This window comes from Equus asinus, chromosome 20, assembly GCF_041296235.1.
Source record: "Equus asinus isolate D_3611 breed Donkey chromosome 20, EquAss-T2T_v2, whole genome shotgun sequence".
NCBI lineage: Eukaryota > Metazoa > Chordata > Mammalia > Perissodactyla > Equidae > Equus > Equus asinus.
This window is the reverse complement of record NC_091809.1, coordinates 85,344,113-85,587,905: the sequence shown is the minus strand read 5'-3', so window position 1 is coordinate 85,587,905 and position 243,793 is coordinate 85,344,113. Positions and strand designations below refer to the sequence as shown.

The window sequence follows — 243,793 nt, the reverse complement described above, 5'->3', positions numbered from 1 at the left end:
TTGAAGATGATGCAATCAGATGTGACAATAATACCCAAGTGTGTAAGTGTGGATAACTCAGCTTCGTGAGCTTTTTGCTTCTTTTGTCCAAAGCACAAACGTGTAGTGAAACTACCCAAAAAAAGCAAAGCGTAGAACAGTATGTTATCATTGTGAACAAAAATGGGATATATACGGCATAAATGCACAGAATTTCTCTGGCAGTATACCCAAGGGACAAGCACAATTGGTGGTCTCAAGTTCATACTTTTGCAAACATGTGGATGGTATCCTGGATAGTATCCGTAACAATGTAGCATTGTTTTGTGCATGCCCTTCTTGTTGAAATTTACATAAATGGTATCAGATCAGATTCATCATTCCGTATCTTATTTTTCCATTCAACATTTTTGCATATTTGTATACATATACCTACATACATGTATATCATATTTAAATAAAGTATACATTCACATGGTTCAAAAATCAAAAGAGCCTAGAAAGGTTTTCAGAGTCTCATCCCTAATCCTGTGCCCTCCTCCCAAGCAACTACTTTTTAAATTTTTGTGTACCTTTCCAGAATTTTCTTATATAAACACATATATTCTCCCTGCTCCTTTTTTACACAAAAGATTGTGTACTATGATGCCCTTCTGCACCTTTCTTCTTTCACTTAACAATACACTTGGAGATTTTTCCATATTTGTACATCAAGAGCTTTCTCATGCTTTTTACCAGGTTAAATCCCGTTGGGTGGATGTACAATAATTGATTGAACTGGCCGCTTATTGAAAGACAATTGAGCTGTTTCCTAGGCAAAGCCTGCCTGCCATCCCTGAGAGGGAGGCTGATGAAGCGGTCAGGATGGGCTTGTAAAAGGGGGGTGGGGGTGGGGAGACACTCTACCTTCCCAGGTGGACTGAGGGCAGTGGTAGGAGTAGGACAGGGAGGAAAAGTGGGGATGAGAGGCAGGCAGCAAGGTGGGGTCTCCCCCAGGTTTCCCGGAAGGCTGATATCTCTGCTGACTTTTCCTCCTGTGTCCCCTCTGCCTACTGCTTTGGCTCAGTTCCTTCCTCATGTGCCCTTTACCTGTTGGCCTTCTCCTAACTCTAGGCCTGACTCTGCCCGAGGCATTCCCCAAGACCCAGGTGTGGGGGGAACTGGGGTCTGCCTCTCTGGCCCTGCACTCTCGCTGGCTCTCCACATTGCCCACCCCCCCGCCCATCAACTCCTGTGGCATCTGGTCCAGGACCCTGAGCAATTACGGAATGCCTCAGGGGCCTTTAGCTGGCCCCAGTTCAGCTTCCCTCTTTGCCCCACTGGCAGCCTCTGGGCACCTAAACCTAGCCTGCCCTGGTCTAGTGGGGATGTGCTGTTGAAGCAGAAGCCCCGAGGCTGGCTGGTACCCCTTCCTCTCACTCCCCACCCCTTTCAGTGTTCAGTGTTCAGAGTCTGTGTTTCCTCTTGTGCAGATTTGAGATGACTTGTCCGGCTGGCAGGGCCGTCTGATTGTGGATGAAATACTGGCTGGGGAAATCCAGAGCGGGAGGTGGGGGAGGTGGGTGGCTCCCTCCAAGGTCACAGAGCAAGCTAGTGTTGAAATGCCTTGGTGGGGGGGCAGGGAGGAATTCCTGCCTCTTGGCCCAGACTTCCATACGCCCTTCATTGCTTGGCTCAGCTGCCCTGTGGGGTAAACTGGGTGGGGAGAGCAGAAGATGTGGGCTTGGGAGGGAGACAGGAAATCTGTCCGACAGTCTTTTGGTTACTGTGGTTCTTTCAGGCCTCGTCTACCTCTGACTGTGGCTTCCTAGCAGGAACAGATGGACATGGCCTGGCAGAAGACACAGTTGCTGGTTCTGGCTTTGGTGGCTGCTGCACAGGGTGGCCAGCCCAGGACTCCACGAGCCAAGACGGACCTGATCAATGTCTGCATGGATGCCAAGCATCACAAGACAAAGCCAGGCCCTGAGGACAAGCTGCATGACCAGGTGAGGATGGAGTGAGGTCTGGGGTGGGGAAGAGGACTGACTCTAAAAAGGGAAGAAGTTAACAGAATGAAAAGATCAGCTTTGGGGGGTGATGGAGGCAGAAGGATGGGTGAGATGATCCTGGAGGACCTCCCCCAGTAGACTACCAAATCTACAATAATGGGGGGACCATTTGTTTAGCCCCCACTATGAGCCAAGTTCTTTCCTCACACCTTGTCAGTGAATATGCCCCAAAGGCCTACTTGGTGGTGGTGGTGGTCGGGGGGGGGGTCTCTCCTTATACAAATGAGGAAATAGGCCCAGAGAGGGCAGAGGTACAAGTGGAATGAGAGGCCGATAACTAGCAGGGGCCAAGAGAGGGATTGGTGGTAACTTTCCCAACCTTAGTAATGTGCCAGCCCATGAAGCTCAAAGGCAAGGTAGAAAGAGAGACAGGTCCCTCATGTCACAATGCAGCAAACATGTACAAACAGGCTGCATCTCCCATCCCCTTTAGGGTCTGAAGGGACAGTGACAAATCAGATACTCTGGGAAGACTTTCCAGGACAGGGGCCATTGGCCTTGGCCCTGGAGGATGAGTAAGAATTTTCCAGGAAGGCAAGGCAGGAAAGGGCAGCCTAGCAGAGGACAGTGTATACACGGGTCAGGGGATGACAGCCCAAGCAGTGGCAAGTCTAGCATGGCCAGAGCCAAGGAAGCTGCTGCTCGGAGAGAAGGGGAGGTGAGGCCAGGTCCCCAACTCATAGGTAAGGCCCCTGAAGCAGTCAGGAAATCCGAGCTTGAAGTTGAACTCCAGGCTCAGGAGAGATGCCGGTATGTTATTCTTTCTGGTCTCCTCCTCTGCTCCCCACAGAGTTTCACATTGTGAGAGGGCGGGGGATGTTCTCAAGGAACGACTGGTGTGGACTGACTCCAGGGGCTTGAAGTGAAGAGAGGGACGCCCAGCAGCCTCGTGACTTCTGAGTCATTTCCAACATTTCGTTTGTTTTGTGTGTGTGTGTGTGTTGTAAAATACACGTAACACAAAATTTGCCATTTTAATCATTTCTAAGTATACAGTTTAGTGGCATTAAGTAATTCACATTGCTGTGCAACCATCACCACCACCCATCTCCAGAACTTTCTGATCTTCCTCAACTGAAAGTCTGTACTCACCACTCCATCCTCGGAAATTTTGACTTCTAAAAGGTGCTTTTGAGAATTCTCTGGAGCACTTCCTCTTTGCCAACAAATGATGCAGAAGCAGACCTTTGAGGGGGACAGATGATTGCCATTCTGAGGGACATGTTCTATATAGGAGTGGCTATTTTTGTTGAGCCCCTGCTATAGGCGAGGAAGGGCTTCTTATTATATTAATTAACTCTTTCAGAGGCAGAAACCACTGACCCTGACTGGCAGGTCAGGGATGAGGTGCACGGGGTTTTGCAGGGCAACCAAGAGTTGGGGTATCTGAGGAGGAGCATGTGTGAAGCCAGGGAGTCCTGGAAGCATGTTCTGTGTCAGTGGCACTGGGCGTGGGCTGGGTTGTTGGAGAGGGGTAGGTTTGGCCTTACCCTTGTGGATTTTCCTTAGTTTCTCCTGAGTGCCCAGACCTGTCACATCCCCTCTCACTTGACCCTGGGCTCTAGAGTTCAGCTCAGAGATTTTAAGCAATTGGCTCATGATGGCTCAGCTCTTGAGTCCCAGCCTGGACTGATTTCTAAAGAGAAACTTCCACCACTTCTACCATCTTACCCGCCTTGAATGGATGTCTCTAGGATTGCCTACCACATTTAATCAGGTCCATGTTCAGGCCCGTGTGCAGACCATCACCCCTCTGTTCCCTGCTGCTTTCAAGACCTATCTGGAGTCCCCCATCCTGGGGTTCCAGACTCTGGGCGTGCCAGACTAGCCCCCTTCACCTCCACTCCCCACCACAACCTAGGGCCAGGCTCCTCTCTGCCCTGTCCTGAGTTAAAATCTTAACCCCACCGTTTACCAGGAGTGCAGCTTACTTAAACTCTGTAAAAATTGGAGTAATGATGTTTTTACTGGATGGTTGGGAAGATAAAGTGCAAAAGCCCCAGGGACTTTGCACTTGCTGTTTTCTATGCCTACAGTGTTCTTTGTCTTCCCCCCACCCCTGACTAAAACCATAAGCTCCATGAGGGCTGAGATTTGATCTGTTTTGTTCACTGCATATTCTCAGCACCTAGCACAGTGCCTGATATAAGCACTCAGTTAATATTGGCTGGATGCAAAAGAAGTAATAGGAATAACCCAGATAATGTGAAATAACTTTGTAAACTGTTTAGAGATGTACAAATAATAATTGCTCCCTCAGACAGTGGTTCCCCACCCACATCCTCTGCCTTACTCTCTGTTAAAAGCCAATATGATAATTGCATCTACCCCAAAATGGGAACTCCTCAAGGGACAGGCATAAAGGCACCCTCCCCAGAGAATGTGTCTCCTGATGACCTACCTGGGGCAGAGGAGCCAGAATATGCTAGAGATGGCTGTGGAGGGGGAGGACCTAGTCCTGCGTCTTGCCCTCCCAGTGCAGTCCCTGGAAAAAGAACGCCTGCTGCTCGGTCAACACCAGCCGGGAGCTGCACAAGGACACCTCCCTCCTGTACAACTTTAACTGGGACCACTGCGGCAAGATGGAGCCCGCCTGCAAGCGCCACTTCATCCAGGACACCTGCCTCTATGAGTGCTCCCCCAACCTGGGGCCCTGGATCCAGCAGGTACGCGTGTCTCCCTCACCCCAGCCCAGCAGGCTGCCTTCCAGCTCAGTTAAGGCTGCACATGCCAACATCCCTGGCTGAGAGGAGCCCTCCCTCCCCACCTCCCATCCAGGTGGACCAGAGCTGGCGCAAAGAGCGTTTCCTGGACGTGCCCCTGTGCAAAGAGGACTGTGAGAGCTGGTGGGAGGCCTGCCGCACCTCCTACACTTGCAAGAGCAACTGGCACAAGGGCTGGGACTGGACCTCAGGTGAGGGCTTGGCGGTGGGGAGATGGAGGCGGGGTTTGGAAAACAGGGAGGGGGGGCGTTTGAGGATTTGGGGTTGGGTGTGGATTTCTGGGAGTGGCCAGAAATGAGCTTTGGGCCCAGGAGCCGAATGTCTGTGCCCACCCTCTCTCCCCCTGCAGGGTCTAACAAGTGTCCAGCTGAGGCCACCTGCCGCACATTTGAGTCCTACTTCCCCACGCCTGCTGCCCTGTGTGAGGAACTCTGGAGTCACTCCTACAAGGTCAGCAACTACAGCCGAGGGAGTGGCCGCTGCATCCAGATGTGGTTCGACCCGGCCCAGGGCAACCCCAACGAGGAGGTGGCGAGGTTCTATGCCATGGCTATGACTGCTGGGGCCATGTCCCATGGGATGGGGCCTCTCCTGCTCAGCCTGGCCCTGATCCTGCAACTCTGGCTCCTTGGCTGAGCCGCTCCCTCTGCTGACACATGGACATCTTCCTTGCTTATACCCAACCTGGTTGACTTTAGCTCAGCCCAGCTCACCTCTTGCAGATGAGGGGGCCTCACCATGCCCTGGTCATTCCTGATCCAAGATGGGTCCTATGGGGTTCCTCTGACAGCCTATTCCAATAGACAGATCCACGTGTGTCTTGTGTCTTGTAAATAATTCAGGAATGATTGGACTGGGGGGACATGCCTCATTGCTTCATCATTCCTGTTGAGAGGCCCAGAGGGACTGGGACTAGCTTGAAGTTCACCAGCAAGTAGGGGTTGGAAGTTGGTCCCCTAGTCTGGGGCTCTTACTTCTCCACCAGGCTTCCCCCTCATGCCAATTTCATCACTTCCCCACCACAGGGGACCAGAGGATTGGTGGAAGGAAGGTGTGCAGAGATTGGTGGATGAGTTATTGGGCTCCTGATGGGAAAGAAAGTTTCTTTCCCCTTCCTTCCCTTACTAGATGTGGGCTGGGGTTGAGATATTGGTGGGGGGATCCCAATGATGAACACTTGCATTGTTTCCCTTTTATAAATGACAAATAATGCTGCAACGAATAATCTTGTACATAGTACAAGAATGTTATACTTGAATTCCGGAAGACAGATCGCCGAGTCAAAGAGTATATGGATTTATAATTGTGATAGTTACAGAGGTGGCTTCAATGCGGCCCCACCAGCAATGCGAGAGTGCGTGTTTCTTCACAGCCTGTCCACACAGGATGGCGTCATACTTTTGATTTTCTGCTAAACTGACATGTGGGAAAAAGGGCATCTCAGTGCAGTTTTCATTTGCCACGTGTCTTATCATAAGAACACAGTTTCTGAGATCTTTCCACATTAATCTATTAAGATCTAGTTCATTCTTTTTTTTTTTTTTAAAGATTGGCACCTGAGCTAATATCTGTTGCCAATCTTTGTTTTCCTTCTTCTTCTCCCCAAAGCCCCCCCCACTATGCAGTTGTATATTCTAGTTGTGCTGTGTGGGACGCCACTTCAGCATGGCCTGATGAGCATTGTCACGTCCGTGCCCAGGATCTGAACCTGCAAAAGCTGGGCTGCCAAAGCGGAGTGTAGGAACTTAACCACTTGGCCATGAGGCCAGCCCCTGTTCATTCTTTTTAATTGTTAAGCAATATTCCAATATATGTTTATTGGATGTATATCACATTTAATACAGTCACCTAACTGATGGATACGTGAGGGAGGGAGGTTCATTTATGACCTTGACATTTTTTAAAAGCTTGGGCCAGTTATTTTGTGGAATATCCCTCATTATGGGTCTCTGTTTCCTCATCATTAGATTGAGGTTATGCATTTTGATACGAATATCTCAAAGGCAATACTGCGTCCTTCTTGATACATCATAACGGGAGGCACGTAGTGTCGGGTTTGTCCATTCCTGAGGATGTTAACTGATCTTTTGGTTAAGATTGGGTCCGCCAGGTTTCGCCACTACTTTTTTCCCTTTGTAATTGATAAGGATGCTGTAGGCAGATACTTGAGAACTGAGGATATCCCATTCGTCGTCAAACTCTCACCCACGAGTTTCACTCTCTGATGGAGATTTTTATACAGTAAAAACAAACAGCAAAAATGTCTTGTTATATGACAGCCCCTCACCAACCCTTTCATGCTTTCCCATGGTATGTGTTGGAAAAACCAGACTTCTTCAGTGCAATAGAAGGCCCTGCCCCACTCCCCCCTTAGATCTCCTGTCCAATCATCCCCCTCCACACCCTCATATATGAGCTCCAGTCACACTTTCACTCTGGGGCCTTTACTCCAGCAATTCCCTCTCGGTGTTCCTCGAATGTTCTTTTATCTTCTGCAGGCTGGCTCCTTGTAGCTACTGAGATTTCAATCTACAATTCCCCCCCGAAAATGACTTCTGACCACCCAACCAAAAGAAGTCATCCTGGCACTTTCTTCTCACATCCCTCCAGCGCCCTTGAACACAAATCTATCTACTGAGTTTGTTGTCTGGCTTTTCCCTAACAAAACATACACACCTGAAAACAGGGAATATGTCTATGTCATTTTGTCCCAGATCCCCGGGGCCTGGCTCAGTGTGTGACTCAGAGGAGGTGCTCAGGAAGTTAAGGAATCCATGCACTAACTTTCTCAGCCAGCAGATGCTTTCTGAGCACCCAGTCTGCTGAGCTCGGCCTGCCGACAGCAAGGGAATTGAGCACGGTCTGGCAGGGCAGACAGACCTGAGAACCAATGACTCTTAGAACAATAAGCTGAGGCTTTGCTACAGGGAAGCACAGAGTGGGGCAGAGTTCTGGGGAAGCCCAGAGAGGTTAGGGAAGGCTTCCAGAGGAGTAATGCTTGCCAAGCAGAAAACGGCAGAAGGAATGGCATTCCGTGGAGAGGGTTTGGCAGGTAATAGAAGTGCACGCAGAATTTCTAGGGGGCTAAGATAGCAGTCAAGAGAGGAAGGGCAGAAAGTGAGGCGGGAGCAAAGCAACAATGGCTCTGCCATCCTCAGGCTGATGCCCTGAGGGCCCCTCACAGAGCTCTCCTTTCTTTGGGAAAGAAGCCAGGCTTGAAATCAGACTCTGATCTGAATCCTGGGCCTTCCTTGCTGCTGGGAACTGCAGTTTCCCCGTGAGGATGGGTGACAAGTGAGTGCATGTGGATGGGCTGGCACTCACAAAAGGCTCCAGTTTCTTCCACATCCACTCCCTGCAGCCCAGAGCCCCCGGCTGTGCAGCTCACCTTCCTGTTATCTTTGTTTGACCATGGGGCAGACTTCAGATTGGGGTCTGCAAGGATCCCAATGGCTAACCTTGCTGGTATTAAGCTTCTGGTACAGGTAGCTACTCTCTTGATCAGTTCCCAGGTGGCAGCTTGACCCTGTCCCTTTCTGCTGGCCAGATGGCCCTAGCACCCAGACCCCAGATTCAGAGCAGGGCAGGATGCTCAACAAGGGCAGGGACTCCTCAGGGATCAGAACCCCACCTCCAACTCACCTCCCCGTTGCTGGTTACTACTTCTGAAGCCTGAGGGTACAGGGGCCAAACCTCCCTCCTGCAGTGGAGGGGCCATAAAACCCAGTTAATGATCAGCCCCCAGGGCAGGTGTGGAGGATAAGAGGCAGAGGCAAGTCCTATCTAGAGGAGATTCCACTTTGAGGCATTCCTAGACACCTGGTTCTTCTTCTCCAGTCAGGAGAAGGCTGAGCTGGGCTTGGAAAGCCAGAAAGGAGGTTTGAGGGTTCCAGCGGCCCTCTACCTGCTGAGGTCTTTAGCTGGCTTAATCCTCCCAGGTTGTCACAGGAGTCAGGTAAGGCTCACTCTGAGGGAGAGGGAAACAGGGCACGAGCTGGGGGTCTCCTGGGAAATAATTTCTTTGCAGGCCCTTTAGGACCTTTCTTCTTGGCTGATGCTCCTTCGGAGATGCCTCCTCTGGCTCTGGTCCCCCTCCTGCTCCACGGGCCCAGATCTGTGGCCTTCCCCAGCATATTGGGGCCCCATCTTCCCTAAACTTCCACTGTCGTCCACAGGCTGATGGCTCTCACATCTGCATCCAATCTGAACCCTTCCCCTGGGCTTTTGCCTCTACAGCCAGCTCCCCTTGGGTTGCACATGGCACTTTGACAAAAAGGAGCTCAACATTTCCTCCTGCCCAAATCTGCCCCTCTCCCTTCCCTATCCCCACCAGTGGTACCATCATGGCCTTAGAGGGTGAAAAAAGGAAGGCTTCTGTCCTTGGCTGGCGTGGGAATGGTGGGAGGAGTCTAAATTAGACCAGACTCTTAGATGCTATAGAAAGGATACCTGGGTGGGTGAGTGAGTGGGGGGTTGGGGGGAACTGGGGCCTTGGAGCAACTGAGGCTCAGGTCATTCCAATGACTGTGATTTTGCAGCTGGAGGTGGCTGATGCCTGGGCCTGATGAGGCTGGAGGAGTTGGTGACTCTCTAAGTTGGGGACATGGGAGCTCCTTGCTCTCTACAGCTGGCAGGGAGCTCAGAAGCCTGTGTTCCAGCCCCTGCTCTGCACTTGGCTCTGTCCGGATTCTCTGAGTCTCATTCTCCTCACTTGTATAACAGGACAGAGGGGTTGGAAGTGGATCTGATTATTTTAAAGGATCCTGGCAACTCAGGCTGCAAGGTTATATCAGACTTGAGTTTTGAGGAGAAAATGGGCTAAGTGGGGTTCGGGGACTGGCGTCAGGCCTATTACTATAATCCGCACCCTCTGCCCTCTCCCATGGAGGCCTGGCTGGTGCCCGCGTACAATAATTAACTGCTGAGTGGCCTTCGCCCGATCCCAGGTTCCACTCCTGGGCCACATTCCCGCTGCCTGCCTTCCTGCCGTCTCCTAGGCCACTAAACCGCAGCTGTCCCCTGGCGTAAGGGGAGGTGGACTGTAGAGCAGAGGAGAAGCCTGAGCCAGACAGAGAGCCTCCTTGCCCAGGTAGGCCACTCCCTGCTCCCTATCAGAGGCACACACCCTGTGGTACTCCCAGGGTGTGGTACAGGATTGGCTGAACAGGGAACACTGCTTTGCCTCAAGCACAGAGAATCCAGAAGTGGAGACTGAGGCCCAGAGCAGAGCAGGGGCTGCCCAAGGTGAAACTACAAGTTAGTGTCCATCCCTAACCTAGAAGCCGGCGCTCTGGCCTTTCAGCACAGCACTGAGTTCTCAGTGCTTTAGGTCTGGGGCCCTGGGGCAGGGGGTGTGTGTTGAGGGTGATGGTTGTTGCTGGCAGGGGGTGTTAGCTGGACCAAGCTCCGAAGCTGAGACTAGGAAGGAGGGGAGCGGCTTGCATAATGAGTAGGTCACATGGAGAGGAGCGGGCTTTGGTTCTAGAAAGCAGCCACAGCTAGAAAAACTGATCAACCAGGTGGGAACCAGAGGACCCTGGGGAATGGCCTTCTAGCCCCCCAGTACTCCTCCAGTTGTTCTCTCCCAGCATTCCACAGCAGCTGCCCCCACGAGAGCCTCAGCACGGTGAGGTGCAGGGGACAAAAGCTGAAGGAGCTCCGGACTTCAGGGTCTCAAGTCAGACTTGGGTGGTCCCTGCCGTGGGACTTGGGGCACATCCCTCAAACCATACCACCCTGATTCCTCAATCTGTGCCCAGCTGGCTATCATTTGTTGGGGTTTTCCCCCCTACATTTAATCCTCAGACATAGAAACTAAGCCTCAAGATAATATGAGTCATTTTCTCCTGTCGATGAAAATAATCACAGATGAGCGCTGCAATCGGTTCCCAGCCTAAAGAAAGATGCTTAATCTTTAAGGAGGTGCCAACGTTGGGAGGGGGAGAGAAGTTGCACCTTTATCTAAAGAGCCTTTGCTCTTGCCATAGGGAATCTCTAAAGCAGATATACAATGCATGCTCAACGGCCTCGGTCAGGCCCTTTTGGAAAGACAAGGTCAGGCCAAATTAGGTTTGAACAAAATGGCTTCCTCATGTACTCCAATATATCCTATTACTTGCCATTTTTATTTGTCACTCCCAAGGTCAGGCAGGAGGTGAAGTGTGAGGGCTGGGATCCTGGACGGGCTGATCCGGAACCCTGTTCTCTGATCTGCTAGACCGTGGCCCCAGGAGCCTGATCCGAAGAATCACCTGGCATTCCCTGAGGGTACAGATTTGTCCTGTGCTCTCGGAGCTCAGCGAGTGAGTGGGACAATGGAGGGATGACTGAGTCCTGGGATGAATGAATTAGCAGGCGAGAGAATGAATGAACACTGGAATAAACGGAGTAGCAGAATATTGGGTTGTGGAAGGGTTGGGGGCAAGGAGGAGGAGGGGAACTAGTTGGGAATTCACTTCCAGTTTTCCCTGAGCCCTGCTGGGTGGAGTCAGCCCGGAGGCCACCCAGCTCAGGCCCCATCCAGGAGGTCCAGGCAAGATGCCCGAGTTCTGCAGGCCACGGGGGCAATGTGGAGGCAGAGCAACTTTGTGAGCAGGCAGGGTGCATAAGCTTTAGGAGCCGAGCGTTTTAGGAGAGCAGGCACCTGGTGACCCGCGAGTGGGGTGAAGGACCAGCCACCTCCCAAAGCTCAAGGGTCCGAGGTCAGAGAATTGAGGTGCAATGAAGGCCAAGGGGAGGCCAGTTCTGTGGCAGGGGGCTCAGGATCCTCCCAAGGCCCCATGGGTTGTCTGGCCACCCACACCCACCCCCAGCCCCAAGCCTCTGTGCCCTGTGACATCCCCCAGGTCACAGGGTCTCTGGGAAAGGCCAAATGATGAGGCTGGAAAGGGCTGGAACCAAGGTTTTTTGTTTCTGTTTTTAACATAGGCAGCTTATCTGCAGCTCCAAAACTAAGATACTGTTGTAAGCTTTTGCACCAAATCATTTGGTGTCAAAACCCGCCCTGAAAATTAGTGCGAGGTTATTGTAGTTTTTATTCACCAGTGTCACTATTTCACCACAGAACGTGTGCTTGATCGTTGAGTGCATGTAAATTGTATTACCTTATTTTGTATTACTTTTTATAAAATCTTAAAAATTGTAAACTCTGAAACATTCGTCTCCAAGGATTTTGAACACGGGATTATGGACCCGTGGTCCGGGCTAGTTCCATATTTTGCCCAAACCCCATCCCTTAGTTGTATCACTTGATCCTCACGACCTCCTGGAGGTCAGTGTGGCCCCACCCAAGGGTTGTCTCAGAAGGTGGTGTCTGATCCCAGCCCTCCCTGAGGCCCAGACATGGATGCGTCGGGGTGGGGCGACCCTCCCTGGGCTTCCTCGAGGCCCCACCCACCTAGGGCTGTTCTTCACCTTGAGGCCCCACCTCCACATTCCTTGGTGCCACTGACCACAGCTCTTCCTCAGGGACTGCCATGGCCCTGCCCATGACAACACAGCTGCTGCTCCTTCTGGTGTGGGTGGCTGCCTTGCGGGCAGCCCTGCCCAGGACTGACCTTCTCAATGTCTGCATGGACGCCAAGCATCACAAACAAAAGCCAGGCCCGGAGGACACGCTGCACGAGCAGGTAGGCCAAGGGGTCATCTAGGGTGCGGAGGAGCTGACTTAGGAAGAGGAAAGCAGGAGATAAAAGCGTCAAACCCGTTCCATGGTAGAGGCTGCCTGAGGAGACCTTCAGTTTGCACTGATACGGGCGACTGTTAGTTTAACACATTGTGTGTACCCGGTGTTGTCAGAACCACGCCAACAGCTCAGCTTCTTGGCTGTTGGGTTTCCGTGTTACACAAATCAGGAAGCAGGCCCAGAAATCACGCTGGAGAGACCCACCCCAGGGGTTGACTTTGATTTCAGAGTTTAGACTAGAACTGACCCATCCTAGGATCTGATAGGAGAAAGTACATGGTGCCCCAGTGGTTTCTTTTCTGCCTACCCCAAACAGCTCAAAAAATGACTGGATCTTACCAGTCGTGAGGCTGGGTGCAAGGCACCTTGATTCACGCATCTAGCAAACACTTCTGCTGGGGCTCTCCACCCTACTGGATGTGAGGTCTCCTGCCTATGACAATTGTCTTACCACAACCCCTTTAACATCCTGAGCCTATCTAAACACTCAAAAAATCAATTTGATACCATAACTGTAAAAAAAACAAGCAAAAGGAAAGTCATTTGTAATACGCAGTCCAATATGTAAATATTTGTTTTGACCTCATGAGCAGATAATGATCACAGTCCGGTTTGTGCTTGTTTTGAATCAGAGCCCCCAGCTGCCAGTGCAGACTGACAAATGGATACACCTTGGATACTTCCAGCAGCCTTGACTTGAACTTCTTCAGTCTACATTTTTAAAAAAGTGCACATTTTAATATTTTGCTTTTATACTCAATTCTAGGCTGTGGGTTTTCATTCCTTCAACAAGAATGTATTGAGTATTTATGGAATTAGAACTATTCTGGGGGTACAATTTATTTAACTTGGCTTCCTCACCTCCAAGTCTTTGTCACCTTCTCAATGAGGCTTAATCTGACCATTCTAGAAATCTGCAATTCTCCATCCCTTTCCCCGGCTTTATTTTTTTCCAAAGCAATTACCCTGTGAGAAGTGTTCATTGCTGTGCCCCCAGTCCCTAGAGAAGTGCCTACTTTGAGTAGGAGCTCAATAAAGATTTGAATTATGAATGTATAAACACCATGCCTCCCCCAAAGAGGAAGCCCCAACAGCAAATATTTCCCTGAAAGACTGACTACACTGGTGGATGAAGGACTAAAAGAGGAGAGGCTGCCTGTGGGAATATTCTGGCTGTGGCGGGCGTGGCAGTCACTCCCCGCATCTTCCCCACTCAGTGCAGTCCCTGGAAAGAGAATTCCTGCTGCTTCCTCAACACCAGCCAGGAAGCCCATAAGGACATCTCCTACCTGTATGGATTCAACTGGGACCACTGCGGCACAATGGAGGCCGTCTGCAAGCGCCACTTCATCCAGGACACCTGTCTCTACGAGTGCTCCCCGAACCTGGGGCCCTGGATCCAGCAGGTACGCGTGTCCTCCTCTGCACCCCCAACTTTACAGAGGAGCTGAGCTTCCCAGACATCTCCTCAGGCTACCTCTCCGACTCTGGGCCTGATCAGGGCTGCTGAGGATCTTGAACCTGAGCCCTGTTTCTCTATTGACATCTCCCAGGTGGACCAGAGCTGGCGCAAAGAGCGGATCCTGGATGTGCCCCTGTGCAAAGAGGACTGTCAGCGCTGGTGGGAAGATTGTCGCACCTCCTACACCTGCAAGACCAACTGGCACAAGGGCTGGAACTGGACCTCAGGTGGGGGCCGGGGCGGGAGCGGTGGGAGGGATTTGGAGGTAAAGAGGTGGGGGTGTGGAACTGGTGTATGGAGATTCGAGGTTATGGGGCTGGCAGAAGCAGAGATAGTTCCAGGCCCAGTAGCTAAAGATCTTCTGTCCTCCCTACAGGGTTTAACCAGTGCCCAGTGGAAGCTGCCTGCCACCCCTTCGATTTCTACTTCCCCACCCCTGAAGCTCTGTGTAATGAAATCTGGAGTCACTCCTACAAGGTCAGCAACTACAGCCGAGGGAGCGGCCGCTGCATCCAGATGTGGTTTGACCCGGCCCAGGGCAACCCCAATGAGGAGGTGGCGAGGTTCTATGCCGAGGCCATGAATAGGGCTGGGCTTGGTGGGGCCTGCTCTCTCCTGCTCTGCCTGGCCCTAACGCTGCTCTGGCTGCTCAGCTGAGCTCCTTTTACCTTCTGATACCTAGACATCCCTGCCTTGTCTAGCCCCACAGCTCCCAGCTATTTGGTTTCTGCTCCATGGTGGGGCCTCTGACCGACAGTTTGAATAAACCAGACACTCCAGACATGTCGTGTGAATTACTTGGGTGAGAACGGGAGTGTTGACTTTTGCTTCCCAGTTCTCTTTGACTGAGCCAGTTATACTTGATCAACACCCAGCACTGATACTTGCTATGGACTTTCCAGATGCTTAACTGTGCTTGTAGCCTAGGACATATTCATAGCTCTCCATTTCATTTTTCACTACAGCTCTAATCCAGAGCCAGGCCCAGGATTTTGTCATTTGAATTGGACCCAAGCCTCCCAGGGTTGACTATTCTGCCCTGTGCTCAGCTCTCCAATAGAAGAGAGGGAAACGGGAATGCCAAGTATGTTCTGAACAGATGCCTGGGAAGAGGTGAAGGGGGCCAGCAAGAGCCGTACCCCACTAAAACCCACAAAGCACTATTTGCCAGACACTGTCCTAAATGCTTTACGGTTATCTTATATTTATGTTATGTTTATTCCTATAGGGTGTAGATACTGTTGTCTGCACTTTATATCCGTGGAAACAGGTGCATAAATTAAGCAACATAGCTAAAGCTTTCACTTGCCTAAGAGCTGGGATTCCAGCCTAGGTAGTCTGGGTCTTGAGAACAAGCTCTTTCCCCTTGCGGAGCAGGTAAATATGTGTACCTTGAAGGCATGATGGATCCCATGCCTGACCAGAGAGGCTGGGCCTCAGCTGGTCTGGCAGAGCTGGGACTGGAACCCAAACCTAGATTCCTAGAACAGGTCCCAAACTCACGATTTGACAAGATTTTAGGCAGTGTTCCCACATTGAGTATAGCGAGTTGCAGTTGCAATAAGCCAGGTGATGTTACAGTAACATCCCTAGTATCTCTCTGGCACAACTAACTTTTATTCCTGTTCAAGCTCCAGTGTTTAAACAGTAGGTTGTCAGGGGGATTCTGCCTGTCACCCAGGCACCCGAGTTGATGGAGGCCCCATCTCATCACACACTTCCACGAGACAGGAATAGGGAACCCGGTGAACTCCATACAGGCTCTAAAAACTTCCACCCAACATTTATTTCATTGGCCAAATCACGGCATGACCATGACTAACTTCAAGGAGGCCAGGAAAATACAATCCTAACATGTGCCTGGAAGGAGAGGGGAATCAGAATGTTTGTCAACAGATCTGATGACTACTACAAAGACTTTGTTACGTTACGGTCAGTTTATATTTCTAGCATGGTCATGGTTGCAAATTAAATTTTTTAGTTAGATCCTGGTAAGAAGGAAAACCTTGAACCTATGCAAAGAATTCTGTCAACATGTAAGTGGAGCGATCCGCTGGCCACCATCCTAGTAGTCTTGTGAACAAGGCCAGTTGATGTATCATATCCTCTACAGAACCGGTGCCACCATTTACAAACATGGCTTGTTGACAGATATATTAGAATTACAGTGAAATTTATGATTAGTACCATCTCGATCCAACGTACCTTATCAAAGGCCTATTGTGCTGTTTCTGAATGATTTATAAACATACTTGTCTGAATCCCACTTTCTGCGGTTGTCATCCTCAAGTTCTGAGGAGTCATTAGCTTGCAGAAAGTCCTAATAATTTTCTATATTAAGATGTCCTAGAGCAGTAATACTGGCATAAGGTTTAGCCATATAGGTCAATGGAACAGAACTGAGAGTTCAGAAATGAATCCTTATATTGATACTTAGTTGATTTTTGACAAAGGTGTTAAGACAAGTCACTGGGGAAGGGATAGTCTGTTCAACAAATGAGCTGGGACACCTGATTACCCACAGGCAAAAAGATGAACTTAGACCTTCAACTCATACCATATACAAAATTAATTCAAGATGGGTCATAGACTTAAATGTAGCAGCTAAAACAATAAAATTTTTAGAAGAAAACAGGCGACCATCTTCCAGACCCTGTGTTAGGCAAAGATTTCTTAGATTAAACTTCCATCCATCATTTATGGATGGAACACAGTCCATCACTGAAAATACTAATAAATTGGATATTATTAAAATTCAGAACTTTTGCACTTCAAATGACACCATTAAGAAAATTAAAAGACAAGTTCAGACTGGAGGACATATTTGCAAAACATATATCTGATAATAAGGATTTTATCCATAATGTACAAAGAATGCTTACAACTCAGTAATAAGAAAACATACAGGGGCTGGCCCCTTGGCCGACTGGTTAAGTTCGTGTGCTCCACTGGGTGGCCCAGGGTTTCGCTTGTTCGGATCCTGGGTGTGGACATGGCACTGCTCATCAAGCCATGCTGAGGCAGTATCCCACATAGCAGGGCCAGAAGGACCTACAACTAGAATATACAACTATGTACTGGGGGGCTTTGGGGAGAAGAAGAAGAAAAGAAAAGAAAAAAAAGATTGGCAACAGATGTTATCTCAGGTGCCAATCTTTAAAAAAAAAAAAAGAAAACATACAACCCAATCTAATAATGGGCAAAAGAAATGAACAGACATTTCATCAAAGAAGGTACACAAATGACTAATAAGTACATGAAAAGATGTTCAACATCATTAATCATAAGGAAAATGCAAATTAAAACCACAATAAGATACTATTTCATACCCACTAGAATGGCTATAAGACAGACAATAACACACTTTGGCAAGGTTGTGGAGAAATTGGAACCCTCATACATTGCTGATGGAAACGTAAAATGGTACTGCCCTTTGGAAAACAGTGTGGCAATTTATCAAATAGTTAATTGTAGGGGCCGCCCCAGTGGCGCAGTGGTTAAGTTTACACGTTCTGCTTGGGCGGCCCAGGGTTCACCAGTTCAGATCCCGTGTTTGGACCTGTGCACTGCTTGTCGGGGCCATGCTGTGGTAGGCATCCCACATAAAATAGAGGAAGATGGGCATGGATGTTAGCTCAGGGCCAGTTTTCCTCAGCAAAAAGAGGAGGGTTGACGGCAGATGTTAGCTCAGGGCTAATCTTCCTCAAAAAAAACCCCCAAAAACGTTAACTGTAAAACTGTCTTACAACACAGCAATTCCACTTCTAAGTATCTACTCAAGAGAAATGAAAATATACATCCATATGAAGACTCCCATGTGAATATTCATAGCAACATTATTCAAAATAGCCCCAAACTGGTAATAACCTAAATGTCCATCAACTGGTGAATGGACAGAGAAAATGTGTTGTATCCATACAATGGAATATTATTCAGCAATAAAAAGTAACACATGCCCTGTCATGGATAAACCTTAAAAACATTATGCTAAGTGAAACATTATACTAAAGTGAAAGCCCACTTGTATGAAGTCCAGAAAAAGTAAATTTATAGAGACAGAAAGTAGATTAGTGGTTGCCTGGGTCTGGATTTAGGAACAGAGATTAACTATAAATGGGCATGAGCGGGGAGGAAAATGTTCTAAGACTCATTTACGGTGAGGTTGCACCACTTGGCAAAATCATTGTAAACTTTAAGTAGGTAAATTTTATGATATGTAAAATGAATGAATGAATGATTGCCTATAGGATACTCTCCTTTGCAATGGGAGCATATAGGTAATCTGATTCTGATTTTTCTGTGTGTGTGTGTGAGGAAGATTGGCCCTGAGCTAACATCTGTGCCAATCTTCCTCTATTTTATGTGGGACGCCGCCACAGCATGGCTTGATAAGCGGTGCTAGGTCTGCACCGGGGATCCAAACCTGCAAACCCCAGGCTGCTGAAGTAGAGCACGTGAACTCAACCATTACGCCACTGGGCTGGCCCCTGTGATTCTGATTTTGTGGGGTGTGCCCATGAAGGGGCATATTCTAAGGAATTTAGCATCTGGCTCCATCAAAATCTATCATCTGAGCCAAACGTTGAGTTGGAACAACACGGCAATCAAGGAGGGAGTCTGTTTTGGGTGTAGATGTAGACAACACCAATAGAGATATTTAGGAGAGTGGCCCATTGACCAAAGACGTTTTTAGAGAGAGTGTTTGTTCCAGTTGGCACAAGTATGGTCTACTAAATTGAGGGCTAGAGACCAGAGCCAGGGGAGAGGAAAAGGGCTGCAGCATATGACTAATCAAAAAAAGAACATGAAGCACATTACCAAAAATAGCGACACAATAACCACAATCACAGCTCCTTCATCAACTTCACTCATTCCTTTAAAATTAGTTCTTATTACCTGTTCGTGGCCTAGCATCTCCCTCCTTAGAAGTCCTATGCTCCAGGGCAGGAATTTTTCTGGAACTCTCAAGCCTCAGGGCTCTGACAGGTTGAATCATCTAAGTGTTAGTTATGGTGGTGATGTCAGGTCTATGAGTCTATTTTCCTGTCAGTCAATTACAGCAGAGTCTTTAGGAAAACAAAGGAGAGAAGAGGAACTCTTTGTTGACGGGACCAAATGATCTAGTAAACCTATGAATGTCCGATAGCAGAATGAAAGAGAGAAGAATTTTCAATGGGGTGTCATGCAGCAGATGGTGAAGCTACTGGTGACTGCTGTCTTTCACCGCGTCTCAGGTAACGGCTACTTTGAGGAGAACATTCAGAACCTGGGGAAGGAGATTTTGTCTTCTCCACCAAATTATTTTTGATAATTCCCTTTGTCCTGTTTATTTGCCTGAGCTGTGTGAGTGATACGGACAGTGTATGTATTTAGAAGTCTTGAGGGACATACATTCTATTTTGTAAGATGGACACTAAAATTACTATCAATAATAAAAGGTCATTTTAAACAAAGGCATAAAATCATCTTGGAAATAAATTTGTTGACAGTCATCATTCGCACACTTGCATGTGAACGCGAGTATGCCTTTACTCATTTGGGAGGAGCCGCAATCACTGAAAATTCACAGTTACAAGCATTTACCTTGTATAAAAGTCATCTAGAAAGAATGAGCTCCTCTCTTTGCTGTGACTTCTTCCTCTGCAACGTGGGACGCGATGAACAGGGCAGCTCTTATAATGCTGATAAGCTAATTTTAAAAACATGGAGCATACCAATTATACCTAATTATTTTTAGCATCTCTCCTTGTATCCTTCTTTACTTATGAGTGCCATGCTGTGAGTGAGCAAGTTTTTTGTGTATTCTAGCAGCTGTCTGGGAAGTGTCAAGTTGATTTTGGTGTAAAAGTTGCCTTGATAGTTTTATTCTTCTGAATTTATGGCCTGATCTCGGACAAGGGAAACAGAAAAAAAGTGTTGTCAGGAAACAGCCTTAGTCTTGGTTGTGTTATCAATAAGAAAACTATATTTTATAACAACCTCGTCATTAAGAATTTTAGCTTCTCTAGAATTGAGGATTCCTATTATTTTGTGTTACAACATGACCTGAGAGCATGATATGAATCAGTACAAAGTCAAAAAACTTAGCATGCTTTTTGAGAAGTTAAAGTTCACATTTAGGCTGGGTAAGCATCTACACTCTGCTCTAATGGGAATATACACAGGAAATAAGCAAACAAAAAACTTTATCTCTTCATGTTAAAGGTAGACTGTATACTCAAAGGCCGTTTTTCTTATGAGCGACCAATATTGATTAAAGCTTTATACTTCTTAAAATAGAAGTAATCGAAGAAGCACTTCTGGAATGGCAGAGTAAGGACATCTGAAAACCCACTCCACAAAAGCAGTAACACTGGCAAAAATTGTCAAAATCAACTTTTCCAGAACTCTGGAAATGATAACCAAAGCTTTCAACAAATCTAAGGAGAATTTGTTCAAGGAAAATGGCTGAATCTCAGTAGGAACAGTGAGCTTTGTGGCATTTTGACTTGCTTTTTCCCCCCGTCCTCCTCTCCTCAGCTCCATGGTGGCCTCCCAAATCAGTAGTCTCACACCTACAGTAGCTAAGAAAACCAGCGGCCGAGCAGCCACTAGAGGGGGCAGAGTGGGTATGGAACTCCCCCCCAAAGCCCTCTCCCTAGAGAATTGTCACTATGTTATCTACCTGGAAGCTCCAATTGAGAGCCCCATTCATAAGGCTAGTCTTTATTTGACCTGACACAGCGCTCACACAATGAGAAACCTTATCCCTAGGAGTTTGTCTAAACCATCAACAGCAAATTTTTGACACCCCAGCTGCCTGAGGCAGGAATACCAGTTGAGGCAAACAACAGGCTGGCCAAAAAACTTAAGAGGAATAGCAGTGAATGAGACGTCAATAGACGGCTTTGAAAATTTCTGACACATTCCTGGAGAACTAGAAATCCACTCACATTTGCAGAACTGAGAGTACACCCAGGAAGTCCCTGAGAAGGCTCTGATCACTCATCTGTGGTGACCTTGAGCCCCTGCTCAAGCAGGAAGTGAAGGATAAGGCAGAATAACCTGCCAGAGCATTGAAAGCTTGCTTGAACCAACATACAGAGTCCCTTGGCAAAGAGTAGGAGGCTTACTGCTTCAAGGCATTTAAGGAAGTTTCTATCTAATCACGAGCTGACCACTAAACTAACTGGGCAGAAACTTCAGTGACTACCATGACAAAGACAAGAGACTTTACAGAATTAGTCCATGAAAGTCGATAAACAAATAAACAGGGATGGCATTAAGCCCTGGTTGGGGAGATCTGATTTCCAGAGTTGCCACATTATATTATGTGAAATATCCAGTTTTCAACAAAAAATATGAGACGTGAAAAGAAACAAGAAAGTGTGGCCCATACACAGGGGAAAAAAAGCAGTCAATAGAAAGTGTCCCTGAGGAAGCCCAGATGTTGGACCTATTAGACAAAGACTTTAAATCAGCTATTATAGTGCCAGCCCAGTGGTGTAGTGGTTAAGTTTGCATGCTCCACTTGGGCAGCCTGGGGTTTGCAGGTTCACATCCCGGGCATGGACCTACACATCACTCATCAAGCCACACTGCGGCTGTATCCCACATACAAAATAGAGGAGATTAGCACAGACGTTTGCTCAGGGACAATCTTCCTGACCGAAAATAAGTAAGTAAGTAAATAAATAAATCAGCTATTATAAATAAGAACTGGAGGAAACTATGTCTAAAGAACTCAAGGAAAATATGAAAATGAAACCTCACCAAAGAGAGAATATTAATAAAGAGATAGAAATTATTTTAAAAATGAAATAGAAATTTGGGGTAGAACATTACAATAATTGAAATTAAAAATTTACTAAAACTTCCTCAACTTGATAAAGAATTCTACAAAAAGAAGCGAGAGCTACCACCATACTTAATGGTGAGAAACTTGAAGCTTTCCCACTAAGATCTGGTACAAGGCAAGGATGTCCACTCACCACTCCTTTTCAACTGTATACTAGAAGTTCTAACTAATGCAATAGGACAGGAAAAGGAAACAAAAGGTATACAGATTGGAAAGAAAGAAAGAAAACTGTCTTTGTTCAGAGACAACATGTTTGTCTATAAAGAAAATCCGAAAGAATTGACCAAAAAACTCCTGGAACTAATAAGTGATTATAGCAAGGTTGAAGGATAAAGGTTAATATGAAAAAGTCAATTCCCTCCCCACATACTAGCAATAAACAAATGGAATTTGAAATTTAAAAAAATATATCATTTATAATAGCATCCAGAAAAATGAAATACTGAGGTATAAATCTAACAAACTGTGTGCAAGATCTATATAAGAAAAACAATAACATTATGATGAATGAAATCAAAGAAGAACTAAATAAGTAGAGAGCTATTTCACGTCCATGGATAGGAAAACTCTACATTGTCATGATGTCAGTTATTCCAACATGATCTAAAGATCCAATGCAGTCTCAATCAAAATCCAGCAAGCTACTTTGTAGATACTGACAAACTGATTCTAAAATTTATATGGAGAAGCAAAAGAATCAGAATAGCCAACAAACTATTGAGAAGAACAAAGTTGGAAGACTGACACTGGCTGACTCCAAGACTTAATATAAAGCTACAGGAATCAAGACAGTGTGGTACGGGCAAAAGAACCGACAAATAGATCAATGAAGCAGAATAGAGAGCCTGCAAATCGACCCACATAAATATACCTAACTGATCTTTGACAAAGGAGCAAAGGCCATACAATGGAGCAAAGATAGTCTTTTCAACGAATGTTGCTGGAACAAGTGGACAGCAACAAGCAAAAGGATGAATCTAGACATAGACCTTACACCCTTCACAAAAAGTAACTTAAAATGAATCACAGACCCATATGGATTGCAGATGCAAAACTATAAAACTTCTGTAACGTAAGAGAAAATCTAGGTGATCTTGGGTTTGGTGATGATTTTTAAGATACAAAACTAAAAGCATGATCCATGAAAGAAAAAATTGATACGCTAGACTTAATTAAAATTAAAAATTTCTGCTCTGTGAAAGATATTGTCAAGAGAATGAAAAGACAAGCCACAGACTTGGAGAAAGTATTTGCAAAACACATATCTGATAAAGGACTGCTATCCAAAATATGCAAAGAACTTTTAAAACTCAATAAGAAAACAACCTGATTTAAAAATGGGCCGAAACTTTAATTAACAGACACCTCACTAAAGAAGATAAACAGATGGCAAATAAGCATATGAAAAGATGCTCCACATCATATATCATCAGAGAAATTGCAAGTTAAAACAATAATGAGATAACACTACACACCTATTAGAATGGCCAGAATCTGGAACACAAACGCTGGAGAGGATGTGGAGTAACAGGAACTTTCATTTATTGCTGGTGGGAATGCAAAATGGTACAGCCACTTTGGACGACAGTTTGGCAGTGTCTTGCAAAACTAAACATACTCTTACCATACAATCCAGCAATCATGCTCCTTAGTATTTAGCCAAATATGTTGAAAACTTATGTCCACACAAAAATCTGCACATGGATATTTATAGAAGCTTTATTTATAACTGCCAAACCTTGGAAGCAACCAAGATATCCTTCAGTAGGTGAATGGATAAATAAAATGTAGTACATCCAGACAATGGAATATTATTTAGCATTAAAAGGAAATGAACTACCAAGCCATGAAAAGACATGGAGGAACCTTAAATGCGTACTACTAAGTGAAGAAGCCAACATGAAAAGGCTACCTACTGTATGATTCCAGCTATATGACATTCTGGAAAAGGCAACAACTATGGAGATCAGTGGTTGCTAGGGGTTGGGAGGATGGAAGGACGAATAGGCAGAGCACAGAGTATTTTTAGAGTGAAAATAGTCTGGATGATAGGAATACACACCATTATACATTTGCCCAAACTTAAAGAATGTGCAACACCAAGAATGAACCCTAATGTAAACTACGGACTTTGGGTGATTAAGATGCATCAGTGTAGGATGTTTATAATGGAGCAAGCTATGCATATGGCAGGATGGGGTAGGGAGCATATGGAAAATCTCTGTACCTCCCCCTCAATTTTATTGTGAACCTTAAGCTTCTCTAAAAAAATAAAGGTGAATTAAAAAATATTTACTAGACGTGCTCAGCATCAGATCTGAAGTGGCAGAAGAAAGAATCTACAAACTTGAAGACAGAAAATAGAAATCATCCATTTTTAAATACAAAAAGAATGAAGAAAAATGAACAGAGCCTCAGGGACCTGTGGAAATACCATAAAGCACACTGAAATGTGCACAACAGGACTCCTAGAAGGAGCAGAGAGAGTAAAGGCATAAATAATATTTGGAGAAATCATGGTCAATGCCTCTCAAATTTTATTTAAAACATTAATCTACACATCTAAGCAGGTCAGTGATGTTCAAGTAAGATAAACTCAAAGAAATTCACATTTAAATATACCAGAGTCAAACTACTGAAAGACAAAGAGAGAATCTTGAAAGCAGCAACACAAAAAAGATTCATTTATAAAGGATCCCCAATAAGATTAACTGCTAGTATCTCATTAGAAACGATGAAGGCCAGGAGGCAGTGGGGTGGCTTACATTGGTCTCCTCTGATCCATGGCGGATACATTCCAAGACCTCCAGTGGATGCCTGAAACCATGGATAGTACTGAACCCTACATTTACTACGTTTTTTCCTGGCTAAGGGGCTAACAGGAGGGTAGTGCATACAGTGTGGATACACTGGACAAAGAGATGATTCATGTCCTGGGCAGGGCAGAGCAGGACAGTTCGAGATTTCATCACACTACTCAGAACAGCACACAACTTAAAACTTACAAATTGGGGCCAGCCCCATGGCCAAGTGGTTACATTCACGCACTCTGCTTCTGCAGCCCGGAGTTCACTGGTTCAGATCCTGGGCATGGATCAGTATGGCTCATCAAGCCATACTGAGGCAGTGTCCCACATAGAAGAACTAGAAGAGCCTACAACCAGGATATACAACTATGTACTGGGATCCCTTGGGGAGGAAAAAAAGAAGAGGAAAACTGGCAACAGATGTTAGCTCAGGGCCAATCTTCCTCACCAAAAAAATTAAAATTAAAAAACCTTGCTAATTGTTTATTTCTGGAATTTTTTTCATTTAATACTTTTGGACTACAGTTGACTGCAGGTAACTGAAACCACAGAAAGAGAAACTGTGGATAAAGGAGGACTACTGTATTCAAAATGCTGAAAGGAAAAGACTGTCAACCTAGAATTTTATAACCAGAAAAACTATCCTTCAAAAATGAAGGAGAAATTAAGATTATGCAAGTAAATCAAAACTGAGAGAATGTGTCACCAGCAGACTTTCCTTATAAGAAATACTAAAGTTTGTCCTTTGGGCTGAAATGAATGGACACTGACAGTAACTTGAATCCACAGGAAGAAATGAAGAGCACCAATAAAAGTTACCACATAGAAAAATATAAAATATGGCATAAACGTATTTATGTTGTAACTCTTTTCTTATCCTATCTAATGGAAAAAGACAGCTGCATAAAGTAATAATTATAAAACTGTGTTGATATGCTTATAATGTATAAAATGTAATTTGTGTGATGATAATAGTACAAAGCAGTGGAGGAGGAAATGAAGTTATATTGGAGCAAAGTTTTGAACACTCTTGAAACTTAGTTGATATTATCTGAACTAGACTGGTATAAATTGTGATATTAATTGTAATCCCAGAGCAACTACTAAGAAAAAAATCAAAGAATATAGGAAAAGAAACAACAGAGGAATTAAAACAATACACTTGAAAATATCTATTAAACACAAAAATAAGGTAGTGATGGAGGAACAAAAAAGACAAAAGACATATATAAAACAAATAATTATATAATGTCATAAACCAATGTTACCTCAACAAAAAATAAATAAATAATAAACCAAACAAAAACCAAATAAAATTGCAGATGTAAAACCCATAGCATTAGTAATTACATTGTATATAAAAAGATTAAATACTCCAATAAAAAGGCAGAGGTTGGCAGATAAAAAAAATCATTATCCAACTATATGCTGCCTACATTGGCCACACTTTAGATTCATAGACACAAAAAGTTGAACTTAAAAGGATGGAAAAAGATATATCACCCAACAAATAACCAAAGGATATCTGGAGCAGCTATGATGATATCAGACAAAAAGAATTTAAAACAAAAATTGTTAAGAAGCAAAGAAAGGGGGCCAGCCCAGTGGTGTAGTGATTAACTTTGCATGCTAAGCTTTGGTGGCCTGAGGTTCACAAGTTTGGATCCTGAGTGTGGACATAGCACTGCTTGTCAAGCCACACTGTGGTGGCGTCTCACATAAAATAGAGGAAGTTTGGCACAGATGTTAGCTCAGGGACAATCCTCCTTACAAAAACCAAAACCAAACCAAATCAAACCAACAAACAAACAAGAAGCAAAGAAAGGCATCTCACAGTGGTAAAGTGTCAATCCATCAGGAACACATAACAATTACAAACACAAATGCACCAAATAACAGAGTCCCAAAATACACAAAGTAAAAACTGACAGGATCGAAGAGAGAACTACACAATTCAACAGTAACAGTTGGAGATTTCAATACCTCCTACCAATAATGAATAGAATAACTAGGCAAAGATCAACAGGGAAGACCTAGCAGATACCTATAGAATATGCCAACAAACAACATAAGAATATACATTCTTCTCAAGCGCCTATGGAACATCATATGTTAGCCAATAAAAAAGGCACGAATACATTTAAAGTAATTGAAATAATACAAAGTATGTTCTCTGACTACAGTGGAACGGAATTGGAAATCAATAAGAGAAAGATTTAGGAAATGCACGAATATGTGAAAATTAAACAACAAACTCCTAAATAATCAATGAGTCAAAGAATACATCACAAGAGACATTAGAAAATACTTTAAGATAAATGAAATGAAAATGCAAAATATCAAAACTTATGAGACGTAGCTAAAGCAGTGCTTAGAGGGAAATTTAGGGCCGTAAATGCCCATATTAAAAATAGAAGAGGCCAGCCCCATGGCCTAGTGGTTAAGTTCGGTGCGCTCTACTTTGGTGGTCCAGGTTCGGTTCCCAGGCATGGACCTACACCACTTGTCAGTGGCCACGTTTTGGCAGTGACCCACATACAAAATAGAGGAAGACTGGCACAGATGTTAGGAACATTCACCCTGAGCAAAAAAAGGAAGAAAGAAAGATTATTAAATCAATAATCTAACCTACTATCTTAAAAAAAAGAGAAAAAGAGCAAAATAAACCTAAAGCTAGCAGAAAGAAGGAAATAATAAAGACTAAAGCAAAAACAAATGGAATAGAGGATGGTAAAACAAGAGAAAAATCAACAAAACCAAGAGTTGATTCTTTGAGAATATTAACAAACTGATAAACCTTTAGCTAGATTGATCAAGATAAAAAGAGAGAATCAAATTACTAAAATCAGGAATAAAGGAGGAGATGTCACTATTGTCCTTATAGAAATATAAAGCATTGTAGGAGAATACTATGAACAATTGTATGCAAATAAATTAGAAAAAAATAAATGAAATAGACAACTTCCTAGAAAGATACAAACTACCAAAGATGACACGAGAAGAAGTAAAAAATCTAAATATACCTATAACAAGTAAAGAGACTGAATTAGTAATTTTAAAACTTCGCACAAAGAAAAGCTCAAGCCCAGATGGCCTTAGTGGTGCATTATATCAAATGTTTAAAGACTAATTAAGGGGGCCAGCCCTGTGGCCAAGTGGTTGAAGCTCTGCGTTCTCCACTTCAGTGGCTCAGGTTTGCAGGTTTGGATCCCAGGCATGGACCTACAGCACTCATCAGCCATGCTGTAGATGCATCCCACATGCAAAGTAGAGGAAGATTGGCACAGATTAGCTCAGGGCGAATCTTCCTCATGCACAAAAAAGATTAATTAATACCAATCCTTCACAAACTCTTTCAAAGAAGAGGAGGGAACACTTCCAAACTCATTTTATGAGATCAGTATCACCCTGATACAAAATCTGACAAAGACAAAGATATCAGACAAAGAAAAAACTACAGGCCAATATCTCTACGAATAAAGATACAAATATCCTCAACAAAACACTAGCAAACTGAATCCAGCAACATATAGAAAGGATTATACACCATCACCAAGTATGATTAATGCCAAGAATGAAAGTTGATTTAACATCCAAAAATAAATTGATTTAATATGCCATATTACTAGAATAAAGGACAAAACCCACATAATCATCTCACTTGATGCAGAAACACCATTTGACAAAACCCAAAATGTTTTCACGGTAAAAGCAAAACAAAACAAAACGCTGAACAAACTAGGTATAGAAGGGAATTTCCCCAACCTGACACAGGGCATCTATGAAAAACTCACAACTAACGTCACGTTCAACATCAAAAGGCTTTCCTCCTAATATCAGGAATAAGACAAGTATATCCATGCTCATCATGTCTATTCAACATAGCACCAAGATTGTAGCTAGGGCTATTAATCAAGGGGAAAAAAGGCATCCAGACTGGAAAGCAAGAAGTAAAACTAATTCTATTCACAGATGATATGACATTGTATACAGCAAATCCTAAGGAATCCACAAAAACATTATAACCACTCATAAATGAGTTCAGCAAGTTCGTAGGATACCAGATCAATGTGCAAAAATCACTTGTACTTCTATACACTAGCAATGAACAATACGAAAATGAATTTAAGAATACAATTGCGGGGCCGGCCCGGTGGCGCAGCGGTTAAGTTTGCACGTTCCGCTTCTTGGCAGCCTTCCTCAGCAAAAAGAGGAGGACTGGCAGTATTTAGCTGAGGACTAATCTTCCTCAAAAAAAAAAAAAAATACAATTGCATTCATAATAGCATAAAAATAATAAAATACATAGGAATAAATTTAAAAAATGAAGTAAAAGACTTGTACACTGAAAACTACAAAACATCCTCAAAAGAAATTTAAAATCTCAATAAATGGAAAGAATTCCCATGGTCATCAATCAGAAGACTTAATATTGTTAAGAGGGCAATACTCCCCAAATTGATCTATAGATTCAACTCAGTCTTTATCAAAATCCCAGCTGGCTCTTTTGGAGAAATTGACAATCTGGTCCTAAAATCCATATGGACATGCAGGAGACCCATAACAGCCAAAACAATCTCAAAAAACAACAAAGTTGGAGGACTCACACTTCCCAATTTCAAAATTTACTACAAAGCTACAATAATCCAGACAGTGTGGTAGTAGCACAAGGATAGATGTATAGATCAATGGAATAGAACCTAGAGTCCGGACTGTTGACAAGAGTGCCAAGACAACTCAATAGGGGGAAGAATAATTTTTTCAAAATATGGTGCTGGGACACAAGTGGATATTCACAATCAAAAATATAAAATTGGACCCTTATTTTATACCATATACAAAAATTAACTCAAAATGGATCGAAGACCTAGATTTAAGAGCAAAAACTATAGAACTCCTTAAGAAATCACAGGGGAAGAGCTTCCTGACATTGTATTAGGCAATGATTTCTTGGATATGACAGCAAAAGCACAGGCAACAAAAGAAGAAATAGATAAATTTGAATACATCAAAATCAAAAACTTCTGTGCATCAAAGGACAGTTAACAGAGTGAAAAGGCAACCTACAGAATGGGAGGAAATATTTGTAAATCATATATCTGATAACGGGTTAATCCAGAATATATAAGGAACTTCTACAACTCAGCAACAAAAAAACATATAACCTGGTTAAAAAGTGGGCAAACTACTTGAATAGACATTTCTCCAAAGAAGACATACAAATGACCAACAAGCCTATGAAAGATGCTCAACATCATGAATCATTAGGAAAATGCAAACCAAACCACAATGAGATATCACCTCACACCCACTAGGATGGCTTCTATTAAAAAAAAGGCCAGCCCTGGTGGCCTAGTGGTTAAGTTCCATGTGCTCCACATTGGTGGACGAGGTTCGGTTCCCAGGCACAGACCCACACCACTTATCTATCAGTGGCCATGCTATTGGCGGCAGCTCACATACAAAATAGAGGAAGATTGGCAACAGATAGTAGCAGCTCAGGGCGAATCTTCCTCAGCAAAAAGAGGAGGATTGGCAACAGATGTTAGCTCAGGGTGAATCTTCCTCAGCATACACACAAAAAAAACCCCAAAAAAACCCAAAATCCAGAAAATAACAAATGTTGGCAAGGATGTGGAGAAATTGGAACCCTTGTACACTGTTGATGGGAAGGTAAAATTATACAGCTGCTATGGAAAACAGTATGGCAGTTCCTCAAAAATTAAAAACAGAAGTACCACATGATTCAAGTATTCCACTTCTGGGTATATATCCAAAAGAACTGAAAGCAGGGTCCCAAAGAGGTATTTGTTCACCCATGTTCATAGCAGCATTCTTCACAATAGCCAAGAGGCAGAAGCCACCCAAGTGTCCATCGATGGATGCACAGATAAATAATACGTGGTATACACATACAAGGGAATATTACTCAGTTATAGAAAGGAATGAAATTCTGACACATGGGTGAATCTTGAGGACATTATGCTAAGTGAAATGTCACAAAAAGACAAATACTATATGATCCCACTGATATTCGGTACCTAGAGGAGTTAAATTCATAGAGACAGAAAGAGGAATGATGGTTGCCAGGGGCCGGGGGAGGAGGAAATGGGGTAATGTTACCTAACAGGAATAGAGTTTCAGTTTTACAGGATGAAAAAGTTCTGGAGACTGGTTGCACAACAAAATGAATATACTCAACATTACTGAACCGTACATGTAAAAATAGTTAAGACAGTAAATTTCTATATAGTGTGTATTTTACCACAATTTTTAAAATGACCATCAAAAATCAGTTAACTACGTTTACAGAAATGCTTGATGGTGAGATATCATCATTTATCAGATTTGAGACAATTTTTCTCTGTGACCCTTGACTTCTGTGCCCACCTGGCTGCTCATAAATTAACCTGATAGCTGTCATTTAAACTTATCAGTATGTGCGAGGCTTTTCCATATATAATTCTCAACAATGTTTCTGGTGAGCAAACTAAAGCTCAGCAAGGTTCAGTGACATTTCCCAAGGCTGTATGAGGAATGGAGCTATCATTGGGTTCCTAAAACCTCGGTTCTTCTCCACAAAGCCTCATGTCCCTCAAGCTAGCTTTATCCTAATAACCACTTGGGGTACCTCAAAAATTCAGATCCCCCTTAGAGATGAGCAATTCTCTAGATTTCGATGAATGTTGAATGTGTGGATCCTGGAATGAGTAAATTGACCAAGAGATAAATGAAAACAGGAGTTGAATAAATTGACAGACTAATGTAGCCTTGGAGAGGGTGGGGTCTGGAAAAGAAGGAAGAACAGGAGGAGAGCCAAGGAGGAGAATTACATTCTGTGCTTACCAGAACTCTTACAGTCTACCCTGCGCTGAGGTCAGAGACCGCTGGGGACAGTCCAGGGGCCTGGAGCAGTTGCCAGCCTGGAGAGAGGCCAATCTAGACACAGCTGCGTGCTCCCAGCAGCAAAGGAGGCTCAGGCAAGATGCCCTAAGGAGGGAGGGGTGACAGGGGCACTGGCGGGTTTGTGTGTAGGGGAGGGGCCTATCTTTCTTTAGAAAGATCACTCTGGCTTCTGTGGGGAAGGTGACGTGAAGGGGAAGAAATTGGAGGAGGGAAGACCTGACCCTAAACAGAGCCAAGGGAATTGAATTCCAGAAAGATTTTTGGAGGGACCCTTGCAAGGTCTTGTGGATTAACTGCACGTGGGGATGGTGAGGGAGAGGAAGGGGTCTCTGTTCTCAACTTGTAGGTACTTCAGTGACAGAGCCCAAAGGAACAGATCTTTAATAAGTAGGGTTGGGGGGTGAGGAGCAGCCATGAACAGAGAAGGGGGCCGTCACTTTTGCCGGTCCCTCCCATGACTCTAAGTGCTTGTCTGGTTGGCTGCTCCAACATGGGGGATTTTTATGTTATCCCTCAGGCCCAAGGGTCCTTGCATTTGTTTTATGAGGGGTAAGGTAGCGATCTGGTGCATTAGCCTAGAGAGAGCTGAGGAGGCCAGAGTCACGAAGGGAAATGGCTATTAGAGAACAGGAAATGGCTTTCAGAGAACAGGGAAGGAAAAAGCCTGAGCAAGCAAAGCTGTTAAAAATCACCACTCTTTCCGCTTCTGTATCATTTAACCAAACACCAGCCTGTGTGTTCTGTCACTTGATGCTCACGCTGCTCTGGAGAACTCAGCGGAGCTGGGTCACTGCCTTCCCCAGGTTAACAGGGGTTCTAAGCTGGCATGGGAGCCCAGGGGATCCGGGATGTAATGGCAGAGCACTTGCTGGACAAGGATGAGGGCACTGTGTATCTCTGGCCCTTTTCCGGGGAGCAGGGCATCGACGTGAACTATTTCATTACTTTTCTCAGGTAAAGTCCAGAAACAGGGAGGTCTTAAGCCAAGTCCAGAGAAAAGGTGAGAGCACAGGCATCTCCTCCGACTTGGGAAGACTCCCCCAGCGCCCATCTACTAACCCCAGATCCCTTCTGAGCCCTCCAAGCCTGGGGTGAGGGAGCCCCCTTTGCCAACTTTCTCTGCCTCGGCCTCAGGGAGCCTCAGGACCCCAGCAGAGAAGGAAGAGGATCTGCCCCATCCTTCACTGAGGAGATGGGGAGACTGAGGCAGGGGGTGAAGCAGTTACCCTGCATGGAGCTCTCTTTCCTCAGGCCTTGGTGTCCCTAACCACAGCTCCCTCTGCAGGGACAGAAAGACATGGCCTGGAAATTGATACCACTTCTGCTGCTTCTGGCCTGGACAGCCTCCACGTCCAGCGCCCGGGACAGGACAGACCTGCTCAACGTCTGCATGGACGCCAAGCACCACAAGGCAAAGCCGGGCCCTGAGGACAAGCTGCACGACCAGGTGAGGATGGAACGGGGTTCCAGTTGGGGGCCGGTTCTGACAGGGAAGAGGAAGTCAGGGCAGTGAGGGAAGAGTTGAGGGGTCAGACACCCCCAATCCTTATTGCTGTGGGAGAAGATGAAGGTGGGGGGGAGTGGTGGAGGTGATTTTAGACGTGGCCTCCTCAGAAAAGGATACCAGGTCACCAATAACATGGAATAATCATTTCCTGAGCAGCTACTAGGTGTCATGTGTTTTCTGTATGCGATTTCGTATTTCCAGTGGTCCTTTGATGTAGGTAGATGATACTCTCCTCCACATGACACAGTTGAGGAAACTGAGGCCCAGAGAAGCACATGGACACAGAGGAATGGGACATGACCACCCCTTGTGGTGGGGAAGGGGTAGGACTGGGTGGGTCCTCCAGGGGTTTGGAAGGTGAGAGACCGTGGGGGAGGATCGCTCTTCCTGCCTTCACTCTGTGCAGTCCCATGGAGGGCCGAGGGCAGAAGAGGAGAAGGCCCTTCTGACTGTGATACAGGGTGTGGGAGCTGTCCATTCATACATTCTGTAAAAAGGTACGCCAGTTGGTTGCAACCCTCATAGACTGAATGTCTCCTTTTCATGAAAATATTGTTCAGACTCTCTTTTCTATCCTGGAATGAAATTCAAAGCTAATAGAACCTATATGTGCATTTAATTTAAAAACATCAACATAACTCTCTATCTGTAATACAAAGGAGAAGCAAAAAGAAAGTAATTTATAATAAAATCATATACATTTCAACATGTCAGTTCTCTGGTATGACCACATTAGAAATCATTAGGAAATAGCATGTTTGCTTTATTCACAAAATCACTATGAATGGGGCAGCCACAAATGACGATGGATACAGGTGTAATCGACTGACAATTTAAATGCTATAAGATACTCTAAGCAGTGTTGCCATGGAGGATAGAATTTTCTAAAATAGTGAAGAACTCCAATAAAACAAAACAAAAAACTTAGTACTATCCTCCTTTTCATGGTATTTGCAGTCTTGGAAAACCCATTCTATGTTAAAAACTTGCTAAAATTTGGTATGTCTATTGGTAAGATGGAGTTTGATTTAGCTTTAGGAAATCATTAAGTAGGTCTTTCATTTACTTTTTTTTCCTTCTTTTTCTCCCCAAAGCCCCCCCAGTACATAGCTGTATATTTTTGTTGTGGGTCCTTCTAATTGTGGCATGTGGGATGCCGCCTCAGCATGACCTGATGAGCGGTGCCATGTCCAAGCCCAAGATTGGAACCATGAAACCCTTGGCCGCTGAAGCGGAGTGCACGAACTTAACCACTTGGCCACGGGGCCAGCCCCTCATTTACTTTTCTCAGCAAACATTTTTGTGGGCCTGCTATGTGTCTGGCACTGACCCAGTACTGGGGACACAGATCCTAATAACTGCTGAGAATAAAGCTCTTCAACATGCAGTATTGCATAGCTTGTTTCTTTTCTCTTTTGCTCAAAATGTCACCTTCCAGTGAGGCTTTTCACAACCACCCTATTTAAAATGTCAACCATCATCCCATACTCCACATTCCCATTCCTGGCTGTAATTTTTTCCATATAGCTGATCATGTCCTGACACACCATATTTTTTCTCTTTTAGTTTCTTACTGTCTGTCTCTCCTGATCAGAATGTAAGTCCCATGAACACATATTTCTGTCTGTTTTGTTCTCTGCTGTAATCTCAGCATCTAGGACAGTGATTGACATAGAATTGGTACTCAATAATTATTTTTTTAATGAATAAACAAATTAAAGAAATTTTTATAAAATGCTAAGGGCTGAATAAATGATGGCTACTGTTCCCCCAAGACAGGGTTTCCTCCTAGGCTCCCACAACCCTCTGTTCACACTGTGGTAATTGAGTCTCTCCCCAGACAGGAGTTACTGGAGGCCAAGGACAGAGGGGTGCTCACAGCAAGTGTTCCTAGGACAACCTACCTTGGGCAGGAGAGCAAGAACCAAATGGGGGGAGGCTAGAGGTGGCAGAAGGCTGTGGTGGGGGAGGACCTAGTCCTGCGTCTTGCCCTCCCAGTGCAGTCCCTGGAAAAAGAACGCCTGCTGCTCGGTCAACACCAGCCGGGAGCTGCACAAGGACACCTCCCTCCTGTACAACTTTAACTGGGACCACTGCGGCAAGATGGAGCCCGCCTGCAAGCGCCACTTCATCCAGGACACCTGCCTCTATGAGTGCTCCCCCAACCTGGGGCCCTGGATCCAGCAGGTACGCGTGTCTCCCTCACCCCAGCCCAGCAGGCTGCCTTCCAGCTCAGTTAAGGCTGCACATGCCAACATCCCTGGCTGAGAGGAGCCCTCTCTCCCCACCTCCCATCCAGGTGGACCAGAGCTGGCGCAAAGAGCGTTTCCTGGACGTGCCCCTGTGCAAAGAGGACTGTGAGAGCTGGTGGGAGGCCTGCCGCACCTCCTACACTTGCAAGAGCAACTGGCACAAGGGCTGGGACTGGACCTCAGGTGAGGGCTTGGCGGTGGGGAGATGGAGGCGGGGTTTGGAAAACAGGGAGGGGGGGCGTTTGAGGATTTGGGGTTGGGTGTGGATTTCTGGGAGTGGCCAGAAATGAGCTTTGGGCCCAGGGGCTGAATGTCTGCACCCACCCTCTCTCCCCCTGCAGGGTCTAACAAGTGTCCAGCTGAGGCCACCTGCCGCACATTTGAGTCCTACTTCCCCACGCCTGCTGCCCTGTGTGAGGAACTCTGGAGTCACTCCTACAAGGTCAGCAACTACAGCCGAGGGAGTGGCCGCTGCATCCAGATGTGGTTCAACCCGGCCCAGGGCAACCCCAACGAGGAGGTGGCGAGGTTCTATGCCTTGGCCGTGACTGCTGGGGCCATGTCCCATGGGATGGGGCCTCTCCTGCTCAGCCTGGCCCTGATGCCGCAGCTCTGGCTCCTTGGCTGAGCCCAGCCCTCCACAGACATCCCCTCTGCCTGTCCCCAGCTTTGAATGACCAGGCTAGGCTCAGCTCAGCTCCTAAGCATGCCTTCATCCACTACCCATCCCTCTGTCATCCAGTTCCTGCTCCATGGCGGGGTTCGGGGGTTCTCTGACAGCCAGTTCCAGTAAAAAGAACAACACAACCACGTCTGATGAATTATTTTGGTTGTGAGTTTGTGGGTGGGTAGGGGACAGATTCCATAGCTTTTGGATTCCTTCACATTAGAGAAATGAGATCTTGATTTCAGTCTCAGCTCTGCTACTGTGTGTGTGAAAGTGAAATAGTTGCTTGACTGCCCAAACCTTAGTTTCCTCCTTAATCAAATGGGGACAATAATCCTTCCTTCCCTCAGGGTTGTGAAATATAAAGGAGCTGTTGCCTAGAAAGTGTGTGAGCCCAGTGCCTGCACATAATAGTGCTCAGGGATTCTGCTGCTCTGGTAGCCCCAGATGAGCCAGGTCCAGGGCTTCATTATTTCTACTGTACCTCCCCTACCCCCAGCCTTGTCTGCCTGGCTCTGGGCTCAGCTCTGCAGTGGGGAACCTGGGGATGGGAGTCCAGGGAAGGCTCTGGATTCCCGGGGCGGGGGGGCGCGAAAAAAATTCACACACCATGTCGATTGAAGGGGCAGAGTTGGGGCTCCGGACCCTCAGAGGAGGAAGAGAGCCAATTAGGGAGAGCAGTCTGGGAGGTTCCTGGAAAGGAAGTACTCAAGAGCCTTGAACTGGTCCAGCACTGCTGTGTTGGAGATGCAGCTGGAAGAGGGGTGGGAACTCCTATGGGCTTCCCAGGGGCAGGAGCCCAGCCTCTCCTCTGGCACCTTTGTCCCCTCCTGGCACTGGTAGATGTGCCTATCCTGGAGGGTTGTTCCGTCTTCGCACAGCCCCCAGGAGCTGGGCCTGAGTTGACCTCTGGGTCTCCTGCTTCTCCACTTCCCCTGGGTGAGTCTTTGTCTCCACATTCGGGAAGGAACACCAAGTGCGTGGGTCATCTTTCCAGGACTAGAACCCAGGTGTGAAGACTCCTAGTCCAGGTCTCTCCTCGTGGCACCGCAGTGCCCATTCATGCCACACTCACCTTTCCTCACACCAAGAGGAGACTGATGGGGGAAGTCAGGTGCAGACTGGAGGACGAGTTATGCGGTTTCTGCAGGGACCTGGAGACATTGTTGGGTGTGTTGGAAGGGGCTCTTAGTCATTATATTTATCTAGTCTGGAAGGCCCCACAGAGCCCTCTCCACATCCTAGGCTTTGCTTCAGCTGAGTTAAGCCAATGCATGTTTGAAATAGTGGAAGAAGCTCGCCAGGACTGACCCAGACACAGGTTCAATTCAGCGAAGTGAAAGTTCCCTCCCAGATTAAAGGAGATCCTCCAACAGCAGCCCAGCAGTTGGCAGCAGTGGGAGTCGGGCTGGAGGCCTGCGCCTTTAAGGAGCCAGGGGGGCGGAGGGGCGGGGCAGGAAGCGGACTCCCAGGAGACGCCGCCACCGGCTAGGTCTTTTTTTGGGAAGGGGCGGGCTGGACCCCCCTCTGGGCCCCGCCCCCTTCCCGGCGGTCCAGTCCTGCTCCTCGGCGCGCGCCCGATCCAGGGGGCTCCGGGCTCGGCGTCCCGCCCACAAAGGCTCAAGTTTGTTGACCTGGAGGGAGTAGCTGGGGCGGGGGCGGGTGCTAATAATACCGGTTCGTTCCGCCGCCGCGCTTTACAGTTTACACAGCTGTCACCTTCGTTACTCCTTAATTAATAACAAAAATAGCCGCCGTTCAGGAGCGCCTACTGGATGCCAGGCCCTGTGCCGAGAGCTTTACAAGCACAGTCCCATTGTGCTTAAGCACATAACATTATCCCCATTTTCTGGAGCGGGAAGGCGAGGCTCGGAGAGGTGCGGTGACTTGTCCGAGGTCTCTCGGCCGGTCGGCCCGTCCGGGATCGAGGCGGGGGGCCGGGTGAGGCGGGGCGCGGGTGCAACCCCCGGCTCCACGGAGAGCCGCGGGGGCGGAGCGGCGGGCGGGGCGGAAGGCGAGGGGGGTGCGGCGGCAGAGGATGGCCATCTTAAGTGGCCGCTGAGAGTTCAGGGCTGCTTCCCGGGGGAAGGGGGCACCGGAGCAGCCCAGGAGGTGGGGGTCTGCGCGCAGCGGCCGCGGCTCTGGGGAGAGATCGGGGGCCCGAGGGTTTGAGGGAACTTTTTTCTAGATGGGCAAGGGGAGGCTTGGTCTCGGATTGCTGAACCCCTCAAGGCCCTGGCCTACGAGTATGGGGGATGGTGCCAGGGAACTTGGCCGAGAGGGGGAAGGGCTCTGCCCGGGCTCAGAGGGGCTGCCAGGGACAGTGCGTGGGGGTTCGAGGGCACTGGACCTCGTCTGGGGGTTTGTGGGGGAATCCAATCTCTGTGGAGGGGATACCCCCGTGGCATTTGTCGGGGGCTGGACCCAGTGGAGTTTGGGGGTTCAGGTCTAAGAGGCAACTGGATTTCACGGGAGTTGGAGGTCCGGGTCGCTTGGATGATGAGGAGAGGAATTCGCGGGGGGGGGGGTTCATCATGGGATCCTTCGTGGATTTGAGGAACTCGATCCTTGCCAGGCTTTAGGGGGGCCAAGTGGAAAGGATTTCTGGTGGAATCAGACATTTATGGGAGTTTGGGGGGGGTCATCGTTGCGAGTGTTGAAGGGGGTAAATTCTCCCGGGAGGGGGACGGGATCCCGAAGTCCCGGGGCGCAGGATGGAGAGATTTGGCCTTCGATGGGGGGCGGGGGTGGAGGTTGGGGGCTGGATCACCTCGAGGTGGTGATGGCGGGGCAGGATCACTGGGGTTTTGGAGGCCGGTTAATCCTGGAGTTTGGAAGGTCCCGGGCCCTTCGGCAATGCGGAGGACATCATCCCCACGGGGAAGGAGCTGGGGCAGAGGCGGTCCCGGCCGTGGGCCGAGCGGAGGGGGAAGGGGCCGGCCGCCTGCTCTGCGCTCTGCTCCTGCCCCTCCCCCGCCGCCTCTGAACAAACTTTTCTTTCTCTTCAAGTTGAGGCCGGCACTGCAGGCGGCGGCGGCTGCGCGGCGAACGAGGCGGCTTGCGCGGCGGAGCGAGGAGCGCCGATCCCCGGCTCCGTCCGGCCCGTGGATCCTCAGGCCCGCAACCCGGGCTCGGGCCCGGCCCCGGCCCCAGCCTCAGCCCCGAGCGTCCCGGGGCGGATGGCGCGGGGCAGTGGGCGCGGGCGGCGCTGAGCCCTGCGCGGCCCATGGCTTCGGCGTGCGGGGCACTGGTCCCGGGGGTCGCCGGGCCGGGGGGCGCCCTGGGCAGCCCAGCCCCCGCCTGGTACCACCGCGACCTGAGCCGCGCTGCCGCCGAGGAGCTGCTGGCCCGGGCAGGCCGCGATGGCAGCTTCCTGGTCCGAGACAGCGAGAGCGTGGCGGGAGCCTTCGCGCTCTGCGTCCTGTGAGTGGGGCTGGGGCTCCCGGCGGGCAGGGACACGGCCCGGGGTTCCTTGAGTGTATGGGGAGGGCCTGGAACAGTGGGACGCCAGCGCCCCCCAGAGTGGGGGCCTTGGCCTTATGCTGGAGCTGAGGAAGGATGGTGGGGGTACTTCCTTCTTGCTGTGTGCCTCGGGGCACTTTCTGGGGCTTTGAGGGCAGAGTATGTGGGGTCCTGCCGCCCAGGGTATCTGTGATGGGGAAAAATGCAGGGAGTCTCTGGCAGACCCCCTCAGCCACCCTCCAGGGAGAAGGGGCCAGAGGGATGAGGATGTACATTCCACGGCTGTATCCAGTTCTGTTTATATAGCAATTGGGTTTCTAAGTGGGCATTGGGGCCAGAGGGCCCGATGGGGGTGTGTGAGGATGCCCAGCAGCTTCCTTAGGGGGCTTTTCTGTGCCTTCAGGACTGAGGTTGGGGCCCGCCTGGCTGTGTATGGCCGGGGCTGGGGGGCAGGGTGGTGTTGAGAAGAAGGGAGTGAGGCTGTATGGGGCCATGTCATTATTTCATGAATCAGTGAGTGCACTGTGCACCCTGGTTCTGCGCTGAGCCCTGGGTATCCCGGCTGCCCTTGCCTTGAGCCTTGGGTGCTGAGTATGGGGCTAGACTTGACAGCTCTGAGTGGGCCTGGTCCTGTGCCTGTACCCATCCGCCGTGTGTGGGGTTGGGTGAGTTGCGCTTTCGGTTTTGGAGTCTTCTCCCTGAGCTGTCCCCAGAGCCCTAAGGTCCAGCACTGGGTGGGCTCCTGCGGGCCGCCGGAGTGGGAGATAGTGGGTGGGAAGTAGCAGGGGCTGCTTTCTTTAGATCTAGCTGTGTACCTCTTTAGCGGGGTGAACCCTCACATCTCCATCCCTGTCCCTTTGCCCTCGATTCTCCTCACATCTTTGGGGGTACATTGGCCTCGGCCAGTGGTTCTCAATTGTGGTTGATTTTACCCCTCAGGGGACATTTGGCAACGTCTGGAGACATTTTTGGTTGTCACAACTGGGATGGTGCTACTGGCATCTGGCTTACTGGCTACTGGGTGGAAGCCAGGGATGCTGCTAAACATCTTACAATGCACAGGACAGTCCCTCACGACAAAGAATTATGTGGTCCAAAATGTCAGTGGTGCTGAGGTTGAGAAACCCCGGCCTAGGCAGTGGACCTGGAAAGGAAGGGGCTCTCTAAGTCTCAGCTTATGCCCCACGTCTGAGGCCCAGAAAAGGCGACTAGAGAGGGGACAGTCTAGGCAGATGAATATCCTAGAGTCCTGCCTCCCAGCACCCTCTGAGGCATACCCCCTAATGAGGGAGGGGAGGGAGGCAGGTGCTGGGTCAGCTGTTGAGTGGGAGGGGGACAGCTGGGCCTGTGTCTGGGTGAGGACATTATTGTCCTAAGAGGGAAAAATCCTGGCTCCATTGCCAGGGAGGGGCTGGGTGGGGTGAGGGTCTGTCTGTGTGTAGGGGCTTCAGCTTTACCAGCTGACTGTCGCTGCTCCCTGCATCTCAGGGGCCTGGGGGTGGGGGATCAGAAACCTACTTGCTTACCTGAAAACACACCCACATGTGCACAGGAAACATTTAGGACACACCCCTGCCCAACAGGCGCAGGCAATCCAACCAGCAGGTCAGGATACAGGCCCTGGCCTCTGCCCTGGCTTTAAATTCCAGCTCTGCCTCTTGCTCCATGACCTTAGGCAAATCACTTTTCTTCTTTGAGCCTCAGTTTCCTCTTCTGGAGAATGGGCATAATATCTGCCTCAAACTGTGAGGGTTAAATGAGATTACGTCTGTAGGATGCTGAGTACCTGGCCTGTCACAGAGACAGGGATCAGTTAATGGGAGGTTATTATTCTTATAAACACAGACTCACAGTCCACAAACACACCCAGTCACACACACACACCCATATGGCTTGTGCCCAGTTGGTAGCCAGGAGAACCCCCAAAGGGGGCCTACATGAGGGGAGGGGATGGCTCTGTGGCCAAGGTATAGGGTCTCTTCAAATAGGCATTTGGTCCTCTGGTGCCAACGCCCTGCTCCTGCCCAACACACACACACGGGCCCAGTGACTCCCTTGGGCCTACCCTGAGGTGCGGCTGCAGAGGGCGTCCTCCACCCCTGAGTGTGGCCTTTGCCAGCCAAGCCTGGCTCAGCTGTCACCTGCTCAGCTGTTGCTGCCATCTGTCAACACCCCTCTTGCCCCTCCTCAGCTTGGGGCTCCAAGAGGCGTGGGTGTCCCATAGGGGGCCCCCTCAGGTCATCTCAATTTTCTGGTGTCTGGGGAAGGGAGGAGAGAGCCCTCGGGTGGTACCCCTACCCTCCCCAGCGAAACTGCCCCTCACACACCCGACTCCAGCAGAGCCGGCCACCAACGTGAACACGGACAGCAGGCGCACACGTGTGTTAGGACGCAGCCTGTGCGCACACACACAGGTTACCCAGGCTTCCGAGGACTCTCACTCTGGCGGGGACCCAAACTGGTACCACAGCCCAGCGAGGCTGTTTAGACAGCTGTGGAGGCCACAAAAGAACGGCCTGTTGCTTCCCGGGCCCTGTGGCGGATACGGAGGCTATGTAGGACTGGGTGGAGGGTGAGAGGGGTCTGCTCATTCCTGCTCTGGTTGGTGACACCGGCAGGAAAGAAGTAGACTGGCCCCGTCATTAACCCTGTGCAGCCTGGGCAAATGGATTTAGGGAAACCAAAGTGAAGGGGCTGGGGCTGAGCCTGGTGCAGGAGGAGGGGTGCCTTGGGGCTTAGATCGCAGCCTGGGGGTGACAGGTTCTGACCCACTGCCTTGCTGTCAGGTATCAGAAGCACGTGCACACATATCGAATTCTACCTGATGGAGACGACTTCCTGGCTGTGCAGGTAGGAGCTTGGACCCTCACCTCCGACCTTGATTCCAGCCTGTGGCTTGGGACCAGCTGGCTGACCCTCCTCCCACCCCTGCTGGCCCGCAGACCTCACAGGGTGTGCCTGTGCGCCGCTTCCAGACCCTGGGCGAGCTCATTGGCCTGTATGCCCAGCCCAACCAGGGCCTTGTGTGCGCCCTGCTGCTGCCTGTGGAGCGGGAGCGAGAGCCGGACCTGCCGGATGACCGCGATGCCTCAGGTGCGGCCCGGGGTGCAGTGTGCACATGCCTTCTCTGCCCTCATCCCTGGACACTACTTGCTTTTTCCCATCCTGTCTTCTCAACCCGCATCCTCTAGAGCCCCCTGCCCCAAACCACAATGCCAGGGCCCTTTACCCCCTTCCATGGCATGGTGTGCCCCCGTGCTTCACTGAGGGTGGGATGCTCAAACTGCTGTACCACTGACCCTTGTCCACAGATGGGGAGGATGAGAAGCCCCCGCTGCCCCCGCGCTCTGGTTCCACCAGCATTTCTGCTCCCATGGGGCCCAGCAGTCCCCCGCCAGCCCCTGAGACCCCCACAACTCCAGCTGCTGAGAGGTGAGACCTCCCAACCCCCTCCTCTGAGCAGGAAGTCCCTTTTTCCTCTGAGAACTGTGCCCTCACCAAAGGCGGGGAGACCTTCTAAGCCCTGATGCCACCTCCAGGGACCCCATTCCATCTCAGCTCCAGCAGCAGATACCCTGATCCACAGCACTCTGACTGTCACCTGTACCATCTCCTCTAGGGATGGGGTGGGGGTGCTGGGACAGGATCAGCCGGGCCTGTACTGACTTCTTAACCCCTCCCTGAAGTGCTCCGAATGGGCTGAGCACTGTCTCGCACGAGTACCTGAAGGGTAGCTACGGGCTGGACCTGGAGGCTGTGCGGGGTGGAGCCAGCAACCTGCCCCACCTCACCCGCACTCTCGCCACCTCATGCCGGAGGCTGCACAGGTACCTACCTGGGACATCCAACACCATGCACTGCACCCTTACCTCTCACCTGTCCTCACCTGCTCCCTTGTTGCACAAATGTCCTGACCTCTGACCTCTGGCCCCGAACAGGGAACGAGCTGTTGCCTCCTGACTTTTCCTCACCTGAACCCTTGTATCCTCATGATGGAGGCTGAAGCTACACACTCAGCCCCCCTTCCCTGTGCTTGGGTCGGGGTGGGGAGTTCTTCTGACCTGATGTCTCCCCTAGTGAGGTGGACAAGGTTCTGTCGGGCCTGGAGATCCTGTCCAAGGTGTTTGACCAGCAGAGCTCACCCATGGTGACTCGCCTTTTGCAGCAGCAGGTGGGATTCTGGGGAGACCTCTGGGGGGTGGGGGAGGCCTCCTGCCTGGTGGCCTCATGTACAAGCCTCATTCTTTCCCCCCAGCAGACCCCACCACAGACTGGGGAGCAGGAACTAGAGAGCCTGGTGCTGAAGCTGTCAGTGCTGAAGGACTTCCTGTCAGGCATCCAGAAGAAGGTGGTCTGACCCTTGACCCACCAGTCCACTGACCCCAACATCAACCGTGCCCCTCCCGGCTCCAGCCCTCAGTGTGTCCCCTAACCTTGCCTGCCCTTGCCCCTGCAGGCCCTGAAGGCCTTGCAGGACATGAGCTCCACCACGCCCCCCGCTCCGCTGCAGCCGTCCATCCGTAAGGCCAAGACCATCCCCGTGCAGGCCTTTGAGGTACGTGGCCGGGGGTGCCAGGTGGGGCCTCATGGGGCAAAGGGTGAATGGAGGTGAACGGGGTGCTGCCTGCCCTCAGGTCTTTTCAGCAGCCTCCCCACCTCCTGGCCTGCAGGTGAAGCTGGATGTGACCCTGGGTGACCTGACCAAGATTGGAAAGTCACAGAAGTTCACGCTGAGCGTGGATGTGGAGGGCGGGCGGCTGGTGCTGCTGCGGAGACAGCGGGACTCGCAGGAGGACTGGACAACCTTCACGCACGACCGCAGTGAGCCAGGGCCTGACCTGGGGGTGGGGAGGCAGGGCAGCCCTGGGCCTTGGTACGGGCTGGTGTGATCCATCCATCCTCTAGTCCGCCAGCTCATTAAGTCCCAGCGGGTCCAGAACAAGCTGGGTGTTGTGTTTGAGAAGGAGAAGGACCGGACACAGCGCAAGGACTTCATCTTCGTCAGTGCCCGGGTGAGCAGCGGGTTGGCCTAGGCCATTGGGGGCTTCAGAGAAGGGAGGGAACACAGGATGTAGGCATGTCATCCCTCCTGGCAGGAGTGGGTCTGACAGGGCAGAGAGTATCTATATTGAGAGTGGGGGTGCCTAAGGGCGGATTCAGATATTCAGTCAAAGAACATTTATTGAGCCCCTGTTATATGCTTAGGTAGTGGGGATATAGTGGTGAACCAGACAGGCATGACCCTCCCCTCACGGTCCCTGCCACCTAGCAGGATATCCCTGTGGAAGGGGGGTTTCCCTGACTGGCCGCTGTCCCCTTAGAAGCGGGAGGCCTTCTGCCAGCTGTTGCAGCTCATGAAGAACAAGCACTCCAAGCAGGACGAGCCCGACATGATCTCTGTCTTCATAGGCACCTGGAACATGGGTCAGGCCTGGGGTGGGCAGGGGCTGGGGTGGGAGAGAGGAATGGCCCCAGGGCAAGGCCCTGACCATGCCCCATCCCCTCCACCTCCAGGAAGTGTGCCGCCTCCGAAAAATGTGACATCTTGGTTCACGTCAAAGGGTCTAGGGAAGACCCTGGACGAGGTCACGGTGACCATACCCCATGACATCTATGTTTTTGGGACCCAGGAGAACTCGGTGGGCGACCGTGAGTGGCTGGACCTGCTACGCGGGGGCCTCAAGGAGCTAACAGATCTGGATTACCGCCCGGTGAGGAGGGGTCATCTTGTCCAGTCCCGTCTCTGCACGCACCAACCCAGACTACCCTGCTTGACCTCATGGGCGACCCTGGAGACTACAACTTGACTGGCTCTCCATCTGGTGCCTGGCCATATCCTTTAGGAGAGCTAACCTGAATCCTTCATGCTTTGGGAGGGTCCCTCAGGAAAAAGGGGTAGCAGGCCTTCCTCTCCTGGGAGTGCCAGAACAGTCTACAGTATGGGCTGGGGGGAATGCAGACAGTGGCCCCAGCCCGGAGCAGGGGTGACCCCACACCCTCTACCCAGATTGCCATGCAGTCATTGTGGAACATCAAGGTGGCTGTGCTGGTCAAGCCTGAGCATGAGAACCGCATCAGCCACGTCAGTACGTCCAGTGTGAAGACTGGCATTGCCAACACCCTGGGTGAGCAGGGCAGGCTGGGTCCCTCTTATCACACCTGCTTCCTTTCCAGTCTAGGGTCTCCCTCTTTTGGGTGGTCTCAGCTTTTCCATATATAGAACCCTTTAAACTTTGTAAAGCATGTTCATATTCTAAATCTCTTCCAGCCCCACCAGGAAGGCAGGGCCAGGATAATTACCTACCTTTCATAGATGAGAAAACTCAGGCCCAGAGTGGTTAAGTGATCTGTCTGAGGTCACTTAGCTAGTAAGTGGTGGAGCCTGGCATAGTGCCCTAGGCTCCTGGTCTCTTGGCCAGTGCTCCCCCAGGATAGATTCCGCTCATCCTTTCAGCTTCACTCTTGGGATCCCCTGTGACCTCCAGGGGCTCTGCTCACACTTGCAGACAGACTGAGGCCATCCAGATGGACCACGTGTGCCCCACGTAGCCCCCCAGGGAACTATGGGGGTGTGTTGTTGGGTGGCGGTGTTATGTGTGTTATGTGGGTGTGTGTTCAGGGGCCTGCCTGCTTCCTGGCATCTGGGGGGTCAGAGGGATCTTCCCACTGCTGCTTTGACGGGCAGAGGGGAGAGTTGGGAGCCCTCTGAGGGTGACTCAGGCCTTCCTCTCTTGCTTGCCCTGACAGGAAACAAGGGGGCCGTGGGCGTCTCCTTCATGTTCAATGGCACCTCATTTGGCTTTGTGAATTGCCACCTCACCTCGGGAAATGAGAAGACCGCCCGGTGAGGGTCTCTTTGCCCTCATCCCACTTCACCTGAGACCTCTTCCCTTTCCCATATCCCAGTCCATGACCCTCCTACATCTCAGTGCTCAGAGATCCCCTCCTCCTTTATTCCAACTCAAGAGCCCTTTGTCTGTCCTTGACCTTGATCTTGTCCCCAGCTCCTCCTTCTCTCCCCAGGGACCCTGATCCCTGCCCTATCCCTGACCCCAGAGACTTCTTACCTTTACACCTGTCATTGACTCCTGACCCTGGGGACCTCCCCCTATGCCCACCATAGGCGGAACCAGAACTACCTGGACATCCTGCGGCTGCTCTCGCTGGGCGACCGGCAGCTCAGTGCCTTTGACATCTCTCTGCGTTTCACTCACCTCTTCTGGTTTGGGGACCTCAACTACCGTCTGGACATGGATATCCAGGTGCAAACAGGGCCTGGTGGGTGGCTGGTACGGAGGCTGGGCTGGGGGCCAGATGGGCTTCCACCTCTGGCCCTGGCTCAGAGGGAAAGTCTCCAACCTTTGTGTCCCCACCCCAGGAGATCCTGAACTACATTAGCAGGAAGGAGTTTGAGCCCCTGCTCAGGGTGGACCAGCTCAACTTGGAGCGGGAAAAGCACAAGGTCTTCCTTCGATTCAGTGAGTGTGGGCCCAGTGGGAGGTCTCGGAGGGCTGGGGTCCTTGTGGTATCCCTGGTGTTCAGGGCCCTGACTCCCTGTCCTCTGCCTTCCCTAGGTGAGGAGGAGATCTCCTTCCCACCCACCTACCGCTACGAGCGGGGTTCCCGGGACACGTATGCCTGGCATAAGCAGAAGCCAACTGGGGTGAGTGAAGAGAACAGGTGGGCCTCCGGAGACCCCCAGGGCTTCACTGAATCCAGCGTGTGTAGGGTCAAGGGTCTGGGCCTCTGCAGTTACTGCTCCAGCTTCTCTGGCCACTCTGAGGCCTTGGGGGTGATCCTGGGTGCTGTGAGGAGCCAGGGAGGGAGGTGGGCACTGGAGCCCAGTGTGGTGGGAGCGTAGGGCCTCATCAGCTCTGGGGTAGGGCTCATCTGAGCAACCCCAGCTATTAGCTCTGACCATGCTCCATCCCCGCCCCAGGTCCGGACCAACGTGCCTTCGTGGTGTGACCGGATTCTCTGGAAATCCTACCCTGAGACCCACATCATCTGCAATTCCTATGGTCAGAGCCTCCTGGACAGGGTGACGGGCAGTCCTGGGTGGTGCTGCCCTGACTCTGCCCCAGCTTTGGGAAGTGGGAGCAGGGAGTAAAGAGCTTGCCCCTGAGCCCCCATTCCTGCCCCCCTCCCCAGGTTGCACTGATGACATCGTCACCAGCGACCACTCTCCCGTGTTTGGGACATTTGAGGTGGGAGTTACCTCTCAGTTCATCTCTAAGAAAGGTGACTATTCTGGATGAGCTTATGGGTCTGGCATACGTCTGGGTGGGCACAGGTGGTGGCCTGGGGATGTGCAGGGGTTTGAACATAGCTAACTGTGTGTGTGTTTGGGTATGTACACGTATGTGCAGGAATGTTTCCGAATAAGTGACGTGTGAGAGTGTCTGTGTGCCTGGGTCATCTTGAGAGGTGCATGTCCGTGTGTGTGTGCGTGTAAGTGTCAACATGTATGTGTCTGCCTGGGCCACGTGTGTACCCCTGAGTGGCAGTGTGGTGGATTGTTGGTGGGCACTCTGGTCCCCAGCCCCTCCTTAGATGGTCTCTCATTCTGTCTGCCCCAATCCAGGTCTGGGCTTTGGGGTCTCCTTATTGTAGCTTGGGACTGGGGAGGCCCCTCCTGGCCTACCTTTCTGCTCTGCCACAGCCCCTGACTTCCTGTCCCAGGGCTCAGTCTTTCTGTCCTGCTCCTCCTGTCACCCTCTCAGCCCTCCTGTCTGCCTTCCTCCCTTTGCCCCCAGGGCTTTCAAAGACTTCGGACCAGGCCTACATCGAGTTTGAGAGCATCGAGGCCATTGTGAAGACGGCCAGCCGCACGAAGTTCTTCATTGAGTTCTACTCCACCTGCCTGGAGGGTCAGAGGCGGGGCCCCACGGCTGGGTGTGGGCCAAGGGGGATGGGAGGCCAGAGGTGCCCAGAACAGTCAGCCCCCTAGTTAGGGGGAAGGGAAACCGGGAGGTGGCACTCAGTTGGGTGTCCCCCACCCCCACCCCAACCCCAGAGTACAAGAAGAGCTTCGAGAATGATGCCCAGAGCAGTGACAACATCAACTTCCTCAAGGTGCAGTGGTCCTCGCGCCAGCTGCCCACGGTAAGGCTGCCGGCAGGGCCTGGGCTCGCGGGTGAGGGCGCAGAGAGATGTGGCAGAGGCGTTTGCGAGCCTGCCTGGGAGTGAGTGTATGTGAGTGTATGTGAGGGGGCTGGGCATGAGTGAGGGTGAGGGCATGTGCTTTATTTGGGGGTGTGGGACCAAGTTACAGTTTGTTCATTCATTCATTCATTCAGTAAATACTTCTTGAGCCTTTGCTAAATGTCAGGTCCTGTGTTGGCCACTGAGGATGCATAAAATTAATTAGTTACAATGCTAAGTGCTATGAAGGCCCATGCAGGGCTGTGTCTTCTACATTAAGGATTTGGGATCTTTCCCTAAGAGTTGAGTGGGAGGGGCTGGCCTGGTGGCTTAGTGGTTAAGTTCACATGTTCTGCTTCAGTGGCCGGGGGTTCCCAGGTTCGGATCCTTGGCATGGACTTGGCACCACTTATCAAGCCATGCTGTGGCAGGCCTTCCACATATAAAATAGAGGAAGATGGGCACAGATATTAGCCCAGGGCCAATCTTCCTCAGCAAAAAGGGGAGGATTGGTGGCAGATGTTAGCTCAGGGTTAATCTTCCTCAAAAAAAAAAAACGTTGAGTGAGAGTGAGCATGGACAAGCCTGAGGGTGGGGGTGTGGTGTCAGGGGCAGGAGGGGGTGGATGAGGCTTTGTTCCTGACTGGGCCACTCCGCTCCCCAGCTCAAGCCGATTCTGGCTGACATTGAGTACCTGCAGGACCAGCACCTCCTGCTCACAGTCAAGTCCATGGACGGCTATGAATCCTATGGTGAGGAGTGAGGGGTGCCAGGGACACAGGAAGCCAGACAGCACCCAAGAAAGGTTTGGTAATCTGCTGGTCCGCCTGTCTGCCCTTCAGGGGAGTGTGTGGTGGCGCTCAAGTCCATGATTGGCAGCACAGCCCAGCAGTTCCTGACCTTCCTGTCCCACCGCGGCGAGGAGACAGGCAACATCCGCGGCTCCATGAAGGTGCGGGTGCCCACAGAGCGCCTGGGCACCCGTGAGCGACTCTACGGTGGGGGCTCCACTGGGAGGAGTGTAGGGCATGAGAGGGGGTGGCATGGGCAGGTCACAAAGGGGAGGACCGGGGGTGCAGGGAGGGCAAGTTAGAATCTCTTGGAATATTTGGAAGTTCTGCAGCCAGGGCTGGGAGGGGGCCTGCCCTGAGGAATATCTGGGAAGGGGCTGGCAGGCCCAGTGGTGTCTGTGGGATCCAGGAGCCCAGGTCCCCTGTGAGACTCCTTTCCCTTCCTCCCCCAGAGTGGATCAGCATTGATAAGGATGAGGCGGGAGCAAAGAGCAAAGCCCCCTCTGTGTCCCGAGGCAGCCAGGAGCCCAGGTGAGCTGGAGCCGTGTTGGGAGTCAGGTGAAGGGGTTCCTGGGGGCTTTTGGTTGACCCCTACTTCATTTCTCCTCCCATGTGCACCCTGACAGGTCAGGGAGCCGCAAGCCAGCCCCTGCAGAGGCCTCCTGCCCGCTGTCCAAATTATTTGAAGAAACAGAGAAACCACCACCAACTGGGAGACCCCCAGCCCCACCTCGAGCTGCTCCCCGGGAGGAGCCCTTGACCCCTAGGTAAGAGAAGGAACCTGTCATACCCCCACTTTACCCATCGCTGTGCTTGGCTTTCAGGGTCAGCCTGGGGATCCTCTGCTGCTTGGGTGCTCTGCCCCCCAAGGGCTGGATGTGCCGGGAACCTGTGCCCGTGGCCACTCTGGCCAGCCAGGCCTCCCTTAGGTGTGGTTCCCTGAGTCAAAGGGAGCACAGTCAGCCTTTCCTCTCAATTCTGCCTTAAAAAATAGAAATAGTTTCTGCAGCAGCTCCCTCCATGTAAACAGACTTAGCCAGAGCCTTCCATCTGGAGAAGGCACTCGCCTCAGCACGGGAGTCCCCTGGGTGCGATGGAACACTGTCCTACAAGATGCCCCACTGGAAATGGCTTTGTGGCCAAGGGAGTTTGGGAAATAGTTCTGGCTACATTCTTTTCTTAGATATTCCCAGTGCACTTCAATATTAGCAAAAGCTCTGGGCCTGTGGACAGGAAGGAAACCGTTTTTCAACTCTGTTGAATATAGTTTCCCAAACTTAATGGGCCAGGAAACTTCTCTTCCACACAATAACTATTAATATCCTGGGGAACTAGTGTTCTGTGCCTCATACTTTGGGAAAGAGAGGCTCGCTTTCTAATTATCTCCAGTTGTCGCTGGAACTGAATGAAGACTCCTCAGTGCTGTGTGGGGCATTTCACTCATCTTCAGCTGTGAGCAGTTACCTTGGTTTTATCCCCAGGCTTGAGTAAACCTAACCTGAATCCCTGAGGAAGATTCCGCGGTAGCTGGGCCTCGATGCCTCTGGAGGCTTTCGAGATCGCGCGGATGGTCGTTCTCATTAAAGGCCTTTATTGCCCTGCCTCTGGCACTTGTTTTCACCTTTAAACTCAGGCTTCACAGTTACAGAGAGTCATAAGATCGGAGAATCTTAGCAAGTGAGGCAAGGAAGTTGAGGGGCTATCCGTTCAACTCCCCCATCCCCCGGATTCGAGAGATGAGGACACCGAGGGCCAGAGGGGGAAAGTGATGTGCTTACTTTGCGCAAGTCCAGGACCAGGGGCCCACATCTCCTGACTCCCAGTCCAGTTCTCCTTCCAGCGCACCGACTGCCTGTGCTTTGGGTTTCTGGGTCCTGACTTAGTTATCCCGTTCCCAAACCCAGGTTGAAGCCGGAGGGGGCTCCAGAGCCAGAAGGGGTGGCGGCCCCCCCACCCAAGAACAGCTTCAATAACCCTGCCTACTATGTCCTTGAAGGAGTCCCACACCAGCTGCTGCCCCTGGAGCCACCCTCATCTGCCAGGGCCCCTGTCCCACCTGCCACCAAGAACAAAGTGGCCATCACAGTGCCTGCTCCACAGCTTGGGCGCCACCGGCCCCCCCGTGTGGGAGAGGGGAGCTCATCAGATGAGGAGTCTGGGGGCACACTGCCTCCTCCAGACTTTCCACCCCCACCACTGCCGGACTCAGCCATCTTCCTGCCCCCCAGCCTGGATCCTTTGCCAGGGCCAGTGGTCCGGGGCCGCAGTGGGGGTGAGGCCCGTGCTCCACCACCTCCCAAGGCCCATCCGAGACCCCCTCTCCCCCCAGGCCCCTCGCCCACCAGCACTTTCCTGGGGGAGGTAGCCAGTGGGGATGATCGCTCCTGCTCAGTGCTGCAGATGGCCAAGACACTGAGTGAGGTGGACTACGCTCCCGCTGGGTCTGGCCGCTCAGTGCTCCTGCCAGGCCCTCTGGAGCTGCAGCCACCCCGGGGACTGCCCTCGGACTATGGCCGGCCTCTCAGTTTCCCACCACCCCGGATCCGAGAGAGCATCCAGGAGGATCTGGCAGAGGAGGTGTGTGGACCAGGGGTGGCTGGCTGTGTGTACCTGAGGTGTGTGCTTGCCCATGGACTGTGATATCCTTTTACTCCGCCATTCAACACTCAGTGGTGTCCCCTCTGCCCTGCGTTGGGCACTGGGGAGTTGGGGGACACATGAATCAGCCCCAGTCCTTGTCTCCCTCCCCCGCAGAGCATGTGGTAAATGTGGCTGTCGGCAGGTGCTTCTGTGTGTGGGGGCACCCTCAGTGCTCCCCGTGACATACCCTATTCCCTCAGGCTCCGTGCCCGCAGGGCGGGCGGGCCGGCGGGCTGGGCGAGGCGGGCATGGGCGCCTGGTTGCGGGCCATCGGCTTGGAACGCTATGAGGAGGGCCTGGTGCACAATGGCTGGGACGACCTGGAGTTTCTCAGGTGGGGGCGGGGCTGGAGGCGGATGGGGTGGGTCTGGCCCCGGGGGGCAGAACTACGGGCCCCCTCCCACCTCGCCCATTCCCAGCCTCTCTTATCCCTACAGCGACATCACTGAGGAGGATCTGGAGGAGGCTGGGGTGCAGGACCCGGCTCACAAGCGCCTCCTTCTGGACACGCTGCAGCTCAGCAAGTGATGGCCGTGGCTCAGCGAAGCTGTGAACTCAGCGCCCCTACGCCCCGCGAAGACCCAGCCATAGCCCCGGAGTTGAAAAGTTATGAGGGGCAGGGCAGTACCTCTCTGACTATTTATTGGGGATCTGCGTTCCCCACTGCCCAATCATTTGGAATGCCCTAGTTAGGACATCTTGCCCCTCGCCTCTTAGACCCAGGGTTCTGGAGGTCAGTTGCCGTGGTTACCAAGGACCTTGGTTATTCTAGTGCTGTCCTCCCTTTCTGGACCCCTCTTCCCAGCGCCAGGGGTGCCCGTGGGGTCCATTTGGGTACGTCTGGGCCCCCACTTTCACCGCTGTTTCTGCTGCCCTCCACCGGCTTGAACCACAGCGGGAGGGGCTGAGCTAGGACCTTTCCCCGAGGCTCACTCAGGGGTTGTCCGTCCGGAAATGAAGGAATAGCCCGAGGACTGGGCTGGGTTTATTTAAGCTTCTCTGTGGGTTTAGGGAGGGCGGGCACTTTAATATTATCGGGGCCGGTTAGGGGTGGGGGGGGGGAGGATCTCTGCCGGAAACGGTTTGCTTAGTTCTGTCTCCTGGTCCACCCCGCCCGGCGCTGGGAATGCGCGGCAGCCGCGGTTCCTCGCTGGTTGCAAGGGGGACCCGGCTCTTGTAGGCAGCCTATCCCCATCCTGGTTACTCAGGATTGCCCGCATGATGTCTTCAATAAATTAAGTTTTATTTGGATTGAGCAAAACTCACCTCAATAAATTACAAGTTTTTCAAAGGAAAAGAACAACAACCAAAAATCAGGAAAGAGGAAACCCCTCTGACCCGGTTCCCTGGCAGCTCCTCCACTCCACACGGGCCTACCCTCTGCACCAGACCCGCTGGGAATGGGAGGGGATAAGTGAGGGACAAATTGGCCGTGGTACCCTCAGGCTGCTGATTATCCCGGCGACCACTGGCCTTTGCAAGGGTGGGGTCAGTGCGGATGGGCCTGAGGGGTGGGGCAGCCGACTAGTCACCAAGGTGAGGGGTGACCCAGCCAGCTGCAGAGCCAGGGGAGGGGGCCCAGCTGTTCCTCCTTGAGGACTCACGTTCGAGCACTGTGTTACGGACAGGCATTATTTGATCCCGGTTCCAAAGAAAGCCAAGCTAGAAGGGGCTTCGGGCTCTCCTGGAGGGGGTCCCAATGAAGAGCATCCCACTCTGCCGGGTGGGGGTGCGTGAGGACGAGTGTGGCCCTGACCTGGTCTCCAAAGCTGGGGAGGGCACACCTAGGGGTCAGACGCGGCGGGAAGTGGGGAGGGACGGGGACTTCTAGGCAGGCGGCCCGGCTGGGGAGGGACTGTCAGGTCCTCGAGAGGCGGGGGTCGTCTCTGGGGACACGCCTGGAGCCTCCAGAGTCCGGCGGCTAGAAGAGATTGGTCTTCAGGGCGGGGCCGGGCTTCCGGTGGAAGGAGGACAGAACCCCCGAGAAGGGCCCAGGCCCGGGTTCCGCCGGCTGCCAGGCTTTAAGCAGCTCGGCCGCGCCCGCGCCGGGCCCGCCGCCCCCTCCGCCCGCCACGCCGGCCCACAACGGGCCCTTGAGCGGCTGTGGCCCCGGCCCGGGCCCGGGCCCGGAGCCCAGGGCGGCGGGCAGCGGGCTGGGGCTTAGGCGCGGGCTGGCCAGGCTGGGCGCGGGCGGCGGCGGCAGCGACGCGGTGCTGTCGGGCGTGGGGCTGCACGTGGACTCCTTGGAGTCGTCGTCCTCCGACGAGCAGCGCGCCTCGCCCTTTTTGGCGCCCGCCGCGCCCGCCGCACCCTTCGCGCTGGCCGCGCGCTCCTGTTTGCGGAACTTGGCCCGGCGGTTCTGGAACCAGACCTGCGGGCACAAGGGCCGGTTAGCCCGGGGCAGCAGGGCGCGAGGGAGACCTCCGTCCGGAAGGGGCCGGATCAGGATTACTTCCAGCCTTCCGAGCGTCGGCCGCTCGGCCCTCCAGCACTCGGCTCGGTGCCCTTCTCGTCTCTCCGCTACTCTCTCCTCCTCTCCTCCACTTGCCCCTTCCTCCGGGTCCTTACGGTCTTCCCCTTGGGATCTGCTCACCCGCGGTCCTCGCTGCCCCCCAGTGCTCCCGGTCTCCTGGAAGGGACTCCGCCTTTGCTCTCATCACCCAAAGCCCTGCCACCCGATTCCCGCGTACAAGCAACCCCGGGAGTTCCTCCTGGAGTGTCCTCCGGCGGTGGAGAGTGGGTTAGGGCACGAGGGAAACCTTTCGTCCAAGGTCTCCGGTAAAGGCAGGCAGCTGAACGTCTGTACTGGGGATTTGCAAGATAGACAACAGGGTCCGCCCTGGCCCGGCTCTCCTCGGCTCTGCGCCTGCCTCGGCCCGGACTTTCCAGGCTCAGGGGTTTCACGGCTGCAGCACTGGGGAGGGGACCTGGAGGCGCTGACTGGCTTTCTCCGACTCCTCGGCCTGGCTCAGTCCTGAGGCCTGGGGTTCCCCGTCTACCCACTTATTCTCCCTCCTAGCTTCCCAAGCATCACTCTGCATGCCCCAGCCCTACCTGGGAGACTGAGGGGAAATCGTGGGGCTGAACAGCTCAGTTCTCCCGAGGGCCTCAGGTCTGCCAAGTTCTGGCGCCGCCGCCTCTCCAGGCTCCTCGTCCTCTCCTGCCCGTAGACCCGAGTGCGCCCTGGCCCCTGGTCCTAGCTCTCTGCCTCCAGGCTGTGCCTGCCTGCCCGCCGCCCTGAGGCCCCTCTGTCCCGCGGCCCTCCAGGTGTCCGGCACTACTCTCCCTCCCCCTCCCCGCGCGCACACACTCCCGTACACACACGCGCAAACACGCACCTGCACGCGAGCCTCCGTGAGGTCGATCTTGAGCGCCAGCTCCTCGCGCGTGTATATGTCGGGGTAGTGGGTCTCGGCGAAGACGCGCTCTAGCTCCTTGAGCTGCGCGCTCGTGAACGTGGTGCGGATGCGCCGCTGCTTGCGCTTCTCGTGCAGGCCCGACGGCTCCGGGAAGAACTTGTAGGGCACTAGGGGTGTGTGCGGGAGGGAGGAGCAACGAGGGTGGGGGCGTGAGGCGCCGAGCTCAGCCCGCTGTGTCCTGCCCCTGAGGGGATCACTCACTGTCCCCTGCCCCTGGCCTGGCCCCTCGACTTGGTCCTCTCATCCTCAGATGGACCGTCTTCATTATGGCTCCACAGAGCCGGCAGAGGTGAAGGCGGACGGGGCGCAGGGAGACCTGGGGCCCAAGAACAGTCCGCTGTGTTCCCTCCACCTCCCGCCAGACCACGCTGCGCCTCCACAGTCCCCTCGGTTTGTCTCTTCAGTCAGTCTGCCGGCTTGACTTCATGTCCTGCTCTGTCCACTGGAGCCTCGGCTGTCTGTCAGGTCTCATGGGCCTTGGGAGTCTCCCCAGTAACCAGTCCTGGACCTCGGCTGGGCGACTGAGACTCCCCTGCCTGAGTCTACCTTCAGCCCTACGAGGATCTCTGCTGTGTATGGATTTGGCCCTCTCTACCCCACCATCTCTGTCCTCCCCAGGCCTCGATTCCTCAGCCCCATCTCACATCCCATTCTCCTCCAGGTGTGCTCCTCTCTTCTTCCTCATCTCTCTCCATCTGCATCTCTCTTCAACTTTTCCCTTCTGGATCATTCTCTTTGTGCCATTGGGAAGGGTTTTTATTTCTCTCCACCCAGTTTCCTCCATCTTCTCTTTGCCCTTCTTCCCCCTCCCAGGCACCTTTCTCTGTGTTCCAGCTCCCCCAAAGCCAGCCCCACCCCTCCCCCTCCCCCTCCCTGTCTCCCATCTACCCCATCCCAGTCCCACTGCCCTATAGAAAATGTTTCTGACGCCAACTCCCCATCTCTGTCTCCAACCCCTGTTTAGGTCTCCATATTCTCCAGGGGTCCTCAATATCCTTCATCTTTGTCCTATCTCCCTACTTCTCTATCTCCCCTAATCCTTGCTTCCAACACCCCTTCCTAACTTCCTCATCTCTGTTTCTAATCTTCCTTGGTCCCCATCGTCCTTAATTCCTGTCCCCATCAGCTGGTTCTTCTCTCCATCTCCCTAACCCTGGGTCCCCATTTCTTCTTGGAAGACCCCCAGTCTTCCCATCTCTGCTCACATCTCTCTGTACCTGTCCCCATCTCAGAATTCCATCTCTCTGGGGCCCATCTCCCCATTTCCTGTCTCCATCTCCCCAAGCCTCATCCACATCTAGTCCAGAGTACCTGATCTCTCCATCTCTGGTCCAATTTCCGCCTCCATCTCCCTGGTTCTCATTTCTCCAAATTTAGGTCCCTATCTTACCACCCCTCCCCACCCCTCAGGTGCCAATCTTCTACTTGGGTCCCCCTGTGTTCCCAGGAAGGAAGGAGATAAGGAGATTGGGTGGGGCAGCCTGGACTCTAATTGGAGGGATGGGGATGACTGAGAGGCTCCATGAGGTTGAGGGTTCAGATGGGGACTTGGATCAAGGGGCTGGGGAGGGGGGGAGGGTCATAGGAACTGCTTCTGGGTTCTGCAGAACTCTAGCTGGGAGAGTATCCGGGGGGAACGGGGAAATGAAAGCGGCTTAATGACCTGGGCACCCTTTTTTTCCAGCTACGGAATGGGTTTCAGTGGTGAAAGAGGGTTTGGGCACCGGTGGATGGGTCCACAACCTGGCAGGAGGGGCCTGATGGTGCTGGTGCTCTAGTAAGGTTCCCATCTGGGCAGCTCAGCTGTCACAGGGGTCCTTTTTCAAGTGGGGCATGAAGTGGGATGGGGATGATAAGGACGGGGGTCTGACTGGACTGAGCCGGGAGCGTCTCCCAAGGACACAGGGGATGGGGAGATTTGGTGGTCAGTCTTTGCAGGTGGGGAGGGGAGGGCCTGGTGAGGGGCCTGAGGCTGGACTGGGGATCTATTTCCTTGACCCGAAGAGCACGGGATAGGGATATGGAAGCGAGAAAGAGGAATGGGAAGGATGAGCGGGTGGGGCTCAACTCTGCCTAGGGGAACCCCGTCTTACAAGGGGCACTGGGGGGTCCCGCGAGGCGTTGGAGGGTCTGGGGGATGGGCAGGGATGGTGGCGGCTGTGGGGGACAGTGTCACTCACTTGCCGAGTAGGGCAGGGGCTGAGGGTTCCGCAGAATTTGGAGGGAGGGTTGGGCCGGGGCTGGGCTCACCTGCTGAGTAGGGCGCGGGCTGGTGGTCGCGGAGAGCGCCAAGCGCGCAGTTGGAGGAGCCGAGCGCGGGGCAGGGCGGCCCGGCCGCGGGGAAGGCGGGCCGCAGGGGGCTGTATTGGAAGCCGCCTGGCTGGCTGCAGGCGCCGAAGTCGCCGTAGGCGGACGCCTCCATGGCCGCCACGCACGAGTCGTACGAATTGAGGTAGGAGTAGTCCATCGGCCCGGGGGGGCGGGAGCAGGGGCCTGGCCGGGCCGGGTGGAGGTCAGGGTCCTGGGCCGGGTCAGGGTCGGGATGGAGGTTCGAGCGCCAGGCGCCGAGGACCCGAGGCCAGCTCTGAGCGCCCGCGAGTCTGCCCGCCCCGTCGCGGCCGCCCTCCGCCCGGGTGCAACGCAAGTGCAGCCCAGCCCGGCCCGCGCGCCTTTTAACGCGCAGGACCCCGCGGAGGGGGCGGGGCGGGGCGAGCTCAGCGGGGCGGGGCCTGGGCTGCCAGGCCCCGCCCCCACCCACCCCTGACCCCCACTCCAAAGGGTCCCCGCTGCCCTCTTAGGGCTGCGAAGGTGCAGGCGGGGCTGAGCGCCCCATCCCTAGAGTTCCCACCTGGTCCCAGTTCGAGCAGACCTTCCGTCTCTACGCAACGTGCCAGGCCGGAAGGTCCCGACCCCTTTCCCGGGCCTCCCCACCTGCGGCCTCAAAGAAGGGAGGGGAGACAGGCCCGGCGGCGCTCGTGGGAAGAAGTTAATTCAATTCTCCCTGATAACTGAGTTATTCCGATCCAGCCCCTCGGCCCCGCCCCCAGCGAGGTCCCATGCCTGCGGGGACCACGGAGGCGACCCAGGAGGGGGGATGGAGACCAGGACCAGAAAGAGACGGAGCCTAGGATGGATAAAGAGAGGAGACAGAGACGGAGACAGGGAGAGGAAGGGACAGAAACAGTGATGGAGAAAGGGACAAGAGCGTTTCAAGTACACAGATGGAGACAAGGATGAGACATGGACAAGAGAGATGGATGGAGATGAGGGCAAGAGGGAGAGAGGGACAGCAATGGAGACAACGGTGAAACGTGCAAGAGAAACGCAGGGATGGAGATAGGGACAAGGCAGAGACAGAGGAGACAAGGATGAGAAAGACAGACAGGGGACGGAGCAAGAGAGTGAGACAGACATGGGGGTGAGACATGGACAGAAACAAGGATTGTGATGGAGATCAGGAGAGAGATGAGACGAAACAGGGCAGTGATAGTGAGACAGACACACATGGATGGAAAGTCTCAGAAAGACAAGGCCAGGGATAGACACAGCGGAGGAACAGAGGCTGAGAGACAGAGAGAAAGAGCCTTTGGAAAGCTGCGATCCAGGGTCCACAGCCCGAGTGCTCGAAAGGAATGTGGTGGAGGCACCTGCGAGGCTGCCAAGGGGGCGGTCACAGGAGCCAAGGTCCCTCTATCCTGACTTGTTCTGAAGGCCACACGACCCTGCCCTGTGCCTTCAGGGCCCGGCCTGCCTCTCCCCTCCCCAAGTTCCCCCAGCTCAGTCCCCCTCCCCAGAGCCACTGGGTGTGACCCTCTGGTCCTCAGCACCCTCGGCACAGAGAGTGTGTGTGATGAATGTCAGGACTGAGGAATAATTGAGTGACCCTTCACTCTCCCTCAGCTTCTCACCTCTCTCCTCCAGAGGCCTTTTCTTTTCCAGGAAAACTACCTGGACTCAGTCTGGACCTGGCCACAGATGCAGCACTCCGCAACTCAGCCACCGGCCTCCACACGGTGGGACAACAGGACTCCACATCCTTTCCAGGAGAACAGAACAGAGAACTCTTCTGCCCTTCAGCTCACCTGAGGTGGATCAGGAGCTTCCTCACCCAGCCCCAAGCCTCCTCCACCCAGATCTTGGCAGGTCCTGCAGATGGGGAAGCGGAGACCCAGCAGGAAGCCAGGGGAGGGGCCCGCCCCTATTACCACCTGAAGTTCTGGCCGGCTGAGAGATGGGCTCCCAGAATACCTCCCCCCAATTTACCAGCACAGTGGGGAGCATGCCCACCCTCAGGTCACCCACTTCCCTGGTCACCCATTGTTTGCTTCACACAAGGACCACCTATCCCCAATTTCTGTAACTACTCCATGCCGGGGGGTTTCTTTGAGATGTTTTCACAAATTACTTTTTAGGTCTAAACTTCTAAAACTGACAGCAGAACTTCTTCAAGAAGTTCTCCCCACTGGTGTGTGAAGTGTGCCTCTTCCCGCTGACATATCCTCAGCAAGGAGCCCGTAGGATCTCAGAATTGGGAAATGGGACAGTACCACCACTCTCCTTAGTCCTCCCATGGCTCCCCATTGCCCTCAGGTCAAATCCAAGCCCTCACTCTGGCCACATTGTCCTCCGTGCCAGTGCTCCAGCCTGCCTCCTCCCCACCTTGGCTTTCTTTGCAGCCCTGACACATGGATCTTTTAGTTCAGAGCTGTTCTGTCTGGCTGAAATGTTCATTCCAACCCCCCCCCCCCCCCCACTACCACCACCAACAAACCTGGTTGACTCCTGTTTATGCATCAGGTCTCAACTTGGACATCGCTGCTTCCTGGAAGCCTTCCCTGATACCCCTAGACTAGGGTGGGTGTCCTGTAGTAACTCCTCTCATTTGGTTACTCATATCACCTTGCTGAAGCATTTGCAATGAAGTGGAAGGTCTCAGGGCAGAACTCCGTCCTCTCATTGGTCACTTTCTTCCCAGCCCTACCACCGTGTCTAGCACATCACTCTGCACATGATAGGTCTTCCCATATCTGTTTGTTGAATGAATTAGTGAAGGCTAACCTGAAATCTTTGTGTTGGGCAATCCTGCTCTTGTTTCCCAAGGAGGAGTCCTCACCCCCACTCCCACCCTCCACTCTCTGAAACGGGACCATTCTCCTCTCTTCCTCCCCTCACTCCACAGCGACAGGAGCCTTCCTCCCTCTGGGCCAACCTTCTGCCTGGAAGAAAGTCCTTCCCCATCTGAGGAATTTGCAGGTGGCCAGATCCCTTCCCCAGTGACCAAGATGAAGCAACAGAGCAACTGAAGTTTGCGTGCAGGAACAGGCAGACATGTGAGGGAGGCCAAGAGGCCCTGTTCCAGTTGTCTCAGAGACCAGGATCCGTCCCAGTCATTTCTATGGTTTGTTCTTGAGCCAATAAATCCCTCTTTCTGCCTAAACGACTTCAAGCTGGGCTTCGGACCATTGCAACCAAGGCTTCTGACCAATACAATCTGTGAATGTTTGACACCTTTACGGACAATCAGTGGTAGTGATGATTAAAGTTTTATTGTAACGTGCACGTTACAGGGTTGGCGGGGCAGGAGCTGGCCTTCCCATGACTCAGGACTGGGGAGTTTGAGCTTGCTCTCCCTCCAGGCAGCCATTGGCATCTGCTGATTGACGTAGAAGCAGAGACACATTCCAAGAAAACGCTCTGAACCTTGTCTGCTATTGGGCTCAGGTCTTTCAGATGGTGGAGATGGGGAGACTTTGGAGGCCAGGCTGGGCATGTGCGTGCATGTGTGAGTGTGTGTGTGTGTGTGTGTGAGAGAGAGAGAGAGAGAGAGATGGGAGTAGGCAAAACGGCTCCTTGAGAACTCACCATAAAAGCAGAAAGAGACAGGCAGAGTGGGCTGGACTCTGCAGGGGCCTCCCACCAGAGAGCTCATCCTGACTGAGCGCGCTCCCCCAAATGCGTGCCCTCCTGGGGGAACTAAAAATGCTCTGGCACGAAACACTGTCACAGCAATGTTGCTGGGAGGCCCCCTGGCTGAGCTTGATGTCTTCACTTCCATGAGTGACGACAGATCCCTAGTGTTGGGTTCCAGCCCTGGCACTGCCACAAACGAGCCGTGTGACTTAGGGGAAGTTACTCAGGCACTCTCTGCCTCAGTGTCCTCACCTGTAAATTGGTTTATTTTAAGGATTAGGTGAATCAAAATATATAAAGTGTTTGAATAGTGCCTGGCACATAGTAAACATTAAATAAATTAACTACCACCACCACCCCTTCTCCCTCTCACCAAGCGACTGAGTCCTGTGGGCCTGACAGAGCCAGACCACACTCTGGCCGGGCTCCCCTGGGCTGTTACACCTGATACCTGGACATGTAATCTAGACACTGACCCCTATCTTTGCACCGCAGCATCACCTCCACCCTCAAGATTTCAGAAGACGTCAGGGCCCTGCAGAGTTGCCCAGCCTGACCCCTTGATTTTTGTAGATCAAGAGACTGAGGCCCAAGGAGGGGTCCTGTGGGAAGAATAAAAGTAAAATCAGTGGGTGTGTATTGGGGTGGGAGGATCCCCACAGAGCGAGCAGCATGCAAAAGGGAACCTGGGGAGGGGGTACAGTGGGGACCATCTTTTTTCTCCTGCTCTGGTCCCAGCTCTGACACTGACTTACTCTGTGAGCCGGCACAATGGGAGAACCATGAGAACGGAACAGGAAGCACCGGTGCCCTGGAGAACTCTTGCTGCCTGTGGTCTCTTGGAGAATGGTAGCCTGGGAATGCCCAGGTATCAAAACCTTGTTCCCACTTCTCCGAGCAGCCACGGATCTTGCCTCCCCTCAGAACCCAGAGCACGGATCTCCTGGGCTCAGAGTGTGGCCACCGTGCTGATTGATTTATTGATCCAGTGCACTCCTTCTCAGTCCTTCTCTCCTGTGGGGGGAGAGCATGGAGCAGTGGCTCCTCCCTGCCATTGAAATGCATCTTCTCATCCTCTGAAGCAATGTCCTCATGGTACAACTCTAATTGGAAACCAAGCTTGATCAGACGTTCAAGTCTAACTTCTAATAAGGGATGGAGCTTCTCTGTCAGTGAAAACTTAACACATTGTCAGGTTCTGCTAAGTGCCTTAGAACTCCCCTCACCCCTGTTTATCTACCAACTCCCTAAGCAGACTTCCTCCAAATCCTATTTTCTCCTGCGATGACTCTCTGGTCCAGCGAGGGTTGGAGGTAAACACATTAACTGTATATTCTCCTAACCTGTCTATCAGAACCTATAGTCTCTCGTTCATCTCTCTGATTTGGGGACAACTCTTGTTGACCGTTATCTTCTTCCCATTAGTAGCTTAGGCTCCCCAGTCTCCCACTGATTTTTATTTCCGTTTTCAGCTTTCTAGCATTAGGCCTTTCTGGGGCCCAAAATATTCAGCCCTCAGGGGTCCCTGAAAATTGAGGAAAGATCTTAATCCAGTTATACGAATATTTTTTGAGCATCTGAGCTATGACAGAACTTTGTGGGGCACTAGACACATGGGGTAAATTAATCCTGGGTGCTTTCTTTAAGGATCTCCCAGTCTAGTGGGCACATGGGCACGTATCTATGGGGAAGCTCTCCTTAGAATGCTTTAGTTGTCTGGGCAAGAGAATGGCACATGAAGTGAGCTGACTCTTTTTAAAAAAAGGGAAGAAAAAAAATATTGATCCTACCAACCACGCCATACATTGACAAGCTTATCCAAGTTTTTGTGCATGGGAAGGGACCTGCTGAAGGGCTGCCATAGTGGACATCTATGGTGTGGTCAGCCCAGCACAACTCTTCTCTTGGGAACTGTCCCTCCTCCACATGGCCATCCAGGGAACCATCGTTCTTACATAATCCTTCCCTCAGCCATAACTGGTCCAGGTGTGGGTACCTGTCTGAAGATGGGTCAAGAAAACACTTCCTCATCATTTTTTCTTGTTTGAATTGAGAAACGTGTCATTCTCTTTTGAAGGATGAATACTATAAATATAAAGCTCAGGAAACGTTTGCAGCTATGTTCCCCATCCTGAGAAGGAAGGTGGTCTGCAGTGAAGAACGAATAAATAAGAAGTTGAGGCAAAAGATACAGAGACTCCTGTTAGAAGGTAAGAGCCTAGTTCCAGTTCCTCCTGAGACATCCTTAGTCTTTTTGCAAATTCATTGTTCAGCCCTTTATTGGATTTTGTTATTCAATAAATCCTTCTTTATGTTTAATCTACTTCAAGTTGGATTTCTGTCACTTCCAAACAAAGGGATTTAAATAAAAAATTGGACAAAGGTATGTAGTGATGCAAACAGCAGACCTCAAATATAGAAGAGGCCGTGTTGACGTCGGGTGGGGGGCACTGAGAATGTCCCCGTCTGGGCCTGGCCGAGAACCTGCGTGAACTTGGGAGGGGCTTCTTCCTGGAGCCCCCACAGAGCTACACGGCCCGGCTGACACCCTGAGATCCTGAGCAGGTGAGAATCATTCCAGACTCTGACTTACGGAATTGGGAGCTAAGAAATGAATATTGTTTTAAGCTGCTAAGTCTGGGGTTATCTGTTACACAGTGATAGAAAACTACTATAATACTGTAGCTTGCTGAGGCATTCTGTGGCTATGGGTTGGACATACGGATTGTTTCTAGTTTTGGACTATTATGAATAGTGCTGCTATGAACATTTATGTACAGGTCTTTTTTGTGAATATATGTTTTTATTTCTCTTTAAATGGAATTGTTTTGGGTCATAGGGTAGACGTCTGTTTAGTTTTATAAGAAACTGCCAGAACTTTTCCCGAAGTGGTTGTGCCATTTTACACGCCCACCAATAATGTATGTGAATTCTGGTTGCTCCACATCCTCTTCAACATCAGATGATGCCAGTCTTTTTAGTTTTATCCATCCTGGTGAGTGTATAGTAGATTTAATTGCTTTTTTCAGTTGGTTGACTGAAACCTGGATCCATTGATGAAGTTAAATGAAATCGAGATGCCAAGAATCCTTGGGTAAAATGTAGAAGAAAGAATGGAAACACTTAGGGAGATGGGAATGCTGGTACGGGTTTATAAGTGTGATTCATCCACCCCCAACTCTGTCCCCTGTGAGGGCCCAGATGACACTCTCTTCACCAAAGCATTAAGAAATATATTTGTGAGAGAGTGATGTCATCTTTTGAAAGTGCTGCAGTGACTGGGTTTTGTGGGCTGGGGATGTTGGGGGAAGATGCTACAGATGGAATGGGCTCCCTGATTTTCATGAGCATGAGGGGAGCCCAGGGTTGTAAAAGTAGCCCAGCGGCACTTAGCCGCCAGGGCCAAGCTGGGCGTTGTTCCCAGGATTGGCGCCTATTCTGAGTGGTGGGACCCGCAGGGATCTTTGGTGGTTGATCACTGAGATCATTGAGTCCCTGGGACTCAAGAATGTGGATGGTTCACTAAGGTCCTAACTGATTTGTAAAACCAAAAATCCTCTGGAATTGGTAAACAGGGGGGCAACTTAAGACAACAAGACAGAGAGTTATGGTCTCTCACCCAATTTCCAGGCCTGGGTTAGATCACAGACTCAGAGCCCCTTGAGTGAAGTGAAGGCAGGTACACTTAAGGAAGATAGATAAACATCTGTCTATATATTCCTTATACGCTGCCCCAATGGGACCTGGAGTCATTTCCCAGGATAACTGTTATGGGTTGAATTGTGTTGGGTTGAAAGATATGTTGAAGTCCTTGTCCCAGGTAACTGTGAAATAGATGAACTTATTTGGAAATAAATTCTTTGCAGATGTAATCAAGTTAAGATGAGGTCACACTATGGGGCCGGCCTGGTGGCGCAGCGGTTAAGTTCGCACATTCTGTTTCAGTGGCCTGGGGTTTGCCGGTTCGGATCCTGGTTGTGGACATGTCACCGCTTGGCAAGCCACGCTGTAGCAGGCGTCCCACATATAAAGTGGAGGAAGGTGAGCATGGATGTTAGCTCAGGGGGTCTTTCTCAGCAAAAAGAAGATTGGTGGCAGATGTTAGCTCAGGGCCAATCTTCCTCAAAATAAATAAATAAATAAAAAGAAGAGGGAAATTTGGACATAGAGACACAGAGCGAACACCATGTGGGGATGGAGGCAGAGGTTGGAGTGATGAAGCTGAAGGCCAAGAAACACCAACGATTGCTGGTAACCACCAGAAGCTAAGAGAGAGGCAGGGAACAGATTGTCCCTCAGAGTCTCCAGGAGGAGCCAAACCTGCCAACACCTTGACTTTGGACTTTGGTTCTCCAGAACCGCGAGAGAATACATTTCTGTTGTTTTACCTGTCCAGTCTGTGGTACTTCCTTACGGCAGTCCTAGGAAACTACAGTCATGCGACACACAATGACATTTTGGTCAACAATGGACTGCATATATGATAATGGTCCCATAAAATTATAATGAGCTGAAAAGTTCCTACCACCTAGTGACATGGTTGCTGTCTTAATGTGGTAGCGCAATGTGTTACTCAGGTGTCTGTGTGATCCTGGTGTAAACAGACCTACTGCGCTGCCAGTCGTATAAAGGTATAGCACATATAATTATGTACAGTACATCAGACTTGATAATGATAATAAACGACTATGTTACTGGCTTATGTATTTACTGTACTTTTTATTGTCATTTTAGAATGTACTCTTTCTATGTGTAAAAAAAAGTTCACTGTAAAACAGTATGGCATGTTACACTGGCAGCAGCCTCATACATCTTGTATTTACTGCCTCTCTCAATTGTATCATTTTCTCTTGTGCTTGATTTAATCTCAGTTGTTTTGTTCATCATGGCCCCTAAGCATACAAAATCCACTGCTGATGTTACCAGGAAGAGGCCACATTGAGTGCTTGACCTGGAAACGAAATCAAAAGTCATTAAGGACTACAAAGATGGAAAATCAGCGATGGTTGCTGCTTGCCAGCCTGGCATGTCCCATTCCACCATAGCTATGATCTTGAAGAATGAGAACAAAGTGATGGAAGCTGTTAAAGGATCTGCTTCTTTGAAGGCAACAAGACTAACAAACATTCGAGAAGGGCCTGTATCAGGCATGGAGAAACTTCTAATGACCTGGATTGAAGACCAGACACAGAAGCATGTCCCTCTCAGCACCACGATGGTCACGGCCAAAGCAAAACATTTGTTTGCGATGTTGAAAGAAAAGGCTGGACCGGACTATGATGTTGATTTCAGTGCTAACTCTGGTGGTTTAAACAACTCAAGAATCATTATTCATCACATAATGTGAAAGTGAGTGGTGAGTCTGTGAGTGCTGATGTGAGGACAGCTGAAGAATTTTTGGAAACTCTAGATAAGCTGATTGTCGAGGAAAATTACTTGCCAGAGCAAATATTCAATATGGATGAGACCTCCCTATTCTGGAAACGGATGCCTGAAAGGATTTTCATTCATAAGGAGGCCAAGTCAATGCCAGGTTTCAAGGCTTTTAAGGACAGGATAACGGTTTTGTTTGGGGACAATGTTGCAGGCTACAAATGGAAACCCTTTGTGATCTGGCACAGTGAGAACCCCAGGGCCTTCAAGCATGTCAGTTAGCACACACTGCTGGGGTACTACAGGAGCAATGAGAAGTCATGGATGACCAAGCTCCTCTTCCAAGATGCCCTCCTGAATTGCTGCGCCAGCAAAAAGGAGAAGTACTGTTTAGAGAATAACATACTTTTTAAGATTTTGCTTATTGTTGGTAATGCTCTTGGACATCCTCCTTTATTGGTGACCTACATCCCAATATAACAGCAGTGTTTCTCCCTCCAACACCACCTTTCTGCTCCAATCGAGTTATAGCAGCTTTTAAGGTCTACTACCTGAGAGGACCTTTGCCCAGACTATTGCTGCAACTGAGGAAGACACTGATGCAGTTCTGGAAGGATTACAACATCTATGACTGCATCTTGAACCTTGCCTGGGCTTGGGGTCACGTCACCAAGGAGTGTATGAATGGCATCTGGAAGAAGACCCTCAAGAGGTTCGTCCATGACTTCAAAGGATTTGCTGAGGATGAGGAGGTTGCAAAAATCAAAAAGGCTGTGATTGAGGTGACAAACAGCTTTAACCTGGGTGTGCATGAGAATGACATTGAGGAGCTCCCAGAGATGGTGCCTGAGGAACGGACTAATGAGTTGTTGGAACTGGAATAGGAACGCACAGCTGAAGAAGAGGCAAGAGAAAAAGAAACTGCCGGAGAAGAAAAAAGAACCTCCAAGAAAACTCACAGTGAAGGGCTTAGCAGAAGCTCATGCAGACCTCAACAAGCTCTTCGATAAGCTTGAAAACACGGCCCCCAACACTGAAAGGTTTTCATTAATAGAGAGGAATATTCATGGTGCGTTATCTGCTTACAAGCAAATCTATGATGAGAAAAAGAAACAAACAAGCAAACCAACATGGACATATTTCCGAAAAGAGTGACACCTCCTCAACAAGAGCCTCAGGCAGGTCCTTCAGGAGGTATCCAGAAGAAGGCACTGCTATCATAGGAGATGACAGCTCCGTGTGTGTTATTGCCCCTGAAGACCTTCAGGGACAAGATGTGGAGGTGGAAGACAGTGATACTGATGATCCTGACCCTGTGTGGGCCTAGGCTAATGTGTGTGCTTGTGTCTTGGTTTTTAACAAAAAAGTTTAAAAAGTAAAAACTTAAAAAACTTTAAATAGAAAAAAGCTTATAGAATAAGGATATAAAAGTATTTTTTTGTACAACTGTCCAACGTGTTTGTGTTTTAAGCTGTGTTATTACAAAAGCGTCAAAAAGTTAAAAAATTAGAGTTTATAAAGTAAAAAAGTTACAGTAATACAATGTTAATTTTTTATTAAAGAAAAATAATTTTTATAAAGCTAGTGTAGCCTAAGTGCACAGCGTTCATAAAGCCTACAGCAGTGTACTGGGATGTCCGAGGACTTCACATTCACTCACCGTTCACTCGCTGACTCCCCCAGAGCAACTTCCAGTCCTGCAAGCTCCATTCATGGTAAATGCTTAACATTGTAAGATGCCTACAGCATTCTGTACAGTGACATGCTGTACGGGTTTGTAGCCCAGGAGCAATAGGCTACGCCATAGAGCCTAGGTGTGCAGTAGGCTGTCCCATCTAGGTTTGTGTAAGTACACCCTATGACGTTCGCACAGCAATGAAATCACCTAATGACCCATTTCTCAGAACAGGTCCTCGTCATTAAGAGATGCGGGACTGAATACAGTAACTGTGCCCTTGGGGGCTGTTGACACTGGCTCCAATGCTAATCTCGCAAGCTGTCGTTGGCACAGTGGTCCACTGCTTCGAGTGGAGGCCTGCGGAGTCAAGTGATAAACTGACTTTCGATTCCAGTCTACCTCAGTCCAGTCTTTAAATTCATTTCCCCATGATTTCTCCAGTTCTGGAGTGTATAGTTAGACTAGGTATAGTCACCAAGTAGCAGAAAACGTGTCTTTTTATCCCTGGAATACAGCTATTATGGTTGAAAGAGCTAAGTGGAAGGCCTAGTGCTTCCTATCAAAATTAGAAACACGAAGCAGTAATAATGCATTGCTTGGGCAAATGTAAGACTAGTGCAACCATCAAAGACCTGAAAATTCAGAGGAGCTGATTCCTGTTTCTTACCGTTTCACTCACCTGTCTGCCACATGCAGAAATCAGAAGGGCCTTGGAGAATGACAGTGGGTTATTGAAAGGTTAAGACATGCAATGACTGCTGTTCCAAATATGGTTTCTTTACTAGAGCAAGACAACAGAGCCTCTGCCATCTTTAACAAAGTTATTAACTGTAAAAGCTTTTTCTCTATTTCAATAAGCAAAGAAGGCCAGACATAGTTTTGTTTAACCCGGCAGGGGCAGGAGTATACCTTCAACATCTTGCTTCAGGACCATGTCAGCTCTCTGCTCTGTGCCGCAATTAGTCCACAGGGACTTGATCATCTTAGCATCCCAGGAGACATCACCTCGGTCCACTATGATTATGAGCAAATGCAGATAAAACCTAAATAGCAGGAAGTATCAGGTACTCTGGATGTCTTGGTGAGTTGGTGCTGTCAATGTTTTGGATTTTCGTCATTCTAGTAGGTGTATACAGTAGTTGCATACAAATTTTAGTTATGTCAATATTTAGTTGAACTTTATGTCTGAGTCATTTATGTATCATATATGTATCATGATTAATTTCCTTCTATGAGTTTTTTCCTAGGATTAATAATTGCCTTTTCCCCCCATTTGCTTAGTTTTCTAAGTCTCTATCACTATCATTCTCCTAAGGAATTGTGAAACTCTCAGAGACACTCTTTCCCACAGTCAAACATGTCAAGTCTTTTATCAGACGCATTCTTTTGTTCCTTGAGACATCTCCCTGAGAGCTTTCTGGGCTACACTGGATTATTGTTCCCAGTTCTTCACCTCCTGTTATAGAACTGCACACCCATGCTTTTTGCCACGTCTTTGCAGAATCTCCCACTAGAGTAGGGGGAGTGAATTTTCCTGCCACATTGATGTTGAGCTTGGCCCTGTGACTTGCTCTGGCCCGAGAATGTTAATAGGCATGAGAGGAACCGAGGATTTCAATGTGCTTGTGTAACTTGGCTTGCTTCTTGAACTTCTGCAATCTGCCATGAAAAAAACACGCCTTGGGTAGCTGTTGCTTCAAGGGGAATGAGAAAACACGGGGAGACCTGAACCCAAACCTCAGACTAGGGCCAAGCCCAGCTGAGCCCAGCTATGTTGACTGAACCCTAGCCAGTACGCAGACCCATGAACATGGAAAATCTTTGTTGTTATATTCCCTGAGATTGCAAGGTTTTCTTTTATTACATTGAAAAACTAGACTAATATACCTCTGTCCTGCTGCACAGTTCTGGACTAGTCCTTGCTCTGCAGAACTGCTGTCGTGGGATATTCCTTTGCCTCTCTATTGGGCTGGATCCCCTATTTACTCAGTTCTGTGACTTCCTTTTTCTTGCTTTATTTCTTTGTTTTAATGGAGCGCATCCTCAAGCAGCTTCCTGAGAATGAGTGCATGATAGGAATATCTTTTGAGACTCCACATATCTGAACATGTTTATTGGGCCATCACATTTGATTAATAATTTGGCTAGGTATAGATTTATAAATTGAAAATAATTTCCTCTCAGAATTTGGAGGCATTTCACCACTGTCTTTCAGCTTCCTATGCTGTTTTTGACGGATGTCACTATGATTCCCTGTTCTTTGTATGTGACTTATTTATTTTTCCCTTGGAAGCCTTTAGAATCTTCTTGATGTCCTGAGGGTTCTGATATGATGATATGTCTGGGTGGGAATCTGTTCCCAACCACTGGGCACTTGGTGGGCCCTTTTAGCCTGAAAACTCTTCTCCTTTAGTGATAGGAAAATTGCTTGTGCTATTTATTTGATAATATTCTCTCCCTCACTTAATCTTTTCTTTCTTTTTGAAACTCTTATTAGGTGGATGTTGGGCATCCTTAATTGCTTTTTCTAACTTTTTCTCACACTTTTTTTTGTTCTACTTCTTGAGAGATTTTCTTGTTTATCTTCCAATTATTTTGTGTATTACAAAAAATCAGCTAACAAATCTTAAAATTCCAAGTTTCTTCTGTTCTGTTATTTTTTCGTAAAAAGGGTCTTGTTTTTGTTTCATGACTGTATTAGTTTCTTTTTTTTCTCTCTCTAGACCCTATAGATTTTTGGGGAAATTTTCCTCTATTTTTTTCTATATTGTTTTTGCTTCTTTGTAGTTTTCTTTTTCTTGGCTGTGTTTTGTCTTTCATGCTCAATCTTTCCTCACATGTCTGGTGACTCTCGTTTCCTCTCATATGTAAGAGTGAGCACCGACAAGTTTGTTGGGAGCTCTCTGCGTGTGTACACAGCTTGTGAAATGTAGTCTCACTGTATGGTGATTAGATCGGGACTCAGGAATTTTTCTGAGAATGCAAAATGTTGCATATCTAGATCTTTTCTCTAGGGTCCTTTAGTATCTCTAGAGACAAATCTTTCAAGGTTCTGCCCAGGAAGGGAATGCGCCTGGCTGCCATTTTCCTTGGAGCTACATGGCAGAAGGGGCCAGGGTCTGCTGTAGACTTCTTCTCAATTTCTCTGTTTTGGGCACAGCCCTTATTCCTTTTTTTTTTTTTCCCACCGTTCCTGGTGGTCCTGAGCCTGGAGGCTCTCTGGTTGGTATCCTCCACAGCTAATGTGGCAGTCTCCTGTCCCTGTGGGGAAGGGGTAATTGGCTGACCAGGATGGAAGAGGAGACCTGGAGTCTTATCGCATTATTAAAATAAACTTTCCAATCACCTCCCCTGTTTTCAGCTCCATGTTTCATCCCACATTCTCGCAGCACCTAGGGCTTCACAGCCCTGAAACTTCCTGGGGCTCTGGGCTATGATTTTGTTTCTTCCCTTTTGACATCCACTCTGTAGCCATTGGGTGTTCAGTTTACTTAGTTCTATTTGTTTTTCTCAGTTCTGCTTTCTCTATTCACTTTTTTTCCATTTTTAATAGAGTACAGAAATGTATTAGGAAAGTTTATAATTTCACTGACTAAACTCGAAATAAAAATACATACACTAGGCCAGACGATTCAAAAAAGTAAGAAATAGAAAGTAAAGGATAAATGAAAAATTTTCCTCTTTTCTTCCCTGAGGTCCTCTCTCTAAAGGTAACCTTGAGTCGGCTTGGTGGTGCAGTGGTTAAGTTCGCACGTTCCACTTCAGCAGCCCAGCATTCGCCGGTTTGGATCCTGGGTGTGGACATGGCACCGCTTGGCAAGCCATGCTGTGGTAGGCGTCCCACATATAAAGCAGAGGAAGATGGGCACGGATGTTAGCTCAGGGCCAGTCTTCCTCAGCAAAAAGAGGAGGGTTGGCAGCAGATGTTAGCTCAGGGCTGATCTTCCTCAAAAAAGAAAGGTAACCCTTGTGAACATTTCCTTGATTTCTCTTAGAGATTAAAAGGAAAACCTATGTATGTGTGAAAGTGTACAGACACGAAGAGGATAAAACTCTACAATATACAGACTAGATTTACCCATAATATTCTGGGTGCTATTTCCCTATTGGCTCATGCAGATTCATCTTGTTCTTCTTGTTAGCCATACAGTATTCCATTGTATGGATGCATCACAGTTTATTGTGATGGACATACTGGTTTCGAAACAATATTTCTAGAGCACTAGGCAAACTATAAAGGATCCCTCTAGTAAATCCTTTTTGTAGAGAAAACAATTATTTCAGGGCAATGAATACTTATCCATTACCTTTTCAGGTTTGTACACTTGTATTTTAATACATCAACCTTTCTTATAGTGATCCCACCTGTAAATGACAGATGGCTACATATATACTTACAGGGGTTTCAGGTGAAATACTCAGTGAGGCAGAGAGCAAAATTGTAAGAATCTTTTGGTTGCAAGAAACAGAAATTCCACCTGACGGGAAACTCCAGCTAAAGGAAAAGGAGAGTTGGTTTTAGGGATAATCTGTTGTCTTGCAGGACCTGACAGCAGGTGGGCTTCAGGGAAAAGGAAGACCAGGGACCCAGATACCATCGGAGCTCTCTCTGACCTTTAGCTCTGCTCCTCTCTGCACTCTGTTCTTTATTCCTGACAGCAGGTCAGTTTCCTCCACTATTCTGGCCCTCGGAATAGATAACTTGGCTACGGACAGCTCTGGAACTGTACATCTTAGTTAGGTACTCTAAAGAGAGACTTGGCGCTCTTTCTCACCTTTGGTTTCAAAATTTCTGGGAGATAGGGGAGTCTGATTGGCTCAGCTTGGGTCAGGTTGTCACATTAGGACAAATAAAGTGCATCCAGAGAGTAGTGTCATAGTGCACTAACACGGCAGCAACCTTGAGAGGCAGTGGGATGGTGGGAGGGGCTGGGGCAGAGTGTTGCTATCAGAAGGGAGTGCTGGGCAGACTCTTGCCTAGGGGTCTGCCATTACTGAATCTTCTAACCCTTTGATGGAGACTTCCTGGAAGGGGTAAGATTTCAGTGGTGCCATCACTCAAAGAAAATCCGAGCCCTTGGTGAGGTTTAATAAGGGCCATGCCAAAGCTTCCTTGGGTCACAGAGAAGAGACCCTACCCAAACAAAGATGCCCGTATCAGTTTGGGGCCCATGGTGCACACCCTTCTCTGGGCCTCGAAAGCTGTGTGATCCTTCTCAGCAAAAATGGAAAGGAGTAGGCATTATTGTTAAAACAAGGCCAGGCCTTGCCTACAGGAAGTGGTAGCTCAGAGTCTTCATTTATGGAGCTCTACATGTCTTTACGTAGATCCAAGTTTCTCTCTGATATCATATTCCATCTTCCTGAAGAACTTTCTTTAACTTTTCTTGTAAGGCAGGCCTGATGGTAATGAATTCTCTCAGCTTGTATTTGTCTGAAAATATTTCACTTTTATTTTTGAAACATTTTCACTGGGTATAGAATGCCGAGTTGACAGTTTCTTCCTTCAGCACTTTAAAGATGTCACTCTACTGTCTTCCACTTTCAGAGTTTCTGATGAGAAGTGTGCTTTGTTCCTCTGTATGTGTCTTTTTTCTCTGGCTGTTTTCAATTTTCTCTTTATCTTTGGTTTTTGGAATTTTGACTACAATGTGTCCAGGCATGTGTAGTAATTTAAAAATATGTAAACAAATTCTTTGATGCTTTAAATGGTGGAGCTTAACCCCTCTCCTCTTAAGTTTCAGATGGACTTAGAGACTCACTTCTTTTTTTTCCAGTTTTTATTTAAATTTTTTTTTGTATTGAGTTATAATCGACATACAACATTAGATCAGTTTCAGGTTTGCAACATAATGATTCAATGTTTGTATATATTGCAAAATGATCACCATAATAAGTCTAGTTAACATCCATCAGCACATATAGTTAGAATTTTTTTCATTACATCCCCATGACTTATTTTATAAGGGGAAATGTGAACTTTTTGACCCCCTTCATCCATTTTGCACCTCCCCCAACCCCCACCTCTGGCAACCATTGAACTGTTCTCTGTGTCTATAGGCTTGGTTGTTTTTTTTTTTAGATTTCACATATAAGTGAGATCATAAAGTATTTGTCTTTTTCTGACTTATTTGACTTAGCATAATGCTCTCAAGTTCCATCTATATTGTTGCAAATGGCAAGACTTCCTTCTTTTTTATGGCTGAATAACATTCTGCTATATATATATTTCACATTTTCTTTTTCCATTCATCCGCTGATGGACACTCAGGTTGTTCCATATCTTGGCTGTTGTTAATAATGCTACAATGAACATGGGTGTGCAGACATCTTTTCAAGTTAGTTTTTTCGTTTTCTTGGGATGAATATCCAGAAGGGGAATTGCTGGAATCATATGGTAGTTCTATTCTTAATTTTTCAGCAACCTCTACACTGTTTTCCATAGGTGGCTCGTTTCTAATGAAGAGAATATGGTGCGCCACTTCCGAGACCTACATCATACAGGGCAGTGTTGCTTCTGCCTGAGCCCCTCCTAGACTGCTCTGGGGACGCTAACTGCCACATTGTGAAGACGTTAAGCTGGTATGTTTTAGTCATCAAATGATAATTATTTTATATATTTAATTATCAGAAAAATCCAGCTGGATGAGGAGTTACTGTAATGGGAAGAAACTATCAAAGATAAAATTCCAAATCATGAAGTTATCCCATAGAAACCTTTTTGAATGATTTGCTCTTCCAGCAAGCACTTCATAAGCATCTTTTCTGTCTGACTACGCCCAGATAAGCCACAGAAATCAAGCAGAGGAAGACCCTAAAACAGTTTCATAATTTTAACATGTTAAAATATGAACTTTGGCTTGTTTGACACAGCTCTATTAGGATGTAGTTCATTTAACTTTTTAAAACTAATAGACTTTATTTTTTAGAGCTTTAGGTTCATAGCAGAATTGAGTGGAGAGTATAGAGAGTTCCCATGCACCAGCACCCTTGCCCTGAAAACCCCCATTGTCAACATCAGCGTCAGAGTGGCACATTTGTTACAACTGATGAACCAATATTGATACATCATTATCAACCAAAGTCCATAATGTACGTCAGGGTTCACTCTTTGTGTTGTACATTTCACGGGTTTAGACAAATGTATAATGGCATGTACCCACCATTATCTATCATAGAATAGCTGCACTGCCCTAAAAATCCCCTGTGCTTTACCTATTTGTCTCTGCACCCCCTCAAGCTCCTGCCAACCACTGATGTTTTTTAGAGTCTCCGTAGATTTGCCTTTTCCGGAATATTATATTGGGATCATACAGTATGTGGCCTTTTCAGATTGACTTCTTTCAACTCGTAATATGAATTTATGGTTTCTCCATGTCTCTTCGTGGCTGGATAGCTCCTGTCTTTTTAGCACTGAATACTCCTCCATTGTCTGGATGTACCTCGGTTTGCTTATCCATTTGCCTATTGAAGAATATCTTGGTTGTTTCTGAGTTTTGGTAACTATGAATAAAGCTGCTATAAACATTTGTGTGCAGGTTTTTGTGTAGACATAAATTTTCAACACATTTGGGTAAATGCCAACGAGCACGATTGCAGGATTGTATGGTAAAAGTATGTTAGGTTTGTGAGAAACAGTCAGACTGTCTTCCAAAGTGCCTGGGCCATTTTGCATTCCTACCAGCAATGAATGAGAGTTCCTATAGGCCACATCCTCTCCAACGTTGTGTCGTCACTGTTTCGGATTTTGGCCTTTCTAATAGGTGTGTAGTGGTGGCTCATTGTTTTAATTTGCAATTCCCTAATGACGTATGATGTTAAGCATCTTTTCATATGCTTATCTGCCATCTATATATTTTCTTTGGAGAGGTGTCTATTCAGATCTTTTGCCCATTTTGTAATCTGGTTGTTCATTTTCTTATTGTTGTGTTTTAAGAGTTCTTTGTGTATTTTGGATACCAGTCCTTTATCAGACGTGTTTTGCAAGTATTTTCTCCCAGTCTGTGGCTTGTCTTCTCATTCTCTTGACATTTAACTTTGATACATTAAAAAAAATCTTATTTTATAAAGGATTTTTCCTTTTCTTTATTTTATTCAGGTCACTTTGGTTTACAACATTATATAAATTTCAGGTGTACATCATAATATTTCAACTTCTGTATAGACTGCATTGTGTTCACCACCAAAAGTCTAGTTGCCATCCATCACCATAAACTTTTACCCCTTTTGCCCTCTCCCTGTGCCCTTCTCCTCTGGTAACCACCAATCTGTTCTCTGTATCGCTGTGTTTATTTGTTTGTTTATCTTCCATATATGAGTGGAGTCATATGGTAATTGTCTTTCTCCATCTGACTTATTTGACTTAGCATAATACCCTCAAGATCCATCCATGTTGTTGCAAATGGCACGATTTCATCTTTTTTTTTTTAATGGCTGAGTAGTATTCCATTGTATATATATACACACCATATCTTTGTCCATTCATCCGTTGATGGGCACATAGGTTGCTTCCAAGTCTTGGCTGTTGTGAATAATGCAGCAATGAATATAGTGGTGCATGTAACTTTTTGAATTAGTGTCTTCATGTTCTTTGGATAAACTACCCAGAAGTGGAATAGCTGGATCATATGGTATTCTATTTTTAGTTTTTTGAGAAATCTCCAGCTGCATTCCATAGCGGCTGCACCAGTTTACATTCCCATCAGCAGTGTATGAGGGTTCCTTTTTCTCCACACCCTCTCCAACACTTGTTATTTCTTTTTTAATAGCCATTCTTACAGGTGTAAGGTGATATCCCATTGTAGTTTTGATTTGCATTTCCCTAATAATTAGTGATGGTGAGCATCTTTTCATGTGCCTGTTGGCCATCTGTATATCTCCTTTGAAAAAACATCTGTTCACGTCCTCTGCCTGTTTTTCGATTAGGTTGTTCGTTTTTGTTGTTGAGTTGCATGAGTTCTTTATATATTTGGGATATTAACCCCTATCAGATATGATTTGCAAATATTCTCTCCCAGTTGGTGGACTGTCTTTTCGTTTGATTGATGATTTCTTTGCTTTGCAGAAGCTTTTTAGTCTGATGTTGTCCCATTTGTTTATTTTTTCCTTTGTTTCCCTTGCCTGAGGAGGCATGATATTAAAAAAGATCCTACTAAGATCCATGTGGCCATCTGGTTTTCCCAACACCATTTATTGAAGAGACTTTCTTTTCTCCATTTTATGTTCTTGGCTCCTTTGTTGAAAATTAGCTGTCCATAGATGTGTGGGTCTATTTCTGGGCTCTCGATTCTGTTCCATTGACCTGTGTGTCTGTTTTTCTGCCAGTACCATGCTGTTTTTATTACTATAGCTTTGTGGTATATTTTGAAATCAGGAAGTGTGATACCTCCAGCTTTGTTCTTTTTTCTCAGAACTGTAAAGGATTTTTTCCTTAAGCTGAGATATAATTTTTTGATATAAAAAATTGAGATAATTCACGTCTTAAAATTCACCCATTAAAAGTGTACAATTCAGTGGTTGCTTAAAGTCGCGCAGTCATCAGCACTACGTAATTCTAGGTATTTTCATCACCCCTAAAAGAACCCCCCTACTCATTATCAGTCATTCCCAGTCCCTCTTCCCCAAGCCCCTGGCAACCACTAATCTTCTTTCTGTCTCTACGGATTTGCCTATCTGGATATTTTCATATAAATGGAACCATAATATGTGCTCTTTTGTAACTGGCCTCTTTCATTTAGCATGTTTTCCAGGTTTATCCATGTTGTAGAATGAATCAGTACTTCATTCTTTTTATGACTGAATAATAAACCAACTTTGTTTACCCTTTCATTAGTTTGATGGACACTTGGGTTGTTTCTACTTTTTGGCTTTCTTTTGAACATTCGTGTAACAAGTGTTTGCGAGTGTACACCTTCGTGTCTCTTAGGTATACACTTAGGAGTGGAATTGCTGGACATATGGTAACTCTATGTTTAATCTTTGGAGGGACTGCTAGACTCTTTTCCAAAATGGTTGCATCATTTTACATTCCCAATTTCTTCACATCCTCACCAACATTTGTTATTGTCTATCTTTTTGATTACAGCCATTCTAGTGGGTGTGTAAGGATATCTCATTGTGGTTTTGATTTGCATTTCCCTGATGGCTAACGATGCTGTGCTTGCTGGCCATTTGTATACCTTCTTTGGAGAAATATCTACTCAGACCCCTTTCCCATTTTTAAATTAGGTTGTCTTTTTATTGTTTAGCGGTAAAAGTTCTTTATTTACTCTGGATATTAGACTGGCCAGAGAGGGATGAGGGTTTTGGAGGAAGTGCAGTTACTGATGATAAAACTTAGGATGCGACCATAACATAGGTGATTGAGGTGGGCAGGGGTGCAAGACCACTAAAGGAGAAAAGCAGGGTGTTGGATGAGTCATTCATGGGGAGTCGAAGCCACCAAGTATGATAGCATGTGTTGGGGCAGAGAGAGAGTGATATGGGGGCTGAATTCTTCCTTGTATGAGACAGTTATTGAGCGATCAGTAGAGAGGGTAATGACAGAAGAGCTGGAATAGTGAAACTGCTGAGTCAAAAGGAGCTGGGAGGCTGGATGAGAACTAATCATGGAGGAACAGTGGGGGCTCACTTCCTGGGTCTGACAATAAAAGCAGCTTCCGTGTAAGAGGGGAAGCAGCATTTCAGGCAAAAGCCAGAGTAAATGATGTCTTTAGGGGACAGTTAAGGTGAAGAGATGAAGCAAACATTCCAACAAGAAGGTGCTCATAGAGAAGAATTTGCTGATTACAGAAGGGCAGTGCCGAAAGGCACAGTGGAAGGGTTGGGAAGGGGAAGAGGATGTGATGTGGTGGTGGACGATCACTGAGGCTCACACTTCTTGGGATTACTGTAACAAACCTCTGCAACATGGAGGGATCAGATTTGAACAATTTTAGAGGATGGTGGGCAAACACTTCCAGGATTGTGGTCAAGGCTACATTCCTTACTTCTGCAACTGATCATGGCCCTGGGGGTGACACACTGGTGACTTCCCTCCTCCCTTACTCCTTCCATATTCCCCTGTCCTAGGTCAGCTCCTTTGATCACTAGGGTTCTTTGCCCAGTGGGCGACCCAAATCTTTGTTCTTTAAGAATTTGAGTCCTTAGCGGTCCTAGTCTGTACTGCCTGAATCAATTAGGACCACAAGAAGAGAGAAAATTGTTGAAATATAAAAAACATGAAAATAAGTCTGAGGAAATCACCTAGAATGAAGGTTCTTTTTCAAATTCACCTATTCTTTTTGGATACTGTCCTTTCTTGCCTTATGATTCCTAGTCTTCTAATTAAACATACTTCTTTTAAATTCAGACTCTTTTACTACAATTCTTGGAGCGCAAATTCTCCCATTTGCTGCATCTGCTGCCTCTTTTTTCCTTCATGGTGGTTTGTTTTCATCTTGACATCCCAGTAACATTTGAGTATTGTGAATTTGGACCACACTCTCACAAACATCAAAAGTATTAGTTTCTTCATAGGCAACTCTTTCTTTCATCCCTGAGTGACGGTAGCCTTTTTTTGTATTTCCCTCTCGATTCCCAGGTCAATGTGTAGTGTTTTTCTAGACTTCACTTCACAAGGAAGTGATCCTTTGAGACTCCTATCTCAACGTTGAAGCCCTAGCCTTCAGCCATTAGGCCTATAAATTGGTCCCAAGTCTCTATGAACTCCTTGACCTCCACTCTCACACACCCTCTGACTTTCGGATTCCCATTCATTTCTGGCACTTTGGGATTTCCCATTTTTAGTTTCAAGCCTAGTTGTGTGTCAAACTTTTTTTTGTCGTTGTTACATATTATTCAATATTTCTATGTTTGAGGTGGGAAGGAGTTTGCCTGGAACGACTCTGTTGTATATTGGTTAGAAGCCACCCCAAACTATCCTGCATAATGCAATCAAAGGGTGTTTTAAAAATAATTTAGTTTATAACATTGTGAAATTTCAGTTGTACATTATGGTCATTCACCATATAAATGTACCCCCCTCATCCCTTATGCCCACCCCCAACCCCCTTCCCCTCTGGTAAGCACCAATCGGTTCTCTTTGTCCATGTGTTACTTTATCTTCCACATCTGAGTGAAATCATAGTTTTTCTTTCTCTGTCTGGCATATTTCACTTAATATAATAACCTCAAGGTCCATCCATGTGGTTGCAAATAGGACGATTTTGTCTTCTTTATGGCTGAATAGTATCCCATTGTATATATATACTGCATCTTCTTTATCCAATCATCAGTCCATGGGCACTTGGGTTGCTTCCATGTCTTGGCTATTGTGAATAATGCTGCAAGGAACATAGGGGTGCATGGGTCTCTCTGAATTGTTGATTTCACGTTCTTTGGATAAATACCCAGTAGTGGGATAGCTGGGTTGTAAGGTATTTCTATTTTTAATCTTTTGAGAAACCTCCATACTGTTTTCCATAGCGGCTACAGCAGTCTGCATTCCCACCAGCACTGTAGGAGGGTTCCCTTTTCTCCACAACCTCTCCACCATTTGTTATTTTTTGTCTTGGTGACTATAGCCATTCTAATGGGTGTAAGATGATCTCTCAGTGTAGTTTTGATTTGCATTTCCTTGATGATTAGTGATGGTGAACATCTCTTCATGTGCCTGTTGGCATCTGTATATCTTCTTTGGAAAAATGTTCAGATCCTCTGCCCATGTTTTGATCGGGTTGTTTGTTTTGTTGTTGTTGTTTGAATTCTTCATATATTTTGGAGATTAACCCCTTGTCGGATATGTGACTGCAAATATTTTCTCCCAGTTGGTAGGCTTTTTGCTTCACTCCTGGTTTCTCAAAGGGTCTTTTTAAATACAAATGTGCACATTTCATTCTCTTAGCATGGCATTTAAGGCACTATGGAATCAGGAAACTTGCCTCTCGAGTTTCATTTTCCATCACTTTCTCCTCTTCTCCACACCCATATGGTCTCTAAACTGCAGTTACAGGCAGTAACCCTTCACTTTCTTTTGTCTCATAATTGTATTTCGGGTGTGTGTTGATGGTAGTTAACTTACTCATTCTGTAGTTCACACACTATCAGGATGGGATAGCAGGAACTGAGAGTAGTAACTGTATCTCCTGAGAGCCTAGATCCATAAAACAGTAGCTTCACATGGCTTCACCTCTGCACAACGCAGTGTAACACGACTTTAGTTAATTTTATTAAAAACGTTGTTGAGTCTAATTAGGTTTGCACTGAATTATATATTAAGAATCGACATTTTAATGATATTGTCTTTCTTTCCGAGAATCTGGTATGTCTTTTCATTTGTTAGATTTTGTTTTATGCTCTTAAATATGATTTTTTGTGAAATTTATTAAGCATTTTATAATTTTGAATAGGTAACAAATTAATGATTCAAAATTTAAAAGTATAAAAATGAAGACAGTGAATTTTCCCTTCCATTGCTATCCCCTCTCTACCCTAGTCCCCTCTCTTCCAGAGGCATTTCAGGTGTACATAAGCAAATATATACACCTATTTGTTGCAATTGTGAATGGAATACTTTTTCTTTCTTATTGTTTCTAGTTGGTTATTGCTAGAATAGAAAAAAGCTATTGATTTTTGCACATTTATCTTTTATTCAGACACCAAATTTCCTTATTAAAGCTAATAGGTTATAGCCTCTTGGATTTCCTAAATATACAGTCGTATATCAGCAAAACAAGATAATTTGTTATTTTCCAACATTTATATCAATTATTTAGTTTTCTTGCCTAATTGCTTTCACCGGAATTTTCAAAGCAGTGTTGAACCTTATCTTATTTCAGACTTTAATATTTACCATGAAAAAGGATGTTTGGTACTGGTTTTCGATGAACAGTTTCTTTTCTTTTTACTTAGAGCTTTAATTTTTCAAATCATACTTAAAGCTGTAAAATCTTATCAAATGCTTTTTCAGCATATACTGATAAAATGTTTTATCTCCCTCATTTAAAAAATTTTACTTTGAAATGATTTTAGACTTACAGAAAAGTTGCAAAAACAATACAAAGAGTTTCTGTATACCCTTCACTCAGATTCCCCAAATTTTAACACTTGACTTTTATTTTTATCATTCTGTGGGTGTATATACATATATACGTATGTGCGTGTGTATATATAGAGTTTCCTGAAACATCTGCAAATTCGCTTTATCTTTAACCTCTAAATACTTCAATGCATATTTTATAAAAACAAGGTCATCCTCTTACATAACATATAAAAATACTATCAAAATAAGAAAATTAACATTAATATTAATCTATAGACATTTAAATAGTCAAGTTCTTGATATACTGGATTATATTAATAAAATTCCTGATACTGAGGCTCGTGTTGCTGAAACCAACCTTACATGATCATAGTGTACAACTCAACTTTATTTGGAACTTCTGCATCTACAGTCACAGCTGGGACCAGGCTATGACACTCTTTTTGCACTTCATCAGGTCTGAGTATGAATCTCATGCTGGCATTTAAAAATCAACTGAGCATCTTTCTATCTTTTCCCATGGTCTGAAGCAGTGTATACAATTAAACATCACAACTCATCTGTTATTTGGGCTGGGTGATGGCTACAGTGGTGGTGGTCACTTTGTGACAATTCATTGAACTGTACACTTGTTATTTGTGCACTTTTCCATACAAATTTCAATTAAAAAGTTTAAATAAAAGGATACAATCTTTTAAAGGATAAAATTTTAAAAACTTTGCAGTTTCTTCTTTGGTAATTTATTGGTCTATTCAAACTACGTCTTGGGTCACTGTGTGCCAGGAAATTATCTATTCGCTGTTTTCAAATTTGTCGCCATAGAGTTCTCCTAAAAATACTTTAAATTCTTCCACATATATAGTTATGTCTGATTTCTCATTCCTAATCTTGTGTTTCTTTGCTCTTTTTCCTTTAATTAGGCTGAGGAGGTTTTATCTACGTTATTAGTGTTTTCAAAGAATCATTTTTCTATTCATCCTTTGTCCTCTTTTTTTTTTTTTTTTGGTTTCCTACTTTGTTTACTTCGGGTTTTATCTTTATTGGTCCATTTTCTATTTTCTTATCATTTGAACATGGATTTTTTCTAAATTTCTAAAACAATCACTACACATCTTTAAGTTTTCTTTTTGAAAAATACAGGTGTTGGGGCTGGCTTAGTGGCACAGCAGTTAAGTTTGCACGTTCTGCTTTGGCGGCCCGGGGTTCGCCGGTTCAGATCCCAGGTGTGGACCTATGCACTGCCTATCAAGTCATGCTGTGGCAGCATCCCACATATAAGATAGAGGAGGATGGGCACAGATGTTAGCTCAGGGCCAATCTTCCTCAGCAAAAAGAGGAGGATTGGCGCTGGATGTTAGCTCGGGGCTAATCTTCCTCAAAAATTAAAAATAAATAAAATAAAACAAATAAATAATAATTAAAAAATAAAAAACAAGAAAAATACAGATGGTACATTTTCATTTCCAAGTCCAGTCTCATGCATTCCAGGGTACTCAATATACTCAATAAGGTGTCTGGGTCTTACTCTGCCCCGTTTGCTCAGGGGTCCAGTCCTGGCAGGTTCTACTGCCTGGCCACAAGCACATGACAAATAAGCATGTGCTCAGTGAACAAATGATACTGTTCTATCCTAGGACCCACTGTGAAGATCTGTGCTTGCCACAGGGCCCACCCATCCCACCAAGTACCAGGAGCATGCGTCAGGTGCTGGCACTGTGCCAGGTTCTAGGAATAGGACAGTGAGCTGAACAATTGGTATCTGCCCTCCTGGAGCCTACATTCTAGTGACAAAGACAGATACAGAACTAGTAATACAAGCAAGCCGAGTATTGCCTAGCATGCTATGGAAGTATAAGAGGGGTCCAACATCACCTAGGAGGTCTAGCCAAGAATCCTAAGAAGTGATACTTAAGTTCCTCGAAATCTGAGAGTCTAGCCTGTCCCCTTGCCTCCTCTCAGTAAGGTGGCCACTCTGCTTTCTTGTACAAAAGTTATCTGGTTTTGAGTTACATGCCTGCTGCTCCTGCCACAGTTGAATGAACCAAGGGACTGACAGCCAGGCATAAGGCCTTAATCCAGTAGGAATGTCCCATATAGGATGGTCACTGACTGACTCAATTGGACATTTATATTGGACTATATATGAAGTGAAGTCTGAACACTAAAAAGAGTGAAAGGAGAAGAAACAGAGACAGCAGGAGACAAAGAAGTAGAAAAAGAATAGTAAAGTCAAAATAATGGCAGTTACAACCTCGTGGTATTGGATTGGAATTGTCGGTATCAATATGAACTCATGGCTTTTAATAAAATACAGATGGATAGATATAACAATAAATTCAGATGTGTGATGCATGTGTTCATATACATACATATATTTCCCAGCTCTGTGTGCTGAAGAGGCCCGGAAGCAATGACACTCCAGTACCAGCATCCACACCTAGTGCCCAGATCTTGGTTTCTAAGTACCATTCTCGAATAAAAGAAACCAGGAGCTGCTTGGAGAAATGGCTGATGTTAGGGCTGGGACAGGAAAAATGTGAGTGAACTTGGAACATCTTGTGGTGTCAGAAAGTAAGGCACTGCTAAAAAAAAAAAAAATGATGGGGGCAATGTTGAAACAACACAGGAGCCAACGTGAAAGTATTCCCAATGGCCAAACTAGGTCAATATGAGCAATGATATTAACTACATTAGTATCAGATTATAACCCATAGAATAAAACAAATTTCCATTAGTTTATACTGTTATAAATAAATTACTGAATAAGTAAATTGGGGAAAAGAGATAGCTGTTCCTTACAGTAGAATACCAATTAATACAGATGGATAATGAAACCGAAAGTCATCACTAGGCAAATACAACACGAAGACTTGTAAGCAAGGACCATTGAGAGATACTAACATCAGTGGGTAAAATTCTAAGGATAAATAAGACATTTGCACAGCTTTGAAGTATCTCACCATAAGGTTCTTATTAATTTCAAAGGAGAAATCAGTAACTTTACAGCGGAGAAACCTGGCACACACCGCTTCAGCCACGTGATCAAAGTTAACATCTCCCCCGCTAGGTCTGAGGCACTGAGAAGGCATGGCATCACTTCTGGGGTAGTCTTACCAAAACGCAGACCCTCAATCTAATCAGGTGAAAACCGCAGCCAAACCCAAATTGAGGGACATTCAACAAAATAACTGGCCTAGACATTTCAAAAGAGTCAAGGTCATGAAAGGGACAGAAAGATGGAGGAACTGTCACAGGCTGAAGGAGACAAAGGGAGCATGACAACAAACTGCAATGCGGGATCCTGGATTGGCGCCTGGACCAGAGACAGGACATCAGTGGGAAAACTGGCAAAACTGGAATGTCTACAGATTAGTTAGTAGTACTGTATCAATGTTAATTTCCTGGTTTTAATAATTATACTATGGTTTTGTAAGATGTTATTATTAGGAGAAGCTAGGTGAAGGGTATCTGGAACTCTACTATTTTTGCAACTTTCTGTTAAGTCTTAAATTATTTCAAAATAAGAAGTAAAAAAAGAAGAAATAATAAAAAAGAAGAGCAGTCACTGAGGTAGGGAGCAGCAGACTCAGCTCCTTGAGGGACCAGACGGTGACTGCTGGAGCATCTGCTGGAGCCCACGTCCTGACTTCTGACTGCTTTATACCCACCATGTTGTTAGGACATTCCTCCATCACTCACGGGACTTTGATTGCTGCCCCTGTTTTCTGCTTCCTGAAAGAGACTACCTAACACCAAAAGAGGGTTCCACAACGGCCCTGCAGGGGGAGGATAACGGGGTGGTGGTCAATTGTGGCTACTGCAGATGGTGCCAAAGGATGCACCACGCCCGCTGTGCCCTGCTAAGCTGAGGGTGAAACATGGTTGGTCTTCGGAAAACCCTCGGGGGATGGCGTGCAGACCCTGTGCGTAGTGACTAAGACGCAGACTGCACATGGTGCTGTTTATTCCAGGCTAACTTAACTGGGACAGTACAGACAGGGCACAGCCTGATCCCACGACCTCTCCCCCTACAGCTCTCCAACATCTATGTTGTCCGTCTCCTGAAGGAGGCCCCCCAGAGCTGAGCTTGCTTGGTCATCTGGTACTGATGTTTAGTCCCAGAGTAGAGCAGTCAGCCTTCCTCCTGGAGGTGCCCACGCTGGCCTAGTTCCGAGGCTGGAGAAACATGGTCTAGCCTGACCCCAGCACGAAGGGTGAGGAGGATCAGTAGCTATGATAGGGCGGTTGAAGGGGGAAGGGTTCTATGGGCCCCTTCCCCTTGGAATTTTAGGGCATGGGCAAGGGGTAGCCACGGCCTAAACTGCAGAACCTCTGTGCCTGGGCCTCTGCACTCTTCGTCCACTGTCCGTGGAGATGTTCTGGGGACTCAGCTGCATGAAGGCCAGCAAAGGGTGGCAGGTCACAGCCTGGTCCCCATCTTCTTCCAGCCAGATCTGTTCTTAGCTGCCATAGTTCTGAGCTTCCAGGGAACATGATAAAGTTCCAGAGACTGTGGGGCTTGGGGATCATGCTTAAGGACAGAGATAAGGGACCTCCGTCCCCTCCCTGCCTTGAAGGGGTGGAGGGCAGTTCCTCTCCTGGAAACTTGTTAGTAGGTTTGGGGCCCACGATGAAGGGGCCAGGGGAGGGCAAAATTCCTGCTTTCGACTTGGGGCTGAGGAGGGGTCCTCCAGGGGCTGTGAGGAGGTAAGAGGCCTTAGGCTGGGTGGAGAAGAGCGAGAGGCATGAGGGGAAGCTAGGTCGGTTCCCATGCCACAGCTGAGGGGCCTTTATTGGATGTTGAGGGCATGGAGAGGCAGGTAAAGTAGATGCTAGAGGGTGTGGCACACCTTCTCAGGGTGTAGTGGTGCCCGGATGTCCAGTTTGCGGGTCTTGCTGTCCTTGTCGATGATCTCCAGCCGCAGCTTGGGTGGACGCTTCTCAGCCTTGGGGGAGGGCAGTTCAGGGCTCTTGAGTAGCTGCTTGTCTGAGTCCTCCACAGTGATGCGCAGAGTACAGCCCCCCGGCAGAAGGTCCTGCTCGTAGGCAGCCGCCAGCTGGTTCACCACACGGCGCTCTACCTGCAGGCAGTAGGTGGAGTGGTCATCACTGCCAAGGCCGGGGCCAGCTTGTGGCCTGAGCCCAGAGGCCACACTCTGTTACTCATGGACAAGTACTTACTCTGGCTTCAGTTCTCTCATCTGCAAAGGGCTAACAACACAGAACCTGTAGGCCTGTGCTAACGACTCACTGACGTCAGTTTCTGAGGTTCCCAATTCAGTGCCCCATCCTGGTAGGAGGTCATACTCGGTTACCCTCCAGGACAGGGGTTTTATTGATCAGATTGTGTTTTTGTTCTGAAGGTATGAACAATCCCAGCAGCCAGACTCTAGGGAGACAGGCTGGGAGCCCCAGGACTGGGTCTTGGGGCAATGGGGAGGGACGTGTGGAGGTGCCTCACTTCTCCCAGGCTCCTGTGCTCACCTCATGCTTGATGGAGCGGGCGCCATAGTGTACATTGTAGCCGTCGACCAACACGTCTGCCACCTCGCGGTCCCAGAGCAGTGTGATGTTGTGCCTTTGCTTGGCCTGAGACAGGTTAGATAGGAGCATGGCTGCATGTGGCCCAGTGCTTTCCATCTCTCACCACTCTGGCCTGAGGCCTGGGCCTGTGAGAGACTATGGGCTCCCATGGCCACTGGCCCCACACCGCTGTGCTCCACCTTTTGGGAGGGGGTGTTTCAAGCCCAGTGTTCCCTGCTTTCCAGTGGGCAGATGTCCCATCCCCACCCATAGCAGGCCCCACTCTTACCCTCTTGGCCCAGAAGTTCAGTTCTTTGTTGACTAGCTGGATGAGCTCCGAGTGGCAGAAGGGGAGGAAGTAGACGATCTCATTGATTCGTCCCAGAAACTCATCCCTGCGGAAATGAGCCTGCAGGGCCAGGTTAGGGGGCGGTGAGCTCAGCGACCCGGAGTGGGTAAAGGAAATTACTGGACTCCAATGGGGAAGAGTGGGGGGCTTCCATATCTTTAGGATGGCAAAGAGGACCCCCACAACCCAAGGCCCAAGCAAGGACAAAGACCTCTTACTTTTAGGATGGGGCGAATCACATTCTCCTTGAAGTTCTTTGAGATAGTGATCTTGTCATTAATCTGGACGTCCCCTGTGGAGACAGAATCATAAATTGCCCATTCCCCACACCCAGGGAGCTTCGGGAACTGTGCCTGCTCCTGGGCCCCATCCACGAAAAGAGCCCTGGTCCTGCTCCTGATGGTCAGTGTGATCCTGTCAAGGTCTCAGGCTCTCCGGGCCTCAGCCTGGTCTCCTCACCCGAACGGTGAGAGGAAGGGACTGGGTACTTTTTAGGCCCTTCCAGCTCTCCTGTGCTACAAAGCCTGGAGTTCCTGAGGGTGGGAGATGTGTGAGGGAGGGGAGGGGAGAGGAGAAGAGTCAGGACCAAGGCTTGAGTTCTGACTTGGAAGAAGGGGGTTGGAGGTTCAATCCCAAACAAAAAGGTGACAGACATGGCCTCCTGCCTGATGCTCTCCCTTTCCAGCACTCTCCAGGGCCCACCAACACAGGAAGCCTCTCTAGCTGAAAAAGGTTGTGTCCATCTCTGTATAGTTTCTGATCTGCCATTCCCCTTGTTGTACCAAAGTGTCTCTATCTGTTGAGTGTGCATCTCTTCAGTCCCCTAAGACCCCGGCCTCTTCTTGGCCCCTCGCCCTGGGGTGGCTCTGTCCACTTCTTTGTCTGAAGCCCTTCTGTCACCCGAGAGACTTGGAGCTCTCTTGAGGAAGTGGTGGTAGTCTCTCTGTCTGTCTCCCTCCACTATCTGGTATGGTGCTTGGTGTCTGGTCAGCGCCAGCTAAGGACAAAGACACCTACCAGGACCTTCAGCTGGGCCCAGGACCCCAGTGCCATCCTTGTCACCAGATGTACCGGAGGCCTGGTCACTTGCCCAGTTGCCCAGAGGGCTCAGGCCCTGTGCCATACCAAGGTTCTCGGCGATACGGTTATGGCTCATCTCCAAAGCTTCCTGCCTCAGCTGCAGTGCGTGCTGTGCGATCTCATCGCTGGCCACATTGGAGGTCATGATGAAGATGGCATCCTTGCAGTCGATGGTCTTCCCTTTTCCATCAGTCAGCCGGCCCTGGGAAGGAACAGTGACTGCATGGTTAGGGAGCTGTAAGGCTGGGTATCTCTTCCAGGAGGTCTTTCTAGAACCCCTGTGCCTCCCCCTCTCCCTGGCAGAGTCAGCTGTTCTCTCCTCTGGGTTCTCTGAGCACTGTTCTCACACCTTGGCTGCAACTGCTCATCCACTGAGGGGCTCCAGGTGAGATGGCACGTCCTGTTGGGCATCTCTCAGGGCACCCAATCACCCTTGGCATCCAGAATTCAGCCTGATTACACAGGCATCCATCTAACACACTTTCCTGGAGGCCCATTCTGGCCAGGCTCCGTGCTGGGGCACTGGGGACTCATTGAGCCTTCGACACGCTCCCCGTGTACAGGAGTGAGGCCCCGGAAACAAGCAAAGACAATTCAGTGGGTTAGGTGTCATGGTAAATGGAAGCCCTGGTTGCTGCAGGAGTTCAGAGGAGGGTATCCCACAGGGCCACGTGAGGACTAGATAAATGAACTGAAACAGGGACAACCTGTGCATCTTTGGAGCTGTCCTCTGGCCCGACAGAAAGGGCTAGAAAATAAGGCTCCTCTTTTGACCAACTTGAGAAGTTTCCTTGGAATCTTCACCTCTTTCTAGACATAGAAGAAAGCACCTATACTGGAGACAGATGCACCATGGAAAGAGAAAAGGAGCAACAGCAGAGGGAAGAGACAGAAGAATGAGTAAAGTACAGCTGTCTGTGGCCATCCAGTTCAAGGGCAGGGAGCTCCGCCCACTCAGCAAATCCCAAGGCCAGCACTGTACGAGAGCACTCCGCAGTCATTCACAGCAAAAGCGACAATCAGGGCCTCAATGAGAGGAGCAGATGGAGTAACAACAGGGACTCTGATGGGGCACGTCCACCTCCACTACAGGTGCCCTGCCTAGTGCTTTCTGTGCACTAAACGTCACTCCACAAGAACAGAGGCTGGGTCCTCTGGGTTCTCACTGGGTCCTAGAATTGTCTCTGGCACACCGTAGATGTTCAGTACCTGCTTGCTGAATGGCTGAACCCTCACAACCCCTACAAAGAAACTGAGGCTCAGAGAGGTTAAGTAACTTGTTCAAGGTCTCACAGTTAGAAAATAGTAGAGCTGAGGCTAGAACCGTCTGACTCCAGAGCCCATGCCCTTCCCTCTGCACCAGGCCCCTGAGGTTATACCTACAGCGCTGGATAAATAAGGCCTCATGCAACTTTCAAAATAAAATTTTCTCAGAATTCTGCCAAATTCAGTTTGCTTCCTTTGATCCTCACTGGAGAGAAGCAACTGGGACAGGTGTGGGGAGAGGGAGCCCTGCATGGGATTTCCTCTGGGTTGCAGACAAAGCACAGCTCCTGCCAAGCTGCAGACCATGGCTCTGGGTTGGGTCACTGACCTCAGCCTGTCGGCTCCTGCCTGAGCCCGCCTCGCCGGCACCCAGTCCTCCCCAAGCCTCTCCCTTGCCCTGGCGGTGGGGGCTTGCCTCAGGGTCAGTCCTGCTTCTAACGCCAGTGCAATGGCAGACCAGCTCTGGCCCTCAGCAGCAAGAGAGGAAGGAATGTGCATTAACTGAGCACCTACTGCATGCTGGGCATGGTGTCAGGTGCTTTTCAGCCTCGCTCAGAGGCTGCTGGCACAGGCCTCTAAGAAAGTGTTAGTTCCAAGGGGGTCTACTCCAAAGTGGCTTCGCGATCCAGGTCCTAGTCGCTCTCCTATCCATGCCTTGGGGCAGGAAGAGGGGAAGGTAAGGGTGCAAGTGGATGTTCCTGAGTTTTGCCATTAGCTGTCCTGCTTACGGGTTACAATATGACAGATTCTACTCAGGCCAATTCTAGTTTTGGGGACCAGGTCTGCATATGTGTGTGATGTGCCCAAGTGTGTGCACATGACACTGTGTTCGCAGAGTGCAACCCTGAGAACTGAGCGCACACACTGCTGTACTAGCCAGGGCAATAACCAGCGGCAATTTCATTCTGAGAGATCAAAGCTCTGCTCGTAACTGGGCATGAGGATGGGTCCCAGGTGGGTGAGGGGAGCAGGTGCAGGGTATGACTGACCCAAAGGGTGCCTTCCACAGTGCTCCTTCTCCTCAGGGTCTTTGGCAATAAAGATGTGCCTCCAAGAGGGAGCTGTCACTGTCCCACCTCCCAGACAACTGGAGTGCGCACGTCCTGGGTAGGGGGCGAATCTTCACCCCAGGGTTATAGGGGTTGCTTTCCCACTATCTCATGTATGAATCCTTGAAAGGAGGAGAAGAGGGTGGGCTCCCTGGGGGCCAGTGTCTTCCTGGGACTTGGGCCCTGTGCTGTAGGCTCTGAGGTCACCAGCAAAGTGACCAGCATTAGCCCTGCTTGTTGTTTTGGTGAGAGCATTGGGCCTCCTGCTTTTCTGGGTCCAAGCTTGGGAGAGCTGGGCTGGGTGGGAATGAGGGGCTTCCCTCATGCCCCCAGATCGGATTAGGTGCCCTTACAACTTCCCGCTACTTATCCTAGAGCAGGACTCACCATAGTGGGCTCAACTGCTTTTTGCTTCCTGTCTCCCGCACTCACCATGAACACCGAGGCAGGGACCGTGCCTGGTCTGTGTCCCCTCTTGCCCCACACGGAACCACATTCTCTCGTTTGCCTCCTGCCTCTCTGGCAATTCCCTCTTTGACTCTCTCCTGAGAGGTCACAAGGCTCTGTTTAGCCCTCTCTTCTCCGCACACCATACTCTCCCTGGCTGAGAGATCTCATTCCTTCCTGCGGCTTCCATCCCCGCTGTGCTGAAGCACCCCTGAACCTCTACTTCCAGTCCAGACTCTCCAACTGACGAGCAGCGTCTTGGACACTGCCATCTGGCTGTCCTTCAGGCATCTCCTTCTCAACAATTTCAACCCTCAGCTCCTCACCTTCCTTGCCAATCTGCTGCTCGTCCTCCTGAGTTCTCTGCCTCAGTGGATGGCAGAAGTAGCCATCTGGTCACCCAGGCTGAAATCCTGTCACTGGTCATCCTCGGCCCCTCCCTCTCCTCACATTCAATCACCGAGCCCTGCACAGCTGACCTTCTGGTAGCTGTCTCCATCCCGCGGCCCTTGCTTTAGAGCAGGCCTCCCCAGCTCTAGCCTGGATTCTTCAATAGTCTCCTTGCAGCTCCCCTTTCTTCCTTCCAGTCCATTCTCTCACCGCTGCCTACAAGATCTTTATAAAGTGAAAACTTGATCATGTTTCTTTCTCGTTTAAAGTCTTTAAAGGCTCCTTATGATCTACCAAATAAATCCACACTCGTTTGCCCGGCATATTAACTGGCCCGTCTACCTTACCCACTCACCTCCACCACTCTGTTCTCGCCTTCCCTGCAAGTGGAGCCGTATGAACAGCTATGGTTCCCTGGATAGACCAGGCTGTCTCATGTCCCTGTGCTTCCGCACATTAAGTGTCTGCGGCCGGCCCTCCTCCACTCTGTTCACCTAGCAAATAGTTACTCATCCTTGGAAGGTTTGCTGAATTACTGCTGAATTAGTTAGTCAACAGAGCAGTTCCCCTGCCTCTGTGGGCTCTGGGAATGGCTGGAGTAAGCAAGGTCCCTGTCCTCAAGGAGCATACAAGCATAAATCTGGCTGAGCGATCTGAGATGGCAGCTTTCATCCACAGAACCAAGAGCATAAATATCAGAAACTGCAGTAGGCTGGCGGGGGCTGTAGGAAGGAGTTATTATCAACTCCCAAAAGGTAGTCAGTGGAGTGACAGCAGCTGGGGAGGGGTGGATGGGCTTACCCGTTAGGGTGGTAAGCATCTTCCAGGTGGGGCTGGTTGCATTTCAGTCAGCAGTTGCCTTCCCTCTCCCTGGGCCAAGGAGGCCATCAGAGGTATGTCTCCAGGGGTGTCAGAGGCCAGACAGGCTGCAGTGCTCACCCTCCCCGAGCTGGGCTCTCTCTTCCTGTGAATTCTTCACCGCATATCTACCTCTCTCTTTCGGGCCTAGCTGCATGGAGTTACTATTTAAGCTGGAGGATCTGTAACTGGACTGCCTGGGTTTGAATCCTGGATTCCTTCTTCCTAGCTGTGTGACCATGGGTGTATTACCTCTCTCACTTTACTTCAGTTTCCCCATCTGTTATAGGGAGGCAGTAATAGTAACTATCTTCATAGGGTTGTTGGGAGGATTAAATAAGTTGATACCTGTAAATTTTTTAGAACAGTGCCTCATACATAAAGTGCAAAAATGTCAACTACTATCGGGCCTCTTTTCCACCCGTCTACTAGGCAGGCAGTTCCCAGAGGCCAGGTTTGAGTCTCGTCCATTGCTTGTATCTGAATCCCACCACGAGGGTGGAACAGAGTGGGAGGTCTCAGAGCACAGGTGTGGGAAACTGAGCATGTGACCTTTGAAGGACTGGCCTGCATCCCTCAGAGAGGAGTCCAGGGACAGGGAGCAGCTGAGGGGCTAGAAGACAGCAACAAAACTGCGGCAGGGGCAGGGATGCTGGGCCAGGCGAGGAAGGTGGGGGCAGCTGTGGGGACATTTGGAGCTGGGTCTTCCTGGCTTGGTACCTGGTGTGCTATTTCGTTCGGGGGAGTCCCTGCCTGCACCTCATCTAGTGCACTTATGACAAGGGAAGCAAAATCCCTTCGTGTTTTCCCAGGGCTGGAGGGGGCTCAATGGAAAAGGGGGCTGGACTCCATCAGCCCACATGCTGGCTAATATAGTCCCTGCACGGGAGCAGAAGAGGAGCCTCATGCTTGGGTCTGCAGGACCCCTGGACAAGACGGAGGGCACCTCCTCCCACAATCATAAGCTCTCCATCCCCTGCTCACGTAAGGTGGGGTACAGATCTTGGCTCCTCCATATGGTAGCTCTGTGGCCTTGGGCAAGTCATTTATAACCTCTCTGAACCTCAGTCCCTCCATCTGTAAAAATGAGACAGTTTCTACCTTGCCGGGCTATTGTGATGATCAGCGATAACATCTGTAAAGTCTTTAGCACAAGCCCAGTACGTGGAATGTGCTGAGTGAAGGGGAGTTCTGCTCCATTTAAGCTCACTTCACCAGTGGGGGGACTGTCTAGCTTGTGATGAGCCTGGAGTTCACAGAAGAAAAGGGCTCCATGAGCCAGAAAGGTTCCTAGAGCTTATCTTGGATGCAGCCTCCTTGTTTGTCACACGAGCTCCCTGAGGCCTAGAGATGGAGCAGAGCTGGAACTTAAAATTCAGGTCTCTCTCTCTCTCCTGGCGCCTCTGCCCCACTCTGTCTCTCTAGAAGGTAGCTTAGGCAGCAACAAAATTTCAGCTCTTGGCAGTGCTGATCTTCCCTTAAGTGCCCAGCCTGGTCCTGGTCGAGAGGGGGAGAAGCCACATCTGCTAAGGGACTGAATGCACACATCGGGAGCAGCAAGTTGAGGAATGATCAGACAGGCCTCTGGGCCCTTGGTCCCTGCTGTTCACAGCTCCCCATACCTCCAGGTGTCCCCTACTCTCTCCCGGCCCAAGCTGACTTTCACCTCATCAAACAGCTGCAGCATGATGGTGAGCACATCTGGATGGGCCTTGTCCACCTCATCAAAGAGCACCACAGCATTGGGGCACTGCTTCAGCTTCTTGGTCAGCTGGCCACCCTCCTCGTGGCCAATGTAGCCTGGTGGGGACCCGATAAACTTGGCCACCTGGTAGAAGGAAGAAAACATGTGAGGAAGGCCTTTCTATGCTTTCAGTTTCCAATATGGGACATGCACGGGAAGATGGCTTTATACGCAAAGACTGCCTGTCTCAGCGAGGACAGCTGGGCTGTCTCCCGGAGTGGCAGGAATCCTGCCATGATGGGAGAGCAGTTAGATCTTCTCTATGTTTATTCCTCAGAGCAAATCCTATGCAAAACAGATCAGTGACCATGCTGCACACGTATGTCCCCAAAGGACAAATCCCAGGGCTACCAAATTATATCAGGCCCAAATGACAAGTCACATCAAAATACCCAGGCAGAGCCATGTTCACAGACCCCCCAAACCAGGCTCCACCGAGGACTCTCACTCACCTCATGCCGCTCCTGGAACTCAGACATGTCCAGCCTGATGAAGCCCTGTGTGGAAACAAGCAGGAGTCCATTCAGAGGCAGGAAGGCAGAAGGAAGGGTTAAGGAGGAGAGCATCTCACAGGTCCCCTAGGCTTTCAGACCCCACTAACCCAAGGTCTTCTATCCCCTTCTCATGATATATTTTTTTCTGGCTCCTTGTCTCCTTTTCTGTGTATTCCTTCCCCACGCGATTCCCTCATTTGCTACCTTAACAAACCCAAGTCACGTCCCTGCCTTTCTAAGTCTGGCTCAGAATGTCTTTTTTCAGGCTGGGTTCTACTGAGGGGATTATCACATCATCCACCCCCCCACCCCACATTTCCAGAGGGCATCCTGTGTGTGCTGGGCACTGGAGCTACAACGGTGGACCAGTCCTGGTCTCTGTCCTCGAGGACCCGCCCATCGAGAGGGGCAGGCAGACGTGGACAAAGTCAGTCACGATCAGCGTGGACAGTGATGAGATGGAGGGGAGTACCAAACACCCTGACAGCTACGTGCTGTCCTCGACTTGGTGAGTCTGTGTGGGCACATGTCCCTTTGTTTTAGTTTACTTCTTTTTTAAACTAACAAATCTACGTATTCACATGTCTTCATCTAAGAGCTATCCATAATGTAGCCTGCAGCCCCTCCCTGTCCACCGTTAAGCCCAGGGGTGTTTTCCAGGGAAGTGGCCCCTGGGGTGAGGTGATTAGGCCCAGGAAGAGGACATCTTGTAGTGTGGGGTTTGTGAGTTAACACAGGCAGAGTGCCCACTCCTTTCATGAAGAATTTAGCGATTTAGGGGGTTATAAGGGCGTTCGCAGGTGCCCTGTCTCTTGAACCAGACCAGCGTTCCCCACAATCCCCCAGGCTCCTGTCCTACCAGCACATGCTTCCATTCAAGAGAATGCACTCACCGAACACGCTTCTCCTGAGAGCTGGGGGGACGGGGCAGTAACGCTGAGAGTCTTATTATATATGTTATTTTTTATATAAATATATATGTTATAAATATTACATATATATTATACGTCTGAAACCCAGGTCACATTCTAGCTCAGCTGCTGGTCAGAAATTCACTCAGTGACGTACTTCTAGTTTCTTCTCTGTCCTGTCACTCTGCACCCAAGGTACAGGGTGGCAGAAAGAACCCTGGGCTGGGAGCCAGAGACTCAGCTTCCAGTCCCAGTTCTGCCACTGTCTGTGTGGCCCTGGGTATGCTATCTCCCCTTTTTTGAGTTGTAGTCTCTTCCTATGTAGCAGGCCCTTGGTTCCTCTCTCTGCCTCACTGGGGGCCTGAGGAGAGGACCTAACCCAAGAGGTGGGAAAGGGCTTGGGGAAATTATTAAGGTGACATGGGGGTGATCACTGCTATCAGAGCACACGGGGCAGGAGCCAGCAAGCACTGCTACAGGGCTCCGGCAGCTCAGCCAAGAGAGAGGCTTCAGGAAGGGTGGGGGGATGGACATGGGGAAGGTGGGAGTGCTGCCCAGAGGGAACAAGGGGCTGGGAGCCACGAGATGGGTGTCTGCTGATGATAGCTGACAGTCCCTGGGGGCCTACAATGTGCCTGGCAATGTTCTAAGGAAACTATAAAGGGCTTAGAACATGTACAAGTCTATGAGGTAAGTACTATTATCATCCCCACCTTACAGATGAGAAAACTGAGTCACAGATTAAAGTAACTTGCTCAAGGTCACCCAAGCTGGGCCATCTGGCTCCAAGCCACTATGCCCTACTGCCTCCTATTTCCCACTCTGTTAATCAGCTGGGATCTTGGCAGTCTTCATCTGAAGGGTTCTGAGCCTGGTGCCCAGCTAGCAATCAAGGTCGCAGGATATGGGGAGTACGGACTGTAGTGCTTACTTACATCAAGTGACCTGGGTTCTAGTTGTTCTACTGATTTGCTGAGTAACTCTGAACAAGTCTCAGGGCTTGATTTTCTTGGCTGGAATAATTTTTGTTTCACATGATCTTAGCTCAGGGTTATCTAGAAGCAGGGCAGCAACGACAGTAATATCCAACATGCACTGATTGCTCACCACGTGCCATGAATGGTGCTTAGCATTTTATATCATTATCTCATTTAACCTTCCTATCAACCCAATGAGACAGGCACATTAACGAAGCCATTTTACAGTGGAGAAAAGAGATGTAAACAGAGATCACAGCCAACTCCACAGGGTCGTTTAGAGTTGGATGTGAACCCAGGCAGGCGGACTTAGATCCCTGCTTTGATCCCTTCATCACACCACCACTACAACCCCAAGTCTTCAGGGCTCCACCACCCTCCTCCAGGATGAGCCCACAGAACACCAGTAAGGCTCCTTCTCAAGGATTATTAACCCTAATAATGGAAGTTAACAAAGCTGCTCAATTTGGGAGAAGTAGTAGAAACTAAAGAGAGAAAAAAAATAAGCTCACAGATCTGACAAAAGAAATTATATAAATGTGCAAACAATGCCTTGTGAGGCAGCCTGGTCTGGAAATGTGACTCTTTACAAATGAGAAAACTAAGGATCAGAGAGCCAGAACTCAAATTCAAGTCACCGACTCCCAGGCCAGTGCTCCTTTCATTTAGGCAGATCTACCGTCACTGGGCCCTGTACACGACACCTCCCTTACATCATTCCCTGGGTCCTGTGGCATCAGGTAAATCTGTTAGACAGTAGACAGCTTACAGTCCAGGCCTGGAAGCCATTTTTTTTTTTGAGGAAGATTAGCCCTGAGCTAACATCTGTGCCCATCTTCCTCTATAGGTGGGACGCCTGCCACAGCACGGCTTGACAAGCAGTGCATAGGTCCGTGCCTGGGATCTGAACCAGCAAACCCCAGGACACTGAAATGGAGCATGCAGACTTAACTGCTATGCCACCAGGCCAGCCCCCAGGACTGCCAGATTTTGAAGGCAGATCTCAAACTTGCCTGTCACAATGTTTATGCTAAACACAGATTCTGTAATGAGTTGGCCCACAAGGCTGGTACAGGTAGAGTTCTAAAGAAGCACTAACTATGATTTAAAAATAAAATATATAGATGGTTATACTGGGCTTCTCAAGCCTCCATCTCCCTATGTGACATGGGGACAAACCGACAACTTCAATATCTAGCCTCCTATTGCAGCTGAGAACAACGGTATTGAGAGAAGAGTTGAGAGACCGGATTCTGATTTTACTTGTTTCTCTAACAAGTGACCTTAAACGAGCCCCTTAATGCTGTAGGGTCTCAGTTTTCTCATTTGCAAAGTGGGTCCAATTTAGCATCTATGCTATCTTCTTCATAGAATCAGAAAAGATGGTCGATGGGGTTCTGCTGTGGAAAGCACGAGGTGACGAAGTATGAGACAAAGGATCGATTGGGCACCTACTGTGTGCTAGAGCCTGAGCTGGCTTGTTCAGATTATCTCACTTGATGCTCACAACAACCTCAGACACAGGGTTGGAGAGCTTCCCTTTGAGGCAAGAGAGCTGAAACTTGGAGGGTGAGAGCTGAAACTTGGAGGGTGAAAGCCATCTGCCCAGGGCCAGTAGAAAGCAGAACTGGAACCTGCACAAAGGAATGGCTGGCTCCGGAGCCTTGAGCACCCAGTCCCTGCCTCCAAGGGCTGATGGTGGTCCTTCCGTCTCCCAGGTGAGACGTGTTGAAGGGCGCCATCGTCACGCTTTCAGGACATCCTGCACTGGTGTGAATCTGTCTCTCGTCTAGATGCTCCAACTGAGAAATTACTTGCATCATCAGTCTTTTAACAAGCCCTTCTCCTTTCTATACCAGCACATCAGCAGATCCTTTCCTCCTCCTTCTACTGTGTATGAAGACATATTAAGACAGCTTGGATAAGGAGATTATAATTTGTAATTAAATATTAACCTTTCTGACAGTATTAAAATTAAACCACTCAGAATTCTTCATCCCTAATCAGGTGGTTCCTGCCCGTAACTGCATCTTCCCTAATAGTCTTGCTAGTTTATGGCCCTTTCCAGAGTGCTAATTGTTTCAATTGCTGCCAACCTGATGAATTGTCTTAAAAACGCTATTTCGGTTGGAGCATATTAGTATGCCACGCGCTGCTTCTTGCCTGCCTGGCTGGCTCTGCTCTGGGTTTGGTTGAGGCAGAGCACAGCTACTGGCAGAGCCAAGGAGGCTTAAGAGCCTTCAGCCAGTTATAAGGCAGAAGGGGGCCAGGGATGCAGCTCAGGAGGACAGAGCCTCAGCTACCTGGTTTCTGTGGCCGTCAGGCTCTCAGGGAGGTGGCAAGGGGGCAGCTAGGCCAGAAACAGGACAGGAGGTGTCCAGGACTCTGCTGCTAGGGTCATTTGGCTGGCAGAGGCTTGGGAAACTCCTAACTGCCTCAGCTGAGGAGGCTTTCCATAACTAGGCAAGGGCATCTGAGATCGTGGGCAGTCTCCCGTGGTGGACAGTGGGACTTCAGCCTCCACATGGAACGCTGGTACAAAGAAGAATGTTTGGCTTCAGCTGAAATGTTTCTGCAGTCTCCAAGGACTGCTCTCTCTGACATTTCTCTCTGTGTGAAAGCATTTCCTGTCAGCCCAAAGTCAAACGAGCATGCCTTGGAAAGCCAGAGTCTGAACAAATAGGGCACAGGGACAGCACTTCCCCATGCAGAATTCAGGCTCCAGGTCATGGGGGAAAGAGGACTGTGACCACCCTACAGCTTAAGGCATAAGAAACCACGTTGAAAAGCTCCTGTAGGATGGAGAGAGCAACAAGGCTTCCTCTCTTACAACTTGTTTTCTCCCACAGGCCCCAAGATTCCAAGACACCCTCTAGCAAGGCCTTGAAGGCACTGGACAGTAATGGTATGTTTCTAAAGCTGTTTACCCTCTCCAGACTGAGTTCCTCGGGGCAGGGAGAGTGTCTTAATAACCACCGTATCTTCAGCATCTAGTACAATACCTGGCACAGAGTAGATGCTTGAAAATATTGTATGGATGAATCTCACTGGGTTCTCCTAAGTGCCCCAAGAGTGAGGCAAGGCAAGGATTGTCTTCTTATTTCACAGATGAAGAAACCAAGGCACAAAGAGGTTGGATAACTTGCCCAAATTCCTGGAGCAATTGGTGGCCCAGCTGGGGCCAGCACTGAGGCCTGCTTCCCGGGCCAGGGCCTGGCCTACCTTTCCCATTGGCTATTGCTGAATTCAAGGAGCCTAGGACTTTTAGGGCTGGCAGGAGTGGCAAGGTCTCCATGGCCTACAGATCAGGCCTAGGTCCCAGCTCTTACCTTTTTGGCGTCTTTGTGCATATATTTGGCTGTCTGCTTGGCCAGCTCTGTTTTTCCTAGTAAGAAGGAGAGGAGAGGTGTTGGGTTAGGACCAGATGACTATCTCCTGGAATGAAAGAATATTAGAAATGCATGGACACTGGAAATACTATATTTTATGGTTGGGAATGTTGAGGCTCAGATAGGGTCGGTGACTCTCCCAGTCTCTGAGGGAATTAACGGTGAAGCTGGGACCAGAATCAAAGTCTACACTGCATCTTGATTTTTCTGTGGATAGAGATTGAGGCTTTTTGTCTACAGGAGCATCCTAAGAATAGGCGGTTGACTCTTATAATCCAGAGCCAACTTGTTCTTTCAAGTCCAGCACAAACCTTGCCTCTCGGAAGAGCACCCTGACTTCCTGGCTCACTGCCCTACATCTCACTAGACACCCATGGTCTTGTCATCCAGCCTGGCCCAGGAGCCACAGGCCGAAGAGAGGCAGGGAGGGGATGAAGTGCAGCTCTTCTTAGCTTCATAGCCTCTTTCTGTAACATAAAGAAGGAATGACAACACCAAAGTGGTGGCTCTGAAGTGCCATTTGCTATGATGGTCAAGCCCCTGGAAGTCATTGTCTGGTACAGGAAGTCAAGTTCTACAGTATCATAGTGAGATCATGGTAACCTTTTGGGACTCTACATCTGAAGGAGAGCTAGGCCCAAGAAGATGCTGAGAGGGGAAGAGAAGGAAACACACACATGAAGATCCCCCTCAAGACAATGGTGGGAGGTGGCGGTGCAGGTGGGGCGGTCTGCAAGGGCGGAGAGTGAGGGGGTGAGAATGATTCAGATAATCGAGCCTGAGTGGTTAGAAAAATACCCAACCCATTTTATTGTAACCAACTTTGCTATGCACCTAGCACTGTGCTGGCCATCAAGGGCTTTCTTTAGCTTCCTGGAGGGTTATATCCCAGGCTGTACTGAATAAGGTTGGTGTGCTGGGCAGTGGAGGCAGTTCAGCTGTTCCCAAAGGGGAGCCTTGAGGGATGCAGAGTGGCTGGACAAGGCTAATAGGCCCCAAAGGGCCTGGCCCTTCAGGTGAATTAGGCCCTGCACCACAGCTTCCAGAGGGAGGGCCATAATTCCAGCTGTTTCTGATATGTCGGATGACCATCCTGCTGGCTCTGTAGTTTGGAGGCAGTTGTTTTGGGAGCTGGAGTTGAACCAGAGGTGGGTCGGCTGACCCTGGCCCACAGCAGCTGGGGCTGTCAGGTTTGGGCAGGCGCTCCCCCGCTCTCCTTCCCCACTGGCTGATGCGCTCCCATTACCTATTCCAGATGATCCCAAGAAGAGGAATACCAGAGGGTGTTCTTCGTCGTACCAGCCATTCTCCTTCCTCCGGATCGCTATGGCCAAATACACAAGACGGGAGGACAGGGAGGGAGGCAGATAAATCAATGACACAAAAGGCAGGATAATTATCACTAAGTATACAATATGTTTTACTGTTCTGCGCCCACTCAAAGTCCTCACTACCATTAGTGCTGCCTAATCTGATTAGCTGGCAAGGCCCCTAGAGACACCTAATCAGGTTAGCATGGATTTGGAAAGCTGCCCAGAGCAGATTTCGGATAAAGTTTTCCAGGATGAGCACTCAGCGTTGCCAGGGAAACTGAAAGGCGGGTGGATGGTGAATGGAGGTGAAGGGGGTGGGGGTTGGTGAAGGAGAATTCGAAAGGAACTTTAGCTCTCGGCTAGTTACCCAGCCACTCATCACTGGTAGGAGACTGAGCATGTCTCCTATGCAAATAGGAGAGGCAGAGCCCATGGTAGGCCCCTGGGGATCTGGGGTGTAAGCTCTGGATTCTTTCCCATTTGGGGGAAACCAAGATCTGGTGCCACTGTCTGGAAATACAAACAAATGCCCTTCCTCGAAGCCAATTAACAGTAGTGTGGACACAGAGGGCACAGAAGGGTGAGCCCCTTGGTTACCATCTCCACTAACCATGGCCTCCAATGGGGTGCAGGGTGGGGGGAGTGGGACAGATCTGTACCAGGTTCCCTGGGGGCTCAGCTCTGCTAGGGCAAGACCTGACCTCTCCACTTCAGGAGGAAGTATATAACCAAGGGCTGTGCATTCCACGTGAGGAAATCAAGTGCCCAACTACAGAGTGGGAGAATCAGGCTCAGATGCATCACTCAGGCATAAGAGCAGGGGGTGGAACGAGCAGAACCCCAGGCACAACTGGAAAAATTGCCAATGTTTTATTACTCAAGACCCACACAAACATCCTGAGAGGAAAGTATTATTCTCAACTCCACTATACTGAACAGGAAACTGAGGCAAGAGAAAAAGAGACCTGCCCAAGTCACAAAACTCGTAGATGGGAGAGGTGCTTCTCTCTTTAAACTTTTCTTTGTCACATATGGCTGCTGAAAAAAGTGAGCATCAGTTTGGGTTGCATTAGGGAAACATGGCAGTCAGAAGCAGGAAGGGGACAGAGCACTGTGCAATGTCAAGGTCAGTCTGCAGATGGAAGAGCATGTCTGGTCTGGTCCCGAGTGTCAGGAGATGATAAGCAAAGAGATACATTTTAGAGGACAAGGCCTGGAAACCAAGTCAACTGAGAAAGAGCTGACAGTCTTAGGGATGTGTCTGCCAGTCTTGAGGCGCTAAGATCCTAACTGCTATACTGTGTGGTACAACCTGTGTGGTTGGGTTTCAAAGAAGTGGCTTCAGAGGTGAGGGAAGGCTTTTTGGAAGAAGTGGGACTGATGACAGGTCATGGAGGCTGTGCAGGATTTGGAGAGGCAAAAGTGGGCATCATGACAGAGGCAGAGAGACAGGAACGAACAGGAGTAGTGGTGGGTGGGATCAGATTACCAAGGTCTCAAATAGCTGTCTTCAGAGTTCAGGTCCGCAGTGTGGTTTCTCATCTCAATCTCTAATGCTGCTGCCTAAAGTATTTTCTCTAGTTCTGGCCTCAGCAGAAACAGATGGAAACTGCAACCTCCTGGACATCAGACTAGCCACTCTGCCTGCCCAGAGATGCTCCCTGAGAATCCTGAAAGGGGCCTGAGAAAACACTCATCCCACCTCTCCCCTGGGCTACGTCCCAGATCTTCTCTAAACTAACTGGCCCAGTCCTCTGGAAGGCCTGGCTCTAAGGGGAACCCATAGGCCTTAGAGGATCCTGGGGATAAAGAGGGAGAATTCCAAGCCTGGCTGAGAGGGCAGCTCCAGTGTCCAGACAGAAACAGGAGCCCAGGGGTGGGGGTATTTGGGGAGGCTACCAATTATAAAGCGGCAAAGGCTAGACTTTGGTGAACATTGTGTGGATGTGTGTTGGGGCTAGGAAGACAGCGGTCATCTGGAAGGAGTCACATGCTTCCAAAAGTTGGCTGAACTGAGAATCTAGGTTGGGAAGAAGCTGAGCATGAACTGGATTCAGGCTTCATGGGGCATTTTGGGAGGCAGAAGTGCCCAGGCATCACTTAGACAGGCGGCCTGGGGGGAACAGGGTTTCCCACGTACGTGAGGTTCTGATCTTGACTTCTTTTTCAGGGACGCTTTCCAGCCCACTGAGAGCTGCACACCGCTGGGCTTTGTGGTTCAACAACCCCATGGAGAATGTGGAATTGGATTATGCCTGGGGCCATCTTTTCCCCTTTCTTTTCTAATAATGCACCTGGGAGAGAGCTCTTTATAATGCCAGGCAGACTCCACGGCACAGCTGTCCCTGGTCAATTCTGCCAGACCCAGGGCATGAGTCTGGGGTGGGCTTGATCTGGGGCCCCAGTAAAACAGGCGAAATGCCAACTATTAAACAATTACAACTCTGGATATTTCTAATAATATCTGAAGAGAAAAACGGCCAAGCAGATGGAGTCCGACAGAATGAAAAACGGAAGCAGCTAGGAAGAACTGGGGAAGGCGGGCCCCAGGGTGTGTAGGTTGGCAGGGGGGCTGAGGACTGAGGCTGGGAGCCTGGAGGGTCCTGTCAGGCCAAGGCAGAGACTGAGACAGAGAGACCCTGAGGGGCCCATGTTGGATGTGGCCACAGGGACTGGCGCTCTCACAGTGGACCAGCAAATGCAGTACCTTACCCGCTGGCATCTCAGTCTCTAGGAACTTCGGCAGACAAACTTCGTTTGAGCCTCCTTATAAACCTACGAGGCAGGCAGGGCAGGGAACTGGATTCCCGTTTTATAGATGAAATATGTATGAAGAAGTTAGGTAACCCGCTCAAGGTCACACAGGTAAATAAATGAACACCCTGGGCTTTACCCCTAGCTCTGGCTCACTCTTGAGCCTGAACTGGTGCTCCAGGAGTTTAGAGAAGGGAGTCGCTCCCCACCACCACAGCACCATACCCTTGCCTCACTTGGAACACCATCTGTCTGTAGTCTTCCAGTCTGGCCTGCTCAGCCATTCTACACCTGGCCTCAGGAGGCCCTGTCCCCTGACTCTCTTGACCTCAGCTCTCTGAGCTCAAGATGGTGTCAGGGGCCCCTGAGCAGGCAGCTCAGCCCCTTCCCTGGCCAGTCCCATGCCTGCAGGCTCCAAGCAGGCTCCACCGCCTCTCCACATGTTGGGCCAGTGCCAGCGCCCTCTTGCCGTGTTCCTTCCCTTACCAGAACGCCTTCTCCTGGCCATGTCTACCACCCGGCCCATCTCAAAACTCATCTATGACAACCTTTTTGCTTAACTCCACCACCCCACATCTATCCCGTTAACTCCCAGGCTGGATTCTCTGGTCCTGTTCACCCATGGGGTGGTGCGCTGGAGAGGGGAGGAGTTACCGGATCTAGTTTGGAGTCCTGGCTCTGCCACTTACTAGGGGACTGATATTGAATAAAACACTTATTCCTTTAGAGCCTTGGTTTCTTCATCTATAAAATGGGAATAGTCACACATGCTGAGTCAGCCCCACATGAAGACTGAGTTAATGGTGATGAAAGCATTTTGTAAGTTGCAAAAAGTGGAATAACAGTAAGAGTAAAAATAACAGTAGTCACGGCAGCAGCAGTGGCAGCAGCCATTAGCTTTGGTATTTTACCGATATTTCTTTGATCCTTACGATAATTCTGAGAAGTAGGTATTATCTCCATTTTACAGAGGAGGAGACTCAGGCTCAGAGAGGACCAGTGTAAGGGGTTTCATGCGCCTGTGTCCTCACGTCCAGCGGGGAAGGTGTGCCCAAATCTGACTGTGTATTCCACGGGAGCAGGTGCCAGCAGTTCTATTTCCTGAGGGACCCTTGGGAATAGCTCAACACTGGTTTAATCCTTGCTGACTAAATGAATTATTTCTTGATCTTTCTGGAATCACAAGGGGAAAGAACAGATGCTTCAACTCCCATTTTACAGAGAAGAGTGAGGCCTGGACCGAAGCGTCTCTTAGCGCTCCAAGTGGTTACTACTGCCTTTGGGTGAATAAGCCTTCTATTCTCATCTTAACCCCTCTGCAAGGAGCCTTATCCATTTGCTCAGCAAACAAGCTCTGTGCCACGGGCTGCAGCACGTACAAAGAAGCCTAAAATAAGGTTTGTGCCTTTCAGGTAAATGTTGCTATGAAAATGGTGGGTTCCAAATGGGATGGGAACACTGTGAGAAGTGTGAAAAGAGCCATTTGTGCCTGACTGACTTTTGTGCCTGATGAAGGATGAGGGGGAGACTGCCAGGCAGTCCAGGTATGATGGGACATTCCAGAAAGACAGACCCAGCATGTGCAAAACCCAAGCAAGAGGAAAGAGCCGCCGCCTCCTCCCGTCCTGGTCTTTGCCTCCGTCCAGCTCAAGGTTCTGGGGCAGTCTGGCTAGGCTGACTCACCCTTCCTGATAAACTCTAGTGAGGAGATCTGTAAAACCTAACCTAACCTGGAACACGTTTATTCCACGCCTGTGGTATCTCCTAGGGGAACCAGTCCTTCAGAGGGACTCTCATGGCTGAGAGTCATCTGAATGTCTATTAGCAATTTTCTGTTTACAGCTTGTAGGTCCAAGGAGCAAAGCAAGTGCCTGCTGACTGAGGGGACCCTGGGGCCTTGGGTTTGGAGGATGATGAGAGAATAGTTCTCTTCTTAGTCTCTACAGCTTAATCTTTCGGAAGGCAAATTTTGCTACTGAGTGGTTAACATATTAAAAATGCAAAGAACAGCTTTTGCTGAGCCCCCCATCATGTGTGCGTGCATGTGTGCGTGCACATGCTGTGCTGGGGATCACTGGAGGCAAGAGCAATACCCTTCCAGACAGCGGCTGAGACGAGAATCCGTGTTGAGGAGAGGCAAATATCAAGGCAGGCTCAGACTTCGTTCACTTGAGTTCAACAACTTTTTACACACCTGTGCTCCTAACCCTGGGGAAACAGAGCTGAATGAGGTAGTTCTTGGCCTTTGGAGGGAGAAAGACATATAAACACACGCCCTAAGGTAAGTGCAGGGATAAAAGGTGCCCACAGGAAGCCCAGAGAAAAGGCCCTGCATCCAGGCGGAGGGCTAAGGGAGGCTTCCTGGAGGCCTTGGTCTTGAGGGTCTCAGCAGGCCAGGGGAGGGGCAGGGCAGTCCAGGCAACGAGAACAGCAGGGGCACAGGAGGGACCTAGAGGGGTGAGGTGTGGAGATTGGACTGCGAGCAGGTTTCTAATTAATCACTGCCATGCACAAATCAGGGGGACCTGGATGTATTTCTTGGATCAGAAACAGGACTCCAGGGGAGGGTCCAGAAAGGTTCAGGGCTTGGGAAGGTTACGTTTTTGGATTAGTCTAAGAGGGAAGTGAAGCCCGAGATAGGACTGTGCGCCCACTGTGCGCCACATGGCGGATGCTGAGATCCTGAGTTCGGGCCAGACCCGGTGTGGAGGAGCAGTTGAGGTGGGAGAGCTTCCCCAAGGGAGTTCATGGGCTTCAGAGTCAACTGGGACCAAGTGCAATGGGGGTCGGGGATAGGCTCCTGGTCAGAGGGAGCTCCAGGGAAGCTTCCAGGTGTGCAAGCTGACCTGCTGTCCAGAGGAGGCTTCTCGAGCAGGTCTGAGGAATGGCCTGTCCACCCAAGGGGTCAAAGGTCAAGTAGTATGGGTGCTGTAATCACTAGTTCGCTACAGTCACATTCCTACTACGCTTGTGAGCTACCAGAGGGCAGGCTCACAGCTTCTCTTCGTTCCTCAGAGCACACCACGGAGATGCACAAGGGGCCGTGCCAAATTAATTAATTCAGCACACTGCACTAAGCACCTACTTCCAGCAGAGTGCTGTGCCAGGAAGCGGGAAAACAAAAACGATACAGTCATGGTCTCTGCCCTCAGGAGTCTACGGTCTATGGCTCCTGAACTGAGTTAGGCTAAGTAAAAACCAGCCAGAGTGTGGGAGATGGGCAGGGCAGGGGTGGGGAAAGCGCCAGAAGAAAAGGAATTCGAAGCAGAGAGGGCAGCACCAACAAATGCAGGCAGGAGATCAACACAGCATATGCAGGGATGCAGAGCAGCTGGTGTGTGCGATGCAAAGTGGGCGGCAGCAGGGAAGGCAGGGTGGCAGCATGGGTGGGCCTCGTATGCCAGGCTAGGGCAGCAAGGGCCACTCAAGGACTTCAAACAGGGCAGTTTTTACATTTTACAAAGCTCTCTCCAGCTGAGGAGAAGTGATCATGGGGGAAGGAAAGGAGGCAGGGAGACAGGGAGACCAGTGAGCAGTGAGGAGGCCACCACGTGGTTCAGATGGGAAAGGCTGAGGTCCTAAGTTGGGCAGTCATATGAGGAACAGAGGGGAGAGGCCAGGTGTGAGACCCATTTAAGAGGCAGAATGATAGAACCTGATACTTGATGGGCTGTTAGGAATGAGGCGGAGGGAGGGGCCAAGGAAACGTCTGTTTCTATTTAGGACACCAGTGAATGGCAGTGCCTTTACTGAGACAGGAACACAGGAGGAGGGCAGGTTGGAAGAGGGGGGTGGAGTCTAGTTTTGAAGGTGCTGAAGACAGGACTGGTTGTCTTTCTGAGGAGGATGGTGGGTGGGGCATAGAGGTTCTTGACTCCCAGGAGGTCTGCCCACAGGGTAGGCATCCTCCCCCTCCCATGACCAAGAGCAGCTCCGGAGTTTGGAAAGAGAGCCTCACTTTCAATGCCAAGGCTCTGGCTCGTGGTATGGAGGTTGGCCTTGCTTTGACTCCAGTGACCCTAGAAGACCAGAGAGGCCATGGGGCCTGGGCTGTGGGGCTGGTGCTTTATCTCCTCCATTTGTAAGGCAGTAACTGTGCGCCAGCCTTGCTAGAAGCCCTGCAGCTGGGGATCACACTGATAAATTCACTGTATTACTTTGCACAAATCAATATCCCAGCACTTACCAGGGGTTGATGTGACCGAAATTGGTTTCAGCCAATTCGTGAGGGTAATAAATGGCCATTTATCAAATCAATTCATTCTGTGGCACTTCTCCGGCTGCCCATCCTCACGGTACCCCTGGGGTGCCAGGCTCCACCTAGCCAGTCCCTAGCACACATCTGACACTAATCTAGAGGACCCCGGGAGGCCTACCCTCTAGATCCACCTCTTTCTCCTGCCCCTGCTTCAGTCTTGAGGTCCTGAGGCACTGGCTGCTGCCTGCCTACCACAAATTCTGACCCAGAGGGTGCCTCATGCTTCACCTGGCTGGTACCTGAATGTTATCTGACCATGATGAGTGTGATCCCCAGCCACAGGGCTTCTCAGCTAGGTGGGTGCACAGTTACTGCCTTACAAATGGAGGAGAAAATGCACCAACCCCCCAGCCAGGCCCCAACAGCCTCTCTGTCTTTTTTGGGGTCACTGGAGCCACAGCAGGGTCAACCTACATACCACAGGACAAGGAGTGTGGCCTTCCTGATCCAAGACAGGGTTCAGGTGACAGAATGGAGCTTTGGGTAGAAGGAAGCACTCAGGGCAGACATTCTGATAGCCCCCGGGAGGTGTGGAGCTGAATCATCTACCGCTCTGGGCCAACAGCAAGGAGAGACAAGGTGGGTGGTACAGCAGATGTCAGTGTAGGACCAGGGAAAGAGGCCAGCCTGGGGCTAGGACTAAGGATCAGTCCTGGGTTGAAGAAATAACTGTGGGCCTGACCTACAGAACACAGTGCCCAAGCCTAGGTAAACACCTTGAGGACGGGGACTAGGTATTATTCAGTGCTGTCTGGCACACACTGGAAAAAGCATGTCATTTATACTCAGACAGTCCTGGATTTGGCTCCCCAGTACACAGGTGAGGAAAGTGATCCTCAAAGAAACAGTCATGAGCCTGGGCTGCACAGCTGATAAGTGGCAGACCTACTATTTGAGCCTAGGCTGGACGAATTCTTTCCCTTTCAATGTCCTCCTCTTCCTCCCCCCAACTAGAGCTTCGCATCTTGTGGGCTTGAGAAGCTGGTGAGAAGCAGCAGGTCAGAGAGAAGTAGGCAGCTTGCTGGGAAAGTGCTGTGTAAGAAGCAGAGGAAACACTATCATGGCAGCTGCGCTTCTGGCCCAAGTGGACATGAGATTCCAATGGCATCTTGGAGATGCTTTCTGAGGTCTCCACCCAGGTAATGTCTCTCCTGTGGGCAACTCCTTCTCTCTTCAACCCCTGAGAGCTCCCAGGGTCTCTGAGACCTGAGAGGGTCCTGAGACACAGCCTTGGCAAAGAAGTTGTTGCCACCTCCAAGGCAGTGGCTGAGAGTGGATGCCTGTATCCAAACCCAAAAAGGCAGCCTCGTGTGGTTTGGGCCTGAGTAGTGGGGCCTCATGTGTTCAAAAAAGCTTTCCTCGGCGCCTGTGTGTGTCTGCAGGCAGCCTCTGACCTTGAGCTGGCGAGGCAGCTCTGGTCTATGGGCTCCCTTTATCTGTTGATGAGGTCAGGCCCCTGAAGAGGGGCTCAGGGCTGCCACATGAGTCCCACTGGTGTGTGAGGATGATGGAGATCTGGCTGGGCTCTGTGTGTCACAGGGGCGGCTGCCTTCATTTTTCAATTACTTCTCTAATTGGTATTCTAGGGCTGACAATCCTGCCCCAGAACGTCCCAGAGGGGCACCACAATTTCAGCCTGATGTCTCCTTTTATCAGTGAGCAGAACCAGGTGCTGTCTTTGGCAGTCAGTGGACCGCATTTGTTGGGACAAGATGCTTGGAGAGAAGAAGTAAGCAACATGAATGGGACTGAGACACCACAGGGCAGAGGTTTTTAAACTTGAGCTAAGCATTAAAATTGCCTGCAGGGCCTGTTAAAACAGTTTGCTGGGCCCCACGCCCAGAGTTTCTGATTCCATAGGTTTGGGGTAAGGCCTGAGACCTGCACTTCTAACAAGGTCCCAGAGGATGCTGATGCTCCTGGTCCAAAGAACATGCTTTGAGAACCACTGCCTTGGGGAATACACCGGTTGTCTAAGAGGCAGGGGTTCCTCTGCCCTTGCCTCATCTGTGTGAGGTCACCCTCTGGGAGTTATGCATCTGAGTCAGAGAACAAAGGTGAGGCCAGCATTTTGAGCAGAACCCTAGTTTTATACTTCTCTCCAGTGGGGTCTGCATGAGCAGCAGGGTTGTCAGATTAGGGGTGACACCAGAGGGCCATCTGGCTCCCAGGGGTCAAAGTACAGGACATAAGAGCTTCTGGGGTAGAGAAGAAAATTCAAGAATTGTTCAGGATGTCTTCCCTAAAATTGAGCCAACTGCTGGGAGATGAGAGACAGAAGTTCTCATTCTGGCTCAGCTGCTCCATTACTAGGGAGGGACAAGCTCCTGCTCCTCTCTGACTCTCAGTTTGCCCACCTGAAAGGTGAGGGGTGAGGGTAGTAGACCAGATGAAAGCCAGAGTTAAATTCTAAGCATAAGAAAGCAGCCTTGAGCAATTATTTAAGTGCTCTGGGCCTCAGCTTCTGCACCTGTAAAATGGGGATTTAATAGTACCAACCTCATAGGGTTGCTGTCAGGACTAAATGACACAACATATGCAAAGAGCATACCACAATGCCTGGCACATACAAAGGACTCAATAAATGTTAAGTTGTAGTATTATTAGCCCCCTCTCTACAATTTGGTGACAGCAGGGTGCACACCTCATTGCAGCAGACAGTAAGCTACTCTGCCCTTGTATGGCACTGGCCAGCCTCTCGCATACTCACCAGCACCCACTGTGGCGATGGCACTTTCCTGGCCAATGATGTGCTCCTTCAGCCGCTGCTCCAGGGGAAAGCGACGCCGCTCCTCAGCCTCCCGCTTGCGCTGCTTCTCCTGGTACTGTGGGGAGAGAGGGAAGGTGGCTCAGGAGTGGTGGGCCCAGTAGGATCCTAGTTTCATCCTATCCTCCCACCCAGGGGAAGAAAACACAGGTCTGGGTCTCCAGGGATCCTGATGCACAGCTCTGGCTCATGACCACTGGAGGCTGGCCCAGTCCTTCCCACTGCCCCCCTGTCCTAGCCCTCACCCTATCTCCTCATCTCAGATGGCCACTGCTCAAGGGTCCTGGCTCACCTGCTAGTCAAATAAGTGCTGCTGGCAGATTAACCTTTGACGCTGGAATCTGAGAGAAGACCTGGGTTCAGATCCCAGCTTTATCACTTACAAGATGTGCTTATCACCTGGAGCAAGTTACTGCACCTGTTTTCTCATCTGTAAATTGGAGATTAAACATGATGATATATATAATGTGCCTAGCACCATGGCTGATATGCAGGAAGTGCTTAATGATACAGGTTCTTTTAGCTTTCCACTTATCCTCTTGAAAACCTTTTTGGTGTGCAAACCAGAGTTGAGAACCCCCTCCACTTCAATGACACTGCATTTCAGTTAAATACAATTATTCAGCAAATGCTGTGTGCCTGGCTCCATGCACGCTATGATGGAAAGGTGGGGCAGGGGCAAGGAGGAGGACGGTGTCCGGCCCCCTGGAAGGTTCTAGTTGATGCTGAGTGCCAGGCATGTGTTTGGCCCTGGGCTTGGTCCACTTCAGAAAAGGCAGGAGGAGGCCTGAGCTTGGTCACGCTGTGAGGGAGGAGAGGGGTGGCAGGGCCGGTACGCAAACACTTCTCAGGCGGAATTACCATTTTCCTCATGGTTCCAAAGCATGTGTGCCTATTTCTAGCCCTGTACCTATGACTAAGAAGAAACAAAACAAACTACTTGGAAACCAGTTTGTTGCATGTTTGGGAGTCTATCCTCTAAATCAGTTAGGAGCCCCCTGAGGACAGGCACTGTTTTTATTCACTGCTATTCCCAGCACTGATGCTGGCACAGGAGAGGCATCTGGTGTATGTGTGCAAAAATGAATTGATGACAGATACAAAGAGAGAATTAACAGCTAGACTGAGTGGTGGAGTACCAAGAAGGGAAGGAGACATAAAGTGTGGAACATTTTTGGGGAGGCTTTCTAGGAGACTGGAGGCCTGAAGAAGCTGGAGTTCCAGGGTCGGTGGGAGCTATCTGGAAACCAGGCAGGGAGGGGTGAATGCGTGGGTCTGATGAGAAAGCAGTGATGGAGGCTGGTGACGGGGGAAGGAGCAGGTCTTGGAGTGGGACGGAGAGACCTGGGTCTTCAGGAGGCTCCTTTCTCCTAAGACCCCTGTAACACCGACAGCTTTCAAGAAAGTGAGCTGCCAAGGCAAGGCCCTGTCACAAAAGTTGCAGCTGCAGATTGCTCTTGTGGGCAGAGTGGATGAAAAATACCTGCTGTTTGGGCAGTGTTTTCCTGTTACAGGAGTGACCTTGACAGAAGTTACAAAAAATAAATAGCAAACAATCCAATTTTGGCTGTTGCTATCAGTCTGTAACTGAAAGCTCCCATCAGCCTTGGGTTTCATATGGAGCAATAATTCGGCGCCGATCCCAGTGGAGCGACGCTTGCCGGTTGGAATCCAGTGTGTCACTGTGCAGCTCCCTCAGGCGCCACATACATCACCGGGCTCTGACGACTCCAGCCATATATCTGCCGCCTCCTTCTCTTCCCTGCCCACCCGGCCCCTCAGCACTCGGGTCCACTGGGCTGGAAGGCTCTCACGGTGAGAGGCGCACATACCGGCTGGTACAGCACTGGCTAGCAGCCTGGCTGGCTTGCAGTCACGCAGGCCATGGAAAGAGCTTGAAGCAATGGAAGCTGGCCTCCGAGGGTTTGTTGGGTCCATTTTCTTACTTCCCCTAAGTGATGGGTCTGAGTATTCCTCCTTCTGGGCTTTTGCTCACACTGCTCCCTCTCCACAAAAGTCTTCTCTAGTCCCATCTACCTCTAAGTGCCCTGCTGATCTCAGCTTAAATACATACTACCTAAGGAGCCTGGTGTAAGCCTCACACCTGCCCAGCCTCTAGGGACCTCTAGAGCACTTATTTAACTGCCTGTTTATCACTCTTTACTTGTGAAGTCCTTAGTGACAATGACTATGTTCTACTCATCTCTATAGCTCCAGCACCCAGCACAGGGCCTGGCTCACAGTTGCCAACTGAATGAGGAAACTACTGTGACTCGCCAGCCACTGGACTTAGCACTTTCCATACAGTGTCTCATTTAATTCTTAGAGTTGTCCCATCTGAAGTTTGGCTCCCCTTCTGGCTCATAATGGGGCAGGCTGTGTGGCAGAAAGAAGAGGCTTTGCTCCAAACAGACCTGAATTCAAACCTTGCCTCATCCCCTTACTAGCTAGCTGACCTAGGGGAAGTTAATTCACCTCCCTGAATTTTAGTTCCTTTATCTTTAACACAGGATAGTGCTCATACCTACCTTGAGGATCCCTGTGGGACGCTGGTGAGGATTAAGTCAGACAATGTAAACAAAGTCCTCGGCAGTCTCTGGCACACGGCAAGTGCGTATGGAGAAGTGACAGTGTGAGGGACTCAAGTGGAGAGCATAGTACCTGGCCCTTCGTAGGCCTTTGCTACAAGTTACTTCCCTTCTCCTTCGCTGCATTTTGATTAACTGATTGTTTCACTCAGTTCCTTTTCTTTTTGGTACTGGAACTCCTTTAATGAATTTAGTCTATATGGAGCTCCAGAGATAAAGAGAAGAAGTGCTCTTGTTCAAGCAGAAGACAGGAGCCAAGTGCACCTGGATGTCCCTACTGCTCCAGAAGTGGCTCCTGAGGCTCCTTCCTCTAAGAACTGTACGTCCCTAGGACACAGTCTCAACACCAACCCTTGGGCTCAGAGATGCCTCTACTGCCTGGGGCAGCTCATCTCTGCTTGTCAGCTTTCCTTACGTGGCAGAGAATTCTGCCTCTAGGTACCTTCCATCTATTGATCTGTGGGGCATCACAGAACATGACCTTTCTTGCCACTATGTTGATTTGGGTATGACCATTGTGGCCCCCCTAAGTCTTTTCCAGGGGAACATTTCTGCTTCCTATAAGTCTTCTTCAGTGTCATGATTTTACGCTATCTGAGTATTCCTGTTGTTTTCTTGGACAAGGGAAAAGGTGAGTGTTGGGGAAAGGTTACACTATGATCTGGCTGGTTTCTTGGGAGCTTTCTAGATGGTCCTGGGAAAGATTCAACCTATGGCTTAAATCTGAGGACATCCTGATTCTCCCCCAGTCTGGAGCCCCAAATACTTATTCAGAAACACTTCTAAAAATGCATCAGACTTTTTGATAAAAATGTACATGGCACTGGGATTAAACCAGGTAGAAGGTTACTGCTTCATGTTCTATTCCCAATGCAAAGCACAGAGTTTGTATTACAAAACGTGTTGAATGAATGAATGGCTTTTTAAGGTGTGAGCTATGAGCCCAGGCTTGTGAAAAGCTAGTCAGTGGAGGAACCTAGAAAAGGAAAATACTTGGTCTGTATATATTCTATTCGAGGGAGAGGAGAGAGAAGGACGGGAGACGGCACTTGGTAAGGGCTCCATAAATGTAGGCTGCTACTGTTCCTGGCTTTTTGAGGAGATGGGGAGGAAGGCTACAGGGACTGAGGTCAAAGCCCTGCTTTGACAGGGTTCCATTAGAGGAGAAGACAGGGCAGGTGACCCAGTCTGAAGAAACGGAGGGCAGTAGGCAGAGAGGCACTAGGAAGAAGCCACCCAGGAGAGTTGGAGTGGGGGAGTGATCATCTTCTTAATAAAAGCCATGTACAATTAGCTTCTGAAGCCCTTACCTGGAGCCGGCAGTGACCAGCTCCCCATGCTGCATCTTGGCTGGATAATCGTGGCCACTGGTTTCCATCATTCTTGATTTAATATGGCACCCTTCCTGGCTGTGAGTGCATTTACAGGAAAGGGCTGGGAGGCCAAGGCAAAGCCTAGCTGGACTCAATCAGAGGTGGGTGGCTGGGCTGAGTGGCTCTGCACGGGAGGGTTACAGGGAAAAGGGGTATAACAGGCACCTCTCCTGTTGGGCATCCCTTAGGGAACAGGCGGTGTATTCACTGAGAGGGTAGGTGAGGCAGGAGTGGTAGGCAGAATGGGACCCTGGGCAAAAGTGGGATAGGTATGGAGGAGGGAAGAGAAGAAAGGCCAAGCTGTAGTTTGCCTCTTGTGGGAGGTCAGGGCCATGGAGCCCTCTGGCTGCTCACAGACTTCAGATTTGCCCCATCCTCCTGACTCCCTGACTCATTTCAGAGTCAGGGCTTCTACCATGCCCTGAAGCTGGGGATGACAGAGAGGACTGGGTGGGGAGGTCAACAAGGGAACCAACAGGCAACAGACGAGACTCGGGGGTGGGAGACGGAAAGAACCCTGAGTGGAGGAAATGATGGGGAGGCCTAGGGGATGCAGAGCAGATGGGAGAGGAGAGTGGGGAATGAGAGGGGTACCCAAGTGACTTAAAAATATTTTGAACTAGCTCATAAAGTGCACATCCCTATATAAGAAAGCTGGGCACAGAGTAGGTGTCAGTCCCATTAGACTTGGTGCCCACTATGTAAGCATCCCGGATTCCATTCTCTTCTCTTCCCATCCATCCTCCTTTTGCTACCAGAGCAATATTTTTAACATGTAAATCGGATCATGTCACTCCTCTGCAAATAGCTGGGTTGATTCAGAGACAAGATGGGTTAGAGAAGGTTAAGAGGAGCAAGGAGTGGCTAAAGTGAGAAAATGAGTTGTGTTCTTCTCAGTGCATCATATCAGGAAGCACATGATGCTGATTATCCTGTAACTGGTGACATTAACTTTGATCACTTGGTTAAGATGATGTGCGCCAGGTTTCTCCATTATCATTTTTCCCCTTTGTTTCCCCCCGCCTTTTTTTTTGAGGAAGATTAGCCCTGAGCTAACATCTGCTGCCAATCCTCCTCTTTTTGCTGAGGAAGACTGGCCCTGAGCTAACATCCATGCCCAGCTTCCTCTGCTTTATATGTGGGACGCCTACCACAGCATGGCTTGCCAAGCGGTGCAATGACCATACCCAGGATCCGAATCGGCGAACCCTGGGCCGCCAAAGCAGAATGTGCGCACTTAACTGCTGCGCCACCAGGCCGGCCCCAATTTTTTCCCCTTTGTAATCAATAAATATCTTATATGGTGAGACTATGAAACTATGTAAACATCCTGTTACTTCTTAAACTTCCACTCACTAGTTTTAGCATCAATTGATAAGTCTTGCCTGATTTGGGACCAGCTGTCCTGATCCTCACAGCCCTGTGAAGTTCAGAGTATCTCCTCCCACCTTGTACAGAGATGAAGTAAATTAAAGTAAGCTTCCACTTGTAGTAAGTAACAGAGACAGAACACTAACCCTTGCAGTCTGACTCCAGAGCCTGAGCTTTCCAGCCAGGGGATAAGAAAAGACCTGTTTCCTGTCTTCAGGGTGTTCAGTCTCTTTAGAGAGATGAGACTAAAAACATAAATTTTATGTGCCTACTTTTAGCACAGGGATAGCTAATGATTTTATCAAAAATAAACACCAGAGAATGTTCTTGCCAGAAATGCATAAGCTGAGCTGAATCATAAGGAAACATTAGGTAACCCCAAATTGAGGGACATTCTACAAAATAACCAGTTTGTACTTGTTAAAATGTCATGGTCATGAAAGACACAAAGACTAAGGAACCGTTCCAGATTAAAGGAGACTAAAGACACGAAAGTGAGTGCAATTTGGGATCCAGAATTTTCTTTTCTTGTAAAGAGAATTATTGGAACAATTGGCAAAATCTGAATAACATCTGTAGATTAGTTAATATCAATATTAATGCCCTGTGGGGCTGGCCTGGTGGCGCAGCAGTTAACTTTGCACGTTCCGATTCTCAGCGGCCCGGCGTTCACCGGTTCGGATTCTGAGTGCGGACATGGCACCTCTTGGCAAGCCATGCTGTGGCAGGCGTCCCACATATAAAGCAGAGGAAGATGGGCATGGATGTTAGCTCAGGGCAAGTCTTCCTCAGCAAAAAGAGGAGGATTGGCAGCAGATATTAGCTCAGGGCTAATCTTCCTCAAAAAAAAAAAAAAAATTAAAAAAATAAATAAATAAAGCAATGTGATAAAATGTTAACAATTGGTAATCTGGGTGAATAGTTTATAGGAATTCATTGTACTATTTTTGAAATTATGTAAAAATAAAAGTAAAATAAATCAGGATCATGCTTACCCTTAGGGGATGGGAAGTGACTAGAGGCAGTATGAGGTGGGCTTCTGAGTGGCTGTAATAGTCTATTTCTTGATCAGGTGTGTTTAGTTTGTGAAAATACAGTGAACAGTATACTTAGGATATGTGCACCTTATACAAGTGTATTTCAATAAAAAGCTTTTAATAAGTTAAAAATAAAGAAAAGAGAAAGCAAAAGCCTGTTCCCATAAATCCCAGAGCACTGTCTGGCCCCTAGGAAACGTGCAATGAAGGTCAGACAGTGTCGTGATCCCCACCGGGCTAAGCGCAGCACCAGGTGCGTGTCAAGCGGCACCGGAGATGAGATGCCGCAGGAGCAGGTTGGGCAAGGCGGGGAAGGGCTCTCTCTTCACCCTAAGCCAGGAGGAACACAGCCCTCTCACCCTCCTGTGCACCTCAGCCCTCCTCTCCTGGAGGGCTTCCCTCAGCTCTGATGGGAGCACCCGGGCTTGCAGCCCGGAATGCAGGCCCAGGGGAGCATTGCATCCCCAGCTACCCTGAAGCAAATGAAAAAATATAGAGATAGGAAATGTGCTTGTGATTCTGTCACTGGGATATGCAAATAAAATATATATGATGGGCCTATCTGCCTAATATTCCTGCCAATTCATTCTCTGGGTGTGATTAAAATGAGCAATAAATTCCTCGTGAGTCTCGGTGGAGTGAGGATCCGGGAGTGGAGATGCAGGCTGGCACTAGCACGTCCCCCTCAGCTGAATATTCATCACGGAACAGCTCCCCATATTTTTGTTTTATCTGCCATCATGTGCACAGACATATATTTCTACCTCTCCTTCGTCTCTTAGTTAAGACATGAAAATGGTCTAAGCTTTAAGTATTACACTCTCCATCTAGTGAAATCCTTCAAAGTGAGATCACAGGCCACCTCCTCTACGAAGCCTGCCCTGCTCATTCTGCCTGGAGGTGACCTGTGCTTTCCTGGAGCCCCCCACAACTGTGTGTGGACCCCTGCTGGGGCACAAGTCAGTCCGCGGGTATCAGAGCTAGGAGCACCTGCCTCTCCCCCATGCTCCCCAAGACAGCCAGCTCAGGGGACAGGCCGGGCCTCACCCACCCTGGATCTTCTCGGGGCCCCAAGGAGGCTTCTGCACACAAGAGACTGCTGAGAGAACCAAGCAAGCCAGCAATGAGAACAGCATTTAGGCCACTTAAGGTGACACAGAATCTTAGATAAGTGACACATTTTAAAAGGCAGAATAAAACTTAAAATTAGGCTTATGGATAATTTTAAAATGTGAAAATCATCAAGAAATAATACTAAATTAAAAAAAGCAGATTCCAAATATTGAACTAGGATCATAACTCAAACACCTTCAGGGCCTGACAGGAAATATGAACGTCTGATAGGCAAGCACATAATACAACAGGGGACCTATGGCTGGAGAGCCCATGCTCCAACCCCTAAAGCATTATATTCACTTTTTTTTTTTCTTAAAGATTGGCACTTGAGCTAACATCTGTTGCCAATCTTTCTTCTTCGTCATCTTCTCCCCAAAGCCCCCCAGGACATACTTGTATATTCTAGTTACAGATCCTTCTAGTTCTGCTGTGTGGGACGCCACCTCAGCACGGCCTGATGAGCGGTGCTAGGTCTGCACCCAGGATCCAAACTGACAAAACCCTGGGCCACCAAAGTGGAGCATGTGAACTTAACCACTTGGCCACGGGGCTGGCCCCTACATTCACATTTTTTAAAAACTCTGGATTGGCAAAATAAAACATGGCTGCCAGTTTGAGACCCCTGGGTATATACAGTAGGATATTAACCAGGTTACAAAAAGATCATTTATATAAAAATATACACATATGGTCCAGAAAAGGCAAATACAGTGTCATAAGAGGAAATCTCTGATTCATATCCCAATAGTTAGTTATAATAACTTGATTTTCTGTAAATAACCTGCTTTCTTTCCTTCACTTCAATTTTCCCATCTGTAAAATGAGGGTAATAAGAGCTGCTTCATTTAGGAAAAAAACACATATCAGAGGACCTGGCATGGTGCCCAGATGCACTCAATAAAAGGTACCTACTATTATTATAATAGTATTACTATACTATTATTTACATACAGGTAGTAGGGCCAGAGTGTTCCTAACTGAGATTCAGCTCAGTTGACATCTTCTCCAGGAAGCCTGTTTTATCTCCCAGGCAGGATGAGAAGCCACTTCTGGGTTTCCACAGTCCCTGGGCTTCCCTGACACTGATGACTCAGTGGTGTCACTTGCCTGTCTCTTCATCAGACCATGAGCTCCTTGTGTGTTTCACCTATCTGTTTCTTCCCATCTAGCCCAGAGCCTGGCACACATGTGTCATTCATAAATATGTACTGAATTATTTAATTCTCTTCATTTTCCTTTCCTTTGCTTTCTAAATCTTCTATAAGGAGACATATACAAATTTTCTATAATGAGCACACACTTGACTAGAGTAGCAAGTGAAGGTGGAGGAAGCTGAGCTGGGTGGCAGGGGTGCTGGAAAGAGAGAAGGGGGGTAAGATAAGATGAGAGTGGCAGTAACCCATGTCTAGACAACAAGCCAGGAGCTGAGGTCTCAGGCTGGAGCCTCAGCACTCTGCAAGCCTGAGTCACTATGTTATAGACGCAGGGCCTGAACTCACGGAGGAGTAGCTGTTGCTTACTTATTGGCAGAGGGGGACAGAACCCAGGTCTAAAGCAGAGTTCTTCCCATGAAAGGGCTGCACAATTTTGAAGAATTTTGTAGTTTTTTTGCAGCTTAGAGGAAAAAAGCAGAGCAGAAAGAATGGGTGATGAAGTAGATGCTAAGCAACTGAGAAAAAGACAATGCTGTTGACATCCAGGGAGAGCTGAGGGGCAGTTCACATGGGCAGAATCTGATGGGACAGCAGAGCAAGCAGGTGGAGATGCTCAGCAGACAGCTGGACATTCTGAATGGAGGAAGTCCAGACCAGATGAAAAGATCAGGTGCAGAGAGGTGACAACTGAGCAACAGTCTTCCAGTTGACAGGCTACAGAACCTGGGCTGGCTCTAAGTGGTCTTCCAGCCTCTAAAGGCAGCCCCTTGCACTGTGCGATAGTTCTGTTAGGGAGTTCTTCTCCGCAGCTGCCACCCACTAAGCGTGGCTCTGTCCTAGCTTTGCTGCTGAATGAATCTCCTCCCTTCTCACTCACAGCCATTCCTGTGCCTACATGCAGCCTCTTCTCTCCGGGCCAGGTGCCCGGACTGCCTTTGGCTTTTTCTCATAGCACAGTTCCTCTTGCCTCCTTACTGCCCTGGTCTGCATAGATTCTAAGAGCTCCCTGTCTATTCAGAAGGTAGTGTCTGCAACGGCCCTCGGTGGTCCAGAAGGGTCTGACTGGCACAGAGGAATGCAACCACCATCTATTCACCGAGGACATTAGCCTTGTGCTAATGTAGTCAACATCAGTGTGGCCATTTCTTGGGCAGCCAAATTTTGTTAAAGGTCACTCAGCAGCCTTAACCCACCACCAGTGCTGGCACTAAGAGGACTGTTCTCTTGCTTTACATGATTAGACCAGTGCCTGCCCTACGTCATATCACCTGATAAACCATGGGTACTCTCAACCAAGTCCAGTGCTTGCTCACAGAGACGGGACTGAAAGAGATGATGATGGGAGTGCAGTCCCTGAGGGTATCTGAAACATGTCTGGGGATTTCTTTAAGGCCCTCGGGGAAGCTGACTCGACTTCCAGGGCTGCTCCTAGGGGTGGAAAATCTGAACAAAGGGAGGGAACCTCTTGCTCTCTTGGAATTTTTGCTCCTCCTGGTCCCAAGTTCCCCTCAGGATGTGCTGTGAAAGCCAGTCCCCCCTCCTAACTCCTCCCCTTCTCTGGAGGAAACTATTATAAGACAGTTACTAAGAATCTCAGGGAGACAAACTGTATGGTCAATGCTGGTTACCCAATATTTCCAGTTCTCCCCCTTCTAGGCACACGGTAGGATTACTCTTCTCAGCCCCCTTGTGATTGGGTAGGAACATGGGATTAGTTCTGTCCAGTGAGTTGTGAGTGGAAGTTCCCACCTATGTGCTGAGCATTTAACTGCAGATGCAAGATCCTCCAGAGTGTTCTTTTTCCTCTAGCAAGCAACCAGCAACATTCTAGAGGGTGGCTGCCATGCCAGTGGGGTCCCTGAGTGCCTATGACGAGCAGACCTGCAGCATGAGGCAAAAATAAATCTTGGCTGTTTTAAACCACTGAAATTTTGGATTGTTACAACAGCATAAACTAGTTTTCCTGACTGATGCAGAGACAATTGTATACTGAATAAAACCTTAGAAACCATTTAGTGCAATGTTTTCATTTCACAGAGATAAACTCAGTTTCAATGAAGGGAAGTGACAGCCCAAGGTCACCCAGTCAGTGAGTGTTGGGGCTGGAGTCACGACCCACGTCTCGTCTGTCTCGGTCCAGGGACCTAAGTGCTCTCACTCAAGACACAGAGAATATTTGCCACTAGGTGGGACCTGCCACACTAAATCATCTCAAGGCACATCAGCCGATTTGCCAACAAGAGACTCCATGATGCTGGAAAGAGCACAAGACTGAGAGTCAGAAACCAAGTCTTCCAGTTCCAGTCCTTCCACCGAACCTCCTTCATGACCTTGTATTCAAGTCTGTTAGTTTCAGCTGATGCTAACTCACTCTGGGACCAAAGGCAAGCCACATCACACTCCTGGGCTCCAGTTTCCCCAGGAGTAAAACGAGTCAGTTGATTTAGGCTTCAGAGATTTAAAACGTGTCCCCCACAGCAGACAGGAAGCTGCCCAGGAAAGAAGGGACAGCTCAGGCAGGCAGGGCTCTGGTCCACCTCTCCTCCAACCAGAACAGCTTTGTTTTCCTCTGACTTATTCGTTTAGGCTTTGGTAAGATTTCCTATCACTGGACTTGATTTCTGAGGTCCCTGCCAGCTCTGAGATTGGTGATTCAAGTTCTCAGGTTTTGCCAAGTAGTTCCAGAGTTATAGCTCAGTGGCTGGGAGAAGAAGGCAGCCTGTTTTTAGGGAGTTCAAAAGTTTGGTTGAGGGGCCGGCCCGTGGCCAAGTGGTTAAGTTCATGCACTCCGCTTCGGCAGCCCAGGGTTTCGCTGGTTCGAATCCTGGGTGCGGACATGGCACCGCTCGTCAGGCCATGCTGAGGCAGCATCCCACTTGCCACAGCTAGAAGGACCCACAACTAAAAATACACAAACTATGTACCCAGGGACTTTCGGGAGAAAAAGGAAAAATAAAATCTTAAAAAAAAAAAAAAGTTTGGTTAAGAAGATCAAATTAAGATAGAGATTTTTTTGGCTGAGACTCTATACCAGGCTCTCTGGAATATACGTGAAAGAGAGGCGTCAGGGACTGGTTCTAGATGGAGTGATGAGGGGAAAGGATTGCTTGATGAAGCTATAGAATACATGAGGCCTGGGGAAAGAGTACTTGGGCTAAAGATTTTGTGTCACTATCTCCCCTCCTATAAAAAGGAGCTGGAAGGCCCATTACTTCAAAAACGGAATTTGAAGGTTAGTTCTCAGAAGTCAGAAGTGGCCCAGGATTCTTCCTGGTCATGACAGGGGCAACTTGCTATTGTGGATGAGATTGGGGGTTGGATTTGTATTTAAACAGACAATAATCACCTAAGGAGAAGTGACCTTTGGTGTAGAGCCTGACATAATTCAGTGAGTGAAAGACGAAACGCAGCATGGAGTCCACAGGCCATCCATTTCTCTGAGACTTACCTTGGCCTCAGAAGTCCTTAGGAGCTTCATCACCTCCCCTTCTCGGGCGTAATCCAAGGGTGTGTGTCCCATTTCATTCCTCTGCAGGGGGTTGGCTCCTGGCACAAGGAGAGGAGAAGTAGTCAGAGGCTCTATGAGTCATCACTCGGGCCTCAACCTTCCCCTGGAGGTGCCTTGGGCCCTGATTTCAGTGTGAGGAATTCCCACAAAAATATGGAGGAAGGAAAACCTAAGAGTTTGTAGAACGGGAGGCAAAACATGCGAAGCTACTTTGAGAGGAGAGTTCTTAGTCCTCTTTGACACAGACAGGGTATTAGGGCTCCCACACATACATGCACTCGTGTAGAAACACACTACCCACACGCTACCACACACACGTAGATGTGCTATATGCACAGAAATACACAAAGCTGAACATGCTAACAAATATACCAAACACATAGATTAATATACCCCAGCACCAATGCATTAGTCATTAACAGGCCCAGGTTATCAAACTCATTTGTATAAAGATGAATATTCATTCATAAAAATCACATTAAAGAGTTCCTTTCTAAAGCACAGACTATCCCAAATAACAATGAAAAGACCTTCTTTCTGCTCTCTGCCCCTCTCTCTCCTTTAATGCTCTCTTACTTCTGGCATTTCTTGCCTGCCAGAGTCAGCTAAGTCCTCTGGAAGGGCAGGCCTCACCAAGCTGGCTGTGCTAGCCCCAAGGTTCCATGCCCTCCCCAGCACTAGCTGTTGCTGAGAGCGTGCACATGGGCAGGCATTTCCTTGAAGCATTAGTGCCTGTGATTTGAGGACAAAGAACGTTAAGCATGTCAAAAAGAAGGGGCCTTCTGGGGGTCATGCATCTACCTTCTCTCTTAAGTGCCAGCAGCTGATGAGCCTGCAGAAAGTGTCTACTTGGTGCAAAGCCTTGCCAGTTATGGAGGAAAGGCTACTCTGATTCCCAGGCTGTCAGAATCTCTTTCCCAAAGCCCAGGTCTCAGCACCTCACTCTTCTCTTCAAAAACTGTCCATTCCATTCAATTTGGCAAACCCTGACTGAGTGGGGCCTGGGGACACAGAAAAATCAGATCTAGCCCGGCCCCAAAGGCACTCCTCCTAAGGCAGGAAGACAGAGAGAAAGATAAGAAGAAAGCTGTGCCTTGAACACAGCAGATGATCAAGAACTATGTGTTAAATGGAACATTCCTTGATCTTCTCTCTTGCTAGGGAAGTGTTGCCTAGAAGTAAAGAAGGGTTAAGACTCAGTCCCTGCCATACGGATGCAGTGGACTGGCTGGGGTCACTAAATATGCAGGCAAGGCCGTGTCAGCACAGGGCTTGGCTCAGAGTGGGTGTCCAGCCACCATCTGCTGACGGACAGTAAAAAATCAGTGTTTCTCAATCCCAGGCTGTGGAAACATTTTTTTCATGATATAAAACTATTCCTACTGAAGCTCTCTGCTTCTTAAAGGCCTATAAGCTGTTAACAATAGTAAGCATTTATTAAGCATTTACATGTGGCTGTCTTCCTGGGCTGCAGAGGAAGAGGTGTGGGAGGAGGAGGGGGAAGGGGCCGAGAGCAGGAGGTATGATCCAGGCCAAGGAAACTTTTATCAATAAGAAAAAATTAACACTTTTATACATGATCCTATTTTCCAATAGGAATTTAGTATAAAATATTGATATATATAATTTTTTATTGATATAATTCACATACCATAAAAGTCAACCTTCTAAACTATACAATTCAGTGGTTTTAAATATACTTACAAGGTTGTACAATCATTACCACTATCCAATTCTAGATCATTTTCATCATCTTGAAAAGAAACCCCATAATCATTATCACAGACACGCCCAATCCCCCCAACACTGGCAACTGTTAGTCTACTTTCTGTCCCTGCAGATTTGCCTATACTTGACATTTCACAGAAATGGAATCATATAATACGTGGCCTTTTGTGTCTGGCCTCTTTCACTTAGCATAATGTTTTCAAGATTCATCCATGTTGTAGCATGTGTCATTCATGCTACAACATGAAACATCCTACAACATGAAAACAGGAATGTAGCATGTACTTCATTCCTTTTCATGGCTGAATAACATGCCATCCTGTGGATATACCACATTTTGTTTATCCATTCATAAATTGATGGACATTTGGGTTGTTTCCTCGCTTTGGCTATTGTGAACAATGCTGCTATGTACATGTATGTACAAGTCTTTGTGTGGATGTATGTTTTCAAGTCTCTTGGCTATATTATATATCTAGGAGGTAATCACAACTGCTGCTGGTATTTCCTGACTATGTAATGTGCCAGGCACTGTGCTCTGTACTTTATGTACATTCTATCACTTAATCCTTAAAAGCACCAGAGGGGTAGGAATTAGAATCCCCATGCTATAGACATGAAAACTGGGCTCAGAGAAGTGAAATAACTAGTCTAAGGTCACAAAGCTAGTTATTTGCTTGGACCAGGAGTCAAACCCATCCCCAGGCTTTCTCAACTCCAATTCTTCCCACTCCCACTGGGGCAGCCATGACACATTCCTGCTGAAAAATTCTTCGGTGGCTTTTCACTGCTCACAAGATAAAGTGCATCGTCCGTAGTAAGGAGGGTGTCTGCTCTTCCTAACTGGCAGGCAAGTCCTCAGAGGCTCAGCTGGAGGCTCAATCTTTCTTTCAAGTCTATTGGCACTTACTGGGCACTTTCTATCTGTGGAGCCCTGTATGTAGGACAGTGGGGGACTGGCAAAGTAAATGAATAATTTTCTTCTTTACGTTTCTTGACCACTCACTCTGTAGCAACTGATACCTTGGCCACTTTCTCCTTTGAGGCTTTTTTTTGAAATGTTCTTTTTCTTTCTTAAAGTATGCTTTTTGGTGAGGAAGATTGGCCCTGAGCTAACATCTGTTGCCAATCTTCCTCTTTTTTCCCTCCCCAAAGCCCCAGCACATAGTTGTAGATCCTAGTTGTAGGTCAGCCTAGTTCTTCTATGTGGGATGCCACCTTAGCATGGCTTGATGAGCAGTGTGTAGGTCTGCACCCAGGATCTGAACCTGTGAACCCCGGGTCACGTAAGCAGAGTGCATGAACTTAACCACTCAGCCATGCGGTGGCCCCTCCTTTGAGTTCCGTAAAAGCACCTTTTCAGGTTTTCCTCACAGCCTTGTGACCATTCCTTCTCTGTCTCTTCTGCAGGCACCTCTTCCTGTCTTGAAGGTTAGGTGCTACCTAGAGTTCAAGTCCAGGCACAATTCCAGCTGTCCAGAAGCTAATGGGGATGAGAGATGACCAAACAACTACAACGCAGGCCGAGTATGATCAGCGTGCTGAAGGAGGGCGAGACAGATAGCACTGTGGGGGTTCAGGACGAATGAAGTGCACAGGGCTTGTTCACCTGGCCAGGTCTTCCCAGCCCTCCCCTGTTCTCCCTGGTGCTCAGCCCTGAAGGGCTCTGCAAGGGCTGAGGGCCAGTGGCAGACAGCATCCTCCCCCTAAAGCTCCCAGGCCACAGCGAGGGCTGAAAGGGAGCTACAGTTAAGCAGTGGAAAGGCTCTCCTTTCTTAGGCAGCCTCCAGGGGAGCTCTGTCACTAGATATGGGCTGGAGTGGAAGGGGGGTCAGGGAGAGACCTATAGAAAGGAAAGAGGAGCAAAAGGAAGAAGAGAAGAGAAACGGATAAGGAAGAGGGAGAGAAAGGGGAGAGAGAGGGGAGGGAGAGAGGAAGAGAAGGGGAGAGAGGAAGACAGAAGAAGAAAGAACAGAGGGGGTGAGATTAGCTGCTTCAAACAAGTGCTGTCAGTGATCTATATTTGCTTACAGAATGAAAAATGTGTGCCATAAACATTGGCCACTGAGTAATTTCTAGTAGGAGTCGGGTCACTTCTCATAAAGTATGGGATGGGGACAGGTAGGACATCTCTGCACCTGGGCCAGTCAGCACAGGGACGCCTTTTAAAGCACTGCTGGGCCAGGAAGCTCCCAGTCAGACCTCACTCCACCCACTCCTTAGGGGGGAAGCTGGCCGGGCTCCCCAAGGTTCTGGAGCCTCAGGGCAGCACGTTTGTGCCCACTTTAGGAAGGCTGAGGTGGGGGCACCATAGATAATGTCCATCTAATATTAGTCCCCTAGTCCCTACACCCTTGCTCTCTTGCTCTGACTTGACTAATTGCTGTAATAATTGATAGAACCTGACTTCTACAACTGATCGATTTCACCTCCACGACCAACGGCCACAAACCATTACACTCCAATAAATAACCACATTGGGCCTCACCCTCCTGCCCTCTCTGGGGGCATCAGGATGGCCCATGCCCTGGCCTGACCTCCCCTTGCCTCCCACCCAGGGCCCCTTCGGGCCGAGCAGCTGGTCTAGAGGGTCAGGCCTCTGGGAGCAAGTGAGAGGGCCGGACGGAGGTGGGGAGTGCTAATCGAAGGCCATCCGTCACCTCCCACTGCCTGTCTGGGGCTGGGGCCAACACCTGGAGCACCTCAGGCAGTATAGTGCAGGACCCTCCCCTCCTCTCTTTGCTTCAGATTAGTGTGTCCCAGCTTATAATATTTGATAAATAGCAGACTGGCTTCCTGGCAGCAATGCTGTGGCTGCGCCTGCCCGCTACAGCTGTGGAAGGTCACTCATTGGGGAAATATGTTTCTGTCAGCGGTATTGAAAAAAGTTTAGTGGAGTGACAGGCCTCAATTTTTCAAATTTTATTAACTCCATCCTCTTAACCATTTGTCTTGAATTCCTTCAGATTCTGGGGGATCTGTCAATAGGGCTCAGGCCAGGAAAATAGGGTGGAGGTGGGGGTTCATAGGCTGGTCCTCGTTGGTGCTGGTGGCTAGCCTGGGTCTCATCACCCAGGCAGGGGAAGGCATTGGAAATGGTGTTGGTGGGAGAGAAGGCCTGGTCCACTGGGCCCAGGGAGCCCACTGCTGTCTCTGGCACAGCGCCTGCCTTTGATCTGACACAGTCATAGACCTTCCGAGTGGAGAAAGACAGTAACAGTGAGCTCTTCCAGTTCCCTAAGAGACTCCCCTCTACTACATCTCAAACAGACGGTCACCCTGGCTCCCCTGAACGTGCTCAGAACCCAGCCCCAAGCTCATGGTCCTCCAAAGGGTTCCCCCCACTAAACTGAGGGTAGATCCTTTTCACATGAGCCCTAACTTCCCTCTCCAGCCCCACTCCCACCTTGGTCTTCCTGCAAACACCTGCTCATCTTTTAAGATTCGGTTCAGGCTTTTCCTCCAGGAAGGCTTCTTTATTTCTCTCCCACCCAGGGGTTGGTACCATCCCTCACACTCCCACTGGCTGTTCTGCTTCTATCTTACTTCACTGATCATTCTGTGTTAAAACAGTCTGTCTCCATCCAAGGCTGAGAGCTTGTAGAGGTCAGGGCCCATGTCTGATCCACTGCTATATCCTGGCTACCCAGCACAGGGCCTGGCACACAACAGGTGTTCAATAAGATTTCCCAAACGAATGGACTTCTTTCCAGGTGCTATCATCTGAGGCCACACACAACATGGCTGTTCTTCCTGCCCCAGAAGCCCTTGTGACCATGTCCTTTGCTCCTATAGGGCAAGGCCCCTAGTCTCTCTGCTGGTCCTAGACACCTCTCTGCCTGGGTGGCAGATCAGGTCAGGTCAGGCCCCAGCACCCTCTATGCTCTGTGGTGGGAAGTGGTTGGAGAGAGAGGCCCCCTTGCCCTTCTTGGGGAGAGCGGTAAAATTGGGGTTGGGGGTAGGATTCAGACCTTCTCCATGCTGGCACAAAGAGCTCACAAGCCTGGGGTGGGGTGAGGGAGGAGGCTTGATACTCCCTTCTCCCTCAACACTACTCTGTTTTGGCTCTCGGCTACCTCTGTGAATATCAAAGAAGATAATGCATGTAAGAGGGCTTTAGAAAACACAACAGTAACTGTCCTATCAAACGTGTTAGGTTACCTTATCAATAATACCATCATGCTCACCACTCCCCCCCTCCCCCCGACCCCCACAGTTCTATCAGCCATACTGGCCTTCTAGTGATCCAGATCTACCACCACTGCAGTCTCCATGACTCACTCCTTCCCCTACATACAGCTGCCTCGCAGCCCTCTAAAAGAGCACTGGGCCTGGGAGCCGGTAGGCATTACCACTCCCTGGCTGTGTGATCGGGGCCCTTGCTTCACTTCTCTGGTGGTAATGATTGCTGCTCTGCCTACCTCTAGGGGTTTTGTTTGGACTGAATAAGATAAAAAGCTTGCAAATTAAAAAAAAAAAAGATAGTACAGGCTGCTCAATGTTCTTTGTAATAACTTTTACATTCACTCTTCCTTTCCATTTTTACTGCTAGCTCCTTTACCACCTTCATTCTGATTTTCACTATTTCAACAGTCTGTTTACTATCTCCAATTAGAGGTTTTTATTGAAAATAAGGGAAATCTTTCCCATGATCAGAGATGTCAATGTGGAGCGATCTATCTTTTTGGTTGCAAGCTCCCCATCATGGAAGAGGTCAGAGACAATGACCACATCAGAGAAGCTGTGCACGTGTTGTCCACGCTCACCTCCACACTGTTGTCTGAGCCACTCCTCTTGCTTGGAACATCACCCCTTGTCTCCCTGACCATCTAGATCCTACCCCTGTTCTTGGCCCCTCCTCTGGGAAGCCTCCCCCACCCCTCCACCTCTCAGTGCTATCCATCCCTGGGCTCCTGTTTCCTCCCTCCTCCCTCCCCTTCCTGAGACTCCATTCCCATTTAGTCCTCACAGCCAGTCTGTATGCAGCTCCTCAGGTCAGAGACGGACCAATTCACCTCTGTACTCCCAGAGGCTGAAGGCGAGAGAGAAGAGACTGTCTAGAATGCTGAGGAAGCACAGCAGAACCGGGCACAGCTCTTTCCATAAACCACACCACTGAGCGCTCTCGGCACACGTTCACACAGGTGCACGTGCACTGCAGACACGCCGCCCATAACCACGAACCTCTGCTGAGCGTGGACCATGTGCCACACCCTGTGCCAACCACTTCCATGTATTTAGTTCTTAACAAGGATTTGAGAAAGACAGCAGGAGAGGTATTATTTTTTCCATTTTACAGATGATTTAACTGAGTTTGGCGGGAGAGCAAGGTGAAAGGAGACAGACCAACATTCATTGGGTGTAAGACCTTTATACACAGTAAATTACTCATCACACAAAGACTCTGAAAACAGAGGCTCAGAGAGCTGAAATAATTTGCCCATGGTCACACAGCAGATAAACAGTAAAGCTGGGATTTAAAGCACGGATTTATCATACTGTTCTCTCTTTTGTGTATGTGTGAAATTTTACATAACAAAAAGTTTCATGCTTTTTTTTTTAAAAGAAGCCAGGTCTGATTTTCCACCACACAGTGCTACCTTCCAAAGGCCTGATGACTCAAAAAGAGGGAAAAATCATCTTTCCTCCTCCCTTCCAGTGTGCTCAGATGCTCCAAAGCCAAGCTGGGGATGCTTCTGGAGGTAGGTCTCAGATAGACAGCTTTGTAGAAAGGGTACGAAATGGGGCTCCTTTTCCTCCCATTCAGGGCTCCCCTGTCTGGGGGCCAGGTGAATGGTGACTCACATTAACTGGCCTCCAGAAGGTCATCTGGAAGTCCTAATCCCCAAAGGACACAGTCACGTGGGACCCTTGTCTACAGGGAGGCGGATTTCTAAAGTTCATGGAACAGAGAGCTATTGCCTTACGGCTGGTCCCAGTCATTCCATCAAAACCCAGTGAGCACTGACTTTGGGCCAGGGGCTGGGCACACAGTGGAATCAGACTGGATCTTGAGCTCAGACAGAACCCAGATTGGTGGGAGACAGACAGGGACAGAAACAATGACAATATAGAGTTGTGTCAGGGGGACGAGGAGAGGAGGATGATGACCCCCGTTCCCCTCACTACAAGGGAGCCACAGTGTGTAGTCGGGGAGATGAGAAACCACAGCAGTAGCTGGAGAAGAGAAGGTGCTACACTGAATAAGCACTAAGAAAAAAACGACTGGAGAAGCCTGGGGAAGGGAAGATTAGAGCCCAGGGTCACAGAGACTGTGAGTGGGAGTGAGCTACAACCCAGGTCTTCCAGTCCAGAGCTCTTTCCACCTGCCCTGGGCCCCACCCCCTGAGCTTCCAGTTCCAGCACTGACTGGAAGGACTGGACTACACTGGGCTGTCACTGTTTCTTCAGTGGTGTCAAACTCCCCTTTGCCCACCACTCAGCCCCTATATTCTGCAAAGCCCAGCTCCATTTCCCCTGCCTTGCAGCTCTTCCAGACCACTCCAGCCTAAGTGGACCCTTACCCCTTTGAATCCTAGAGACTTATTTGATAAGATACTTTTTTACACATATATGTCTTGTCTCCAGAATCAGATGCATTACTAAAGGGATGCTTTGTGAATGCCTAGAAAAGGAAATGGTGATGATTTCTGGGGACCAGCATGTGTCACAGACACCAAGTCACGCCAGACTAACCTCATTTCCTTTCTTCATCAGGATTACCTGTTTGCTCAATCAGGTGCAGTTAGGGCAAATGTGGACTTCATCAGACATTTGATGGGGTGCCTCAGGACAACACTGAGGACACAATGGAGAAATGTGGGCTGGATGCCAGTACAGTGTAGAGGGTTAATAAGTGAATGGTGGACTAAGAGGACTCAAGGGGGTGGAGCGACTGATAGATCAGAGGCGACCTGGAAGGAAGTTTCCGGTGGCAGCAAATAGGCCTGGTCCTGTCCAGCATGTTTATCCCTGACATGGATATCACAGGGATAGCCTGTTCATCAAATCTGCAGACATCAGATTAGGGTGGGAAGAGCACCAAATACACCTGCTAGAAAATGGACATTAAGAGCTGAAACAAATGAGATGAAAATTAATGGAGATAAATGGGAAGTCATGGGTTTTGGAAGAGAGACAAAGTAGAAAACGTTCTGGGAAGAGTGACTGAGATAGAAACGGGTTTATAAGCCACATTATAATAATGGTTTAAGAAACTCGAGGTTTAGGCTGCAGAAAATCCAGCTCAGGAGAACATGCCAGCATTTTCAGGTATTTGAAGGGCCATCAAATAGAATAGGGATAAGATTTATTCTACATGAACCCAATAGTAAAATTAAGACCCTTGGAAGCATATTTTGGCTGAATATAAGACATTTCTAACCATCAGAACATCCAAGGATAAAATCTGAGCAGCTTCAGAACAAATGAGTTCCCCAGCACTGGAAGCATTCAAGCACTGAGTGGACAAGCGCATGGTGGGTCTTCTATTTACCCATCGGTTTACAAAAGTTTTGTGAAGATTAATTATAAATTCGTGTTTACTCATTCACTTAAGAGACTTTTTGAGGGCCTTCTGTGTATCTGGCACTGAGCACGGTGCTAGCGATACAAAGGCAAATAAGAAGACACTGTCCCTGCTCTCAAGGAGCTCCTGAACTTGCTGGGAGGAGATGGACATGTTTATTTCAGTAGTTTCTTGTGCCTTGATTACAAGCCTCAGCACATGGAAGGCTGGCTTCAGCTTAGGTTAAATCAAACAGTTCCTGTGGAAGAGGCCGGCCCCATGGCCGAGTGGTTAAGTTCACATGCTCCGCTTTGGTGGTCCAGGACTTCACCAGTTCGGATCCTGGGCACGGACATGGCACTGCTCATCAAGCTATGCTGAGGTGGCGTCCCACACAGCAGAAGCAGAAGGACCTACAACTAGAATATACAACTATGTACTGGGGGGCTTTGGGGAGAAGAAGGAAAAAAAAAGATTGGCAACAGATGTTAGCTCAGGTGCCAATCTTTAAAAAAATAAAAGCTCCTGTGGAAATTCAAACGCTTATTTGGTTACTAAAGGCCATAAATAGTCTAATGAAGGCCAAGTCACTTGCTTAAACCAACTACTGGCTGTGGGAACAGAAGTGTACACTGAAATGCAATTTGTGAATTTTTGCGCATGGTATTTTGCTCTTACAGTCTGGATTTGGTCTTTGGCTGGGACTTGTTTATGTGCCTACACATTGTCTTACAAGTGGCTGTGGTGTCAGGGTGAAGTGATTTAGCCAGCAGGGCTACCCAACTCTCCATTTCTTACCCACCCTATGGGGACTGCTTCAGCACAGACATAAACATGTTCCTGCCGTTACCTTATTGCACTCGTCACAGGGGGAGGCTGGAAGGCTTGATTCAGGGATATGATTGGATTTTAAATCCCAGTCTCACAGGATTTTAATTACTGGTCTGGGGCAGCAGGGATAGGCGCTGGCTGCCTTTGGATGGAGGAGGTCGATACGCCACTCCACAACATATTGAGCCACAATGCCTGCAGACTCTATTGCTCTATTTAATCATCTTTTGCAAAATTTACAGTGGAACAGGAGGGATCAATACGGAATTTATCACATTCTCTTGTAAATATGAGCCAGGAAAGAGTTCCAGGCAGTTTGTTACTGAGTGGGAGGGAACATGTCTGTGTACAGCTGGGCATTAGGAGATGAGACAAAATCCATACTTCTTGGCATAAGCTACCGACACTCAGCCAGTCCCCCTTAAGCCTGAAGGCAATTTCAATGGGAAGAACATGAATTCATTCATTCATTCGATCAACCAATCAACGTTGCAGAGTACCTATTTTATGGCAGACCCTGTACAGACTCTGGGAACACAGACTGGAATTCTGCTCTTGAGACCATAATCACAGATACCACAATGGCTCTGTCACTTACTAGTGGTAGAACTTGGGTAAATTACTTAACAGCCTAGTGCCTTTTTGTATGCATATGGAAAACGTAGGTAGTAAGAGTATCAAACTCACAGAGTTATTTTAAGTATTAAAAGAGATAAAAAGCCTTAGTCGAGAGCTTGGCAAATACTAAGAACTCTATAAATGATAGCTATTGTTATTTTTACTACCGTTACCATTATTATGCATTCGTTCCTACAATGCATCTCACCAGTGGTATATGTGCAGAGATGGGGTGTCGAGCAGGGAGCCAGCCACCTCATCTCTTTAGCAGACAGAAGGGAAACTGGGTGGCCTTTCACAGGTTAAAGACCTGGTCAGAACTACTGGCATCAGAATCAGGGGAGCAGAGGGAACAGTGTGTGTGAGGAGACATATGTTCAACTTTGTTTCTTGAAGCTTCAATTGCAATCTTTAAAACAATAAAATAACCTCCTAAAATTGCTGTGGGGGAACAGAATGAGAGGTGATTCACTTCATGTGGGCAAACCAGGGAATGTTACACAGAAGAGACATAAATGCGTTGGCTCTTGAAGGCTATGTAGGAGTTTGACAGGTGGAGAAGTGGGGAAAGGGCATCCCAGGCAGAGAAAAGCGAATGAGCAAAGGTTTGGAGGCAGGAGAGACTCTAGGCTAGGGAGTGAGCAGTTGAGTGGGCCTATGGCAGAGATAGTTCCTGTCTCCCCAGGCCCACCGGGCTGCATGCACTCCCCTGCTAGGCCCACCAAGCTCTGTTCCCAATCCTGAGGCAAACCATCATCCCCAGCCCCTCTTGGAGGCAGAGCGGCAGGAGATGCATGGCGGACTGCAGAGAGACCTGCATGCTGGGTTAGTCATCTGGGCATATCTTCCAGGCATGGGGAATTGCTGAAGGTTTTCAAACAGGGTAGTGACAGGGTTTTGCAGAGTAAAGTCTGGTTTGAAGGGGATCCTAGGTTAGGGAGACCAACAAGAAGGCTGTTTGAATAGTCCAGGTGAGAGTGATAAGTCTGAACCAGGGCACTGGGGACAGAGGAGAGAGGTTGGACTTGAGAGAAAATTCTAAGAAAGATTAGCTTGGTAGTAAGCGAGGGCAAAGTCATCAGACTTACTTATAATACTTTCTTATCTGGGTGACGAGCAGATGATGACGCCGTTCACCAAACAGGGAATACAGAAGCAAATCTGAGGAGGGCTGGGTTTGGATACACTAAGTATGAGATGCCTACAGAATAGTAAGCATCAGCACAGCTACTGGAGACATGGTAATGCCTGGTTTGTTCTAAGCCAAATATGTAGGCCGGTCTGGTTAGAAAAGAGGTGGTACCAAAGCACAGAAACGAATATTCAGACACACTTCACACACAGAGCGAGGTGAGGAAGAGGGAAGAAGCAAAAACTCTTGCTAAAGGATTTCTGTTCAATGCAAACCCAAGGTACGGGTTTTCTAGATGACGGATAATGCTCTGAATAGCATGTGACACAGGCATTGGAACTATGGGGATCCTCAGTTCACTTTCATTTTGGGCAAGTTTGTGGGCTTTTAGGAGACCAGTTCCATTCCCCCTCTCCCCACAATCCAGCACAGACTACTCCCAGAGGTGGCTGCAGGCTCTGTGCCCACAAAGCAGCTGGGAACAATTGTCATGGGGAAGGAAAGGCTCTGGATAAAGCAGAGTTCAAAGTGGACATAATAAGAGCCTGGGTCCCTGGGCTTCGGCACCACCCCCTCCCCCTCCTGCAAATGACAGCTGAGACCAAGGCAGCCGAGCCCGGGGTCTGGGCTGAATTTAGCAGTCATAATTATACTGCTGACGTCTGGGGCAGAGCCACAGTCTCTGCAGAAGGCGGCAGCTTTTGTTCATGCACTAAAAACACATCATCTTCAAACATGCTAATCGCATGTCTGCTTCCATCTAACAATATTGAAGGGAGGCTGAGGAAAGGGCATACAATGCCCACACATCTGGCTAATTCAGTTATGAGGCCAATCAATCTTGATGGGTTGTCTATAAAACACCAACCACCCCAAAGGACTGAGCTGACCAGATGTTTAAGCTTCTGTTGAACAAACGCAGCCTAATGTCCATTGCAGGGAAGCGGGGATATCAAGAGATGGCTTATGCTTCCACTCACATGTCTATTCCCAAAGCTAAGTAAAGCCTTCTGCTTGGATGAGAAGCATCAGTACATTAAGGCAGTGGTTGAGCCAGGCTCACTGGAATGAAGTATACTCAAATATACAGACTTTAACTCAGACCTGAAGGAAGGAGGAGGCCTTACTTACAGTCGGCTTTGAGAACACTTGCAGAAACAGAAACCAGCGAAATAGTTTTGCTAATTGCACTTCCCAGTATGGAGAGAATCAAGAGTAGAGGGAGAGTATCTTTAACTATGATATTAAATGCCACAGGCTACAGTTCTGGGCACAGGAACTGTTTATCTGCTGATGTCTGCTTTTCAACCCTCTATCAAGGCTGAAGGAATTACTCACATCCCTCATAAAACTGTTGCTTTTTTTAAAAACCAGGAGCCACTGCCAACAAAGACTCTTCCAGTTAATGCGCCTTCCTTTTTACCCAACCACAGTCACCAGGAAACAGTCACCAAAAATAAAAGTGGAAGGGGAGTGGGAGATTAGGAGGAAGGAGAGGACAGGGAACAGACTGGTAGTCTACACCAAGAGGACCATTTCGGACTCAGAGCTTCTTGCTGGTAGTAATGACTTCATTTTTTTCAAGAGTGATTTTCCCTAATTAATTCTAGGGACTTGACCAAGTCTGTCTCAGAGATGAGGCTGCGTGACAAACCCGATGGACGCGTGTGGGTAAAGGAAACCTCTGACTTTTTGGAAAGCGGTGAGAGAGAAGCACAAATTAAAAATGAGGTCTTTGTTGTGATATCCTGTGCCCAGAACACGACCTGGCACTCAGTAGGAGTTTAGTAATTATGACTGACTAAATAACGCTGACTGAAGAATTATGCCTCAGTTATGACGCAGTTGGGTTATGTTCCTTCAATTTCTGTCAGGAGAGAAGAGGCTTCCTAGGGTCCCTGGCAACACTGCTGGACAAAATCACTCACAAAGCTCCGCAGTCTTCTCTCAGCCCGAATGAGCGGGGATGGAGTGGTGCTGGGAGGGAAGGATGTGGACCTCAGAACCACATTCAGCAATCTCTTCCTCCTCTTCCCCATGGCTACAGGAATCCATGCTCTGTAATTAATCCTGCCTCCTTTTGATTCTTTTCCACCTTGATTTCCATGACACTATAGCTATAACTTTCTCTCCTTTGCAGGTTCTGTTCATTCTTCTGTCCCAGGTTATGGGTGACACCCAAGGCTGGGTCCTCAGCCCTTGTCTCTTTCCCTCTCCCGTTCTCCTTTAAAAAATAGTTTCAATTGGCACAGTCTAAACCACCCCAGTAGTTCTCAATCCTGGTTGTGTTAGGATTATATGGAAAGTGTTAAACCACATCAATCCAAAGTGGGGGAAAATATTTGTAATATATATCACAGATGAAGGGCTAATATCCCTAACACACAAAGAACTTGCAAAAATCAAGAGAAAAACAAAGACCAAAAGCCCCACAGGAAAAATGGGCAAAAGACAGGAATAGACAATTCACAAAAGGAGATATAAAATGGCTCTTAAACATATGAAATGATATTCAACTTCACTCATCATAAGAGAATCAAACTAAAATTAGACTGAGATACTATATCTCATCTATCAGATTTGCAAAAATCCAAAAACTTGAGAATACACTGTTGGAGAGGCTGTGAGAAAACAGCACTTTCAGACATTGCTAGTGGGAATCCAAAATGGTACAACTTCTATGGAGGAGAAATTCGCAATATCTAACCAGAGGATGTATGCATCTACTCATTGACCCAGCAATACCACTTCTAGGACTTTACTGTAAAGACATCAACAATCACAAAGTATACATATAAGAGGTTATTAATTGTATCATTATTTGTAATCACAAAATATTGAAAACCTCAATGTCCAAGCATAGGACAAATAGCACATACACAATGGAGTACTATGCAGCTGTGAAAAAGAGTGAGGAAGATCTCTGAACTGAGTGGTTTCCAAGAAATATGGTTAAGTGGAAAAAGCAAACTGCTAAAGAACATATATATAGTATGCCACATTTTGTGTAGGAAGAAAGGGGAAAGAAGAAAACATAAAATATACTTTCTTATACAAAGAAACACAGGAAGGATAAACCAGAAAACAATAAAACCAGTTCTCTACAAGGGGTCAGGGCTCACGGAGGGGAGCAGAAAAAGGTCAAACAGGGTACAAGAGGGAGTTTTACTTCTCTGAGTATATCCTTCTACATAGTTTTTAGAAAAAAATTAATGTTCTACATATTCAAACAACAAAATTAAAACAAGGATAGGTAGGGGAGAAAACCCCTAAAACTGAAAGCAAATTGAAAAAATTAAAACAAACTGTATCTCAAATGAATAAAATAAACACACCGAAGGGGAAAATACCCACGCGAGTAACTTCTGAGCCTAGTATTTGACTCTACACCCTTAGCCTTGGGTGGAACAGGGTAAGAACTGCGAACAAATCCTGACCCGAACTCTGTTTAGTGGGTCTGTTTTCTGCAGTGGTACAGGTGAAGCGGGTCTGAAGCTTCTCTAGATGCACTGCAGGATTAAGCAAATGAGTCAATGTATCAGCGCTGTCTGGAGCTAGCATTCTCACTAGGGGGGAAGGGACATACAAATATGAAGAGTGTGAAGACAAGAAAGAACCCTGTACGGACAGGCTGCAATGGGAGGTACTGGTGTTCAGGATTTCTACAAATATGCATGTGCAGATGCATATATATGTGTATATGTATATTCTGATGGATGTGTGCATATGTGTAAAGGCCTATATATGTTTCTTGGCTCTCAACAGAAGGGGTAATAAGCAAACCTGGTCCTCAGGTTTCAGTCTAATACAACTGCCCACTAAAAAGTCCTAGGGCTCCTCAGGCAGTAGCAAGGTGGATACAAGATAAGCCTAAAACAGCTTTTTATGCCACAAACTATGGAAATGCTGAAAAAACAAAAGATGACAGTATGCCACACTGGCCAAATCTATGACAATTTTAACACCAACATAACTAAGGACAGTAATGAATTCTAGAACATTAAAGCAAGAGCATCCATGAGCACAGTTTGACAACAGACGGATAAATGTGGGGAAAGGGGTTCTTGCTTACCATAGAATGCCAGGTGCTGACTGGTCAATGTGGAGTGAGCACTGAAGTTGGGAAAGATGTAAAATACTCATTTTGCAACCATCATATAAAGGTTGGTTCAGGAAAGAACCATCAATGGATGCCGAATCGAGGGAAACCGTGATATCTGCATGGGCTTAAAAAGTATCTCCCCACAGACTGCTTATTAATTTCAAGGGAAAAAGTAATAACGACACAGTGGAGAAACTGGACAACACTTGGGTCGGAGATGGGGTGGGAGTAAGACTTTTCACTGAAAATCCTTTTGAATCTTGTACTGTGTGCAAGTCTTAACTATTCAAAAACAGAAAGGAAAATAAAACATTTATCCAATATCCCTGAAAGAATAATGGGCCTCAATGACGTCCACGTTCAGATCCCTGGAACCTGGGAATGTGTTACATCACTCGGCCAAGGGGAACTAAGGTTGCTCATCAGCTGACTCTGGGATGGGACGATTACCCCGGATTGTCCAGGTGGGCCCAAAGCAATCACAAGGGTCCTTAGAAGTGACAGAGGGAGCAGAAGAGTCAGTGTCAGAGTGAAGAAACGTGAGGAAGACGACTGACCATGGCTGCCTTGAAGATGGAAGGGGGCTGGGAGAAGAGGAATGTGGGCAACCTCTAGAAGCTGGAAATGGAAAGAAAACAGATTCTCTCCCGTCTCCTAAAAGAATGTAACTCTGCCGACGCCTTGGTTCTAGTCCAGTACGACTCATTTCAGACTATCTCCAGAACTGTAAGATAATAAAACTGGGTTGTTTTGAGCCACGAAATCTGTGATAATTTGTTTACAGCAGCAACGGGGAGGAGATACATGGGAAGTTCCAGGGGTTGCCTCTGAGGAGGAGGACCAGGGATGTGGAAGGGAGGCTTCTTTTTCACTATATATCCTCTGGTACAGCTCGGAATTTTTAGCTTGTGCATTTTAAAAAGTAAAAATCACTACAGTCACTAAACAAACAACAGACAATCACTTTGGGAGCTCTCTATTGACTTCAAAGTTAAGCACAAGTCCTCTGACTATCCCCCAGGCCCTCCAAACTTAAGCCTCGAGACCCACAACCCAGCAGGTGGCCAGTTTCTTCCAGGTCTCTAACTTGCGAGGCTCATTTCTGTTGCTGCCTCATCTGAAAAGCTTTCCTCCTCCCTCCTGCCTGACTGAATCCTACCTGTCCTTTGGGGTCTGCCTCCAGTCCCCCTCCTCCATGAAGCCTTCCACAACACCAACACTGATCTTTCCCCTCCTTGTTCATCACATTTGTTTACTCTGCCCTTTGCCTACACTTAATTCAGGGTCTTAATACCTACCATTCCGCGCTGTTCTCAGTGTGCTGTGTGTGGGGACCTTTTCACCCAACTAGCACTCTACGGGGTGCAGTCTGAAGGAGGGGCCTGTATCTTTTTCTTTTTTCTTTTCTATAATCCCTAGTGCCCATTTATAAATTAACTTATTCAACAAATGTTGCCGAGCACCTATCATGTGCTAAGGACAGCACAAGGTAATAGGGATAGAAGCACTGTGGATCCAGACCTCCTCCTCAGGGAACGCACTGTGTAACGAAGGAGAGATCTATTAACCACAGAACTACATAGCTACATGTTGTGGTAAGTGCAATAAAGAAAGTACACAGGATGCTTTAACAACATATATCAGAGGAACCTAGAAGAAAGATGCTGGTGGTCAGCTGCAGGAAAATAATTAATAGTTGTTGAATAAATATGAATACTTAGATTTGCAATTAGATAAATCAGAGGGCAATTATTCATTCAGAATCAGAAAACACGAAAGTAGAAGGGAGCTTTGAGATCACAGTCCAACTATCTAATTTTACAGATGGGGAAAATGAGTCTCAGTGATGGGGAGGGGACTTGCTCAAGGTCCCACAGTAAGGTCCAGTTAGTGCCAGGTCACCTGACACCCAGTCGGCACTTCCCACCACACAGGTTCATTACTTCAAAGGGAATCTCTGAAGGATTCCTTAAGTGGCAAGCTCCCTTCTGCGACATTTAAAAGAATCCACTTCCAAAGTGATGTTCAGGAGAGAGTCTGTGGTACAAACCTACAGCATCTTTGCTATGTTCTCGCCGGGACACTGCCAGGCCTCTGCGTAGAGGAAAAGAGCACACAAATGCTGGAAGCAAACTCCTTCTGGGTAAGGAACCTTAGTTCTGGTCCATCTGACCCTGGGATGAGGCCTTTGCTGCTATTTGCAGGCCCTCCCCACTGCAGAAAGCTGCAGGGTTGCCCTTTCTCTGTGCAGTCTGCCCAAGAACACATGCTCCGGAGGGGCATGAGTGGGCTGGCAAAGGACAGATGGCCCTGCCTTGGGAAATCTGAATCCCACTCAGCTCTGTTTCCAGGCCCAGTACAGGTGGAGGAGAGCACAGGACTCAGAACAGACCTGGCCCAGCTGATGGTGACCTCTCCATCACCCAGGGGAGCCTTGGCCTCCGGCTGCCGCTGTTGGTGGTGATGAGGTCACGCCGGATACCAGCCAGGCTCTGAAGACTGCTTGGAGCCCATTAAAGCCTTGATGAAATGCGGGTGCCTGGCTGGCAGGTGGCTCTGGAGAGCTTGGGCTCTGGTGACCAGGCGGCTCATCTCTAACTCAACAATGCAGTGACCTATGTCCACAGGGTCTGGGATACAGAAATACCTTTCCCTGGGGGTTAGCAAGGACTGGGTAAGGGCCTGACTAGGCCAAGGGCAGAGGATAGGACTCAGGGTCATTGAGGGCCTCTTTTAGCCCTGACCTACCATGTGGACTGCAATTACACCACTACAGAACCCCTCCAATCCCCACAACGTCCCTGACTGGACTGCTGGGTCCCTTTGGATGACTAATGGCCATCCCTCTCCACAGGATTTTCTCAAGTTAAGTGACAGGCTAACATCTACTCTTCAGATCTCACCGTATATGTCATTTGCTCAGGAAAGACTTCCCTCACCCCCTTCAGACTACATTAGGTCCCCATTATACCCTCATACTACCCTCTACTCTGCCTTAATAATACCTGCCTCAATGGTAATTAGCTAATACTTTTGTAATTATTTGCCTACTGTCTATACTCTGCCAGACTTTAAGCTTCACAAGATGGGGAATGTAATAAACACTCGTTAAAGTAATAACAGAAAAAGACCAGTATGAGAAAGAGAAAGTTTTACAGCTAAGTTTATAACAGTATTCTTTAAATGGAAACTTACACACAACAGATGGGCTCCTCTTATCCACCACCTTAGCTGCGGGGCCTCCTGGCTTCCTGGCCTGCAACTAGTCACCCTTAAAGCCAGAAAAGACTGGCCTGGGAGTGGCAGGGAGGATTTTCTTTCTTTCTTTTCTTTAACAGCTTTATTGGGATATAATTTACACACTATAAAGCCTATAAAGCTCACCTATTTAAAGTATACAATTTGATGATTTTTTAGTATATTTACAGAGTTGTACAACCATCACCATAATCTAATTTTAGGATATTTTCATCATTCCCTAAAAAAACCCTGTACCCACTAGCAGTCATTCCCCGTCATTCCAAAAGACAACTACTGCCATAGACGGTTTCCAGCTCTGTGTCCGAACAATATGAGGAAACCTTTAGCGTCCAATCATCTGACATGATCTGTTCACCATACAGATGAAAGAACGTGATGCCAGAGAAGGGCCATGCTCTGCCAAAGGTCCTACAGGGGTGAGATGGGGGCAGAGCTAGGGTGGATCATGGTCCCCAGTGCCTGTACCCTAATGGCAGTGCTTTGACCTCCCTGCCATGCAGTATGACTGTGTGTCCTAAACTGTCTACCTCACTGGACTTTAAGCTACCTGAGGGCAGAGCCTATAGTCTGCACATCTGCCTTCCTCCCTACCCCGGGGTACCATCAGAGCAGGGATGCTTAATGTGCGGTCCATGTACTAGTGCTGGTCTGTGAGCTTTGTTACCAGTCCTCGACAAGCTAAGCACAGCCATGGGGAGTAAGTGTCTGCAAACTTCTATAGTGACTTAGAGAAATACTCTGTCTGTTGAACCTAATGACAAATTTGGACCTGTATTTTGTATGCCTTTTTAATATAGAACTTTTCTAATAATTTATTTTTATTGGATTTTACCAAAGTGTTCATGACAGACTGCAAATTCAAACAACATCAAAAACAGACAGATCTTTCAGAGAAGTTTGAGAAGCACCGCCTTAAAGCAACCCACTCCTCACTCCCTTCTGCTTCTCCTCTTCCCTCTCTGTTTGGTAGAATCTTTTGTGCTGGCTCCTCTTATGCTCACACCTGAAATGCAGGTTCTCTCAGATGTGTCCTTGGGCTGCTTTAGCTCTACAACTTTCCCTGGACATCTCACAGACTCAGCCAGCTCCCACCACCCGCAAAAGAGTGACAACTCTTAAACCTTCACATCCAACTTAGAGCCCTTTCTCTCCTGGGCTTCAGACCCATTTATCTGACTGCCTCCTACACATCTCTACAAGAGTGTCCCACAGGTTCCTTGGCTGGTCAACAGCTATTTATTAATCACCTACCACATGCCAGCTGTGAAGTTTTTCCTAGGAGCTGTGAATACAGCAGTAAAATAAAGAGAGACAGTCTTTGTGATCACAAGGCTTACATCCTAGTCGGGGAGAGACAGATGATACACATGTAAACAAAGAGACATGATCATTTTAGGGATTGATCAGTTCCATGAAGAAGATAAAACAGGATAATATAATAGGCGGGGACAGGGGGAGCTACTCTTACTAGGGTGGCCAGGGAAGGTCTCTCTGAGGATGGGATGTCTGAGTTGAGACCTGAATGATGAGGCAGTCATCCCAAGGTGGAGAGTATTCCCATCACTGGGACAGGCAGGTACAAAGGCCCTGAGATGGGAAGTCACTTGGTGTGTCTGAGGGACAAAAGAAGGCCAGTGTCACTGGAGAACAGTGAACAAGAGTGGCCACAGATGAGGGCGCAGAGGCAGGCAGAGTCTAGGTTACGTAGGCCTTGCAGGCTCTGGTAAGAAGACTGAATTTCATTTTGGTTTCACTGGGAAGCCAATGGAAGGTTTTAAGTAGGAGAATGACATGATTTATGTTGTAAAAAGATGCCCCTGGCTGTTATTTGGAGGATGGATTTAGGGAGACAAGAGTGAAAATGGTGAGACTTGTCAGAAAGCTGTGGTCATCGTCCAGGAGAACTGGAGCATCGTCCTGAACTGGGACTAGAGTTATGGCAATGGAAATGGCAAAAAGCAGGTGGGTTTAAGATGTACCCTAGAGGGACAGCTGACAGGACTTACTGAAGGACTTGGCAGGGAGTGTAAGGGAAAAAGAATTCAAAGATGGCTCTGAGATTCTTGGCCTGAAAACTAGGTAGATGATGGTATCATTTATTGAGATGGGGAAGACTCAGGGGATGACAATTTTGGGAGAAAAACAGATGTATATTTTGGCCATTGGTGACACTGAGATTGAGAAAAGAATAGGAGCTGGGGAAGTAGATTGCGATAGTGATCATTCTTTTTCAGGACTTTTACCATGAAGGGATGCAGAGAAATGAGGTGCAAGTTGGAGGCAGGTACGGGACCCAAACCAAGGCAAGTTTTTAGTTTGCCTTGATGTTTAAGATGGATGATATCAAAGCATGTTTTCACGCTGATGGGAATGAGCCAGCAGAGGGAGGAAGACAGATAATGCAGAAGAGAGAGGCGGTAACTGTAGGGGTGAGAGGAAACGGGAGCCGGAGCCCAAATGCAGGTTTGGCCTCAGGAACTTCTTCCCCCGTGGAGGAAGGCAGGCAGCACACAGGAGCCAAGATGCGGGTAGGCTGGTGGAAGTGGTGGGAAGATGGGGTCCCTTCTGACTGCGATCTATTTTCTCTATGAGGTATGAGGTGAGATCAGTAGCTTGGGAGTTGGGGAAAGAGAGTACTGGAGGTTTGAGGAGAGAGAAGGTATACAAGAGCTGCTTGGCTCAGAATAGGGTAGTGATTTTACTCATGAAGTGTAGTGGGGTGGTTGGCAGTGTTGGGTGACTGAGATTCACGGACACAATGTGAAGTGAAGTGAGCTCACTGGTGAGCATGTTTTGTGATTTTTTTTCCTCCATCAATATTCAGCAACTCAGATATAAATATGAAGTAAAAAGAAATTGGGTTTGGGGACCGGCCCAGTGGCATAGTGGTTAAGTTCACGTGCTCCGCTTCGGCAGCCCAGGATTTGCGGGTTCTGATCCTGCGCACGGGCCTACATGCTGCTCATCAAGCCATGCTGTAGTGGTGTCCCACATACAAAGCGGAGGAAGACTGGCACAGATTTTAGCTCAGGGCCACTCTTCCTCAAGCAAAAAGAGGAAGAATGGCAACAGATGTTGGCTCAGGGCCAACCTTCCTCGAAGAAGAAGAGGAAGAGGAAGAAGAAATAATTGGGTTTAAGTAGGGTTAGTGTTTCATCAGGTGAATACAAAGAAGGGAAAAAGAAGCAAGGGAATACTTAGAACACTAGACCACGGAATCTAAAGGCAGGAGGGAAGAAGGGAGGGAGGGAGGGAGGAAGGAAATGTTCAAAACAGTACTGGTCATTCCCCTGTACCTGCATTCCATCTAAACCTCCTTCCAGTATTCCTCACCTTAGTTCGGGTACATACCATCTACTCGGCCATCCAGTCCAGAACCTAGACCTCATCTTGACTACTCCTTCTCTCTCACCATCCGATCCTACTGATTCTACTCCTAAATCTTTCTGGGATCAGTCCTCTTCTCTCCTTTCGCACTGTTTTGGTTTAGACCTCACCTAAACAATTATAATAGCTCTCAAATGAAATATTTTCCCTTTCTGCAATCAGGCCCCTTCTAACCCATTTTTTTCCTATTTTCTTTAACCTTCCTTTCAAGGATAACATACTTATACAGAAAAGTAAAAAAATACACAAGGGTACAGCTCAAAGAATTTTCACAAGGTGGATATACCTGCATAACCAGCCTCTAGATAAAGAAACAGAACATTACACATCCTAGAAGTCCCCTTGTGCCCTCTCCTGGTCACTACCTGCCCCTTGGGGGTAACCACTGTCCTGACTTTTACACCATTGGTTACTTTTGTCTATTTGAAACTTCATATATAAATGCAGTCACACAGTAAGTACTCTTCTATGTTTGGCTTGTGCCCAGAATGTGAGGTGTGTGACATTCATCCATGCTGTTTAACAGAGCAAGAATTTGTTCATTCATTCATTCATTCAATTTATTATTCTACGGTGTCAACATTCTAAATTTATTTATTCATTCAACTACTAATAAACATTTTTGAAACTTCTAAACCATCTTTCACATTAAACATACATCCGATCCTTCTCTCCCCTAAATCTTAAAGGTTGCCCACTGGAGGATAAAGTCCAATTTCCTTAGCAGAGCTTATGTTACAGGACTTCACTGTTGGCTCCTGCTTTCCCTTCTTGCCTTCTGACCCTCCCATCCATACCCTATCAATTCAGCTCTTCTGAACCACCTGCAATGCACTGAATAAAGCATGTTCCTTCATACTCCATGCCTCTCAACATGCTGTTCCCTCTGCCTTTCTCCCTCATCCACCTGGTAAACTTCGTCCTTTATGACTTGGTGCAAACACCATCTCCCACACCATGCTTTCCCCACCCTCCCCAGAGATTTAAAAGGTTTTTTTCTTTGTGACCCCTCAGCACTTTCCATATATCTCCATTAACACATCAGATAGCAATTCTTTGTTAAAATGTCTGATTTCCTCACTGAACTATGAGTTCCTTAAGGGCAAAGACCACGTCTGGATCATCTTTATTTCCCTGGTGCCTAGGGTGGGGCCTATGACAGGAGAGATGCTCAGTAAGTGTTTGAAAAATGAATGAAAACACTTGCCCAGAGGTTACATAGGATGTTGGAGGTGGAAAGGGTCCTTGGGATCAGCTACCCCAACTTCTCTTGTTTACTGAGGAGGAGAAAGGATTTGTGGGTGACACAGTCAGAACGTCTCATCTGCAGCCCAGTGCTCTCTCCCCTTCCCTGGGTTGCTGGCAAGAATCAGAGGGTAAAGTTTCCACAGAGGACAGCCTGAGGCAAAGCTGATTCCCTCAACATCTGGCAGTGCAGCCACATGGACAATGAAGTGGAACAAAAAACGGAGCTCCAAGTTTCCAGCCTGACAACAGACTCACAGGCTGTTAAAGGGAGGATTGTCGGCACTTGAAAGGCTCTTTGCCTCAGGTGGGGATGGTGGGGAATTTAAGGACTCATTTGAAGATGGCTGGTTAACACTGACATTTGAGACGTGTTCTTTGACAGAGGGGCAAAGAAGAGCCATGAAAGTAGGTAGGGAAGAGGCTAAGGGAAGCTCTGGGGAAGGTGCTATGAGGTTTCATAAAGCCCAAGTGTTTCTGAGGTGATGAACACTGGTAGCTGAAAAGGCAGTGGCACTGTGACTTTAAGGAGAGGGAAGGTAGAGGTGGCTCACACGTGAAGCTCTAAAAAGCTAGCTATATTATGACACTAAGAATGGGTGGGCAAAGACACCACACCTCCAAACAGAAAACCCACAGTGGCTTTGGCAATTTATCGGTGTGTCCAAACACGTACTAAACTACGTGCGGAGCATTGTGGCAAAGGAGGCAGAGAAAAGTAAGACATGGCCCTGGCCCTCGGTCCATCTCAGTCTAGTAGAGGGGACTGGACCCAAATCCCAGGGAACAGGGGAGACTTCAGAAGGGAGGTGGCATTAGAGCTGGGGACTGCCTGGCAGAAAGAATTCCACCAGGCTGAGAAAGTCTTAAGGGAAATGAGAGGCAGAAAGGCCCGCATAAGTAAAAGCACTCAGGTGAGACCCCTGAACGACATTACAGCATAGCTGGATGAGGGCAGCAGTGAGAAAAAAGTGAGGTGAGGGTCGGATGAGAACAACTCTAAAACGAGGTTATAAAGTTAGAATGGGAAGGATTCTTTTTTTAACAAGTGAGCACTGAGTGCTTTTGAAGTTAACAATAACAGATATTATATATGAAGTGCCTACTCTGCAGAACCTACACTTGTGCTAACCCTGACCAAACCTTAGAAGGCAGGTGTCATCACTGCCATGTCCAGATGAGCAGGCAGCAGCTCTGAGCGGTCAGTGGCTTGCCTGGGACACAGCTCTTTAGTGGCAGGCCCGGTATTCAAGTCCCGATGCCAGAGTTCATGCTCTTTCCTGATGGCCTTTCTCAACTCGGGTTTCTCCTTTGGACCACATACAGGAAATTATGTGAGTAATGATTTTCTCAATTCTCCCAAGAATGGTACATAACTTGTACCATTTTAGATGCCTGAGAGAGAAGTTAATTCCTTGTGTAAACAGATGCCTTACAGCATTAGGGCTCAATTCTCTGGAGGAATCCTGACTGAGAAAGGCTGCCATGATTAGAGATGTATTTTAGGAGGAAGGATCTGGCAGTGGAATCACGTCCTCGGGAGGAAACAGCTCTGAAAGCATCTTAGCAGCCCTGGAACTACTGGGGTGAGTCAGCTCCGGGGGCATGAGGGAGGAGGCCGCCCACCTTCCCTGACTACCCCTCTTCCTGTAGTCCTGTCTCTCCCTCTCTCCCTCCCACCTTTTCTTGTACTTGGTAGTGAAGTGCCGAAGCAGAGCGCTCCTGCTCATAAGCCAGTAACACAGGCAGAAGTAGTGTCTTCAGAGATGAAAACCACAGGGGTCTGTGTGCCCACTTTTCTATGGATGTCAGGGTAGAAAACCAGCCCTAGTGGATTCCGAACCCTTCATAGGAATCCCCCTGGCAAACTCCCATTACCTTCCTCTAAGGCTTAAGCACTCCTTCCCCTGGGAAGCTTTCTGTAACCGACTCCACCTCCCTGCTCTGGTATCCCCTCCTCTATGTGCCCAGAGCCCCTTGTCCAGCCCCTGCCAGAGCACCCATCCAGCTGTCGCTGCCTGTCTCTGTATCTGTCTCCTCCAGCGGTCAGAGAGTCTCTCAGGGTCAGGGAAGGTTTGCTTGGGCCGTCTTAGGATGCCCTAAGGTCCACAGTCTCAGAGACGGCAACTGGCTTGCCCAGAGTCACATTACAGAGCTGAGATTTAAACCCAGGTCTGTCTGACTCCCAAGCTGTGTTCCTTTCACTGTGGTACAGGGCCTCCTGAAGATGAAGAAGTGACCTTTCTGTGCAAAGCACCTAGTCTAACACTGTAAGAGTTCAGGGGCGGTGCTCTCACAGTGGACCAGACCACCAAGAGAGGCTTCCTGAGAGCGGGAGGCCTTGCAGAGTCCGAGGATCTGGATGAGAAGAGAGGGAACACGACGGTGTTTTAGGCAGGGTGGGGAAGCTGAGGGCAGAAACAGAATTAAGAAGGCTTCAAGCAGGAGTACAGGTTTCACATGGGGAAGAATGGGATTATAGCTGCAGAGTGAGAGTTTGATTTCTTTACACAATATGGAGCACCTACCACATGCCAGGGGCTTTTACAGACGTTGTCACTAATCCTCGCTCTACCCCTGTGATACTTCCTAGATGTTATTTTACAGACCAAAAAAGTGAGGCTTAAAGACTTAAGGTACTCTGTCCAAGGCAATACAGCTAGTAGGTGGGGGAGCTGGAATTCAAACCCAGGTTGGCCTTACTCTGAAGCCTGAGGTGTCTTTTCTATTACTCCACACTGCCTCCTAAGGGGCCAGACAACTTCCCACATTATCAGACTGATGCTGCTGCCTGGACCTGCTCCCAGCTCTCACATGGGGACTGATGGTCAGAGGGCAGGAGCAGCTGCCCCCTCTAGCTCTAACCCTCTAAGATCTGGGGACCCTAAGTCCCTATGTCCTAAGCAATTTCAAGGACAAGAGTTCTGTGTGGACCTCGTGAGCACAGGCTGGCCCGTGTGTCTAGGCCTGCCCTGGAACTCACAGAGAGCACTCCTCTCTAAGTTGCTGCAGCAAACCCGGTGGCAAATAGAGGCTAAGAAAGCTGGATGGTCAGGAAGGCAGGCCCTCCTGCCTTTCCTGAAACCCTCTGGAGAAGGTCAGCTGAGGTCAGAAGACTCTGGAAATGTTACTGGCAACAGGCCCTAGGACAAGGGAGCAAGATCCTGCCTCTCGGTTGGCTGGTCACACACACAGGCAGACCAAGAGAGGTCAAGGGGGGAGGGAGGTCAGAAGTTGGCAGGCCTGCAGGCCTGGAGTGAGGGCTACTTGTTCAGACTGGGAAGGGAGAAATAAGTGGGTTAATGGTTTTGGCCCTTGAGGCTGGGAGGCTAGAGCAGGGGGTGTAAATGGATGCTGGGTAAAAAGGCAGGTGGGCGAACTGTAAAGGTGGGGGCTAAGGGCATGTGTTCCAAGTCAACAGGCAGAAACCATGCCCCTGGAACGGCTCAAAGGGCCAGCCTTGGCCTGGGGGGGTGAGGGTGTGGGGTGCTTCATAAAAGGCTCATGCCCCTTCATTTCAATGGTGTTCGATCTGGAAGGCTGGGGAGAGGGTCTGTTTTTAGAGTGAATTCTCTGTTTGTTTGGGGGCTCAGGGGAAGCACTGGACAATGGCTGGGGGTATTGATTGATTCTAAGGCATGGCAAAGAGAAGCCCCATGGTGAACACTCCAATTCTTAGCTACAAATGTCTTGCTGGAGAGCTTTCCAAAGGACAAAGTGATTAGCATCCTGCTTGGGGAAGTTTTCCAAGTGGATTTTTGCTCTGAAAGCATCAGGGATCCCAGGTACTGTCACCAAATGCCCCTCAGAGTGTGCGTGCCCCAGACCATGGCACACTCTGGCTGCTCTGGGGCAGGTCCCTTTTAGGCTGGAGGTATGGGCCAGGCTTGGATCTTAGCCAGTGTGGCTGTGGCTGATGGAAGGTGGCAGGATTTGGAGGTTACTGGGAAATCCCACCAACCCAATCACAAGACAAGGACTAGAAGATGATCTGGGCATGTTGGGCAGGGAGGCCAAGGCTCTGGGACAGAAACAACCTTCTTTGAACTGGATTTTTGATTGGGCTGCAGAGGACAGCTGGCAGAAGTTAGAGAGAAGAAAGTCACTGTTCATTTAAAAGAAGATATTTCAACCAGTCAGAGAGGAACTAAAATGGAATGGACTCCCGAAGAAGTAAGGTTCCCTTAGTCCCTGAGAGAGTCAGGAAATGCCAGCCAGCCAGCTGCTGGAGACCAGCTTTTTGCTGGGAGGAGAGGGGGCAGGCGATCACGGTGACCCAGAGGACCTCTGAAAACCCTTGCAGCTCCCAGCTTCTATGGAGAATGACCCTTTACAAGGAGGATCAGCCCCAAGAGGGTCCCTAGCCTCTCAGGAAGTGGTAATGAGGGCATAAACAGGCAGTCATGTGCCACACTCAGGGGCCTGGGAACCACACATCCTGGCAAAACACTTCCCTCCTATCCCCCCTCCCAAGGAGAAGAGGGTATGGGAGGGAAAGTGACTTGGGACATATCTGGCAGCGTGGCAGGTAACTGTACACTAGACCTAGACAGGACCAGACCAGCTTGAGTGTGGGGATGGCAGCTATCCCTCCAATTAAATGGACGCTCTCCAAAGGGGGAGTACTCATTGAACAAAGACTGACTAAGTGCCTACTGTGTGCTGGATACTAGGCTAGGTGCTAGGGAGGAGTCAGCCATGGTTCTTACCTTCAGGGAGCTGAGTCAAGTTAGGGGGAAGGCTACTGAACATATAAAAACAATTTCAGATTGTGACAAATGCCATGATGGAAAAGAATAGGGTGCCATGACCCAGAGTAATGGAAGGGGCCTAATTTAGCCTCGGATGGAGGTGGGATCAAGGAGGATGTCTCTGAGACTTGGGTTAGTAGAGCACTGAAAGGTCTCCCCCTTGTTCCACTAGCCCTGCTCTGGAGGTCACAGGGGCAGAGGGTGGACATTTCTGGGGAGAGAAACAATAAAGAAAACTCCCAGAGCGTGTGCAGACAGGCAGGATGGCATGGTGCATCACAACACAAAGAACATACTCTAGCCACATGAGGGCAAATCACATGTGCACAATGCCACTCTCGTGAAGCACAGCCACCCTAGAAGCATTCCCAGCTCTGGGAGGTAACAGGGCTCTGGGGAAGCATGGCATATCCGGAGTGGAGAGGTGGCCAAGTACTCTCTCCCGCCAGCACCCCACCCCATGCACCCACACACTTGCCTCCATCAAGCAGCTCCTTGACAGTGCGGTAGTCATCGGCAAGGACAGCGTAGTGCAGGGCTGTGCAGCCCTTGAAGCTGGCGCGGTTGTTCAGCCGGTTGTTGAAGTCATCTTCTCTGGTGATCAGGACTGGGGGAACAGCAACACAAACCCTCCCATTAGCAACAAATGCTGTGAGCCACCAATCTCACCTTCTTTCTCACTAAGGGCATTTTAATGCCCTCCCTCCCTCATCTATCTACTTACTAAACATATAATGGCACCTACTATGTGCCTGGCCATCTGTGCTGGGCAAGAGGAGGTAAAACAGAGGCCACTTAGTTCCAGAGATGTATAGTGACATCTACTACATGTCAGGATTCATTTGGGGACATAGAAATGAATCAGATACGGTCCCTGACCTAATCTGGCGAAGGAGACAGACAATAAACAGATGTTTACAGTATTATTTGAGATAAATGCTATGTGAGAAGTATAACAGGATGACAGAGAAAACCAGAGGGGAGCCAAGCTCAGTGCAGACATGAAGAGAGGATCCCAGCAGCCGAGTCTCCAAGGGTGAAGAGGAGTCATCCAGGTGAAGAAGGCGGGTTAAGACACGGTGGGGAGTGGGGCGGGGGGGGGGGGGGGGGGGGTGTGTGGCCAGAGGCTGTTCTCAGCATAACGGAAACAGCTCTCTGTTTTGAAGACGCCTACAATCCAGTGAATAGTTAACATTATTTTCTAAACAAGTTTTTAACTTATAAAAGCTACTAAAATTTTGAAACTACAGAAAAGTACAAAGAAGAAAAGGTATCAATATCTCAGCAACTTGAGAAGCTATACACAATGTTTTAGTCTATGTCCTTCTAGTCATATATATGCATGTACATATATATCCTACAAAATTGGAATTTACTATAGTGCAACTTTGTACTTCTTTTTTTTTTTACCCTTAATAAATATACTGTGAACATTTTTTTGAAGGTAAGAACAGGAAGCATTTCATGTGGTCAAACAACCAAAAACCCCCAGGTTCACTCTAGTGCTAATATGTGTGACTCTCTTTCCAATTTAGGTTCCAAAAGAACCTAACGCGAGTTCCATCACTTTTACAGGACCCTCTACGTTGGGTGATCACATATGTCCCTGTTCACCCCGGATAGTCCTGGTTTATGCCTGTTGTCCTGGACAGTCCCAGTTTGGACAATAAATTGGAAGGTTACCCCCATCCTGGGGCCCTCCCTTGAGAATGGAGACCCCACAGAATAATAACTATCCTGCTTAGGTGATGATGTTTCTTTCCGCCTCATGTAGAAATTATCAGAGTAATTGTCTTATGTTTCCTCCTGAGCTGAGTTCGTTGTGGGTGGAATTTGGGTCCTACCTACCTGTACCCCCTCGCCTCTCCCTCTTTATCCAGTGGGAGCACTGGTATAGGGGTAGAATTCAGTCAAGAGGTAACCTTGCCTAGGTAGTCAAAAGTACCAGCAATTCCTAAAACATTCTTTTCCAAATAGGCTTAGAAGGGAGTCTCTGCCTTTTCCCCTCCTGCAAAACTGGACTTCCTGTTTAAAAGTTCCAAAAGCCAGAAGATGGTCATACCTCTTCCTAATACTAATAGATTTCACTTACTGACCTTCTTCTACTCTGTGTCTGGCATGATCATGTCACACAATTTATTTAATTCTCATTAACTCCTTATATAGTAGGTATTATTATTCCCATTTCATAGATGAGGAAACTGCTGCACAGAGGTCGCACAACTAATAAGTGGCTGAGTGAGGATTAGAACCCACGTCTAATCTGAGTCCTCACTCTTTCTTTCCATCGTATCATGCTGTCATCCTCATTTTGCAAATGAGGGAATCAGAGCCAAAGCCTGGAGGTTCTGGTCCCTGCCTTGGCTCCCACTCCCTCTTCTTTCCCTGCTCAGGTGAAAGTGCAAACATACTTCCTGCGGAACTTACCCTAATGGCCTAAGGGTTGTAACTAGACCTGGATAAGCCAGCTTAGGTGGAAGGCATTTCAAATGTTTGGCCAAAATAAAGTTGGTGGAGTGCGTACCTGGAGAAAGGACCATACTTTCTTGCAGTCTATGGAATCAATAATCCATCAGCTCTTCTGTACCAGACAGGGGGTCTCCAGACTAATGACTGCCCCTCTCCAGACTGGAGTGTTATCTGACCTTTTCTGGAGCAGGGAGAACAGGGAGAAGGCCTCTGAGTAGCCAACAAACAGGTTCCATGTGCAACGGCCTCTGCATTTTCCTCATAAGAGAGTCCTTTAGGATCTAACTCAGAGACTACTAACTCTTAGTTTCACAGTCTTATCCAATCACAGTAGGTGATCTTGTTTCCAGCCCATCGCAGATTAGGAGAAGGAAACAAGGAGGCTGGGGAGGAGGCTTCAGAATCAAGCAGACTGATTACAATCAAGAGCTGGCCAGGCAGGGAGGGAAAAGAATAGTATAATAAAAAGCTAAAGGGGAATTCACAGAATACAGCACCGCAAAAGCACCTGAGGGCATCACTGAATTGCCACATAGGACATTAACTGCTGGATATAATGATGAACTTGAGGAAAAGTGATAGTTGGCTCAAGAAAGCAGGAAGGGTGTAATTCATTTTACAAAGAAAACACATCGTTCATTCAACAAACAACATTTAATGAGCGCCAATGCATGGTGGCAGCTGTTGGAGATACACTGATAAGACGGCTCTTGACTTTAAGAAGTTAACAGTCTAATGCAAGAATCCGATCACTGAACAAATTATAATAATACCGTTTCACAGGTACAACGATAGAGCTATACACAGGGTGCTTACTATCAAAAGCAGATGAACTCAAGGAACACCACTGGGTTTATTTCGTTCAGGGAAAAACATCAGGAGAGTGCCAGCTAATACAGAACGTCCCTGAGGAGGCCCCTGCTCACCTGAGGTCTTCTCTCTCCTGATCCCCACTCCTAATGCTCTTTCTTGCCTTGTGAGGTTTTGCAAATACTATTGCACCGCCTGGAACATTTCCCTCTCTCCCATGCCTTCAGAGGGCTAACTCCAATTCATTTAGTAGGCCTCTGATCAGAAGTCACTTACTCCAATGATTCTTCCTAAGTTTGAGGTAATTACTGCTCCTATGAGCTCCCCAGCACCTTAGGCATCTCCTAATTACAGTACTTATTACAGTCTATTGCAATCGCCTATTTACTTGACTATATTCGCCACTAACCAAAAGCTCAAGGAGGACAGGAAGTGTGATTGCCTTCTCCACAGCTGTATCCTCAGTATGGTGCCTGGCCATAAATATGTGCTTCACAAATACTTGCTGAATCAGCAAATAAACACATAATACATAAAGAAGGTCCTAATATTACCTTGTTTTTGGAGGAATAATAATAATAATAATGCCAGTCAACAAGTATTTAGTGGAGGCAGTAGAGTGTGGCTGTTAAATAAGTGAGCTCTAGAGCCAGATCACTTGTGTTTGGATCCCAGTCCCGACTTTACTGACTATGTAATCTTGGGTAACTTACCTAACCTCTCTGTGCCAAGTTTCTTTATGTATAAATGGAGATAACAGTACCCTCTTATGGGATGCTGTAAGGATTAAATGAGACACTACGAGTGAAGGGGCTTGGAACAGTGCCTGGCATACAGCATCTCTCACTACACATCAGCTACCATCTTTACTGGATAGTCTTGTGCTTCCAAAACTGTATTTTCTCTGCGAAAAGAGGTTCTACTTGGGGAATCCTGCATATACTTTTCCCCTCTGAAAGGCACAGTTCTGAGTAAGAACCATCTGTTTAATTGGGTGTTACTCAGCAGTTTCTTGTTTGACAGCCTCTTTCCACCTAACCCTTGTTAAAATCCCACAGCTACTGGTGTTCCACAGAACACTCTTTGGAACTGAGCAGTGCATTACAATCGTAAAGCATTTTCATTTACTTAGGTATTTCAGAACAACCCTGTGAGGTGTAAGCTGATGCTCCACATTTTGTAGATGAGGAAATCGTAGCTCAGAGGGTGCCACAGTTGGTCAGTGGTGGAGTCAGGCCCCAGTCCAGCTCAGTTAGGCCCATTTCGTGCTCTTAGCAAGAAGCTCTCTTTTCCACATCACCCAGTTTTAGAACCCCTGTCCCAGAAGATCTTGCTGAAGCCCCCAGATCATTAGATCTCATACTCTTGTTTCCAAAAGAAGTGGCTAACGGTGGAAAGGAGGGATGGGCAGAGGTACAGCGCAGCACGCATCCTCACACACTGACCCGCTCTCACTGAGGGAAGGTAAGCAAATTCGAGGAAGCGAAAGTGACTCATCCAAGACTGGCCACCAGCTGGCCACCAGGGTGGTCTTTTGAGGCCCTGTGTTTACAGCTGGTTCTCAGCCAGTGAACCGTCCCCTTCCCAACAAAGACATCTACCAGCCTGTCTCCGGTGCAGGGCGAGACAGGCTCAGCCTCCTGCTTCCTCTCCAAACCAGCCATTCCTGTCGCTTTACCTCTCGGACCACGGGAGAGTGAGAGAGTACCACTTTGTTCTCCTGCTCCCACCTCTGCCTTTTGATATTGCTGAGTCTACGCCTGGGTACCGTGGCAGGTATGGGCCTGATGTATTCTCTGCAGGACTCCCTGGAATCAGCCGTGCCATAGTCAGCAGAGGCGATAGTCCCTGAAGCCCTTCACGTGGCCCTGGCCACTCCCTAGCTCTGCTGAAACTGCAAAAAAATACTGCCTCCCACGCTGAGAAACAGTGACTTAAGGTAAGGGAGTCATACTGTCCTGAATCTTAGCTACGCTACCTACTAAGTTCTTCTATCTGTAAAATAGGTCCAATAAACAACTATTTGAGGAATATGAAATATTTAAATATTATGAGAATCATATCTGATAATAGTTTTTTTTCAAACATTACCACAAACATTTACTAATGCTGCTTTCTTCCTTGGGTTAGGCACTAGGGACACAGAAATAAATAAGACAAGGCTCCTGTCCTCATATTACTAAGTCTCTTGGGGGAGACTTTGAAAAAAGGTATATGAGGCAAGATGGGTGGTCTCCAGATAACAAAAGCTTTATTACCACTGTGTTGTGCAGGGAAAGGCACCCTAGCTATGAGTGCCTCTCCCTCAGGCCCAGCCCCTACCCACCATCCCAGGAGTTTGTGCCATCTAACGTCATGGAGTGTCTAGTGGTGCCTTTGCCTTTAAAGATGTGAGCATGTTTCCAGGAGAGGGAACTACTATGACTAACCTGACAAACACGAGAATAAGCCCTTACATTTGTGCAGCATTTTATGGTTTAGAGAGCATTTCAATGCAATTGTTTCCTCACCCCATGGCAACCTGAGACAGATAAGTCGACTACTGTTCTCTCTATTGAACAGAGGAGGTGACAGAGGTAAAGAGGTTGGGTGGCTTGCCCAACTCACACTGCTAATCAGTGGTGGACCAGGCCTCGACTCTGAGTCTGCCTGGCTCTGTCCTCCACACTGCACAGCTTCTGCCAGAGCCCACGGCTCAAGCCTCACATAAGCCAGGGTCAGCTGACCTGGCTTGAAGCTCAGGGCCTAAGCTAAATTCCTATCAAGAGTCCCCCCCGACCCAGGAAGAAGCCTCTGGGTTCTCAGCTTCCTCTCCCACAAAGTGTTGTGCATCTACCACCTCATTAAACCCTCACCACGACCTGAGAGACAGCCATCCTACCGCCAGTCAGCAGGCTGTCTCTTCAGCCTCTGCGGGCGCTGTCGGCTCTGCCCCTTGTGTCTGTCTTCAGCCAGGGGAGGGGAAGGAGGGAGATGCCCTATGATGGGTCACTGTGAGACCATCCTGGGGGAGGGCAAGGCCCTTCATTTCCTTCCACAGCCTGGACGACCGTCCTTCCTCTCCAAATCCTACGGTGCTTTAAAGCCCAATTCCAGGCCTTCTCTTCCGGGAAGTCCTTTCCTTCCAGCTCTGCTCTGATGCCTGTCATGTTGCTTACGTGTACACATTTACCAGTTAATTATTTGTTTTACAACACCTCTTGTAATACTTTCTTTTTTTTTTACTGTAGTAACATTGGATTATAACATTATAGAGCTTTCAGATGTACATCGTAATATATTTCGAATTCTGTGTAGATTACATCATGTTCTATAATACTTTCTTGTGTAAAAATTTCTCTTCTGACTCCCCAACTAGATCCTAGGCTCCTCATGGATGAGAGTAACTAGTTCATAACATTTTTGTATACATTTCATACAGTATCACTTCAGTATTTCATGTAGCTTCAGCAATGAACACATAAGATCTTCCATCCAGCCACCTGCCCACGGGCACACCACCACTGAGCACCTCTGTATAGTAAGTGCTATGAGAGGCATACATGGCCAGAGTCTGATGGCAGCAAAGATGGGGCACATCCTTCGGCTTGGGGAGGAATCTCCCAGAACTGTCCTGAGGATGAGAGGGAGCTTGCCAGGTGGAGAGGGGAAGGGCATTGCAGGAAAGGAAGTGGCGTTTGCATAGGCCAGAGGGTGAAGACTGCATCACCTGCCCACTAAGAAACTGGGAGTCCTTCCATGAGCCTGGAATGCCAGGTGGAGCAGTGGGCAGAGATGAGGTTGCCTAGGTAGGCAGGGGCCTGATGCTGAGAGGGTTTGGACTCTATCCTGAAAGCTATGGGCATGCAATGGTTTGTGTTAATGAATTAAGCATGGGAAACAGCAAGAACAACAGACCAAGAGACAAGAGAATTGGGTTCAAAAATGGCTCTTTCACTAACTTGATATGTGTCTCAATCCCTCTCTGCCCCAGATTCCCTATTTTTAAAGTAAAAGAGTTTTTCTGTATCAGTGGTTCTTAAACTTTAGTGGGAACAGAATTATCTGGGTAACTCATAAAAAAAGGTGATTCTTGGACCCCCACTTCAGCAATTTAGATTCAGTAGACAGGGTCTGGGAATAAACAGTTTAAAAAGTCCTTTGTGTTGCTCCTCAGAGAAAACTCTGAGAAGCACTGGACTAGATGGTCTCTGAGGGTCCTTCCGACTCTAAGGTTCTTGTGAAGAACATAAGAAGGATGCAAGGCTGGCCAAACCCATCCCACCTCCACCTGCCTAGTCCTGCTCCAGGGAAGCCAAAGATGACTGGGCACTAGAATACTCTTCCCAAGCCCCATGCCTAGAAAGTTAAAGCAAAGCCCCCAAGACCCCAAGCCTTGGGATGAGATCTCCAACATCTTCCTCACACCCCCGAAAATCCCAGCTGGAATTAGGTTCTTCTATACCATATACTCTAGTCTGTCTCCTTGTTCAGCCACCAAATACTTATTAAGTACTTTCCATGGGCTGGGCCATGGCAACAGAGAATGGGCCCTGCACTCAAGAGCTTGTAAATGCTACAAATCAAACTAATCTATCCTTTAAAAATATCTCTGAAAGGAAAGAGTTCAGAATTTTGAGTCAGAGAGACCTGGATTCTAATCTTGGTGACTCTGAAAATTAATTCATCTCTCTGGGCCTCTAATTTCTCATTGGTAAAATGAGAACATTAATATCTATGAATAGAGTTGCTATGAAAATCAGAAATGACGTGGTATAGCAAAGAGCACAGGAAATGATCGGCACCTGGGAAATGGTGATTTTTCAAATTAAGATGTCCTCCTCTGTCCTGGAACCTGTAATATATCCACATTCTCTGTTTGACTTTCAGAGGCTTCTCCTACCTCGTCCTAGTTAATGTCTCCAAACAGACTTTCCACTCCTCCCTTCCCACTAGCAAGAGGAGCCTGGGTGATCCTATCAGGAATCCTCAGTAGGCAGTTCTGTGCATTAGGAAGAGCACAGAGATCAGAGTCAGTCAGACTGGGAAGCAAAACTCACAGTATGACTTCGGTCAAAATACTTAACATCTCTGAGAATCTGTTCTCATCTGCAAAATAGATATCATCACCTACCTCACAAGTTCAATGGCAAACTGAATTAAAAAATGGGCAAAGGATCGGAGTGGATATTTTCCAAAGAAGATATACAAATGGCTAAAGCACATGAAAAGATGCTCAACATCATCAGCCATCAGGGAAATGCAAATCAAAACCACAATGCGATCCCATTTCACATCCACTAGGACGACTAAAGTCAAACAGACAGGCAATGACAATGCTGGTGAGGATGTTGAGAAACTGGAACCCTCACACAGTGTTGGTGGGAGTGTAAGATGGTGCAGCCTCTGTGGAAAACAGTCTGGCTGTTCCTCAAAAGGTTAAACATACTGTTACTATATGACTCAGCAATTCTACTCCTAGGTAACCCAAGAAAATTGAAAACATTGTGTTCATGCAAAAGCTTGTACACAAACATTGATAGCAGCATTACTCATAATAGCCAAAAGTAGAAACAACCCAAATGTCCCTCAACTGATGAATAGATAAACTAAATGTGGCATATCCATTAACGGAAAATTATTCAGCTACGAAACAGGAATGAATGGGGCTGGCCTGGTAGCGCAGCGGTTAAGTTCACATGTTCCATTTCAGCAGCCTGGGGTTTGCCGCTTCGGATCCTGGGTGCGGACATGGCACGGATTGGCAAGCCATGTTGTGGTAGACGTCCCACATATAACGTAGAGGAAGATGGGCTCGGATGTTAGCTCAGGGCCAGTCTTCCTCAGCAAAAAGAGGAGGATTGGCAGCAGATGTTAGCTCAGGGCTAATCTTCCTCAAAAACAAAAAAAAAAGAAGTTAACTTTCCCATGGGAGGGAAAAATATATTCATTAAATACAAAATTAAAAGATTAAATTTAAAAAACAAAAAAAAGGAATCAAGTACTGATACAGGCTACAATGTGGATGAATCTGAAAACATGCTAAGTGAAAGAAGTCAGTCACAAAAGACCACATATTGTATGATATAAAATGTCCAGAATAGGCGCTGGCCCCGTGGCCGAGTGGTTAAGTTCGAGTGCTCCACTTTGGTGGCCCAGGGTTTCACCTGTTCGGATCCTGGGCGTGGACATGGCACCGCTCATCAGGCTATGCTGAGGCGGCATCCCACATGCCACAACTGGAAGGACCCACAACCAAAAATATACGATTATGTACTGTGGGGGCTTTAGGGAGAAAAAGAAAACATAAAATCTTTTTTTTTTTTAAAAATGTCCGGAATAGGCAAATCTATGGAAACGGAAAGTAGATTAGTGGTTGTTCAGGGCTAGTGGGAGTTGAGAGGAAATGGGGAATGACTGATAATGGGTATGGAGCTGCTTTACGGGGTGATGAAAATGTTCTAAAATTGACTGGGGTGATGGCTGCACAACTCTTGTGAAAATACTATAAGCTACTGAAATATACCTTTAAATGACTGAATTGTACAGTATGTGAATTAAATCTCAATAAAGCTATTATATTAAAAAAGGTATGTAAGGTACTGACCACATTGCCCGGCATGTAGTAAGGACTCAATAAATGCTAACACATTTATCATTGTGCCCCTTCCTCTTCCTACCCATGGCCAGAGTCACCGCTCACACCAGCACAGTAGAATGCATCATGCTCATTACAGGGAGCCTGTTTCATACTCAGTGGAGGGTCACAGCTGAGTCCTGAAGGCTAATACCCCTAAAAGTCCTTCTCCAATACTCAGATAGATAAACATACAACTCTTAGAGTACTAAGAAAATAATGGCCTTCGTTTATTAAGTGCTAATGTGCCAGGTACTGTGCTAGGAACTTTACAACTCTTTTCCTCACAGGAACCACACTATGCTGTTATTATTATTATTCCTATTTAATAAATAAAGAAGCTGGGACTTACAGAGGATATGTAGCTTGTTTCAGGTCACATCCATAGTCAATGACTGAGCTGGTCCATTCAACACCAAGGCTTGTACTCTCTTCTCCAGGTGAGCACACGGCTTCACTATTCTTTCCTTTTATTTATCTACATCTGACCCATCCTTTACAACTCAAACAGCCTGATTGTCACTGATGTCCCTTCCCTCTATGCATTCTAGTAATGTCTAGTCTACATCAAATTAGTTAACATTTTCTCTTTTATTTTTGGATGGACATAATTTTACTTTATTATTTTATTGAGGTCATATTGGCTTATAGCATTGTGTAAATTTCAGGTGTACATTATTATATTTCAGAACACAATATATTGCATTGTGTTCACCACCAGTAGTTTAGTTTTTACCTGTCACCATATGTATGTGCTCCTTTATCTCTTTCACACTCCCTCCACGCCCTTCTCCTCTGGTAATCATTAATCTGTTCTCTATATCTATGTGTTTGTTTATCTTCCACATATGAGTAAAATCATACAGTATTTGTCTTTCTCTGTCTGACTTATTTCACTTAGCATAATACCCTAAAGAAGATGTGAGATATACATATATATATATAAAATGGAATACTGCTCAGCCATAAAAAAGGACAAAATCATGCCATCTGTGACAACTCGGATGGGCCTTCAGGGTTAACATTTTCTTTTACATAGTCTTTTGTGTTCTCAGATTGCTTCATGTGTATACTGTTGAATGTGGCAGGTACTTGATACATATTTCTTCAGTGAATGGATGTTAAGCTAGTCTCCCCAAACATAAAACAGATTCTGGAAGGACAGACACTGTGTCTCACAAATCTCTTTATTCTTCATACAGAGAATGCCTTCATAGTCATCTAAGCTGGCCTATGGCTGGAGGACCAGATCCCACTTGAAAATGGTTCTTACAGACATGTCCTCTGCCCATGGACTGGAAGGTTTCTCCTTAAGAACAGGACCCTGCTCATCTCATTATATCTTATAGTGAGTATGGGAGCTGGCACGTAGTAGGAGCTCAGAAAAGGTTTGATGAATTAGAAGACTGGATCAGCACTTATTCTACTGGAGACACATCAAGGTCAGCCTTCCCATAGGACCCCAAACCTATCTTCTCTCACACCGAAGAAAGGGAAGCGGGAGAGCAGGAAGGTTGGCCTGGAACTTTAAGAAGACAGGCTGTTGACCCTGCCTGTGGCCCCAGATAGGCAGTGGGGCATCCTCTCTAGCTCATGACTCCTCCTGTGACGATAGACCCAGGTGGAGCTTTTCAGAGCCCATGTCTCACTCTCACACCGTCAAATTCAAAGAGTGGGGCAAACTCTTAAGAATCTGTGACTCTGTTATCTACAGATCCATCAACACTCCCTGTGAACCTCCTCTACTTCCCATCTCTCCTAACCTTCAGAGCAGTGACACACTCACAGGTATCTGGAGTCCCTTTGATCTGTCCTATAATTACTCAGCACACCCTCTCCCAATCCCCCACCCCTGCCCCCATCCTAGCCAAAGCAGTATTCTTTCAGCTCCAGGGATCTGCCAGCCAGGGCTGGCAATAAGAGGAAGGAGGCTGCCCTCTTTGCCTCTCAGCCAGCTCTGCTACTTGGTTGGCCAAACTTGGTCCCTCTGTGCTCCCCATCTCTACACCTGCTTGCCTCTCCTCTGCCTTTTCTTCAAGATGTTAAAAACTCGCAATAAAAAACAAATACAAAATGCTGTAATTAATAGCCAATTCCAAGCCAACCCAGCATCTCTACTAATAAACCTCAACACTTGCAAAAAGAACAATAAATTCTGCCCCTCTCTGGTTCTGAGGTGGTCTCTTTTATACACTCTGTGTGTATGTATGTATGTGGGTAAGTGTGTCTACATATATATTTATTTTCCTTTATTTCCCATCCAGGGAGGGGCAGAATAATGAACTGCGTGCGTCAGGGAAGATGAATCTGAGATACTAGGGAGCAGTGCAGTAAAAAGATTAAAGTGTTATTATTGTTGGTTTTTTTTCCCCCATGGTCCATTGTGACAGCTCGACCGTCATCTGTAAAAAATGTCTCAGCGAGAGATAATCATCGGAAACTCAATAAAGCGTCAGGGGGAGCCTCAGCCCCCATCAATCACTGGGTGCCTGGAAAATTTCAGCCCTCTGTCTCCCTTCCTGCTATCCATATAAATGTCTCTAATATATTTTGTGTGGTGTGTGGGACCCATCCCTGATTTGGAACTTTCGATGAAAAAATATTTATACACAAAATATGTAAATCAGTTAAAAATCACAAGACTAGTTCTTTGCCACCCCATCCCACTTTTTCTTATTTTTATAAATGTATCGAATTTATTCTTTTTAATAAAACATGTCAACCAGTCTATCTCCCTCTCCTAGTCAAATATATATATAGGTTTGGAGGGCTAAAAGGATGGAAACAATTAACCTAACTGACTGATACACTTAATCTTGAAGTTGGCCAAAAGGCCTGATGGACTGACAGTGCATTGTCCATCCTGGTGACTCTATAGTGGTTGACACTGCTGAGAAACGACATGTAGAACCACCGGCCCTGCAGGCGAGACAAGGCTCTGACAACGATGAGGAAGAGGCAGGGACATTATGAAAAATAACAGCCTGCCCAAACAGCTTTTGGCCTGGCAGATTCCCAAGGTTTCCAAAACTTTGAACAAGCCAGAGATTCTGAGCTGACTAAGTGTGGGGCACATATAGGCTGATATGCTTGCTGGGTTCTGTAAGTGCGGGGCACATATAGGCTGATACGCTTGCTGGGTTCTCTAAGTGTGGGGCACATATAGGCTGATATGCTTGCTGGGTTCTCTAAGTGCGGGGCACATATAGGCTGATATGCTTGCTGGGTTCTGTAAGTGCGGGGCACATATAGGCTGATACGCTTGCTGGGTTCTCTAAGTGTGGGGCACATATAGGCTGATATGCTTGCAGGGGACAGTTTGTTTGTTTGTTTAAGATTGGCACCTAAGCTAACAACTGTTGCCAATCTTCGTTTTTTTCCTTCTCCCCAAGGGCCCCCAGTACATAGTTGTATATTCTAGTTGTGGTCCCTCTGGTTGTGCTATGTGGGACGCCGCCTCAGCATGGCCTGATAAGTAGTGCCATGTCCGCATCTGGGATCTGAACGGGCAAAACTCCAGGCCGCCAAAGCAGAGCATATGAACTTAACCACTTGGGCACAGGGCCGGCCCTGGGAACAGTTTTGCTGGCATTTGGCATCATCTCTCTGCCTCAGTTTCCTTCAGTGCCTACATCATAGAGTTGCTGTGAGCACAGAGTAAGTATCAATAAATGCTACCTGCTGCTGTAGCTGTCATCATCATCATCTTACCACCTCCCTCGCTTCTCCATCCTGGAAGGAATCAGTTTCTGCAGTACCCTGTCCTCTAGGACCTTCAAAGGCTCTTCTCTGTCTTAAGGATCAAGTCCAAGGGTCTTGATCTGGCCCCAGTCTAACTGCATCTTCACTGCTCATTACTCTCTAAAATGAATCTTCTGCTGTGTGGATGCTTCACCCTAACAAGTTTACTTGCCAGCCTGAAACATTTTTTTTTTCTGTTTCCCACCTCTGTTTTAGACATAACACACCCTCCATCTCTGGTCCCACCCAACTGAACTCACCTGCACGCCCTCCATAAAACCTTCTTATACTCTGAGGCTCAAATACCATTTTAATTTCCTGATGCTTCAGTCAGAGATTCCCTTCGTGAGCTCTGATAATCCTTGTTATCCATTCCTCTGCCTGGACCCTTGTCAAATACTGTCTTGGTCATGTCTTCAAACTTTATTACTATTAATTGCTATTCTTCCTAGCACCTTACGTGTGTATGATGCCTTGTATTTCCTCAAGTAATTTCATAAGTTCTTCAATTTGATCTTCATAACAAGTCTATGGTGTAGGAAGTAATATTCTCTACAAATGAGAAAAACTGCCCAAGGTCACACAGTTAGGTGATGGCTAAGCCATTCCTTGGACCCTGAATAATGTTTGGCTCCTTGTGGATAATAGTTAGCTACCACCGAAAACCATCTGGACGGTTGTGTGAGAGACTCTGAATCAAGTTCTCTAAGAGTATGATGAGGATAATGATGATGATGTAAAAACACGAATTCACATTAATGGAATTCCTTCTATGTTCTAGATTTTAGGCTAAGGATAAATCTACTACCTCTAACTCTCCCAATAACCTTTATTTTACCAATAAAAGGACACAGCCTCTGAGAGGTGCAAAAAATCGTTCCAGGTGTCACAGCTCTGAAGTGTTCCGTACACCCATAATACCATAGCTGAAGCACACAGCCTCTCTAGAGTGAAGCTTAAAGTGGCAAAATCATCTCTCTTCCAGGGAGAAGGTCTAGATGAGTTTTTTTAAAAGCAGTTCAAGCACAAGGCCGTGACTAACACCTGTAACCTAGGTGATGCTACTCAAAGACTGGGAGCCTGTTAGAAATGCAAAATCTCAGGTCCCACCCCAGACCTACTGAATCAGAATCTCTGAGGGTGGGGCCCAGGAATCTGTGTTTCGACAAGCTCTCTAGGGGATTCTTATGTCCTTGGGAGCCTCATTACTCCCACCTGAGTGTGTGCTCTCCAAGGGCATACTTTCTCTCTGCAATGCCTGGGCAGCGCTGGGCATGCAGTGGATGCTGGGTGGTTAACTTACACTGAATAGACGAGCTAGGATAAGACTACTCTTTGGCATGTCGTAGGGAGCGGGAAACATATTATAGAGAGCAGTTGCATTACCGCCAGTGGGGACTCCTAGCCATCTCCTGAACTCCAGGGCACTTGTCCACTGGTTTGTGATGTGCCAGCTTGCATCGTCTTGTCCCCCATCTGAAGACACAGAGATGGGGAGATCAGCTGGAGCAGGCCAAGACCTGCAGCCCCTGGAGCTGTGGGAAGGGGGCCACCCAGGCTAGTGAGGTTGGTTCTGGCAGGTCCAGCCTGGCAAGCTAGACCCTCTACCCCCAGAAGGGCCCTATGCCAATCCAACTTCTGCACGACTCATCTTTATTCAGCCACCACTTGGAGCTAAGAACAGAAGCTGATTTATAGCCTGCTCTGACCACGTTTCTGCCGTGTTTTATTGTTTTAATTGTACATATGAGAGGCACTCAGAGTGCTTGCTTGCATTTCTGACAGCCCCAGACACCCAATGTTTATAACAGTTACTTACAAGCAGCCAGCGGCATCCCCGGCTGGGCGACTTGTTTACTGTTACCACTAATTTATTGCCTCCTCCACCTGAGGATTGGGGCCGACCACCCATCAGCCAGCCACAAGTGGAACTCTCCTGGAGCAGGCCTGGGTAGGGCTCAAGGCACTGAATGGAATGTGGTCAAGATGAGGAATGAGTTGGTAGAGAAGCAGCCATGATCGCCACACTCTCTCCACATGTGTGCTCTCAGTGTGCCTTTGCTCAAGCTGTGTCCCCTGCTTAGAACATCTTTTCTTTTTTCCCCTCCTCTTCAACCTCCAAAGCCCAGCTCAAATCCCACTCCTTCTAAGTATATTACTTGGTCTGATGGTGAGCCTAGAATTTCTAGAACCTTAGAAATCACAGGACCGACAGGGTCCTTGGAGGCCATGTAACCCAACGACCCTTCACAGAATCCCTGATAGCTAGCCAGCCTCTGTGAGTGCCCCTTGAGTGGTGAGTTACTCAGGCTGGTTTCCTGCCTTACACTGAGCCAAAACCCAACTCTGTAGAGAAACTCTTTGTCAAACGTCACCGTGCTTTACAAATGATTATCTCATTATCCTAACAACCCTTTAAAATGGGTACTGTTATCCCAACATTACAGATGAGAAAACTGAAATTCAACAAACTTAAGTCACTTGCTCAAGATCACACAGCTGGTAAGTGACAGAGCTTAGATGAAACATGACTTCCTGGCACTGAAGTATGACCTTTCTCCAGGACACCATTGTGCCTCTGAAGATGCCACTCTGAGGGCTGGAGAGAATAAACAGAACAGTCAGGGCAATAAGGCTTCTGTGCCAAGCATCTCTCTGTCACCTGCACCACCCAGAAACACCAACCTTGACAAGGGTGGAAGATACTGCATGCAACGTGTCCAGCTGAGCAGGCTTCTTACTAAGGAGCAATGGCCATATGTGAAACAAGAGAAGGGTGTCACTAGGAATTGGGCAACTGATGACAAAGTCTTAGCAAGGAGGGCACAGAAGTTTCTTTCCTCTCTAGGCTGTGCCTTTTCTGAGCAGGCAGAACAGACACAGAGCCTCTCTGGGAGAAAACAAGGCACCTTCTCTGATACCTTTAGTTCTCCTTGCCTGGATCCTCTTTCCTCCTCACACCTTAAATGCCGGTACCCTGAGTGAGGGACTTGTCCTCTCACCCCTCACCTGAACTCCCTTCCTTGGGTAGTTTCAGTCACATCCATTGTTTTAACCACTCAGTAAATGCTAGTGACTCCTAATCCCTATCTCCTGCCAGACTTCTCCAGACCCACATCCACATTCACCCAAATCAGAAACCGAGGTGACACCACAGGCGCCTCTCTTTCCATTAATTCCCACATTCCATTGAATACTCAACCTCCTCCTCATATTTTTCTAACATCTATTTTTCCCATTCCAGAAGATCACTTTTAGGAACCCTCAGAAACTATAAGTGCATTTTGGGCGAGAGGAGCAGAGCTTCTCACCTAGTTCTCAAAGGGGTTCATTACCCCAAAAAGGTTAAGAACCATTGCCAATCTCTCCCCTCCAATTCATGCCCCATCCTGTCAGAATGGTCCATCTAAACTGCAAATGTAACTTAAACATTCCTCTGCTTAAAATCTTTTAATGGCCTCGAGAAAACAGTGTGAGCCCCCCAGAACTGTCTTACAAGGTCCCTCCCACGTGGAATCCTGCTTTCCTCTCCAGTCTTACTTCTTGCTATTCTCCTCAACACTGTGGCAGATGATTCCACCTGCGGGCACCCACCCCATGTCTCTGCAAGTGCTCCTTCTGCCTGGAAAGTCCATCCCTCTTAGCCTGCCTGGCAATCTCTGACTCATCCTTAAGACCCAGTTCAAAGTCACTTACCCTGTGACACTTGCCAGACAGCAGCCTGCCCTCAGGTAGAGCTCATCACTACCTCGATCAGTGCTGCCTACAGCCTTTGGACATCTACCTCTGCACTGTGGTGCCTTGTTCTCAAGCTCTGTCTTCTTACTTGCCTGGGAGCACTGTTGAGGGGCTAGACCATGTTTCTTCATTTTTATATTCCTAGCACCTGGCAGAGTGCCTGACACTCAGTAAATGCATGCTGAATTATAAACAAAACAAATAGGCAATCACAACGGTACAGTTCTTTACAATTCACGCATCACATACTTTATCTCTTGATCTTCACAACAATACCGATAAGGGAGACAAGGGATATATTACTGGGGTTCAGGGAGGTCTTGCCAAGGTCCCAAACTACAACTCATCACCTCCCTTCAGTCCTAAGCACAGGCTGAGTCCCACAGAAATATCTATCAGAAATTTAGTGAACTTGATGGACTCTGCCACTGACTCTATGCTCCAATACTGAAGGACTGTCTAACTTTCCTGAGCTTGTGACTTTCGTGTGCATTTGCCTAGACACACTCTGGGCAAGGGGCTTGCACCTCTTGTTCTACTTAACCTCCTCACACATGTCCATAAGTCAGGAAACTTCCTGTGAAAAAGCCAGTCGAATCCAAAGGAGACAGAACCACAGAAGTCTTTCGTTTCTGTCTTCTCCATCAATGAGAAAGGCCAAGAGCAGGGTGCAGTGCCTTGCCTATAGTGGGCAATCAATAACTACTGGTTGAATGGATGAAAGAATGAGGTATCTTTAAATGGAAAAAGAAAAGAAAAATCTGTTCAAGAAAGAGCTAAAGGTTTAGGCTGGTAAGAAGAGGAGAGCCCTGATGTGATTCTAAAGGACTGTTAGTCTCCAGGCCCAGAGTGAGAAAGCAGAGTGCGTGAAGTCAGAGAGCAGAGCACACCCAAGCTGATGCACCGGGGCAAATGGGATGAGCTGCCAGAAAACTGTGGCCGGCAAAGGTAGTCTGGAATTTAAAAAAAAGAAAAATGTGCAGAGAGAGGTAGATCTTACAAGCTACAGAGCAGTGAGTTTACCAATGATTGCTGACAAAATTCTAGAATGTATGTTTTTTAATGGTTCTTAAACACTTAGGGGATTACTGGGCACCAGCATGGATTCTCCAAGAACAAGACATGGTCATGCCAGAATAACCTAATATCTTTTTGGGAAATAGTTACTGTGCAAGAAAATAAGATTGCTAAACATGTTTTTACTTTAGCAAGAAGTCTGAGAAAATCTCTTAAAATTTTGTGGACAAGATGGAGAAATAATGGCTAGAAAAGAAGGAAGTTTGATGGATTCGCAATTGTGAATGTTGACTAATGCTTCAAAATTGTCCTGATCATGTGCTCCAGGGTTCTGTACTTATTAATAGAGTCCTTATAAACATTTAAATCAAAGACTAGCACATAAAGTACCTGATGGCAGGGCTCTTGTCTGTCTAATACACCTGTGCCTTGAATAGTGCCTGCGAGATAGGAATGTGATCAATAAGTTTTTTAAAAACTATTTTTAAATAAATAAATGAATCCATAGGAAACCTATTCATTCAATTTGTAGGTCATACAAAATAAGAAGAGATACTTAATATTTTTATCTTTATTTCACGAGGAATATAATAGCCTTTTCCAATATTTTTATTGTCTATCTATCTGTCTGTCGGCTGTCATACTGTGGCACACTGTGTTGCTGTGATGCTGAAAGCTATGCCACTGGTATTTCAAATACCAGCAGGGTCACCCATATGGACAGGTTTCAGCAGAGTTTCCAAACTAACACAAACTAAGAAGAAGGACCTAGCCACCCACTTCTGAAAAAACTGGCCACGAAAACCCTATGAATGGCAGTAGAGCATTGTCTGATGTAGCGCTGGAAGGTAAGAAGATGGTGCAAAAAGACCAGTCAGGATTCTGCTCTGCTGTACACAGGGTTGCTAGGACTTGGAACTGACTCAATGGCACTAACAAATCTACCTACCTACCTACTTAGAATGTAAACTGGCTAACACAAGAGTTAAAAAAATTCAGAGGTTGACCAAAAAAAGAAAAAAAAGCAAAAGAAAGGAAGGAAGGAAGAGAGAGAGAGAGGGAGGGAGAGAGAGAGGGAAGGAGGGAGGGAGGGAGAGAAAAGAATATCTAGAACAGGGTTGGCAAACTACGGCCTATAGGCCAAATCCAGCCTGCTGCCTATTTTTGTAAATAAAGTTTTATTGGAACACATCCATGCACATTCATTTGCGTATTGTTTATGGCTGCTTTGCACTATAATGGCCAAGCTGAGTAGTCACAACTGAGACCAACTGGCCCACAAAGCTTAAAATGTTGACTATCTGGCTCTTTCCAAAAGAGTTTGCTGACCACTGATCTAGAACGTTGACTACGAGCACCAACCAGGAGAGAACTATTAGAACACAAAGGTATAAAACATGAATGCAGGGGGTGGGGACTGGTGTGACGTGACAGCAGAGGTTGGACTAGATGGCTTCACAGCTCTGAGATTCTGTAGAATCAAAATTGCTTACTGAGCTCCGTTGGGATCCTAAGAGCAGATGAGAAGGCACTCAAATAATCCCTTCCCTTCTCCCTGGCCCTGCCCTCTCAGCAAATGCTCCTCCCTCCTTTTTGGTGAAAGCACCAGAACAGAAGACAGAGCTGAGGGTGGCAATGCTGTGTCTGAGTGAGGAGAGGACAGCCCATAAGCAGAGTCCCCACATATCAGGCTGCAAATATAGGGCAAGTTTGGAATTCATGAAATTCTCCTGTTTGAAACATAAAGGGAACATAATCCTCCAGCTCAGTGGGGAATCCAAGGAGGCACAGGACATGGCTTGCACATGGAAGTGTCAGCTGAGGAGGAGAGAAAAGACATATGGGCAGGTGAGAGTTCAAATAACCATAAAAAGGCCAAGATTTAGAGAACATTCAAAAGAGCAGCTGAGGGCAGGTTGCAATTATTGTCAAGGACAGGGAAGGCTCTGTGGAGGATCTAGCCGTAGCAAGGGAGCTTGACAGAAGGAGCAGGTGTAGAGAGGTGGAGAGGCAGGCGGAGGGCACCTCCACACTTCACCTGAGCAGCAACACTCTGATGCGCTTGGCACTCCCCTCAGGTGCTGACTTGAGAAACCCAGCTCTGTGCTACCATACCCATGTCAGTGTGGCAGCCTCACTGACAGCTCTGAGGGCTGAACCTCCCCTCAGCTGAACCTCCTTCAGGTCACTGCCCTGACCCTCAGGCAGTCAGCAAGGCTGTCTGTCCTCCTGGCATTACTGCCAACCCTAAAGCAGCCACTGCTCAGCTGTCCTGTTGCTGGAAACTGAGGGCGATCCCAGCCTCTGCGAGCAATCCAGGATAATGAGCAGGAGGAGGGCCAATCTGGACAAGAAAACCTCAAATATAAAACACTCATTTCTGTCCGCAGTCAGAGCAACCTGCCCTCTTCTCAACCCCACTTTTGAAGAACTACTCACCAGAGCCAACACAGACTAACTTGACCAAGTACCCTCCAAAAGACACACGACCGAGCCCCGGTACAGGTACATACCGCCTTCTTCTTCTGGTGAAGTCCAAGCAACCCCACACACAATAGCTCAGGGAGTCACTGATGACCACCCCACTTTACAAGCACAGACATCAAGGCACAGAGATGGTCTGCTATTTGTCCTGGGTCATACAGTAAGTTCTGGGGCCAGTCCCACAGACAGGATTGTATTTTATAAAGAGGAGGGGGAAAAAGCAATATTCAAAGTAGTGTTGAGGGATCTCTGAGGCTGAGCAAACCAGTGAGGCTGCTTTCTAGTTCTAGGGCAGGGATGGGGCAGGGTAAGTCTGCAGGAAGTAGAGGAAGAACAAATCCACATTCCATGCAGTTGCCTTAATTATTTTATGGAACCTGCTCCACTGTCCGCTCATCTGAGACTCCACAGGCTGAGGCACTTTCAGGAGAACACCAGCTGAAAGGGTCTCCCAGCCCTCCCCCAATCATGAAACCAGGGCTCTATTTTATTCCCCAAGACTTCTGAAGTGACATAAATTACAGAGCCAGAGGGGACTGTGAAGGGCATCTGTTCTAGGCCTTTTGGCTTATCTGTGAATTCCTAGAGGATAAGGGGCTTGCAGGCTCTCACTGAGGAGCTGGCACAGAGCAAGGCTGCCTGGAAGCCACAGGGAGGAGAGTTCTCAGAATGGCAGGGTAGCCCACGCTTACCTTCCAAAGAATGGATTCCCTGCTCCTTGGCAGTCTTGTAAACACTGCTGAAATCATCCCCAAGGTTTGGGTCAGCACCAGCAGCAAGCAGAACCTGCACCACACTGGAAGCAATCAGAAAGATGACAAGTGTCAAAAGCAGGAAGGGTCCAGGAAGTAGAGACCTGGATTCTGAAGCATGTTTGGGGACTAGATCTGCCTCTGCTCATGCGAGTGGTACAGTGGAAAGAACACGAACTCTGCGAATGTCAAAGACAAGCAGGGGTGGGAAAGCTGGCTCTGAAACTTACTGCCTGAGAGGCTCTAAACAAGTTATTTAACACCTCTCTAAGGCTTGGCCACAACTATAAAATACGAAGTGTTTAGCCAACAATTACTTACAGATGTTTACTATGTTCTAGCCATTGTTCTAGGTGCTAGGGTCTGTGCCCTCACAGAGCTTACTGCCTTCTGGGAAGGATAACAAGTTACCATAAAATTACAGAAAAGTGTGATGGAGAACTACCATATGCAGTGGGAAACCACAGGAGGGGAGCAAGAAAGGCCTCCCAGGGGACGTGGTATTTAAAGTATTGAAGACTTGAAGGCTGAGTAGCCAGATCTGGGATGGTAAAGTGGGAGGACTCAATGCATTTACAATTCCTGGAAGCAAAGAGCACAAGGCTTCACCTGAAGAAGGTAGAGTTGGAGTAGAGAGCTTAAGGGGAAGAACAGTGGGAGATGAGGTAAGCCACTGAGGGCTTGCTTTAGAGGGGAAATGATATGACAACACGCTTTTCCTCCCCACTTCAAAAGATGAACATACTTAAAAAAATGCAAACCATATTGAAATATTAAGTTAAAAAATGAACGTCTCCCCTTATCTCCATCTCCTTAATCAAAATTTCAAGAGTAACCACTCTTTATAGTTTGATGTGTTTCCTTCCAAACCTTTGCTATTAGAAGAGTCACTCGAGCGGCTGTGTGAGAATGGACTGGAGGGAGCCAGGACCAGAAGCAGGGGCCTCCACAGGGTTGCTGTGAGGTTGAATCAGGTAAACTTATAAAGCACCGAGCACAGTGCTTCACCCAGGAAGTACTCCCTATATGTTAGTTTCCCTTCTATTATGTAATGTTCGTGCTAATGCTTTCTCCTTTTTTCCTAATAAAAAAAGGTTTGTGTTCACTATAAAAAATTTACAAAATATAAATAAAAAAAGAAAAATATTTTAGAATATACAACATATTTTCAGTTTTTTCAAGTATGAATATTTTTATTTACAAAAATGAGATCCCACATAAACTCTCTTTAACACACACATCTTCCATGTAGTAAATATTTGTTTGCCACATTGTTTTTAACAACTGCACAGTATTCCAACGATAAGATTATTCTCTACTTTATTTAGCCAAACTTCAATTGTAAAACAATTAGACTATTTTTAATATTTCATAACACATCTCTGATTATTTCCTTTGGATAACTTCCTAGGAGATAAAGTTCTAGGTGAAACGTTTAAGCACTTTTAAGGGTTTTCATAAACATTACTAAATTGCCTTTAAGAAAGACTGTACCAATTTTCATTTTACCAGCAAAGGAAGTAAGATGAGATTAACTGTTCTCCCCTTCTTTTACCAAAATAGAGAGTTTTTTTCCTTTTTCATAATGTGTTAATCTGGTAAAGAGAAAAAGGAATTACATTGCTGTTTCAACTTGCATTTCTTCGATTACTTGTAAGGTTGGACTTAAAAAACAAGTTAGCTGTGTTTCTTTTTTCATGAATCACAATAGTCAATTGTGTTTTTCTTCTCATGAATAATGTCCTCTACCCACTTTTCTCTGACTATTTTAATCTTTTGCTTACTGGCCTTGAAAACCGTTAACGCTTTTGAAGGCATAAATGGTAAGCATTCAAAAAATTATTCTAATTATCATAACTATTAAAAAGCCAAACTATAGTTTTAGTTTTTCCCTTTTTTATTAGTTTTTCAATATCTGTAACCAGCAGTGTTGACAGTTTTTTCTGTACCAACTGGTTTGGATTTCATTACCTTCAACAGGCATAGGACCTAGCTCAATTATTTGCTGAAGGGATGAATGAATTTCAAGAACTCCCATGCACACAAACACACAGGCCTCACAGGTAAGTCAAAGAACCAGAATCCATCTCCCACATGGCTGAGGTTTTCTATATCTGATCTAACACGGTCAGGTTAGTCTCCTGTGTCTATTCACCTGACCTAAAAGGATCTTAAGAATTACCTTTCACAGGTAATTTACCCAGGATATGGATTAAGATTCCAAAGAGAAAAAAGAAGGGTCTCCAAGCAGCTAAAATCCATGTCTAAAACTCAGATATTTAATTCATAGCAGAGTCTGTCAAGTTCTCACTTGAAGACTATTTGCTCTTAGCTTACACGTAATTTGGATAAGACTGGCGTTAGTCTTCTTTCCCAGAAAATTAAAAGTTTGTCAAAAACCCTGTTATAGATAGGCGAACTAACTGAAGGCAGTGAGAAAAAAATATCCCATAGAGAGGTAACGTGAGACAGAGGTTAAGAACACTGGCTTTAGAATCGAGGACAATCCGGGCATCAACATGAATAATGACAGCAATGGATTATAACCATTGAGTAAAATAAGACTCCATGAGTTCATATTGAAAATAAATTGGGGCTGGCCCCATGGCCGAGTGGTTAAGTTTGTGCGCTCCACTGCAGGTGGCCCAGTGTTTCCTTGGTTCGAATCCTGGGCGTGGACATGGCACTGCTCATCAAACCATGCTGAGGCAGCGTCCCACATGCCACAACTAGAAGGACCCACAATGAAGAATATACAACTATGTACCGGGGGGCTTTGGGGAGAAAAAGGAAAAAATAAAATAAAATCTTAAAAAAAAAAAAAAGAAAAGAAATTAATAAGTCAATGGGGGAGAAGGGAAAGCTCTTCCTTAGTGTAGAACGACAACCAATAAATGTAGAAGGAATGATGAAATTAGAAAGCCATCACTTTACAATCTCAGAATTATCAGGGATAAAGTCTCTATCTAGCTCAAATGGTTGTGTTAATGTATGTAAAGTGCTTAGAACAGTGCCTGACATGTAAGTGCTCAACAAAAGTTCGTTATTATTACTATGTACCCCACCCTCCCGCTGGGCTGTGGGGAAGTCAAGAGAAGTATGGTCATGCACTGCATAATGACGTTTTGATCAATGATGGGCAGAACGGTGGTCCTATAAGATTAGAACCATATAGCCTAGGTGTGTAGTAGGCTATATCATACACCAGCAGGCTATGATGTTTGAAGGACAAAATTACCTAACAACGTGTTTCTCAGAATGTATCTCTGTCATTAAGTAACAGATGATTGTATGAACTAAGACACTTAAATTGGGAAGACAGTATGATATTTTATAACACACACACAGAGACCTAGGTTCAAGTCAAAGCTCTATCATTTACTAACTGTGATCTTGGACAAGTTACTACACTTCTGAGACTCCATTCCCTTACCAGAATAATGGAGATAATGATGCCTCCCCTGTAGGTTATAAGTATGTAAAACTCCATAGTACCTGCCAGATAGAAGGAGCTCCACAAATATGAGCTCTCTTCCCTTTGTCCGTGTAATCTTAGTGATAGAAACATGAATCTGGGCAGAAGTGGGCACCAGATATATATGTGACCACCTCCAGGAATCATGTTGGTACAGCCCTGTGTTAAGAAGGCAGCTCTTCTATATTCTGCACAACCTGGCTTGTTTGAAAATCCAAGTGAGGAGGGTTTGTCAATCTAAACTCAAAGGGACATAATTTGGTTAATCCTCAGCTGCTATGTCCAATCACCATTCAATCACACTGCCTCCCATGGCAGGCTGTCCCTCTAGGCAGCTAGTGTCACTGACTGTGCTACCTGGGCCTCTCCAGGTTCGTGAGTATTGATCCCATCTGTCCAATTTGCAGGCTGCAAGACGTGTCCAAACAACCAAGTATGCTGCCCGTGGCCCCAGAGGGCAGACAGTGGTCTGGCAGGATGGTGAGAGGGGAGTGACTAGACTCGGCCCTGGGGCGGCTAACCCAATCAAAGGGAATGGGCAATTCACTTCACAAACTTGGAGGCCAGCAAGGGTAAGCATCCAAGCTAGTGACTCATTCTGCAACCTCGGAGAAGATTCCCTTCACTTTTAATAAAACTCAAAAGGCAGCAGCCCCACAGTGGGGTATAGCTAGGACTAAAGGAATTGTGGCTGCTTTGTGGCCAAGAGTGGCACCAAACACCTTCCCAGATGGCTAGTAGGCTTTTTGTCCAATAGCCATCATGTACTTACAAAGCATCTAACCCAGAGCTCCACAGGGATCAGGCCCTTCCTGGAGAAGCTAGCCCAGATCAGGATAGAGGGCTACCTAAGTATAGTTAGCTTTGGTGATCAAAAAGAACTTTGTGGACCTGTGGGCTGCAGCACGGCAGCAGCAGGGTAGGAGGCTGGCCAGGCTGAGAAAGCTAAGGCAAGGCTGGTGAGAACAGGCTTAGCAGTAGGTAGGCCAGGCCCAAGGAGTGCAAAGAAGCTCATAGCCAAAACAGAAGCAAGGGCTAGAGACCCAGCAGCAGAGATGTGAGGCAGAGAGTCAAAAGCCAGGTCAATGTCAAGGACTAGAGGCTGAGGGAGAACAGCAGATCACCAACCAAGTACGCAGCCAGAAACAAGGGACACAATGGTATCAGAGTTCAAGGCAAGGCAAAAGAAGCAGAAACTAGCAGCAGCAGCGAGGAGACTTTGGAGATGAAGTGATTTCTGCCTCTGTGATGTTTTTTGCTGAAGTAGAAATAAATCCCCAAATTTGGAACTCTATTTGGGAGACCGTGACTTACGGGGAGATGGTAAGTTAGCCCACCTGGCTCACAAGCGGAGTACAGGGTCAGCAGTAAAACCAGAATATGATGGCACAAAGGGAGGCAGAGCAGTGCCTGGTGGATCAAGGTGATCCACCAAAGGACGACTGCAGTGCCCCCTCTGTTCTAGGACTGGCATACTGGCTGCCATTTCATAGTTGGGGTTTAGCTATTACTGCCTTAAATTTGAGTAGCTGGTGCCAAATGGGCTGTGGTGTATGGGCTAGGCCTTCATGGTCTTAACAGCTGGATTAAAGGGAGCAGAGTATACCATTCCACTCCCTTATGTTTCTCTATAACAGGAAACATCCCCAGTCAAAGGAACTACAGTGACGACTCCACAGGTTCTCACTGGGCAAAGACTTAGGAATATTAGCAATTCTCCGAGCCAGCTCAGGATTTGGCCTCTGGTGGTCTGGGGAAAGATATGCCTACCAATGCCAATAACAACCTCAAAGGCTAGAGATAATCTCTAGACACCCTATTTCCCTAATTTGGGAATCAGGGGATGTCACTAGCCCAAGAGGATCGGGGTCTGTCCTTTAGTGACTTGGCTCTAGTAGCAGTATTTGCCTTCCTGTGTGCCCATCAGAATCTGTTCTGTTCTTATCTCTACCCAAGTGAGCCGACTCACCAAAAAGACTGGGTCTTGTGAACAGTCAAGGTGAGGGTTGTAAGGTGAGCTCTGATCCTAGGCTGAGAGCTGTTTTCTCTCTGCCTCGTTTCTACTGCCTGTTAGTACAAGTATCTGTTTTCTCAAGGGTACAAAGCGTGGCTAAGTAGGAGGAAGATAGCATCTAATAACAAGAGCTAACATTTGTATATACTTCCTATGTGCCAGGAGCTGTTTTAAACACTTTACATATACTAATACATTTAATCTTTACAACAACCCTATGAGGCAGGTTACACACAAGAAAACTAAGGCACTGAGGGGTTAAGTAACTTGTCCAAGGTCACTCAGCTGTAAGGAGCAGAGGCGGTGTTCATACCAGGCCAGTGTGGCTACAAAGTCCATGTCCTCATCACTCTGCTGTATTTCCCACACTTCCCCTACAGTGACTCCTAGGTAGCTAACAGTCTGTAGGAGCACTTTGCCTCAACTCAGGTTTTAGTAGCAATGCTAGGACCAGGAAGCCCAACATAAAAATGAGGCAAGGATATGAATAGTCAACTCCCAGAGGAGGAAACAAACAAACAAACACGATTATTATTAAGTATATGAAGAGACCCTGAAGCTCATTTTTTTTAGAGAAATGCAAATTAAAACAACGAGATATTACTTTAAATTCAACATATTGGCAAAAGGAGAAAGCTGAAAAATGTGAAGTGTTGGTGAGGACGTGGGGTTCCGGGACTTTGTGCACTGCTAGGGGACAGACTGCTGTAGCCATTCTGGAAGCCAACCTTGTAATACTTTGTCAAATTAAAGCACCTTACCCTATGACCTAGCACTTCTGCTTCCGAGCATATCTATCCCAGAGAAATTCCTTTTTCTTTTTTTTTTTTGAGGAAGATTAGCCCTGAGCTAACATCTGCTGCCAATCTTCCTCTTTCTGCTGAGGAAGAATGGCCCTGAGCTAACATCAGTGCCCATCTTCCTCTACTTTATATATGGGACACCTACCACAGCATGGCTTGCCAAGCGGTGCCATGTCCGCACCCGGGATCCGAACCGGCGAACCCAGAAGTGGAACATGTGAACTTAACTGCTGCGCCACGAGGCCGGCCCCCCAGAGAAATTCTTACAGGGCAACACAGGAGACATGTATCACAGCATTTTGTGGCAGTGGGGAGTTGTAGGCAATTAAGCATCCATCACTGGGGGAGCAGATAAGTTAAAAGTGGTCAAGACATACTACAAAACGTTGCAGCAGTTAGAAGCAACAGGCTGGACACACGTGCAGCAACATGGATAGACGATTTTTAAAAGGGCTGATTCCCTATGCCCTTCTAGTATTCAGTAACTGAACTTGACCATTTGTTTCAAGAGTTTATTCCTTCAGGGATCCTCTCAATTGCAGAACTTCTAATTCCTTTGTTGATCTAGTGATCTTGGGGACTGAAGAATTAAGGACCCAGAGAAAACAATGAACACCCTAAAGTACACCAAAGGCCATCAAATATGTCACTCGTCCTGCTGGGAGTGTCCCTCCTGCTTCAACTGGTTGGTGCTCATTCACCTTCAGGGCTCCTCAGTGACATGGTCACCAACTCAGCTAAGGCCTCTCTGACTCCCAGCCTGGTCCATTCCCTTCCTCTTTGTCTGCACAGAACCCAGCACTCACCCCCTGGGAAGGTGACCCTCATGATATTGTACCCTGATCGCCTGTTGACTTTGATCTGCCTTTCCCACTAGACTATGAGGCAAGGGCCATGTCTTAACCTTCTTTTCAGCTCCTTGCACAGGGCCTGGATCACAGTAAGTAGTCAACAGATGCTTTCTGAATGAGTGCATGAATAAATAAAGGATGAATAAATGAAATCATTATTTTATTTGGTGGGAAATTGGGAAGAAAGGTGGAAGATGACTGGCTCAGCTCTGCCCAGCCTTCTCCCACCTGAGGATCCAAACTAGGCAGTGGGCAGTTTAGCTGTGGAAAACCTCCATCTTCCTTTCCTGAGCACCAGGCTCTTCTTGCCTTCCACCAGGCAGTTCCCAGACAAAGCTGAGGAAATGGACAGGAGGGTGGTCCCTAAGAGGCAGCTCCGGGGACTCATGGAACTCCCTTTGGAGCCACAGCCCCCATGAGGCACGTTTTAATTTGCTGATCAGGTTGTAATTAGATTAGAGGGGGGAGCATGTGTAGGAAGGCTGGCTCGCACTGACCTTGATGAGCTCCTGCTTTCAGGGCAGTGGGGCGTCACAGTGCACGGAAGGACAGTTACATCGATCGATGTTAAGGCTTTCTGCTCTCAGTGGCCGGAGGGGCTTGGGGTCGTCACATTGTTTAGGAAGAGCGAGGAAACCTGTGGTGTGAGCTGAGGCCTATGTGGGGCCAGGCGCGTGTCAAAGACGGCTGGCGAGCAGCTGGAGTTGGTGAAGCAAGAAGGGCAGTGATCCCAGCTCCAGGTCGTCCCCACACAATGTTGAGCTTCAGGAGGAGCTTCTCCAACTCCTCCTCCCCTCTACCCCCGACATCCAAAGCACAGGGTCACTGTGATGAGTGTCACGGGTCCCAAGGAGAAGACAAAGAGTTGACCTATTCTGAACCCAGTGCACACCTCGATGAAGGGAGGAAGCAAGAGGTCATAGTTGAGGAGGTTTGCTGCAAAGTCACATGAGCTGTGGCTTATTCAGTCTACTGGCTGGTCTATGGGCTGGCCAGGAAAGCAGGGTGGCCTGACCAAAGGCACTGGCATGTGTTAAATCTAGAGATCCTGGGGCACGGGGGCACGAGCTGGGGGTGGAGAGGGCAGGGAGAGCAGTTCTCTTTTTAAAGTCAGCTTCCTTAGGAAACAAACCAAAGACTAGGTAGAAAGCAAGGTACTTGTGTAGAGAATGTGCCCCAGTTTCCTCATTATTATCATTATGAGGATAATAATCTTTTGTTTACTTCTCTCAAAAGGTAAAGGTCAAAAAGCAAAATAAAGCAGCTACACTGCGTTAAGCACTTTACACTTACTATTTCAGAACCTTATAACCACTTGCCATGAGGTACTAGTCCCATTTTATAAATGAGTAAACTGAGGCTCAGCAAAATAACATGAGTTGCCCAAGTGTACACATTAAATAAGCACAGGAACCAAGATTCACATCCAGGTCTGTCTGGGGTCAAACCTGGTGCACGTTCCCCTAAACCACACTGGTTTTGCCCATCTGACCATCCGTTCGTCTGTCTCACCATCCCATAGTTCCTGAGCCTACCGTGTACCAGGGACAGTGATGCCTTCAGATGGTGGTTAAAGTAAAGCAGGTCACAGCAGCCTGCTGGGATAAGAGAGCATCTGATTCAGATGGACAAGGGTCAGAATCAGTGGTAGGCCTAGACAAGGTGAGATCATTTGGGGCAAGGCTCAAGGCAGGCATGGCACATTAGGCAGAGGGCCATAGCATCAAGATCGCCCATCACAGCATTTCCAGGACAATCCCAATTTCACAGCCTCAGCTTAGTTCTAAATAGACTTTCATGTCTTTCAGTCTGTGGTTCATAACACGCAGTCACCAAACCTATGGGCCAGTGTGGTCAACCCGATTGTGGGGTTCTTACCACAGTAGTGGCCCAAACTGGGCTCTCTCTAGGCAAATAATCCATAACAGCATGTTAGGGCTGGTATATCTCGTAGACTTTGGATGAAAATAACAGTGAGAAACCCAAAAATATGAATAACAGCAGCAGATACCTACTGCGTACTTACTATGTCCAGGCACCACACCAAGCAGTTTTATGCCCATTTTAATAGTCAAAATCACCCAACACTGAGGTAGGTGCTATTATTATTCCCATTTTGCAGAAGAGGAAACAACAGAGCTAGTCAGCGGCAGAGCTAGGTTTTAAACTCAGGCAGTCTCATTCCAGAGCCCTTGTTCCTCAGCACCATGTCACACACAACCAGGCCGTGGGCTCCCCCAAGCAGGCACTGTGCCTCACCATCTGTTTTCTCGCACACAGGGCCTAGTACAGGCCAGTATCTATTTGCTGAATCAATTCACTTCTGGGGCCTTAACACTGCACTGTGGATGCACACAGTGAGTTTTCAGTCAGCTCCTGGGCTTTATTTGCTTGTATTGCTAAATTGGGTCTCCCTCACTCTGAATTTTACAGCTGGTTTTGGTTTTAATTGTAGACTGAAACACTCCACCCTGTTAATTTCTATCACCACAGATTTAACCATTGCTCTAGCCCATTGAGTTCTTTTTTCATGTCCCCAATTCATTCACTCAACATATTGGCTACCTCTTTGAGCTTCATTTAGTCTGCCAATTTGGCTGGCATTTATCAGTAGTCTCAATAGAATCAGTGATGTAACTACAGAATAGGACAGAGCCTGTGGCTGACCCGTAGAGTCTGTTCTCCAGTCTCCTGTCCATTCATATATAAACAATGAACCAGGTCATTCACCATTAGTCTGCCTAAACTATTCACCACATCATATTTTATTCACGTGGATGTCATGACAGACAGCCAAATACCTTGCTGAAACCCAGATACACCTACCATATCTACTGTATACCCCTGACCCACGATCCTGTGGCCCTACTTAAATAAGTAGTTCATAGCACAGAGTGGGTCTGATGTCTTTAAAGAAGAGGTGCACGAGTGGACCCTATGACTCCTAGAATGAGGAACACTCCTAGAAATGGAACACCCTTGCCCAAGCAGCTGAACTGGATGAGCACTGGAGGCTCTCCTGGCCCCAAATGATATTCTCCATGAAGACAGCACTGAACACAGAACCTCAGGAAGAAATATAGTGGTGGAGAGGGGGATACCCTGAGACTGTCACGTTAGGCAAATGAGCTGGCATTGCTTTGCAAGCAGCAGCGTCTTGGGTTGCCTGAGGTCAAGGCATGCTTCAAACTAGAAAACGGGTGCATGCTGGAGTTGGAATATCATTACTACGAAACAGGATTATCTTGAGCAATGATTCCAAATGGGATTAGAAATGACTCTTTGTTACTCAGAGATAATCGGCCACAGCAGCAGTAGTGGGAGAAACGTCAAGCTTGGCACACTCTTCTGGGGGCATGGTGCTGGCATTCCAGGCACCTGGCCAGCACCCTCACCCACCCTGCCTTGCTGGGAAATACTGGGCACTGTCCTGCATCAGGCAGGTGGCCACCTGGGACAAGAGCCAGGCCCACATCAAAGCGCCCTGCTCTGGAGTGCCACGTTCTAGGCCCAGCTTCTTCAATGAAAAGGAGTGGAAAAAGAATCTCCAAAGCTCTCCCATTTCTGAGTCACCTGAGATACTGGTGAGAGACAAGCAATCCCCCCACCTGCATTAAAGATAGGCTTGCCTGCAGGCCATTCACCACCTTCCTCTTGGGGCGACCCACAATCAGCAGCAGCAGTATTAGTAATAATAATAATTAAGGCACTACCACTACAACTATACTATTAACTAGAATAACACAGTCCTGAACACTTTACATATATTTACACATTTAAACCTCAAAACAGCCTTCTGAGGTAGATCTGCTTATTATCTCCATTTTATGGCTGAGGAAATAATCACAGTTAAGCGAAAGAACTTGCCAAAGTACAGAACTAGTGAGAGGAAGAGCTTGGATTTGAACGCAGGTGGTGTGGCTCTAGAGCTCACGGCTGGACCGCACACTAGACTGTGGCAGCCTGAGAGGATCAGGGCCCATGATGGCTAAGGCCTTTCTTCACACTCCCTGGTCTCCTGCCCGCTCCTCCTCCTAGCTCTGGCACATCCTTCCCTTCTCACCTTTGTGAGCCTATGCTCACAAGGGTCTGTCTCCTAGAAATGCCATCCTTCTACTCGCCAGCTCTACCAATCAAATCCTGTCCATCTTTCAAGGACCATCTCATGTGAAAGGCCCTCCTTTCATGATCTCCCCCCAAGCACTCTGGGTGGTCTTCTCTGGGGCACTGACCACATTCTGCCTCATTATACAGTTAAAGTGGGACCTGTTTTATCCCTTTTCTGATAGTTAGCTTTTTGAGGACAAGGAGAGTGGTTTGCCAGTTTTTAGATTTCTCAGAATCATCCAGCACACAGTGGGGGTCATCAAGAAACCCTGCCTGAGCTGACATGACTCCTGGTCCAGGTAGCCCGTGGTCCATCCCATGGCCTTGCTCCCTGCCCCTTCCCTCCACAGGCAGTGTAGTCCAGTGGAAAGAATACGGGTTTGGGGCTCAGAGAGACCTGGCTTCAAATCCTGGCTCCCTCTTTCACTGACTGGACAACCTTGTGCATCTCTGAGCTTCCTTTTCCCTATCTATAAAATAGGGATAACAATCCCTCCTTTTAGGATTGTGCTGGGGATTAGAGCCAACATAGGAAGTGCTTGACGTGGGCCGGGCACACAGAAGGCACCCAAACAACCATAGCCATTATCATCACTACAGTCAGGAGACCAAATAGCACAAAGCCCAGCCTCCTCAGGCAGAAGGAGCACCACTCAGCAGCCAGTAGCCAGGCTGTGAATAGGATCGGGACCCTGGGAAGAGGCTGTAGGTCTGTACAGGCTGATGGACCTCCACGTGGTCAGGCCCCCTACAGACCCACACTGAAACACAGGTGCAGGGTGCTCTGCCTGCTCTGCTCTGGCCAGACAGTAAGGAAGGAAAGCCTCCCAAGGATGCTGCCCCTTGTCCAGCTGCAAGAGCAGCACCGGCTCTTTCCTCTAAGGGCAGCTGTGGAGCTGCTGGGGCCATAAAGGCCTGTAAAACCTCTCCTGCAGGATAGCACCCTGGATTGGGCTGCCAGTTTCTTAAAGATAGGGTTTAATCCCGCGCCCCACCCCCCCCATCCCCCCCCTTAGTAAGGTGGAGGGAAAATAAGCAAATGCTAACAATAAATGACTGCTGTGAGAGGGAATTAAATGGTCTTCAGCCAAGGATGGCGGCATTTTAAAATTAACAAAGCCCAGGTACCACATCCAGGAAGGCCTTGGCAAATGCGTGTTATCCACTCATTAGCTCAGCTCCTCAGGGACCCTGGCCAAGCAGGGAAGGCAGTGCCGGGAAGCAGTCCTTCCGATGCTGATGAAATGTGCTCCGGGAGAAAAGGCAGAAGGAGGGAGGGAGACTCTTGTGGGGAATTTCAAACAGTTCTGCTGGAGCTTCATGCCCTGCCTCACGGTTCTCACCTTCTCTGAGGCAGGGGCTTTCAAAGCAACCAGCAAGCCCAAGTGGACTCAAATCTGAATCTCCCCCTGCACCCGACTCTTTTAGGATCTCTGGTTCCTGAAGCACCACAATGGCCACACTAGTTAGGTGGTCTCCCCTCATGGCAGTCCAGGGACAAGGAGCCCAAGAATGATGTAGGATGGGAGGCAGCTCCCAGTCCTGTACCCTGAACTGTCTCCTTGTATAAAGAAGAATCATATGACACTTTGTGAATTTAATAAGCCCACTGTATACCACTTGTAAACTGAATGTATCACAATTCATCAGTAATTATACTTCATGATATCACGAATGGTGTGAACTCACCAATCTTTATTCTCTACTAACAATCAGAATATACAGACTCTAATGTGAGATACCATCAACAATAAGAATTCAAAACATTCCAAGTGACCATTAACAATATGAATTCATTTTGACATTACAAACATGAATTCTCAGTATACCACTGGTCACAATTAATAATGAAAATTAGAGAGGGATGATGGCTTTTTAAAAAGTTTTTTTAAGTCAGCTTATTGCAGTATTATTTACGCATAGTAAAATTCATCCTTTTAAGATGTACAATTTGATGAGTTCTGATTGTATAACCACCACCATAAGCAAGATTTAAAGTGTTTCCATCACTCTAAAAGTTCCTTTGGGCCCTTCCTCCTACTCCTAAACCCTAGCAGTCACTAATCTGATTTCTGTCCCTATAGTACTGCCTTTTCCAGGCTGTCATATAAATGGAATCATACAGTAGGTAGCTTTTTGTGTCTGACTTTAATTTAGCATAAGGCTTTTATGATTCATCCATGTAGTTGCATGTATGAGTATTTTGTTCTTTTTTTATTGCTGAGTAGTTGTTCACTGTATAAATGTACCATAAACTGTTTGCACATTCACCAGTTGATGAACATTTGGGTGATTTCTAGTTTTTCGTAATTATAAATAAAGCTACTATAAATATTTGCATACAGGTGTTTTTGCACATGTACGTTTTTATTTCTCATGGACAAATACCTAGAAGTTGGTATTGCTGGGTTATACAGTAAATGTATGTTTTACCTTTATAAGAAACTGCCAAAATGTTTTCCAAGTGGCTATACCATTATGTGTTCCTATCAGCAATGATGACATTGTCCTGCATCCTTGTCAGCACTTGGTATTGTCAGTTTTTCTAAATTTTAGCCATTGTAACGATATCTCATTGTGATTTTAATTTGCATTTCCCTAAATGACTAATGCTGAGTATCTTTTCATGTGCTTATCTGCCATCCATTTCTTCTTTGGCAAATGTCTGCCCAAATCTTTTGCCCATTTTTAAAAAACTGAGTTTGATTTGTAAAAGGAGTTCTTTACGTGTTCTAGGGACTAATCCTTTATCAAATGTGTGCTGACAGCTTCTTTTTTCGAGGAATCTGAAATCATAAGAACCTAAATCATACCATTTTTCTTCCAAATCACTATCACCTGCACATACAAGCTGATGAAGGGAATAGAAAAGACTTAAACTTTCAATTTATAAATACCTTAGTGCCACTGGATGGAGGGTCAAGCAATACTTGCTACCTGCAAAAACTCATAAGATTATTTTTACCTCAACTATAAGCACCAAACCAACATTAGGCCTGAAGGAAAGCTACATCTGGAGAAATGGCTGTCCTTATAAACAGCTTTTGGCCCCCCAGGCTCTGCACCTCCCAAAGCCTGTTCTGGTCTGCCAGGCTCCTGGAATGGTCAACAGTCGTCACACTCCATTGCCAGCATTGTCCACTGGGAAAGGTAGGAGGCTCCTAATCCATCCCTCAGTGAAAGAGCAAACAGTGGGGCCTGTGGCTGCTTGGACATCAAAGTTGAGCAAACAGGCCTGGCAGGCCCTGCCTCTCCGCCTACACATCCTGCAAATGCCATCTGAAGGAGCTTCCCCGAGGGGGTCATGACTTTCAGCTTGTCACAGCACACATCAAAGTTTGCACCACACACGAACTGGGTGCATGGGTTCGAATCAAGTCACCCAAGAGCGGATACTCAGGCATTGTGTCCAGTTTTAAGCCTGTGTTTTCCCAAGTAATTAAGCCTTCTTGCTTATGAACTTGTGACTAAGTAAAGCATCACTGAGAGGTTGTAACATCAAAGTGCCTTCCACCGTCTGTCCATGTTTGGTAAAATTGGATTTCTCTCCCTTCTTAAAGAAAAACTAATTGAATTTAGCTGAAGGCTGGGTATATTTGCACGAGCTGGTGAGGGCTAGGCTAAGTCACAGTGATCATCCTGGGACCCTGTGGCTTAGCCTTTAGCTGGGTTGGGTCAGAGTTCAACCCAGAAGGAGGTGCCCAGACTTGGGCTGAACAAGTGCCTGTGGCAGGAGGCTTATGGAGGGCTACGTGTGGAGAAGGGGCCAGCCCCAGGGACTGCTCCTTGAGTCAACACGACACCCAAGCTGTTACTAGGGCTGGCAAAAGGATCGTCCTAGTAGAATGTTGGTAAATCTTGGACAGAACGGCCAATGAAGACAATGGCCATCACATTACTCAAGTCCTTGATGTCAGCAGTCTGAGTAAGCTTCTTAAGGCAAAGGCTGTGACTGCTTATTCTCTGAATCCCCCTGTAGCCTAGGACATCAGCACCCACACAGCATAGTTTTAAAAAATGTTTGCTTTATGCATAAAATGATACTATAAAGGGATGTAAGAATGAAGTTCTTCTCTCCTGAAGAACCAAATTCTCTGTATCCCTTTTTGGCTGTGTTTATCAGGAAACTTCAACCTACTCGATTCCACTAATTACCTGATTTATAATAAGTATAGCATGGTCCCATTTATGTAAAATTAGACACACGCATATATATATATAGAGAGAGAGAGAGAGAGATACACACACACGATCACTCTCTAGATAGAGGGACTTCAGGTGACTGCTGCTTGCTTCTCTATATTATTTTTACAAAAACAATAAACCTATTTTCGGAAAAGAAAATCTCTGGTTAAATCCTGATAAAATTATCTTTCCTTTTACCAATGCGATTTCTGATCTTGATCCAGTTTTAACTCTCCTGCGTACATCTATGGTTGTATTTTAATTTAAGTCACCTTTTTGGAAATAAAAGGAGGGAATAAATTATAAATTAAGTTCCCGTGCATACTTTTAAAATTTTGTTCTATAGCGCTGTAGTTTCTATTCAAAATTAAATAAAATAGTACTGTCTTTACTATTCAAAATTAAATAATACCTACATACATAAATGAAAGCTTATGAGAAGTTAATCTCCTTAAGGAGAGAGACTATTGTGTTCCATATCCCTAAGGACTTAACACAAGAAGCAGCGCTCGCCAGAGGCAGTTGAGGGTGAAAGGACTGGGCTGCTCTCAGGATCTCCCCCAAGCCTGTGGACTGCCAACATGCCAAAGGAAGTGAAAGTGCTCTGCTCTCCGCCTGAATCAAGGGGTGCTGCCCCTGCCTTCCACTTCATCCAAACCCAGTTCAAAGGTGGCGGCATTTCAGGCCTGGCCAATATGATTCCAGAAGGGTTTGGTGATTGACAAGATGAGAATCAGTACACTTCTAATACGGAGAACATTATTGGCAGATTGTGCTGGTTGGACGTGATAATCCTTCAAGACTCCCAGGGCACCTCACGGACGAGGCCCCCTGACCCTGGACAACGTTCTCCTGGCCTCCCTTTTACCAGATTCTACTTTTCCTTTGTTCCACTGCACTCCTTACCTTCTAATATATTATGTAGTTTACTTATGCATTATAGTTATTGTTCATTGTCTGCTCCTGCCTCTCTCTCCCCAGGGACCACCACCACCATAGAAATAAGCTCTACGAGGGCAGGAATCTTTGTCTGCCTAGAACAAAAAATTGTGATATGAATAAATAAATCCAACCTGAAAGTGTGCTATTTAACACAGAATAAAAATCTGTCCTCCCTGGGTGCTGGAAGGAAGAGGAGGGCACAAAACGGACACTTAAAAAACCAATCATTAGTCCTAAGAACCAAAGCAAGTAAATACAAGCCAACACTCTCACTTTGCTCAGCGAGCATCACTGATTTGCTAATGGCCATGGATGAAGACAGAGCCGTCAGTTACACCAACAACTATTAGATTCAGATGGAAGTGTCCCCAAAGCACACCTACTAGCTATTTGCTCACTGACTGACAGAACTCTCTTAAGTATAGTGTTGTTTCCTATTCAGTCTCAACACTGAAAATATTACACATAGAAGGGCACACACCTCCTCCCTTTTCTCCACCACTGGTTATCTCTTGCCGATGGAGATATGTGCAAGCTGGGAAAGAAGACTGGTGGGTGGGATGGAGGTGGTATGGGGTAGAGGCGGTCGTGGGTGGAGTATCAGTAGTACGGAATAAACACATGTGTTTGTATGTAGAGCGATCTAATGACGGCAGCAAAGAATCGCAACTCACCACTTACAACATGTAGCACATACACTGCCTTATTGGAGTCTCACAAGAACACAGCAAGAATCTACTCTGCTGCCAGATTCAGTCCCCCGACACCCTCTGCTTTGATAATAACCTGTCCAAACAGCTCTGACATCACTGATTACACTATACTCTGTTGTCTCCACCTGCCTTTCTTTTCCTCATTAGATCGTGAGCTCCCAAGGTCTCTGATTCCCCAATGATTAGCACAGACCCTGGCTCAGAGGAGATATTTACCAAACTTTTTATGGAAATAATTGATTTCAGGTGAAGTAACAAGGTGTCCACAGAATTCTGAAATTCAATTAAGAGTCAGAACAAAGACCGGATTCCAGGTCTCTCAACTGCAAAGCCTATTTATATCAATTTTTCTTTTAAAGACTAAGTGCTTGGAGTTAAAGAGGCAAATAAGGAAACAGAGTATGAAACCAAGTTCACGATAGAGGAGCAGAAAAGAGAGACCTATCTCTCAGCCAAGTCTTTCAATCAGTCTGAGGCGGAGCCACCCCTGTATTATAAAATCCATGTTTTGTTGGTTTCCACCACATTTACGACCTTTCCAAAGGTGGCCAGTACTGGCAGATTAAAGCCTTAAAGATCTGTTTGAAGTGAAAATTACAATTGGTACTTCCAACTATCAATTTCAGTGGCTGCTACTAAAGTACCCAGTCTGCTTTCTTTGAAAGTATCTCTTTTTGCTCTTTTTTAATCAATTATTTTGCACAGTCACAGCTAGAGACTGGGATGGAAAGGCAGCATCCAGCACTAGCTCGGGATCTGGCAGAAGGAGGCAGGAGTGAGACAGGGTAAAACAAACAACCTTCGCAGGCAGCCAGACTAGGTTCAAAATCCTGTCTGTGTGACCTTAGACAAATCACTTTTCTCTCTCTGGGCTTCAATTTTTTCTGCTGCAAAATAAGATAATAATACATATCTTGCTGCTGGTTGAAAGAATTAGAGATAACTCAACACAAAGACTATTTTGATCTTTACACAACAGCTACACCGTAAGGGAATGGGGGAGTAGGTAGGGAACAGCAGGGCCTCCAAGGGGAGGGAAGGAACATCCTCGCCTTCCCTAGCTTCCATCAGAACCTCCAAAGAAACAGCCCAGTGGAGCCCTTATAGGGGACAGTGACTGCAGACTTCTCAACACGAAGAGATGGTGGATAACAAAGACATCATGAAAACCACACATGTATACTTAACCACTTATGACAGGCTTTCAAACATTTCATTGCGTGGATAATGCAAATGACTTGCCTAAGGTCACAAAGCCAACGAATGATGTAGCTGCGACCCAGAGCTACATCTTCCCTCTCCATAGCTCCTATACTTTCCATTGCACCAGATGTAGACCGTACTTTAGGCTGAGTCCATCTTCCTGCCTCTGGAGAAGACAGCAGTGGGGAAGGCAAGGGTGGGAGAGGATTCAGGAATGTGGTCTGCAGAGATCTGGCTAAGGGAGCCCTGTGTGGAAGGAGATCTCTTACCTGTCGTTTCGGCTGATGGCTGCCACCATGAGTGCTGTCCAGCCAAGTCTATGCCTTGCATTGACATCTGCACCTTCTGACAATAGCCTAGAAAGAGACAAAAGACTATTCTCAATGTACGGCTTATCATTACACGTAAGGGTAGAAGAAATGAGACAGTCAATCCACAGGGAGGCTGGATAAGTTTGGAAATAGAGGCCTTTGAGAACTAAATACCCATCCCAGCTCCTCTCGCCACTCTCCCCAGACCCTAGGCTTCCCCTACCTCTCTCCCTTTTCCCTTAAATGAGTCTGCCCCCTGCTGTTATCCTCCCAGACTCTGAGGAAAGAATGTGGTTGCCCTACCTTAATACCCTGACACTCCCACTCCCTTGATCCAGAATGCTTTCTCTCTGCCTCTTTGCTTATTCTAATCCTATTCTCAGGCTATGAGATACAATCCTAGCTTGAGGACTCCCTCGTGAGAAGGCTTCCTTGACTTAGGCAGTCCACAGATCTCTCTCCCTTCCTTAGAATTAGCAGTGAATGCCCAGTCACACTTCTTATCTAGATAGTTCCCAGTTTACAAAAGGCTCATACTCCTCAAGTTTATCTGTATGGTGGCTGTTTGGAATCTGGAAATCTTTGAACCCAAAGAAAGATGGAAAGAATGTTAGAAATGCTAGATTATGTTTCTAGGAGAGTCTACATGAGACTATGTGACTCTAAATGCCAGTGCCTAGCATAGTAGGAGCTCATAGTTGTTGGATAAATTAACAAACACAGGGTTTTAAGTATACCACTAAAAGCCTGACTTCTGGGTCCCGGGAACAGGGGGCCTAAATGTGGGTATGGTGAGAGAGAACCCACCCTTACGGAGTGCCTACTACAAGCAGTAAGTGCCCTCGGAACTTCATGTGCATGCTCTCAGTTACTCTTCACACAAACTTAAGGAGCTGACATTAGCCTCCTCTTTTCATGGATGAGGTAACAGGCTCAGTGAGGGGAAATGACTCACTGAAGGTCACAAAGGTAGATAAGGGGCAAAACGGTGACTGGAACCCATATGGATAACGGCTGTACAGCCTGAATCCTTCTCACCTCACCACCCTTCCTCTAGACTGAACCTGGCTCCACATAACATAGAAGACAAAAGACTCAACTGACTTCAGCAAATCAATATGATATATGCATGTCCTCTGCTACATTCTGGCATGGGGGTGAGGAGAAGACATGGGTCTACCCCAGAGAAGGATACAATTCAGTTGTGGAGGGAGGACTCAAGACAGTAGGAAATCAAAGCCTGTGGTGTGTGGTTTCCCACCAGAAGTGCTGCAGGAGGCCAGGAAAGGGGGAGCCTGAAAGTCGGGGTGATTCACCAACAAGGCGGGACCTGCTTATAAGGAATGCGTGGAGAGTGTCTGGGCAAACTGGGAGCCTGTCTACTCTTCCGTGTATTCTAGCCAGAAAGGATACTGGCAGAGAATCCAGAAGCTTAGGTTTGAGTCTTAACAACATGCTCGTGCCACAATCTGTAGTAAATGCTCCTCTGGACCACGCCAAATAAAACCTCTGCACTATTGAAGTAAGCAGGTGACCAAGGCTGAGTAGGATGAGAAGCCACATCATGGCCTGTGCTGATGCAGTGGACGAGACAAGTACTGTTAAAGTCCGAGAGGGGACAGACCAGCAAACACATAACTACACATCGGACGAGACCTATGAATGGGGACTGCAGGTTGCAGGTGTACCATCAGGGAACCTAACCCAGTTTTAGCGGCCCAGAGGGCTCCCTGAGGAGGTGATGACAAGGAGTTAGCCAGACTGAAGGGGGAGGAGTGTTCCAGGCAGAGGTAAAGCGTTTCATCCAGAGGAGAAGGCAGCATGGGGCACATGAAGCCCTGAAAGGCTTTGGCATAACTGGGGCAAAAATGTGTGGGGAGAGTGTTGAGAGAGGAGGTTGGGAAATCCTCATCTCTCACCTCTAGTTTGGAGGATTTCTTCTGGTGAAAAGTCCTGGGCATCTTACCACATACACTTTCAGGCACAAACAATTTTCTATGGCCAAGAATGTTAAAGAGGCTAAGAACCCTGGGGATGAATTTTCTGTGAGATAAAAATCTTTTTGCACAAAACCTCCCTCCAAATTTACAAACCCGCCCTCATTTAGCACACCAAGTGGTGCAGTGGAGAGATCATGATTCTGAGAGTTAAGAGAGCAGAGTTCTGATCCTAACTGTGATTCTGATCGGATGGCTTCGCTTCTCTGGTCCTCAGTCCAGAAGACTAGAAAATCAGGATGGGCCAAAGCAAATCCCAGAGGTTTCTGAGGGAAAAGACTTGAACTGTGCCTTGAAGAACAGCAACAGTTTAGAGATGAGAGAGGAAGTGCCCGCCAGTCAAGCCAAAAGGCACAGGATACTATTCAGAAGTGGGGAAGGAATGGCAAGGTATATTCAGAGACCATGAAGTAGATCCATCTGGGTGACGGCTCACAGCAGAGAAACAGTTGCCAAGGTAGGCAGGGCCTGCAACAGGGCCTCAAAAGCCAGGCCAGGAGGCCAAGGCAGTGGGCATAAACCAGTTTTGAGCCATGAACTCCTTTGAGAAGATGATCAAAGCCGATGACTCTCTCCAGAAAAGTGCATACGAGTGCACATACTCAAAAAAAATTTTTTTATATACAATGTCCAGAGTTTCCATGTTCACAGGTCCCCATGAATGCAAGAGTGTATCCTAGGTTAAAAACTCAATCTAAAGGCTTGACAAATGCCTGGCACGTGTGCTTCCATCTTGCACTCCCGCATCTAAGGCAGAAATCACGAATCTCTCCCAGCATCTCTTTCCTGTGGAGCCCTTGTAAGAGCCTCAGAATCCTCCTCTAACACTGGTTCCAGTCAGCCAGCATAGATCAACTGAAGCTGGCAACAGAGAGGAAACCTTTTTACCATTCCTTAGACTCTCACCATAGGCAGAGGGGTTGTCACTGAAGGTTTTTGGGCAAAAGAAGTTACAAAATTAACCTAATAGTTTAAGGAGGCTGAACTTGAAAGAGGAGAGAGTAGAAAATGAGGACAAGGAGACCAGTTTGCAGATTGCTGTAAGACAGACCACAGGCGATGAGCCAGGGCAGGGGAAGGAGAAAGCAGGGCGTGGCTGGGAGGAACCGGGGGCAGCCAGAATCCCTCATGCCTTCAGTGGGTCAGTGACCCGTGTTCCCCTGCCTGGGCCCTGAGAATTCTGGAAGCGGCACTGCTCTGGAGGTAGGGCTGAAGACAGAAGATTGAGATGCCTCCTCTTCCTGCCGCTTGAGGGCTGAGGGTAGCATCATAAAGAGAAAAGGATGAATAACGGGCTTTGGAGTAAGTTAGACCTGTATTCAAATTCTGGTTCAGCTAGCTAACTCTGAGCAAATCAATTCTCTGAGTCTTGGTTTTCTCACCTATCAAATTGGGATGATAGTTGCTAATCTGTATGGATGTCAGCCCAGTGCCTGGCATGTAGCAGGGATTCCATACAGAGTGGTTTCTGCCTGCCACAGGTTGGCCAGTACCCAGAGACTCTACGACAGGGTCACGCAGAAAGACCTGGCTGATTCAGCCGGGCTGGCTCCAGCCACTTTTTTCATTTATTCAACAAACAGTGCACACACCCATTCTGGGTCCAGCTGCATGCTGGCTACTGATGAGGAGACAAGACAGAGGTCCTTGCTTTCCAGGGCCTGACCCAAGCAGGATTTTTCTTTCTGTTTCTTTATATATAAGTGTGTACATATTTCTGTTCATTACTTTTTTTCGCAAATAACTGTTTTAAGCTATGCTAAGTATACAATAATTCCATTGTTTTTTAATTGCTGCATAATTCTCTATGGCACATCCACCACATTTTTCCTTTTTGCTTTCCCAGGGATACCCACTCAGGAGCCTCCCTCTGCCAGCCACCGAAAGCAATGCTCAGAGAAGATCCTCTCACACGTCCCCTTTCAGACCTGTATGTGTATCTCCCTGGGTCACAGAGTTTGCATGTATTTGATTTGACTAAATAGTGCCAGGGTCCTCTCCAGGATAGCTGTGCCATCTACTCTCCTAACAGCAGGACGGGGCTGTTCCTGTGTACCCCTCTCCCTGCCAGCACTTGGCAGTACCAAGTTTCCTAATCACTGCCAGTCCAACAGGTGTGAAGGGATACCACACTACTGTTTTGATTTGCATGCCTCTGATTGCCAACAATTTTGAGCCACTTGTGATATGGGTGTTAACATTTTGGGGTTTCCTTTTTTGTACACTGCAGGGTTTTCTTTTAAGAGGAGGGACTTCTGGGAGAGGGGGCTTCTCCAAACTTGCTATCCTTTCAATAAATAGAGTAGAAAGAGCATAGGGCAGAGCCAGGAGCCCTGGGTTCTAGTTCCACTTCTGCCACCTCCTACTCTAACACCCTCGGGAAGGCATATCATCGCTGTAAGCTTCAGTCTCCTCACAGGTCCACTGGGATCATAACCCCTGCCAGCTTTACAGGGGTTGTAGGCGGCGACCCTGCAATCTGAAGGAAAGAGTTCTACAAACCTGAGGGGTCACCCCTGGGAGGCAAATCTTAGTGTTCTTCAGCGAGACTGCAGCTTTTCAGCCCTGGCCAGCTTCCTGACTGAGCATCATTCTTTGCAGCCTCTTGGGGCTCAGGTGTAACGGAAAAAGCAATGACCCTGGAATCCAAAGGCTGGAGTTCAGATTCTGGCTCTGTCACTTACTAGCTGTAAAATGGGGGATATTGATCCCTATTGTGCAAGGTAATTGTAAGGATTCAAAGAGATACCACATAGTAGAACTCCCTAAGGAGTGGTGACACCTGGTAAATCAAGGAAGGGCCAGAACAAACACTGACACCACCCCAAGGGAATCTAACCACAAACAACTTTTCCTCTTTCAGCGCCGGCTGGGCTCCTCCCCCTTTCCCCTCTCTGCAGAGCAGCCCCAAAAGTTAGGATTTTACCAACCCAGGTCTCCTCTACTTCATTTTGTTGCTTTGCAAGTGAATGCCCAGCGGGCAGTCATTTCAAAGTCCTGGGCCAGCTGGGCGGGTGGCTGCCTGCTGAGAGTGGCTGAAAGGGCCTCTGAGGCCTGAGAAAGCCACCCTTGCTCTCCCCTGTGATTTTCACCAACGGACAAAATGCGGCAAGTGAATTAATCTCTTTTAAAAAGAGCAATGCTTGTGACAGAGCACGGTGTCTCCGAAAAGGTTAGGATTCCATCATGCCTGAGATGATGAGTGGAATGCTTAATGCAGCTTGCCACTCTGGGCAGAGCGGCCTGTGTCCGGGGGCTGGGGAGTGGGGGTGGGCACTGCAGGCCTTTCTGGGCTCACTGCAGACTTGTGGAAGGCCCTTTCCTAAGGAACTAAGTCTCCTGCTTGGCAGGGCAGTGGTGGGTGACACTACTTGGAGATGACCCAGGGTAGCAGATAGAGAGGAGAGCACATTAGCAGTCCAGAGTTGAATCCCAGCTCTTGCCCAACCCACAGGCAGCAGAGAGGGGTGGGAAAACAAGCAGGAGAGACCTTGGTTCAAATGCAGGTCCAGCACTTACTGGATGAACAAGTAACTTAGCCCCTCTGACCCTCACATGATCCCCTCATCTGAGCGACAGCTCCTGCTCTCTGAGTCTGTTTCCACATCTGTTAAAAAACGGAGAGGAGGGGCCAGCTGGCTGGCACAGCAGTTAAGTTCGCACGTTCTGCTCAGTGGCCCAGGGTTCGCTGGCTTGGATCCCGGGTGCGGACATGGCACCACTTGGCAAGCCATGCTGTGGTAGGCATCCCACATATAAAGTAGAGGAAGATAGGCACAGATGTTAGCTCAGGGCCAGTCTTCCTCAGCAAAAAGAGGAGGATTGGCAGCAGATGTTAGCTCAGGGTTAATCTTCCTAAAAAAAAAAAAAAAGGAGAGGAGCCCACCGGCCCTACTCCATATGTCACATCAGGTACCATGAAGAGACAATGAGACAAAAATACTTGGGTGTACAATAAAGCACCATACAAATGGAAGAGCCTATGCTATTATGATGATGATTTTCCAATTAGTGTCTACACCATTTAAAAGAAGTAACAGAGGGGCCAGCCCCGTGGCCAGGTGGTTAAGTTTGTGCGTTCCGCTTCAGTGGCCCAGGGTTTCGTCAGTTTGAATCCTGGGCGCAGACATGGCACCGTTCATCAGGCCACGCTGAGGCAGCATCCCACATGCCACAACTAGAAGGACCCACAACTAAAATATACAACTATGTACTGGGGAGATTTGGGGAGAAAAAGAAAAAAGAAGTAACAGAGTAAGTAAACTTGGATGACCTAGGAAAGGTGTACACAGAACTTGGAACCTAAGCGCTCAACATTATCTGTGGATTGAAAAATGAATGGTCTCAAATCCCCAGGCAAAGGGCAGCGGTTGAATAAGGGTTTCCCAGCCCAAGAGCTGAAGATTTCCACAGAAGAGTAACAGACCAAGGGGAAAACCAGGCTGCTCCAATCTGTTGGGGCTCCAGGAGAGTCCTCAAGGCTATGGCCCAAAGGGGCAACAGTGATTACCTCACAGAAGGGGGGATGAGGAGGTCAAACTTTCACTTCCTGCTGTGAATGCATCTGTATTGATTAAAGTTTTGTTGTTGCTTTTTCATAACAATGAACACATTATTACTCTTTTTTTTTAAACAAACTTTCTCAGGGGAATAAACCTCACCCTTTCTTCCTCCAAGCAGCCTTCCCTAAGACAGCCTTGACACTGACACAATGCCCTGTGCTAACCTGCATTAACAGTTATCATACAGTTTCCCTGCCTCAGGCCCCTGGAGCCAGCATGGTCCTCTAGAAACAGGGATGTGCCTCCATGTCATGTCTTCACTCTGGAGGGCTCAGGGGCTGAAGGAATGAATATCCACAGCACTTCTCTACATAAATCTCTCACCAGTACATATGTCTTGTGTTGGAAGTTACCTGTTCTATACTTATGTACTTGTCTTTTTCTTTTTCTCTTTTCTTTTTTGAGGAAGATTAGCCCTGAGCTAACATCTGCTGCCAATCCTCCTCTTTTTGCTGAGGAAGACTGGCCCTGAGCTAACATCTGTGCCCATCTTCCTCTACTTTTTATATGTGGGACACCTACCACAGCATGGCTTGCCAAGCGGTGCCCTGTCCGCACCCGGGATCCAAACCAGCGAACCCTGGGCCACTAAAGCAGAACGTGTGAACTTAACCGCTGCGCCACCAGGCCGGCCCTGTACTTGTCTTTTCCAAAGAACTTAGGCTCCTGTGAATATGTGGGAGGGTGTGGGCTTCTCTCTCTCAGGGCCGAGGACACTCAGACACAGGCCTGAAGGCTGATGCCATGGATTCCAGTCATGGCTTTCTCAGCAACTAGCTGTGTGACCCTGTATAAATCTGTCTGTCTCTCTGGGCCTCATTTTTCTCTGCAGTAAAATAAGGGAATTTGAATTAAATTATTTCTCAAGTCCCTGCCAGTTCTACAATCTTAGGATTTTATATATGTGTAGCATCAAAATTGAGAAGTGGATTCCTACCAGACATGGACATCAGCAAGACTTCCAAAAAAAAGACAACTGCTCAGGCTTGCTGTCTATAGGAGGGAGGGAGTCCCAGACAGGGAAATGGGGCAGTTCTGAGTTATTCTGGCTAACCAGCTCTTCTACTCAGGGGAGGGAGGTACCACTTGATTTTTCTTCCTCCTTCTTTATGACCAATCAATACAAAGCGGCCACTGAACTTCAATCGTGCATTGTTCCAACTGATTTCCGGATCCTTCGCATGAACTGGTCCTCAGCTGCAGCTGGGGAGGGGGCTGCTGGGTGGGGAGCCCTGTCCCACCTGCATCAGAGGCCTGGAAGCAGTGAGCCATGCAGACTCAATCATGATTGCTATCTGGGCAACAGGGCCCTGGCTGGAGCCTCACAGAAGGACCTGTTTACAGTAATAACAACACCAGGCCCGGCTGTCTGAGCAGCGGCAAGGCGCCTGGGGCTAGAATGCACACACAGCCTCCATCTGCGCCTTATCTACCCAGTCAGCCTGGGCTGGGAGGGGCAGAACAAGGGAGGAAAGGCTGCTCTCAGACCCCAGCCTGGGCCAGCCGACTTTAGGCAGGGTCCTGGTACTCTAACTGCCAAGGCACAAGGCCTTGCTGGCACATTTTGCATTTGCTACTTGAACTGCGCACTCTCCTTCAAGGCCCAGCTCGGGACCCTTCCTCTAGGAAGCTCTCCAGATGCTCTCACTCCCAGTGAGACGGCATCCCAGCGCTGTCCGACTTGGACGACTCTAAGGGAAGCGCTGGGCAGTGAGAGAGGAAAAGGACGGGCACTTATGCAGCACCTACAACACGTGCAGGCATGCTGTATAACGTGCCTGCACGCCTCATAACTGGTTATTTCCTACCATAGAAAGTTTAAAAATTTCCAGACATGAAGAATGATCTGCAGGGATCAATCAGTCCAATCCTTCCTTTTATAAATACAGATACAGAGGTTCAGAAAGCATCGGCCTTGAAACAGATGAATGCGGATATGAGCCTGCATGTGTCTCTTCCAGGCTGTGTGACTACGGGCAGGTCATGTTAACCTCTCTGAACCTCAGTCATCTTACCTTATCAACCTGCCAGACCTACCTAACAAGGATGTTGAGATGACCAAGGGAAATAATGTAAGTGAAAGCACTTACATTTTCCAAATGTTAATCATCATTATTACAATTGTTATATTTGTTCAAAGGCACACAGTGGAGGAGCTGTATCAGAACCTCAGTGAATACTGCTGGACTAATTGGAATAAAGTCCAATGCTGGGGTGCCCACTCTTTGTCCTATCTCTTATACAGTTTCTAGCAGGAATTTGGCACACATTAAAGTGCACAGATTATTATTATTTTTAAGATTTTATTTTGAAATGATTTCAAACTTACAGAGCAGTTACAAAAACAGCATCAAAAAAATCAGATATATCCTTCATTCAGATATTGCCTCATTACATTTTGCCTCATGTGCTTTACTACTCCTCTCTCTCCCGGACCACGTCAGAGTTAGTTTCATACACTATGCCCCTTTACTCCCAAACACTTTAGTACATATTTCCTAGTACAAGGACATTTTCTTACATAACTAACCACTAATATTCAAATTCAGAACATTTAACATTGACAAAATATTCTTACCTAACATACAGCTCATATTCCAATTTCTTCAATTATCCCAATAATATCCTTTATAGCAATTCCCCCTTGTGATCTAGGTGTGAGCCAGGATGAGTACTAGAATCAAGCATTGCATATGTCTTCAGGTTCCTTTCATCTAAAATAGTTCCTCAGCCTTTCTTTGACTTTCATGATACTGACATTTTTGCAAAGTAAGGCTGGTTTCTTTGCAGAATGTCCTTCAATTTGGACAACAATTCTTTGAGGAACCACTTCCTATTATTCATCTATTCATTCCACAAACTTTTCATGAAACTGGTTATTATAGGACTCTGAGCAGGATAGTGAGGGCACTTTGATGAATTCTGCAGTGTCCTTGCCTTCAAGGCGTTCACTGTTCACTGGACAAAGAGCTAACATATAAGCAAGGACCCTGGAGGAAGGTGCCATGTGAGGGTAGGTCAGAGCAACAGAACCACAGGGACGACTGCCTGGAGGCAGAGGCGTGAGCTGTGCCAGAAAGGATGTGTAGAAGCACAGATTCCCCTAATGGTCTCCTGGGGTCCTCTATGGGAAACATCTCTGCTTCCCCAAGCAGCGTGTGCCATGGCTGAGACTCAACAAAACACGAAAATCAACAATACAAGGCCAGAAGGAGGAAGGGGTGGCCCAGGGCACCCTCATCTGGGTACCTCGGCCCAGGGCCATATGTCATGTCTGAGTCAGCAGCTACCTTGGTGACTTGGTGACAAGGAGAGGCCTGCCTAGGCAGTTAGAGTGTGGGATAGGGCCATGGGCGCCACCTACTGGCACCACAACAGGACTCTAGGCTGCTGTAGAGGGCAGCTGGGCAGCTGGCTAGTTGCCAGGAAGCTTGTCACACTATGGCAGTGAAACACAGAAGTGCCTCAAACTTCTCAAATACAGTTTGCACTTGAGCCACCAATGCCAAGCTCCAGAACCCCATGAGATTTTCAGTAAAGAATGGACTGTGCAAAGCCAACCACAGTATCTGGCCCCTTAGATGCGAGGGGGCAAAGGTTTGGCCTTCATTAATTCAGGTTCATTCCAGTAAGAAAACTTAAGTAGCCTCTTTTTCAAGCCAAGCTCTGTGCTGGGCACTGAGGGTACAGAGATGAATCAGACATGGACCTCGCCCACAAGAAGCTCCCAGTCTGAACTGGGGGTGGGGAAATGGGACAAGTAAGTACACAAATAAGTCCTGTATCACAGGTACTCTGAAAGCTGTTTAAACAGGGTCCGTGAGCACACAGCATCCTTGGCTCTTCATGTCTTGCAAAGCTCTTGAATGGTGGAGTTCAAAAGAGCTCACATTTCTTGAGCAGCCTACTATGCATCAGGCACTTGACATTTATTAGCTCATCTGATCCTATGATTAGAGAAGGAGCCTGAGTCTTATAGAGGGTAACTGACTTCCTTGGGGATTACACGGCCAGTAAGTGTCAGCTTGGGACTGGAGCCCACGCTCTCTGTTGAACCACACTGCCTTCCAAGGCACATATTCCATCTTCTTCTTCCCTTCTTTCCCTCATTTAGCCTGGGGCCAGCACATGACAGGTATCTGATGGGACTAACTGACTGAAAATGATAAAGAAGGAAAAGCTTTAAGTGGAAAGGAGGTTATCTGAGGGATGGAAATAGATTAGCTCTGCTTTCCAGAACCCTTTTCCTTGGAAGAGATCTTCTTCTCCCAGACTCCAGATGAGAAAGGCCCAATGCATCGCTTCTTCTTCATGGTAGTCTCCATACTACCACCACCACTTTCACAGTCACACAGCAATACCAGGCTTTAAAGCGGTCTTGCCTTTAGGTTAAAACAAGCTTGGCAAACAAATCCAATCAAAAGATTAGAGAAGTAGGAAAGCCTGGTTTTCAGTAGGCTGGGCTGTCTGCAAGCTCAACAGAATCTAGGAGTACAATGCAGCTGCCAAGAAAGCTAACGCAAGCTCGGGCCATATTAATAGAATCATAAAATCTCTAACCAAGGGGATCACTGCCCTGCCCCTCATAATAATGGTCATGCCACGCTGGAATTCAAGAGGGGCACCAAAAACTTTGTGACCATTTCATTAGAAAATAACTAGGATAGGGAGAAGACTTAAAACCACAATTTAGGGAACCAAGGCTTACCTGGCTTGGAGCTCTCTCTCCTAATATTTAAAGGTCTGGAACAGGAAAAGGGAGCTGTGTAGTCCCAGAGGACAGAACGGGGACCAAGGATTGTAGAGGGGAGTGTAGAGGAGAGTGTAGAGGGAGCTAACTACATAAGGCACCCACCACACGTCAAATGCTATGTCAGATGCTTTCACGCATATTACTTCAGAATTCATCACAAGAGAAAATATTTTTCTAACTACAAAGTGCCTTTGCTTACATTACTCCAACTGCTCAGAATGTCTTTCCACTAAGTTCCTTATATCCAAATATGACCTATCTCCAGGCCCAGACTAAATGCCACCTTGTCAATGAAGCCTTAACTTTTCATACATACTAATTACAATTCTCTTACCAGGATGCAAGTTCCTTGAAAGGTAAAGGTCATCATGATACATCTTTACTCCTCCTCAATGCCGAATGGGGCTTATTGCTCACAATGGGTCTTAGAAATGAATAAATGCCAAAGAACATATACAAATGGCCAATAAGCACATGAAAAGATGCTCAACATCGTTAACCATCAGGGAAATGCAAATCAAAACCACAATAAGATACCACTTAGCACATTCTAAGATGGCTATAATAAAAAAGAGAGACAATAACAAATGCTGGCAAAGATGTGGAGAAATAGGAACCCTCACATTCACTGCTGGTGAGAATGTAAAATAGTGTAGTCACTTTGGATAACAGTCTGGCAGTTCCCCAAAACGTTAAACATAGAGTTGCCATATGATACAGCAGTTCCACTTCTAGGCATCTACCCAAGAGATATGAAAACACACATTCACACAAAAACCTGTACACAAATCTTCACAGCAGCATTATTCATAATAGTCAAAAAGTGAAAACACAAATGTCCATCAACTGATAAATGCATAAATAAAATGTAATATATCCATACAATGAAATATTATTCAGCCTCATAAAGGAATGAAGTACTGAGACATGCTACCACATGGATGAATCTTGAAAACATTATGCTAAGTAAAAGAAGCCAGACACAAAAGGCCACATATTGTATGATTCCATTTATATGAAATGTCCAGATAGGAAAATCCAGAGACAGAAAGTCAATTAGAAGTTGCTAGGGTCTGGGGTGGAGGAAGTGAGGAGTGCCTGCTAACAGGCCTGGGTTTTTTTTTGAGGGAGCAATGATGAAAATGTTCTGGAATTAGACAGTGGCGATGGTTGCATAATCTTATAAATATATTAAAAACCACTAAACTGTATACTTTAAAAGGGTAAATTTTATGGTATGTGAATTATATCTCAAAAAAAAAAATGAATGAATGAATGCTTGATCAGAGTCTGCTTAACCTTAGGGAGGCAGGGAGTGCCTCATACCTAGAGGCACCCAACTGAGGGCTGGATGTTACCCATCAGAGAACCTAAAGAGGGAACCTGAACACTAGAGAGAAGGTGAGGCCCCAGATGAAAGTACCTTGGCTCCTCTCTGACCCACGTAGGGGCTGTAACTGAGCCGGATCGGCCCTGGGAAGAATCCTGCCCTGCCTGTCAGACTCTGAACCCCTGGGAATTCCAGGGGCCTCTCCCAATTGTTTGTGCTTTACACCCTGTCCCTGCTCACTGTCCATCTGCAAAGGCTGGTCAAACACACAGACTTCCTGGGAGGCCTGGGTGCTATCCCTGTAAACAAAAGGTCATTGAGATGGAAGCCTCAGCTCAGCCTCAGAGAGGATTCTTATGCAGCCTTCCTGGGCCTCCCATCCCCATGAATGGAGGATCCTGGAGACCAGTCAGCCTGCCCAGCTGCTGCACCCTCCTGCTGGGCAGCCTCAGGAGAATAAACAGGGTTTCATTCGACCAATCAATCAACTGGCCGGAGTCCATCTGTACTGTGTGCCTCTGAGGGCCCAGTCAGCCTTGTGTGACTAGCCACGGTGGAGGTGCCCTCCACCTTGCTGAGACGGCACAGCCTGGATGCAGAGAGACAGGCATGAAGCAACTGAGGAGGAAGGTGAGGAGGTGAAAACTAAACATGATAGTGTACGGCTCAGGCTTCCGGGCTGCGGGAACTTTGACAAGAAAGATCACCATGGGCTGGAAGAAGCAGTGCACTGCAATGAGAAGAGCACACGCTTTGGACTCACGTGGGCCTCGGTTTAAATTACAGCTCTACTACTTACTAGCTGTGAGACAGTGAGCACTAAATCTGTCTGAGCCTCAAGTTTTCTCATCTGGAAAACAGATATAATCTGTTTTGCAATATCAGAGCAACGAACGAAGATAACACCTATACAGTATTTAGTACTCTGCCTCACACAGAGTCAGTACTTAATGAATGACACCTATTATTACTAGTGAGGGTGAGCTTTCTGGAAGAGGAAGGGCCTGAGGTGAGCAATGGACCATGAATAGGATCTAGACAGACAGAAGAACAGGGATGGAGCTGGAAGCACTGCAGAGGCTCACAGGTAGGAGTGAGTGAGCTGCAGGTTTGGGACAGGAAGAGTCCAAGTCTGAGTGGAATGGGGGTTCTTGGGAGGGAAGGCCAGGCTTAGCTGGCAGGAGAGCGGGGGTAAGGACTGTCAGTGAAGAGCAGAGCTGAGGGGACGACAGGTAAGGGGTCTGGATTTGACAGTTTATCTTCAGGAATCTTGTGGACTCCCAGTAAGGAAGACAGAAATGGTTCTCCCTCTAGCTAGACAGCATCTCCCTGAGCCTGGAAGAGCGCTGGAGGAAACTGACCTGGGCAAGCCCCTCTCTGCTTCGGGCCTCACAGCCTCCTCGTCTGTAAAGTGAAGTGGTGGGCCACTTCCAAGTGGGCAACTTTGGGCAAATTACTCAAGAAATCCAAATTTCTGTTTCATCCTCTGTGAAATGGGGCTGTATTACTTGCATCAGCTGTGAAAATATAGTGATTAAAGCCTCATGTAAGCCTACCTCAAAAAAAGGCTTTCAATAAACATCAGCCAATATTAGTGATATTAACAGTGTTATGAAAATATTATTTTATACACATATTTTTTTTGGCAGAGGAAGATTCGCCCTGAAACAACATCTGCTGGCAATCTTCTTCTGTTTGCTGAGGAAGATTAACCAAGCTAATATCTATGCCAGTCTTCCTCTATTTTGTATGTGGGTTGCTGCCACAGCATGGCTGCCAAGGAGTGGTGTAGGTCTGTGCCTGGGATCTGAACCCACAGTCCTGGGCCACTGAAGCAGTGGGTGCCAAACCTAACCACTAGGCCATGGGGCTGGCCCCTTTTATTTTATATATTTTATAAAGTTTTACAAGTAATATCTGTAAGATAATATACACAAAAGGTATATCATTAAAGTAACATGCTACACATGAAACAAAATTCTGAATATATACAGGTCCTGAAAAAAGCAGTGGTAAAACTATGCACGATAGGCTGTGTGTGAGTTTAATATTCATTTACCTTGTTCATTAGTCTAGGGGTTCTCTGAGTACCTACAATAAGAGCTTAAGAAAAATGTACAGGGTAAAAATTGAATATCCAGAAAATTCTATCCATTTCCTTAATTTATTTAGCTAATTAGGGGGCAAAAACCTTGTGTAATTAACAACAGTCAGTGACAGTACCTACTATGTACTAAGCATTTGGTACGTGCAAGGCACAGCACTAAGTGGTTTTTCTCATTTAATAGTTACAGCAATGGTGTGAGTTAGGTCAATCATCATCCGCTTTGCAGATGAAGACTCTAAGGCTAAAGGGGTTAGGCAGCTTTCCCAAGGTCACTGAGCTAACAAATGACACAGCTGGGAGGCAAACCTTGTCTTCTCAGGCTCCAAAGTCCTTACTACCCTGATTCCTGCCAATGACGTGAAAGCCTCTTAGGCAGACCCACTGATAGCATCACAAGGAGAGAACCACTGATTGCCTTAGGATGACTCTGGGCCTGCGACCCTTGCTCAGAAGGCAGGAGAGGGAAGCAAGCAGGACGTAGAAGAGCCTCAAAGTTCAAAAGTGAGATTTCTGAGAAGACATTTTAAACAGGACAGGGACAGAACAAGAACTGTGAGGCAAGCAGCTAAAGTGAGTCTTGTAAACCTGGTAACATACTAGCTTGACTGTTTTCAATATTCTTGGATTTCTCTCTGTTCCTCAGTTTCCAGGAAAACTCCTTGGGAAAAAAATCCAGCTGGTTCCAGCCATGCTGATAGGATTTGCTTTACAGCCATGACTGAGCTGGGATTTTGGAGAAGCAGCACTGGGCCACAGGAATGGTGGCTGGCAGACAGAGCCTGACAGCTGTCCCTGCTGCGGGGCCCTGGGGGACTGCAGCTCCGTGGCCTACACTGCCTCGGTGGCGGTGGCTGGATCAGTGCCCAAGAACATCCTGGCACACACAAGGTAGGCACTCAGATTGGTTCCTAACCTTTCTCAGCAATCAGAATGGTGGCTCATCATATTAATCTCTTCCCACCCCCGCCCCCGACTCCCCCCCCCTAACACAGCTGCCACTGCTATGAGAATAAAGACAAAGCTCCTGACTCCAGCCTCTAGTGCCCTGCAATGTCTGCTGCTTCCCCAGGCTCCTGGCACCCCGCTCTGACTTGCAGTCCCATCGGTCTTTTTCAGTCCTTCACACTTGCTACTGTTGCTCCTTCCACAGGGTCTTTATAAATAAAAGTTCCTTCTGCCAGGAAAGCTCTTCTCATCCTCCTTCACCTGGGTTAACTCCTCCTCTGTTCCTTCAGAGCTCAAGCTTCCTCTGGGAAGCCTTCCCTGACCAGAGGAAATCTATTCGAGGCACTTAGGATTCTCTGTACTGCTCCTTTGCAGCGTTTGTCACAGTTGTAATTTCACATTTGTGTGATTAATGTCTGACTAGGCTTTAAGCTCCACGAGGTGAGGCCTGTACAAATTTTTGGCTTACCAGTGATTCATCAGGGCCTAGCACTGTGCCAGCACATCGTAAGCACTATTTGTTGAATGAGTAAATGATTGAACAATTCCCCATTTAATTTTTTCAAAGGGAAGTCAGTCTTCTTTTTAGAGGTTTAGTATGACTGTAAATAAGTACTAACATTTGCCTAACTCTTTACCATTTACAAAACACTTATACAATATTCAATAAGTATTAGCTAACTATTTATATGAATAGCGATGAACACTAGAATGATGGTCTACCACCTCCAAATCTCACAGTATTGTGAGACAAGGACACAGATAATCCATCCCAATAGAGGGTGTTAAGTGCTATCACAGAGGAAATACAGGGTACTATGGGAATCTACAGGTACTTGGAGGGTTAGGCAAGGCTTCCTGGAAGAGGGGACACTGATGACCCAAAGGAGGAGTAATTTTCCAAATGAGAAGGGTTCACCTGCCTGGAACTCTCACGAGATCCTGGGAGGGTGATCAGACAAGTATCAGCAAAGATATTTTACAGTTGAGGCCACTGAGGAAGCTAAGGGCCACATAGCCAGGAAGCAGCAGAGCCAACTAGAGGCTGGACTCCTTTTCAGGGACATCCCTTCTCCACCTGAGCCACCTCGGTAGGCCCTGGCTATTCTCTGCTCATGGAATTGGCCAAATGCCTGATTCTGCTGGGCTTCTGGGCAGTTGACCGGCTGCTTCCACAACCACCCATGAAGTTCAGAAAAAGCGGCTAATCCAATCTTCCCCAAGTGCCTTCCATCACCAGGGAGCAATCAAGCAGAGATTCAGTAGGTGACACACCTCAGAAAAGATACTAGGTCTTGGGTCACTCTGCAGAACTGCTTGCCTGGTGAAGGGCCACTTGAGCAAGCATTTCAGTGTGTGATCTGGACCCTTCCTAACGGACTCAGTTTTCTCTGCAGAGCTTAACATTGGGAACTGTAATTCAAAGTTCTCAGTGGGAACCCCATAAACAAGACTTGGAAATTCAGACTCAAAAAGGGAGGTTCTATGACTCATTAAGGGTCACAGAGCCAGTTAGTAACTGGGTCAGAAGTGGAACCCAGGACTCTAAAAATCTTGTATTCTTTCTGTAACATTATGCTGCCTTCCAACATCCTTGCATTCAAAAACCTGTGTGGGTTACATCCTAGCATTCAAAAAATGGCGTGATGATCTTAGGGAGCTCTCACTACAAGCATCAAATTACAACAGTGATGCCAGTTAGGCCCTGACCTTTGGTCTAGGAAAAAGCTTTTGCTGCAATCTACTGCAAGCCACAAGGATATTTACATATTTACTGGTTAAGAGAGTTGGATGTTTTGGCTGCTCTGATGCCATCATTAATGTCTTCCCATCCAGCCAAAATGATACAACAATCGATAAACAGACAGCCTCTCTGAGGCCCCGAGACAGCCAAATGTATTTACCAGCCAGAGGTTTTGTTAATTAGATAAAGTCCCTGGATTAATGTGCAGAACATTTACCTATGCTGTAGCTAAGCACATTCTGGACACCTTAATCCTGGCACACGGACAGCAAGTGCCTCAAGCCCCAAGCTGGGGAATCCAGGGACAAGAACCAAAGCAAGTCATCAATGCAAAGCTAGAATAAATGTGTTTAGCCCTCAACAAAACCCAACCCTTTCTTCCTTCCTGAACTACAAACCAAATCAGACTTTTTCCAAAGTCATCTAGTAAACAAGTCTGGGCTAGTATGAAGTCTTTTATTTTCTAAAAGCATCAAAACAACACATCAAAACAATCTTTAAACTAATGATTGAGATTTTGTTTGAGAGGCAGCATGGTAGAGCGGGATGAGTCAGAAAGACCCATACATTCAACTGCCTAGTTGACATTTTCACTTGAATATCTCACTGGCATGTTAAATTCACGATGTTCAAAACTGAACTCATGGGGCTGGCCCGGTCATGCAGGGGTTAAGTTCGCATGTTCTGCTTTGGTGGCCCGGGGTTTGCCAGTTCAGATCCTGGGTGCAGACGTGGCACCGCTTGACAAGCCATGCTGTGGTAGGCGTTCCACATACAAAATGAAGGAAGATGGGCACGGATGTTAGCTCAGGGCCAGTCTTCCTCAGCAAAAAGAGGAGGATTGGCAGCAGATGTTAGCTCAGGGCTAATCTTCCTCAAAAAAAAAAAAAAACAAAAAACCTGAACTCATAATCTTTCCCCCCAAATCCATTCCTCTTCCAGCATCCTCATCTTAGTGAATGGCAATAGCATCTATGCAGTAGATCACACTAGAAAACTGAAATTCATTCTCTTCCCCCTAAACTACCTATCCAATTCTATTCATTCATTCATTTATTGAGTGCATTTATTGAGTGTGTAGTATGTATCGGGCAGACAGATGGTCTGTCTGACCATCACCAAGTCCTGTCTGGCTTACTTCTTCCATCTCTGCTACTGACGTCTTAGTCCAAATCACCAGCTGCCATCCTCCTCTCCCATCTGGACTACTCCAGTTGCTTTCAACCAGTCTTTCCGCATCCACCATGGCTCTCTATCAATCTGTTCTCCACGGAGCAACCAGTGATCTTTTAAAATTACAGATCTAGATCATGCCACCGTGTCTTGTCTCTTCTCCATGGAACAATCAGAGTGATCTTTTAAAATTACAGATCTAGATCATGTCACCGTGTCTTTGTGTGTGTGTGTGTCTCTCTCACACACTCACACCCAGGCTTAAAATTCTTCAATGGTCGCCCACTGCTCTTCGGATAAAAATAAAAATTATTAGCATGGCTGACAGACCCAGTGTGGTATGGCCCTTGCTTAACTCTCCAATTTCATTTCGTGCCACTCTCCCCATTGGTCTTGAGAGTCCAGTCACATTGGCCTTCTCTCAATTCCTCCATTTCTTCACATCTTTTCTTGACTCAGGGCATTCCACCTACTGTTCCTCTAACTGAACGTTCTTCCACCTTTCTCTTCATCCTGCAGAGTTCACTTCAATCTCACATACTCAGAGGATTTCCCTACTGATACATACCACCTCCACCCCTCCCCTACTCCAGGTTAGATTCCCAACTGTCTTGTACTTCACTCTTTAAAAAGTTTTATTGAGATATAATTCACATAGCACAGAGTCCACCCATTAAAAGTACAGCTCGATTGTTTTTAGTATATTCAGAGTTGTACAATCTTCACTACTAACTCCACAACATTTTCATCATCCCCAAAAGAAACTGGACCCATTAGCAGTCACTCCCTATTCCTCCCCACCTCAACCTCTCCAATCCCTGGCAATCACTAACCTACTTTCTGTCTCTACGGATTTGTCTATTCGAGACATTTTACATAAATTGAATCATATAATATGTGGTTTTTTGTGTCTGGCTTCTTTCAGTTAGCATAATGCTTTCAAGATTCATTCATGTTGTAGCAGGTCATCAGTACTTCATTCTTTTGTATTGATGAGTAGTATTCCACTGTATGGCTATATCATATTTTTATTTATCCATTCATCAGTTAATGGACTTTGGGGTTGTTTCCCTCTTTGGGCTATTACGAATAATGCTGCTATCAACACCCACGTACAAGTACATTACTGTACACGTTTTCGTTTCTGTGGGGTATATACCCAGGAGACTTGCTGGGTCATAAGGTAACTCTAGGTTTAACATTTTCAAGAACTGCCGATTGCTTTCCATAGTAGTTACACCATTTCACATCCCCACCAGCACTGTATGAGGGGTCCAGTTTCTCCACATCTTCACCAACACTTGCTTTTATGTCTTTCTGATTCTAGCCATCCTACTGGGTGTGAAGTGGTATCTCATTGTGGTTTTGATTTGCATTTCCCTGAAAATGACTAAGGATGCGAGTGCCTTTTCATGCGCTTATTGGGCATTTGAGTATCTTCTTTGGAGAAATGTCTATTCAGATCCTTTGTCTATTTTTAAATTGGGCTATCTTTTCATTGTTGAGTTTTAAGAGTTCTTCATATATTCTGGATTGAAATCTCTTATCAGATACCTGACTTGAAAATATTTTTTTCCATTCTGTGGGAGGGCCTTTTCACTTTCTGGGTAGTTTCCTTTGAACACAAAAGTATTTAATTTTGATGAAGCCAAATTTAACTTTTTTCTCCTTTGGTTTCTTGTGTTTTGGAGCCATATCTAAGAAGGCTTTACCTAACCTAAGGTCATGATGATTTACTCTTAGATCTTCTTCCAAGAGTTTTATGGTTTTGGCTCTTACATTTAGGTCTATGATCCATTTTGAGTTAATTTTTCTGTATGGTGTGATGTAGGGATCCAACTGCATTTTTTCGCATGTGGATATCCAGTTGTCCCAGCACCGTTTGTTGAAAAGACGAATTGTACTTCATTTTGAAGTACATAATTATAATTGCCTAATTAATCATCTGGCTCCCAGTTAGACTATAAGTACCATAAGGGCTCTGGCATCACTCTTGTAATTGGATGCTTGTAGTAAGAGCTCCCTAAGATCATCACACCATTTTTTGAATGCTAGGGTGTAACCCACACAGGTTTTTGAAAGCAAGGACGCTGGAAGGCAGCAAAAGGTTACAGAAGGAATATACGATTTTTAGAATCCTAGGTTTCACTTCTGACACAGTTACTAATGGCACATAGACAGCAGTGCTTCAAGCCCCAGGCTGGGACATCCAGGGACAAGAACCAATCTTGTTCCTTACTCTATCTCCAGCACTCAGCCCAATGCCTAGTGCCTAATAAGCACTTATAAATATTGGTTGAATGAATGATTTGTTAATTATAAACACTCTACAACTCTATAGTTTATGGATATCATCATCTCCATGTTACTTAGGTTCATAGAAGGTAGGCAACTTGTGCCTTGTTTCGCTGATTCTTAATTTTTTTTTTTTTTCAGGGATACATTCACCCTGAGCTAACATCTGTTGCTAATCTTCCTTTTTTTCCCCTCCCCCAAGTCCCAGTACATAGTTGTGTATTCTAGTTGTAGGTCCTTCTAGTTCTCCTATGTGAGCTGCCACCTCAGCATGGCTACTGACAGGTGGTGTAGTTCCATGACCAGGAAGCAAACCTGGGTCGCTGAAGCAGAGCGCGCCAAACTTTAACTACTAGGCCATGAGGGCTGGCTCGCTGGTTCTTAATTTTTGATTCATGTGCTCTCTCCTCACCTGGGAAGGCGGTTAATGAGTTCCTCCAGGGCACCGACTGCTTCTCCTTCCTCACTGTGTTGCCACCAACACAAATTCAACTCAGAGCAAAGCACAGAGGACAGGCAGGACAGATGGCAGACTGAGGGACAAATGGACAATGCCCTCCATGACCAGGTCGCTACCTATCTCCATCCCTCCAGGACTCAAGACTGTGATCTAGCAACACCAAACAGCATCTCACAGCACTGATCACACTGTGTTGCCACGGTCTTCCTCATACTCCTTCATCGAGGGGAGGAATCATGCCTGGTCCGGTGTCCTCTGTGCCAAGCACAGGACACAGAATATGACAAGTGCTCAGTAACTTTTCATCAAATGAACAAATGAATCCTGGAGAGAAAGGGCAGGCAGTCTGAAGTCCAAGATTTATACCATCAGGCTTTCTTCATTGGAGAATGTTCAGGTTGATGAACAACCCCAAGTTAAGCACTCAGCAGACAGGCTCAGCTCCCTGTTGGGAGAGAGGAAATGGGTGGGGGTATTGTCTTTCACTCAAGTTTGCTCTGAAGGAAATGTGATCTCCACCAGGAGGACAGGAGGCCTTACTTCTCCCAGTCCTCAGAGTTCCTCACAAGGCTCAGCCTGAGCCTGGACAGATGTGCCTTCAGTCTGCCCTGTGCCCTGGTTTCGGGTGAGTGATTCCTGATTCCAGACGCCAGGCTCGGCTTTAGGCTGCAGCCAGGAGTAGGGCCACCTGCTCATGCAACTGACAGGTGGAACAGGGGACCTCCACTCCCGAAGAACCAGAGTTGAATGTCCTAACAAGCTTTAAGTGCCTTGGGGGAGAAGGAAGGGAGTGGGTGCCACACAGGGAGAGAGGAGCAGAGAAGGAAGGAAAGAAGAAGGGACCCAGCCTCCCTCTGATATAGCCAATGGGAGTATGGAAATAGGACTCTGCCTGCTTCAGGTATGCTGAAAAGTCAGTAAAAAGCAACTCTCCTCAAGTTCCACTGTGCTGGAGAACAGGGTAAGATATGTGGGGAATCAGACCTTGCCTGTGCCCTGGGGAAGCACACAATCCAGTGGTTGAAGGTGAAGGCTAGCTCACAACCTTCTTAATATAAAGAACAGAGGCTGGAGAGTGGCAGATCCTGCCCTGCCCCTAGAGCCAGGCAGGCCCACACCACACCTGGGGGGTTAGCTCCACATAAAGCAGGTCAACGATGCCCACACGTCAGGGTGGCTGCCCAGAGCTGCTGGCTTGATCATCTCATACTCTGTGAGGATTCCTGATCTGTCCCTGATTCTGTCAGCATGTGAACCTTGCTGGTCTTCCTGTTCATGGACAGACTGCTTCATTCAGCCCTGCTTCTTTCACCTGACCTTCCACTTCTCTTCTAGAAAAGGATTCCTCTCTTGCCACAGGCAGGCAGGGCCCTTCCTGGATGAACCTCCTACTCTCCCAGACCAGAAGGAAGGTGCGGGACAAAGCAAGGGGAGACCATGCCCAGCTGGGAGGAGTCAAGGAAGGCTTCATAAGGGCCCTAGTGCTTGCGCTGAGCCTGGAAGGCTGGGAGGAATTAAGCAGAGGGTAATGAGCAGAGAGTACAGAGGGCAGTCTGTGTGGAGGGCACGTGCCCAGGACCCAGAAACTGCAGGTTACAGAGTGTCCTTAAAGAGGAGGATGAAGCACCTCCCCTCTGAGCAGAAGAGCCTCAGGCTGCTGCCCTGCACTATCCAGAGCTCTCCCAAGGCTCTGGGACTGCAGAGGGTAGGGGTCATCAAGGCAGACACACACAGCACAGAGCCTCAGAGAGGGGAAGGGGGAAGAAAGGGAGAGGACAATATTATTCACCAGGTCTGAGTTTTATTCCAAATACTGATATCACTGACCACACTGATCACATACATAATGACCCAACCATATATACACTATGTCTTAAGTTTTTTTTAAAAATTGAGAGCGGGGGGGCTGGCCCCGTGGCCGAAGAATATACAACTATGTACCAGGGGGCTTTGGGGAGAAAAAGGAAAAAAAAATAAAATCTTTAAAAAAAAAAAAAAATTGAGAGCGGGACTCTATCCTGCTATAGCCAGGTCTGCTGGGCAGAGCTAACAGCAAGGACACACAGAGAAAGAAATTAAGAGCAGCATGAAGCACTTGTGCAGAGTCTAGGGCACAGAAAGGCTGAATACAGACCTGCTGCAGAAATTCCAAAGTTTCCTTCTAGTGAGGATGGTCAGGCTCACCCCACCCCCACCAACTCTAGGCCTAGTTCTGTTAGCAGGAAGAACTGTAATTGATAGGTTACACATCTGTTTCCTTGAAACCAGAGCCTGGGTCACCCCTGCATGTCCAATGCCCAGCAGAGGCCCACTCATTCATTCATAAGCAGGAACTGTTTGGGGTGAGAAGGAGGGAAGGAAGGAAGGATGTCCTAATTCAGGCCTTCATCGCTTGAATCTTTTTTTTTTTTAAAGATTGGCACCTGAGCTAACAACTGTTGCCAATCTTCCTTCTTTCTTTTTTTTTCTGCTTTATCTTCCCAAACCCCCCGTACATAGTTGTATATCTCAGATGCAGGTCCTTCTAGTTGTGGCATGAGGGACACTGCCTCAACGTGGCCTGACGAGCAGTGCATGTCTGCGCCCAGGATCCGAACCGGCGAAACCCTGGGCCACCACAGCGGAGCGCACGAACTTAACCACTGGCCACAGGGCTGGCCCGCTGAATGTGCCTTATTGAAACAGCCTGTTAACAGATCTGCCTTCAGCCTTTCCCCAGTTCAGTTCATCCTTCAACCTTCTGAATGACCTTAACTGGGTAATTCCCCTGCTCACAAACCTCCCATGTCTCCCCACTGCTTATAGGTTAATTCAAACTCCTTACTACAGACATTCCAGGCCTTGCTCATTCCAGTTTCTCTCAAACCACCTTCCCTCTTTCCCCACACCCTGCAACCCTGCACCAGCCCCACCTCAGCAGCATCTGCATGTTCACTGGGCCCAGCAGCCAGCAGCAGCTCCTGCACCCTGCCTTTGCTCAGCTTGCTCCCTGATCTTTGCTTCTGGGGGAGTGGGGAGGAGCGCAGTGGGGAGATTGCCAAGCTGAAGGGTAAGGTCTATGCCTTGCTCATCTTTGACTCCCTCACAAGGGATAAAGGGAGATTCTGACTGAATCATGACTAAGGGAGTTGGGACAAGAGGAGGCAGGGGAAAAGCAGGTCAGAGACTGGGGACACACAAGAAAGGCCCCTCGAGACTCTATCCTCACAGCCAAGAATAAATGTTCTGAGTCATACACACAACATAAATTCAATGACTTTCTGTATGCCGCACACAGGTGTTTAACTGCTATTAAAAAATGTGAATTTGAAAAAGCTAAAATAATCAACACTTGGTGGCTCAAGAGAACAGGGTAAACTCAGCCTGCCCGGGTGATGGAAAGGTGGACTCACAGCACCGCTGCTCTGCAAATGTGCTGCCCACGCTGGGCTGCAGGAGGAAAGCAGCAGCCCGCAGCCCTTAGCAGTTACCAACCGGTGAATCCAGGGTCAGCAAAGGCCTGCACGGAGGGGGCACAGCCTGTTTCTGCCCCCTCGCTCCCTTGTTCTGCAGCAGAAGGAAGTGAGGCTCATCTCCTTCTGGGGGAATGAAGATGCCATGCACAGCCTGCAGTTATAAATGGCTCTTATAACAACAAGCTGACATCTGTGCTTGGTTTTTAAGATGCATCATCACATGTTTATTAAACTATTGCTCCATCATATTTATTTGGCTAAGAAACAACTCCCAGCCCATACTTCCAAAAGTGGTTTATTAAAAACTAAGCCTTGAACATTAATACTCAAAAGCACCCTTGAGAATCAACAGTAATGCTGCAGATCAAATGAAAGGGAATCAAAGCAGTAAGTCTTGGTGGGGCCGTGGCTGCCTTTCTACACTTGCTTATACGTTCAGGCAGCTGAAGTGGGGAAGAACACCAAGGGTGTGTGGCACTGGGTGCAGGGACAGCCATTCCAAACACCTGACTTCCTGTCTAAAATGTGGACGTGGTGGCAGGGAAGGGAGGGTATCCTATGGCGAAGGGCCAAAAAGGACAAGATTAGGCCCAGGGGGGCCACTAGTTTCACCAATAATAAAATCTCTGCCCCTCACCAACAGCCCATACTGATGTCCTATGCTGGCCCCCATCTGAGCATCCATCCTGGACACAGACTGTCCTGCCCCTGGCACCAGGCTAAGCCCCACACTGAGTCCAACCACCACCCCAGAACAAGCCTCAAATCAGAAGGGGCCCAGCTGAGCCAGGGAGGTTCGAGAAACACCGTCAGCCCCTGGGCAGGGGCCCACAGCCTGTGCACCCCAGCACTGCAGGAAGGTCTTTCTAGCCCCAGAAGACCTGGCAGAAAGGTCTCTTCCAGCTGCCTCCCAAATCCTCAATCCTCTCCATGGGTGCCCACCTGCACCCCATCCAGGCAATAAGCAATAACACGTGACCAGTGCCATAGAGAAACAAGAGCAAATTGAAAGATTGAGTGAAGAACCCACAGAATGTGGAGGGACTCCAAACCACGCCCTGCGAAGAACATGACAGTGGAAAGATCCAGGGATGTTTGGGGTCAGAAAAGATATGGGGGCTGACTCTCTACCTTAAAATATCTAAGAGTTGACCTGAGCCAAGGAGCCCAGGCGACTCAGTGACTACAGGGAAGTCAAGAGTTCAGCTCCCAGCTTAGCATGAGGATTTCCTCCAAGGCAGTCATCACCAGAGAAAGGGGCGCACCCCATGGAGCCCTTCCTGTGCGGGAAGGAAGGGCCTGGGGTTCGACACTCACCTGCGGACTTCTTGGACATTGTTGGCGCGAGCAGCTTCCATCAGGGCTGCATCTGAAGAGAGAGGGGGCACTGGTCAGATCCCTGGCCAGGACCTACCCCTCAGGACTGCTTGGAGGGCCCAATAAGACAGCGGAAATGGAAGCACTTCAGAAACATGGGTTTATGGTGATGCCAAGGTATAAAAAGAGAAAGCTAATCATCCCCTGCCCAAGTGGTATCCACTCTTAACAACCTGTCTTCCACATCTTTCTACAGAGAGCCCAAACTCTTAACTCCTCTCATCATCCCGGGATCCAGAAGTGCTAGCACCATGTGGTACCCAGAGTAAACGCTCAGTGTGTGAATCCCTTCACTCTGCATTAGCTATGCAGCCCTGTATAATATGTTTATGTGACCATCACTGCTGTCACTAATCATTCCCCTACCTTGCTCCACTCTCCCAATTCCAGTATCTCAGCCCAGTTTTGATTCTCGATGTCACAGGTCACAAACTCAGTGGGACAGACACAATGGGGAGGAGCAGGCTGGGGTGTGAGGCCCTGAGAGAGGAGACAGTCTCAACCAGGAGTCAGGAGACATGGCTCCAACACACCTGCCCCCTAATCACCATGTGCTGGGGCAGCGCTTTTCTGTCTCAACCCAGTTCTCTGACTACAAAGCAGGGGCAATAATCCTTGCCCTGCCAGCTTCACAAGGATGCTGAGATGAAATGACGGTTGAAAAAATCTGCAAACTCCCCAGTGTCACGTCCAGCAAAGGCAGACTCAAAACAGAGGGTTCCAATCCCTTAGGAATCACCAGGCCTAGCAGAAAGGCAATGGTAAGTTTGGCCTGGGTAGCCTGCAGGCTGTTGGCACCACCTTGTGGCCACAAAGAAAAACTGCCTGACTTAGAAAAAATCTCACACGTCAACAGCAGAGGCACAATTCTTTCAAATATGCAGTCCAATATGAAGTGCCCAGGGAGCACTCTGCACCCAGCTGGTTCTGAACTCCATTGTTGGGCAGTGGACAGACTCACACCCAACCCTGCCTCAGGGAGCCCTCAGTCCAGCCAAGGGACACCCACTGAAACCTGGAACAGGGTGGAAACAAGAGGATCCAGACGCAGAAAGACCTGAAACATGGTGGAAACAACAGGATCCGGAGGCAGAAAGACCTGGGCTCCAGTCCCAACTCTGCCACTTACTTGCTGTATGACCTGGCCAACTCACCTAACCTCCTGAGCCTCAGTTTCCTTATCTGTACAAGAGGGATAAGATACCCACCTCGTTGTGCATATGCAAACCAGTTCTGTGGTTCAGATATACGCATATGCCTCCTGGCCTAGATTCCAGGGCCAGGTCTTTCTTGGTTATCTTCCTCGACTGTTCTCCAACCACACACCCAGGCAGGCTTGGGCGGCCCCCAGCTGGAAGGGGAAGAAGCCTTACTCAGATATTGCTGTAGCCACTCTCCCCTCGCATTTCAGAAACAAGCGGCTTCTGCAAGGTCACAGACTGAGTGACGAATGAGCTGCAATCAAAACCAGGGCCTCCTGGCTCCTAAATCTACTACATTGTATCTACTACACTGCACGGAGGGCCTCAGGTCACAACTCCAAGTCAGGGGACAGGTAGCCAGCCAGTCAGAAGGGTTGGAACTGGTCATGGTTGGGGTCATTATCTATTTTGGTAAACAGATCCTGGTCTCCTTGCTGGGGTTCACGGGCCACAAAGTCCAGTCCAGAGTCCCCAAGAACCTCAAAGGCAAGACCTTGGATGCCTTCCCCCAGTCCACCTAAACACACTGGCCTCAGGACATTCCTGTTCACCAACTTTCCACGGCTCTCCACTGCCTACAGGAAAAATCCCAAACCCTCCAAACCCCTCTGCCTGACATCCAGATCCCACTCCACCTGCTCTCACCTCATTCCAAAGACGCCCCCTGTCCTCCAACCAGCCTGGCCAGCCTGTTAGCCCCGGAATACACCAATGCTGACCTGCGACTCCCTTATCTTCATTCCCTGAAGCCTTTGCATGGAACACAATCCAACTTGAGACACATTTACTGAGACCTACTAAATTCCAGATACTATGGTGGACAAACAATGCGAAGGCATTAGGGAAAGGAGCTGGTATCAACCTGAAAAAGATAAGATGCATTCCCTGCTTTCATGGAGCTCACAGTGTCACTCTCCCTTTCATCTCTTACCCTATCCTTCAGAAGTCAAGTTCAAATTCCCCATCCTCCAGGGATCTCCAATCTTCTGGGAAGACTTTCCTGACTGTGCTGGGCCTCTAATCCCCCAACAACAATACTCAGATCACTCACTAGACCCACAGGCCTAACTGCCTGCACTGACTCTTTAATTGACTTGTTAATTTAGGAGTTCCACATCTAGCCCAAACCAGGCACTCAGAGTGTATTCAAAAAAATGCTGAAAGTTACAGAACCATAGCTTGCCTAAGCTAGAAGAACCCTTAGTCTCTATTTCAACAGCCTTGTTTTGCAGATAAGGAAACAGAGGGCCCGTGAGGAGGAGTGAGAGTACAAAGTCATAATGGGAATGAGAGGTAACCAAACAAGACCCCAGGTGCCCTCATTGCCAGTCCACGGCCCTTCCTTTACAGCTGGCCACATCCTGCTGAATAAACAAATGAATGTCACGGGAGTACCCCATCTTGTTCCAAAGTCTCAGAGCACGGAATCTATGAACACCGTATCTGAGTCTCCTCCCTTACAGTCGTCCTCCCTGAGAGCCTGAGTGGCTGGACTCAGAGAGGCCAGAAGTCTGGCTCTCTGCCCACTCTCCTAGTCCCTGCTCAGCTCTATGCACCCAGGTGAGATGCCGACCTGCGTCAGCCAGCACCCATGGCTGCTTTGGGTCTCTACTGAGCTAACTTCCTTCTGCCAACTGCCCTACATGGGACAATCATCTCACGTCTGAGACCAGGCACAGCAAATCCCTGGGAGACTGAGAGACAGACCCAAGCTGCTGAACTCCAAGAGAAGTCAGAATAACAGCACTGTAAGAGTACTGAGAAATCACCCTTCACTGAGTACATGGGGAAACTGAAACCAGAGAGGAGCAAGGCATGAGCAGTGGCAAAGACGGCAGTGAAGCCAAGGTTCTTCTTCCTTTCTTAGGCCACCTCAGGGATGCAACTACTGTAAACCATCTGGTTGTTGCCCTTAAAACAGGCGGCAGTTTCCTGGAGACCTCTTAAAAGAGGAATTGGACCAGGCAGAATATTAGAGCATAAAAGAACCATGCCCTAATTTTAGATGTTTAGTCCCATGCTCCCATTGTACAGACAGACAAAGTGATGACCAAAACAGGGAGGCTGTCCTATGATGGGAAACGATACAATTCAGAGAGGCTGAGCACTCCTGTGCAACACCCTGCCCTGGGACCACATGATGTCTGGGGTCCCTCCAGGACTGAGGCTCTGGCAGTCTAAATCTATAAGCAACTCCCACCCTCCAAAGATATGAAGTCAGGATATTCCTCCCGCCTCTCCCTTCCTCGAACCCAGACTGTTCCGATAATCACCCTTGTTGGATGGGCTCTTGCTGTAACAGTGAACCACCAGCGCCGTGGCCAGGGCCCACAAGCCCAGTCCTGCCCTGCTGGGAACACCATTCCAGCTGTCCTGTCCTGGGAGTGTTTCTTCGGGGATAGGAAGACGTCCCCAGGTGGCGGCTGCGAGGCACTGGGTCTCGGTGCGTCCTCCCTGGCGCCCCCCGGTGGCTGCCCCTCCTCTGGTGAGTAAGGCCGGCGATGTTCCAGGGCGCCCCCCGACGGCCGCCCTCAGCCACTGCGGCTCCCCGCGGCCCCCAGTGGTTACACTCAGGCCGGAGGCACCTCCATGGCTCCGGAGCGATGAGGACCTAAGCAGCTGGAGGAGCCGCGGCGCCAGCGCTGTTCTTCGCAACACCGTGGACCCCAGCATCGTGACAGCTGCTTCGATTACCTCCTGATGCCGGCCCCTGTGCTGGCCACGTCCAACATGGCTGCCGCGGCGCGTTCGAAGACGCCGCGAAAGGGGTGGAATTACGCACTACCTCACGGGAGTGGTAGTCCGCAGCCCTAGATCTTCCCGCAGCTAGCGAGCAAATAAACTACACTTCCCAGAAGGGTGTGGAACGCGCGTCACAATGACTGCCGACTTACAGGAGCCCAGGGCATGATGGGAAATGGAGTTCGGGCGGTGGGGGCGTGGTGAAAAGAAAAACCAAGGTGGGGCGTGGCGATTAGAGTTAAAGTTCGAATCCCAGAGCCTCTTTCCAAGTTTAGATAAAATATGCGATGCAATTTCTGACTAGTGTAAGTTAAACAAGGATCTTCAGAAGAGGCTTATTATGAAACTGATACTTATTTCTTTCAGCCTATTTCTCTTTTCAGCCTGGGACAGCTTTTCAAAAAGAAAGATGTCTAGGGTAACCGGTGCACCTGAAATAGGAATTCCTTTTATTTTCTTACACAGACTTCCTTTCTGTGTGACTGAATGTCACACAGCTGACTCCTGGTCTTGCTTTTTCACTTGTGTTATTTTCAAAGTGCTTTCACGTGGGCTGTGTCATCGCATCCTCATGGCAGCTCCGTGCGGGAAGCTGGGCAAGGTCCATTATTCTCGTCTATAGGGAAGGGAATTTCGGCTCACAGGTGAAAAGATTTCCCACTAAATCAATAAATAAAGCTCAGGTCTTCCAACTTCGAGCCCAACACCTGCACCCCCATCTCGCCCCCTCTTTTCCAGACTGAACCCACAGGCAGACAAAGCAGGGAGCTCTTCTTTATGCCAGTCTTGTCTCTTATTCCTGCACTTCCTTTAGATCTCTGCTCCAACTTTACATTGCCAGAGCCTTCCCTGATGAGTTATTTTAAAAAGCAGTTTCCCTTCCCCCATCCCTCTCATCCTGCCTAATTTTTCTTCATAGCACTTACCCCTGACATACTAAATATTTATTTGTTTATTGTCTTTCTCCAGCAGAACGTGAGCCCCATAAGACAGAGACTTTGTTTTTTCACTTTTATATCACTAGCACCCAGAACAATGTCTGGAACAAAAAGCCTTGCTCAATAAATATTTGCTCAGTGAAAGGATTACCCCCACCTTACTAACGTGGGGGAATGAATATAAGCTTCGGAGTGCAGGCAGACCTGGATTTCAATTTTGACTCTTTCATTTACTACATGTGTGACCTTGGACAAACTCCCTTATCTCTCTGATTGTTAATTTCCTCATTATTATAAAAAATAATAATACCTACCATTAAGATGATTGCTTGTGTTAAATGAGATAATATGTGGACCACCACCATCCCTGGCTCACAGTAGGTCTTCAAGAAATGGCAGCTATCATTGTATTCCCTGCTCTAGGGGTGGTTGGATTCTCTGCTCTTTTTTTTTTTTTTTTTTTTTTAAAGATTGGCGCTTGAGCTGATATTTGTCGCCAATCTCTCTTTTTTTTTTTCCTTCTTCTCCCCAAAGCCCCCAAATACATAGTTTTATATTCTGGTTGTGAGTGCCTCTAGTTGTGCTATGTGGAACACCACCTCAGCATGGCCTGATGAATGGTGCCATGTTCGCACCGGGATCCGAACCGGTTAAACCGTGGGCCATGAAAGCAGAGTGCAAGAACTTAACCACTCAGCCACAGGGCTGGCCCCTACTCTTAACTTCTCGAGGGCAGAAGTGGAGTTTCTCATTTCCTCATCCCTTAGTAAGGCACTCAGCAAATAGCTGTTGAATGAAGGAACGAGTATTTTTAAAGTATTCAATAGCCAAAGCATTTTGACCTTCTTATTTTGAGAGATGCCCAGGACACCTTGTGTTGTCAGCCACTCCATTCGCTATAGTAGCTTCACCCTCCCTGTATTCTTAGAATACTTCTGCCTCCCAGCTCAGGGTTGGTCACAGCAGGAGGAGCAGTCCCTGAGCTCCCACGACCAGGCGGGTCACAAGACAGAGGGCATCTGCTCGTGCTGAGCTCCAATGGTATTGCTGCAGACACTTCCCAGGGCCCTTTGGTTTACTTAGCACTACATGATTGCAAAGTACCCACTGATTCTCTCAATAATGTTGAGAGAATAATTGAGGGAACAAATAATATCCAGGAGGGGTGCAAGGCAGAGCTGAATCACCATCAGCATTTGGTAGGGAGTACCCAGAGGTTAAATGATCGATGTCTGGCTGAGTGGGAAGTAGTGGGGGAGCATGAGAACATCCACAAGAATCAGGCAGGACTCAGAGGGAATTCTAGGTTTTCAATAACCAATTCAAAAACCTCTGGGTCACATTGCTGACATTTTAAAAGTTCTTCCACTCAGGATGCCTTCCTTTGGGTCTTCGCAGAAAGTACGGATTTATGTCAGGTTCCAGGTATCCTACCTTGGCCCTGAGCATCTGGCTCTTGGGTTGGGGGACAGAGGACTCCAGCTTCATTTAGTTTGTAATGAGGTGACTGGGGATATTGGAGTGGGGTTTAGGAGGAGACAGAAAGTGAGGGATCAATGCAGTTGCTGTGGTCACCTACCTCTGGAGTAAGGTTGGAGGCCGTTCTACAGGCTTCTGGGGAAAACACTTTTTCTGAAAAACAAAACAAAACAATACAATACCGCACGTTTTTAACAAATAAATAAACAGCAGATAATGAGAGCTGGGATTTTCATTGTTGAAGAGAGGAGTTATAAATAAGGAAAGAGAGAAAGCTAAAATGAACCTTGTGGTATTGGATTGGAATTAGGGGTATCAGTAAAAAGTCATGGTTTTAAAATATATATACAGATAGATAAATGCAGAAATATAGACGTGTAAGTATGTATGGGTTAGGATATTTCATATACTACTGATCGTCATCGCCTGACAGGGTCTAGAAGCAATGACACTCCAAACACTGGATGCACTTAGGGCCCAGATCTAAACACTCTTCTACCATAAACTTAACCAGTTCTCCTGGGAGAAATGGTCGCTTCCAGGACTGGGGCAGGGAAAATACAAGAGGAGCCAGGAATATCCTGTGTGCTGGAAAGTAAGGAAAAGCTCAAAACCAGATTCAGTCTTGTCAAAAGAACACAGGAGCCAGTGGGAAGGAGTTCCTAATGACCAAAGCTGGGACAATTAAGCAAAAAATAATGATAGCTTGGAGTTTTTTTGATCCATTGGGTAAAACAAATATCCATTAGGCCATACCGATATAAATAATCAAATAAATAAATAGCTTAATGGGGGAGAAGTAGGGGAAGAGACAGCTCTTCCTTACAGTAGAAATTGCATTAATAAATGTAGAAGGAAGAGGGAAATAGAGATCGCCATTAGGCAAATACCACAGTAATAAATATTTCAGACGAGATCCACCGGTGATGCTAAAATTAGTGGGTAAAAGTTTGAGGACAAACAGGATTTGTATAGTCCTGAATATCTCCTGCAAGATACTTATCAACTACAAAAACCTGATGGTGGAGAAACCAGGCGGACACCAACTTAACCAAGTGACCAAGGTAAACATCACCAGGAACAAGACATGTAGACATCATGAAAACCTCGCTCCGATGCACCCAGAAGGACACAATATCATTTTTGTGGCATTCTCGCCAAGCATACATAACTTCACTCCAATCATGAGAAAACATCAGACAAACCCAAATTTAGAGGCATTCTACAAATAACTGATCAATATTTATACTAGTTTTCTGTCGCCACGTAACAAATCATCATAAATTTAGGAGATTAAAATAACACCCATATCTCACAGTTTCTGTGGGTCAGGAGTCCAGCACATTTTGACTGGGTCCTCTATTCAGAGTCTCACAAGCTGAAATCAAGGTGTTGGCCAGCTATATCTGCATTTGGAGCCTCAACTAGACAAAAGTACATTTCCAAGCTCTGCCAAGTTGTTGGCAGAAATAATTTCCCAGTAGCTGTAGATCTGAGGTCCCCATTGCGTAGCTGGTTGTTGGCAGGCAAGTACCTGTCAGCTCCTAGAAGCTGCTGTCAGGTCTTTGCCATGTGACCACCTTCTTAGACCCACTTACGTTTGCAATCTTTCTCACTTCAGGAAGGGCCCTGTCATTTTTAAGGGTTCACCTGATTAGGTCAGGCCCGCCAGGTAATCTCTCTTTTGATAAATCAAAGTCAACTGATAAGTAATGTAATCATGAGAGTGATAGCTCATCATATTCACAGATTCTGCTTACACTCAAGGTGTGTACAAGTCATGTACACCCAGAGGTGGGAATCTTAGGGGTCATCTTAGAATTCTGCCTACTATGGTACTCTTCAAAAGTCTCAAGGTCATGAAAAATAAGGAAAGATTAAGGAGCTGCTACAGACTGGAGGAGATTAAGGAGAATTAAAACTAAGTACCTGTGTGATCACAGATAGGATCTTGGGACAGAAAAAGGACATTAGTGGAAAAATAGGTGAATTTCAAATAAATTCTATAGTTTAGTTAATAGTATTGTATAAATGTTGATTTCCTGTTCTTGATCACCGTACTATGGTACATAAGATGTTAACATTGGAAAAGTGAGGTGAGGGATATAAGGGAACTTTTTGTACTGTTTTTGTAGCCTTTCTGTAAGTCTAAAGTTAATTTGAAATAAAAAGTTTTTTTAAAAGGAAATATACTTTAATTTTTCCCTCAGAATCAGTTGGTAGATGGGATAGGTAGGGGAAGTAGAGAAGAAACTGACATGTGTTAAAAATATACTATTCACTTATTTATTAGCCCATCAACCAGATATTTATTGAGCATCTACTGTATACCAGATACCATGTTTGGTGATTTACTGGAGTCAACTCCTTGAGGGTGGGGTCCATGTCTTACGCACTTATGTGTCCCAAGCACTTCACACATTGTCTGGCACACAGAAGTCATGTATATTCTTATTTAATTCTGACAATAACTATGAGTGGGAATTTGCACCCCCATTTTACAGATGGAGAAACTGAGATTCAGAGAGATGGAGTGACTTGCACATGTCACACAGCTAATGAGTGATGGCTCTAGGATGCCAGTCCTGGGCTGCATGATTCCAGAGCCTCCTTCCATCACATCATACTGCCTCTTTGTTTTGCATAGGTATCATTCAGTTCAAAGAGTGTTCTACAGTACAAATTAAAATACAAAATTTCCATGCTTTTTTTAAAGGTAAAATTCGTGAGTTCTCAAAGAAATTTCATGCTTGCATGGATGCTGGTGTCTAGAGCCCCAGACCCTCTCAGGGTATTCCAGTGGAAATCCTTAAGAAAAAATTTTTTCTAGAAATTATATAGTCGATTAACAGTAGCAAAAGACACAATTAAAAAATAAGGTATTCCTTCAAATATCAGGAGTGATTGATAAATAGTCCATTCTGGTTAGTCTTCGTGAGTCAAAGATCTTTTTAAACATATTTAGCACTGTACCTCGGAGTTAATGCATAGGGTCTGAAGACATAGATTTCACCTCCTGTGGATCCTACTGGCTACTGCCAAACCACCAGCCTCGTGCCTGCTCTCCACAGCTCTTCTTTGGAATAACTGAAATAAACTGATTTACTGGTAATAATAGCAACCAAATTTTATTAGGTATTTACTACGTTCCAGCCACTGTACTGAATAACCTACCCGCAACCATCTATTATTTATATAAAGGCTCAGATAAGTTTCCCCCTTGTTTGCTGGGTGTGTTTTTTCCTGTGATCGCTCTAGTCAGTGAGGGCACAATACCCCGACAGCATGTAAACCACATCTGAGAAATCTTGGAGAAACTTATCTAAGCATTTTACAAGAGTAGAAGAGGTTAATAGCTACTGAATGCTGAGTATTTATTCTGAGTCAGGCGCTGTGCTACTAAGCAGCTCACATGAACAAATTCACTTAATTCCTACATTAATCCTATGAGTTAGACACTATCTGTATTCCCGGGTTAGACTCAGAGCCCAAACTCTTTAGTCGTTACACAGCTTACTTTCCTGAGGAAAGACACTGTGTGTGTGTTGTGTCTATGTGTGTAGGGGTGTGTGTGAAAAATCTTCTGCATTATTTTTTCTCAAATACATTGCACACTTTCCTGTGTTAACAAATAGAAGACAGTGAATATAATTTACTCTTTCCCTGATGATCGAGGTTATTGCTATTGCAGCAGATTTTTTCATACCATATTGTAAACCTAGAAATCTTGAGCGCTAACCCAAACCAAGCTCAGAAAATATTTTTGCTGAATAAATCTCTTATATCACCTCCTTTTCTTGTCGTCTATCTCTTTCCATTAGAATCAAAGTGTAACATGTGACCTCTGGGCAGAGTAACACGGCTACTTTTTACACTAAGGATGAGAATTTTGTCTATGATAAATCTGCCATTTTATGTAAGTGAGGAAAAGACCAATTACTTAGTAAATGGTATTGGGACAACTGGGTGGCCAATTGGAAAAAAAGGAAATTGGATTTCTATCTTGCTCTTTCCACCAAAATAAATGTTTACTGAATGAAGAGATTTATTTATTTATTTTTTTAGATTTTTTAAAATTTTTTTCCTTTTTCTCCCTAAAGCCCCCCGGTGCATAGTTGTATATTATTCGTTGTGGGTCCTTCTAGTTGTGGCATGTGGGACGCTGCCTCAGCGTGGTTTGATGAGCAGTGCCATGTCCACGCCCAGAATTCGAACCAACGAAACACTGGGCCGCCTGCAGCGGAGCGCGGGAACTTAACCACTCGGCCGCGGGGCCAGCCCCTGAATGAAAAGATTTAAATGTGAAAAAAGAAACCATAAAATGCTAGAATAAAATATAAAATAACTTTAAAAAATAGGGGAGCTTTCTAGGCGTGACACAAAACTCAGAAACCACAATAGAAAAGATTGATATATTTGACTCTACAAAAAAGAATTCTGATGGAAAAATACCATAAACGGTGAAAAATACAAATGACAATCTGGGGAAAAATATATTTGCACCACAGTGATGAATGGCTAAGTGGTACATACAACTCCTATAAAATATACCAAAGACCTACAATACAAGAGATAGGCGGACAAGGGAAGGCCTGCTGGCTTATACTGCGTCTCTGTGCGGAGTGGAGAGCAGAGCGCCCCAGGGATGAATCAGGAAAAGGGGCCCCCATGCGGTGTGCATGGCTAGGTGCGCACCGTGCAGCTGGATTTCAGCTTTCACTCCGTGAACTGCACATCCAAACTTAGCAGCCTCGAACAAAGGACTTGACCGAATGGCTCATGAGGAAAAAACTGCAAATTATATTTAAACATATGAAAATATGCTCAACACCACCATGCACTATATGCAAAAATGATCTCAAGATGGATTATAAACCTAAATGGTAAAACCAAAACTCTAAAACTTCTAGAAGAACACATAGAGAAAATCTTTGTGAATCTGAGTAAGGAAAAGATTCCTTAGATAAAACGCCAAAAACATGATCCATAAAAAAAAGATAAATTGGGCTTCAGCACAATTAAGAACTTTTGCTCCTCAAAAGCCACAGTTAAGAGAATGAGCAGACAAGCCACAGAAGCAGAGAAAATATTTGCAAATCATGTAGCCAATAAAAGACTTGCACCAGTGTGTAGAAAGAACTCTCAAAACTTAATAAGAAGAAAAGAACCCCAATTTTAAGAGTGGGAACAATATTTGAATAGACACTACACCAAAATGAAATAAGCACGTGAAAAGACCTTCAACATCATTACTCATTAGGAAAATGAAAATTAAAACCCAATGGGGGCCAGCCTGGTGGCACAGTGGTTAAGTGCACACGTTCCACTTCAGTGGCCCGGGTTTTGCCGGTTTGGATCCCGGGTGCAGACATGGCACCACTTGGCAAGCCATGCTGTGGTAGGCACCCCACATATAAAGTAGAGGAAGATGGGCACGGATGTTAGCTCAGGGCCAGTCTTCCTCAGCAAAAAGAGGAGGATTGGCAGCAGATGTTAGCTCAGGGCTAATCTTCCTCAAAAAAAAAAAAAAACCAAAAAAACCCCACAATGAATTACCATTACACATCTATTAAAATGTCTAAAATTAAAAAGACTGACTATACCAAATATTGGTGAGAATGTGGAGCAACTGGAATGCTCACACACTGCTGATAGGGCTGTAAAACGGTACAACCACTTTGGAAAACAATGGGACATACACCTATCATCTGATCCAGCCATTCTACTTCTGGATATTTACTAAGAGAAATAGAAACTTATGTCCATACAAAGACTTGTACGTGAATGTTTTATTTGTGATAGTTACAAACCTAAATGTCTAGCGACACAAGAATGGATAAACAAATTGTGGTGTATCCACACAACGTGATACTAAATGATAAACAGGAATGAACAATTGATAGACAAGGACATGGATGAATCTGAAAATAATTATGCTGAGTGAAAGAAGTCAGATTAAAAAAAGACTGCATACTGTATCATCTCTTTTATATAAGATACAAGAAAACAAAAACTAATCTATAGTAACACAAAGCAGATCAGTGGTTGCACAGGTATGAGAAGGGAGGAAGGGGGGTGGGAGGGAGGAATTGGAAAGGGACACAAGGAAACATTTGGAGGTGATGGATATGTTCATCATCTTGGTTGTGGTGTGGTTATACGGGAGTATATAGGTCAAAATTGATCAAATTTACACTTTAAATATGTGCAGCTTATTGTACATCATTTATACTCCAACAAAGTGTTTTTAAAAACTATAATGAAATATGGCTCACCCATCAGATAGGCAAATATATTTTTAAATACAGATATAAATGTATATATATAACTGTTTGTGAGAAGTTTGTGAAGAAAAAGACACTCATGTTGGTGGGAGTATAAATGGGTACAAGCTCAATGGAGGGCTAACTGACAATATCTAAATATTGGAATTTAAAATATAGATATACTTGCATATGTGTAAAATGAGGAACGTGTCAGGATATTTGTAGTAGCAAAAGACAGGAAACAGCCTGAATATCCATCAATAGGAGATTGATTAAATACATTCGGGTACAGCTAAACAGTGGAGTATTATTGTTTTTAGTGGGATAATCCTATCTCTTTTAATGTGGAACACTCAAGTATTTTGAGAAAAAAAGGTATTTTAAGAAAAAAGGTATTTTAAGGAAAAAATCAAGGCACAGAATACTTGTTTTGTATATAATCATTGGTGTTATTTGACAATATATATTTTTTCGATATATATGGTTTCAATATACGGTTATATACTTAGGATATCTCTGGAAGGGTAGTAAAAATAGTCATCCTTGGGGTGGGCAAAACGGGGCTGGGGGTAGAGGAGAGAAGGGAGGGAGGGAGTTTATTTCCCACTGCATACACTTTTGAATTTGGCACCATGTGCATACGTTGCCTATTCAGTTAAATCAACCAATCTCTATTATTTCTATATGAATATTCTCTTTACATCAATTTCCGGCATCAGATAGTGGGCGTGATTTTAATCGCAGACGGCCACATTATTTTTTCTCAGGTAGAAACACTGACATCTTGTGGACTTTTGAGGTAATGCTGCTAAATATTATAACAATTTTCACTGTTCCGTTCCACTCCACTCCTTTCCTCTCAACAAATATTTATTGAATGCTTACCTGTGCCTTTTCCCAACCCTTTAAAGCCAACAATGTTTCAATGATATTCAACCTCCTTTACTGAACAGCATACATTACACTTAGGAGTACTGCTCTGACGTGTTGATCAGGTGACTCAGAAGGAAGAGTGTCTGGAACTCTGGGATTCTGTGGTTTCTCATGGTACTTCTGTGCCTGGTAATAACTGTGAATAACTATGCAGCAAGCATCACCTGGCAAGGTCAAGGCAACAAAGCTGAGACCCTTGAGGGATGGAGGTCTGAGTGATCCTACCAAGCAGGCAAACTAGACGGGGCGAAGCGCTAGAATGAGGGGCGGATAGAGGAGAAAGACAGTATCAATTACCATCTTGGGACAAGTTGCAACCAGTGGGTTGTAGCTTGTTTCAGTAATCCTTCTATAGTAAATCTTTTGTAGAGGTTCCGGCTGGCTACCATATTTAACAAAATGGATTTAATGTGGGATACAAGGGGATCTCAGTGGTGCAAGGAGCAACTGCACCAGAGCCTGGGATGTCGGGTGCCTCGTCTCCTTAGCTTCCCTCTGATTTTAGCTGTTGCTGTGACTGACAATTCTTTGTGACTGCAAACACATCTTGTGCTGACAGCATTCCCCCTCAAGCAGGAGTCTGCTGGTATCACCACTTGATATTCCATTTGTTGATATTGAATCTCTACCAGAATCCAGTGGCAAGTTAAGATTTGTTTTTCAAATGGGGGATAGCCAGCAGAAAAGGGCATAGTTTTACTTCAAACCCCTATGGGCCTGCACCGTGATTCTCCTATTGGAGTTTTTGGCAGAGGCTCCTGAACAATTTCTCTTTTGCTACAGACACTTCTCATACCATTGGATCTGCCGGGTCTCAGGATCTAAGTGGCAGGGCAGCTTGAGCAACTTAAACTTGCTGTGGAGACTTGTCTGGCTCTGGGCCCCACTTGAAACTGGTAGCCTTGAGTATTAATTGGTAAATGGGGTGGAGAAACATGCTCCAAGATAGTATATGTTGCTTCCAAAATCCAAATAGGCCTACCAAGCTTTGTGTCCCTTTATTCATAGTGGTCAATGCGAAGCAATCTGTCTCTCATTTTAAAAGCTATATTTCAACATGCCCCAGGCAGTGGGACCCCCTAGAAACTTCATCTATGTGTCAAGTCCTTGAATATTCACAATTCTCCCATCTTCTGGAATGCATATGTTCTACCAAAGTATCTGGATGCTTGCTACTTCCTGCTCAGCAGCTCCAATTAGCATAATGTCATCAATGTAATGGACTAGCATGATGCTCTGTGGGCTATTAAGACGATCGAGGCCCCTCTGGCTGTATTATGCCAGAAAGCAGGAGGTTGCCATAGCTCTGGGGAAAAATAGTAAAGTCATAACAGCTGTCATGCCACACAAAGGCAGATTGCTTTTGGGCTGAAAAAACATTTTCCAGTTGCCAGGGGTTCTATTGATTTGCTCCAGTAAAGATGCCGCATCCAGGTTGCAATTATAATTGGATTCACTACCTGATTACGTTTATGATAATCCATAGTCATTCTTAAAAATCCATCAAGCTTTTGTATCTACCAAAAGGACAAATTAAATGGGATTGTGGTAGGAATAACTACTCTGCATCTTTCAAGCTTTTTTGGTGGTGCTAATCTTTGCAATTCCCTCAGGAATGAGTTACTATTGTGATGCCGAAGGGGAAGATGGTCTCATCTCCTCAATAGCTAGCACACATAGGTCTAGGCAACTACAAAGTGGTGGAAGTACAATCGTCCCTGATCACCATTACTCCCAATGACTCACTTGTAGAATTCATGTTTCCTGTTCCATAATTTCGGGCCCTGACAAGTTCCTATTCCTGTGTGTGTGTGTGTGTGTGCATGCACGCTCTTCCACCAGGGGACCGGAGGCTGTGGCCATGGTTTGGCTACTCTGGGCTCCTCATGCAGGTGGGCCAGCAGACAATGATGTTTCCACACTGGCAGGCTAGTTGATCCTGATCCACATGAATAGCAAGGGTTGCTATTTCATAATGGATAAAGAAAGAGTGTGTCTGGAATTCAGGGGATTCACTGGGGCATCTCTCGGTGCTTCTCTGCCCAGTGATAACTCTGAATGGGTAACTGCAGCAACCATGCCCTGACAAGAGCATGGCCAGGGGGCTGAAGGTCTGAATCACCCCACCAGGCAAGTAACCCAGGTTAGCCAAAGTGCTGTCTGAGGGCGAGGGGAGCCTAGAACGGGTGGGAGAGCAGAGCCATGGTGGATATCAGTTCTGGCCCTGGGACCAGCTGTAATAAAGGGATATAACTTGGTTTTATAGCCCTTTATAAAGAGGTGAAACTGGTCACTGGCTTGAAGAATTGGATTTAAACTTCCTCTTTTGGGTAAAAAGTGAGAGCATCATTTTTTCTGACACAAGATCCAGATATAAATGGTTATAAACAGATTTAAATGGTACAATGGATGTATGTACAAGATCCAGTTTATTTCACTCCAGATATGCTCAGCCTGCCTGGCCCTCTCCTCTCTCTGGGACCTAAGCCACTTGCCCTATTTTCTGCCTAGAGTGGCCCCAGGGATGGCTTATTTCATTCCAATGGTCATAGCCCTGGCCACTGTATCTCCCAGCTGTGGTAGCCTCAGCTTCCCATTGGGGTTCAGGACCAAGCATCAGCACAAATTCTATCAAATCACTGCCATAGGAGCCACCGCAGCTCCAGCACTATGTCTGACCTGACCGGACCCTTGGGGGCTCTGGCTTCCCCAGTGACTTGCCAGAGTGGTCAAGTATACAACATGAAGGTCGTAAGGAATTAGTGTTCCATAGGGAGGATTTGGGTCCATGAGAGACAGAACATGGGAAGGCACCCACAGATAAATGGCTTCCTTTCCCTTCCCCAGTGGATTGTTTTTAGCTGCGGTGGTTCCACGTGGCTTCTCTGGAGGTGTCCTGTGAGCAACTCCATTGAGCATTCTTATGAAGATGGTGACAGCTCAGTAAAGCACCGCCACATAGGTGTTCTCCCGACTTTCCTGTGTGATTACTCCTTTTTTTCTCACTCCTGCTTCTTTCCCAGTAAAGCTTCAGCACATATGCTCTGCCTCAGGCTGGCTCTGTGTTCTAGGAAATCTGGTTTAGGAAAGAGGTGTGGTCAGAGAATGGAATATCTGAAATTGAAATTGTAGTGGGATTGAGGTTATTGTAACAACAAGGTCTACAGTATAACCACGGGAGGGAATGGCTTAGATGGAAAGGACGACAAGTTCACGGAGAAGAGAATATCAAAGAATTTGGAGTCCAGGCACTGGAATAGCCAGCAATGTGGATATGGAAATCCCCAAGAGTGATGTTGGAGTGTTGGAGAGAGTGATCCACGAGCTAAAATCTTCAAAGCACGAGGGATGGGATGGAAATGCCTGCATACAGAAGAGCTGTGGATGGTACAGTCTCTTCACATTGTGGAAGAAAGGGCATTTAGGATTAGCAATGAGGAACAAGGAGAACATGTAACTCACCTCCAGGCCCAGTGATACAAGGGCTGTAGGAGAGCAAGCAACTACCTCGTGAGAAGATTGCAAAGAAAGTAGTATCCTTAGACAAGAATGACTTTTCAGAGCAAGAAGATGAAGAGAATAGTCACGAAAGAAAGTGAAGATGCAGAATATTCTACTGATGAATGACCTTGAGCTCCAGGACACAGTGGAAAGCTCTCAGGAGATAAGGAATTACGGCAGATGGGGTCAGAAAAGGCGATGTACAAGCTGAATGGGGATTAGAGCTGGGGAATGTGGATGACTTGAGTGGCTACCTGCACAGGGCTAAAGGGGCTAGTGAGATTCATCCTGGTGGGCCCAAGGCACAGAGTGATGGAGCAGCTGCAGGGGTTCAGGAGAAGGAGTGTGAGCTCTTGCTCAGAGTATGCATGTCTGGGGGAACCACCTGGCCCTGCTGAAGGAGGTGGGGGTGCCGAAGGAGGTGTGGGGTCCTGCAGGTGTGGAGGGTGGATCCCACCCAGCTCTTCTCTCCTGCCCTCTGTGGACAGGGAGGCCTCTAAGACAGCGGAAGTGTCCTCTTAGTTGAGTGGGCACACTAGCCCCCTGCCAGCCACAGTGATATAAACACTGGATGTTCTCTGAGATCTTGCAGGGGCGATGTTAGGCCAACCTGTCTGTTTCTTCCGCTGTCCCTTGATTCTGTGTTCTGGCAGGTGACTGTTTTTCTTTGCTTGCACCTGGCATATGTCTACTTCTTTCTAAGACACCATTTAACTTAGACAAACCTTCATATCCTTTTACCTTTCATTCCTTCCCCTATTTTACATAACTCTCTGATTCTTTATCTTCTTATGAAAGGGAGTCTATTTTTAACTTCTTGACATTTCTCTCATAACATACTGTCTCTTTTTCTGTTACTTTGACTCCTTCTTTTACCTTAACTGACTTTGTCCTTTTTTGAGCTTGTTCAGCCTGACACAGCTAGTGCAGACTGTTTCCCCTCCTTCTCTTGGCCAACTTTTCAGAAGGACCTAGTGATCTCTGTATACAATAACCTGAATTTACTGACTTTGTGCATTTTATTTCTATTAATTAACCTTGATAACTTCCCTTCTTCTAATACAGTAGATTTCCTCTCTGCTCAATAATGCCCACCTAGTATTTCTCCAGCTTTTACTTACATTTTTCCATCTAGCACAGCGCTTCCCTCAGCTTCTACAAAATTATCTTAACTTTCTACAAATATCCTCCCACCTTCTACAAGCATTCTCTCACCTTTTATAACTATTTCCCATTTTGACTTGTGTCTTTCTAAGATTTTTTTCTCCCTAAGCCTACTCCTATAGCTTATATTCTGGAATTTGACCAAAATACCACTGCATGACTCACATAGTTTGGGCTGATCAATATAAAACTTTAAATCAATAACATTGCAAACTAGTGTGCACATTGCCACCACCTTTTATTCTCCTTTGTGAAATGTTCCCTCTAACTACTTAGGATTATCATGAGCTCACAGTTCCTTTAACAGACTCGACTAGTTCTGATTCACTGGGGTCATTGTTGCCCTCTCGGAGTTCGTGTGGTCAGTCTTTGGCCACTCACAGCCCTGTTTTTAGGCTGGCCTTTCTGACCTTGTCAGTTCTGCCCAGGGATCTCTGAATGCAACCTTACCTTCTTAACTGAAGACAGGATGCTCCAGCTCACTTTGGAATGTTTCTCACTTCAAGAGATGGAATCAGTTTTTTCCCCAGAATCTTAGCTCTTCTTCTAGGAGAAAAGTATTAGGGTCAAAATCTGGGAACTAAGGATGCACGTTACCTGATCCACTCCTCAGCCAGAGGAAGGCAGGTTGGTGCTAGAGTTTTCTCAGCCCACTTTGATGCCACAGAAAGAGTTTTCTCTTCCTTTTGAATTTTACCTCCCTTTTTTGTAAGGAGTTATTAGTATATCATCTACTTTTACCAAGGTTCCTGTCATTTTTCTCTAATGTGAGATATTAATAATCAACTTCCTCCCTTTTGCCAGCTGATAATTCTTCCATTTTCCCACCAACATTAATGTACAAAATGGTCAAACAAAATCACATGATTTAATTACAATGGTGTCACTCCAGTTTACAAGTCTCCATTTTATTTTTTCCCTTAACCCTCAGCTGAGGCATCCTTGGGCTCCAAAGTGTGCATGTCCAGACGACCTGACTCATGAGCATCGTTGCATACCAATCACGCAAAAAGAAGAGAAATCCCAGCCTTCCTGTCCAACTTTCACCTCACAGAGAGTACCAAGCACTTCATAAAGGAGGAATGGAAGCAAATACTATTTCTCAAGCTTTCATTTAAACGTCTCCTCAGTTTCCTCCATCTGAACCTTACGATTTAAATCTATTTTCTTCACTTTTATATTTTCCCTTTTCCTTGGTGCTTAAAAAAATTCTTTTTGGTCACTGGGAGTTTTAGAGCTGATCTCCATTTTCTCATAGGTCCTAGGCTCCATCTTTTACGTCCCTTCCTAATCTTCCCAATATGCTTATAGCATTGTTTTTAGTTCCTTTATTTATTACATTTGTAACTAACAGGCATGTTTACTTCTTAAACTCTAAGATGTTTCAGCACCTATAGACTGTGTCGCTTGACCCCAACTTTTAAAGAAGTTGGTGCCCTTGCTCTTCATTTACCTTTGCTTTCACTTTCCATCTCCATTTCTATCACCTTTACTTTTATCTTTATATTGTCAAGGTTAAAAGTATTTATATTATCTTCTTTTGCCACAATACATTCTGTTCAATCACAAAGTTGAAAGTCCATAAGCAAACGTACGAAGTCTATATCAGGTGAGCGTATTTCTGTTGTAACAAGGGAAAACTCAACCCGAACTCATTTACACAAAAAGTGGGTTTATAGGCTCACACAATAGAAAAGTCCCAGAACTGGGCCGGCTACAGGTGTGGCTTGAAGCAGGAGGTCGTAAAATGTCATCAGGACATGGATCGTCTCCATCTTTTGGCTCTGCTTCCCACTGTGGTTGGTTTCATCCTCAGAGAGGCTCTCTCCTCCCTGTGGTTTTGATAGGGCTGCTAACAGCTTCTGGGGCTACCTCATTCCAGGCTTACGTCCAGCAGGAAAGAGTGAAAATCTTTGCCTCAATATTTCCAGCTAAAGTCTTAAGATTCCTTGTGACTGGACACCTTAGGACACGTGTTGCCTCTTAACCAATAATGTCACTAGCGAGTGCTAGGTATTGGTTAGCTTAAACCTAATTTGTGTGTTCCGTGCTTAGACTTGTGGGCAGAGCCCTACCCAGATCAAACGGTTCATTGGAGAAGGGGCTTGAGCTAATTGGGGAATAAATATCATGTAGTGCTTTCTTTCCTTGTAATTTTCCTGTCTCTCCCTCAGCCACCAAATTTCCTTACTCTGAAGCAAAGCCCTTCTCCCCTCCCCTCATGAATATCAATTCTTGTAAACAGACGCCTAGGAGAGAATTTCAGGCCTCACATCCCTAAATTCTGAGTAGGCTTTGCTGAGAGACAGCCAGCTCCTGAGACCCTCCTGGAAAGGATACCAAGAAGAGAAGAGAACTGTAGGACAGATTCATCAGGGAACCATTTGGAAGCAATTTTTTTAGAAATAGAAGAGAACGGTTTTCTAGAAATAAACATGGCTTTCATCACCTCCTTAAGCTTCTCCAAATTCTCAAGGATATCAAATCTCTTAAGTCTGTATCTTCTCCAGCTCCATCCTGCTGGAGTCCCCCGTCCTCCTGCTCGAATCTGTTCTAGTTGGGGTTCTCATCCTGGGACCTCCCCTCATTATCTTCCTGGCTTGAACTGCAAGTCTTTATCTTGGATGGTTTACTCACTTATTTAAGAACATTCTCAGTAAGTTCCTCATGGGGGATACGTTGGAGATAAAAGTTCTGATTCCTTGTTTGTCTGAAAATGCTTCTAGTCTACCCTCGCACTCGATAGAAAATTTGGCAGGATATACAATTGAAGATTGAAAACATTTTCCCTCGGAACTCTAAAGGCATTCGTATTACACTGTCTTCCAGCACCTGGACTGTGGACAAGCAGTCCCATGTGAGTCTAATTTTCAACTCTACTTTAGAAGTCTTTTTGTCTTCCATCTTTGAAATCTTTTAGAATCTTCTATTTCTTCATGGAGTTCTGAAATTTCACAATGATTTATCAAAATGTGACTCTTTTTTCATTCACATGCTTGGAATTTGTCTGATGATTTGTGCCCTTTAGCTGTGGTTAATTCCCCTCTATTATCTCTGATAATTTCCCACCCTCTGTTTTATCCGATTGGAATTTCTATTATTCTAATGTTGCTAATCTTTTTTCTTGTATTTTCCGTCTTTTTATCTTACACTGGTTTATTGAATTGTTTATTTTATCAGTTATATATTTGGTTCCCAGGAGCTCATGCTCGCTTCTTGGTTGTCCTTTTTCATAGCCTCTTGTTCCTGTTTTATCTTGGCTACTGTCTTTCATCTTGCAGCCTTTCAAACATCCGGTAATAGTTGGTTGTTTATTTTTAAGAGTGAGCCATAAAGACTGGACTGGGACTGTGAACATGTGCTTGGATTGTTTATTGGAGGGCTTTGTTCTAGATGGATCTGGTAACCAGCTGGCCAGAGTGCAGACATTAGAGACGCATGATCTAAATAGTTGCTTGAGAGGCAGATGCTTGCTTGCTGGGGTATCTGTGTGGGGGTGGAGTGGGAGAGGATATAAGAAGGGTATGGTGTTCTCTCTATAGAACTTCAATTTATTTACCAGTTTTCGTGTGTAAATCTTCTTTGCTCCTGTGGCTGTTCCTGGTGTTTCTGAGTCTTACAGTTCTCTTGGGGTCTGACTCTACTCACCTTAGTCCTCCACCCCTTTCGCACATTCCAGGCTGCAGCTTCCTGCACCCCGCTTCATCAGTAACCACTTCTCCGCCCCTTCCTTTTTCTTAGAAATGTGTTGAAATTTCTTGTACACTGACATCCCCCTCTTGTATTCTCTTTGTTGTGAGTTTATATCTTTTTTTTTTTCTATCACATAATGGGCTCTTAGGTGGAAAAAGACATAAATCGTGGTTTCTATCTTGACTCAGAAGTCAATAGATTATTCTATTGTGTGCAAAGACTAAAAGAAAAAAATATAAAAGGACTCCAATCATTCAGTACCAGCTGGCTTCTTAGAAGAAAACCCTGGGCATGCTTTGCTCCAAGATGGATGTGACTCACCATGGACATGCCGGTAGCGGCTGCTCTGGGCCGCAGCTCAGCTCTGCAGGTCTCCACTTTCCCTGTCCTGGGGAAACCCATAGAAAATGGTTAAGATGAAAGGATTTTCCTAAAGGGATGGATGCAACATAAATCACATTGGCCCAAGAATGTGATCCATGCCCAGATGTTTTACTGAACCCTCTCTATTCCACTCCATGCCACTCTTCCATCCCACCCCCACCGCGCCTGAGCATTTCAGTTGAATCTACCTCTCACTGGGCTCTCTTTCCCAAAGCTTTCCCATCAGAAGAGGTGAACTTATCATTCATTGGCTTATTTCTCTTAAGATTTAGTTATGGTCTGATACTCATTTGTCTCAATGATTTAATTTTGCTTAGGGGCACATGTTTAATAACTTAGAATATACTTCTGACTGTATCATATTGATCAATACAAAATGACTTTTCATCCTTGATACATTCTGAGCCAAAAAATACTCATTATTTAGATTCTGGGCCTTGTCTCTATATCAAGAAAGAGAAAGAAAACATTCCTATATGTAGGATGAAACTGGCTTCACCTTTTTAAATGCTAACCCACAAGTTTAGATGGCCACAAACAGAACTTGATGAAATATTCTTACTCTAAATAAAGTGGATATTTGCCACAGAGAGCTCCTGTTGTTTACTGCCGTTACTTGTCACATTGTGGGTGCTTGATCCATGTTTGCTGGATCGATGAGTATTGGGCTAGAACTCTTTAAATACCTTTTGCTCAGGTCAGGATTCGTTCTAGAGACTAGAAGAACACTCATTATGCAGGTAGCAGTAGGTACTGTAAGCTGTAGGGAGATGGGGGGTCTAAGAGGCTGAAAAATAGAGGAAAGCTGTTGTTGAATGTTTGGGAAAGGGGAAGGAGTCATCGTTAGAGTTTACCCACCTTTCAGTTCTATCTGGAGCTGACTCTGCTTCTGAATTCATTTAAAAGGTCATTGCACAGGATGTTTATAGAACATTATTTTTAATAGTGGAAAATCAGAAATAGAATGAATGTCTAACACTAGAAAAACAGTCACTGGATAGAATAATAATGTTGTCTTTTTAAAAATAGACTTTATTTTTTAGAACAGTTTTAGATTTACAGAAGAATTGAGAAGACAGTAGAGAGAGTCCCCACATACCCCACACCCGGTTTCCTATATTATTGATATCTTACATCAGTATGGTACATTTGTTACAATTAATGAATCAATTATTATTAACCAGAGTCTATACTTTATTCAGATTTCCTTAGGTTTTTGCCTGATGTCCTTTTCTGTTCCAAAATCCCATCCAGAATACCACATTACATTCAGCTGTCCTGTCACCTTAAGCTCCGTTTGACTGCGGCAGTAGTTATCATGTACTTTCTTAAAACGATGAATATATTAAAAAAAGAATGTATTTATATGTGGGTATAAAGACTAAAAAGAAACACAAGGAAAAAAAATACTGTGTTGAGGTGCTAAGGTTATGGTTGAAATTGACATATCTACATTATTGTCTTTTTTTTTATCTGGTTCTAGTGTTGACTCAATGATAAATTCTGAACTCTTGACCTTGACCTCTATTCATCTAATTTTTATACCGTTTTTGACTCACAGATACGCAGCCTACAGACGTTGGCTCCAAGACAGCTGACAGGGACTCTCAAGCAGGCCTCAGCTGAGGTTAGGCGCTCTGAACTGTGAGTAGAATATTTCCTCTGAACTTTTTATCTCTTCCTCCCACCATCATTTTGAGATTGCAGTAAAGTAGGTGCTTGGTGCCTCAAGTTTAGACAAGAAAGCTTCTTCTCAATTTCTGAACTTAGAAGTTCGATTCTTTGATAGGCTGAGAGGAGAGATTCCTTCGTGTAGTTGGGGAATAAAAACAATGTGGTTCTTTATTTCTTTATTTTTGTTTTTTCTCTCCCCCAGGCACCTACCGTTTTCCCCTCCTTCAGCAACAAAGCACTACCCTACCCGCCATGTACAGCTAATTCACGTACCTCACACGCCCGGGCTCTGCTGACACTCTCCTGGGATACTCTGCCGCCCAGAAGAGTGGAAAGGATGCAGAGAAGAGGGGAGAACGGAGCAACTTTTTATAATTTAAATGGTTTTGAGGCCATTTTGTAGAAGTAGAAGGCCTTAGAGGCAGAGAGTGGTCAGATGCTCATCAACTTCTTTCCTCTTTTTCCTGGAAGACATCTGGAGTACATGTCCCGACCTCCCTGGCAGGTGGCTTTGGCTATATGACTGAGGTCTAGCTGATGGAATTTAGGCAGAAGTGATATATGCCACTTCTTCAAGGTGTGGCCCATCAATCTTCTCAAGTGAGGAATGTTGGTGAAAAAGAAACAATCGTGTTTATCCAGCCCATCTCTTAGCTGCTCAGCATACGTGCCTGTCTTCTCATATAGACAATCCCAAATGCCCCCATGAGCATAATCCACATACCACCTCAAACTCACTAGTGGGTGATGATCCAGTCACATGGAACTTCTGCATCCAGCTCCAAGTCCAGAATCTCT

The 243,793-nt window shown here is 47.3% G+C and overlaps 6 protein-coding genes and 1 long non-coding RNA gene across 21 annotated transcripts in view; 4 read left to right on the top strand and 3 right to left on the bottom strand.

Annotated features, from left to right (window-relative positions):
• Positions 1-1,449: 1,449 nt before the first annotated feature.
• Positions 1,450-5,565, top strand: LOC106831658 (folate receptor gamma-like). Of its 2 annotated transcripts, none has more exons than XM_070490785.1 (5): positions 1,450-1,537; positions 1,760-1,967; positions 4,508-4,696; positions 4,809-4,944; positions 5,103-5,565. In XM_070490785.1, the coding sequence occupies exons 2-5, from the start codon at positions 1,800-1,802 to the stop codon at positions 5,387-5,389; spliced, it is 780 nt and encodes a 259-aa protein (XP_070346886.1). In that variant the 5' UTR covers positions 1,450-1,537; positions 1,760-1,799; the 3' UTR covers positions 5,390-5,565. The 2 variants fall into 2 exon arrangements, with proteins under 2 accessions (XP_070346886.1, XP_044608735.2); XM_044752800.2 differs by lacking the exon at positions 1,450-1,537 and adding an exon at positions 1,562-1,669.
• A 2,931-nt stretch (positions 5,566-8,496) lies between these two features.
• On the top strand, positions 8,497-14,692 carry LOC106831659 (folate receptor alpha). Of its 5 annotated transcripts, none has more exons than XM_070490790.1 (7): positions 8,497-8,708; positions 9,700-9,842; positions 10,896-11,055; positions 12,221-12,381; positions 13,655-13,843; positions 13,991-14,126; positions 14,276-14,692. In XM_070490790.1, the coding sequence occupies exons 4-7, from the start codon at positions 12,229-12,231 to the stop codon at positions 14,554-14,556; spliced, it is 759 nt and encodes a 252-aa protein (XP_070346891.1). In that variant the 5' UTR covers positions 8,497-8,708; positions 9,700-9,842; positions 10,896-11,055; positions 12,221-12,228; the 3' UTR covers positions 14,557-14,692. The 5 variants fall into 5 exon arrangements, with proteins under 5 accessions (XP_070346891.1, XP_070346892.1, XP_014697502.1 ...); XM_014842016.3 differs by having other exon boundaries at positions 8,500-8,708; positions 9,642-9,842; XM_070490792.1 differs by having other exon boundaries at positions 8,540-8,708; positions 9,751-9,842.
• Positions 14,693-18,960: 4,268 nt separating this feature from the next.
• FOLR2 (folate receptor beta) lies at positions 18,961-36,015 on the top strand. 8 transcript variants are annotated; one of them, XM_070490787.1, is made up of 6 exons: positions 18,961-19,133; positions 31,404-31,523; positions 32,735-32,896; positions 34,955-35,143; positions 35,256-35,391; positions 35,550-36,015. In XM_070490787.1, exons 3-6 carry the CDS (start codon positions 32,747-32,749, stop codon positions 35,834-35,836), a joined length of 762 nt encoding a protein of 253 aa, XP_070346888.1. In that variant the 5' UTR covers positions 18,961-19,133; positions 31,404-31,523; positions 32,735-32,746; the 3' UTR covers positions 35,837-36,015. The 8 variants fall into 8 exon arrangements, with proteins under 8 accessions (XP_070346888.1, XP_014697509.2, XP_014697505.2 ...); XM_014842019.3 differs by lacking the exon at positions 18,961-19,133 and adding an exon at positions 32,404-32,449 and having other exon boundaries at positions 31,341-31,523; XM_014842021.3 differs by lacking the exons at positions 18,961-19,133; positions 31,404-31,523 and adding exons at positions 31,594-31,728; positions 32,404-32,449.
• Positions 36,016-38,888: 2,873 nt separating this feature from the next.
• INPPL1 (inositol polyphosphate phosphatase like 1) lies at positions 38,889-53,173 on the top strand. 3 transcript variants are annotated; one of them, XM_044752361.2, is made up of 28 exons: positions 38,889-39,298; positions 42,124-42,187; positions 42,280-42,430; positions 42,649-42,769; positions 43,024-43,164; positions 43,415-43,508; positions 43,593-43,685; positions 43,794-43,892; positions 44,008-44,158; positions 44,243-44,349; positions 44,659-44,761; positions 44,852-45,048; positions 45,345-45,462; positions 46,085-46,181; positions 46,461-46,599; positions 46,716-46,815; positions 46,912-47,000; positions 47,277-47,358; positions 47,489-47,578; positions 48,094-48,207; positions 48,354-48,442; positions 49,146-49,233; positions 49,324-49,479; positions 49,725-49,803; positions 49,899-50,039; positions 51,177-51,849; positions 52,113-52,246; positions 52,350-53,173. In XM_044752361.2, exons 1-28 carry the CDS (start codon positions 39,102-39,104, stop codon positions 52,438-52,440), a joined length of 3,798 nt encoding a protein of 1,265 aa, XP_044608296.1. In that variant the 5' UTR covers positions 38,889-39,101; the 3' UTR covers positions 52,441-53,173. The 3 variants fall into 3 exon arrangements, with proteins under 3 accessions (XP_044608296.1, XP_044608297.1, XP_044608298.1); XM_044752362.2 differs by having other exon boundaries at positions 38,965-39,298; positions 43,596-43,685; XM_044752363.2 differs by lacking the exon at positions 52,113-52,246 and having other exon boundaries at positions 38,965-39,298.
• On the bottom strand, positions 53,142-58,045 carry PHOX2A (paired like homeobox 2A). The gene is made up of 3 exons (XM_044752365.2): positions 57,582-58,045; positions 55,251-55,438; positions 53,142-54,283 (listed from the first exon to the last, which is right to left on the bottom strand). Exons 1-3 carry the CDS (start codon positions 57,796-57,798, stop codon positions 53,834-53,836), a joined length of 855 nt encoding a protein of 284 aa, XP_044608300.2. The 5' UTR covers positions 57,799-58,045; the 3' UTR covers positions 53,142-53,833.
• Positions 58,046-82,148: 24,103 nt separating this feature from the next.
• On the bottom strand, positions 82,149-222,984 carry CLPB (ClpB family mitochondrial disaggregase). Its single transcript, XM_014842026.3, has 16 exons — positions 222,495-222,984; positions 218,960-219,011; positions 192,780-192,866; positions 174,158-174,261; positions 153,069-153,197; positions 123,969-124,066; positions 111,825-111,939; positions 102,036-102,113; positions 100,730-100,785; positions 95,471-95,515; positions 94,941-95,102; positions 89,310-89,466; positions 88,403-88,476; positions 88,125-88,244; positions 87,797-87,901; positions 82,149-87,393 (listed from the first exon to the last, which is right to left on the bottom strand). Exons 1-16 carry the CDS (start codon positions 222,892-222,894, stop codon positions 87,145-87,147), a joined length of 2,031 nt encoding a protein of 676 aa, XP_014697512.3. The 5' UTR covers positions 222,895-222,984; the 3' UTR covers positions 82,149-87,144.
• An 11,789-nt stretch (positions 222,985-234,773) lies between these two features.
• The window catches only part of LOC123278624 (uncharacterized), a 20,562-nt gene continuing 11,542 nt past the window's right edge, over positions 234,774-243,793 (bottom strand). The window contains exons 1-3 of the long non-coding RNA XR_006516112.2: positions 241,259-243,793; positions 237,695-237,790; positions 234,774-235,655 (exon numbers count right to left, since the gene is read on the bottom strand). The exon at positions 241,259-243,793 is cut by the window's right edge and continues 11,542 nt beyond it. This is a non-coding gene — a long non-coding RNA (uncharacterized lncRNA). The remainder of the gene's footprint in view (positions 235,656-237,694; positions 237,791-241,258) is intronic.

Excerpts from the sequence above, each read along its gene's own strand:
- LOC106831658 (XM_070490785.1), top strand. The coding sequence starts at position 1,800 with ATGGACATGGCCTGGCAGAAGACACAGTTGCTGGTTCTGGCTTTGGTG. Across the intron at positions 1,968-4,507 it reads AGGACAAGCTGCATGACCAG|TGCAGTCCCTGGAAAAAGAA; the intron begins GTGAGGATGGAG and ends TTGCCCTCCCAG. Across the intron at positions 4,697-4,808 it reads TGGGGCCCTGGATCCAGCAG|GTGGACCAGAGCTGGCGCAA; the intron begins GTACGCGTGTCT and ends CCTCCCATCCAG.
- LOC106831659 (XM_070490791.1), top strand. The coding sequence starts at position 12,229 with ATGGCCCTGCCCATGACAACACAGCTGCTGCTCCTTCTGGTGTGGGTG. Across the intron at positions 12,382-13,654 it reads AGGACACGCTGCACGAGCAG|TGCAGTCCCTGGAAAGAGAA; the intron begins GTAGGCCAAGGG and ends TTCCCCACTCAG. Across the intron at positions 14,127-14,275 it reads GGGCTGGAACTGGACCTCAG|GGTTTAACCAGTGCCCAGTG; the intron begins GTGGGGGCCGGG and ends TCCTCCCTACAG.
- FOLR2 (XM_070490787.1), top strand. The coding sequence starts at position 32,747 with ATGGCCTGGAAATTGATACCACTTCTGCTGCTTCTGGCCTGGACAGCC. Across the intron at positions 32,897-34,954 it reads AGGACAAGCTGCACGACCAG|TGCAGTCCCTGGAAAAAGAA; the intron begins GTGAGGATGGAA and ends TTGCCCTCCCAG. Across the intron at positions 35,144-35,255 it reads TGGGGCCCTGGATCCAGCAG|GTGGACCAGAGCTGGCGCAA; the intron begins GTACGCGTGTCT and ends CCTCCCATCCAG.
- INPPL1 (XM_044752361.2), top strand. The coding sequence starts at position 39,102 with ATGGCTTCGGCGTGCGGGGCACTGGTCCCGGGGGTCGCCGGGCCGGGG. Across the intron at positions 43,509-43,592 it reads CTCGCCTTTTGCAGCAGCAG|CAGACCCCACCACAGACTGG; the intron begins GTGGGATTCTGG and ends CTTTCCCCCCAG. Across the intron at positions 47,001-47,276 it reads ATAAGCAGAAGCCAACTGGG|GTCCGGACCAACGTGCCTTC; the intron begins GTGAGTGAAGAG and ends TCCCCGCCCCAG.
- PHOX2A (XM_044752365.2), bottom strand. The coding sequence starts at position 57,798 with ATGGACTACTCCTACCTCAATTCGTACGACTCGTGCGTGGCGGCCATG. Across the intron at positions 55,439-57,581 it reads GCCCGCGCCCTACTCAGCAG|TGCCCTACAAGTTCTTCCCG; the intron begins GTGAGCCCAGCC and ends ACACACCCCTAG. Across the intron at positions 54,284-55,250 it reads TCACGGAGGCTCGCGTGCAG|GTCTGGTTCCAGAACCGCCG; the intron begins GTGCGTGTTTGC and ends TTGTGCCCGCAG.
- CLPB (XM_014842026.3), bottom strand. The coding sequence starts at position 222,894 with ATGCTGGGGTCCACGGTGTTGCGAAGAACAGCGCTGGCGCCGCGGCTC. Across the intron at positions 100,786-102,035 it reads CTTGGGATCATCTGGAATAG|GAAAAACAGAGCTGGCCAAG; the intron begins GTAATGGGAGCG and ends CCTTCTTACTAG. Across the intron at positions 95,103-95,470 it reads AGTTCCAGGAGCGGCATGAG|GTGGCCAAGTTTATCGGGTC; the intron begins GTGAGTGAGAGT and ends TCCTTCTACCAG.